The sequence below is a fragment of the Cervus canadensis genome, chromosome 2 (assembly GCF_019320065.1).
Source record: "Cervus canadensis isolate Bull #8, Minnesota chromosome 2, ASM1932006v1, whole genome shotgun sequence".
Lineage (NCBI taxonomy): Eukaryota > Metazoa > Chordata > Mammalia > Artiodactyla > Cervidae > Cervus > Cervus canadensis.
The window spans coordinates 49,585,806-49,869,391 of NC_057387.1; the positions used below are offsets into that span (position 1 = coordinate 49,585,806).

Here is a 283,586-nt window from a genome sequence, read left to right on the forward strand (position 1 = left end):
CCACATCATTCAATCACATCCTCACATGCCTTTGAGGTGTGTCTCTAACAAGGATGCTTATCAGTGACCTTACTGCCCACTTGGATAATCTATGATGTTGTGATTCTTTCTTTAGTTACATCTACAAAGATGCTTTCCCTAAAAAAGGTAATATTCACAGGTTCCAGAGATGTGGAGGTAAACACATCAGGTTCAATCCCTGGATTGGGAAGATCTCCTATAAATGAGAGCTCACTCCAGTATTCTTGCCAGGATAAGCCCATGGGTAGAGGAGCCTGGAGGGGTCACAAAGAGTCAGATATATCCAAAGCAACTGAACATGTTCACATGCACATCTTTTGAAGGGCCATCATTCAACCCACTGCATGGCTACCTGGTCTCTTTTGAAACTGCTCAGTTCTGCAGCTGTGACACCAAAGCAGCCATAAACAATATGTACATAAATGAATGTGGCTGTGTCCTAATAAAATATTATGGACTGTCATTGTTTGGTCCATAAGCCATAGCTTGTTGACCCCTGATGGCAGTGCGAAAGAACTGGAAGGCAACAAACAAAGGCAGTTAATTAACTCAGGAGGGAATTCTAATGGTTGGCATTAAGGATGAGAAAGGTTTAAACAAGATAATGTCAGTAGAGGTTAAGGGGAGAGGAAATTAACTAGTAATTAGAATCAATAGGATTGGGTGATAAGACTACAGGGCAGGGATCATTAGAGTTCATTACAGAAGTGGCAATCATTGTTTCACCTAATAGGTTAATACTTTGGGTTTTTTTTTTTTTTGGCCACTGCCATGAATAACACGGGATCCTTAGTTCCCTGACCAGGGATTGATCCCATGCATTCTGCAGTGGAAGCACAGAGCCTTCACCCCTGGACCACCAGGGAAGTCCCCTCCTGGCTTTTCAAAAGAACAACTTGCGACTTTTCTACTTTTATTACTTGAAAAATATTGCTTTTACCCTAGATTGACTGAATCCAGGCTCCTAAAGGCAATTTTGTGTAACCCATACAGATAAGTAGTGAAAAATAGAAAAGATCAAAAGTATTAACAGATTTTACTCTGTAGCCAGAACCACAGTATATGGGAAGTTTTGAAGTCAGAGAAGACAACAGTTAGCCAGTTGGTTTATTTCTTACGAGGAACAAAGCAATGCTAGGAAGGATATCATTTCCCATTAAACACATAGTGTGTAAACAGTCCGTCTCATCATGCAAAGAGTTGGATGGCTGAGGTTATTAATTATAATTAATATTTATACATCTGTTCATAGTTTACAAAATTCTGACATGATGCATCATATCATTTGATCCTCATATTCCTAAGGTAGGGAAAGCAGGTATTATTATTACACCTGGAGTGAAGAGCAGTTAACTGACATTTTCAAGATCACACAGAGAGCAAATTCTGGTTTCCTGGCTCAAAATTCCCTAACTCTTAGGCAAGTTCCTTTTCAGTGTCTCTGAAGCTGGATCAGAGAGCTGTGACAGTGTGTGACCCCTCTAGCCGGGTGGTCAGCATGACCAGAAGGATAAAGATAAGATTAATGAGGTTCTTAACTAGGCAGTCAGGGTGGTCTTCCAGCTGTCCTTGGAGGGCAGATGGCTGAAGAAAAAATGCAGCCTTGAGAGCAAAAGCAGAAGATGACATGAGCAGGGATGATGAGAGAAACTGGACCCAGAGCTGTGTTACAAAAATTATGGCATGCAAGAGATAAAGCAGCAGTGTCATGAATGTAATCCAAGGAAGTGAGTGCCAAACTCACCACTGCAACAATTACTGCAGAGTTTGTTAGCAACATACCATTCCATGTTCCAGTTCAGGAGTCTCCTGATTCAACCACTCTGCGTAGGGGTCCTGAAGGGTTCCCTTCCCACCCCAGGAAATCTGATAGAGAATGCCCACCAAATAATCTAGGAGATAAAAGCAGCAGAAACATCTAGAGAGATTTGTGATGTTAGGATAGAAAAATGTTGGCAATAACTTCTGTTTTTAAGTAACAGTAGAAGGAGTCTAGGCCTCTTCTAGAGAATAATTTAATAATTTTTTTTTTTTTGATACCTGCCTTGAGCATGGTACCAGGCCAAGTTCCAGGATAGCAGTGAGTAAAAAATTAATACACACTTGGTCCTTATACTTACAGAGCTTACTTTCTGCATGGGAGACTAATGTTGACCATTATAACATAATTGTATGTAGGTAAGTGCTAAAAAAAAAAGTATAGGATGTCATAACAAGTGATAGGTAACAGAGGAGCCTGTCTCACTCTGGAGATCAGGCAAAGTTCCCCTGAAGAACTGGCAGATGATTTCAGATCTGAAGGATGAGGTGGGTTGACCAAGAAAAGGTGGAGAGGAGAATAAAGAAGGTATCTTAGTTAGACTATTAATTAATTATTTCAAAACTATTTATTAAGAACATACAATGTGCCAGGTATTACTCTAGGCTCTGGAAGGGGTAATTAAAAAAAAGAATAAAGTTTCTGCTCTCATGGAACTTATATCCCAATTTGTGAGACAAAGAAAATGAAAAACAAGCAGGAAACCATCTGATAATAATAATAGTGCAAGATTTTCAGTTCTCTTGGATACACCTATTGACAATGCAATGCTAACCAAAATGCCAGCACATTTTTATTTTTTTAGAACTTGACAAACTAATTATAAAATTTATATGGAAACACATATAAAGAGAAAGTTTTAAAATATAAAGTTGTAAAAACTTTTATTACCAAATACCAAGACTTACTCTAAAGCCACAATTAAGACAGTGCGGTGTTGTCACAAGGCTGGACGAACAGACCAATGGAAGAGGATAGAGTTCAGACGTAAATTCACACGTAATATACGTAGCCGAGATGCCACTGCATCTTTGCTGATATTGTGGGGAAAAGGATATTCTTTTCAACATGTAGTGCCAGGTCAATTGAATATCCATGTAGAAAATCAACCATCAAAAATCAGTTCTTGTGTAAAGCAGAAGAATAATACTCCTAGAAGATAATATAGGAGAATATCTTTATGAACTTGGAGTTGTCCAAGGTTTCTTAAACCAGTCATTAACCAAAAAAGGAAATATTGATAAACTGAACATCACTAAAATTAAGAACTTTCGTTATCAAGAGACACTGTTAAGAGGGTGAAAAGACAAGTTATGGAGTGGGAGAAAATATTTGCAAGATAAAAGAGAGAAAAGAAAGATGACCTGAAAGTGAAGTCGCTCAGTCATGTTCGATTCTTTGCGACCCCATGGATACCAGGCTCCTCCGTCCATGGGATTTTCTAGGCAAGAGTACTGGAGTGGGTTGCCATTTCCTTATCCAGGGAATCTTCCTGACCCAGGGATCGAACTCTTATCTCTTATGTCTCTTGTATTGGCAGGCAGATTCTTTACCTCTGAGCCATCAGGAAAGCCCATATTTTGTATAGCTGAGAAGCTATACAAATAGATGAGAAGTGAAGGCAAAGGAGAAAAGGAAAGATATACCCATTTGAATGGAGAGTTCCAAAAAATAGCAAGGAGAGATAAGAAAGTCTTCCTCAGTGATCAATGCAAAGAAATAGAGGAAAACAATAGAATGGGAAAGACTAGAGATCTCTTCAAGAAAATTAGAGATTCCAAGGGAACATTTGGAGAAGGCAATGGCACCCCACTCCAGTACTCTTGCCTGGAAAATCCCATGGACAGAGGAGCCTGGTAGGCTGCAGTTCATGAGGGCCGCTAAGAGTTGGACACGACTGAGCGACTTCACTTTCACTTTTCACTTTCATGCGCTGGAGAAGGAAATGGCAACCCACTCCAGTGTTCTTGCCTGGAGAATCCCAGGGACGGGGGAGCCTGGTGGGCTGCTGTCTATGGGGTCACACAGAGTCGGACACAACTGAAGTGACTTAGCAGCAGTAGCAGCAAGGGAAAATTTCTTGCAAAGATGGGCACAATAAAGGACAGAAATGGTATGGGCCTAACAGAAGCAGAAGATATTAAGAAGAGGTGGCAAGAATACACAGAAGAACTATACAAAAAAGATCTTCATGACCCAGATAATCACAATGGTGTGACCACTCACCTAGAGCCAGACATCCTGGAACGCGAAGTCAAATGGACCTTAAGAAGCATCACTACGAACAGAGCTAGTGGAGGTGATGGAATTCCAGTTCAGCTATTTCAAATCCTAAAAGATGATGCTGTGACAGTGCTGCATTCAATATGTCAGCAAATCTGGAAAACTCAGCAGTGGCCACAGGACTGGAAAAGGTCCGTTTTCATTCCAGTCCCAAAGAAAGGCAATCCCAAAGAATGTTCAAACTACCGCACAATTGCACTCATCTCACACGCTAGTAAAGTAATGCTCAAAATTCTCCAAGCCAGGCTTCAACAGTACCTGAACTGTGGACTTCCAGAATGTTCAAGATGGATTTAGAAAAGGCAGAGGAACCAGAGATCAAATTGCCAACATCTGCTGGATCATCGAAAAAGCAAGAGAGTTCCAGAAAATCATCTGTTTCTGCTTTATTGACTACGCCAAAGCCTTTGACTGTGTGGACCACAACAAACTCTGTAAAATTCTTAAAGAGATGGGAATATCAAACCACCTGACCTCCTGAGAAATCTGTGTGCAAGTCAGGAAGAAATAGTTAGAACTGGACATGGAACAACAGACTGGTTCCAAATCGCGAAAGGTATAGGTCAAGGCTGCATATTGTCATCCTGTTATTTAACTTCTATGCAGAGTACATCATGAGAAATGCTGGGCTGGATGAAGCACAAGCTGGAATCAAGATTGCTGGGAGAAATATCAATAACCTCAGATATGCAGATGATACCACCCTTATGGCAGAAAGCGAAGAGAAACTAAAGAGCCTCTTGATGAAAGTGAAAGAGGAGAGTGAAAAAGCTGGCTTAAAACTCAACATTCAGAAAACTAAGATCATGGCATCTGGTCCCATCACTTCATGGCAAATAGATGGGGAAACAGTGGAAACTGTGACAGACTTTATTTTCTTGGGCTCCAAAATCACCACAGATGGTGACTGCAGCCATGAAATTAAAAATGCTTGCTCCTTGGAAGGAAAGGTATGACCAACCTAGACAGCATATTAAAAAGCAGAGACGTTACTTTGCCAACAAAGGCCCATCTAGTCAAAGCTATGTTTTTTCCAGGGATCCTGACCCAGGGATTGAACCCATGCCTTCTGTGCCTGCTACACTGCAGGCGGATTCTTTACCACTGAGCCACCAGGGAAGTCTGCATGGGGCAGAACAATTGTAGAATCTGCTGCTTACTCTATTCTCCCTACTTGTACCATCACCTTGAAAAACTCGGACCAAAAGCAGGGTGTGTTAATCAGGGTAAGGCTACTCTGCTGAAAGAAACCCAATATTAATTCAGTTTCTTAAAGAAGGTAAAGTTTATTCATCTCTCATGTAAAAGTCTGCTGTGAGTGTTCCAGGTTGGTAGACAGCCTCTCTGGTTCTGATCGTTTAGGAACTCATGTTCCATCTATCATGTTGTGCTGTTTTCTGGGGCACTATTGCCATTTGCATGATCAAAAGCTCATCACTATTGATTCCAGCTGGGTTTCCCAGGTGGTGCTAGCAGTAAAGAACCCACCTGTGAACGCAAGAGACACAGATTCCATCCCTGGGTCAGGAAGATCCCCTGGAGAAGGAAATGGCACCCCACTCCAGTATTTTTGCCTGGAGAATCTCATGGACAGAGGAGCCTGCCAGGCTATAGTCCATGGGGTCGCAAAGAGTCAGAAATGACTGAAGCGACTTACCATCATGCACATGAGTTCTAGCTAGTGGAAAAGAGTGTATCTTATGATCTGTGTCAGAAGTGACACACTTCACTTGCATCACATTTTATTGGCAGAAATAGAGTCATTGGCTACACTTAACTGCAAGTGGGAGTCACAAATCTTGTCTCTTGCTGGATAAGTCCAGATATATTTTCCAGTTGTTTGGAAGATAGAAAAAATGAATTTTGGTAATCATCTAGCAGTATCGATTCAGAAAGAATGAAGAGAGTAAAACAGAACAATCGAAATTCTTTTACATATACTATCAAAACAGCATACAGGTGAACTTTGTTCCTATCAGATTTACATATGTATATCATTTGTCATGAAATTTTATCAAATTCAAAAAATCATAATTTTTTAAACTACCAAATGTGTGCTAAAATTTCAGTGAAGTTTTAGTCCCAATTCTGATTTTTTAAATTACTAAGATTTCGAAATCTATGTCTTTAAGATTTTCTGTTTCCTCTGTTCAAAGTCAAATCACTGAAGATAAAGAAGCAAACACTTTAAAAGTTAGGAGATATCCCTCGGTATCTAGTGCATAGCAAATTCAAGTTTCGCTCTTTTGGAATTTCTGGAATTTAAACAAATATTTTTGATCTACTATTGGTTGAGTTTGTTATATCTGAGGACATTGAGCTATAGATACGGAGGGCCAAATATAGTTACTATTTAAAACATGAAGGTAGAAGTTTCTTTTTAACGTAACTAATGCAGTCATCCTAAAAATTTTACTTTGAAAGTTTATATTATCATATTGAAAGTGTAGGAGTGTTAGTGTAGAATGTGAGACTTTTGTGATTTAGAGTACACAGAGTAATTACTGAAAAATAATCTTGCTTTCTGGTTTGAGGTTGTCACTAACTATATCCTAAGAAAGTTTTATACAAATCTTGGCGTGTGCAAGGAAATCACATATTTCGGCCCAATATTTAGTAATAATGCAAGGTTTAAAATGGTAAGTCTTGTTTTGGGTATGGAGAAGCTGAATATCTTATAAACCAATCCTCCCACAAATAGCAGTGTTATAACTCTGGACAGAATGCAGAAAAACAAAACTACCTGAGGGTTCTGGAGACTGAACAGAGAGAGTTTTTTTAAGACAAATTTTGAAGGCAAAATGTGGACTATGTGGTTAGAAAAAAAACATTTATTCCCAGCTTTAATGAGATATAATTGATATACAGCATTGTATAATTTAAGGTTACAATATGTTGGTTTGATACATTTATATATTGCAAATGTTTACCACCATAGCATTAGCTAACATCTCCATCCTGTCACATAATCGCCTTTCATTTTTTGTGGTGAGGACATTTAAGTTCTATTCTCTTTGCAACAAGTATAAAATACACTATTATTAGCTATAATCACCATGCCATACATTAGATCTCCAGAACTTGTTGATTTTATAACTGGAATAAACATCCCCACTTTTTGAATGTTTTGTTCAGAGGCTCATGTTACAACTCACCTTGTGGTCTCCACCTACAGTGTGAAGGGTACATGGTCTCATTGTTGGGCAGTGGTGAAAGTCCTGATTCTCCATTAAGCATCTTCTGATATCTTTACAGAAGGGAGGAAGGGTCTTGGGGATGCTGGAAATGTTCAATATTTTTTATTAAGATGATGATTTCACAGATGTATAGAACTGTCATAACTCATTCAATTATATGTTTTAAATGGATGCAGTTTTGTACATAAATTATTTATCAATATATTTGATAAGAAAAAAATGAGAAAGCCTTTTTCATATCATTCTCCATAGCTGAAATCTATTTCTCAGTCAGTAACAGCCCTTAACTAATTCTGTCCTGGTTCTGCCCTTTGAAACCATACCTATAAAAGCATGATCAAATTATTTATTCCACTGTAAGAATCTCTCAAATGTTTGAAAAGAGGCACCATACTTCTCTTAGTCTTTTCTTCTCCATATTAGATACCGCCTCTCCCCAATTCCCCACTCTCTGACTCTAAAAAAAATTATTTAATTCCTAAGCTATTTAACCTTCCTGTTTCCCAGCTTTGAATATACTTTAGTTTGTCAACATTACTGATAAAAAGAATCTTCCAAAACTAAATGCAATGTGCTATACATTATTTATTTAGACTTGTTCAAGGGAGATAGCATACTTTTAGAAAGAGCAGGGGACAGGTATAGGGAAATTTGAGTTCTCTGGTTCTGCCAGTGTGTGACTGGCTTTTTGATCTTAAGCAAATCAATCCCTCAGTATAAAAAAGGAGCTGGAATTATTTTTTTGACCCAAGATTTTATTCATTTTTAGCATCTGAAAATGAAAGCACAGGTAAGAAACCTCTGAGAAACTTTCTCAATTAGGAAATATAAATCAAATGATATATTCTGCTTAAAAATGATGGAAGCAAAAAAGAAACACCAACATTTTGTGACTTGAAAATAATTTTTTAGTTTTGTATCAGATATGTGTTTGAAGGGATGTTCATTTTTCCCTTTGTGTAAAGATTAATGATCCCTAACTTTGGTTGTTAGGAGATTTTCCAGTCATGTGGTTTGTGACTTGCTATGTAATCTCTATGGATTGGAAAAATTCAAAACATATGGCAGCTCAGATGTTAAGTTGGGTGAAATTAAAAATTAAAAAATTTCAGAGTTGTTTAGAAGATGCTTTGCTGAATATATTTTTTATGTCATTTGTATATATGAATATGTTGAGAAAATGCCACTTGGGAATGAAGTCTAAGGAAAAATGTATCTTCTTTATACTTTAAGTCCACTCTAGGTAACAGCATATGTTTCAAATGAAATAAGACTTTGTTCAAAGTCAGAGATTTTAACAATAAACTTTTTCTAATTGAATATTTAAACAACAACAACTGCAACCAAATTAGTGACAACTGCTGTTCAAAGGAAACAATATGGTATGTAGAAAAAGCCAGGCATAGAGAAATTCAGCCAAAATTACTATATTAAAAGTAAAATTCTAATTTCTGGAATATTTCTTCATTTGAATACATTTTCAGATAAGTTGTGTGAATGGTACTTTTTTCAATCCAGGAAAAAACATTCTAATTCTCCAGTATTATAGATAATGGCCTACCAAATACTTTATTTCTTTAAAACTTCCCCAAATACCTGAAGAGGGAAATGGCAACCCACTTCAGCATTCTTGCTTGGAGAATTCCATGGGCAGAGGAGCCTGGCAGACTACAGTCCATGGGGTCGCCAAGAATCTGACAGGACTGACACTTTCACATACTTAAATCAGATGCTGGATTCTTTTTCTTTTTTTCTTGAATTAAGGAGATACTTTGTTACAGAAGACAAACACAGGCTCTCAATTTTATCTGAACTTTTAGGTCTAATAATCTTAGTTGCCATGTTTTTTTTTTTTTTTGCTTCTAAATATGATTTAGTATATTGCTTAAGTGACTTTGCAGCAGCAGCAGTAAGCTCTTTATTTATAAGGACAAGTTAAAATCTTAGAGTTTTTTTGTTTGTTTAAAACAGGAATATATTTTCAGCAAAATGAATGACTTCAAAACTCAAATTGTTATATTTCAACATTGTTTAGTAGAACATTTTTGTTATTTTTCAAAGGTAAGTTTTTAAAGGGAAACTTTTGAACAGTTATGCAAATATTCATTCATTATGTGACATCACAAGTCCACTTACTGTTTTAACATAAAATTACAGAAATATAGAATACAATGAAATCATCTAGAAAAAAACAAAACAAAACACAGCTTCCCCGAATGATTTCTGATACAAAACAACCCACAAAGAAGTTTCCGACTGGTTGGTTACTTGCGCATTTCTACAAGTGTTGATGGGATAGAAAGTGTGAACACAGGCTATGGGATTTGGCAGGAGTTCTTTTTTGGAGTTAATGGTGTAATTGTTTTCCTAGGATAGAATTGTTTAAGTCTTCTGTTAATTAAGGGACACATAAAATAGGCAAGTACACTTCCTAATGTTCAATAACACCTGAAAGTTTGACAGCTCTTTTTATTCCACAGTTATCTGAAAAAATTCTAACAATACACATTAACTTGCTTCACTTTCACATTAATCATTGTTTTATCTTGTTGTTTCCTAGGCATATAGGGTTTTTATTTCCCTCCCAATCACCATGTATTTTCTTAAGACAACAGTTTTCACCTTTTGGAATGTGTTCTTGGCCAGAATGGTCTCACCTGGACTTGCTTTAACCCACACCACTCTAGTTTCTAGTGGAAGGACAACATTCCTTTTAAATACATATATTCTCCATCCACACTGGATCCACTCTATCCACACACACAGACAATGCGTCTACTGTCTCAGCCCCTCACTTGCTATTTGTGTGAATTCTTAGACATTTTCCCCATACACTGAATAAACAAATGCTTTAAGCTATAGAGTGCTATATATATTTTGTTGTGACACTGGTGTTTCATAGGTCGCTAATCTGAGTTAGATAAAGCAAGGTAACATTGCAAGTGACTTTTTCCCCACCAAAGACAACAAAGCAAGTTATTACTTTGAAACCATACCTCCTAATTGTCAGAATCCCAGCTCCTCTGACACTCCCCACCCAAATGTCCCTCCTGTTTCCCAGCTGGCAACTGGAGGAAGGGCTTCATAAACTCTCCTGGCTTTAGCAATCAGTCCTATCAACTATCACAAATAGCATACACTTTTCATAAGACAGGCACACTTTCCTGGCTGATGCATACCTCCTCCTTACAGCTGCCATTGCAGCCATGGCCGCTGCTTCATGCTGTTGCCTGTGCTCAGGCTACGCACTGTTCCGAGGCCAGCAGAGCTCTATCAGGGTGGGACCTTCCACTCTGGAAGGCTTAGCAGGGCCAGGCCCTGGGAGTGGTCTGTGAGCATAGCTTAGTAGCCTCTCCTCCACAGCCTGGTCCCTACACCTTCTTTTGCTGCTTCTTCTTGAATCTGCTGCTCCCTGAATGGAAATGTCTTCTCCTGGTGCCTAGTACCGGGGGTAAGGCGGGGCCTTAACCTCAGCATCCGTTGAGCTACTTTTATTCCTTATGCACTTTGTTATACCCACTTTTCCTCCAGAAAGTTATCTCATGTTCCCAGGCCTTAGGGCAGGGCAACAGGGTTGGGGGGGTCAGGGCAGGGGGGACAAACAGCTAGAATTGCAAGAGAACATTTTCAGATTTAGCCCCTTCCCGTCTCTGGTGGTTATTCATAGTGACAACTGTTGTGAGAAACAACAGTGACTCAGATGGTAAAGAATCTACCTACAATGTGGGAGACCCGGGTTCGATCCCTGGGTTGGGAAGAGCCTCTGGAGAAGGAAATGGCAACCCACTCCAGTACTCTGCCTGGAAAATTCCATGGATGGAGGAGCGCGGTAGGCTACAGCCCGTGGGGTCACAAAGAGTTGGACACGACTGAGCAACTTCACTTTCACTTCTCTGGTGATTATTCATAGTGGCAACTGTTGTGAGAAAACTGACGTGTCTATTTTTCTTTGTGGTGGCTTCAGGCTCCGGGCAGACAAGGATATAGCACTCCCAACTTTGTTCCCTGGAACAAAGTGCATGCTATTACATGTACTGGGCTTTCTCAGTGCTTTGACATATTTAAACATGAGATAACCCATGCTTAAATACATCTTAACTCAATATATATCACAAATGAATAATTACCTGCTAGTTTTAGTAGTATCTCTCATCACTCCCTCTTGCTTCCTGGAAAGGATTCTAGGCAGATGCATTATTCTTATTTCTTCATGGTGTTTCTTATTTCTGTTATTCTGTCCGAACTCCAATCTGTCCAGTATCTTAACTGGTTACTTGCATGCATGCTAAGTTGCTTCAGTCACATCCAACTCTGTGTGACTCTAGGGATTGCAGCCTGCCGAGCTCCTCTGTCCATGGAGATACTGGAGTGGTTTGCCATGATCTCCTCCAGGGGATCATCCCCACCCAGGGATCTAATCTGAATCTCTTATATCTCCTGCATTGGCAGGCGGGTTCTTTACCACTACCACCACCTAGGAAGCTCAACAGGTTACTTGTAACATTGCAGATCTGTTTATTTGCAATAATGATATAATGTGCCTGCATGCTTAGTCGTGTCCAACTCTTTTGACTGTAGCCCTCCAGTTTTGTTCATGGGATTTCCTAGGCAAGAATACTGTAGTGGATTGCCATTACCTCCTCCAGGGGATTTTCCAGACCTAGGGATTGAACTGGCCTCTCTTGGATCTCCTGCATTGGCAGGTGGATTCTTTACCACTGCACCACCTGGGAAGCCCAATGACACAATGGTGATACAATCACCTCTAGAAACGATCTTAATTCTAAACAGTATATAAACAATTTAAATTAATCATATTAATTTAACATGTTAACCATAACAATTTGATCATATTACTGCAAGTAATCATATTGATATGCAACTGCATATCAATTACTTTGCTAATTACTGTTATCTTTAGATAAAACAAAGAATGTCTGTTCTTAAAATCTATTTTATACTCTGACCCCCGATATTTAGAAATCTTTTAAAAATGTCTGTCAGTGGCTTTTAAAAGTTCCCTCAAAGAATCTTTGTAGATATATCCCATGTTTTATTAAGACAGTCTTATATAAGATTCTGGATGCCATTCAGGTAAAGCCTACCTCCTTCAGATTCTAATCACCTGAAGAAATTGTCTATTCCTATTTACCCAGGGACTTTACAATAATGGCAGAAGAATTTGCTAAGAATGACTAAACGCAGTATACTCTGTAAGAAGAAGTGTGTACAACTTGTTACACAAATCTAAATACAACTAGCCATAGAGAATGTGCACTAGTTATCCCTCTCCATTTACTCATTCTGAAGAAATGGGTATAAAATTTTAATCAGGAAATAATTCTATTCCAGTGTGGAATACTGTCCCAAAGCCTCTGTTCTGGCATGTTTGCTTCTTACTTCAAGATTTGTGTTACATTTTAGACTCTACTTATGTAATTACAAGAAAGAAAAACAACAGCCATTGAATATTGAGTCTTTATCAACTGATTTCTATGGAAGGCTTATATTCTTTGTATTAATACACTCCGGCTAGCTGTGGCTGGGAGATGCTTTGGCTCCAGGTCTAATTGGAGCACCCTATCCAGCGGTCTCATTAAAATCAACATTCTTGGCTTTGGAGAACAGAAAACCAGAAAACAGACATTTTAAATTCATTTTGGCTGAAGACTCAATTTCTGCCTAAAAACAAGCAAATGGAGCAAATGGATCTCCTAAAATATGGGTACTAGTTTCTTTTGCATCATTAAACATACTCCTTAGAAGCTGGAACTCAAGGAATTACTTCTAATTAACATTTTTCGTTTATTTTCTTGGTTACATAGAGACTTACTAAATCTTTCCCTAAAGAGCAACTAACTTTTGACTATGAATCCTTCATGCTTTTTCTATTTAAGCATCTATTAAATGTATAGATAGCATTGGACTCTTTTACATGATTGTGCATAACCTCTGAATTTTTCTTTCCTCCCATGAATCCCATCATACCGGATTGATTTCTTTCTTTTTCTTTTTATTTCCTCAGATATTAACTGTACACTTTTCAGAGTCTCCCAAATGGGCTTACCTTTTCTTCTCCAAGTCTGACAATAGCACAACATATTTCTGTCTGTCATACAGAGAAAAATAGTCTTGAAGTTACAACATTTCTTGGTGCTTCCTTCTCTACTGCCATTAGCACTAATTTTTCAATTATCAGCTTCTCTTGACCAGAGTTTAAAAAGAATGAAAGCTACAAAGTAGAGAAAATTTTTATTATGTTGACTTTATGAGCCAGAAACTAAAGCATCAATTGTATTAGCAGAAATCTATTTGTTCCTGTGTCATAAACATCTATTTTTTGTTTTTTAAGTTCTTCCAGTCTTTCAAGACACCCCGCCCCCTTTATTTGAAATAAATACAACTTTTTGGTCCACGGTATGCCTCAAATGGATCAAAGACCTAAACTTTACACATTGGAGTAAATCTTCATGATAATGGAATTTGGGAGTGAATTCACAGTTATGACCAAGAGCACAGGTTACAAAAGAAGAAAAAAATAAATTGGACTTCACCCAAATTAAAAATTTTTGTGTATCAAAGGATACTATCATGAAAGCAAAAAGAAAACCTACTGAATAGGAGAAAATATTTACAAATCATGTTAATATCCAAAATATTTTAAAAATATATAATAAAAGATAAAAAAATAAAATAATAGTAAACAAATAGCACAAAAATTAGCAGTGGATATGAATAGACACTTCCCCAAAGAGAATATTAAAATAGCCATAAAGCACATGAAAAGATGCTCAACATCATTAGTCATTCAGTTCATTATAGTTCAGCCGTTCAGTTGTGTCTGACTCTTTGCGACCCCATGAATCGCAGCACATCAGGCCTCCCTGTCCATCACCAACTCCCGGAGTTTACCCAAATTCATGCCCATCGAGTCGGTGATGCCATCCAGCCATCTCATTCTTTGTTGTCCCCTTCTTCTCCTGCCCCCAATCCCTCCCAGCATCAGGGCCTTTTCCAATGAGTCAACTCTTTGCATGAGATGGTCAAAGTATTGGAGTTTCAGCTTCAGCATCAGTCCTTCCAATGAACACCCAGGACTGATCTCCTTTAGGATAGACTGGTTGGATCTCCTTGCAATCCAAGGGACTCTCAAGAGTCGTCTCCAACACCATAGCTCAAAAGCATCAGTTTTTCCGTGCTCAGCTTTCTTTATAGTCCAACTCTCACATCCATACATGACTACTGGAAAAACCATACCCTTGACTAGATGGACCTTTGTTGGCAAAGTAATGTCTCTGCTTTTTACTATGCTATCTAGGTTGGTCATAACTTTCCTTCCAAGAAGCAAGCGTCTTTTAATTTCATGGCTGCAGTCACCATCTGCAGTGATTTTGGAGCCCCCCCAAAATAAAGTCTGCCACTGTTTCCACTGTTTCCCCATCTATTTGCCATGAAGTGATGGGACCAGATGCCATGATATTCGTTTTCTGAATGTTGAGCTTTAAGCCAACTTTTTCACTCTCCTCTTTCACTTTCATCAAGAGGCTTTTTAGTTCCTCTTCACTTTCTGCCATAGGGTGGTGTCATCTGCATATCTGAGGTTATACCTACAAATGGAATTCAGTTTCCTCGACTCAGTCTTGTCTGACTCTTTGCGATCCCATGGACATTGCCTGCAGCACGCCAGGCTTCCCTGTCCATCACCAACTCCCGGAGCTTGCTCAAACTCATATCCATGGAGTAGGTGATGCCATTCAACCATTTTATAATCTGTCCTCCCCTTCTCCTCGTGCCTACAATCTTTCCCAGCATCAGGGTCTTTTCCAATGAGTCAGTTCTTCATATCAGGTGGTCAAAGTATTGGAGCTTCAGCTTCGGCCCTTTCAATTAATATTTATGGCTGATTTTCTTTAGGATTGACTGGTTTGATCTCCTTTCAGTCCAAGGGACTCTCAAGAGTCTTCTCCAAGACCACAAATGGAATGAAAGTGAAAGTCGCTCAGTCGTGTCTGACTCTTTGTGACCCCATGGACTGTACAGTCCTTGGAATTCTCTAGGCCAGCATACTGGAGTGGGTAGCTTTTCCCTTCTCACTGGCATCTTCCCAACCCAGGGATCGAACCCAGATCTCCCACATCACAGGCGGATTTACTAGTTGAGCCACAAGGGAAGTCCAAGAAGGCTGGAGTGGGTAGCCTATCCCTCCTCCAACGGATCTTCCCGATCCAGGAATTGGACCAGCGTCTCCTGCATGCAGGCGGATTCTTTACCAACCAAGCTATCAGAAAAACCCATCTTAAAAGGAATAAAACTCTGATACTTGCTACAACATGGATAAACTCTGAAACAATCATGGTAAATGATATAGGCCAGACATAAGACAAACACTGTCTAAATCCATAAATCCATGTATATGAGGTACCTCAGACCGATTCTTAAGGAGGGAAACTAAAATTACTAACAGCTGAGGGAAGGATTAAGCATTCTATTCAATGAAAATAGGCAACAGTATCCGGAGAGCCATATATTTAAAAGGGATTATAAACTTCTGGAGAAAACAAGGAGAGGCGGGAAGGAAGAGGTTGGGGGCTCCGGCGATCCATTGCTTGGAGCTCGGCTTAGCCAGGCTGGGGGTCCTCTGGGCCGGTGAATAGGCGCTCGGCTCCCAGGGCCGGCGAGGAGGTGAGCTCGGGGGAGCCCGGACGCGCGCTGAGGAAGGTGGGGACTGGGACTCGTGGCTCTCACGGGAAGGAAAAGAGGGGAGAACAGGGACCCAGCGGGGAGGGAGGCCAGGGTGGCTGCCGGGAAGTGGTCGATTTTCCAAGGCGAGTGTCGGGCGGCAGGAGGCGGGCGCGGGGAGGTGTAGTACGTCGGCGGGACCCCGTCCCCGCCCCAGCCCGCGCGGTTCCTCAGCCGCCTTCCAGTCAGAAGGTGCGAGGCGAGGCCTGAGGCGGCTCCGGCTTGTGAGGGACAGGTTGGCAGACCGCCCGCCCACAACGCTAGCGGACTTGTGCGTTGCTTTGACGGTTCCTGGAGTCCCGCGTGTTTATTCCAAAGTGTGTTTCACGTCCGGGGCGGAGCGGGAGGCCTGCGTGCGTGTAGCCGTGAGTCCGCAGCGACGCGACCCTAGATTCCCGAGTCCGGTGGCGGCGCTCGCGCCCGCGCCCGCGTCTTGGTCACTCGCCCAGACGGAAGCCTTCCGCCGCGCGCCCGGGAGTCTGGGGTGGGCTTGCCCGGATTTAGGGTACATCAAGGGGGTGTTTTTGCCTCAGACCTCAGTTCGGTTCCTGCTGTAGCCTTTCGGTCCCCGGCGTCTCACGGGGCAGGTGGTGGAGATCAGGCCTCCTACTGTAAAGACCTCTCTCTGGCTGAGACTCAGGGTGGTAATTTGTTCCCACGTTCATTTTGTAAACTTACTTCCCTGCAGTCATTTGTGACGGTTGGTTTTGCCAGTGAATGTTGGTCTGAGTCTTCACTGACTACCGATTTTTGGCAAATCAGTATTTCATGTCTAGGTTTCTGCACTTTTGAAATGTGTATTTCTGAGAGTAAAAATTTTTAGAGATAACTATCGGATCTGAACATTTTATACAGTAAGGTAAATTGTCACTAAAATAATTAGGTAAGGTGTAGATCTTCTCAACACTCATCAAATTATGTAGTTACAAAAACAGTTTTAAGTGTTTTAAGAGTGGTTAGAGCAAAAGCAAACACTTAAAAAGTAAAATAACAATTTCATACACGCTGAAACTAGAACTTTGTAATAAGTAATCTAACACAGAAGCGTACTCAGAAAATCTAACTCTAAACCTAAAAATCCAAAATCTATCATTTCTTCAATAACAAACTCATATTGAAGTATGGCAAGGTCCCTTGTCAAGCCTATGTTTTTAAAAACATTTATTTACATAATTCAAGTGTCAAATTTATGGTCTTTTAAAACTTTAATGATTTGATTGCATGTATCTTGAACTAGAAAAGAATTACATTTTAAAACTGACCATTAAAGATCTGGGGGGTAAAATTTTAAGACTCAGAATTGATGGAAAATTATTTTTATTTAAAATTATTTTTGTAAACTGAACATTGCTAATGCATTTATTCCACAGAGAATTCTTATGGATCATCTGCTATGAGCTAAAGGAATACATTAGTAAATAAAAAGAACTGACTCTCTCTACAGGGAGAAAGATAAACAACTGAGCAGTTATAAATTAGTGCTGTGAAGAAAAATAATGCACAATTTGGGGATGCAGTACTTTAGATAGAAAGGATGTTTTCTTTCATAGGGCTGCATCAGTATGAAAATATATACACAGTGTTTTTATTATGGACCCAAACAAGTTATATTCTCTTTTATGCCAGAACTAGACATCAAAACAGAAGTTCTCTTGGAAATATTTGCTGTTTATGTAGGAGGTTTTTAGATTAATTTATGAAATATTTTTTCAGAAATATTTTTAATATGCAGTTTTATTGTTTTGCTTGCAGCTTCTTTTAGAATAAAGAGTTCAAACACATGTGTGTTAACCTTAAGAGTTTCTACTTACATTCTGAGGAAGCATAGCCATATAAAAGTGATCTGGTGAGTTTTAATTTCGAAAACTCTTTCTGTTGTTTAAGATTACATAGTTCTCCTAAGACTAGAAAAGGAACATTTTATTGGTTACTTTTAAATGCTCTAGAAACATGACTGGCATTTTTGTTTATACTTTATCAAGTAATTGTTTTCAATTTTTGAAATTCTTTAAAGATGTTAAAGACTCCAGTTAGAATTTCTGAGTAACTCCCTTCTGCCTCTCTGCCCTGTTATCCTATGCTTCTATTTTTCATATAATTAAATTGTTTAAAACATTTATAGAACCATGCTAATTTGTTTGAACTTTGCCTTTTTTTCTTTTTTTGGTGATTAAATGATTAATAAATTGAGAAAAATGAAGAGGGTAACTATGCTAAACAGATGGAAAGGAGAAAAGCCCAATAACTAAACAAACGAAAACCCCTACAATATTCTGATAAAGTAAGAACAGTCCTAATGTAATCAGATTTAGCCCTTTGTTAGTAGCATTTTGTAAGGGAGTACATGTGGAAACATTTCTCTTTTCCCTACATACTTCCTGATGTAATAATATGTCTCTTCATCACATCAGGGATGGCTCAAAATTGAAGGGACTTGCTCTGACTTGGTAATGATTTCCCCACGAGATGGCGCTCATATAGTGTCTTTGATTTTAGTTTCCATCCTAAGGAAAGATTTGCAGTATATTAACTATCACAGAATAAATAGAAATGTGGCTTATATTTTATGATATGTGCATCTGATTTCGTATTTTGTCGTGTAGAATTTTATGTTTCAGAAATCAGAAAAAAAATTGAGATGTAGTGTTGATGGGCAGGGGGTCGGGAAGATCCCCTGGAGAAGGAAATGGCAACCCACTCCAGTACTCTTGCCTGGAAAATCCCATGGACAGAGGAGCCTGGCAGGCTACAGTCCATGGGGTCGCCAAGAGTCGGACACGACTGAGCGACTTTACTTACTTGCTTACTTAGAGACATGGTTCTTTTGTGGGTGTGTGAGAGTGTGTTTAGTCGTGTCTGACTTTTTGCAACTCCATGGACTGTAGCCTGCCAGGCTCCTCTGTCCATGAGATTTTCCAGGCAGCAATACTGGAGTGGGTTGCCATTTCCTCCTCCCGGGGATCTTCTCTACCCTCAGATCGAACCTGAGTCTCTTGTGTCTCCTGGATTCGAAGGCGGATTCTTTTATCATTGCGCCACCTGTGAAGCCCAGATTTTTGTTATTTTTTCGGGTAGCCAATACTGAATGTTTTTATCCTTTACATTTAGATAACACTGCTGAATGTAAACATTATCTTTTTAAGCATATATATGTGTGTGTTATATAATATGAATATAAACATATATATGTTAAACTTGTTAATTTTTTTATTTTGAAAACTTTAGACATATATAAAAATAGACAACATTTTAAGGAACTCCACGTACCTATTACATAGCATTAGCAATTATTAACTCATTGCCAATCTTTTTCATCAGTATTCCTTAATTATTTTCCTATTTATTTTGAAGCAAGCCTACTCTGTCCCTTGATTTTGAAGGAAATCCCTGCATATGTACACAGTATATTTTTAGAAACACACACATTCACAATAAAATGTACTATCCTATACAATATCACAATAAAATGCACTATACCCAAAAATAATGGTATGAACAAAGTATTTTAAGAGCCCAAAAGGAGTCACTAATTCTGTTTTCCATAAGAGGACAAATTCAGAGAAGCCTTTGAAGAAGAAATAACATTGACCTGTACCATGAAGTATGGGTAGGATTATGTCAGGTGGAGAATGGAAGAAAACACATTTTAAGCATTTGTGCAGCATGAAGAGAGGCATACATGTGTGACTATGTGTGAATGAGTGGATAACAGAATCATGTATTTGAATATTTAAGCACTTAGGAGGAAGTTGCAGAAGACATTACTGAAAGACTGTCTGTGGTTATTTTAGGAAATTAATAATTATAGTTTATGGATCTAGACAATTTTTTTCTACATCTTTGTAAATGGGCTATAAGCTGGATTTTGGTATTTTTTGAGATTTATGACAAAGTCCAGCTTTTAACAATATTGGAATCAAATGACTCCATGTTTTCCTTGGATAATTTGTTTTTTGAAAAAACAGATGAAGCTGAAAAGTAAGTCTGCTTTAAAAAATAACAGTCTATTGTTTTAGGTTTTTTATTTTTATGGCATTTTAGTTTTATCTTTGATAAATTTATAAATAAAAAATAAGGGATCAACAGAATGACATTTCAGGTATATACTTGGTAAACTAGGAGTTCAGGTATAAGGGAATAACTGAAGTTTAACATGTTATAATTTTAAAAATAGAATAGATTCTTGCCTATTTGGCTTTCATTTATTTGCATTTCTGGTTTGTTCAAGTTACTTTTGGCTAAAGTAAAGACTGAAAGTAATGGTCAAAGAGTAGCTCAGGACAAGGAGTGATGATGGCAACTTTTGGAAACAAAGGGCAGTGTGCCAAAGCCCAAGTGTGATAGTCAGATTCAATGCAGGTTCAATGCAGGGGTGGAAATAAAAATGTCACACCAAGGGAGATATGAATTGGGGAGTAGGGAGTCTGTTAAATACTGGCTTTTAAGGATTTTCACATGTGAATCATTTTAATTCTAATTTTCTATGTATTCTATTCTTTTTTAGTGAAACAGTGATGTAAATTATTTATTTCTCACTTATTCTTTCATTTATTCAAATATTGACTGAATAAGACGTAAAGACTTTATAAAGACTTTTACTTTAAAAAAACTTATAGTCAGCTTGAGGTTCAACACATATATGGAAGAATCATTCATAAATAATGTGACCATGAAATTCAGACTGGGACACTTTTGAGAGTGAAAGAGTGCATCCAAATGGAATGACAGTTGTTAATCAGGACTGGCATCAGCAAATTTGGAACATATGATTGCTCTTCTAATAATATAAAGTATTGTTATTTCCTTCAGACTTCACCTAACAGTCATGAGTCGGACTAAGCAACTAACACACACACATGAGTCACCCTAGAGAATTATTGACCCTGGTGATGATCTTAGAACTCTGTGACATAGTCCTAAATTTCACTTGTTTTGGTGTATTGTCAGACATTCTGTTCGATATTGTCAGGTAATGTGTTGCAGATTTTTGATTTGGAAAATAGAGCTGTGTAGTTTTGTTTGAGGTGCTATGAGATGTAGAAAAGTGAAAGACTGGGCCTCTTCTGGGAGATAAAACCCTAAACAAAGCAATAAGGAAAAAGATCATCAAATCCTCAGGACTTGGCTTAGACAGTTTATGTGGTGTTCTTCTCAACTTTATTTTCTGTTTCCTAACACTTATCTTTGTTCTAATGAAAGACAAGCCAACTTAGGTTGGAAAGGAAAAATTAAAACATTACATGTTTATAGGATCACAGCTGAACAATAAGGCAATAGGCAGATGCCAATAGGGTGACAAAATCTCATCAGTTACTACAGGTTTTCAAACTAATTGTCAATTTCAACTGGTTTCTTGGCTTTTCTGTTGTCATAGATGGTTTTGGACCAGGAATATTTGGGTTAAGACGTTAATTTGTAGTAATGTTTTGGTGTCATTTACACACTTATGATCCATGATTAGTTGTCCAATGTATCATTAGTAATTTGTTAACTTGTATTGGTTAAGATGCTGAAGTTTTGGAATGATTTATTACTTTCTTTTTTTATATTGGAGCAGATTTAAGATCCCTGTCACAGTATTTGAATTGGAGAAAATAAAATGGAGTTATAGTGATTATTTAGGTAGCATACCTCAGAGCAGTATCTTTAATCCCATGACACACAAGGAAAAAAGATTGAGAACGTATAGGGAAATGCTCTACGTTGCTCTATAAGGATAAAGCAAAGTCATCACAGAAAGGCAGTATATTAAGTTTAAGAGTTTGTAACTGAATGTTGTTCAGTTGCTCAGTCATGTCCAACTCTTTGTGACCCTACTGCTGCACACCAGGCTTTCCTGTCCTGGAGTTTGTTCAAACTCATGTTCATTGAGTCGATGAAGCCATCCAACTGTCTCGTCCTCTGTCATCCCCTTCTCTTCCTGCCTTCAATCTTTCCCAGGATCAGGATCTTTTCCAATGAGTTGGCTCTTCGCACCAGCTGGCCAAAGTATTGAAGCTTAAGCATCTGTTCTTCCAATGAATATTCAGGACTGATTTCCTTTAGGATTGACTGCGTTGATCTCCTTGCTGTCCCAGGGACTCTCAAAGAGTCTTCTCTACCTCCACAATTTGAAAGGATAGATTCTTTGGCGCTCAGCTTTCTTTATGGTCCAACTATCACATCCGTACACAACTACTGCAAAAACCATAGCTTTGATCATATAGACCTTTGTTAGCGAAGTATTGTGTCTGCTTTTTAACATACTTTCTAGGTTTGTCAGAGCTTTTCTTCCAAGGAGCAAGTGTCTTAATTTCATGGCTGCAGTCACTGCAGGAATTTTGGAGCCAAAGAAAGTAAAGTCTGTCACTGTTTCCATTTTTTCTCCGTCTATTTGCCATGAAGTGATGGGACCTGCCTCTTGAGAAATCTGTATGCAGGTCAGGAAGCAACAGTTAAAACTGGACATGGAACAGCAGACTGGTTCCATGTAGGAAAAGGAATACATCAAGGCTGTATATCGGTGGGCTGGATGAAGCACAAGCTGGAATCAAGATTGCCGGGAGAAATATCAATAACCTCAGATATGTAGATAACATCACTTCTATGGCAGAAAGTGAAGAGGAACTAAAGAGCCTCTTGATGAAAGTGAAAGAAGAGAGTGAAAAAGTTGGCTTAAAGCTCAACATTCAGAAAACGAAGATCATGGCATCCAGTCCCATCACTTCATGGCAAATAGATGGGGAAACAGTGGAAACAGTGGCAGACTTTATTTTGGGGGGATCCAAAATCACTGCAGATGGTGACTGCAGCCATGAAATTAAAAGACGCTTGCTTCTTGGAAGGAAAGTTATGACCAACCTAGACAGCATAGTAAAAAGCAGAGACATTACTTTGCCAACAAAGGGCCGTCTAGTCAAGGGTATGGTTTTTCCAGTAGTCATGTATGGATGTGAGAGTTGGACTCTAAAGAAAGCTAAGAGCCGAAGGATTGATGCTTTTAAACTGTGGTGTTGGAGAAGACTCTTGAGAGTCCCTTGGACTGCAAGGAGATCCAACCAGTCCATGCTAAAGGAGATCAGTCCTGAGTGTTCATTGGAAGGACTGATGTTGAAGCTGAAACTCCAATACTTTGGCCACTTGATGTGAAGAGCTGACTCATTTGAAAAGACCCTGATGCTGGGAAAGATTGAGGGCAGGAGGAGAAGGGGACGACAGAGGATGAGATGGTTGGATGGCATCATCGACTTGATGGATGTGAGTTTCAGTAAGCTCTAGGAGTTCGTGATGGACAGGGAGGCCTGGTGTGCTGTGGTCCATGGGGTTGCAAAGAGTCGAACACGACTGAACTGAACTGATGGGACCAGATGCCATGATCTTAGATTTTTTAATGCTGTTTTTTTTTTAATTTACTTATTTTAATTGGAGGCTAATTACTTTACAATATTGTGGTGGTTTTTGCTATACATTGACATGAATCAGCCACAGGTGTACATGTGTCCCCCATCCCAAACTCCCCACCCTCTTTCCTCCCCGTCCCATCCCTCTGGGTTCTCCCAGTGCACCGGCTTTGAGTGCCCTGTTTCATGCATCTAACTTGGACTGGTGATCTATTTCACATATGGTAATATACATGTTTCAGTGCTATTCTCTCAAATCATCCCACCCTCACCTTGTCCCATGGAGTCCAAAAGTCTCTTCTTTATATTTGTGTCTTTTTTGCTGTCTCACATATAGGGTCGTCGTTACCATCTTTCTAAATTCCGTATATATGCTTTAATATACTGTATTGGTGTTTTTCTTTCTGACAACTTCACTCTGTATAATAGGCTCCAGTTTCATCCACCTCATTAGAACTGATTCAAATGTGTTCTTTGTAATAGCTGAGTAATATTCCATTGTGTATATGTACCACAATTTTCTTATCCATTCATCTACCTATGGACATCTAGGTTGCTTCCATGTCCTACCTATTGTAAACAGTGCTGCAATGAACATTGGGGTGCACGTGTCTCTTTCAGATCTGGTTTCCTCAGGGTATATGCCCAGGAGTGGGATTGCTGGGTCATGTGGCAGTTCTATTTCCAGTTTTTAAAGGAATCTCCACACTGTTCTCCATAGCGGCTGTACTAGTTCACATTCCCACCAACAGTATAAGAGGGTTCCCTTTTCTCCACATCCTCTCCAGCATTTATTGTTTGTAGACTTTTTGATAGCAGCCATTCTGATCGACGTGAGATGGTACCTCATTGTGGTTTTAATTTGCATTTCTCTGATAATGAGTGATGTTGAGCATCTTTTCATGTGTTTGTTAGCCACCTGTATGTCTTCTTGGGAGAAATGTCTGTTTAGTTCTTTGGCCCATTTTTTGATTAGGTCGTTTATTTTTCTGGTATTGAGCTGCATGAGCTGTTTGTATATTTTTGAGATTAATTCTTTGTCAGTTGCTTCATTTGCTATTATTTTCTCCCATTCTGAAGGCTGTCTTTTCACCTTGCTTATAGTTTCCTTCATTGTGCAAAAGCTTTTAAGTTTAATTAGGTTCCATTTGTTTATTTTTGCTTTTATTTCCATTACTCTGGGAGGTGGGTCATAGAGGATCTTGCTGTGATTTATGTCAGAGAGTGTTTGGCCTACGTTTCCCTCTAGGAGTTTTATAGTTTCTGGTCTTACATTTAGATCTTTAATCCATTTTGAGTTTATTTTTGTGTATGGTGTTAGAAAGTGTTTTAGTTTCATTCTTTTACAAGTGGTTGACCAGTTTTCCCAGCACCACTTGTTAAAGAGATTGTCTTTTCTGCATTGTATATTCTTGCTTCCTTTGTCAAAGATAAGGTGTCCATAGGTGTGTGGATATATCTCTGGGCTTTCTACTTTGTTCCATTGATCTATATTTCTGTCTTTGTGCCAGTACTATACTGTCTTGGACTGTAGCTTTGTAGCATAGTCTGAAGTCAGGCAGGTTGATTCCTCCAGTTCCATTCTTCTTTCTCAAGATTGTTTTGACTTGAATGTTGAGTTTTAAGCTAGTATTTTCAGTCTCCTCCTTCGCCTTCACCAAGAGGCTCTTTAATTCCTCTTCACTTTCTGCCATAAGAGTGGTGTTATCTGCGTATCTGAGGTTATTGATATTTCTCCTGGCAATCTTGATTCCACCCTGTAATTCATCCAGCCTGGCATTTCTCATGATGTACTCTGTATATAAGGTAAGTAAGCAGAGTGACAGTATATAGCCTTGATGTGCTCCTTTACTGATTTTGAACCAGTCCTTTTTTCCATGTCCATTTCTAATGATTGCTTCTTGACCTACATCCAGGTTTCTCAGGAGGCAGGTAAGCTGGTCTGGTATTCCCATCTTTTTAACAATTTTCCAAAATTTATTGGGATCCACACAGTCAAAGGCTTTGGCATAGTCAATGAAGCAGAAGTCAGTGTTTTTCTAGTATTTCCTTACTTTTTCTATGATCAAACAGATACTGGCAATTTGATCTCTGGTTCCTCTGCCTTTTCTAAATCTAGCTTATACATCTGGAAGTTCTCAGTTCATGTACTGTTGAAGCCTAGCTTGAAGGATTTTAAGTATTACCTTGCTGGCATGTGAAATGACTGCAGTTGTGCAGCAATTTTGGCATTGCCCTTCTTTGGGATTGAAATGAAAACTGACCTTTGCCAGTTTGTAACTGAGTTATGTCTAGTTAATAAATACGGAGTTTCTGATGTTATATCTATGTTAACGTAAATTTATATTTTTGTACTTTATATAGCCACCTAGACAGTGAAAAATCTTTGGATTGGTTTCTTCCACCTGCTCCACTGATTTCAGAAATTCCAGATACTCAGGCATTAGAGGAAGAAATAGAAAGTCATAAACTGTTAGGTAAACTATCACATATAAGTTGTGAAGTCAAACCCATTCATCTCATGTCAGTGTAAAAAATCTAATACTGAAATATTCATTTCTTTTATTTTAATGGAATAAAATGAAAGAGACTTATTCAAAATAGTGCTCACCAAACCTTAAAATCTGAAACATTTTCCTTCTCCATACATACATATACACACATATATATATTTAGCAGGCACAAAATATACTATCACACACACCTGTTATATTGTTCAGTGAATTTGTTTCCTCATCCCATTAAAACTCACTATTTAGTTTTTGTCTTAGACTTTACTAAAGGTAGGATCCTCTGGTTTTGGAAACCAGATTCATGAAATATATCGAGTGAAAAAAACAAGATGCAAAAACTATATAGTGTGTTATCATCTTTACAAAGTTAGAAAACAAACACACTCAAATAGTATATGTGATCTAATGTGATATTGTTGGTAAAACTGATTTTTAAATTAAGTAGTAGGTTCATGCATGTGCATTTTATTATTAAGTCTCAAAATTTTTATATATTTTATACTCTTGTATATAGCAAATTATATGTAGAATGTAGTAATTCTATTGTGTGTTATAATAGAACACACACCCATATATATAATATGTATGTATACTAGTATAGTGTAAATGATAAGGCAAATTTAAGGCCTAAAAAGGCCTCCAAATGCCTTCCAAACTTTCAAAGATGCTTATAAAGTCTCTGTAAAGACACCTTTAAAGTTCTGTCACCTTGATGAAAACATTCTGTTATCTTGATTTTGGGCTTCCCAGTTGGTGCAGTGGTAAAGAATCTGCCTGTTAGTGCAGGAGACACAAGAGACATGGGTTCAATCTCTGGGTCTGGAAGATCCCCTGGAAGAGGAAATGGCAGCCCACCCCAGTATTCTTGCAACCCACTTCCAGTTATGGTTATTTCTGTGGGTCAGAAATTAAACCTATTTTACAGTGTAAACTTAATTTAAATTTCAAACTAAATTTCAATAATTCTTAACTAATTTCGGGTTATCCTTCAGTTATGATGTACCATAAGAATAACAAATATTGTATTTCAAAATCACATATGGTATTACAGATCATTTTGTTGTTTTCATATTCACCTAGTAAGCTCTTTTGAAAAATTTTATTAAATTTTTCTGTCATCATTTTTTAAGTTTGTTTTCAAGGAGAATGTGTAGTAATTAAAGTGTTTCTTTTTTGTAGGTCAGAATAAAAGATCAAAAATGTTACTGTCAAATTTAAAGATAACTAATGAAGACAAAAATTCACAAACTCGAAAATTCCAGTTTGACTTCCCTTCTAATGAATATGAAGAAGATGATCTAAATTTAGGAGGGGCAGGTAACCATGACTTACGTGTTGCTGGCAAGCTGACATATGGTTTTCAGAAATGCAAAAATCACATTGGCACTGAGATAGAACTTGAGAAAAGTGTTCCAGATGATACAAAGTTAGTTAATTCTGTACAAGATACAGGAGTGAGTGCTTCAGCCTTCTGCAAAAGGTAATTAATTAAATGAAATAAATGATATTCAGTGATACAGTTGAATATTTATGTGTATGTCCAGAAGTTTGAAGTATGGTAGAATCTGAATGAGAAAAAAAATCAACAACAAATAGAGGTCTGTTGTGTACTCAACACTCTTAACTGAGTTCTAGCCATAGGTTCTTGCCTTCAGAGAGCTTACAGTTTATTGAGGGAAAGGCAAGTAGTAAATAAAAATAATTAAATACTTTTTGTATGACAATTATTTTGATGAGATATATGGTTAGAGCATAGGTTCTCAAACTTTGTTTTCAGGACCCCTTTCCACTTAAAAATTATTGAGGATTCCCATTGAGCTTTTGCTTTTGGGGGTTATATCTATTGATATTTAACCATATTGTAAATTAAAATGATGGGAAAAAAGTGTTATGGAAAATTGTTTTGATCCTATGAACTCTCTGAATCTTGACCATTGTTTGAGAATGGCTATTAATATGGGATCCTAATCTTTTGCACAATCAGGGAAGATGTCCCTGAAGAAATGGTTTTGTAAATTTAAGGAAGAGTAAAGTCAAACTGAGTGCAAATAAAGGAGAGTGTTCCAGGCAGAAGGAATAGTCTGTGCAAAAGGACTAAAGTAGCTCAGAGCTTGACTTATTCTTAGAAATTTTTCTAGTTTAAAGTAAGAGAGAATGAGAGCATACTAAGAGACAAAGTATGGAGGGGTCAAGTCATTCAGAATCTTATAGGGAGTGAAACAATTTGTACTTTTAAGGTAGTGCTTATTAAATTGTGGCCTGTAAACTCACTGCATCAGAATCACATGGAGTGCTTGTTAAAATTTTGGATTCCTGGCTCCTTAGTTCTGTTGAATCACACTCTGGATCAAGGTAGGGATGGGACCGAGGAATCTTTATTTTTAACACATTTTCTGAATGATTGTTAGGCACACAAAAGTTTGAGAACTGTTGCCCTAAGGTCCTACATTTTAAGCAGAGAAGTAAAATTAGATATTCTTTTTTATTTAAAGTCCATTTTTGCCCCAGTAGGATAAATTAGAAGAGAACTGAAATACATTGTGAAGGGTCATTTAGATTATTTTATTAGTCTAGATGAGAGAAAATGGTAGCCTGACCTACGACCTGATTCCTAGGTGTCTGACTTGGGCCAGATTTATGAAGGATGATAGTGTTCTTTCATGATGTAGAAACTGCAAAGGAAGAATAGGGGAAGGTGATGAGTACAAATTTGTACATGTTGTTTTAAGTACTTACAAATTGTCCAAATAGACAATTGGATATATGGGTTTAGGATTCAGAAGAGATAGTTTTTGTTTTTTCTGTGACATAAGAGATGAAGTCATCTGTGGAGCTTGAGGGGGAAAGAAGGGGTATTGAGCAAGTATGAGAAGAGTGGAAGAAATTACGGAGAATGGGAAAGCAATCTAATTAGAATAATGGTAGAATTGTTGGACACTGTGAAGGTCCCAGTTGAGGTTGATGTCTGTGAATTTTTAAATAAAATTTTTTATGATGTAATTCACATAACATAAAATTCATTATTTTGAAATGTACAATTTATAGGTTTTAGAAAGGTCACAGAGTTGTGCAACCATCACTACTATACAATTTTTGCTGCCCCAGACTAACTCTATTCTCATTAAGTTACTCCCCATTTCTCCATCCGTCACCCAGCCCCTGGCATTTACTAATTGTTTTATGTTTCTGTGGATTTTCCCATTCTAGATGTTTCGTATTATAAATGGAGCCTTTTCTGTCTGGCTTCTTTCTCTTAGCACAACATTTTCAAGGTTCAACCATGTTCTGTCATACATCAGTACTTTATTTTTATGGCCAGTAACATTTCATTGAATGGGTATATCACATTTTGTTTATTGATCTGTCAATTGATGAACTTTTGAGTTGTTTCCACTTTTTTGCTATTATGAATAATGTTGCCATGAAAATTCAGGTGTAAGTTTTTGTGTGAATATATACATCTGACCCTTGAACACACAGGGCTTAATAAAGGTGTTGACCTCCTGGGAAGTCAGAAATTGAAGTACAACTTTATAGTTGGCTTTCCTTATCTGTAGATCTGTATCAGTGGACTCAACCAACTCAGATCATATAGTACTGTAGTATTTATTGAAGAAGAAAAAAATCCGAGTATAAGTAGATTAATGCGGTTTAAACCTATGTTGTTCAAGGGTCAAATATATTTTAATTCTTTTGGATTTATACTTAGAAGTGGAATTGCTGGGTCATATGTTAACTGTGTATTTATCTTTTTTTGAGAAACTGCCAAATTGTTTTACAAAGTAACTATACTGCTGAACAGTTTCGCTAGCAGTATATGAAGTTTCTAAATTCTCCACTTCCTTGCTAGTACTTGTTGTCTGTCTTTTCTATTATAGCCATACAAAATGGGTGTGATGTATGTCTCATTGTGGTTTTGATTTGTGTGTTTCTGCTGACTAAAGGTGTTGGGCAGCTTTTCATGTGATTATAGGCTATTTGCATATCGTATTTGCATATCCTTTATCTGTTTTTTAAATTGTATTGTCTTTTTATTGTTGAGTTGTAAGTGTCCTTTATTTATTCTGGTTGAAAATCCCTTATCAATTATACGAGTAGCAAATATTTTCTCACATTCTGTGTGCTGTGTTTCACTTTTCTGTTCATATCCTTAGCTGCCCGAAAGTTTTTGATTTTGATGAAGTCCAATTTTTCTAATTTTTGATTGGATTTTTGGTGTCCTATCTAAGAAACCATTGCCTAATCCAAGGTTGTAAAGACTTACTCCTCCATTTTCTTCTAAGATTTAACTCTTACATTTGGGTCTATCATCCATTTTGAGTTAATTTTTCAATATAGTACAAGGTAGGAACCCAGCTTCATTCTTTTGCACATAGGTATCCAGTTGTTCCAGCACCATTTGTTAAAAGCAAAACAAAACTGTTCTTTCCCCATTGAATGACATGGCACTTGCACTGATAATCCATTGACCATAAATGGAAAGTCTGGAGTATTTTCTTACCATCCATTTATCTGATTCTTCAACACCAATTGGTGTCCAGCAATACAATTCAGTTTTCTTACTAACTCCTAGAGTTAGCATCAGGCCCCAAGAGTTAAGTAAGGATTCAGTCCCACAAGACTACCCTACTTCAAATGCCAGTCACAAATAGGATGACTGCTACTGCTAAGTCGCTTCAGTCGTGTCCGACTCTGTGCGACCCCACCCCTGGGATTCTCCAGGCTAGAACACTGGAGTGGGTTGCCATTTCCTTATCCAAAATAGGGTGACAGGCTACCCAAATTTCTGCCTTGTGATCTACAAATTTGGGAGTTCCCACTACCGTGCATTCGGTATAATACTTTGCTAGAATTACTCACAGATTTAAGAAAGCATTTTACTTAGGATTACCAATCTGTGAACATGGGATACCTTTCCACTTATTTAGGTTTTCTTTAATTTCTTTCAAAGATATTTTGTAGTTTTCAGTGGACAAGCCTTATACTTATTTTGTTACATTTACTCATAAGTACTTTATTCTTTTTGATGTTATTTTAAATGGAATTTCAGATTGTCCATTGAGGTTGTGTAGAAATACAATTGATTTTTGTATATTGATTTTGTTTCTTCTGTCTTGGCTGATGGTGAATTTGAATTTGAATATTATTCATCTACCTAACAGCTGTGCTTTTTTCAATAGTGTTCTACCACTTGACTGCAATTATGAAAAAATAGTAGATAGATTTACATAGAATTTTAGATTTGCAAGATAAGTATGATAAAAGTATAAAAGGGGAGAGGGGTTTAGAATATTGATAAGAGAGTGATTGAAAAGATATGCCATGGTACTAAATGTATTCAAGGTACCTGAGAAAAGTGAAGGGGAAGATGGTTTGGGAGAAAATAAAGAGGTTAATTATAGTAATTTTGTTTTTTGACCTCATTAGTACCTTGAGCAAACAAGCTAAAAGGATAAGAGGTTGTGGTCAGAAAATGATTTTTTAAAATTGTTGTTTTGAGAAGAGGATAATGATAACATCTAAGGTGGGAGAGTAGGTGACTGAAATCAGATGAGGGAGAAAGCTACTAAAGATAAAAGGCTAAGAAATGTAGAGGGTAGAATTTTGAATGGGTTGTCTATGTAAATGGTGAAGTAACTCAGTTACTCTGGGAGATGGTGAAGGACAGGGAAGCCTGGTGTGCTGCAGTCCGTGGGGTCACAAAGAATCCGACACGACTGAGCAACTGAACAGCAACAACATCCCAGTTTATGGAAGAGCTTGTAATTAAGAGGAAGAGATTCTAAAGTGACCAGAGGTTGATATAGGATATATGCAATAAGGAGGAATACAATGTTGCATAGCTGGATAGCACAGATACTTTTGTGAGAGAATGGAAAAGTAATGGTGTAAATTTAGTGTGGAGAAGAAATGTGAGAGAATTAGCAGTTTTGTCCACTTAAGAGTTTTTTTAAGAGCGAGAGTTTTCCAGGGCAAATAAATATTTTTGTTAAGACCAGGAAGTAAATATAAAATTCAGTAAAGAAGCAAAGGACAAAGGAGAGTGTGGAGTGGAAGAGCCAAAGGACCTAGGAAGAATCTGAGGTTCAGGGAATTTAAGTAGTTGTGTGGATAATATTTTTACAGTTTGAAAAATCTGTTTCAAACTCTTAACTTTAAAGTCATACAGATAGAAAGTGGAGGAGCTTTTGATTTATACCCAGATTTGTCTGATTCCAAAATCTGTGCTTTTAAGTTATATCACAGCATATAGCACTGTTGGCATCAGTGTTTTCCTTGTTTTCAATACCATTTTAAAATGGGATTCTGTTGTATTATGGAAGATTAGCCATCAGTTTTTGAATTTTCTGTCTTCAAAAGCAGAACTGCTACCGTTGGAGGATGCAGCTCTATAGTTTGTTTCAGAATACATGTCTCTAGTTTTTTGAAAGATTCAATTCAGTTCAGTTCAGGTGCTCAGTCGTGTCCGACTCTTTGCGACTCCATGGACTGCAGTACGCCAGGCCTCCCTGTCCATCACCAATTCCCGGAGTTCACCCAAACTCATGTCCATTGAGTCGGTGATGCCATCCAACCATCTCATCCTCTGTCGTCTCCTTCTCCTCCCGCCTTCAATCTTTCCCAGCATCCGGGTCTTTTCAGATGAGTCAATTCTTTGCATCAGGTGGCCAAAGTATTGGAGTTTCAGCTTCAGCATCAGTCCTCCCATTGAGTATCCAATGAACACACAAGACTGATCTCCTTTAGGATGGACTGGTTGGATCTCCTTGCAGTCCAAGGGGCTCTCAAAAGTCTTCTCCAACACCACAGTTCAAAAGCATCAATCCTTTGGTGCTCAGCTTTCTTTATAGTCCAACTCTCACATCCATACATGACTACTGTTCTCATACAAAAAGTTGGGCTTCCCTTGTGGCTCAGATGGTAAAGAATCTGCCTGCAATGCAGGAGACATAGGTTCGATTTCTAGGTCAGGAAAATCCACTGGAGAAGGAAATGGCAACCCACTCCAGTATCCTTGCCTGGGAAATCCTATGAACAGAGGAGCCTTGCAGGCTATAATCCATGCGGTCAAAAAGAGTTGAATGCAACTGAAGTGACTAACACAAAAAAACCTATCATTAAGATTAATAGTGAAAATAACAGAAAATATTTTGTATTCATATCATAATTATTTGGGTGTCATTCCTTACCCAATTCTATAAGACTGATAACCCGCTGTCAGCTCTATTCCTTATTCTATAACGTGCTAGTGTTGTATTATTAGTAATCTTATTGATCACTTCTTCCCTTAGGGCTACCGTGAACAAATTACTTTGATGGATTGTCTTTGAATCAGTCAACTACAGTAAATTACAGTTATAAAGATGGCCTTTCTTTGTTTTACAGAACTTTGCAGAGAGCCATTTCTTACACTCAAATGATTATTGAACAGTGCTTGGGAAGTTGGTGCTGGTTACTGACAAGAACCTGTCCACATGGGCTGCTCTGTAGGGTTGCTTCAGTGTTCTCATGTTATAATGGCTAGGTCCCCTCAGAATGAATGATCTAAGAGACTGTGTGGAAGTGACAGTCTTTTATGACCTAGCCTTAGATGTCACATGCTTGTCCTTCCACAGCACTCTGCTAGTCTCATAGGCAAGTCCTGATTCAAAGAAGGTGACTCCAAAAAAGTGTGAGCACCAGGATACAAGGATCCTCGGAGCTGTCTCAGAGGCTGGCCACCACAGATGGATTTATCTGAGTTTTAAGAAAGTGAAAAGACATAATTTGGTGGTAAATTTAGCAAATCATACTTTAGAAGAATGGTTAGCTTTTGTGTTCTAATAAGCCATAATCGGTAAATTTAACAAATCATACTTTAGGAGAATGATTAGCTTTTGTGTTCTAATAAGCCATGATCTATAGGTATTTTTAAAGTTACCAATTTTATGCTAGTTTTTTACATTCTAAGTAACGATTACATATGCAAATTTTTTTGCAGGTTATTTAAAATATCTGATAATATACATGAGGATGCTTACTCCAATGACCATGCAAGCTCGGACTCTAATATTGGCTCAGTGAAAATTGTCCAAACAGAAATGAACAAAGGGAAATCATGGAATGGTAGCAATAGTAAGTATAAACCTCAATATGCAGACTGTAACATTTTGACAGCCAGTGATACACTTTTTGCTTCTGAAATCAGAGAAGGCATAATCAAAGCACCGTCTTTTCCAGTTGCATCCCAGCCTCATACAGTTCAAGGTAATTTCTTGCTTTTTTCATTTGATTTTATGAGTACAGTCTAGTCTGTATTTCTTAGTATAGATAGGTAAGAATACAAAAATAAATTTGAGTAGGTTGTCACTCTGTGTGCAATTTATTATATTGCATTTTTTTACCTGTGATCTAATATTGTTTTATCTATGCTCTTAGTAAAAAGTTTATACAAATTCTATTAAAGTAGCTTTTATGGAAAAGTTTAAAAATATCCATAAGAATGTAGGATTTTTTTTCCCTAGGGGTAACAGAAAAAGGTTTAGATTCCTTGAAGGCTGTCACAGAAATTCGTATCCTTTAAAGCATTTTACTGGAGAAGGAAATGGCAACCCACTCCAGTGTTCCTGCCTGGAGAATCCCAGGGACGGTGGAGCCTGGTGGGCTGCCGTCTTTGGGGTCGCACAGAGTCGGACACGACGAGTGACTTAGCAGCAGCAGCAGCAAAGTATTTTACTACATCAGCATTATATTTGAAGTCATAATTTTAAAACATTTTATTTCATTGCATTTCTGTTTGTTTTGGCTGACAGAGCAAAAGAGGGAAATGTGTATCTTTTGGGTCATGTAAGAGTCCCAATATGTGTGATAGTGCTACTGAAAGTGTCATCTGCAGACTGGTGCCAGTTGTGAACTGTTGGTTACCAGTCAGTGGCAAGTACAGATATGAGATTTATATTATTGAATGAACTTTTAGTATATTTACTTACAAATTGATACAGATAATTTCTTATGCTTTAGGTATTGGTATAAACATGGGTAGGGGAAATGACTGAGAATGGGACATTCTATGGATTGGGGACATTTTTACAAATTGAGTAATTTTTGAAAGAACCTAATTTGTAGTTTATACTATTTTATATTTCTGGGCATTTCCAACATAAATATTTTGAGTATGTATGTTTTGAGTACGTATCTTAAGATAACATTTTTTCTTTGATAGTTAGTGTGTGTCTGTTACAGTATATTTATTCTATTTTATAATTCATCAGCTGTTTCTGTGACTATTTCCCTTTGACCTATGTACTCCTTGAAGGCAAGGACCAAGTCTTGTATATCTTCTTTATCTTTAAATACGTTGAAAGCCATATAAAGTAGGGAAGTTTTTCTGGCAAAAAAGTAGCCCATGAGGAAGGGGGAGGATAAGAAAGTATGGAATATGTTTGAAAAGAACAAGAATTCCAGCTTGGGTGAAAAAACTTATGATTAAAAGGGTAGTATTAATAGAAAATAATGATGGGTAGATATAGTAGAATTAGATCATTTAATGCCATTTATTAAGCCATGAAGAGAAACCATGAAGTATTTTTGAGCAAGTCAAGTTACATTACCAAAACCATGCTTTAGGATTATGGAATTAGTGACTCAAAGCTGGGGAATGTTTTAGAATCCACAAAAGTAATGATCTAGTTGGCAAAACAGAAACTGAATTTCAGATATTAGGTAGTTGAGCTGGAGAAATCTAGGGATGAGTGATTCTTATCCTGGGTATCCTGAGGACTGAGATAATTCTAAAGTATAGTTAGAAAATGTTTGCTTGGCCACTTGTGAAAAGTTGCCTCCAATGCAGATAAATGAATGGGTGGAATGGGAGGAGCAGATTATAGAAGGGTTATAAACAATGATATAATGTCACACATGGCTAGCCATTAGGGCTCCTGTTCATCATGGCGTCTCAATCTCGCTGCACTTCCTTCTCTCTGGTGACCTAAATAAATTCTGGTGTGGGAATGTAGGAAACAGGTTAGCAGTAAACAGTTAAAGCTAGTTTCATTATCTGTATGATGGGAAATTCTTATCCCATACCTAAACTTGCCATTTTATGACACTTATTTTTGAAGAGTTTTAAAGATTTTCTTGCTATCTTAGCACAGCTGAAGTGGTTTTACTATTTAGGTCTCTTTGTTAGTTAAGACTGCTGCCTACTCTTGTGTCCCTTGTATTCATTTTCTGTCAAACTCACTGAACTTACTATACTTTATTGTTTCCAAGTGTGTATTTAAAGTGGAAGATTGTATCTTACTCATGATAATTTGAGACTCTGGGGATTTCTGGGACTTATTTTCTGATTATTTTATAGAATTTTGCTATATTTGAATCCTGAGGACTATAGAAGTTTGATCACATTGATCTGCCACAGTACTTTGTCATTTTCAGGTCTGTAGACATCCCCTCCCCCCCATACACTATTATAACACGTAATTACTGGGAGACTGCTGAGAATTTGTTGGACAAAAGGAAAAATTCGATATCAAGTGTTGATAGTGATGATAAATGATGTACTTAGTAGCTGAGTTTTCTCATAAGCTAGAAAACTGATTTTACGTCTACTCTGAATCATAGATTCATTTTTGCAAGTGTAAATTGACGTGGAACTACCTAATGAGAGAAAAACCAGCATGATGACCAAATTGTGGGCTTGTTAAAAATAAATATTTTAAAGGCAGAGATATATTTTGAAGGAAAAAATGAGATTCATTCAAAAGCTGATGGATTGATAAACTCAGTGTTACATTTTTGTTTTGGAATGAGTATTCTGACACAGTATACAACTGAAAGTAAACTAAAGATTTGTGAGTTATCTGCTTGATTTAATATATACAAACCTGCATAAATTGAGTTCTTACTATGTGCTAGGTTTGGGATATGCCAGTTAAGAAAACAGACAGTGAATTCTTACCCTTGAGAAGTTAACATTTTTGAGATAGAGGTGGGGAACAATTTTAACAGTATATAAATAAGTCCTATAGTATTTTAGAAGGTGATAAATAATATGAGAAAAGAGAAATATGGGGCAGAGTAAAGGAGATTAAATTGGGAATGCTGGAATAGATGTTTAGGATTAGAATTAAATAGAAGAATTAGGGTAAAGAAAGAAAAGTGAAAGTGAAGTCGTGTCTGACTCTTTGTGAACCAATGGACTATACAGTTCATAGAATTGTCCAGGCCAGAATACTGGAGTGGGTAGCCTTTCCCTTCTCCAGGAGATCTTCCCAACCCAGGTCTCCCGCATTGCAGGCAGATTCTTTACCAGCTGAGCCACAAGGGAAGCCCAAGAATACTGGAATGGGTAGCCTATCCCTTCTCCAGTAGATCTTCCCGACCCAGGGATCGAATCAGGGTCTCCTGCATTGCAGGCAGATTCTTTACCAACTGAGCTATCAGGGAAGCCCAGGAATCAGGGTAGGTCTTTAGAAAAAGAAGCTGGAGGAAATGAATCAGAAGCAAGAGTAGTAGACATGAGGTCAGAAACACAAAGGTGAAGTGGGGAGGCAAGACTATGTAGGGCCTTGTGGCCATATACTTTGAGAGAAATGGGGGAATTTGAGCAGAGCTATAATGTGCTTTGGTTTAACTTTTAACAGCCTCACTTACCACAATCTGTCAAATTTTTTATACCTTTAAAAAAATGTAATTGCTTAAATAACTATATACTTGTGTTCTGAAATGTATTATCTGTTTTATATCTCCTAATAGATTGTAACAGCTTCAGTTTCTGGAACTCACTTTCTTCTTTATTTATAACTTTCTCAGCTTTCTAAATCTAGTAATGTATTCTGCATAGTGTTTACTAAATGTAGTTGACAAATGTGACTAAGACTAATACCATGTAAGTACTAATATCTCCCCAACTGGCAATAGACTCTTAACTGGAAAGGAGACAGTTTATTCTTTATATCTACTAATATTTTTGAGCTTTCTTAGAGGAAGGCTGATTTAAGTTCCTGTTGAGCCAATATGCTGATAATTACAATTAAATCCACCACTTAGCACAACTAAATTACCAAAAACAAAGGAATTAAGGGGTGAAGTGACCAGCAACAATATATATTAGCTAATGAAACATAACAGTTTAAAAAAAATGAAATTTGGGATTTTAAAAAAGAGATAAAAATCAAGTGGCCTAGTCAAGATGAATAAGAAAAAATATCACTCTGGAAAAGATAAACTTCATGCTTAGTTCTGATATATTTTCACATATATATTTGCATCTCTTCTGTCAGATCTTATTGTCAAAGTATAACCCTTGGATAGTCCTGTTTCTCTACAAGGACTTTATAAGTTCTTTTCAGAATATGGAATGTGACTGGGGACTGGAATAATTTGATTCCTCCTCCACCCCAGCTTTATTAAGGTATAATTGACAAATAAAATTATAATATATTTAAAGTGTCAGTATGGTAGTTTGATAAACATATACATTACAAAAGTTTCCCACCATCAAGTTAGTTAACACATCTGTCACTTCACATATTTACCTTTTAAAATTTTTTTTGGGTGAGAACACAAATTCAACTCTCTCAGCAAATAATACAGTTATTTTCAACTCTACTCACTGTTTTATACATTAGGTCCTCATATCTTAATATTTTTATAACTAAAAGTTTGTATTCTTTACCAGCCTCTGTTTCTCCTGTATCCCCAGCCCCTGGCAACTCATTTTTATGAGTTTGACCTTTTTTTTAGGATACCACTTATAAGTGATATCATGCAGGATTTGTCTTTCTCTCTCTTATTTAATTCACTTTGTATGATGTTTCATCCATATTGTCACAAATGGCAGAATTTCCTTCTTTTTAAAAGCTGAATAATAGTCTGTGGTATATATATTTTCTTTATCCATTCATTTCTTAATGGTTTCCATGGTTTGGCTACTGTAAATATTAACTGCAGTGAAATCAGGTGTACAGACATTTCTTTGAGATACTGCTTTTGTTTCCTTTGGATATAACCCAAGTGTTGCTGGATCATAGGTACTTCTGTTTTGAATTTTTTGAGGAAACTCCATACTCTTTTCCATAATGACTGTTTCAATTTATATCCCTACCAGTAGTGTACAAGGGTTCTCTTTCATCCATATCCTTGCCAGCATTTCTCTCTTATCTTTTTGATTTGCAGGTGTTAGGTGCTATCTCATGATTTTGATTGGCATTTCCCTAGTGACTAGGGATGATGAGTGCCTTCTCATGTGCTGTTAGCCATTTGTATGCCTTCTTTGGGAAAATGTCTGTTCAGGTCCTTTGCCTATTTTTAAACTGGATTATTTGTTTTTTGAGTTTTTTAAGTTCCTCGTATATTTTGGATATTAACCTTTGGTGGATGTGTGGTGTGCAAATATTTTCTCCCATTCCATTGGTTGCCTTTTCATTTTGTTGATGGTTTCTTCAATAGTGCAAAAGCTTTTTAGTTTGATATAGTTGCACTTGTTTATTTTTGCATCTGTTGCTTTCACTTTTGGTATCAAATCCAAAAAATCATTGCCAAAACCAGTATTAAGAAGCATTTTCCCTTTGTTTTCATTTAGGAGTTTTATGATTTCAAGTCTTCTGTTAAAGTCTTTAATCCATTTTGAGCTTATATTTGCATATGATGTAAGATAGGGGTCCAGTTTCATTCTTTTGCATGTGGATATCCAATTTTCCCATCACCATTTATTGAAGAGAGTATCTGTTCCTAGTTCATGGTCCTTTGATGAAAGTTAATTGACCATATAGTCATGGGTTTATTTCTGGGCTGGATATTTTGTTCCATTGATCTATATGTTTTTAATGTCAATATCATACTGTTTTGATTACCATAGCTTTGTAGTATAGTTTGAAATCAGGGCATATTATGGAAGCAAAGCTAGAGAGCTTTGTTCTTCTTTCTTAGTATTTATTGCTTTATATGGGTTGTGTTTTTTTTTAGTGGTTTTCTATGATTTTTTTATTTGTTTTTTCTATTTCTATGAAGAATGCAGTTGGAATTTGGATAGAGATTGCATTGAATCTGTAGATCATTTAGAGTAGTGTGGACTTTCAGCAATATTAATTCTTTGAATCCATGAACATGAAATATCTTTCTGTTTATTTTTGTCTTCAATTTCTTTCATCAATGTCTTATAATTTTCAACATACAGATCTTTTACTTAAATTTATTCTCCAGAATAAATTTATTCTTTATTGACCTTCTGTGTTATTTTTCTGGTGTTTCTTTTTATTTATTTCTCCTCTAATCTTTGTTATTTCCTCTTCCTACTACCTGTGGACTTATTTTGTTCCTCATTTTTTAGTTTCTTGAGGTGTGAAGTTAGAATGTTGTTTTTGATTTTTTTTTTTATTTTGGTACTTATCACTATAAACTTCCCTCTTAGAACAGCTTTTATTGGATTCTATAAATTTTGGTATGTTGTGTTTTCATTTCATTTGTTTCAGGTTATGTTCCCTTTTGATTCTTCTTTAACCCTGTTCAGGTTGTTCAGGGGCTTATTGTTTAATCTCCATATATTTGTGAATTTTCCAATTTTCTTCTTTTAGTTGAGTTTTTAGTTTTGTGTTATTGTGATTGGACATGGTGCATGATATGATTTCAGTCTTCTTTTAAAACTTTATTAAGACTCATTTTGTGCCCTAACATGTGATCTATCTTGGAGAATGTTCTGTGGGCACATGAGAAGAATGTATATTCTGTTTCTGCTGGAAGGAATGCTCTGTATATATTTGTTTGAGCCATCTGGTGTAAGGCATAGTTTAAGTCCAGTATTTCCTTACTGATTTTCTTTTTGGATCATCTATCCATTGTTGAAAGTGGCATCTTGAAGGTCCCTACTACTATTGTGTTGCTGTCTATTTCTCTCTTCTAATCTGTTAATATTTGTTTTATATATTTAGGTGTTCCAATGTTTGGTGCATAAGTATTTACAATTGCTTTATCTTCCCGATAAATTAACTGCTTTATCATTGTATAATGACTTCTTTGTTTCTCTTATGACAGTTTTTGTCTTTAAATTTATTTTGCTGATATAAATAGAGCTATCTCTACTATGTGCTGATTTCCATTTGTATTGAATATCTTTTTTCATCCCTCTGCTTTCAATCTATGTGTATCCTTAAAGCTGAAATGAATCTCTTGTAGGCAGCAAATAAGTTAGTCCTGTTTTTTTAAGTCCATTCAGCCACTTTTATGTCTTTTAATTAGAAAATTTATTCCATTTACCTTTAAAGTATTTATTGATAGAGATGGACTTACTATTGCCACTTTAATGTATTTTGACATTTTGTAGTTCTGTTGCTTCTTTCTTCTCTTGTTCTTTTCCTTTGTGATTTGATTATTTTCTATAATGGTATGTTCTTGCTCTTTTCTATTTATCTTTTGTATCAACTGTAGAGTTTTGCTTTGTAGTTACCTTGAGACTTGCATTAAAAAGTCTTACAATTTTAACAGTCTTTTTTAAAGTGATAAAAAATTTGAACACATACAAAAGCTCTACAATTTTATACTCACTTCCTCATATTTTGTTTCTGATGCCACATTTATATCTTTTAATATTGTGTATCCAATAATAAATTATTATAGTACTTTTATCTTCTAAGCATTATACTGGAGTTATAAGTGATTAACTACCTTTACTAATTAGCATCCTTTCATTTCAGCTTGAAGAACTTCCTTTAGCATTTCTTGTAAAACTGGTCTAGTGGTAACCAACACCTTCAGTTTTTTTTTTCTTTTAAACTCTTATTATTTAAATACACCATACTAGAGCAAATGTCTCTGAAAATATCACAAATAAAAGCCTTTTTTCTTCATTCAGCAAATTAGAAGTAGGAGGGAATTTCTACATAGTAGCTGCTATGAGCCTGATTTTTTTTCCAATTTTTTTTGTCTTTGCCATGGGCGTAGCAACAATAGAATAAAAACACTTATATGCATACATACAATGTATTTTACAGAGATACAGTAAAAGTGTTTGTGATAGAATATCACAAAAGCCACATCTTTTTCCTTTATCTCATGTTCAGTTTTGATTGAAACATTTCCTTACAACACTTAAATATACAAAGAGCAAACAGAATGTTGTTAAGGTAAAACACAGGGTACAAACTCTGGCCAGTGCCCTGCTAATTGTTAATGAGGGTAAAAAGCAGATTTGAATGCTTCTTTTAATTAGCTTCATTAGTCATTTCCCTCTTCCCAAGCCCACCTCCCCCCTCCAAAGATGTCCTCCAGTGGATCTTTTTTCATTTTCTCTACAGTCTCGCATTAGCTCAAGTTCACGGAGTCCTTAATGTTCATATTCAGTCATTTTAATACACCAATAAATGCGGGAAGAGCAAACAAGACTAAAGAAGGTGCAATGGCATGGAGCTGGCACTGGTGCTAGCTACAAAGGTGACTTGTCTACTGAAGACACATGGGATCCACCTGTGATGAACAAGATCTGAGATGAAGGCACACATTCTGCATTACTCTGACCTTTTAGCAGACCTTCTGGTCTGGCAGTAGTGGATTGCTCTGAAGTGAATTCAGATGGCCATTGATGAGAGCTGTAGGTCTATCATGTTCACAAAATAAACTGCCATTGATGTAGTGAAACCGATCTCCCGGGACCAGGCGATTCGAGCAGGTAGAGCATGTAAAACACTTAAGATGATACACATTGCCTTGGACCCTCATGACGAGTTTACTCGCAGGGAACAGACAGTCCACAAGCACTGCAAGCACCACTATTCCCAAATAACCTAATGTAGTTATTTCTGCAAAGGATCATGCTGCTCTTGGTGTAACAGGACGTGCCGATGTCACCCAGCTGCACCTGGCAGCCGGAGCACTGGAGGCACCGGCTATGCCAGTAGCTATCCATAGCACAGAGCAGAAGGCGGTCTGCAATCTTGCCCCCACAGCTTGCGTACCGCTTCCAGGAAAGGGAGCCGGTCGTCACCAGGGGCGGCTGGGAGGTGCTGCCCGGATTCACCACGATCTGCTTTTCCCTTATCTTGCAATATTCCAAGAGGCGACGGCGGCGAAATGCGAGCGAAGCCGCTCGGCTTCCAGGGAAGGGATGCCTCGGCTGGCGGAGCTGGAGGGAGCGGGGAATGTTATCGCAGAAGCAGGAAAGGGGAGGAAGGGACTAAGGGCTGCTTTTTTTTTTTTTTTTTTAAACGCGCAGCTCTGAGGCTGGGTTGGGGGGGCCCGCGCTAGGTGGCGGGCGGCGGGGAGCAGAAGTGTCAGCCTCGGTCCTCGCGGTTCTTCTCCGCCTCCGGCTCCGCGCGAGCAGCTGAAGGAGCCCTTGGCCCGTGCAGCATGTCGCAGCGGCAGCAACTGCTGCCACACCTTCAGTTTTTTTCTAGCAAAAACTCTTCAGAATTGAAGGAAAACTTTGCTAAGTAAAACATTCTTACTTGGTTGAATTGGTTGGCAGTTTTTTCCTTTCCATACCCAAAAATTATAATTCCACAATCTGCTGCACCAGGGTTTTGCTGAAATATTCATTCATAGTCTTATGGGAATTCCTTTGTAATGAGTTGATTTTCCCTTGCTGCTTTTAAGGTTCTCTCTTTGTCTTTTGTTCAGCAAGTGAAAGTTGCTCAGTTGTGTCCAACTCTTTGTGAATCCCATGGACTGTATATTCCATGGAATTCTCCAGGCCAGAATACTGGAGTGGGTAGCCTTTCCCTTCTCCAGGGGATCTTAACCAACCCAGTGATCAAACCTAGGTCTCCCGCATTGCAAGTGGATTGTTTACCAGCTGAACCACAAGGGAAGCCCAAGAGTACTGGAGTGGGTAGCCTATCCCGTCTCCAGTGGATCTTCCAACCCAGGAGTTGAACCAGGATCTCCTGCATTGTAGATGGATTCTTTACCAACTGAGCTGCCAGGGCAGCCCTTTGTCTTTAACTTTGGACAATTTAATTACTGTGTGTTTCAATATGGATCTCTTGAGATTCACCTTCTCTGGTAATTTCTGGGATTTTTTGGATCTGGATGTCTGTTTCCCCATGCTAGGATAGTTTTCAGACATTATTTCTTTAAATAAGCTTTCTTCCCCTTTACCTCTTTTTCTTCTGGGACCCTTATAATGTGTATATTGGTCCACCTGATGTTGTTCCATAAGTCTCTTAAGCTAATTTCACTCTTTTTCAGTCTTTTTGGTTTTGCTGCCCTGATTGCATTAATCCCACTGTCCTATCTTTTAAGTTCACTGATCCTTTCTTTTAGTTGAGCCTCTTGTGGTGCCATCTCCATCCTTCCCTCTATAGCTGTCTGTCCCTTTCTTACAATGCCAAAATAGCAAATATTAAAGCCTCAAAATTAAATATTGTCAGTCAATATTGATTTAATTTTTCAGTTGAGTAACCAGTTTTTAAAATTTTGAAATATTTGACTCCTTAATGTTATTCTCAGCTGCTAAATTTAGAAGTATTTTCAAAGAATTCCCATATTTCAATTATATACAGTCCAAAGCCTTTGATGATGTAAGTATTTTGTTTAATTATTTACCTGTCTACCTTTTCTTACTGGATTGTGTGCTCTCTAAGGACAAGGACCAGATCACATTCATTTTTATGTCCTTATTGCTATCAGTGATTGGTACATTATAGGAGCTCAAAAAATGTTTGTTAAATGAACACATGTAATTTTCATAGGTGGGTTGTTTAGACTTTGTCTCTGGAAGCTAAATAAATTATTGACTTCTAGGTCTAGCATATTACTTTGACAAAACTTGATGATAAATTATTAATAGTATTAATTTTTGAGAGTGGTGGATCTAAAGCAAGCTTATTTTAGTAAGTTTAGAAGTTATTTGAACTATTATTCCATAGCCTCTTCCTAAGGCATATTTTCTAACAAATTGAGCATTGAAAAATTCTATCCTATGGTTGATTAAATTTTATTTTTTTAGCTTCTTTATACAGACAGGAATTTCGTGATTTGTGCTCCAACTGGTTCTGGGAAAACTGTAGTGTTTGAACTAGCTATAACAAGACTGTTAATGGAAGTACCATTGCCATGGTCAAACATTAAAATTGTTTACAGTAAGTATCTGTATATTGAAAGAGTTATAATCATAATAATGAAAAACCATTGAGGTAAAAGTAAGAAATAAGTTCAAATTCAATACGTAAGAATTATTATTTAGTTTCTCATACTTTTAAAATAAAGACATATCACATTTGGTCCTGTTAACATTGAATTCAAAACACATTTTCCCAGATTTCAAAACACATTTTCCCAGATTTCCCTCTACTCTCCTTTTTAAGATATATATTAAAATTTTTTTCATCAAAAAATTTATGTGCTTAGTCACTCTGTCATGTCATGATTCTGCAACCCTGTCGATTGTAGTCTACCAGGCTCCTCCGTCCATGGGGATTCTTCAGGCAAGAATACTGGAGTGGGTTGCCATGCCCTCCTCCAAGGGATCTTCCCAACCCAGGATTGAGCCCAGGTCTCCCACACTGCAGGTGGATTCTTTACCATCTGAGCCACACGGGAAGCCCCCCAAATTTATACACATGGTTAAAAAAAGACAGTGATCATAAAGGGTGATAATTTCCTGCCTTACCTTTCTTCACTATTAATTACAATTTCCTGAACAATTTTATCTTGTTAGTTCTGCTCAGTGATTAACTTTATATTTCTGAATATGTTTATGTTATTAACTTTTAATTTATAAATATTAGGTAGCATCTAGATGTGTGCTAACTTTATTAACATTTGTGAAAATAATTTTTAAATTGCACTGACATTCAAAATGGATATCTTATATTGCAGTGGCACCAATAAAAGCCCTGTGTAGTCAGCGTTTTGATGATTGGAAAAAAAAATTTGGACCAATAGGATTGAACTGTAAAGAACTCACTGGAGATACAGTAATGGATGACCTATTTGAGATTCAGCATGCCCATATTATTATGACAACTCCAGTAGGTGTTATTTATATATATTTTTTTGTTTTTTAGAAAATATCTCTTTCTCTTTACCATGAATAAAAACTAAAAGGAAATACAAAGTAGAAGAATGTATTTGCAATGTGAAGCAAACAAACAAAAAGTACTACTGTTCAGGGTATATGAGGAACACTAACAAGTCAATTAGTAAAAGATAAACAACTAAAGGGAGTAAATTGGCAAAAGATATGGATAGGCAGTTTGTTATTGTGGACAACTTATAATCATACTTGTTGCTGTATTCTTTTATCCAAATATTATGTATTATAGAGGGAGGACCTTGGCAGAGCTTAAAAAGGGTAATTAGACTATAATTTTGAATTAAAGTTAAAAATAAATGGGGGTTCAGTTTTTTAAACACAATATTATCAAAATTCCTTAAGTCTCTTTGGATACTTTTAAGACATCAATATTAACTAGAACATTAATAACTAAAATATTGCCCATCATCTGTAATGTCATCTTAAAATTTTATCAATATCTTAATAATACTTATTATAATTCCTTATCATATTAAACCACTTGCATTTTTTTTTTCCAGGAAAAATGGGATAGCATGACTAGAAAATGGAGAGACAACTCTTTGGTCCAGCTGGTTCGATTGTTTCTCATTGATGAGGTAATGAACACATTATTCACTTTCAGATATAAACACAAAGAGATGATTTGAATGGAAAGACTCTATACGTGCTTTATCCCTTCAAGGGGAAAATGCTTATTTTCTTAGGGAAGTGTGTTTAATATTGTTTTACATTTTAGTTGACTAGATAGATTTTTATTTTTAGCTAATGAGTCTTAATTTTTTCCTCAGGTACATGTTGTAAAAGATGAAAATCGTGGACCAACTCTTGAAGTTGTAGTCAGCAGAATGAAAACTATGCAGTTTTTATCTCATGCTGTAGAAAATACCAACAGTATTATTCCAATGAGATTTGTGGCTGTATCTGCAACAATTCCAAATGCTGAGGATGTAAGCTAGAATTTTAATCTATCAGTTTTTTTTTATGGCTTAGTGAAATATTTAATCTTAGAGAAAAGTGAGGAGTTTTTTTCTATAAATCACCTAACCAATTTAATTGGAAGGTATGTTGTGGAAAGTTATGGTTAGATCTCATAGATATGACAGTATTAAGACCATGAAATTTGGTTGAGTGGATTTAATAAAGTATGTTTGGTGCAAGTCCATTGTTTATTAGTATCTAAAAGTCATAATTTCATGGGTTTTAGACACTTCATAAGTTGACTAATATGATTGTTGTAATCAGCTGATTCTAGTTGTCTAGCAAATATGATAGAAAATAGAAATAATTAGTTGAATGATTGCCATCCACCTCCCCCATTTCTGTTTGCCTGGAATTGTCATAGGCACTCATGATAGATGCAAAAGTGAAAACATATAGACCCTGCTCTTCAGGAGAATCTCACACAGTTAACAGGGTACACGAACAGGTAAAGAAATAATTGTGCAATATTATACTTTCTGTAACAAATACATGTGCTACTTTTTTCTTCAGTTTTTTGGCAAGCTTGAAAAATAGGACAGTCTCACTCTGCTTTCTCACTCCTGTTTATTTAACAGCCTACTTGTAAGGTGACTTGTTCCCTTAGCTAATTCTTAGAAATTGTTTTCATAAAAGCTGCTATACAGTATTGTCTAATCTAGTGTAAAATTTTGCCTTTACTTTAACACAGTTAATCATTTTTATTTTTAAAATGACTTGTTTTGCTTATATTCAAGACTAATAGAGAAAATTTTAAAGTATGTATAAACAACAAAAACCCAGCGTTTGTCCTTCTAGATGTTTTGATGAATTTATAATATGAATACTCATTTATGACTTGCATGCTACTTTTTAGTGTTTCCATGTCAATAAATGTTACATTCATTTATATTTCTACCATCAGCTATTTATCTGTAGTCTAATGCTGGATAGTGTAATGAAATTATTGTTATTATTATTTATAAATAGTTCTCATTTGTTATTTAAATGGTACCTTATTTTAAAATTTTGTACTGCTTTGATTACTACTGAAGTAAATATTTTTAATATTTTAGGCAGTCACTTTAAGTTCTTTTTTTTTGCAACTTGCCAGGTCATAGACTTTGTCCTCTTTCACACTGGGATACTAAACTTTTATAATGATTTGTAAGCAGTTACTAAATATCAGTACTCTAATTCTTCAAACTCTCTTCCCCTTTGTGATATCATTACTTCTGTGAACACCGTCTGTCTCTTTCTATAAGGCCTGTTCCTCAGTTTTTGCCTTTATCCTTGGCCTTCTCAAATTGTAAATTCGTGTTCTCATCCCTACCTATGAGAGCCTTGAAGATGTTTTAATAATTCCTTCCTATGCAATTAGAAACTCATTAATCTTCCTGTCAAAGAACAGTTTCAGAGCAGAGCATGAAGCCTAACCAGTCTATGTGAAGTTAAGGATTGCTCTCCACAGTTCCAGAAATTAACTAAGGACTCTAGAGTTGAGTCTGAAATATGCTTTTGGCATTTCCATCTCACAAGTGTTTATTTGTTCTTTGTTTAGAAACGTTGTCAACCTTTGCCAGCCTATACCAATCATTACTTTGCTATATTCAGCTGGTATTCAATATAACACAAAAGAAGTGTCAGCTATATCTGAGCATAGTTCTGAAAAATAGCAAAGAAGTTACAGTGCTACTGAGAAATTAAATTTCTTTGCTGAAATTAATTTTAATTTGGACTCTATAGGAGGAAAATAAAACAAAACAATAATAATTGAAAGTTTATCATGTTAAAAAGTTGGTGTAATCTTGAAACGCTGCTAATTGAAAATATTTACCAATATGTCAATTGAATAGTGTCTTTAAAATATGTAATATTGAAAAAGACTACTTGACTAAATATTTTTATACCTTGACTTTAAGGTGATCTGCAATTGGGCATTTTAGCCACAGAACTTTACTAGAAAAAAATTCATTGTGTGTGTTTCTGTCATTTAAAGATTGCAGAATGGCTTTCAGATGGTGAAAGATCTGCTGTGTGTCTGAAAATGGATGAGAGACATAGACCAGTGAAACTTCGGAAAGTGGTTCTTGGGTTTCCCAGCAGTGATAACCAAACTGAATTCAAGTTTGATTTAACCCTCAACTACAAAATTGCCAGTATTATACAAACATACTCTGATCAGAAACCCACACTTGTGGTATGAATTGTTGGTTGATTATTTTTTAATGTAATGTTTAATTTTTAATATGATTAATATAAAAATTGTTCATTCATTTTTAGTTTTGTGCAACAAGGAAAGGTGTGCAACAGGCTGCTTCTGTTCTTGTGAAAGACGCAAAATTTATTATGACTGTGGAACAGAAACAGAGGTATATTTAAAAATATTTTCTTGTATGTAGAAAGACTTTCAGGGATAACCTAAATGAGCTGAGAAAACTGGGTTGACCTTTTCAAGTACTTGACTTTTCCAAGCCTGCTTCCTCATCTGTAAAATAAGGATAATAGTAATTTGGAGGATTAATAAGACAATGAATCTTAGTACAACTGTGATCCTGTCTTCTTTATTTCAAAGCCATATTTGAAAGATTATTCATATTTCTTCATTTTTTACTCACTTCCAATCCATCTGTTGTAATCTTTTACTAAAGCCAATCTTGTCAAGTCATCTCTCAGGAGCTCTAACACATTTGACCACTCCCACCTTTTTTAAAAACACCAGTCTGTGTGTTGTCATGTTCACTGTCTACCACGTTTCCTCCTGTTTTGCTTTCTACTCAGTCTCAGTCCCTTTTCACTTCTTCTACCTAATTGTTAAATGTTAACATTCTACTGTTTCTTTCTATCCAAGATTCTGTTACTAAGGTTTCTAAACTTGTCTAACATACCCAACATTTTGTTTACTTTGGTCTCCATAGATTTTTTTAAAAATAGTTTTTCTGCATAGCATGCATTTAAATTTAAGAATTTTTTACATTTTGAAAAAATTTAGTTAACTTCAGGGAGTTAATTGGTAGTATTCTCATAGTGAAAGTGTTTCCTGAGCTTTCGGGGGTCTTCCCTCTTTTTTTTGGATGGTTTTATTTTTAATTATTCATTTCCTTATTTTTCCCAGTTTTATTGAGATACAGTTGACATCTAGCACTGTATAGGGTATAAAGAATAATGATTTGACTTACATATAGCATGAAATGGTTACCACATTAAGTTTAGTGAATATTTGTCATCCATACCTATAGATACAAAATTAAAGAAATAGAAATGTTTCATTTGTGATGAGACTCAGGGTTTACTCTCTTAACAACTTTTATATATAACATGCAGCAGTGTTAATTATATTTATCATATTGAACATTACATCCCTAGTAACTATTTATCTTCCCCTTCATAGATCACAGCCTTGTTACAGTGAAGGAGTTTCTGTAACTTAATGAAACTATGAGCCATGTCATGCAGGGCCACCCAAGATGGATGGGTCATAGGGAAGAGTTGTGACAAAACTTGGTCCACTGGGGGAGGAAATGGCAGCCCACTCCAGTATTTTTGCCTGGAGAACCCCATGGACAGTATGAAAAGGCAAAAAGATATGACACAGAAAGATGAGCGCCCCCCACCCCACCCCAGATCATAAAGTAACTAGTATGCTACTGGGGAAGAGAGGAGGGCAATTACTAATAAATAGCTCTAGAAAGAATAAAGCGACTGGCCCAAAGTAGAAACAACACTCAGTTGTGGGTGTGTCTGGTGGTGAAAGTAAAGTCCAATGCTGTAAAGAACAAGGTTGCCTAGGAACCTGGAATAAAGGTCCTTGAATCAAAGTAAATTGGACGTGGTCAAGCAGGAGACTGCAGGATTAAACATCTTAGGAGTAAGTGAACTAAAATGGATGGGAATTAGCAAATTTAATTTGGATGAGCATTATATGTACTACTGTGGGCAAGAATCACTTAGAAGAAATGGACTAGCCCTCAGAGTCAGCAGAAGAGTCCAAAATGCAGTCTTGGGTGCAATCTCAAAACAGACAGAATGATCTCGGTTCATTTCCAAGGCAAGCCATTCAACATCATAGTACTCCAAATCTATGCCCCAACTGCTGATACCGAAGAAGCTGAAGTTTAACAGTTCTATGAAGACCTATATCACCTTCTAGACTAACCCCAAGAAAAGAAGTAGTTTTCATCTTAAAGGATTGGAATTCAAAAGTAGGAAGTCAAGGGATACCCAGAAGAACAGGCAAGCTCGGCCTTAGAGTACAAAATGAAGCAGGACAAAGGCTTACAGAGTTTAGTCAAGAGAACACACTGGCCATAGCAAACACCCTTTCCAAACAACCCAAGAGACAACTCTGTACATGGATATCAGCAAATGGTCAATACCAAAATCAGACTGATTATGTTCTTTGTAGCCAAAGATGGAGAAACTCTATAGAGTCAGTAAAAAACAAGACCTGGAGCTGACTGTGGCTCAGATCATGAGCTCCTTATTGTAAAATTCAGGCTTAAATTGAAGAAAGTAGGGAAAACCACTAGGCCATTCAGGTATGAACTAAATCAAATTCCTTATGATTATACAGTGGAGGTGACAAATAGATTCAAGGGATTAGATCTAGTAGAGTGCCTGAAGAACTATGGATGGAGATTCATAACATTGTACAGGAGACAGTGACCAAAACCATCCCAAAGAAAAAGAAATGCAAGAAGGCAAAATGGTTGTCTGAGGAGGCTTTATGAATAGCTGAGGAAAGAAGAGAAGCAAAAGGCAAGGGAGAAATGAAAAGATATACCTATCTGAATGCCGAGATCCAGATAATACCAAGGAGAGATCAGAAAGCCTTCTTAAATAAACAATGCAAAGAAATAGAGGAAAACAATAGAATGAGAAAGACAGATCTCTTCAAGAAAATTGGAGATATCAAGGGAACATTTCATGTAAGGATTGGCATGATAAAGGACAGAACTGGTAAGGACCTACCAGAAGCAGAAGAGATTAAGAAGAGATATCAACTACCTCACGTATACAGATGATACCACTCTAATGGCAGAAAGTGAAGAGGAACTGAAGAGCCTCTTGATAAGGGTGAAAGAGGAGAGTGAAAAAGCTGGCTTGAAACTCAACATTAAAAAAACTTAAAATTAAGACATCTGGTTCCATCACTTCATGGCAGATAGACAGGAAAAAGTGAAAGCAGTGACAGATTTTATTTTCTTGAGCTCCCAAATCACTGCTGGTGGTGACTGCAGTCTTGAAATTAAAAGATGAATGCTCCTTAGAAGGAAAGCTATGACACACCTAGAAAGCATATTAAAAAGCAGAGACATTATTTTGCTGACGAAGGTCCGTATAGTCAAAGCTATGGTTTTTCCAGTAGTTGTGCATGAAAATGAGAGTTGGTCCACAGAGGAGGCTGAGCAATGAAGAACTGATGCTTTTGAATTGTGGGGCTGGAGAAGATGCTTGAGAGTCCCTTGTACTGTAAGGAGATCAAACCAGTCAGTCCTGAAGGAAATCAGTCCTGAATATTCATTGGAAGGACTGTTACTGAAGCACAGCTCTAGTACTTTGGCTACCAGATTCAAAGAGCCAGCTCGCGGGAAAAGACCCTGATGCTGGGAAAGATTGAAGGCAACAGGAGATGGGGATGGCAGAGGATGAGATGGTTAGATAGTGTCACCAACTCAATGGACATGAATTTGAGCCATCCAGGAGATAGTGAAGGACAGAGGAGCCTGATGTGCTGTAGTCCACAGAGTCTCAAAGAGTTGGGCATGTCTTAGTAACTGAACAACAACCTATTTATCTTATAACTGGAAGTTTGTGCCTTTTGACTACCTTCATCTAGTTCCCCTTCCCCACCATCTTTTTCCATGAAAATTTGTTTATTCCTTTTTGAAGTATAATTGACCTTCAACTCTGTGGGGTCAGTGTTGCTGTTCTACAACAGAGTGATTTGGTGGTTTCTATACATTTCGAGATGATCGTCATAATAAGTCTAGTGACGATTGTCATGATCGTCATGATGATCTGTCACTATATAAGGTAATATTGATACATAGTTATTGACTGTATTCCTGCACTTTACATTTTGTACCCATGACTCATATTTTGTAACTGTATGTTTGTTCTTTTTAATCTCACTTATACATTTGCTCTCCCTTTGCTCCCCCCTCCTCCCTGGCAACCACCTGTTTGTTTTCTGTATCTATTACTCTATTTTTATTCTATGTTTGTTCATTTGTTTTGTTTTTTAGATTCCACATATGAGGAAAATCATATAATTTTTGCTTTTCTCTATCTGACTTATTTCACTTAGCATAATACCCTCTAAGTTTATCCGTGTGGTTACAAATAAATGGCAAGATTTCATTTCTTTTTTACTACTGAGTAATATTCCACGTGTGTGTGTGTGTGTGTGTGTGTGTGTACCACATCTTATATATCCATTCATCTATTGTTGGACACATATTGCCTCCATATCTTGGCTATTGTAAATGCTGCAGTGAACATAGGGATGCATATATCTTTCTGAATTAAGTGTTTTTATTTTTGTTGAATAAATACCTAGGAATGAAATTGCTGGATCATATGGTAGTTCTATTTTAAAACTTGTGTGAAATCTCCATATTGTTTTCCATAGTGGCTGCATTTGTTTATATTCCCACCAGCAGTGCACAAGGATTCCCTTCCCTCCATATCCTCATCAGCAGTTGTTATTTGTTGTCTTTTTGATAATAGCCATTCTGACAGGTGTGAGGTGGTGTCTCATTGTCATTTTGATTTGCACTTCCCTGATGATTAGTGATGTTGAGCACCTTTTCTTGTCCTGTTGTCCATTTGGATGTCATCTTTTTTTTTTTTGAATGTCATCTTTGAAAAAAAAGTCTATTCAGGTCCTCTTCCCTTTTAAAAATTGGATTATATAAGGGTTTTTGTTTTTGTTTTGCCTAGTTGTAAAATTAAGGACTTCTCAGTGTGAAAGTTAGATAGTCTTTACTTATTGAAGATGGTTTTTGAAAAATGATGTTATAAACATATTTTGATATCTGTAGTCTTCAAAATAATTAAGTAATACACTATCCAAGTTTTTGATGCTAATAGGAAAAACTCAATAATTTTGTGTTTTTTAAATAGGTTACAAAAGTGCACATATTCCATAAAAGATTCAAAACTGAGAGGTAGGTTTAGAGATAATTTATAAATCATATTTTCAGCTATAGATAAAAGGAGCCAATTACTAATTAACCTTAAAAGTACATGACAGATGACATTTTTCTTTTGTAGATATCTTAATACATGGTGTTGCTTATCATCATGCTGGTATGGAACTGTCAGATAGAAAAGTAGTTGAAGGAGCTTTTACTATTGGAGATATACCAGTTCTTTGTAAGTAAACCTTTTTCTTGTGGATATTATAAGGTCTTTTGGAAAATATTTTAAGAGAAAAAAAGAAAAAACTCAGGTATTCTTACTTATTTCTGTTTTTCTTCCAAGAATCTAAATTATATAACTACCCGTATAAATACGTGCTACAGTAAACTCTCTTGCAGTTTTAGTTCTTTATTATTTTAGCAAACACTGTGCAGTTTGAAAAATAGGAATTAGTAGTTTTTCAGCTTTAAGATATATTATTTTACATGGTGATGTTCTTTTCTTTCTTTTTATTCTAAATTTCCTATATATAAGTTTTTATTGTTATACATTTATAAAAATATATCTTTTATAAGAAAACTTTTACCTGAAACAATAAAGTTATATGACTTAAAAGTAATATTCTTTAATTTGATAGTTACTACCAGTACCTTAGCCATGGGAGTCAATTTGCCTGCTCACTTAGTGGTTATAAAATCTACAATGCATTATGCTGGAGGAATGTTTGAAGAATACAGTGAAACAGATATTCTACAGATGATTGGTAGAGCCGGTCGACCTCAAGTAAGTGACAGTATTTCACTTTTTGTAATTCATTTTAAAGACAATGTAAAAAGCAAAAAGAAATGTATATTCTTTGTTAAATGAAAGATTAATATTTCACATTTAGAGTAGGTTTAAAAATAAATGTAACTAAGAAAATCTACTACTATCATGGAGGAGTAGACGTAAAACAAGTCTCACCAAAAGTCCCACGTAGCTCCCTTCACAAATCTCAAGTACTCCCTTCACTCCCTCTGAACTCCTTGTTGATGAATGATTGAGTTTGTGAATATGTATGCTGTTACAGGGTTTTTGGGTTGGGTTTGTTTTTTTTTTTTGGCTTTGGGGATTTTTTTGTTTTGTTTTGTTTGCTTTTTATACTGAATGGAAATGCCGTTGGCATTTTGGATGGGACTGTTTTTTGTTGCATAGGACATTGCAGAACATGTAGCATCCCTGGATCCTATCACAAAATGCCAGTAGTGGTCCCCAGATATTGTGACAATTAAAAATCAGCCCATATACATTACAAAACATGGCCTAATCTGACAAATTCTTGAATGAAAAAGTCATTCATATATGTACTAAGGTAAAATTTAGGAGGAATGTCTTTTCAGAGAATAACAAAATATTATGTTATACAAATTTATAATTTTTATAGGATAATTTAGATTATATGTGAATTACACCAAATCTTGCAGCTTTTAACCAGTTACCTAAGTTTGTTTTGGTTTTACTATTGCCAAAATTGTTATATTGAAACCAAAGTGTATTTTTATGTCTATATTATTGGGAGGATTTTAAGGTAAATTTTCAGTTAACATTCAATTCAGAAGCATTTTTAAGGTCTTTTTGACCTGTTATTTAAGACAGGCAATTGTTTAATATAAAATGAAAATCTTGAGTTATTGAAGAAAACTGGTATCAACATGTACTTTTCTTTATTAAATGTCTCCCTCTTTTTTTTCTTCCAGTTTGACACTACAGCTACTGCAGTTATCATGACTCGGTTAAGCACAAAAGAGAAGTATATTCAGATGCTAGCTTGCAGTGACACTGTAGAAAGCAGGTAATATGTAAAATATTCCAAAAAATAATGTTAGTATGTCTTGTATTTTTCCTTTTAATAGATTAGGGATTTTCTAAGGCCATTTTCTTGGAATTTTTCAATAACCTAATTAGAAAGTTTATTCTTTTAAGAAATTAATTGTTAGTAAAAGACAGTGTAATAGTTGTTTAGCATTGTTTATCAGCATGCAGTTGCATGTATTCTTGTTATAAAAGGCCAAATTAGTAATGAGAGGAATATAATTTTCACATCTTTAAAATTTGCATAATAATAGGAGACGGGTAACCTGAGACCTTTTAGTAAAGTCTTTGATTATCATACTCTTGGGGAAAATAGGATGTAATCTATTCCCCACCCTTTTTTTTTTTTTTTTTAATTTTTTTATTAGTTGGAGGCTAATTACTTCACAACATTTCAGTGGGTTTTGTCATACATTGATATGAATCAGCCATAGATTTACACTTATTCCCCATCCCGATCCCCCCTCCCACCTCCCTCTCCACCCGATTCCTCTGGGTCTTCCCAGTGCACCAGGCCCGAGCACTTGTCTCATGCATCCCACCTGGGCTGGTGATCTGTTTCACCATAGATAGTATACATGCTGTTCTTTTGAAACATCCCACCCTCACCTTCTCCCACAGAGTTCAAAAGTCTGTTCTGTACATCTGTGTCTCTTTTTCTGTTTTGCGTATAGGGTTATCATTACCATCTTTCTAAATTCCATATATATGTGTTAGTATGTTGAACCAGTCCCAATGAGATGGATGAAACTGGAGCCCCTTATACAGAGTGAAGTAACCCACCCTTTTTTTAAAGCAATGTTGTCTTCTAGAGTCATGGAGTAGAAAGAAATCTATAACTTTTGAAAAGTAAAACTGACATTAAGGTTTACTCATATTTTTGAAAATTAACTTTTGTGAATTATTAAAGTAGCAATATTATTCAGTTATATTCAACTGTATCATTAAATTATTCAAATATTATTCTACACAATGAGTTTTATGACATTGAAATACATATTACTAATGAAAAAAATTTTTTTTCCCCATTAGTTTGCACAGACATCTTATTGAGCATTTAAATGCAGAGATAGTATTGCATACTATCACAAATGTGAATATTGCTTTGGAATGGATACGATCAACCTTGCTTTATATCAGAGCCTTGAAAAATCCATCTCATTATGGTTTGTTACTTTGATTTTGAAAAGTAGTAATTTTATCAAGCCAATTGGGCCTATTTTTTACTAATAGGTCACAGAATAGATTATAGAAGTTAATAGGTAGCAGAAGTAAAAGTAACAACTATAACAAATACATTTAGAGGCAAGAGTAGACAAACATGAGAAATCTTTATCTGTTTTACTTCTAGTCCTTTAATAAGGCTTGAAATCAACACCATTAAAAATAAACCTTTTAGAAAAAAATTGTGTCCAGTAAAAAGTTTTTAAATGCTTAGAACTATTTAAGAGAAGTTAAAGGGCTTCCCTGATGGCTAAAATCAAAAACAGTTTTTGAATTTTGTCTGAACTGGTGTTCAAACCAAAATAAATGGTAATACTGTTGCTGCTGGAATTTTCATCTTCCTTCTAAAGCTAATAACACCTATGGTTATGTTGCTTCTAGAGGGTTCTTTCATGTGGTAAAGATTATAAAGTAAAAATACTTGGGATTGCAGAATATCAAATTAAAACCTGACTTGCTATAATACCATTCTAATTCCACAGGTTCAAAAGTTTCAGATCTGTAAAAGGAAAAAATACATGTAGTATTCCTATACAATAAAATTAACAAAAGAAAGCCAACTGATATTGAAAGGATTTCACAACAGTGGTTATTTTCTATAGATCTTTAAGCCTTTTTTTAACTTTAAGGTACTTTTTTTTTCTATTTAAGATTTAGTTAGACTACTCTTTTCTAGTTAACTGGGGTATCAAAGTAAGCCTCTAAGGATGAATAAATATCATTCTATTTTTAATAAATTTTCATAACTTATATAGGTTTTGCATCTGGATTGAGCAAAGATGGAATTGAATCAAAATTACAAGGTTAGATGCATTTCCTTCTAAAAAAATTATATTCTGTAAATTTTAATGAAAAGGTCTAGTTATTATGAAAATAGGAATAGTACAGTAAAATATTTCTTTAAATTACTTTATTTGCAGAAAAATATATAGATTTCTTTTTTTCACAGGTAAATAAAGCTTTGCACATACACTTTTTTTTCTGAATTAATCTATTAATTTTATCAGAATATCTTCCTTTGTATGACATGTTAATTTATTTTTAAAAATGATCCTGGTCTTTGGAAATGTTGCCTATAGATATACAATTTTATTATTTATTTTCCTTTTCTAGTTTAATTTTAATTGAAAATATAAGCCTAGCTTGATTATGGGCTTCTTATCCCAGTCTGTTCTAGTGAAGTATTCCTGTCAAACCTCAATTTTAGTTTTCAGTTAATTTCATTATCTCATTTTTGAAATGAGTATTTTCATTCCTTCATTTTTGAACTCAGTATTTCATTACATATCTTTGGAAATATCAGAAGATTGTTGAGCATTTATTAGGAGTAGAAATTGTTGCCTCTACATTGTACTGAGACTGTCTTCCAGTAAAAGAAAAAACTATTAGATCCCTAAAAATATTTAGCCAATTTTAATTTATTCTCTACTTGTATATACACATATGGCAAATAAAAATTCAGAGATAAGGATGAAGTAGTAAAATTATCATTCTTAAAGAATAAATATGTTGTTAAAAAATGCTGATAAGCGATAGCTTACATTAATAATGCTGCTGTTGAGAAACAGATCTGTATTGTATTATGCTTTCTGTGTTGACTAAATTTGAAATGGAGTTTTAAACACGTATTTTTTTTTTTATCAAAATGATCAAATACACATGAAATGAGAAATACTTCATGAAATATTACCAAGAAATATCTTGCTATATTCTGGTAACTGTAATGATTTAACTTTTCTTAACTATTGGTAACAGTTCATATTTGTCTTATTTTCAGTTATCATAGAGTGGCTAATTTTTCTCTATAACGAATAGCTCAATTTATTATGTAACTGGATAGAATGTTCTAGTTTCCTTGGAGGTGTGCCTTAAATTTCTTAGGAAGGATCCTTAGCATGGATTATGCTGTTTCCTAAATTTAGTTATATTTTCTTGCTCTGTATTCTCCAGTAGCTTTACCAATGTGTGTGTTTGCTAAACACTTTAGTCGTGTCCGACTCTTTGTGACCCTATGGACTATAGCCAGCTGGGCTCCTCTGTCCATGGAATTCTCCAGGCAAGAATACTGGAGTGGGTTGCGGGGGCCTCCTCCAGGGGATCTTCCTGACCCAGGATCAAACCCACATCTCTTAGGTCCCCTGCATTGGCAGGAGGGTTCATTACCACTAGCACCACCTGGGAAGCAGCTTTACCATCACACTTAGAGTAAAATGCAAACCTTCACCACAAAGTCCTGTTTGATATCCCCTTGCCTGTTTCTCTGACTTCATCTCTTGTCACTTCCCCCTCCTTTTTTCCACTCTGTCCAAATTGGCTATCTTGTTGTTCCTTACCCACATCAAGCTGTTCCCCTTCAGGTCCTTGCACTCTCTTTATTCTTGGAACACATCTCACATTTTTACATAGCCTAAACCTTCAATTTCATTCAGGTCTTTTTGAGGATTAAATGAGATAATACAAATAAATCATTTTAAGTTGTAAATTTTATCACTTGAGTGTTATTTTTATTATTTTTACTGTTAGAAAAATTTTTCAGTGTATTAGGTGGCTCTTTAGTTTAAATAAGATTTTTTCGTTTGTTTTGTTCTTACCACTTAAGTAGGGACTACAGTTCTTCCCAGAAAAATTACACAGAAACACAACTACAGAATATTTAATAATAAATTCTGTTTTTTGTTGCTTCTTTATTTTACTAAAGTTAAAATGTGTTTTTTACAATTGAACAGAATTGTGTTTGAAGAATCTGAATGATTTGTCATCTCTGGACCTGATAAAAATGGATGAGGATATTAATTTCAAACCAACTGGTAATTTTTTCATTGTTGTTAGTAAATTTAACAATTAAGACTAAATTTAAACATTTGTTCCACTAAAATTTAGATGATGGTAAAATTAAATTGTGGTTTCAGTTCTCAACAGGGTATCATCATTATTAGCATGATAAATTTATATGAGTCCTATTTATAAGATTATAGAGCTGCCTTTTTGACAGGCATGAAATTTGTGTCCACTAACTTTGGTGACTTTTAGCAGAGGATTGAAAGTTCAAATCTTTGGGTTGCTTCAGTCCCATTGTAACTCTTGTAGCTAACCTTTTGCCAATTCTTACTTATTCAAACAAGGCTTATAAAGATGGTTACTTGGGGTGCCTTCTCTTTCTCTCTCTGTCTCTCTCTTTTTGTGTGTGTGTGTAATAAAGTTTTATTAAAGTATAAAGGAGATAGAGAAAGCTTCTAACATAGACATCAGAAGGGGGTAGAAAGAGTTTGATTCTATATAGGGTATAATAGAAGCAATAAAGAATGTTTTGTAGTTTTTAGCACACATGATTAGAAGTTTCTTGGGGAAAAATATTGACTTCATTATAACGAATTAATCTGTTTTAAAACAGAGAGTTTGCCTAATAAAAATTGGGAAGCATAGAAAAGTTTGAAAAAATCAATATATGACTATCTAGCATTTCATGTCTCCTTCTATTTTTAAATGCATTTTTCTGTACTTGCAACCATACCATAGCAATGTATGATTTTGTGTCATGTCTTCATTTGTATAAGGTTTTTAAAAACAATTTACCTCCCTAACTTTCAGCCCTAGATTTATAACATTTTTTTTCTTCTCCCATGGTCCTCATTCTGGTAAATCTAATTTGTTTGTGACAATTACCTTCTTTGTATTCTAGGATGTCTCACTGAGGAGGCATGAGAATCACTAATATAACTTCTTCCTTTTTTATTTTTAACCCTGTCACTTTATTTTTAAAATATTTTTATTGGCGTATAGTTGCTTTACAATGTTGTATTTCAGTTTCTACTGTACAGCAAAGTGAATCAGCTATACATATACATATTAGTATATTCCCTCTTTTTTGGATTTCTTTCCCTTTTAGGTCACCACAGAGTACTGAGTAGAGTACCTCCTGTGCTATACAATAGGAGGGATCACTAATATAACTTCATCATCTATTCTTTATATACTTTAATTCTCAAGAATCTTATTCCCACTGTCATTATTTCCCTGTGGAACTTCTTGAATCCACTGATACCATTTCTTCTGCCTTTAAACATACCTAATAATTGATATACTATTTGCTGTCTTTCTTCATCATCAGTGAATACTACTTGATTAATTTTATTCTTTTTAACTTGCTTTTAATTCTCTTTTTTTGCTTCTTTAATGAATTTCTGTTTGCTGACTTTTTTTGCCTTACAATGGGCTTCTTAAACATGCAGATGTTGGACCTTTATTTTCAGTTTATGATAATTTTTTTGAAAACATAATTTACCTTCACAGCTTAAGCTATAGTCATTATGTAATTGTGGTTTTGATCTTGGTCTTTCACCTTTACTGTAACATTTGACCATTAATTTTCTATTGGAAATCTTTTCTTACATATATGACATGAAATTTGACACTCAGAAGCATATAGCCATTAATTTGACCTGGAATACTGTACAATGATATGAACATAAAATCTTTGTTTCAAATACCTGGATTTCAGTTCTGTTTCTGCTACTATGCTAGCTGGGACCTTAAACTCACTAAGCCTTAGTACTAATATATATCTGCAAAATAAAAATATATATTACAAGGATATATAATATATATATTTACCTTATTAGGTTGTTGTGATGATCAAATAGGGTAGTGAACATTTATAGGAAAAAAAATTCTGAAAACATGAGTTATTGCTCTCTTTTGTCCAAGGTTAGGAAAATATCTCTACTTGCCCCTCCTGCTCAATAGCCTAACCGGTTTGTTAAGCCTAAAATTACAAAATGTTTGATGTCTTTGGTTTCTCTTTCACTCCTCACTCATTGCATGTCTAGGCAGGATGTGTCCAAAAGGACAATCCAGTCTTGGAGCTGAAAATATTCCTTATCACATAGCAGAGTAATGTTTCCTAAATGTGGTTGGGTTAACTACTTACTCTCAAAATCATCTGAGAGTGCTGTTATGTTAAAAATGAAACTAATGAGCCCTACTCCAGACTTAAAATCCTCAACTTCTAGGAGTAAAACCTGGTAATTTAGATTTTAAGCTTGAACCCTGGATGCATTTTTGCACATAAAATTGAGAACTACTGCCCTGGGAGTGATATTTCAATAAATAATATAGTGAAAATCTATTCAGATCTTTGTGTCATACTCACAGTTTATCTCAATGTGTATTCTGAGGGTGTAGGGAAGAGATTCCAAACTGAAATAGAGAATGCAGTTTTACTCTAAATCTTCTTTAGGAGATTCATGGGGTTCAATGGCATATTAAATGTGCTAAGAGGAAAAATAGTTAGCCTAGGATTTTTACATTTTTATTTGCCCAGAGAAATGTTCTAAATGGAATATCCATTAATATTGCAAAGAACACTAATGTTCTATCAGTGTTCAGTGTATCAATTCAATGTTAATGTTATCCAGAAACATCCTTACAAACACACCCAGCATAATATTTGACCAAGTATCTGGGCAGCTTATGGCCCAGTTAAGTTGACACATAAAATTTAGCATCACAGCAGCTTAACATAAAATATACTTTCTAGCTGAATGCAGCTGAATTGTCAGAAGAATTATTGTGCATGATGCCTTTTACCTACTCCTCTGTGCTGAGGTTGGTTATATATTCTGCTTTGAAAACACATATTATTCAATTCGCAATCATTGGATATTTTGTCCTTTGTGTTTATTAACTCAGCATCCTCAACTCTTGTTACACCTTAAACCATTCAGTTACTTTAAACACACACAAAGTGTTATATATACATGAATGTACTTATTTCTTTATGAGGAATTTAACATGTATTTTTAACTGTGCTAGTATTTTTATTAGGATTATTTAGGTTAGTTCTTTTGTTACAATGTTGTATGAATTTGTTGTTTGCCTCAATACTTTTTTCCATAAGCGTTGTTATTTTTAGTATGCAGTTTTATACGAGAATTTATAGGAATGCATATACTATATATTTATAGGAAATAAAGGTTTACATAAAAATATAGGAATACTATGTATTTATTTAAGGATAAGAATTTTTTGGAGAAGGAAATGGCAACCCATGGAGAAGGAAATGGCAACCCACTCCAGTATTCTTGCCTGGAAAAATCCATGGACGGAGGAGTCTGGCGGGCTGAAGTCCATGGGATTACATGACTGAGCACGTGTGCACGAGGGTGGAGGGAGATGGGTTGGTAGCAATAAACTGGTAGAACTAAAAAATAAAAAAAAATAAAAATAAATAAAAAAGAATTTTTATTAACTGATTTGTAATAGTTTCATTATCAATCTGTTGTATTTTCTAATTTCCACTGTTTCTTCTTTGACCTATGGATTATTTGGAAATCTGGTTTGTAACTTCTGTACATCTGATGGTTTTCTAATTATTTTTCTTTTCTAGTTTCATTGTCACTGTTCTTGATATGTGATACAGTTGCTTTGTATCAGATAATGTTCTCTGTATGATTTCAGTCTTTTGAGATTTGTTGAGACTTGTTTTATGGACCCATATGTGGTCAGTTTTTATAAATATTTTGTGTGTGCTTATTCTTTTGGTTTTAAGTGCCCTCCCAGATAAATATCATGTTAGTTCTTTGATGATTAGTAAAAGATATTTCATGTATTTCATTTTTCTGATTTGGTTGCCTTCAGCAGAGGGGTTGGTTCATAATTACTTTGTTGTTGTTGTTCAGTTCCTCAGTCATGTCCGACTCAGTCTTTGTGCCTCCATGGACTGCAGCATGCCAGGCTTCCTGGCACCTACCGAACTGGGGAGTTCATCTTTCAGTGTCATATCTTTTTGCCTTTTCATACTGTCATGGAGTTCTCAAGGCAAGAATGCTGAAGTGATTTTGCCATCATAATTACTAAGCCTACTGTTAATGTGGGTGGATGCTCTTTGCATATTATTTCTAATTAATTCTTTTTTATGACTTCATGATCCTTTGTTTTATTATTATTTTCTTTTATCTCTTTGTGTATTTTGTGTATTAAATTAGTCTGTATGTTCCAGTAATTCTGCTTCTTGCTTTTGCCTTTTTAATTTGTAATCATAATACTCAAGTCTCTAGGTATTTTTATCTATATGCTTGTGTTCTTGTCTGGGTTTTTAGCTCTTCTGCCTGCTAATGTATGTGGAAGGAGGGCTCAAAAGACCATGTCTTATTTTGTGCAAATTTAAGGATTAACAACCTTATGAAAATGGACAGTAACTGCAAGAGGCACAGAAAGTCATTAAACTGGGATGCAAATCTTAACCTCTATGAAGGAGAGAGAAGGAAGGAAGAAGGAAAGGAAGGAAAGATAAAAGGAAGGAGAATTTTGTCCTGCATTGCAGTCCTAAGACCATTTGGCAAAGTTGATGGGGAATCTTTAATTCAAAGTTGCCCATCCGAGGAATCCCATTAAGGTCTACCTTAATATTCCTGCCATGCTCAGTCATTTGTTTGGAGCACCTCATGAAAAGTGTGATCTTGGTGTGTACATATGATAGATTCGCAACATAGCAGCCGGGACCATCCATCAGAGCCCTTCTTGCAGGAGGAGATACGAGAGGTGCATTCTCATCACCTCTAGTTCCCTTCCTCACTCCAACTCTATGACTTCTGCTTTGAAATACCTATGTTTGCTACTATGAAAATACTTATCATTCAAAAGCTATATTGATAGCGAGTTGTCTCTTTATTTTCTCTCTTCACGTGCAAATCTTTTAAAATTCTTTCCATTCTGTCTCCCTTGACTGATTTTCTTCATAGTCATTTCTAGGTTATTTATATACCTTAGCTAGGTAACTTTCATTCTTACTAATCAGCCAGCAAATATAAGCCTTTTCTCAAAAACTTTCATTTTCTCCAGCAGGGAGATACTCTATAGTAATTTATAAACATCTAAGATAAGAAGGGGCTTCCCAGGTGACTAGTGGTGAAGAACCCACCTGCCAATGCAGGAAACATAAGAGACAGGGGTTCGATCCTAGGTCAGGAAGATCCCTTGGAGGAGGGCATGGCAGCCCACTCCAGTACTCTTTGCCTGGAGAATCCCATGGACAGAGGAGCCTGGTGGGTTGCAGTTCGTAGGGTCATGCAGAGTCAGACAACAACTGAAGCAACTTAGCACGACACAGTGCAGGATGAAAGGAGCATGGCTCAGGTGGTAAGCAATCCGCCTGCAATGCAGGAGACCTGGGTTAGATCCCTGGGTTGGGAAGATCCCCTGGTAAGGGAATGGCTACTTACTCCAGTATTCTGGCCTGGAGAATCCCATGGACTGTATAGTCCATGGGGTCACAAAGAGTTGGACAAGACTGAGCAACTTTCACTTTCAAATATAATATATACTAGTTCTCTTGGTAGTCATATTCTCACTGTCTCACACACAGCTCTTAGAATATCACTTTTATGAACCACTGCATTACTCACATTTTGGGTGAACATGTTCACTAGACTCCTAACTGAGAAAGTAGCTACTCCTGAGGTTAAGTTCTGTCCACTGTACCTTGTTCCTGATGACTCTAAGTGATGGAATGTCACATTCTTTATTCTTCAGCAAAACCGGTAGCACATAGGTAAATATTAGACCTTTCCTTGAGAAGCAGTATACCATTTTCCTCTTCTCAGCTGTTTTCTGTGTGTTCACTGAAATTCTTTGTGCTGTTTTTGACAACTTATAATTGAAGCCAGTAACCTTTTAAGTGAATTCCATTTCATCAATTACTTATCCTCACTCTGCCCATCCTCCTACCCTCAGCCAAGCTAATGTTTTATTTCCAAAACAATTTAGTTTCAAATTCCAATTTCATTAAAATAATGCTCAAGAATTTTAAGTGGTCCTCTGTTATTTTACAAATCAGAACCAAAATCTAAGCTCCTTTAATAGCATTTCAGGGATCTTTCAGAGTCTCCATATTCTATCACTCATCATGTTTTGATAATAAAAGTAGGCAACATTTATTTAATGTTAAGCACTGTGTTAAGTACTATGTGTATATTATTGCATTTATTTTTCTTCATGATAAACATATGAGATGCATGCTTCTATCATTCCCCTATTACTTTAAGAAACTAGTAACCTGCACATAATTACCTAATAACTAGTAAGTGGTAGCTCAAGTATTTCAAGCAAGTCAGTTTGACCTGAATTTGTAGTTGTATGTTTATTAAGCTATATTTCTCTTTAGAGTATTCTAAAGATAGTCTTTTTAACTTTACTCTTTTGATAAACAAGTCTTGTTCTTTCCTGAGGTCATAATGGCTATATTTCTTTCTGCTAAGGCCTATAGCTTACTTTAAAATGCTACTCAAAGCCCATTTTCTGTAGAAGGTAGTCCCACACTGACCATTCTCTTAGGCTTAATCTCCTCAGTACATAAGTTGGTATATGTAAACATTATTATTAACTGAATTTTGTCCTCTAGCCTAGCTATTTCACATGTGGCTATCTCCCCAGCTAAACTGTAGCTTCCAGAAACTGTTTTCTAGATTTTTCGGTGTCTTTTCTACCTGATGCTATTAAAGGCACAGTAGAGATGCTAAAGAAATGTGTGTTAAACTGATGAAAATGGAAGTTGTATCAGCTGATTTGGAATGTTTATTTTTCCATCTCTCTCTACAGAGGCAGGAAGATTGATGGCTTGGTATTATATCACATTTGAGACAGTGAAGAAATTTTGTACAATCAGTGGAAAAGAAACTTTGTCAGATCTGGTAAATTAATTTTCACAAGAAAATAAGTATACAATGATATAGTATAAAATAATATTGGGGGAAACGACTGATTTGTAGATCTCCTGCAATTTAAGAATAAATGAGCAGAAAAGAAAGCATTTCTAGTAGTGCTTATATTTTTCCTCCTTATTTGCCTTTAATTATGGAATATTAATTAAATTTAAATGTGGAATATTACTCCCTAGACTATATTTCCATTAGCATCTTTGTATTAGGGCTAAGAAAATTTATATACATACCCGAAGAAAGGATAGCAACTACCTTTCAACTTAGGTGATAATTCTGATTACCTTGGTAGTGGCCACCAGGTATAATATGTTGAGAATGATTCCAAGATGGTGTGGCATGATATATTAGGAAAGTCTGCCATGAATGAAAGACACATGCCTATTACTTGCAACTCTTCCCTAAATCCTTTGCATCAGGATAACAATAACAGTAGAAAGAGAATAGTATTGATGATAGGCCAGAAAAAAGAACTGATTTTGGAGAAAACGGGAAGTAAAAACAAGCTATCCTAAAATATTGCCAGTGGGGTAACTTTGTAGCTACCTTTGTAGCAGTGAATAGAAGCATAGTCATATTTTTGGCACCTGTAACTATATTGCTTCTTCCTTCTTTAACTGGGGATATGAACATGAAACATGACTTTTATATTTAAAAGTCATTTAAATTCTCAAATTTAAACTTTTTATTTAAAATATCTAAGTTGATTATTGCAATAAGATTATTATATTGATACTAAAAATTGTACAAAAATTGATGAGTAGAAGGCTTGTATTTTCATGTGAATACTCTAATTTACTTTTTATTGAAGTATAGTTGATTTACAGTGTTGTGTTGAATGTTATTCTTAACTGAGAAGAAATCGAGTTAACTTTAACCTATCTGATTTTGAGTTCTGTAAGTGTAAAAGAGAATTAGAATTAGAAAAGGTGCTAGTTTCATTTTCAGGTGTGAGAACTCAAAGCAGAGTGCTTTGCTCAAAATTATCTGGGAGAATTAGGTAGGTTCTAGAATACAAATTTCTTTATACCAACAGCATTCTTTTTTATTAAAAACTTATCCTCAGTAAGTATAACAATTTGCAAACTATAGAAACCTGAACAATAATATAATAGTAGTAATAGTGGTAGTAATGAAATCTTCATTTATTGAGTGCTTATCATATGATATATGCTAGGCTGAATATTTTAAATTTCATCTTGTTAATCTTTACAGTCTTAGTGCTATAGTCCCAGTGTGTAGCACAGTCTGGCATATATAACAGGTGTTTGTAAATATTTGTCAGTGAATGAATGAATCCTTAAAGAAGCAAAATGTATAAGGCAAAATGTGCTAAATGTGATGTCCCAAAGCAGCATTAAAAATAAATAAGTACAGAAAAATAAATGAGAGAAAAGAAGTAAAGAATAGACATAACCAAATGAACAAATGCTGAAATTTTATAGGTCACAATGATAGCCAGCTGCAAGGAATTTCTAGATGTACAATTAAGAATAAATGAAAAGAAAACATTGAATACTTTGAACAAAGATCCAAATCGGGTAACTATCAGGTACAGAAATTAAATGTTTAAAATAATTTTTAAAAAGGTTTCATTCAGCTAAAATAAGTAATAATAATAAAAGTTTGCCTTGTTTATTTCCAGATTTCCAATGGAAGGAAGGATTAAAACAAGAGAAATGAAAGTAAATTGGTAAAGAAAATTAATTGTGTTTTTTTTTTCATTTATTTTTATTAGTTGGAGGCTAATTACTTTACAATATTGTAGTGGTTTTTGCCATACACTGACATGAATCAGCCATGGATTTACCTGTGTTCCCCATCCTGATCCCCCCTCCCCCCTCCCTCCCCATCCCATCCCTCTGGGTCTTCCCAGTGCACCAGGCCCGAGCACTTGTCTCATGCATCCAACCTCGGCTGGTGATCTGTTTCACCCTTGGTAGTATACTTGTTACAATGCTATTCTCTCAGAACATCCCACCCTTGCCTTCTCCCACAGAGTCCCAAAGTCTGTTCTGTACATCTGTGTCTCTTTTCCTCTTTTGCATATAGGGTTATCGTTACCATCTTTTTAAATTCCATATATATGCGTTAGTATGCTGTATTGGTCTTTATCTTTCTGGCTTACTTCACTCTGTATAATGGGCTCCAGTTTCATCCATCTCATCAGAACTGATTCAAATGAATTCTTTTTAATGGCTGAGTAATATTCCATGGTGTATATGTACCACAGCTTCCTTATCCATTCATCTGCTGATGGGCATCTAGGTTGCTTCCATGTCCTGGCTATTATAAACAGTGCTGCGATGAACATTGGGGTGCACGTGTCTCTTTCAGATCTGGTTTCCTCAGTGTGTATGCCCAGGAGTGATATTGCTAGGTCATATGGCAGTTCTATTTCCAGTTTTTTAAGGAATCTCCACACTGTTCTCCATAGTGGCTGTACTAGTTTGCTTTCCCACCAACAGTGTAAGAGGGTTCCCTTTTCTCCACACCCTCTCCAGCATTTATTGCTTGTAGACTTTTGGATAGCAGCCATCCTGACTGGCAGGTAATGGTACCTCATTGTGGTTTTGATTTGCATTTCTCTAATAATGAGTGATGTTGAGCATCTTTTCATGTGTTTGTTAGCCATCTGTATGTCTTCTTTGGAGAAATGTCTGTTTAGATCTTTGGCCCATTTTTTGATTGGGTCACTTATTTTTCTGGAATTGAGCTGCAGGATTTGCTTGTATATTTTTGAGATTAATCCTTTGTCTGTTGCTTCATTTGCTATTATTTTCTCCCAATCTGAGGGCTGTCTTTTCACCTTGCTTATAGTTTCCTTTGTTGTGCAAAAGCTTTTAAGTTTAATTAGGTCCCATTTGTTTATTTTTGCTTTTATTTCCAATATTCTGGGAGGTGGGTCATAGAGGATCCTGCTGTGATTTATGTCGGAGAGTGTTTTGCCTATGTTCTCCTCTAGGAATTTTATAGTTTCTGGTTTTACATTTAGATCTTTAATCCATTTTGAGTTTATTTTTGTGTATGATGTTAGAAAGTGTTCTAGTTTCATTCTTTTACAAGTGGTTGACCAGTTTTCCCAGCACCACTTGTTAAAGAGGTTGTCTTTAAGAAAATTAATTGTTAAATGTCTTAAAATACTGATTACTTGTCCATGATTCATATTTATGAAGGTTTTTTATAAATTGAAAACATTTTAAATTTGTTTTCCTTAATACAAAGAAAGAACATTTACATAAGAATGAGGAGTCGGAATGCAGATGTAAAATTAATTTCTCCAAACTCTGTCTTTAATTTAAAAAGATAATTTGTGAATTTTTAAATCAACAAACATTGAGAGTGTGATCTGTTGAGGCATGGTAGACAATAGAAAGAAGATGTGCTTCTTATCCACAAGAACTTTCAAGTTGGCTTGAATGAGAACCATGTGTATAAAAATAATGGGCAGTATGAAAACACATGTAGTAAATATCTATAGAACAACAGTGATGTTCTTGGAAAGATATATTAAAAGAAATAACCTGAGTAAAGGCATGCATATGTGATAATGGGGTGACTGTTCTGCCAGGAATGGGAAGTCTGTATAGAGGAGAGTAATTGGAAGAGTGAACTAAAATGATATTGTAGCTTGTAATAACTTTACTCAGTTTGCAATCACACAGGCAATGATACTTTTTTTGCTATGTCAAGTGCTTGGTTTTCTGAGTAGTTATATCTTAGTGTTAAACAACTTGATTTAGATCATGTGACTTCAAGTAAAAATGGTTTTTTTCATGGGGCTCAATAAAACCAGTTGGCCAAAGAATTTCCTTTTGTCTCCTTAGCTAAAGGAGGTCACTCTTTCTCTAGGATACTTCCTAAAGTCTTATTAAACTTTATCTCCCAAATACCTTGACATCTCAGAAACAAACTTCTCGCTGTTGTATACTACTCATCAGGCAGATCTACAGCTTGGAGGGCAGAAATTAGTGTTCTGTTTCTTAGCCGTATTTCTCTAGAAATTTAAATAGCCCCAGAGATCATACAGAACTTAGAGATCATGTACCCCAATCCTCTCATTTTACAAATGAAGTAAGTGATGCCTAGGTAAGTTGTGACTTGCTTGAGGTTATGGTGCTATACTGAGGGCAGCTGTAGAATTAGAATCTAGGTCTCTTGAGTCTCACAATGGATTTCACAATATACCCTGTTGCATTAACTAATGAGTCAAATTAAATCAAGGTATTTTTACACAAGCATCTTGTTGGGAACACTATATTTGCAATTTTAATGCTTTCACTTACCTTGCCTTAGATTGGATCACGTATTCTTTTGATTAGGACTGTCAGATTCTTAAAATTCATGACTTTATAATTATTTCTATATGTATCTTAGGGCTTCCCAGATGGCGCAAGTGGTAAAGAACCCACCTGCCAATGCAGGAGATGTAAGAGATCGGGTTCGATCCCTGGGGGTCAAGAAGATCCCCTGAAAGAGGGCATGGCAGCCCACTCCAGTATTCTTGGCTGGAGGGTCCCATGGACAAAGGAGCCTGGAGGGCTACAGTCCATAGGGTTGCAAAGAGTCGACACAACTGCACACATATGTATCATAAATTAGCTTGGCACACATGCTTGGCACACATGCACACATATGTATCATAAATTAGCTTCCTTTTGTAATTTTCCACTTTATGTCACTACTTGATATGACTAGGAAGAGTGACTGGCTGGGGGGTATTTTCTTAATCTAAAATGTACAGTCTTTTGGTGGATAATGAAGGCTAATACATACCACTTTCATGTCTCTCATATTCTTATTACTTTGCTGAATTTCAGATTGGTTCTTTTATAGGCAGGTGTTTATCCTCTTAATTTAAAAATTTTATCCTTCAACTTTCTGCCCTTTATTGCTGTTTTTTAATTTTTCATAATTCTGAGATCTATCCTCTTCAGCATTAGCTCGTTTTCTTTAATTGGTATTTTTCAATGAACTTATAGGATATATTTCCAAATCAGTGATTTCTTTTCATATTTGTTTCTTCTTATATAATTCTTATATAAATTACCTATATAATAAGTAATGCATGGATTCATTTTTAAAGATTCAAAATTAAAATTTATAAAGCAAAAAATCAGGTCTCCTTTGACCCCCAGAAGTAACTATTATCAGTAGTTTTCTGTGGGTCATTCCAATTTCCTTTCTATTTATTTAGTACATATATATTTAATATGTGCTAATAGACATGTCTGTATATAAAAAGGTCTTACTGTAATTATTGCTCTTGTGATATGAAGATTCTGTATCAGTACCTCCACATATTAACCTCATTTATTTTAATACCAGTGTGTATTTTAACAGCGATGTATTCTATAGTATGAACATACTGTAATTTTTAACCATTCTTTTATTGATGAAGAGTTAGGTGGCTTATAAATTTTTGTTATTACAAATAAGGCTGAAATGAACTTCCTTGTATTTATGTCATATTTTTCAAGAATTTCCAGGTGAAAGGGTATACATGAGAAGATTTAATATTTAATGCAAATTGCATTCAAAAAGCTTCTCTTATTTACAGTTGCCATCCATATTGTAAAAAGAATGATTTCCATACATCCTCCCAATACTTGTTTTGTATATTTGAAGTTTTGTCAATCTAATGAGTAAAAAATTATATTAAAAAATTTTCAAATCTGTATTCCTGTCTTTTTGCCTTGCTATCCCACAAATGACTTCTATTTCAAGGTCACCTCATTGTCCATAATGACTGCTAGAGCTTCAGCCATTTATTACACTTGAATATCCTTTCTCTTTTCAGTAGGTTTCTTGAAAGTCTCAGATAACACTTTCACACTGAGTACATGGCTACAGCCAAGTGCAAAGGAGACAGAGAAATGTCTTGTTATTAGTGTGCCTTTATTAAAATTAGGATTCTGCTATTAAGATGGAAATAGAGAACGAATGTTATGTATATAAAGTAGTCTGCCACATATCCTAAGATCATAGGACTTTTCCTGTCATCTCTTCTAATACTTTAAAATCATTTGATTTTTATCTGAAGGCTTCTCATAGGTTTGGAGTTAATTTTTATGTATGATATGAATTAAGAATTTAATTATATTTCATCCCTGAAAGACAGTCAGGAGTGTTTAATAAATATGTTGTCTTTCTCTCTCTGCCTGTTGATTTGGAATGCCATCTTCACATAAACTAAATTCCTAAGGGTCTCATTCTGGACACTTACTGTTAGTCTGTTTATTTTGTTGCTGTGACAATACCACATTGCTTTACTTACTACCATTTTATTGCATGTTTTGTTATCTGGTAAGGCAAGTCCCTTCTTACTGTTCTTTAAAAAACATTTTGAATATTCCTGCATTTTTCCTCCCTATGAACTTTAGAATCAGTTTGTCAAGATCTAGGAAAAGGCCTTTTGAAATTGGTTTTATAGATTAATTTGTGGAAGAATTATTCTTTCTCAGTACTGAAATTTAAAAGTATGATATCTCTAGCCATCTACTCAGATCTTTTGTCTTTGTGATATTTTATAACTCATCATTTAGGTTTTATATTTCTTCTTTAATTTTTTTTAATTGGAGGCTCATTACTTTACAATATTGTAGTGATTTTTACCATACATTGACATGAATCAGCCATGGGTGTACATGTGTTCCCCATCCTGAACCTCCCTTCCTCCTCCCTCCCCATCTCATCCCTAAGGGTCATCCCAGTGCACCAGCCCTGAGCACCCTGTCTCATGCATCAAACCTGGACTGGCAATCTCTTTCACATATGATAATATACATGTTTCAGTGTCATTCTCCCAAATCATCCCACCCTCACCTTCTCCCACAGAGTCCAAAAGTCTGTTCCTTACATCTGTGTCTCTTTTGCTGTCTCACATATGGGGTCATCGTTACCATCTTTCTAAATTCCATATATATGCATTAATATATTCTATTGGTGTTTTTCTTTCTGACTTACTTCACTCTGTATAATAGGCTCCAGTTTCATCCACCTCATTAGAACTAGGTTTTATATTTCTTGATAGGTCTATTTCTTGGTATTTTATAGAGTTTGATATTGTGAGTCCTTTACACTCCTTTTTATAGTCAGTCAAAAACAATTTTGATTGTTTTACCTGGTTCTCACTGAACTCCCTTAACAATATGAGTTGTCCTTTAGATGGTTTGCTGGGATTACCTAGAGAGACAGCCATATTTATAAATAGTGATGGTTTTATCTCTTGATTTCTAATAGTTTATAACTCTATTTTTCTTATCTTATAGATAAGAAACTATCTTATGTTATAGATAGAACTTTTATTATATGTTCTCTAGTTTCAGAGAGAGCAAATATCTTTGTCTCGTTACTGTTTTAGTTGTCAAGTTTCTGGTGTTTCACCACCAGAGAATTTCTCACACTTTTTGGATTTGATTCTGGAATCCATCAACCTCTTTCTCACTTATTTGTAAAAATAGTCTTGAGTTCAAAGAGGAGAGCCAGCAACCCATTATGGCTCACCATTGTCACTGAATCTAAAAGTTGGATTTCTCTACAATTTATTTCATATTTTTTGTTCTTTGAAGGTTTCTAGCTTTTTTTTTTAATAAATCATTGTTAATTTATATGTTCCTGAGCTATTCATTTCACCCAGCTTGTCAGTTTTTATGACATGAAGTATTTTGTTCTCTAATAAGGTAAAATTTCCTCTAAATATATGTCTTTTCTAATTTCTAATATTATTTGTATCATCTCCTTTCTCTTAATCAGATTTGCTAGAGATTTCTAAATTTTAATCTCTTCAAGCCATTTATTTTTGACTTATTTGTCATATTTAATATTCTATTAATTTTACATTTTTATCTTTACTATAATTTTCTATTTCATTAATTTCTCATTTTGTCTTTATTTTTTCTCCCATCTACTTCATTTTGTAATCTTTTCAACTGTATTTTTCTCCATTTATTTTGTTTTTTTAAAATTTTCTATAAAATATGTCAGACAAATTTTCCAGTGAGTACCACTTTGAGTGGTAAATCTAATGTTCTATAGGTTTTCTAAGTCTATTGCTGTTCTTTCTAAATAGTTTATAATTTAGTTTTTAGTTTGGTTTCCTCTTTAAGAATTATTTTAAATTGCTTAAAATTTTTAAAGTAGTAATTTTTTAAAATAGTCATTCTTTTGTTGTTAATTTCTAATTTTTGTTGTTCAGTTGCTCAGTCATATCCAACTCTGCAACCCCATGACTGCAGCACACCAGACTTCCCTGTCCTTCACTATCTCCCAGAGTTTGTTTAAATTCATGTCCATTGAGTTGGTGATGCCATCCAACCATCTCATCCTCTGTCACCCCCTTCTCCTACTGCCCTCCATCTTTCCCAGCATCAGAGTCTTTTCAAATGAGTCAGCTCTTCGCATCAGGTGGCCAAAGTATTGGAGCTTCAGCTTCAGCATCAATCCTTCCAGTGAGTATTAAGGGTTGATTTCCTTTAAGATTGACTGGTTTGATCTCCTTGCTGTCCGGGATACTCTCAAGAGTCTTCTGTAGCACCACAGTTCAAAAACATCAATTCTTCGGCATTCTGCCTTCTCTATGGTTCAGCTCTCACAATTGTACCTGACTGCTGGAAAGACCATAGCTTTGACTATATGGATCTTTGTCGGAAAAGTGATATCTTTGCTTTTTAACACACTGTCTAGGTTTGTCATAGCTTTCCTGCCAGTGCTTTACAATTTTCAGAAGTTTCACACACATGATTTCGTATAATTCCATAATCATCCTATATTCCTCCTACCCTTATATTGCCCTGCTCCCATCTCTCTCCCCACTGGTAATCATTAGTTTGTTATCTGGATCTGTTTCTTTTTTTTGCTTTATTCACTAGTTTGTTTTATTTGTTAGATAACACATAACAGTGGTATCATATAGTAATTGTCTTTCTCTGTCTGAATTATTTGACTTAGCATGCTGTGCTGTACTTAGTCGTTCAGTTGTGTCCAACTCTTTGCAACTCCATGGACTGTAGCCTGCCAGGCTCCTCTGTCCATGGGGATTCTTCAGGCAAGAATACTGGAATGGGTTGGCATGCCCTCCTCCAGTCATTTAGCATAATGACTCCAAATCCGTCCATGTTGCTGCAAATTACAAAATTCCATTCTTTTTTTTGTGGCTGAGTACTAGTTCATTGTATATTTATGTACCACAATCTTTATCCATCCGTCTGTTGATGGACACTTAGGTTGCTTCTATTCTTTGGTGATTGTAAATAATGCTGCTGTGAACATTGGGGTGTATAACCATTTCTAAATAGATGTAACAAAATAATTTTCAGAAGCATATATTATAGCCAAAAAAGGTAATTAGTCTGTTGTGTTGTTGTTTAGTCCTGTCCGACTCTTTTGCAACCCCATGGACTATAGCCTGCTAGGCTTCTCAGTCCCCGAGATTTCCCAGGCAGGAATACTGGAGTGGGTTACCATTTCCTTCTCCAGAGGATCTTCCTGACCCAGGGATCAAATCCATGTCTCCTGCATTGGCAGACAAGTTCTTTACCACTGAACCACCAGGGAAGCCCAATTACTCTATAGTTTCAGCTATATACATCCATTCTGAGATGTGAGTTAGTTGCTTCTTCCTATTTTCATATATTGTTTACTAAAAGCAAGCCATGAAATATAATTATTCTACCCTTTCTCTTCGTATACCAGTTTTTGATCTTATAATAGATCTCCCCAGAAAATACGAGTCTAATAATTTTAGTTAGAATCTTAGGGGGATTTACATATCAAGGCCTGGTTAGATAAGTAAACAGATAAAAGAGGTAGCAAAGACCTGAGATACAGTAGGTACAATAGATAGTAACTCCTTTTCTCCCCTCTTGCTAAGTCACTTCAGTCATGTCCGATTCTGTGCGACCCCATAGATGGCAGCCCACCAGGCTCCCCCGTCCGTGGGATTCTTCAGGCAAGAGCACTGGAATGGGTTGCCATTTCCTTCTCCAGTCTTCAGTTCAGTTCAGTCACTCAGTCGTGTCTGACTCTTTGCGACCCCATGAATCACAGCACGCCAGGCCTCCCTGTCCATCACCAACTCCCGGAGTTTACTCAAACTCATTCCCATCGAGTCGGTGATGCCATCCAGCCATCTCATCCTCTGTCGTCCCCTTCTCCTCCTGCCCCCAATCCCTCCGAGCATTAAGGTCTTTTCCAATGAGTCAACTCTTCGCATGAGGTGGCCAAAGTACTGGAGTTTCAGCTTTAGCATCAGTCCTTCCAATGAACACCCAGGACTGATCTCCTTTAGGATGGACTGGTTGGATCTCCTTGCAGTCCAAGGGACTCTCAAGAGTCTTCTCCAACACCACAGTTCAGAAGCATCAGTTCTTCGGTGCTCAGCTTTCTTCACAGTCCAACTCTCACATCCATACATGACTACTGGAAAAACCATAGCCTTGACTAGATGGACCTTTGTTGGCAAAGTAATGTCTCTGCTTTTTAATATGCTATCTAGGTTGGTCCTAACTTTCCTTCCAAGGAGTAAGCATCTTTTAATTTCATGGCTGCAGTCACCATCTGCAGTGATTTTGGAGCCCAGAAAAATAAAGTCTGACACTGTTTCCACTGTCTCCCCATCTATTTCCCATGAGGTGGTGGGACCAGATGCCATGATCTTAGTTTTCTGAATGTTAAGCTTTAAGCCAACTTTTTCACTCTCTTCTTTCACTTTCATCAAGAGGCTTTTTAGTTCCTCTTCACTTGCTGCCATAAGGGTGGTGTCATCTGCATATCTGAGGTTATTGATATTTCTCCCAGCAATCTTGATTCCAGCTTGTGCTTCCTCCAACCCAGTGTTTCTCATGAGGTACTCTGCATATAAGTTAAATAAGCAGGGTGACAATATACAGCCTTGACGTATTCCTTTTCCTATTTGGAACCAGTCTGTTGTTCCATGTCCAGTTCTAACTGTTGCTTCCTGACCTGCATACAGGTTTCTCAAGAGGCAGGTCAGGTGGTCTGGTATTCCCATCTCTTTCAGAATTTTCCACAGTTTATTGTGATCCACACAGTCAAAGGCTTTCACGTAGTCAATAAAGCAGAAATAGATATTTTTCTGGAACTCTCTTGCTTTTTCAATGATCCAGCGGATATTGGCATTTGATCTCTGGATCCTCTGCCTTTTCTAAAACCAGCTTGAACATCTGGAAGTTCACGGTTCACGTATTGCTGAAGCCTGGCTTGGAGAATTTTGAGCATTACTTTACTAGCGTGTGAGATGAGTGCAATTGTGCGGTAGTTTGAACAGTCTTTGGCATTGTCTTTCTTTGAGATTGGAATGAAAACGGACCTTTTCCAGTCCTGTGGCCACTGCTGAGTTTTCCAAATTTGCTGGGATATTGAGTGCAGCACTTTCACAGCATCATCTTTCAGGATTTGAAATAGCTCAACTGGAATTCCACCACATCCACTAGCTTTGTTCATAGTGATGCTTTCTAAGGCCCACTTGACTTCACATTCCAGGATGTCTGGCTCTAGGTTGAGTGATCACACCATCGTGATTATCTGGGTCATGAAGATCTTTTTTGTACAGTTCTTCTGTGTATTCTTGCCACCTCTTCTTAATATCTTCTGCTTCTGTTAGGTCCATCCCATTTCTGTCCTTTATTGAGCCCATTTTTGCATGAAAAGTTCCCTTGGTATCGAATGCAGAGTTCCAAAGAATAGCCAGGAGAGATAAGAAAGCCTTCCTCAGCGATCAATGCAACAGAATGGGGAAGATCAGAGATCTCTTCAAGAAAATTAGAGATACCAAGGGAACTAATAAGCTACCAATCTTCAAATGTTGAACAGAATCTTCAGCACCTAACAGGATGCTTTACCACTCAGAAGGCACTTAGTAAATATTTGTTGATTATATAAATTGTGTTGTTTTCTATAGTACTTATATATAGTAAAGTTCAAAGACAGAGCTTTATTGGAGAAAAATATGGAAACAATTTTAGATGTGTTGAGGTGGAAAGAAAAAACAGTCTAAGTGCAAGTGCCCTGTGATCATTTGAAATTTGTCAGTCTAGAGATTATAATGAAAGTCTTGAGAAGAAATGAGATTTTTTTGAGAGAAAGAGAGGTTGAGTGAATAAAGAAGAGTAGAGAAATAAGAACTGACCTTTCAGAGGTTGGGAAGAGGAAGTCAGCAATGACTTGCAACAATAATGATAAAAGATACAGAGCTGTATAATGTCACAGAAATCAAGGCAGAGAGGAATTTTAAGAAGACGGACTTAAGTCACTATGTCAAATATTGTGAGACAGTAATTTTTAAAAAGAAATAATGAAATTTTTCTTTCCCCAGTCTTATTCAGGCTCAGCTAGGATGCATTCCCGTACAAGACTTTGCTTTGACACAAGATACCTCAAAGATTTTCAGAAATGGCTCACGAATTACAAGATGTATGTTATAGGCTTGTTAGATTTTCAATATTTTCCCAGTAAAATAGTATACTAGATTTAATACTGGAAACTTTTTTTTTTTAGGGTTATCAGATTTTGTGGCTACTCAAGAAAAGTTTGCTGTATTATTGAACAGTTTGATTTTAGCTAAATGTTTTAGGTGTAAACTTTGGGAAAACTCTCCACATGTATCCAAACAGCTGGAAAAAATTGGTAGGTACTGAGTACAGGTAGGCAGTGTATCAATGTCTGCAACTTATTTTTGTATTTCACTGTTAGGAAAATTGTTCTATGATGGTAGACCTTTAAGGAAAAGTGTGCCTATGGGCCTAAGTAAGTTACTGTACTTTCCTTCTCTTGAAAATCTGATTTTCATTTTCTTCTGCTTAAACAGTGCATTTGAAATCAATTTAGAAACCTAATAAAAATGAATACTCTTATTTTAAAATTTGTTCTGAAACCAAACCAAGAATGAAATTTTATTTCACTATTACTATTGAAATAGTAATTAGGTAACTATATTGTGTTCTTTCTTCTACTTTTATGACTATTTGGTTTTGATCTCAATGACAAGGTACAGAGCTAGCAGTCCTGGTCATTCCCAATTCATTACAAAAAATTATGCCACTTATTTATACCTTTTTCAGTAACATTTCAATGTTAGTACTGATTTTCATAGAGATACTATAAAAATCTTTAGACAAATTTATTTCCTGTCTGTTGGGATCTAGCTCAGAACACAAACTCAAAAACTCTAGAGGGTACTATTTACAAAGACTGGGATATGCCTCAAACACTTTGGAATTTTCCAGTTTGGTGTCTTTGACTTTGTGACCCTACTCCCTCTTAGATGGCTAAGGACCCCAAAAAGACAGTTGTTATGTCATGACTGATAGTCTTATTAACTTTATAACTTTATATGCATCTTGAGGACATTAAAACTTTAGGTAATGGTTTGCTAGGGGTTCTCTGATTATTCCTTAGAACAAAGATCTCTAACTATTTTGTGAGGAAGTACTACTTTGTATTTCCCTGAAGTTTGAAATCAGTGAAGAAAATCAGTCAGGAACTGACCAGTCCTGGGAGCTGGGGTGAAGGTGGAGATTGGATCATGAAAGTAAGGTCAAAGTAGAAGAAAGTTTCTTGATTAACGGCTCACCTTCCTGTCAGTATTTAAGTCCTGGCAAACCAAATGCCACACCCACTCCACAAATACAAGATTTCTGAATTAGGGAGGAGGTTACATACAACATTTAGGAAATCACAACTTTCAGAAAAATTTGAACTTAGGTAAAATGGTTATTAATATTATAGCACTAAAACACTTACCTTAGAAAAGTAGAAAGGTCTCAAAACAGTGATTTCAGTTTTCATGTTATGAGAAAAAGAGCAAATTAAACCCAAAGTTGGTAGAAAATAAGAATTTTGAAAGAACATAAATAAATTAAAAACAAAAGTATCAATGAAACAAAAAGATGATTATTTTAAAATCATTAACACTCTAGTCAGACTGATCAAGAAAGAGAAAAGATACAAATTTCCAATAACAAAAATGTGAGATATAACTGTAGATCTTATAGATAACAAAATGATAGAAAGAAAATGTTATAAAACACCTTATGTCATTAAATTCTTCAACTTTGATGAAATGGGAAAATTCCTTGAAAACACAAACTGACAGAGCCCACTCCAGAAACAGCATGAGTAGGATTATATTTATTAAATAAATTTGTAGTTTAAAACTTACAAAGAAAACCCCATGCATAGAAGGCTACACTGGTGAATTCTACTGAACATTTTATAAGAAGCGGTATTAACTCTAAACACTTTTTCAGAAAATTTAAAAGGGGGGTGATAGTTCCCAACTCATTCTATGAGGTCAGCATTGCCTTGTTATCAAAACCTAACAAAGACATTCAAGAAAAGGACAGACCAGTAGCCCTTAGTAATATAAACGCACTAATTCTTTATAAAATTTTAACAAATTGAACCAGTGATAAAAGGGGGAACATATCATGGCCAAATGTGGTTTATTCCAGCAATACAAGATGAGTTGACCACTTGATGTCAATCAGTGTAATTTATCATATTAACAAACTAAAAAAATAGCAGATGGTCATCTCAGTAATGTTAAAAAATTTGACAAGATGCAAAGTCCATTTCTAATAAAACTCTCAACAAATTTAAAAAAGGAGGAAATTTCTCAAACTGATGAAGGACATCTATGAAAAACCTATAGCTAACATTATATTTAATAGTGAAAGGCTGAATGCTTTACCTCTAAGATAGGAGGAATGAAATAAGGATGCCCGCTGTTACTAATTCCAGTAAACATTATACTAGAGGTTCTAACCATACAATCAGCCAAGAAAAAAAAATGAAAAGCATACAGTTTAGAAAAGAAAGAAGTATACATGTTTTTATTAATACATGATCACATGTTCATCTATGTAGAAAACTCCATGGGAGGTAGGAGAGGTTAAGCATGGTTGAAGGATACAAGGTCAATATGTAAAAATTAATTTTATTTCTACATACTAGTAAGAAAAAATCAGAAGCTAAAATTAGAAAAACTATGCTATATTAGTTTTCTATTGCCATCATAACAAATTAGCACAAACTTTGTGACTTAAAGCACCAGAAATGTATTTTCTTTAAAGTTCTGTAGATTTCTGATGTGGGTCTCACTGGGATAAAATCAGGGTTTGGCAAGGCTGTTTTCCTTAGGGGTGAATCCATTTTCCTGCCTTCAGCTTCTAGAGAATACTTGATTTCTTGATCATAGCCCTTTTCCTCTATCTTCAGAGGCAGCAAGTGATCTTAGATTTGGCAGAGATGTCTTAGAATCAGTGCAAAAGCACAAACTATAAAAGAAAAAAAAGTGGATTTAATTAAAGCTTTGCTTTTCATAAAATACTGTTAAAGAAGGAGGAGGAAGAAGATAAAATAAGCCACCAGACTATAAGAAAATATCTGCAGAACATATATCTGATGGAGGACTTATACTTAGAATATATAATAAGACAAACCACTGAATAAAACAGTGGGCAAAAAGATTGAAACAGACACATCATCTAAGAAGATGTGTGTATGGCAAATAAGTGCCTGAGAAGATATTCAACGTCATTAGTCATAAGAGAAATGCAAATTAAAATGACAATGTGATACCAGTACACATCCACACAATTAAAATTAAATGTGTTAATTTAATTATATCTATCACAATTTATTAAATTTGTTAATTTAATTAATTTAATTTAGCACAATTAAAATTATACAGTACACACAGTACACAATTAAAAATTGACAGAGTGCTGGAGAGAATATGGTTCAACTGGAACTCTCACTGTGGAAATGTAAAATGTTAAAACCACTTTGGAAAACCATTTGATTACTTCTTTAAAAGTTCAGCATAAACCTACCATGCCACCTGGTCCTGTCATGGTTAGGTACCCAAGAGAAATAAAAGCATGAAAGCATGTAGACACACAATTCTAGTAACAAAGACATTGGAAAACAGCCTAAATATTTATGAACAGGCAAATGGAAAATAGTGTTATATCCCATGGTATGGATATATATCAGTTCTGTTCAGTCGCTCAGTTGTGTCTGACTCTTTGCGACCCCATGAATCGCAGCATGCCAGGCCTCCCTGTCCATCACCATCTCCTGGAGTTTACTCAAACTCATGTCCACCGAGTTGGTGATGCCATCTAGCTATCTCATCCTCTGTCATCCCCTTCTCCTCCTGCCCCCAATCCCTCCCAGCATCAGGGTCTTTGCCAATGAGTCAACTCTTTGCATGAGGTAGCCAAAGTAATGGAGTTTCAGCTATACTCAGCAATAAAAAGGCATGAAGTGTTGACACAAATACCAACATGGATGAATCTTAGAATAATCATACAGAGTAGAAGAAGCCAGACTAATTACATTTAAATGAAAGACTAGAAAATAGAATAGTAATAGAAAGCAGATCAGTGGTTGCTTAGGGACAGTGTGGGAAGGGCAGGACAAATTACAAAGGGGCACAAGAAAACTTTTAGAAGCAATAGTGTTGTTTATTAGCGTGGTTGTAGTGATAGTTTCTCATACACACATAAACACACAAAATCACATGTCGAGTTTATTGTAAATCACTTATATTCAGTCAATAAAATTGTAAAAATGAAAAAATATTCACTCACCAAATGAGCAAAAACTACAAGTCTTGTAGGAGATAAAATAAGGTTATGAACATGCTCATGCAGTGTTGGTTGGAGCTTGAGTCTAACAATATCAATTAAAATGCACAATCTTTTTAAAACAGCTGTTTCATGAACAGTTAAATTTATAGAAATATTTCCACAAAGGTACAAATATAAATTTGTACAAAGGTACAAATTATTTATAATTGCATAATCTTAAATGCTCACCAGTAGCAAAATCATTAAAGTATTAATTATCCATAAAAATGATTATTAATAAAATTTCACTATATTCGAAGAAGTCAGTCTTTCTGACTTTCTAGAATACTGTCAGTCTGGGCATCAGTTGCGTCTTATCCCTTCCAAATTGTTGAACACAGACATTTTTCATACTTCCTCAGTACAGCTGAACAGAAAGAAACAAATATTGCCCAGCAAAATTCATGTAATAGAAAAGTGAGAGAATCCAAACAAAAAAGTAAATTGAGCATCAGGAGAAAATAATGAATACAAGTAGATTTTCAACAGTGTTTATCAACTAAAAATTAAAACTCAGGAAAGGTTATAAGGGAAAATGGAAATTAAAATTAAGGAATTAAGAATACTAGGAGTTGTGTCTTAAGAATGAGTAAGAGAAATTCTCAAAAATAGTCAGCTTTGAGTAAGGAAAGACGTATCATACCCTCCCCAGTAATATATATTCCTTAAACAAGGTGGTACTACTTTGGAAATTTATACTTCAGACAATATTTTCTATTTGAGGATTTGGCTAAATTCATTCACGTGAGTATAAGAATTAAAAATTACAGTTTCTTAAATGCATAAAGAAACAGAAAAGGTACAAAGGCAGAAGAGCTCTTGATGTATTTAAGGAGCAAAATTAAAGCTGATGTGGCTGCAATATAGTCAGCAAGAGGGGAATGGCAGGAAATTAGATTGGAGAGGTAGGCTGTGGTCAAGTCACGTAGGTAAGAGAGTTTGAAATTGCCACTTTATTCTAAATGCAATGGGAAGACATTGGAAATTTTAGGCAGAAGAGTAAAATTATCTAAATTAGTACAGCAACAGAGAGAGAACTCAATTTCTAAGACAAATGCTCAGAAAGCCATAGCTTCATAAAACACTATTCCATCCCTGAATCATGTTGCCTTTAAAAAAAAAAAACACGAGTATAACCATAGAGGTTTCTTGGTACTTGCTCCGTGGATGACAAGGTAAAACTAAAGGTTGAGACATCACGTGAATCAAAGAATTCCTCTTTATTTTGTAAAGCATATGAATGTTTTATTTAAGTTTGGAAAAATAAATATGAAGAACCAAATAATGTCACAGTCCAATCAAGCCAATTGAGAATATCTTTTTAAAACTTTAAAAATCATTAGTCTGCTCTCAGATTTTCTTTTTTTAGTAATGTAGTTGGTAAATATTTAAGTGTAGATTTAGTTTAAAATGTATTGTTTAAAAACTATGTTTGATTAATTTTCCACAGGTATAACATTATCAAATGCTATGGTAAATGCAGGTTTGACTTCCTTTAAAAAAATAGAAGAAACAGATGCAAGGGAACTTGAGCTGGTATTTCATATTTAATTATTCCTAATGTTACTTGAATTCTGTATATATTCCAAAGCCTGACCTTTATATCTTTATTTCTACTAAAAAAATGATTTTCCCGGTCATAGTCATATGTATTTTTAATTTAAAATTTTGGGCAATAAGGGTATTAAAATTGTTAACTCTAAAAGGTATTTTACTGAAAGAGTTTTTAGTGTTGTAGTAAGAACATAATGATATAAGTATGTTGTTTTAGATTTTAAATAGACATCCCCCTTTTGGAACTCAGATAAAAGAAACAGTGATGTATCTACCAAAATATGAACTTGAAGTGGAACAGGTAAATATTTTCTATTTTTCATATGTTTTGATTTTCAAGAATAAAGCTACCCATAACTGATTTGGAGCTAAGTAGTAAGGTTATTTTTAACACATTTTATGCCTATCCTTTTTTAAAGATTACAAGATATAGTGATACCATGGCAGAAATATTAGTGACTGTTACATTAAGAAACTTTGAACAGCTACAAACTAAAAGAACAGCACCAAATTCTCACTATGTCACCTTGATCATAGGGGATGCAGATAATCAACTGGTTTTTAAGCACAAAATTATGTAAGTATGAAATTTCTATTTATTTTATTTTTAAGCATGTATTATAAAAGAAAAATTCTGCTGAAGAAAAGAATAGTAAAATAATGGTGGGGTCAATTAAATTACATTTTCCTGATTCTATAATGGGATAAAAGAAATTGTCTATTAAAGAAGGTATTAATATTAGATCTGTTTTAGATTATTTAGTACTCAGCTTAACAAAGTATAAAGTCTTTGGTTTGAAACCAGTGATAAATGACCTTTAGGAGTAGCTCTAATTCATTATTGCTGAACTGTCTTATTTTGTTGCTTTTCTCCTATAATTCATGACCTTATTACTCTTTGAGTGCAATCTTCAAAGTATATTTTCTATTTCTGTATTAAAATTTGACTGCTAGAGCCACTGTAGGATCCAGGCAACCAGATAACAATAGATAAAGGAGATACCTTGCCTCATATCTTGTTCTCTAGCATATCATTCTATAATTTTTACTTCAGCCTTTTTTCTGATACTCCTATATATTTTCTCCCAGGGTGTCATAAGCAAATTCTGAGGATAATAGTTGTAGCTGCAGCTAATACTTTTTGAGCACTTAGTAAGTTCCAGGTATTGAACTGTTTAATCGTTATATACGTAGTTTATAGCAAAAACTAGATTCGAAGCTCAGCATTCTGACTGCAGAGGCTATGCTCCTAAGCATATAACATACCTGTAAGTTCAGTATGGTAGTAACTGGAATGGGAATCCCCTGACTGTCGCCAGTGTACTGTAAGATACTTTCCTAAAACCCCCAGGCAAGGATCCTGAAGAGGCTACAGTGACTGATTGAGGATATGCTTTTCACTAATAATTACTCTCCTGCAACTAGCCATAATACACTTACAGAGAATATAAAATTACATAAATCTTTATTCTCTGTGACAAGTAAATCTAATGACTTTGACTACAGGAGGCTAAAATAAGTTCAATCACAGAATTGACTGCTAGTGATATGATGTTATTAGGTACAAACTATTTCATATCATTAAAAAAATACTCAAAGTTCTCACAAATCCATGTAACTTATGTATAGCCACTTAAAAGTGGTAGTGATTTAAGGGCAAGATCATAGGTTGTCAAGAACAACTGTATGTACAGGTGGGCTTGAAGTGATTGTATGCAACTTAGAACCAGCTGTTGGGTGAACATATAGTTAAGTAAATTATGGAAATGGTAGCTCCATTGAAATTCCATTTTCCCTATCCAAAGAACTTCGGGAAAGTAGTTTTCAGAAACTGACTTAAGTTTACTACCAGATGGGACATACCTTAGTATCAATTAGCCCTTGATGATTAGTTTATTATTTCATTTAACATTCAAGATCACAATTTAAGTGACACATTACTTTTTTCAGGGATTCTGTTTTGCTAAAAGCTGGAAATTGGGCTAAAAAGTTTGATGTGAGGAGAGCTCTTCAATCTGAAGATCTTAGCATAAATCTAATTAGTTCAGAATATGGTAAGTCATTGAAATAATGAATACATGAATGTAAAAAATATGATAGTACTTAAAAATTTCCTTTATGTAAACAGAAAAACAACATAAGTGATATTGTGTAAAAATAATTTAAGTAAAATGAATAATTTTAAAGGAAGTTTCATGTATTTGGGTATGTAAAGACAGTGTAAACTAGGATAATAAAATTAAATTTTCATCGGTTCATTTATAGACATTTTATTTTTTTAAAGTAAATTTCAATTATTGTAGGAGCATTGGTTTTTACTTTTATGACAGATGTGTACTTCTTCATTTGTTATACTTTTTTAAAGTTTCTTTAAAACGTTTTTATTTCCTGAACTTGTTAGACCTTTTAGTTCAACAAGGTATAAAATATAAGAGGTATAAAAACAAATAAGTGGTCTCATGCATGAATATATATGACTTAAGCATTTGTATGCTTTTTTTTCTTTTTCCAGTTGGACTTGATATACAGCGGAAATTTACGGTCTTTTACTTAGGACCTAAGAGATTTGGAAATCAAATAATTATACAAAAAAAATCAGAAACAGAGATTTCCCATTCTAAACATTCAGATAGATCTACTGTAGCAGGGCCCAAAAAAGGTAAATAGATGTGTTTATTCCTGTTTTGCATTAAAGCAAATATAAGGCTGGGGATGGTATCATCAGGATAGTATTGCTTCATTTAGATTGTGGATACTCTGGAATTAGATGTTTAGGCTTTCTAATGATTGCATTAATAATACATAGTAGGAATTCTTATAGTTAGTATTTGTCAAATTGTGGTGATTTTTTATTTCTCCATCAATTTTGAATGAGATCCTTGCCGGGTACAGTAATCTTGGTTGTAGGTTTTTCCCTTTCAGTTCTTTAAATATATCCTGCCATTCCCTTCTGGCCTGCAGAGTTTCTGCTAAAAGATCAGCTGTTAAATGTATGGGATTTCCCTTGTATGTTACTTGTTGCTTTTCCCTTGCTGCTTTTAATAGTCTTTCTTTGTGTTTAATGTTTGTTAGTTTGATTATTGTGTCTTGGCATGCTTCTCCTTGGGTTTATCCTATATGGAACTCTTTGCCTCTCTTGGACTTGATTATTTTCTTTTCCATGTTAGGGAAATTTTCAACTATAATCTCTTCAAAAATTTTCTCATAACCTTTCTTTTTCTCTTCTTCTTCTGGGACCTCTATAATTCGAATGTTGGTGCGTTTAATATTGTCCCAGAAGTCTCTGAGACTATCCTCAGTTCTTTTCATTCTTTTTGCTTTATTCTGCTCTTCAGAAGTTATTTCCATCATTTTATCTTCCAGCTCACTGGTTTGTTCTTCTGCTTCAGGTATTCTGCTATTGATTCCTTCTAGAGTATTTAATTTCAGTAATTGTAGTATTTGTCTCTGTATATTTATTCTTTAATTCTTCTAGGTCTTTGTTAATTTATTCTTGCATTTTCTCCATTCTGTTTTTGAGGTTTTTGATCATCTTTACTATCATTATTCTGAATTCTTTTTCAGGTAATTTTCCTGTTTCCTCTTCATTTATTTGGACCTCTGTGTTTCTAGTTTGTTCCTTCATTTGTGTAGTATTTCTCTGCCTTTTCAATATTTGTTTTAAGCTTATTGTGTTTAAGGTCTGCTTTTCCCAGGCCGCAAGGTTGAATTTTTTCTTCCTTTTGGTTTCTGCCCTCCTAAAGTTGATCCAGTGGTTTGTGTAAGCTTTGTATAGGGTGAGATTTGTGCTGTTTTTTGTTGTTGTTTTTCCTCTGATGGGCAAGGCTGAGTAAGGTGGTACTCCTGTCTGCTGATGATTGGGGTTATATTTTTGTTTTGTTTGTTGTTTAGATGAGATGTCCTTCACAGGGTGCTACTGGTGGTTGGGTGATGCAGGGACTTGTATTCAGGTCGTTTCCTTTGTGTGAGTTCTCACTATTTGATACTCTCTAGGGTTAGTTCTCTGGTAGTCTACGGTCTTGGAGTCAGTGCTCCCACTTGAAAGGCTCAGGGCTTGATCTTGAGCTGTAGAGATAGCCTTCACCATTCATGGCCACATAGAAGCTGGCCTTCACCCCTTGGATGGCCACCACATGCAGGCCCACAGGGATTAGATTGAAGAGGGTGTAGTCGCTGTTTTCGTCCTTGGTCCCATTGACGGTACTATCTGGGTGCATCTGCAGGAAATATCCCTGCTGGCTGAATACCGTTATCACAATTCCTTTCAGCTGAGGTTCGCTTAGGCTGCTGCTGAACCTCCGGCTCCTTCCAAAGAGACACTGCAGCATTTGTACTCCTTTCTTCAAAGAAAGCTCAAGAATCTTCTGGGGTGATTTTTGGAGAAAAAAATTGACTAGTTTTTTATATATATTTTCCCTTTTCATACCCACTCCATTCTTATGGCCATGTTAGGGATACAGTAAGTGATGTATAAGAATTAATAGATTTGATAAGACAAAGCAGTGACAATTTTTTTTTATTATGGGACATTTAAATAGAGAAGTAGAAAGAAGTGTATATGTACCCATCACCCACCTTAAACAGTTATCAGCTCAGGGCTAATATAGTTTCATCTGTACTTCTGTTCATATTTCCCCTTATATTTTTATGAAGAAAATCAGACATTATATTATTTCCTCCATAAATGTTTTAGTATATATTTGTAAATGGTAAGGATTTAAGAAAAAATAACTGCATTACATAAAAAACTAATGGTAACTAATTATTATCCAATATTGAGGTAATGTTCAAATTGCTGATTACTCATAAATATAGATGTATCATCTTGATACCATCTAGATATACCAGATTGGCTGCTGAATCCTTTTGCTATGTCCTTAGTAGTTTTGATAGCTTTCATGCTGTATGGGATGATACGGTGTTCTAGGCTTACCTTTTATAATTCCAGCCTCAGATCTGTAATAAGCCTTTTCTCCAAAGATCCCTGGTTTCTTTTCATGATAAATAATTTGTGTGCTTGAGGAGCTCATTGCCATTGAGAGATTATCTCTTACCTTTTTCCATGCACAGAATTATGAAATGTGATTTTTTTGTTTTTATAAAGACAAATGCATAATTGATTTATAGTTAAATGTCCAAATCAAATTCAGAGCTATAGTATTTATTCTTAAAGTCAATGATCTATACTCAACGATCTGTATCTCCTTTCTGCTATGCTGAGAAATTTGATTATCAATGATTTCAAAAATGATAGAATGCCACTAATCTTCTTTATTCTACATTATACACACAACAGTTAGTTGTTATTTTTCAGATTAATAGCACCAAACTGCACTTTTTTTGGTCTGCATCACACAGTTTGTGGGATCAGCCATTCACTATGTTTTCCTGACAAAGAAAAAAACAAATCCTTGCTGGTGAAATATAACATAATCCAGAATCTGCAGATATAATGTCTGCCATACAATAAGAAATTATGAAACCTGCAAAGAGGCAGGACCATATTACTCATAATTAACTATATAAGAAAATGAAACAGCCCTGTAGGTGATTCAAATGGTAGAGTTGGCATTTAAAGATTATAAAATATCTGTGATTAATATTTTCAAGAAAATAGGAGGAGGAAATATATAAAATGAATGAAATGATGGAAATTTTCACCAGAAAATTGGAATCTATAGAGATTTAAATGAACTTTCTAGAACTGAAAAATGTAGTATCTTAAGTGAAGAACTCATTAGTTAGGTATAGTTTGGATATGTTCAAACACAGGATTTATGAACTATTAGACATATCAATAGAAAACATCCAAATGGAAGCCCAGAGATAAGAGAACAGAAAGAACACAAAAGAGTATAATACTCAAAATGCTAACATATGCATAAAGTCTGAGTAGAGAAAGAATGGGACAAATGCAGTATTCAAAGAGATAGGCTGAGAACATTCCAAAACAGTGAAAGACATCAACCCACAGATTCAGAATTTCAGCAAACCCGAGAAGAGATAAATGCACAGAAGACCACAGAAGACTGAAAATGAAGAGATAAAACATGAATTAACAATATCAAGAATGAAAAAGGTGATATCATTACAGATCCTATAGGCGTAAAAAATCTGCCAAGATATTATAAATAACTTTACCAATGAATTTGACATAATTTAAGTAAAAAGGAACAAATACCTTGAGGAGAAATCTTACCAAAACTGACAGAAGATATAGAAAATCTGAGTAGTCTTGGCACTAGTAATAAAATTGAAGAAATTTAAAAAGATCTTTCCACAAAGAAATCCTGAGGTTCAAATGACTTCATTTTCTTATACAGTTAAATATGAGTTATATGGTCCTGCCTCTTTGCAGGTTTCATAAGTTCTTATTGTATGGCAGACATTATATCTGCAGATTCTGGATTATGTTATATTCCACCATACAAGAGATGTGGCTATGCTCCCTGGATCAGGAAGATCCCGTGGAGTAAGAAATGGCAACTCACTCGTATTCTTGCCTGGAAAATTCCATGGACAGAGGAGCCTGGTGGGCTACAGTCCGTGGGGTCACAAAGAGTCAGACATGACTGAGCACACAGAACAGCACAGCAATGTAAAACATACCCAAACTTTCTTAGAAAAAATGAATATTTTATAATGTTTTAATTTTCAAAAGCCAGCATGACTTTGATTTCAAAACTTGGCCAGGACATTAAAAGAAACTATTCAAACTGTTCAAACTATTAGCAAGTGGAATCTAGCTACACATTTAAAAAGCATTATACAGTAAAGTATAGTGTATTCCACCTGTGCAAGAAAGCCTTGGCATTTAAAAATGGATCAATATAATTCTTACATTAACAGGGGGAAAAAACATGTGATCCTTTTTATGTATGTCAAAAAAAGGTTGACAAAAATCCAGTGTTAATTTTTTATTAAAAATATATAGCAAATGTTGTACACAATATTGAAATATTTTTTAAACTTTCCTATTTAAATGGAGAATGATGAAATTGTCTTCTCTATTACTACTTCTTTTTAACATTGTGATAGAAGTCCTAGTCAGTACAACTATTTAGAAAAAGAAATATAAGGGATAAGGATTGGGAAGGAAGAAGTAAACTATCATTAGTTGAAAGCAACATGATTATGTACCTAGAAAATATAAAAGACTCTGTGGACACACTATTAAAATTAATATATAAATTTAGAAACATCACTGGATATAGAGCCAATGTTAAAAATTGCACATCAAAAAAGAATAAAATGCTTAATAAATTTAACAAAACGTTAAATTTTGTTAACATTTTGTTAACAGTGCAAGATGTGAGCCCTGCAAACTATAAAACACCATTGAAAGAAATTAAAGAAGATGTAAATAGGTGGAAAGATACACCATGTTTGTGGATTGGAAGTCTTAATATCACTAAGATGGCAACATTTCCCAAATTATTTCAAAAAATCAATGCAATCCCTATTCAAAATTCCAGCTTCTTTTGACAGAAATTTACAAGTTGATTCTAAAATTCATACAGAAATGTAATAGACCCAAAATAGCCAAATCAGTCTTTAAAAAGAGAACATACATGGAGACTCACAATTCTTGACTTCAAAACTTACTATAAAACTATAATAATCAAGGTAGTGTATTTGTGTTATGTTGTTAGTCACTCAGTTGTGTCTGACTCTTTACGACCCCATGGACTATAGCCCTCTATGCTCCTCTGTTCTTGGGATTCTCTAGGCAGCAATACTGGAGTGGGTTGCCATTTCCTCCTCAAGGGGATCTTCCCAACCCAGGGTTTGAGCCTGGGTCTCCCATAATGCAGTCAGATTCTTTACCATTTGAGCCATCAGTGATTCCCAAGATAGTGTAGTACTGGTATAATAATAGACCAATAGAATATAATTGAAAGTACAGAAATAAATGTATACATCTATGGTTAATTGATTCGGATCAAAGATGCCAAAATAATTCAGTGGGGAGAGAGTAGTGTTTCACCAAAAATGGCTGGGCATCTGATAACCAGTTGCATTAGTTTGAACCTCTACTTCATCCTATACATAAAAATTTACTCTGAATGGATCAGTGACCTAAAGATAAGAGTTAAAACTGTAAAACCCTTAGAACACATGGGTGTATATTTTCATGACCTTGGATTAAGCAGTAGCTTATTAGCTATGACACCCAAAGCTCAGGCAACCAAAGGGGGGTGGGGAACAGATGAATTGGACTTTATCAAGATTGAAAAGTTTTGTGCTTCAAATGAAACTATCAAGAAAATGAAGAAAAAGTATGTGGGGAAAAATCCATAGAATGAGAAAATATTTGCAAATCATATATCTGATAAAAGAGTAGTATCTAGTATATATAAAGAAATCTTACAGCTCAACAAATAAAAAGGCAAACAACCCAATTAAAACTGGTCAAAGAATTTAGGTAGATATTTTTCAAAGAAGAGCTACAACATGAAAAGATGTCCAGGGGGGAGGAGCCAAGATGGCGGAGGAGTAGGACGGGGAGATCACTTTCTCTCCTACAAATTCATCAAAAGAATAACTGAACACAGAGCAAACTTCGTGAAACAACTTCTGATCGCTAGCTGAGGTCATCAGGCGCCCAGAAAAGCAGCCCATTGTCTTCGAAAGGAGGTAGGACAAAATATAAAAGATAAAAAGTGAGACAAAAGAGCTAAGGACGGAGATCCGTCCCGGGAACTCTTAGGCGGCATTGCTTGGGGTAGGGTCCGGGCCTGAGTGCCCTGAGGACAATCGGAGGGAGCTTCTGTGAGTTGCCAACTTGAACTGTGGGAGACCGAAAGAGAGAGAGTAAATTAACCGGCCCGAACACACTGCCGGCCGTTCGCAGAACAAAGAGACCGAGAGGGTCCAGAGAGGAGCTCGCAGGCTGCGGACCGGCCCAGCCCCGCCGGAGGCAGGGGGGAGGGGAAGGTCACGGCGAGACACAGGGCGCAGGCACCCGACCGGCGCGGGCGGGGACTGGGGCTGGGGACGCGGAGGGCAGAAGGCGCAGGCACCCGACTGGCGCCAGCGGAAACTGAGACTGGGTCCGTGGAAGGGAGTGGGCGCGCCACACCTGGGGAGAGTGCGCCCACCAAGCCCCTGGCTGCCTGGACCGCTCTGACGGGGAAGGCACTGAGAGCAGGCGCAGCTTTTCCTTCCGCGCTTTTGTGGAACACCCGAGGGCTGGAATCTCGCGCAGCGCGGGCCGCACTCCATATAGAACAGCCGGGAGCCTGAGCAGCGCAGACGGAGAAAGCAGCGTCAGCCCCTCCGGCAGCGCCAGCCCGACCCCGCGGCACAAGCCCGTCCCCATAGCGCCAGCCACTCCCGCCAGCGCCAGCCCCTCCGGGCAGCGCGACGGAACTAGCTACCTGAGTAAGAGTCCACCTCCGCCCGCCTGTGTCAGGGCGGAAATGAGGCTCTGAAGAGACCGGCAAACAGAAGCCAAATAAACAAAGGGAACCGCTTCAGAAGGGACTGGTGCAACAGATTAAAATCCCTCTAGGAAACATTGACTACACCGGAGGGGCCTGTAGATATCGAGAAGCGTAAGCTGGAACGAGGAGCTATCTGAAACTGAGCCGAACCCACACTGACCGCAACAGCTCCAGAGAAACTCCTAGATATAATTTTACTTTTTTCTCTCTTTTTTTTTTTTTTTAATTTTTTTTCTTTTTTTTCTTTTTTCTTTCTTCTCTTTTATTTTCCTTTAAAATCCCCTATTACTCCCCCATTACTCCTTAACTTTCATTTCCACAGACTTTTACGATTTTTTAATTAGGGGGAAAAAAAAAATTTTTTTCTTTTTTTTTTCTTCTTTTTCTTTTTCTTTCTTTTTTTTCTTTCCTTTTTCTCTTCTATTTTCTATTTTTCTTTTTCTCTTATTTCTTTTAAAGTCCTCTAGTACTCCTCTACTACTCCTTAATTTTCATTTTCAATACACTATAACCTTACAAAAAAAAAAAAAAAGAGAAGCCCTATTTTTAAAACGAAGATTATTCTCTCCCAATCTTGACTCTCTGTTTTCTACCTCAGAACACCTCTATTTCCTCCTTTCCCCTTCTCGTCCCAATCCAATTCTGTGAATCTTTGTAGGTGACTGGGCTACGGAGAACACTCTGGGAACAGACAGCTGCGTAGATCTGTCTCTCTCCTCTTGAGTCCCCCTTTTTCCCCTCCTGCTCATCTCTATCTCCCTCCTCCCTCTCCTCTTCTTCATGTAACTCTGTAAACCTCTCTGGGTGTCCCTAACGGGGGAGAATCTTTTAGCCATTAACCTAGAAGTTTTCTTATCAGGGCTGTATAGTTGGAGAAGTCCTGAGACTACAGGAAGAATAAAACTGAAATCCAGAGGCAGGAGACTTAAGCCCAAAACCTGAGAATACCAGAAAACTCCTGACACATGGAACTTTAAGTAATAAGTGACTGTCCAAAAGCCTTCATACCTACACTGAAACCAACCACCACCCAAGAGCCAATAAGTTTTAGAGCAAGACATACCATGCAAATTCTCCAGCAATGCAGGAACATAGCCCTGAACATCAACATACAGGCTGCCCAAGGTCACACCTAACACATAGACCCATCTCAAAACTCATTACTGGGCACTCCATTGCTCTCCAAAAAGAAGAAATCAAGTTCCATGCACCAGAACACTGACGCACGCTTCCCTAACCAGGAAATCTTGACAAGCCAATCGTCTAACCCCACCCACTGGGTTAATTCTCCACAACAAAAAGGAACCACAGACCTCCAGAATACAGAAAGCCCACTCCAGATACAGCAATCTAAACAAGATGAAAAGGCAAAGAAATACCCAACAGGTAAAGGAACATGAAAAATGCCCACCAAGTCAAACAAAAGAGGAGGAGATAGGGAATCTACCTGAAAAAGAATTTAGAATAATGATAATAAAAATGATCAAAATCTTGAAAACAAAATGGAGTTACAGATAAATAGCCTGGAAACAAAGATTGAAAAGATTCAAGAACTGTTTAATAAAGACCTAGAAGAAATAAAAAAGAGTCAATTAAAAATGAATAATGCAATGAATGAGATCAAAAACACTTTGGAGGGAACCAAGAGTAGAATAACGGAGGCAGAAGATAGGATAAGTGAGGTAGAAGATAAAATGGTGGAAATAAATGAAGCAGAGAGGAAAAAAGAAAAAAGGATCAAAAGAAATGAAGACAACCTCAGGGACCTCTGGGACAATGTGAAACGCCCCAACATTCGAATCATAGGAGTCCCAGAAGAAGAAGACAAAAAGAAAGGCCATGAGAAAATACTCGAGGAGATAATAGCTGAAAACTTCCCTAAAATGGGGAAGGAAATAGCCACCCAAGTCCAAGAAACCCAGAGAGTCCCAAACAGGATAAACCCAAGGCGAAACACCCCAAGACACATATTAATCAAATTAACAAAGATCAAACACAAAGAACAAATATTAAAAGCAGCAAGGGAAAAACAACAAATAACACACAAAGGGATTCCCATAAGGATAACAGCTGATCTATCAATAGAAACCCTCCAGGCCAGAAGGGAATGGCAGGATGTACTGAAAGTAATGAAAGAGAATAACCTACAACCTAGATTACTGTATCCAGCAAGGATCTCATTCGGATATGAAGGAGAATTCAAAAGCTTTACAGATAAGCAAAAGCTGAGAGAATTCAGCACCACCAAACCAGCTCTTCAACAAATGCTAAAGGATCTTCTCTAGACAGGAAATGCAGAAAGGTTGTATAAACGTGAACCCAAAACAACAAAGTAAATGGCAACGGGACCACACCTATCAATAATTACCCTAAATGTAAATGGGTTGAATGCCCCAACCAAAAGACAAAGATTGGCTGAATGGATACAAAAACAAGACCCCTATATATGCTGTCTACAAGAGACCCACCTCAAAACAAGAGACACATACAGACTAAAAGTGAAGGGCTGGAAAAAAATATTTCATGCAAACGGAGACCAAAAGAAAGCAAGAGTCGCAATACTCATATCAGATAAAATAGACTTTCAAATAAAGGATGTGAAAAGAGACAAAGAAGGACACTACATAATGATCAAAGGATCAATCCAAGAAGAAGATATAACAATTATAAATATATATGCACCCAACATAGGAGCACCGCAATATGTACGGCAAACACTAACGAGTATGAAAGAGGAAATTAATAGTAACACAATAATAGTGGGAGACTTTAATACCCCACTCACAACTATGGATAGATCAACTAAACAGAAAATTAACAAGGAAACACAAACCTTAAATGACACAATGGACCAGCTAGACCTAATTGATATCTATAGGACATTTCACCCCAAAACAATCAACTTCACCTTTTTCTCAAGTGCACACGGAACCTTCTCCAGAATAGATCACATCCTGGGCCATAAATCTGGTCTTGGAAAATTCAAAAAAATTGAAATCATTCCAGTCATCTTTTCTGACCACAGTGCAGTAAGATTAGATCTCAATTACAGGAAAAAAATTGTTAAAACTTCAAACATATGGAGGCTAAATAACACGCTTCTGAATAACCAACAAATCATAGAAGAAATCAAAAAAGAAATCAAAATATGTATAGAAATGAATGAAAATGAAAACACAACAACCCAAAACCTATGGGACACTGTAAAAGCAGTGCTAAGGGGAAGGTTCATAGCATTACAGGCTTACATCAAGAAACAAAAAAAAACCAAATAAATAACCTAACTCTACACCTAAAGCAATTAGAGAAGGAAGAAATGAAGAACCCCAGAGTTAGCAGAAGGAAAGAAATCTTAAAAATCAGGGCAGAAATAAATGCAAAAGAAACTAAAGAGACCATAGCAAAAATCAACAAAGCTAAAAGCTGGTTTTTTGAAAAAATAAACAAAATTGACAAACCATTAGCAAGACTCATTAAGAAACAAAGAGAGAAGAACCAAATTAACAAAATTAGAAATGAAAATGGAGAGATCACAACAGACAACACTGAAATACAAAGGATCATAAGAGACTACTACCAGCAGCTCTATGCCAATAAAATGGACAACTTGGATGAAATGGACAAATTCTTAGAAAAGTATAACTTTCCAAAACTGAACCAGGAAGAAATAGAAGATCTTAACAGACCCATCACAAGCAAGGAAATCGAAACTGTAATCAAAAATCTGCCAGCAAACAAAAGCCCAGGACCAGATGGCTTCACAGCTGAATTCTACCAAAAATTTAGAGAAGAGCTAACACCTATCTTACTCAAACTCTTCCAGAAAATTGCAGATGAAGGTAAGCTTCCAAACTCATTCTATGAGGCCACCATCACCCTAATTCCAAAACCAGACAAAGATGCCACAAAAAAAGAAAACTACAGGCCAATATCACTGATGAACATAGATGCAAAAATCCTTAACAAAATTCTAGCAAACAGAATCCAACAACATATTAAAAAAATCATACACCATGACCAAGTGGGCTTTATCCCAGGAATGCAAGGATTCTTTAATATCCGCAAATCAATCAATGTAATACACCACATTAACAAATTGAAAGATAAAAACCATATGATTATCTCAATAGATGCAGAGAAAGCCTTTGACAAAATTCAACACTCATTTATGATTAAAACTCTCCAAAAAGCAGGAATAGAAGGAACATACCTCAACATAATAAAAGCTATATATGACAAACCCACAGCAAGCATCACCCTCAATGGTGAAAAATTGAAAGCATTTCCCCTGAAATCAGGAACAAGACAAGGGTGCCCACTCTCACCACTACTATTCAACATAGTGTTGGAAGTTTTGGCCACAGCAATCAGAGCAGAAAAAGAAGTAAAAGGAATCCAGATAGGAAAAGAAGAAGTGAAACTCTCACTGTTTGCAGATGACATGATCCTCTACATAGAAAACCCTAAAGACTCTACCAGAAAATTACTAGAGCTAATCAACGAATATAGTAAAGTTGCAGGATATAAAATTAACACACAGAAATCCCTTGCATTCCTATACACTAACAATGAGAAAACAGAAAGAGAAATTAAGGAAACAATACCATTCACCATTGCAACAAAAAGAATAAAATACTTAGGAGTATATCTACCTAAAGAAACAAAAGACCTATACATAGAAAACTATAAAACACTGATGAAAGAAATCAAAGAGGACACAAACAGATGGAGAAACATACCGTGTTCATGGATTGGAAGAATCAATATTGTCAAAATGGCTATACTACCCAAAGCAATCTATAGATTCAATGCAATCCCTATCAAGCTACCAACGGTATTTTTCACAGAACTAGACCAAAGAATTTCACAATTTGTATGGAAATACAAAAAACCTCCAATAGCCAAAGTAATCTTGAGAAAGAAGAATGGAACTGGAGGAATCAACCTGCCTGACTTCAGACTCTACTACAAAGCCACAGTCATCAAGACAGTATGGTACTGGCACAAAGACAGAAATATAGATCAATGGAACAGAATAGAAAGCCCAGAGATAAATCCACGAACCTATGGACACCTTATCTTTGACAAAGGAGGCAAGGATATACAATGGAAAAAAGACAACCTCTTTAACAAGTGGTGCTGGGAAAACTGGTCAACCACTTGTAAAAGAATGAAACTAGAACACTTTCTAACACCCTACACAAAAATAAACTCAAAATGGATTAAAGATCTAAATGTAAGACCAGAAACTATAAAACTCCTAGAGGAGAACATAGGCAAAACACTCTCCGACATAAATCACAGCAAGATCCTCTATGACCCACCTCCCAGAATATTGGAAATAAAAGCAAAACTAAACAAATGGGACCTAATGAAACTTAAAAGCTTTTGCACTACAAAGGAAACTATAAGCAAGGTGAAAAGACAGCCCTCAGATTGGGAGAAAATAATAGCAAATGAAGAAACAGACAAAGGATTAATCTCAAAAATATACAAGCAACTCCTGCAGCTCAATTCCAGAAAAATAAATGACCCAATCAAAAAATGGGCCAAAGAACTAAACAGACATTTCTCCAAAGAAGACATACAGATGGCTAACAAACACATGAAAAGATGCTCAACATCACTCATTATCAGAGAAATGCAAATCAAAACCACAATGAGGTACCATTACACGCCAGTCAGGATGGCTGCTATCCAAAAGTCTACAAGCAATAAATGCTGGAGAGGGTGTGGAGAAAAGGGAACCCTCTTACACTGTTGGTGGGAATGCAAACTAGTACAGCCGCTATGGAGAACAGTGTGGAGATTGTCTTAAAAAACTGGAAATAGAACTGCCATATGACCCAGCAATCCCACTTCTGGGCATACACACTGAGGAAACCAGATCTGAAAGAGACACGTGCACCCCAATGTTCATCGCAGCACTGTTTATAATAGCCAGGACATGGAAGCAACCTAGATGCCCATCAGCAGATGAATGGATAAGGAAGCTGTGGTACATATACACCATGGAATATTACTCAGCCATTAAAAAGAATTCATTTGAACCAGTTCTAATGAGATGGATGAAACTGGAGCCCTTATACAGAGTGAAGTAAGCCAGAAAGATAAAGAACATTACAGCATACTAACACATATATATGGAATTTAGAAAGATGGTAACGATAACCCTATATGCAAAACAGAAAAAGAGACACAGAAATACAGAACAGACTTTTGAACTCTGTGGGAGAAGGTGAGGGTGGGATATTTCAAAAGAACAGCATGTATACTATCTATGGTGAAACAGATCACCAGCCCAGGTGGGATGCATGAGACAAGTGCTCCGGCCTGGCGCACTGGGAAGACCCAGAGGAATCGGGTGGAGAGGGAGGTGGGAGGGGGGATCGGGATTGGGAATACATGTAAATCCATGGCTGATTCATATCAATGTATGACAAACCCACTGGAAAAAAAATAATAATAATAATAAAAAAAAAAGAAAAGATGTCCAACATCATTAATCAATACAGAAATTCAAGTCAAAACCAGGGTGTTACCACCCAGTAGGATGGCTTTAATAAAAAAGATGAACAATGACAAATGTTGGCAAAGATGTAGAGAAATTGGAACTCTCACACTTTTGGTAGTGGGGATATGAAATTGTGCAGCTGCTTTGGAAAGCATTTTGTCAGTTGCTCAAAAAGTTAAACATAGAATTACCATGTGACCCAGGAATTCCTCCTTTAGGTGTATGTCCAAATGGATTAAAAAATCCTCATAAAAATGTGTATGTGAATGTTTATAGTAGCATTATTCCTAACAGCCAAAAAACAGAAACAACCCAAATATCTATCAACTAATAGATAAGTAAAATGTGGCATATTCGTTTAGTGGAATGTTACTCAGCCATAAAGAAGAATAAACTACTAATATATGCTACAACATAGATGAACCTTGAAAACATCCTAATTAGAGAAGCCAGTCACAAAAGATCAGATATTGTATGATTCCATTTGTATGAATGTCTATAATAGACATATACATAATGACAGAAAGTAGATTAGTAATTCCAGGAGAAAGGGGCAAGTAGGTTGGTTGTCTTGTTTATACTACATTCTCCTTAGACCTTCGTTCTGGCCGCTGTTTTTCCGACAGCAAAATTATCAGCAGCTAGCGTAACCTTCTTTTATTCAGGCCAAAGTCCAAATTCCTAGAAGGAAAAAGATACTTCCATTTAAGAAAGACAATTAAGAATTAGGATTACACGGAGAGTATATAAAATCAAGGCTATCGGTAGTGATCCTTTCCCATGTACAGAAATGATCAAAGATAGCTGGACCGTGTAAGAGAAGACTAAAGCAAAGGTACAGAGGAAGGGAAGGTGAGAATGCTAGAGCTGAAGTTCTCCTGGCTTTCCATTTCTTGGTTTCAGTCCCTCCTGATCCCTAGCTGCCCCACTGCTTTTGGATTCTGTGAGATAACAACCAAAAAAAAAGCTGTCCTTTTCATTATAGGGGATTGGAAGGCAAAAATAGGAAGTCAAGAGATATCAGGAGTCACAGCAAAGTTTAGCCTTGGAGTATAAAATGAAGCAGGCTAACAGTTTTGCCAAGAGAATGCACTGGTCCTAGCAAACTCCCTCTTCCAGCAACATAAGAGACAACTCTACACATGAACATCAACAAATGGTCGATACTGAAACCAGACTGTATTCTTTGCAGTCAAAGATAGAAAAGCTCTATATAGTCAGCAGAAACAATACTGGGAGCTGACTATAGCTCCGCTTATAAGCTGCTTATTGCAAAATTAAGACTTAAATTCAAGAAAGTAGGGAAAACCTCTAGGCCATTCAGCTATGACCTAAACAAATCCCTTATGATTATACAGTGGAAGTGACAAATAGATTTAAAGGAGTAAATCTGGTAGACAGAGTGCCTGAAGAACCAGATTATGAGCAGAGGTTCATAACATTGTACAGGAAGTGGTGACCAGAACCATCCCCAAGAAAAAGAAATGCAAGAAGGCAAAGTGGTCTGAGGCAAGAAGGCAGGAAGGTCTGAGGAGGCCTTACAAATAGCTGAGAAAAGAGAAGTGAAAGGGAAAGATATATCCTATTGAAGGCAAAGTTCCAGAGAATAGCAAGGAGAGATAAGAAAGCCTTCTTAAGTGAACAATGCAAAGAGATAGAGGAAAGCAATAGAATGGGAAAGACTAGAGATCTCCTCATAAAAATGGAGATACCAAGGGGGAATCTCATGCCAACATGAGCACAATTAAGGACAGACATGGAAAGGACCTAACAAAAGCAGAAGAGATTAAGAATAGGTGGCAAGAATACAGAGAACTATACAAAAAGGGCCTTAATGATCCAGATAACCATGATGGTGTGGCCCCTCACCTAGAGCCAGACATCCTGGAATGTAAAGTCAAGTGGGCCTTAGGAAGCATTATTACAAACAAAGATAGTGGAGATGATGGAAAGCCAGGTGAGCTGTTTCAAATCCTAGAAGATGATGCTGTTAAAGTGCTGCATTCAATATGCCAGCAAATTTAGAAAACTCAATAGTGACACTGAACTGGAAAAGGTCAGTTTTCATTCCAATCCCAAAATTAGGCAATGCTAGAGAATTTTAAGACTACTATACCGTTGTGCTCATTTCACATGCTAGCAAGGTAATGCTCAAAATCCTTGAAGCTAGGCTTCAGCAGTACCTGAACCGAGACCTTCCAGATGTACAAGCTGGATTTAGAAAAGGCAAAGGAACCAGAGATCAAATTGCCAACATCCACTGGATCATAAAAAAAAAAAAATCAAAGGAATTCCAAAAAAGACATCTGCTTCATTGACTACACTAAAGCCTTTGATTGTGTGGATCACAACAAACTGTGGAAAATCCTTAAAGATATGGGAATATCAAACCACCTTACCTATCTCCTGAGAAACCTGTATGCAGGACAAGAAGCAATAGTTAGAACTGGACATGGAAGAATGGATGGTTCCAAGTTGGGAAAGGAGTACATCAAGGCTGTGTATTGTCACCCTGATTATTTAACTTATATGAAGAGTACATCATGCAAAATGCCAGGCTGGAAGACTCAAGCTGGAATCAAAATTGCTGGGAGAAATATTGACAATCTCAGGTATGCAGATGGTACAACTCTAATGGCAGAAAATGAAGATGAACTAAAGAGCCTTTTGATAATGGTGAAAGAGAAGAGTGAAAAAAACTGACTTAAAACTCAGTGTTCAAAAAACGAAGATCATGGCCTCCAGGCTAATCACTTCATGGCAAATAGATGAAAGAAAAGTGGAAACAGTCACATATTTTATTTTCTTGGGCTCCAAAGACACTGCAGATAGTGACTGCAGCCACAAAATTAAAAGAGGATTGCCCCTTGGATGAAAAGCTATGACAAACTTAGACAGCATATTAAAAAGCCAGAGACATCACTTTGCCAGCACAGGTCGGTATAGTCAAAGCTAAGGTTTTTCCAGTAGTCATGTACAGATGTGAGAGTTGGACCATAAGGAATGCTGAGCACTGGAGAAGACTCTTGGGAGTCCCTTGGACAGCACGGAGATCAAACCAGTCAATCCTAAAGGAAATCAACCCTGAATACTCATTGGAGGGACTGATGCTGAAGCTGAAGCTCCAGTACTGCTGGAAAAGACTGTTAGGAAAGATTGAGGGCAGGAGGAGTAGGGTAAGTCAGAGGAGGAGATGATTGGATGGCATCATGGACTCAATGGACATGAGTTTGCACAAATTCCGGGAGATAGTAAAGGACAAGGAAGCCTGGCGTGCTACAGTTCATGGAGTCACAAGGAGTCGGCTGGACTTGTTGACTGATCAACAATGTAATACATTTCCACCACCCCCACACAGGGGTTTTTTGTTGTAACTATTTTTGTTTAAAAATAGCTTGAATTGTTTTTGTTGCCTTGCAACTGTAGTGAAAATTAGGATGTTTACTATACTTAGTATTAGCATGAGACTTTTTAAGAGCAAAAGTCCCCCAGATTTTCAGTATGACCCTGTAGAAAACAGATCAAAGATGCCTCCTATCAGGCAAGTGTTTTATTACACACATAACCCATTCACATGCACATATTATATATACAACCATCCCATTATACATTCTGATTTATACAGTCAGATTGTATTTGAAATATACATTATATCTGAATTATATCTGAGTTATACATCCTGGATATATAATTCAGTTCTTATATACAAATCAAATATCCCCAAATAAAGATGTATAATGATCTCTTCATGTATGACATACATACACTACCTGCATTTTCTTTCTCAGTAAACTTACACAATGATGGAATCATAGATTTGCCCTACTAAGGTTGTGAAAATAGCCTTTCAAAACAATACAAATTTCTGTTTTTCTGACCTCTTGTCTGACCATATTATTAAATGTTAAAATATTTAGCTCAGAAAATCTAGTTGCTTAAATGATTGTTTCCAAATGTGCTTTCAGTTTCAACATTTTATTATTTTATTTTGTCAAATTGTAGAACCATATTTAGACAAAAGTATGCACCTTAGAGTAACATAATAGAATTTAAAATTCTTATTATGCTTCCTATAACACTTTGAAAACATTTTTTAGCTGTAGTTATAGTCCAAGAGATAAAAATTTTTGTAAATTTTAAGGAAAAATATTTTTGCTATTTTTTTAAGATCAGGTAGTGTGAAAATACACATTTTCAGTTGTAAAAATTGTTTTAACTTTTATTCTTAGCATTTAAACTTCTTATCCTTTAAGAAGCACAAGCTGGTTGGATGGCGTTACTGACTTAATGGACATAAGCTTGAGTAATCTCCGGAGTTGGTGATAGACAGGGAGGCCTGGTGTGCTGCAGTCCATGGGATCGCAAAGAGTTGGACACAACTGAGCGACTGAACTGAACTGAACTGATACTTTAAATGCATTCTCAAATAGAAGTATGGACTTTGTTTCATTTGAATAAAATTAATTTGACATTAATAAGTTCATATGCATTGGGTATGCCTTTTGAGTATGAAAATTTAATGTATTTGAAGAATGCAAGGATAATATCAGTGCCCAAGCACTTTGGAAGTGTGTACATTTAAATACTAGTCAAAAGGCAGTCTGCTTTTCTTTATACTTTTCAGTGTATATATTCATTAAATTGCAAATCAAGGACTCCAATTCATCAGTGTTGCCCTTTTTTTGATAAATAACAAAATGATAGTATAATATTTGACAAAAATTAAAAGGAGATTTGTCTTCTCATTTAAAAAGTAAAATTATAAAGTGCATAAATGCGATTAGCATGTATCAGGAACTACAAAATGAAAGTAATGTTCTTTTAAAAATATTAACTCCAGAAGCTTATGAACATCCAAATTATTTGAATTTATAGTTAAGAGGGGGGCTTCTCAGGTGGCAGTAGTGCTAAAGAATCCAACTGCCAATAGAGGAGACAGAAGAGGTGTGGGTTCTGTCCCTGGGTTGGGAAGATCCCCTGGAAGAGGGCCTGGCAGCTCACTCCAGTATTCTTGCCTGGAGAATCCCATGGACAGAAGAGGCTGGAGGGCTATGGTACATGGGGTCACAAAGAGTTCAACATGACTGATGCACACGTGCACGCATAGTTAGGATGTGAACCTAAATATTGCAAGGATGCCTCCTATTTTTAATTTGTTTTTTTCTAGATTTTTAAAAAATCTTACCTGACCTTACCTTATTGGTCATTATTGACCTTGTTAAAGTAATTTTATGTATTCACTTCAAATGCATTTCTATATCACATTAATGATTTCTTTTGCTTTAAATACTTGGAACTGGAGCTTTAAAAACATATAAATTAATATATTATGTGGCAGAACTAAGAAAATGCATACATTTCAGATTTTGATAATGATAGAATATGGGATCTGTTAATTTGATACCTAAATGTACATCTTATGTCAAGTTTCTCTCAGAACCTTATTTTTCCAGTTATAAATCTCTGTAAGCTTGTGTTTGTTAATAAGACAAATTCAGCAGTTCTCAGAACTTAGGGAGTGGAGTGGGGTGGAGGAGCACTTATGTTTTTAAAGTATCATTTCTAACAGAAATATAGAAGTTTCTGTCACTTAGGTAATATCCATAGGTTAGTATTCTATAAACAAACTGGAATAAAGCTCTCATTCCTAGCAAGACTTGTCAACTCTTTCAACTTTGCCTTGAAATTTTGGGGTGTCCCCAGAATCTATATAATTAGACTTGCAGATCCTAGTTATAATTTCCACCACTGATAACAAATGTGTATAGTCATTGTGCACCATCGTGTGGTGATGTTTATAAGTTCATCTATTAGATTTTGTTGGATAAGGGACAAAGTGACTCCTTTTCCCTTACTGCAAAACAACCTGCAAGGCATTGCCTCCTATTCTTCCCACCCTATAAACCATGGATTCCTTCCCTAAGTAAATTCAGTTCTGTTCAGTTGCTCAGTCGTGTCCGTCTCTTTGCGACCCCATGGACTGCAGCAGGCCAGGTTTCCCTGTCATCACCAACTCCCGGAGCTTACTGAAACTCATGTCTGAGTCGGTGATGCCATCCATCTCATCCCCTGTCATCCCCTTCTCCTGCCTTCAATCTTTCCCAGCATCAGGGTCTTTTCCAGTGAGTCAGTTCTTTGCATCAGGTGGCCAAAGTATTGGAGTTTCAGCTTCAGCATCAGTCCTTCCAATGAATATTCAGGACTGATTTCCTTTAGGATGGACTGGTTGGATCTCCTTGCAGTCCAAGGGACTCTCAAGAGTCTTCTCCAACACCACAGTTCAAAAGCATCAATTCTTTGGCCCTCAGCTTTCTTTATGGTCCAGCCCTCACATCCATACATGACTACTGGAAAAACCATAGCCTTGACTAGACAGAATTTTGTTGGCAAAGTAATGTCTCTGCTTTTTAATATGCTGTCTAGGTTGGTCATAGCTTTTCTTCCAAGGAGCAAGTGTCTTTTGATTTCATGGCTGCAGTCACCATCTGCAGTGATTTTGGAGCCCAAGAAAATAATGTCTCTCACTTTTTCCGTTGTTTCCCCATCTATTTGCCATGAAGTTATGGGACCTGATGCCATGATGCCATGATCTTAGTTTTCTGAATGTTGAGTTTTAAGCCAGCTTTTTTGCTTTCCTCTTCCACTTTCATCAAGTAAGTAATTACTTGATAAAATTTCATCACTAAGTAAATTAAATGCATCATATGGGGGAGAAGTAAGGCAACTGCTATAACCAGTAAAGCAGGGTGGTTGAGAGATCAGCCTCTGGAGTTTGATTACCTGAATTGTTCTGAATTTTACCTAATCTGATTACCTGAATTAATCTGAATTTTACCTAATCTGATTACCTAAATTGATCTGAAATTTGCTACTTATTATTGCATAGTCTTGAACATGTTAGTTCACCTCTTTGTGAATTAATTTTCTCATCTGTGAAGATATAATAGGACTGCCGCATAGGCAGACAACCATGGATAAAGAGATATTCAAAGAAAATTTGGAACATGTGAAAGAAAGCCCCAAATAAGTAAACAGAAAGTGGATAAAAGAAAAACAGGATAATTCATAGATGTAATATAAACAGATTAGTAATCTCAGACAAATTGAAGATTAAATTGCAACTATAAAACAATAGGATACCATGAAAAAAAATCAATTAGAGAAGAAGAGTGAGCACAGGGAAGTAAAAACTATGATTCAAAAAAAAAAAACCAACATAGCCTAGCTGGAGGGCCAGAAGATAAAGTCAGTATAATCTGAATGAAAGCAAAACGATAAGAGACAGGGAACATGAGACAGGAGGGCAGTCTGTAGCCTGATACCCAACTAAAAAGAGTTCCAGAAACACAGAAAAAGCAAATCAGAAGAAATAATTTGAGAAGATTTGCTAGACTTAAAGCGAGGCATAAGTCTGCACATCAAAAGGGTTTATTTATGACTTCCTAGATGGCACTACTGGTGAAGAACCCGCCTGTCAATGCAGGAGACATAAGAGACATGCTGGTTCCATCCCCAGATCAGGAAGACCCCCAGGAGGAGGGCATGGCAGCCCACTCCAGTATTCTTGCCTGGAGAATCCCATGGACAGAGGAGCCTGGCAGGCTACAGTCCAGTGTTGCACAGAGTTGGACATGACTAAAGCAACTTAGCACAGTGCTAGTTAGGATGAATGAAAGAAGATCTACAAAGAAGACAACATCTCAGAACATCATGGATAGAGAGAAAATCATAAATGCTTTCAAGGAACAAAAATCGAAATAGTTTAGTGTTTTCATCAGCAATACTGGATGCTAGAAGACAGTGGACTTAAAAGTCCAGGGGGAGAAAATGATTTCCAACCCTGTGTTCTATACCTAGCCAAACTATTAATTAAGTGTGAAAGTAAAGACATCTTAATATATTCAATTATTCAGAAATTTTAACTTTCATACATCCTTTCTCAGGCAGTTGTTCAAGGATAAGCACAATCAAACAAAGCAGTTAAACAATAAAGAAAAAGTCAAAGAATCCAGCAATAGTAGATTCAACCCAGGAGCTTAATGAAAGGAAGTTCCAGGATGACAACTATAGTACAGGCCTAGATTGCATTGGGAGGATGTTGGCGGGCTCTAGAAAAGAGATAACTATTGAGGGGGAGTAAGCGGGCAAGGTGTTTTCATGTAGTTGTCCTTATCTTTGGAATATTGAATGAACTAATAAGGAAACTTAAGATAAACATTGCTAGACTAAAAGGAAGGCAGTAAAGCTTCAGGGAAAATAAAATATTGCTCAAGAAAGAAAACACTAACTTGATTCTGCATGAAAAATACATTTACCTTCTGTATATCTCTTAAATTAGTCCATTCTCTTTGAATCTGCTAATACTACCACTCTGGACTGTTACCATAATTTTCTTTTATCTACTCTGTCTGCTCTCAAATCTGTTCTCTTACAGTAAACTCTTAACTAGTTTTCTTGCATCTATTCTGTCCTCTCTCAAATCCATTCTCCATACTACACTCCATAGATTGCTTTTTCAGAATGCAGATTCAGTTATGTTCCTTCTTTGATTAAAACACTTCAGTGGCTCCCATAGCTCTTGGAATAAAAATACAAATCATTAACATTCTCAACAAGTTTCCATATTATCACATAGACAGTGAGTTCCTAAGTAGCAGTGGGGTGCCAGCTGCTATGTAAGTCTTGCTTCACCTCCAATAGAGTTGACTAGTAAGGACCCAAGAGACCCAAATGTGTTTAGACAGTTTATTACTTACACAGGTGGCAAAACAAGATCAGCATGATATCAGCTGCATGTATCCATCATTTCACAGGATGACACTGAATTGGAGGGGCCAGATAACATGAAAGATAAATTTTTGAGGAGTCAACTCTAGGCTATAGCTAATAGTTTTATAGCCTATAGCTGTGCCTGAAAGAGGCAAAGTGGACAGTCGTATGCCTGACTAGAACCAGGAGACCGATGAGAAACTGTCTCTTGGCAGCCTTATGCAAGATAGGGAGCCTCCTACAAGCCAAGGAGGCAGATGAGAAATGGCCTACAAACAGTTCCTCACAAGACCATGTATCTTGACATGTCCCAGGGAAGATCAGAGGGCATTCTGTAACTAGCAGAGCCTTGCTTAGGAGGTGACATGCAATCACTAGCGTGCCATGGTAGAGCCGTTTCCCTCGGAACATAGACTGATCTTTCTACCAATGTAGTCTTATCTCGTGCACTGTCTCTTATTTACTGAGCATTAGCCACATCGACCTTCTTTTAATTTCTCTGTATGCCTTGCTTTCCCTTGTCTTAGGGCTTTTTCATATGCTATCCCCTCTGCCTGAAACATTCTTTCTCCTACCCCTTGTAAATGCTGCTCTTTTTTCAGTCCTCAGTCCAATTATTACTTCCTTAGAGGAGCTTTCCAAAACATTCCTAACCAGACCATTCCCCTGTTATATTGTGCTATATATAGCATTGTGCTCCTCTCCTTCATAGCAGTCAAAATAATTCTATACTTACTTGTATAACCTTTAGTTAATGTAATAGTAGAGTTAATACATATACTAATATTTTTGTTTATTACTTGATTTTAAAACTCGGTCACATACATAATTTCATTTTATCTTTTTACTTCTGTGAGATAACAAAACAGTATTATTTTTAACCCCTGTTTTCTACAGAGAACAGCCCATTTTAGGACTCACGCTATCTTACTCTAGTTTAGGGTGCCCTATATTTCCTTATTGTATTCATATAAATACATTAAGTATGAGGCAGCATACAGTTAGTGAGAGGGACAAAGAAATGCCATAAGGGCTCAAAGGAGAGAGAAGCCACTTCCAATTTAGGTGATCAGAGTGATTTCCTGATTAGATCTCCATGATAGAGGTGCTATTTGAGTCAGCCTTAAAAGTTGATAGGCTTCTGGTAGACAAAGTCTCTAAGACAAGAGGCAATATTAGAGGTACAATCATAGAAAGGCTTGGGACTGTTTGAATACTAATGGCAAATAGATACATTTTGATGGTAAGGGTTAACGTGGGTTCTAAAAGGGATGATAAGAATTACATCGTGGAGGACCTTAAATATGGAGTTAATTTTGTTGGCAGCAGGAAGTAACTAATGTTTCTAAGTGAGCAGATGGTCTGATCAGAGCTGAATTTTGGGAGGATTAACTAAGCAACAGCATATAAAATAAATTGTAGCATGGTAGGACTGGATTCAGAGAAATCAGAGATCATGAACTGGGACAAAACTTCTCAACCAGTAAGCTGTGGCACACCTTGTAAAATATAATGTTAAAAACTTTCAGACAAGGGCCGCTAGGAGCATACCTGTATTTGAGGTGATGATGATGCCTAGTCGCTCAGATCATATCCCATCTTTTCAACCCCATGAACTGTAGCCCATCAGGCTCCTCTGTCCATCGTATTTTCCAGGCAAGAATGCTGGAGTGGATTGCCATTTCCTACTCCAGGAGATTTTCCTGACCCAAGGATTGAACCTGCATCTCTTGTGTCTCCTGCATTGGCAGGCAGATTCTTTACCCCTGTGCTACCTGGGAAACCCATATTTGAAGAAAGTTTAAATTGCTGCCTCAAAGGAGAGTTTAGCATCTGCAGAACTGGGGGTCATCTCAGGGAATCAGAAGGAGTTCAGCTTGTGCCAGGCAATTCTTAGAAGGACTTAGGGAAAGCAGAGGTCAGTTCTAGATTGGGTGCTGTTGGCAAGTAGGGTATTGGATATTTTGGTATGTCTTGTCTTGGAGATGAATGGATTAAAGAAATAGTAGTCATTTGCGTTAGCCAGAAGAGGGAGATGTTTAGTTATTTTTGTGGTTCTTCAGTGTCCTTGTCTCTACTTTCAGCAATAATTATACAGTAGTCTCGTGTCTGTCTTCCATTATAATCATCGAGTGGCCTTATCTGAGTATTGTTTATATTTTGCCAAAATTGTTTATGTTCAATTGGGAACACTATGGTTTAGCTATCGGCTTCCAGCTGCCAGTAATATTTTATTACTTTTTCAGTACCCAATACATTGATTTCCTCAGTCTCATGGCATCTAACTAGTTCCCTCATATGGTGAGCAGCCTTATTCACTTACCCCAGGGTGCTGTATAGATATTATTTTTGTTTAGATATGCCATGCTTTGAAAAAGGTTGATTGAGTAACACGCTGAAAATGAAGAGTAAAGGTCCCAGGAAGATTACAGAAGTATTCAAAGCTCTTCACTATCTCCAGCACATCTAATTCATTTAAAAATCTGTGCTCCAATGAAAATATACCAATTCTTTTCTCTAGTCTGTGGTTTGCTGCCTTTGGATATTATGCTCTGTACCTGGGACGTCTTCCTGTGGTCCCCTTCTCATGTCCAGACCATGTCTGTCCTTCAAGGATCAGCTCAAATGTCTCTCCCTTCCTACATGTTGTTTGGACAGTTGGAATCAAGAAAAAGCCTACTTAAATATAATAAATGAAAATTAAATTATGTATTTGTGTGTATTAATTCTAACTTACAGGGGTCAAGCTGGAAGCAATCTCTCCTTTCTGTGAATTCATATAGCAAATTATTTATATCCCTAAAGCACTTATTTCTAATATTTATTAAATATGCATGGTGTCCTATTAGCTGCTGTCTCTGGTGCCAATAAAATGCCGTGAGTTTTGCTTCTTTCCAGATTCTTCAGGCTTAAGTATAAAGTAGAAAAAAAGTTTCAAAACTCCACCTCATTCAGCAAGAATTAACTGACATTCTGTGATATTTAATTCTGTTAATATTAGGAAGGTTAAGAGAAGCTTATAGGTGACTCAGTGCTTCTTGTGAAAAGCTGAGATAGAGCTAATGGTGGGCAGGGACTGATTGTTACCAGAATATCTTTTGAAAATACATATTAAATGGGTTAATTTTTGAGGAAGTGTGAAAATCATGATCTTTTTATACCACCAGAAAGGAAAGAGATGGATAAAATTAATTATAATTAACAGTTGTGTTAATAGATACAGTGAAAAAGAGATTTTTTTTCCCCCTTATTATTGATTTAGGAATGACTGCCTGCAAAAAACCTGGGAACCGAGAATGTAATCATCACTGTAAAAATAAACTTACATGTGGACATGACTGCTGTGAGTTCCATAAAACAGTTTATTTCAGATTTTAAAAATTAAAAGGTCTTTGGGGAATAGTAATCATATCCTTATTATCTATGCATGATATTTGTATTATGCAGCTTATAACTCAAATAATTTTTATTCTTTTGTGGACAACATTTTTTAAAAGTAAATATTAGATTAGAAATGTTGCAGAAATTTGGTCTTGTTTGAATGATACCTGAAATTGAACTTAAAGAATCTAGAATTTCCTTTCATAGGTAAAACTGGAGTTGCACAGAAGTCAGAAGTGAAAGAATCAACAATTTCTTCATATTTATCTGATTTAAGAAATAGAAATGCTGTTTCATCTCTTCCTCCAGTTAAACGTCTGAAGGTTAGTTTTAATATTTATCCCTTGTTCTATAGTTAAATGTATATGCGTATCCCATTATTCTGTGTATCAATTAGATAGGTATCCACAGAAGTACTTTAGAGTTACGTAAAGGCTTGACTAGGAATGTGACTTTTTTTCATAATATGGTTTCTATAAGAAAAGTGTGAAGGAAATGTCCGACTCAGTCATGAGTAGCCTATTCCTTCTCCAGCAGATCTTCCCAACCCAGGAAGTGAACCCGGGTCTCCTGCATTGCAGGATAGCTCATTACCAACTGAGCTATCAGGGAAGCCCATAGGGAAAGATACTATAATTTTTAATAATCTATAAATCCATTTTTGGAGCATAGTTATACAAACCTTTCCTTCATTAGCCTTTTTTTCTTTATTTTTTTAAACCAGAGAAGGGGAAATGGAGAGGGGTATGTGGCTTGCTTTGGTTCAGCAATTGAAACTAGATCCTCTTGCCTTTTCGTGGCTCCATCTGTGGTGGACTGGGCTGGAAAGTCTAAAGCTGATTTTAATTGTGACTTATGAGAGTGATTCATCACTCTCCTAGATGAGTACTGAGCAAGAGTCTCCCTTTCAAGTGATGAAGAAATGGGAATTCCTTCTGGTTGATAAGTCACTAGCAGATTAACTCTAAGCCTTGGTCATCATATCCAGGGCAAAATAATTGATCAAGCCACAGAACAGAGCCAAGAAAATGACAGAGCGCCTGTTTCTCTTCTGTTGTTGTTCAGCTCTAAGTCATGTCTTAACTCTTTGAGACCCCATAGACTGCAGCACGCCAGACTTCCCTGTCTTTCACTATCTCCCAGAGTTTGCTGAAACTCTTGTCCATTGAGTCGGTGATGCCACCCCACCATTTCATCCTCTGTCTCTCCCTTCTCCAACTCCCCTCAGTCTTTCCAGCATCAGGGTCTTTTCCAATGAGTCAGCTCTTCATATCAGGTGGCCAAAGTATCGGAGCTTCAGCTTCAGCTTCAGCTTCAGTCTTGCCAATGAATATTGAGGGTTGATGTCCTACGGGATTGACTGGTTTCTTTTCTAGGGTTTTTTTTTTTTAATAAAAAGAAGATTCTGAGTCTTGAAGCTAAAATATGGAGATTATTGGGAAACATGGAGAGGTTTGCAGTTTGAAATGACAACCACCTTTTCTGAGACAATTATTTTTTAGTATCCCAAGTTTTTCCTTCTTTTTTTTCATATTTATTTCACATCATTCCTTCTTTCCTTCCTTTTCACATTCATTGAACACCAAGAATGTGCCAAGCACTATAGTGGATGTGGAAGATACAATGATAAGAGAGTTTTAGTCTCAGTCCTCATAGAACTTAGAGTTGAGTGAAAGCTACAAATAAGTAAGTAGGTTTTTTCTTTTTTTTATTTTTTTTTTCATTTATTTTTATTAGTTGGAGGCTAATTACTTTACAGTACTGTAGTGGCTTTTGTCATACATTGACATGAATCAGCCATGGATTTACATGTATTCCCCATCCCGATGCCCCCTCCCACCTCCCTCTCCACCCAATTCCTCTGGGTCTTCCCAGTGCACCAGGCCTGAGCACTTGTCTCATGCATCCAGCCTGGGTTGGTGATCTGTTTCATCATAGATAATATACATGTTTCAACATAGTGTGATGAGTGATTCTGTGACAGAAGTGTAAGATAACTTGAACTTATATAGAAAGTACACTCACTCCATTTTCAATAGGCCAGGAAAGGTTTCCTGATAAACATGACTAAGACCTGAGGGATATATAGGCATAAGCCAAGGATTGAGAGAGGTGAATACCAGAGTAGTAGTGAAGAGGGTTAGAAAATTATTTCAGATGTAGAGAATATGCAGTGGCCCAGGGCAGAGAAAGAGATATAGATCTTTTTAAAAACTGAAGTAATGCAGTATATCTGGAGTTCATGTATAAGTAGGAGGGTGGAGACACATAAGGGTGAAGAAATAAGTAGGATCTCGATCATGAAAACAATTTTGCTATTTTAAAGATTTGGACTTTATCCTGAAAGGGAAATCACTAAAGGACTTTAATCAGTGGCTGTTTTGTAAAGTTCACTCTGGATGCAATGTAGAGAATGGATTAAAGATAATAGAAAAAGAGCGTAAGGATTCATTTGGGAGGTTTTGCAGTAATCCAGACAAGACAATGGCCTAGTCTCATGTAGTGGCAGTAGCAATGGAGAGAAGTGGCTGGGTTTAAAATATTTTTCAGAGGTAGAATCAGCTACGTTGGTACTTAATTGCTTATGAGAGGTGAAGTAGAAGGAATTGTTAAAGATGATGCCTAGCCTTCTGGGATTCCCTGGTGACTCAGACAGTAAAGAGTCTGCCTGCAATGCGGAAGACCTGAGTTCGATCCCTGGGTCAGGAAGATCCCCTGGAGAAGGAAATGGCAACCCACTCCAGTATTCTTGCCTGGAGAATCCCATAGATGGAGGATCCAGGTGGGCTACAAAGAGTTGGACACGACTGGGTGACTTCACTTTCACTTCCTGGCTTGAGCGATTGGGGGAAAAGTGGGGCCTCACTAGGGTAAAAACTCTAAAGGGAAAGCAAGTTTGGAGGAATAGAGACATGATAAGTTCATTTGAGAAATACTGAATTTAGAGGCCTACAAGATGTCTAGGTAAAGATGTTCTATAAACAGTTGGATATAGCTGTTTGAAAGTCAGGAGAGAGCTGAACTAGAAAATCAGGAAAGAGAACTGAGCTCAAATCTACAGAGGGCTACAGATTTGAGAGTCGTTCATGTGTAGATGGTAACTGAAGCCATGGGAACAAATGAGATCTTTGAGAATGTGTAGAGTAAAAAGAGAAGATGGCCTAGTGAAGAAGAACCATGAAGAATATCAACATTTAAGAAGGGCCTGAGAAGGAGATTTGAATTGAGAATTAGCCTGTGTTTCTTATAATTTGTTGGTTTTGGGACTATATGTGTCAGTAGGAATTTTGCTGTTTGTCTCATTTGTTAAAAGGTATTGATGTGAAATTGATAGTTGAACTTGTTATTTTTCATTAATAGATGCAGATGAATAAATCTCCAAGTGTGGACCTTAAAGACTTTGGTTTTGCTCCAAAACCTTCTCTTCCCAGTATAGCAAGGTACAAATATAATGTTAATATCTGAGGTAAACTATTCATCATAAATTGTTTCTCCAAATAATCATTTACTCAGAGAAAGATTGTTACTGGCTACCTTTAAATCATAGTAATTAGTTAGTTTTATAATGAGGTAATGATACCATAAGAGTTTTATCTTTTGTACCCCCAGGTTTTTTTAGAACTCTGTAGTTATAGTATACTTTTAACATAGATCAAATCATCTCTTTCTTGGAAAAGCTAGTCATCCTATGTGTCATGCCCTCAGGTTCTCTCTACCTTATAAACTTAACAGGTGACAAGAGTATACTTTAAAAAGGGAAATCATGTTAGTGTACAAAGTCCAATCTTTTCTGTTTAGGGCCCACTCTATATTAATAATATCTCAGATTTATAAAATACTTTATAACTTAAAAATTGAGCTTTTGTGCATTATTTCTTTTGACCTTAGCAACAACCTGACTTATAAATCAAGGTATTTTTTATCTCATTATATAGATGAAATAACCAAAACTCATATTCCTAGTAAGCAGAGGGCTCTAGATGAGAACTCAGCATTCTTTTCCTATATTATGATGCCTGAAAGATAACAGTATATGTAATTTCCCTTCCAGATAAGGGCATTCCATATGCTGGGATGGCATTTAATATACTTAACAGTCAGTACAGAACAGCCACTGACCAATCAGAATAGATGCCAACAGTACTTCAAGAGATCCTAGCTTTTGTTATCTAACTGAAAGAAGCATTAGCAATAAGTTTTTAAGGCTACACACAGATATGGGGAATCTATGGGGGCATGTGAAGATGACTATATGACCTAAGTAGTTGTCACTTCCATTAAACAGTGATTTTTTTTTTAAGCCTTTACTACTCAGGCTAGTACAGTTAATCATAGAAGTACTGAGTAGATGAACCAATTTTTTTCTCACTTAAATGAATAAGTAGTTTTCAAAGTCAGATTAATTGTAATATTTTCTTTAACATTTTCATGGTTTTATTTATCTTTATAAAGGTCAGAATATTTAAACACACCTGAATTGCCTGTAATGGAGCAGAGGGATCAGCATGAGATCTATACAAAAGGTCAACAACAACCATCGGCATATCAAGACAAAGGTAAATTACTGTTGATATTTACTTGAGAGAGAATATGATTTATCACTACTTTGGACTGACAAGCAATGTTATTGAAAAACCAACATCTAAAATTATTATCATTACTAACTTGTCAACATTTTTCTCTTCAGTTATTGATCCAGTTTCAAATTCTTGGGTCTGTTATTTCAGATGGTCTTTCTGTGTCTGTCACAGATTTTTAAAATCTTTTCCTACATACCATTGACTATTTGATTCATGTCAGTGTATGGCAAAAACCGTCACAATAGGAGCTCGATTGGGCCTGGAGGCGGCGGTGCCCCTCGTCTGAGGGGCTCCAGCCCCGCGGCGGCGACGCCCGCGGCCCCTGAGCGGATTGAGACCGAGGCCGCGAGGCGACGGCGCGGCGCGGCCCCCTCCAGCGGCCGCGCCCGGAGTAAAACAAAAGAGAATGAAAGAAGCAGATAATCTTGAAAGTATAAAGGAAGAATGGGTTTGTGAAACAGGATCTGACCACCAACCTCTTAGTGATAGTCAACAAACAAATTGTGAATATTTTGTTGACAGCCTTTTTGAGGAAGCTCAGAAGGTTGGTGCCAAATGTTTGTCTCCCACTGAACAAAAGAAACAGGTAGATATAAGTATAAAATTATGGAAAAATGGATTCACTGTCAATGATGACTTCAGAAGTTATTCTGATGGTGCAAGTCAACAGTTTCTGAACTCCATCAAAAAAGGGGAATTACCTTTAGAATTACAGGGAGTTTTTGATAAAGAGGAGGTGGATGTTAAAGTTGAAGATAAGAAAAATGAAGTATGTATGTCAACAAAGCCTGTGTTCCAGCCCTTCTCAGGACAAGGTCACAGACTGGGAAGTGCTACACCAAAAATTGTTTCTAAAGCAAAGAATATTGAAGTTGAGAATAAAAATAAGTTGTCTACTGTCCCACTAAACAATCTGGAACCCATCACTAATATACAGATCTGGTTAGCCAATGGGAAAAGGATTGTCCAGAAATTTAACATTTCTCATAGGATAAGCCACATCAAAGACTTCATCGAAAAATACCAGGGATCTCAGAGGAGTCCTCCCTTTTCCCTGGCAACTGCTCTTCCTTTCCTCAAATTGCTAGATGAAACACTCACACTGGAAGAAGCTGATTTACAGAATGCTGTAATCATTCAGAGACTCAAAAAAACTGCTGAACCTTTTACAGAACTTTCATAGCATTGATTTTTGATACACTAAATGGAAAGTTTCCCCAAAAATGATGGTCATAAGTGGACATGCAAATCAAAACAAGGGAAAGTCAGATTTGCTGGGTTTTTGCACTGTTTAATTCCCTGCTGATGAGATTTTAAAATAAGTACAAGTTAGGAAAGTACACTATTACTGGAAACTATATTCAGTGAACTCTTTCCAGAAGGCTACTCAGAAAGAAAAATATACTTATTTTCAAATACCATTTATTCAACATAAGATATATTCAATAACTATAGCATCTAAAATCTTAATATGGTATAAAGTAGGAAATATGTGCATAGCATCTTTCATTCAAATATCATTCCCAAACAGCAATGATGTGTTTAAATATTAACTGTCTCAGATTTTTTAAATGGCAATACATTAAAAAATTGTACATGGCAGGTTAAAAGCATCAATGTAATTTTCTTATATGTGAGATACAATCATAAGGCTGAAAGGGTCTGCTTTTACCACAGCTTTACGTAAACCTCAGAAGTGTTCCCAATTTGCATACTCCAACAGTCAAATATTAACAATATCTGGGATGTACTTTCATTTAAGAATAAAATTGTGTAGCTTAAAAAAAAAAAACCGTCACAATATTGTAATTAGCCTCCAATTAAAATAAATAAATTAATTTAAAAAGATCATATGAGGAAAAGCTCAGAATATAAGGGTTCTTTGAACATTTAAAGCATTAAAATGCCAAACTATTACTTTTATGTGTCTTTAGAATTATTTGAAATAATTTTTTTGTTTATAAAATTAGTTTCATTTTACAAAATAGCTGTATGACCTTGGTAAAATTATTTAACCTCTTTTGAGCTTAATCTTATCTTTAAAATTAAGGAATAGAAAATTTAGTGACTTTAATATCTCTGTAGATCTTAAAACTATGATTTTTACAGTCTCTATGATAATGTGAGACTATAACCGAGTTTATGGGATATTTGTAACATTTGTAATATAGATTTGCTTTATATCTGTGTCTGTCATTAAATTAATGAAATAACACATATAAATTCTTCAGTGTTGGGCCTGGTTCCTCCTTAGTCCTTACCATGCCATTAATAGTACCGTTTCTTTGGATCATGGTACCAATAGCCAGTCTGTTAAAACATGTAAGAAATAATTCTGGCCATAAAGTTGTTTATTCAAGTACCTATACATAGAAATGGTAAGCTTGGGGTTTTCTGAAAACAATTTCATATGTGTATTGTTTTTTACTTCTATTGCCACCCTTTCTTTCATTCTTTCACTCTATTGCTGTCACTAGCCATAATTTAAGATCTGAAGTAGGCAAGGACTTGAGTACCCACCACCCCTTATGACACTGTGGCACTCATTAGACCCAATATTAAAAAAAAAAAAAAAATCCCCTGACCTCATCTAGAATATCAGAGCATTTATCCAATTTGTTGAAAGCCTGAAAAATGTCATTACAACATGGATAGAAAGTGTAAGATTGTTAGCCCTCTTATCTTTATCTCTCTTCAACCTATAGCCCTCTAACTTACTCCTTGGATAGCTACTCTATCCCCTGCCCTTCTCCAAACCAGAGTTTATCCTTCCCTCTGATTACTTTCATGTTGTCTTTACATAGTTTTTCTACTTTTATTTCTTTCCCACCCGCCATTCCAAATGTGATTTGTATTATGATACAAAAGTCTCATCTAAATACTTTAAACCCAAATAATAACTATACCCATCTTCTACTGAATGCCTCCCCCATTTTTTTAAAGAAGTTGTATAATATAGTAATTAAACTTGCAGGATATAGAAATAATCTGTCTAGATTCAAATCCTATCTCATTTAGTAGTTGAATGACTTTTCAAAACTTACCCAGTTTGTCTCAATTTCATCATCTGGTTATATTTTAGGAATTTTAGGATTAAATGAGATAGTGTGTGTAAAGCTCTTAGTATAGTATCTGGTACTATTATTAATAGTAATTGAGTATATTCATTATACTTTTTACACATTAGTCTTTGGTGGCAAAACATATTTTAAATGTATTCAAATATTGCTCTTAAGACTGTTTTAAGAAAAACATGGCATTTTTTATCATCTGTATTCCATGTTCAAGAAGAGAAAAAGAAAAGATTTTAGAAATTATATGAGAAAGCATGTTGAGTTGTACAATTTAAATTGTAAGGGACCTTTGTGCAACTTCTCATTTTACAGTGAAAAAGCCAAGACTCAAAGAGATTAAATGACTTGTCCAAAATCACATATGTAATTAATGGCAAGGCTAGAAATAGATTCCATATCTCTTGATTCCCAAGCAATACCATTTCTATAAAATGAAATTGACTTTTAGTTATCAGTGGAGAATTGAAAATCAAACCTATAATATATGAACTCTTTCAACTTTCCACCCCACAGCTATATATTTCTCTGTTTCTGTACTCATCCTTAACTGTTTTAAAAAAAAGAATTACCTTTTCTTCTATTTAAATTTTATCCTTTCATCTGTAATCTTAATTTTTCCAGTTCTGCCTCCTCTGGAACTTTTGGAGACCAGCTATGTCTCTTCTCTTGCCCTTATTTTCAATATCTTCTCCTTATGGTCTCTTTCTTTCCAGCATACAAATATGCTCACGTCTCTTCCTTCTTTAGTTGCCAGTCCCCATCAAGCCAGGGCTTCTCAGGTAGTAAAGAATCTGCTTGCCAAGCAGGAAAATTGGGTTCAATCCCTCTGGGTCAGAAAGATCCCCTGGAAAAGGAAATAGCAGGCAACCCACTTCAGTACTCTTGCTTAGGAAATCCCATGGACAAAGGAGCCTGGTGGGTGACAGTCCATGGGGTCGCAAAAGAGTTGGACATGACTTAGCAACTAAACAGCAGCAGCCCATCTAGCCAGATGGTCCTCTTTATATTTCCATTGTACTTTGTACCTGCTTCTCTTTGTAGAACATAGATATGTATGTATTATCAAGGTACAAAAGTAGAATAATGTGAACTGGAGTTGGAGGTAGAGTAAAAGGATAAAGAAAGTTTTAGATAGTGTAGAGGTTATTTAAAGTGAAGAAAAATTTTACTGGAGTGAGCTTATACCGGCTTGTGAGAGTATAAGGGGATTCTTTCAGGCATTATTAAAGTTAAATTATATAAAGTTTCAATTAAATAAATTATATTAAAAACTAAGACTGTAAATATTAAAAACTAACCATTTCCTCATTATTCTACTACATTTTACTATTATCTGTATTCCTGGTGGCTCAGTGAGTAAAGTCTGCCTGCAGTGCAGGAGGACCGTGTTCGATCCCTGGCATGGGAAGATACCCTGGAGAAGGAAATGGCCACCCACTCCAGTATGCTTGCCTGGAGAATTCCATGGACAGGGGAACCTAGTGTGCTGCAGTCCATGGGGTCACAAAGAGTCGGACATGACTGAGTGACTAACACTAACACATGAGATTTACATCTATATTTGTATCTGTACAATGGAAATACTTCATAAAGAGGTGCTATTGTGCATTTCTTCCCAACTTTGCATTCAGTTGTGTCACATTGGTAGCTTGAAATCGGTCATAGTGGGAATCTTTACATCATAGAAATCAGCAGACAATACAAATCATGGCTTGACTTATTGTTTATACTTAAGAAAGTGACAGAGAAAATGTTAAAAGTGCAGATTTGTCAGTGTCATGCCTGTAGCCCTTACATTGTGGATAGCATGGAAAATTGAAAGAATATTCTTCCAGCATTGGAAAATTATTATCTAATTCAGCAAAGAAGTTGCTTAAGTCTTTGGTTGAATGAGTGAAGTTCCAACATGTCTTTTTTGTTTTACTTTTATTAAAGAAAGAAAGTGAAGTCGCTCAGTCATGTCGGACTCTTTGCAACCCCATGGACTGTAGCCTACCAGGCTTCTCCATCCATGGGATTTTCCAGGCAAGAATACTGGAGTGGGTTGCCATTTCCTTCTCTAACTTTTATTAACATCAACAAAAATATCAACCAACATTTGAATTGACAAATGAATGTGAGAACTACATTTATCAATTGCAACCATATGTTGATACAGATAAAAGAGTTTGGCAAAATTCAATGAAAACATTCAGTGATAATCAGTTAGATGTGTGGAATTTACAATTGAGCATGCTATGTATATTATCATGTGTAAATTGTGTGCTACACATCCTTTCAGTTCAGTTCAGTTCAGTTCAGTCGCTCAGTCGTGTCCAACTCTTTGTGACCTCATGAACAACAGTACACCAGGCCTCCCTGTCCATCACCAACTCCCGGAATCCACCCAAACCCATGTCCATTGTGTCGGTGATACCATCCAACCATCTCATCCTCTTTCATCCCCTTCTCCTCCTGCCCTCAGTCTTTCCCAGCATCAGGGTCTTTTCACGTTGTCAGCTCTCCACATCAGGTGGCCAAAGTATTGGAGTTTCAGCTTCAACATCAGTCCCTCCAATGAACACCCAGGACTGATCTCCTTTAGGATGGACTCGTTGGATCTCCTTGCAGTCCAAGGGACTCTCAAGAGTCTTCTCCAACGCCACAGTTCAGAAGCATCAATTCTTTGGTGCTCAGCTTTCTTTATGGTCCAACTCTCACATCCATACATGACTACTGGAAAAACCATAGCCTTGACTAGACGGACCTTTGTTGGCAAAGTAATGTCTCTGCTTTTCAATATGCCGTCTAGGTTGGTCATAACTTTCCTTCTAAAGAGCAAGCGTCTTTTCATTTCATGACTGCAATCACACATCCTTTACATATAATAAATACATATATATGCACAAAATTTTTTGGAGAAGCAAATTCTTGACTATTTATTAACACACTACTATGGAAACTGCACAGGTAAAGACATTTAGTTTCCATAATAATCATACGTGTTACATGCTATTATTATCCCATTTCTACAGAAGAGAAAACTAGGCTCAGAGTTTAAATTACTTGTCTAAAATCATCCCAACAGTAAATCAGAGAGGTGGAATTTTCACCTGGGTAGTCTGACTCTAACCCAGGCTACATACAATGGATACAATGGGTATTCTGGCTCTAAACCCTGGTTATATACAGTGAATAACACTGAGGATATTTTAGCAGGAGAAAAACAAAGATATATTTTCATAGCAATACTCAAAATTAACTACTTGTAAGGAAGAGAGGTGGGAGAGGAAGCCCATTTTAGAAGCTGTTACAATCCAGTCTTAGATTATTCTTATGAAGGAATTAAGAGGGAAAATTAATTTTATCTAGAAAAATACCTTGAAAATTAAATTTAGTGTAGCAATCAATCACTACATGTAATGTAGTAAATAAAATTGGTTGACTACAGTACTCAATAGTGCTTGACCCCAGTGCTTTAGAAAACTACTACTAAAGACCCCTGTTAGTATTAACAGTTGAAAGATGTGTTTCATATGTCAATACATAATGATGCTTATGGTTTTAAAAGTACCTATACTTACTTATATAAACACATGACAGATTTTTCTCGATGGACCTATTCTACAACTTCAAGTGAAAAAGTCCCTCAAACAATTCTGTTTAACAGAAATCTTAATGCATCTGGAAACCAGAATTTGACAGATGTGATTAAAAGTAATTTCTCATTTTCAGAAGTTTTGAAAGTGAACTTTGAACTGGGAAATGAAGTTTGGGATGACTTTGATGATGAAAACTTAATAGAAATTACTAGCTTTTCAGCTGAAACTGAGAAGACAAAACCATCAGGTAAATAGCATGAAATATATTTCATTTGTATGTATTTTTGTATATATGTATTGTATGTATTTTATTTGAAATGTATGTATTTTAGAATGAAATAATTCATAAGAAATTCCTCGAATGTTTTTCAGTCAAGTTTTCGAAACTAATTTTATTTGCCTTTTTGGTGCATGTACTTAATTAGCTTTGATTTATTCAGATTATAATTTTTAGCAAAACTAAAAATGTGGCCCTCTCACAAATAACATTTCCTATCCCTAGGACAGAGGTCAAGGTTATTCCATAATGATGATATAGCAAATGAGCTTTTTCTATTCTGTTGTCCCTTCTCTTGTTAAAGGCTGTATTCAAATTCAGATTTATTAAATTTTCCCTCATAAAAGAGACTATCCTGCTCTCCATTTTAAGATTTCACATGGTCTGGTAATGTTTTTGAAAGACAAAAATGTTCCTTTTTTTTTTGAACTTTTTATTTTGCATTGGGGTATAGCTGATTAACAATGTTGTAATAGTTTCAGGTGAACAGTGAAGGGACTCGGCCATACACATACATGTATCCATTCTCCCCCAAACTCCCGTCCTATGCATGCCACATAACACTGAGCAGAGTTCCATGTGCTATACAGTAGGTCCTTGCTGGTTGCTGGGGTTGGCAGGGGCAGGGAGGAGGATGGGGGAGGCAATAGTTAGGGAGTTTAGGATGGACATGTAAACAATTGCTATATTTTAAAATATTCTATTTTTTAAAATATTTTTATATGCTAGTAAACAACATAAAAATATTATTTCTACCAGAAATAATACCTGAATTGACTTTTCAGGTATAAATAATTAAGAGGAAAAGATTAGTTTCTCCTGTATTAGATATTGTGTTTAAATCATATACAATCCAAAAATAATGGAATTAGGCCTTTGAGATACTGGCAAATTCAGCCTATTTCAGTAAAACAGAGAAGTGAAAACCTTGGTAAGTAGAAGACAAGATAGCGAGTTGGAGAGACTCTGTCCCAGGATGGCTGACAGCAGGAAATCAGCCCCTTGCAGATCACTGAAAATATTGAATAACTTCGACTTGATCATTTACTTGGCTTATGAATGAATAAAAGTGGTTTGGGGGCCTTTTAATATAGTGACTAATAAACTAACCTATGTGTTATGTAGTTTTACTCCATTAGCTTCACTCCTTTGTTTTAAATATGCACAGTAAATTTAATTGTTGAGAATTTTTCATTCATTTTAACCAGATCATATCTGTTTGGAGAGAGTCCTTGTAGAACTTGTGAAAAGCTTTATTCATCTGTTTCCTGGTATTTTATCTCAAAATGTTATCTCTTTACCTAGGATTTGGAAACACTTTGAGTTCAAGTACTGGGGAAAGTAAGCTACCGTTCCAAGAATCAAAAGGCCAATTCCAAAGAGAAACGTCAAAGAGGCAAGTTTTAGAACTTTGGTTTCAAATACTTATGACTTTATATTTTCATGACATGTAAGTAGAGAGGAGGATCATGTCATTAGATGGCAGAGAAGCAGTAGGGTATCAGCCAAGCTAAGCTCTCTTAATCTTAGAGCAGTTTTTCTCAAAGTCCTCTTGTCAGATCATACAAATCAAAACTACCGTGTGTGTGTGTGTGTCTGTGTGTGTCTGTGTGTGTGTGCGCGCACGTGCACACATGCACTTAGTCGCTCAGTTATGTCCAACTCCTAGGGGAACACATTAAAAATGCACATTCCTGGGCCCCCATGCTAGGCTTACTGAATCATGGTCTCGGGGGCTGAGGTGAGGAATCTTCCCTTTTCACAAGATGTGAAAACTGAATAAGAGTTTGACAGGGAGATGAACTTCCCTGGTGGTTCAGTGGTTAAGAATCTGCCTTCCAGTGTAAGGAACACAGGTTCGATCTCTAGTTAGGGAACTAAGATCCAACATGCCGCCGGGCAGCTAAGCTCAACGCACTGCAGCTTCTGAGCCCGCATGCCGTAATGGAAGGATCTTCCCTGCTGCAACGTAGATCCCAAAGATCCTGTGTGTTGCATCTAAGATCAGACACAGCCAAAAATAAATAAACATTACAAAAACAAAACCGAGTTTAACAGGTACAAAAGAGAAGACTAATAGCTGAAAAAAGAAGAGAAGTGAAAGGCAAAGGAGCAAAGGAAAGCTATACCCCTTTGAATGCAGAGTTCCAAAGAATAGCAAGGAGAGATAACAAAGCCTTCCTCAGTGATCAGTGCAGAGAATTAGAGAAAAATAACAAAATGGGAAAGACTAGAGATCTCTTCAAGAAAATTCGAGATACCAAGGGAACAATTCATGCAAAGATGGATACAATAAAGGACAGAAATGGTAGGGACCTAACAGAAGCAGAAGATATTAAGAAGAGACGGCAAGAATACACAGAAGAACTATACAAAAAAGATCTTCATGACCCAGATAACCACAATGGTGTGATCACTCACCTAGAACCAGACATCCTGGAATGCGAAGTCAAGTGGGCCTTAGGAAGCATCACTACGAACAAAGGTAGTGGAGGTGATGGGATTCCAGTTGAGCTATTTCAAATCCTAACACATGATGCTGTGAAAGTGCTGCACTCAATATGCCAGTAAATTTGGAAAACTCAGCAGTGGCCACAGGACTGGAAAATGTCAGTTTTCATTCCAATCCCAAAGAAGGGTAATGCCAAAGAATGTTCAAACTACCACACAATTGCACTCATCTCACACACTTGCAAAGTAATGCTCAAAATTCTCCAAGTGAGGCTTCAATAGTATGTGAACCATGAACTTCCAGAATTTCAAGCTGGATTTAGAAAAGGCAGAGGAACCAGAGATCAAATTGCCAACATCCATTGGATCAACAAGAAAGCAAGAGAGTTCCAGAAAAACATCTACTTCTGCTTTATTGACTATGCCAAAGTCTTTCACTGTTGGGATCACAACAAACTGGAAAATTCTGGGAGAGATGGGAATACCAGACCACCTGGCCTGCCTCCTGAGAAATCTGTATGCAGGTCAAGAACCAACAGTTAGAACTGGACATGGAACAACAGACTGGTTCCAAATCAGGAAAGGCTGAATATTGTCACCCTGCTTATATAACTTATATGCAGAGTACATCATGAGAAACGCTGGGCTGGGTGAAGCACACACTGGAATCAGGATTGCTGGGAGAAATATCAATAACCTCAAATATGCAGATGACACCACCCTTATGGCAAAAAGTGAAGAACTAAAGAGCCTCTTGATGAAAGTGAAAGAGGAGAGTGAAAAAGTTGGCTTAAAGCTCAACATTCAGAAAACTAAGATCATGGCATCTGGTCCCATTACTTCATAGCAAATAGATGGGGAAATGATGGAAACAGTGACAGACTATTTTTTTGGGCTCCAAAATCACTGCAGATGGTGATTGCAGCCATAAAATTAAAAGACGCTTGCTTCTTGGAAGAAAAGCTATGACCAACCTAGACAGCATATTAAAAAGCAGAGATATTACTTTGCCAACAAATGTCTATCTAGTCAAAGCTACGGTTTTTCCAGTAGTCATGTATGGGTGTGATAGTTGGACCATAAAGAAGGCTGAGCGCTGAAGAATTGATGCTTTTGAACTGTGGTGTTGGAGAAGGCTGTTGAGAGTCCCTGGGACTACAAGGAGATCCAACCAGTCCATCCTAAAGGAGGTCAGTCTGAATATTCATTGGAAGGACTGATGCTGAGGCTGAAACTCCAATCCTTTGGCCACCTGATGCAAAGAACTGACTCGTTGGAAAAAACCGTGATGCTGGGAAAAATTGAAGGCTGGAGGAGAAGGGGATGACAGGGGATGAGATTGTTGGATGGCATCACCGACTCAGTGAACATGAGTTTGAGTAAACTCCTGGAGTTGGTGATGGACAGGGAGGCCTGGCATGCTACAGTCCATGGGGTCACAAAGAATCAGTTACAACTGAGCGACTGAACTGTATGCATTCCAGGTAGAAGAGTGTATGTAAAGGGATAAGGTTTGAAAAGGCATCTGGTGCTCAAGGGTCAGTAAAATGGGTCTATGTTGCCACAGAATTAAGGCTGAGATTGCTGAGGTCTGTGAGGGGCCATGAATGCCATATTTAGATACCTGTGCTGTATCCAGTAGGTCAGGGTTCACAAACTCAAACTGCTTCCAGATCTGATGGGCCAAGGTTAACTGCAGAGTGCCCCCTATAAATGGAATAACCACTGCTCAGAGTTAACCAGGTGTTGCAGTGCAAGAACTGTAAGTCTAGTGTTGTCAGATTTTCTGATTTTTCAAAAAAGCTAAGAATCTAAAATTTATGTGACATCTCCTGACATTTAAATTTTGACAACTAATTTTTTTAAGTATCTGCAGCACCCGTTATCTAAAAAATAATAATAATGCTTATAGACCCATTGTAGCCTAGTTGGCTCTGGGTTCTGATCTCCATAGTAGGCAGTGAAGAATCATCCAGGATATTTAAGCTATATAAGGCTATTTAAGCTTATAACTATTACGGTTATATAATTCAATCAGAAAAATACCATTGCAGCAGTGATATGTAGAATGAATTGTAGAGGGTGGGATCACCAGGAGCGTAGTGGCCAGTGAGAAAGGCAGGCCATGATAAGGCCTCAGCTGGGACAGAGGTGATAGAAACTGAGATAGAATTGGATTTTTGAGTCGTTTCATAGATAACAAAGAGTACATTTAGAAATTGATAGACTATTGCAGTAAAGGAACAGGGAAGCATAAATGACAAGTGGTTAGACATAAATATTATTTAAGGATATAGAGCATATGAGACATTTGAAAAAATAATATTAGAAATGTTCAACATAAAGTATCTTTGTAATGTAAAATGCATTTGTATGTTGCACCTGATTAGAACTTAAGGGAGAGAAGTTATAGCCAGAGCCAAAACTTTCCCACAGAGAAGAAATGTTGGTAACTTTTTATTCAGGGTTTAGTTTTCTACTAAAGAGTTATTTCTCCTACTTGAAAATTTTTTTTAAGTTTGTAAGTGTCATATGATATTTTTGCTATTATTTAATCATTTTACTGAACATTAGTATCAACATGACAGAATCATAGATTTCATAGAATTCCAGAGTTGAAGGGAATTAAATGTCATTTAGTCTCCCCTCCACTGGGTCCTTGAATAACCATCCAACATTACTGGCAAGTAATGATGCTGTTTCCACCAAGACAGTTCCGGTGACCAGGAGCTTATTCATTCTACAGTACTCGTTTCATGTTTGGATTTCTCAGGTCATTCACTAGCTTTTAAAATTTGTCTTTTTATCATTTCCATTCATTGGTTCTAACTCTTAAGTCATACAGAGTAAACAGATCAGAAGCATCACAGTGAAACAAAGCCATGGGTGTAAAGAAAGTAGGCAAATCACAGTAGGAAAGTAACAAGGCATATGAACAGTGTTGTGCACCACAACTGTAGAAAAGTACAAGTAATTTTGGAAGAGTTTAAAAGTGACCAACAGAAAATAGGTGGGTTTAAAATGGAGTTCTATCAAGACACCTCTGAGAAACTGGTTCCAGAAGTTGCTGCTGGGAAGGCCTGTGAGAGCTGAGGGTCTGTGATGAAAAGGAGACACATGCTCTTCCTTTCATAATCTTCTTACTGTTTTAATTCCTTGCCATTCCTTGCTATAAGAGGTAAAAAGATTCTGTCCGAGCAATATGTGTGATTCTTCCCTACACCATCTACTATTTATGGCTCCTTGCATGACTGTCACACTTTAGCCTGTGTTAGCTTAAATTGTCACCTCCTCAGAGCGGCACCCATGACCGTCTTTTTTTTAAAGTGGGTTTGTGCTCCACACTGTTATCTACTATATTATTACTCAGTTTGTTTCCTTCATATCACTTCAGGATCTGTAATTATGTTTACTGTTTGTTTGTCTGCACCTTTATAGATGATAACCTCCTAAAGATTTGTTTACTACTTATACTTAGCTCCTAATACAATATCTGGCATATGGTAGTGAATCATAAATGTTTTTTAATGAATGAATTTAATATAAAAGATTAAAGATGAACACTAATATACAGTTACACATGAGAAGATAACTAGAGATGCCTGTCTACAGTGAGACCAGAATAGGGAAAGGATACTAAAAGTTAAGCAAATGGGATTTAGAGAAGATTTATGGACTGCTTGACGACAGATGATTAAGCATAAGATGCAATTCTAATGAAAACTGCTGAATGATTGTTTCTGTAGGCCTTTAAAAGTAGTATTCGTATTTAATTTGGAATATATAAATTGCTTTTTTGTCAAAAAGAAAGGAGATACACCAACTTCACCATGAGTCTAAGAAATAGCATCAATTGTATGGGTGATAAATATGATGAACTCATCATATTTTCCAAAGAATTGCTGTTGATCTAAATTAGAATGGTTTGTTTCTTTTATTTGCCATATTTGATCAAGTAATTCATTTTGATTTTTAGTTTTGTTTCATCACATGAGGAGCCAGATATTTATTTATCAAATTCTGCTATGTCCAAGTTTGGTGCATCCTCCATGACACAATTGCCTCAACAATCTGGAAATGCAAGTATTATAAGAAGAAACACTTCTCTCTTTTTTCTTTTAAATACTGCCTGAATAGTTAAACCTTCAATGGTTGCTGACTTTTTTAACCTCAAAATATAGGTCCATTTCCAAGAAAGAGAACAACAAAGTCTGTCACCAGAGATTGAAAAGCTATGCTTTACTCGCTCTGAAAAAATATCAAACTCTTCAAATTTTAATAAGAAAGTGGATTGCTTTATTAGAAGTGAATGTAAAAAGGAGACTGATTTCAGGTAAGAACTCTTTAAAAATATTTTAAGACTATACAAGTGAAAGCTTTCTACAAAGAATTTCAGCATTCCTTTTCCCTTGGTTCATTTTAAAGATCAGAACCTACATGTTTTATTTACTTAAAAATGTAAGAATTTTAGACCTCTGGTAAGCTAAGCTCCTTAAGATAATTCAAAATGTCAAATATCTCAATTTTTGAGAACCTATGTATTTGATGCTAGTAATTAAAACAGTGTATTACATTAATAAACTTTTTTACTTATTTGAATATAATATGTTGATAATATGAAATATGAGGTCACTTGAGAAATGAGATCAGTTAATTTTTCTAATGTTCTAGTTGTATTTCAGCCACCAAGTTCTGTTATAGTTCTACAGGTTCAAAGAAGAAGTCAGGTTAAATCTAATCAGTGTCCCTACTGCTGATCATTTTTATGGTTACCTTTAGCAGTTTCCCTCTCCCTCTTGAATAGTCAAGGTTTGGAGACCTGTTGACTGTGATTAAATGACACTACTTTCCAAAATGTCTAAAGAAATATCTATCTAATATACTTGTCTCTACCTTTAATAGTTCATGAACTCTAATTTCCCCCAGACTTCCTATAAGATTATGCATATTGAAGTTCATTTGATAAATTACCTCTCAGCAATCTTCAAGTTTATCCATTTAATATTTTAGTATATTATTTATTATAAATTTGTGTTATAAAAATAGTTACTTTTACATTTGCTTTTCCCCCCAGTAGGTATCATCCTGATGATGAAGCTGATGAAATAAAGTCTTTTCTGGGAATATTTGATGGTATTTTCTAAAACAGACAAAAATGCTTTTTATATTAATAAGACAAAGTATAAAGACACCTACTTACAAAGAATGATTTTTATTTTTAAAAAGTAGTTCATGTTTGTTCAGATTTTTTTTCTTGGATTTGACCAACTTTGTTGACTTTTTTTGCAACAAAATATTTGGACTGATTTTTTTCCCCCATAATATTGTAACTTCATGAAAAGCACTTTTACAGTGGCTTTGTTTCATAAGCTGATAATTAAGCTTCATTTAGAAATAATTATTTGGTTATTAATTGGATATAGACCAGAATCAATTTAATATTTTCTAAAGAAGAAATTCTGTGAAGGCAAAATGTTTGTAGATCAGTAAATCTATTTACTGTATCAATGTTTCACCATTAAGTTACTAAAGGATTTTTTTTTTACTAAAGATTTTTAAGAATCCAGTGGCTGTCTGAACCTTTTCTTATATCATTTCAAGCAATAATAAAGGAAATGTCAATCAGTGTAGACTGTCTTCCTTTAACTTGTTTTTCAATGTGGTGAATTCTAAAACTTTGTTATATTGATTTTTAATACAGCAAGTTATTTGATATTATTTTCCAGTGAGTTATCTCTCAGATTTCTTTATTAGTAAGTAGTATCATAGGCACTGTAAGCAGTATTTATTATCTAATTTATTTATAGATACAGTGTGAAGTTGAAGCCACTTCAGAAATTTTAGGAATTTTTCTTCAGATATAAAAACCTTAGAGGAAAGAGAAATAGAGAAGATGATGAGGTTGTTGGCTGTTATTAGTAAACATTTATGAGGCATCATATGTATTAAACTTAGAACAAGTAAAAGAGACTTTGTCTCTGTTGAAAAGTAAGAGCAACCAAGCCCTTATTTTAGTCATCTTTACGATTGGTGTTTCTGCATCTGAATCAATCATGCTACAACATTTAAAGGTTATTAAACACCATTAAAATGAAAAATTGGTTCACTGCAGTCTGCTCATCTAGCATACATAGACTTTGACACTAAAGAAATAGCAGTTTAATTTAAGAAGACTTACTGTGATCTGCTAAGTGAAAAGTACTGTGCCTGGTAGTGCAAAGGATACAAATGATGAAGATACTGTTTTTGCTCTCATGGAGCTTACTTTACATTCTGGCAGAGAAGTTAAGACCTATAATATAGCAATAATAAATATAGACTACATTAGAGAAGTGGGCCTCAAGTTTCAGGATGTGTTGGAATATTCTAGAGAGCTTCTTTGAAAACAGATTGCTGAGCACCATACCCAGTTTCTGACTCAATAGATCTAATATGGGGCCTAGAATTTGCACTTCTAACAAATTCTCAAGTGATGCTAATACTGCTATTCCAGGGACTACACTTTGAGAATCACTGCAATAGAGATTTAAAGAACTATAGGAGTTCTGGAATTCCCTGATGGACCCCGTTGGAAGGGGTCCCCCTGCCAACGCAGAGGACACAGGTTCAATATCTGGTCCAGGAAGATTACACATGCCATGGAGCAGCTAAGCCTGTGCGCCACAACTACTGAGTCTGCACTCTAGAGACAGTTGACCCCAATTGCTGAGCCCACGTGCTGCAACTGAAGGCCGTACACCCAGAGCCTGTGCTCTACACGAGAAGCCACCACAGTGAGATGCCCACACCGCAATGAAGAGTAGCCCCTGCTGCCGCAACTGGAGAAAGCTCGCGTACACAACGAAGACCCAGCTTAACCAAAGTAAATAAAGAATATTTTTTAAAAATAAAGAACTATAGGAGTCTGTAAGAGAGAGAGAGTATTATCCTGACTATGGGGTCAGAGAAGCCTTTATAGGGGTAAACATTTGAACGGAGCTTTGAAAGATGAATAAGATTTTGATGGGCAAATACATAAGAGGAGGACATTGTAGGCAGAGGGGACAGTTTGAGCAAAGCTCTGAGGGAGGAATGATGAATAGATAATTATAAACATAGGTAAATGTTGTAGATGTTTGATCTGTACCTTGAGGTCACTTTGTGGAAGACTTTAGATGTTAAAGTAAGAAGCTTGAACTTTACTCGCAAACTGATGTTTCCCAAACTTTGCTCATCATAAGAAATGTATGGATAATATAGTAAGTACACAGATTTGGCAGACTTCATCTCAGAGCAACTGATTCAGAATCTCCAGAGCACAGAACTAGGAGTTCTATGGTTTTAAGAAGCACTCCAGGTCATTTTCTATCATCAGGCCAATTTTAGAAACACTTGGGTAGATAATTTGCCATTTGAGCAAGTGCTTACCTGGAAAATTATGTGTATGTTAAGTATATGTAATTCAAAACCTTGTTACGTATACTGACCACTTAAAGGAGTACAGTCACTGGGTATTCTTTCCATGAAGTGAATAATAACCCTAAGTTTTCCTATTTACTAGTTATGTTCTAAATACATTGGGTTAACTTATTCCTATAGAATGAACCATACAACAGAGCTTTCACAAAAATCTTTGTTGGGCTAAATTTTCAGAAGTTTTTTTTGATTAAAAATGTCCTTAATTGACTGTTTGGCAGCTACCTCATAGGTATGGAGTGAGAATTTAGTAAGCCACTACATAGAAAGTTCTTAGTTTAAATACTGATACATAGTATGTGTTCAATGAATGGTAACTATTTGTACTGAAAAGAAATTGTCCTTAACAGCACTTCAAATAACCCATTGGGAAGGGGTGAGATAATACAATATTTAGTTGTCATATCTGAGTTGTGTTAAATCACATAGGATTTGAATAATGAACTCTTGATTTCCACAGATTATCATCCATAGAAAAGATTTTAATCTTAGACCTCCCTCCTATATATACTTCTTCATGCTTTCAAATAGGTCCCCTCCACTCCCATTCCCTCCTCGCCAACATTCTTAGTTGGTTTATGGTCAGAGCACACAAATCTATTTTAATATTATGATAAGTAAAATGTAATTATAAATCTTTGGCATATTCTAATACATTCTAAAGCCCAATACAAATGATCACTGGATTACTCACTTTTCTAGATATTATCACAATTTACTCCTTAGTAGATTATGAAATAGTCTCTTTACCAAGACTCCATTTCTAGAAAATAGGAACAACAGGAACTGTAGGGAATATACTGTTCAAGGACCCCTAACTTAGAGGGAGAACATTGGATACCAATGCATCTTAGATAGTAACAGTTATGTATAGAAAAGGTACCAATGAGGAGGAAATCAGGGCAAAGATGAGTAAACTAAGCTAAGCTTAGAATTAAGCTAAGTAAGTAAGCTAAGAATTTAGTGTGAGTTTTGATTAGTTAGTGGAACAAACAAAACAAAAGGGAAAACGCTGGCACTTATTTCTTGGTATTTCAACTCCTGGCTGCCAGTAGTTAAAGACCTTGCTGCCTACAGTCTGTTCTGAAGACCAGTAACATGGGAGATCCCTGGAAGTTGATTAGAAGGTCTTGGGCCTCCCTCCAGACCTTCTGAGTCAGAATCTGCATTTTAACAAGATCCTTGGGTGATTATGTGCACACTAAAGCGTAGGAAGCACTTGTTTTCACTGGAAAGGAAGAGAAGAGGATGATATCAGAATTTTAAGAGGATCCATTCCAGAAGACAATTATAAAAGACTAATGATGATTACTTGGTTTTCTGCACATATATTTCCTATTTTAAATGTAGCACGGTGGTATAGCTCTTCTTTAATTACCTCTCAGTACAGGTTGTTTTCTACACCAACTGTCTAAATTATCTTTATAATTCTCATACATCAACTGGGTATTTTGTTATGTAGCTTTGAGAGGCACTAAGATGCCCTGTAGAGTTTTGTTTTATTAACGTAATGTAAAAGCAATAATTCAGGCTTCCCTGGTGGCTCAGTAAGACAATCCACTTGCCAATGCAGGGGACATGGTTCGACCCCTGATCCGGGAAGATCCCACGTGATACGCAGCAGATGAGCCTGTGACACAACCCTTGACCCTGTGCTCCAGAGCCCGGGAGCCACGACTGCTAAGCCCATGTGCCTCACTACTGAAGCCCGCACACCCTAATTAATCAATTAACTAATTAAAAGTCCCCGACAAGAGAAGCCACAGCAATGACAAGCCCATGCATCACAACTGGAGAATATCCTGTTTACCGCTACTAGAGAAGAGCATGCACGCAGTGAAGACCCAGCACAGCCCTAAATAAATAAATAAATAAAATTTTAAAAATTAGAGCAGATCATTCAAAAGAGCAATCTTTGTCTTATTTTCACATTTCAATTCAGAAACCTTTCCCTAAACTAACACCTGCCTTAAAAATCCCTACATACTTCAGCAAAACAAAATGAACCCAAACAAACCCAAACAAAATAACTCAAACCCCACATAGCATTCTGAAAGATTTAGAAAAGTGTCCATAAACCTAGTCATGAATTTTATGTTGTAGTTATAAAATGTTTTATTAAAAGAGGAATTAAAATTCAGCTGACATTAACATTTTGCCTGAACATTTACCTCCTGTGACAGTAGATGGCTTCAAACCTTTAAAACTATATAAATGACTAAAGTCACCTTTGTTTTTATTATTTCTAAATTGTTAACTTTGGAAACAACTTTTACCAATTAGAATTTTTTTTTAAGCTAAAAGAATTTTGCTACAATTTTTTTCATTTCAAGTGTATTAAAATTTTAGCAAGACAAATTATTCAGGTTACAGATTATCAAAAGATCAACTCAAGTTTAAGTCACATTAAAAAGAAAAAAAAAGCCAAAAACCTAAAAACAATGAAAATACAGAAATAACAAAGGAAATTCACCAACAGGTCTCTAAACTTGAAAATTGAGACAAAATAGAAATTAATTTGCACAACTCTCATCCACTTTTGCCTCTATTTGTCCTAAGGCTTGCTTGATAATGTGATCAAATTTTTATTTTTGTCATGTACATGGTCATTTTCTTGACCATTTGATTTTTGGTTTTCCTTTTCCATTGAGGTTCTGGTCTCATGTTCCTGGTAGGAATCTATTTTCAAGTATAGGAGTATCTCTTCTGAATGGACAATAGACTGGAGTCATGTTCAAGATTTTCAGTCTCATTTCACTAGATGCATTTTTCTTTAATTTTTCCTTTTTTGTGTTTTCAGGAATTTTTTCATATGTTTCTTTTTTCCTTTTAAAAATTTATCTTCAGAAGCACTTTCAGAATCAGAAGACTGAGACTCTCTTGAGCTATCTGAGTCATGAGATGATGGTGAGGATGGTGATGATGACTTATGCCTTTTCTCCTTAGTTTTAGTTTGGGAATTAGCTCTCTGCAACTGAATATCTGCACCTCAGCAAATGGCTCTCTAGCTGCATCTGTTTTCTGATTTTTCTCTCTTATACAACTTCTTGACCATATTTCTACTCACTTATCATTAATAGTGATAGATTTGTGCAAGAGGTCTCATTTCTTAATATTATTAATAACAATATCTTCAGATACAATATGATCTATGGAAACATTGCAATTACACTAATCTCGGTATAAAAATTCAGATCTGAGCCTCAGGTGGATGCTCAAATGTTAAACATACTTTCTTTTTAAAAAAAACTTCCTAAGTAAGGCCTTCTGGCACATAGAACATAGATGGCATATACGTTTAATCTTTATAATAGCCTTATGAGGTAAATTCTCTTATGTATATATTATGTATATGTTATGTATATATTTTATACATGTGTATGTGCGTTCTGAGTCGATTCAGTCATGTCCTACTCTTTGTGACCCCACAGACTGTAGCCTGCCAGGCTCCTCTGTCCATGGGATTTTTCTAGGCAAGAATACTGGAGTGGGTTGTCCCTTTTACTGGTCACCTGTCAACATCAGTAGACATCTCTTCTTCCCATTTGGCACTGAGCCTCAGGTAATTATTTTGTTTTTCAGTTTTCACACTTAAGCTTCTGTTCTTTAACCTGCTTTTTGTCCTGCCTCCAGATCCCTGAAGCCTAGTTGTTTATCTTTCCTAGGTCAATGACTTCATTTTGAAACCCAATATTTTGAAGAGAGAGAGGAGAGCCTGTGTTCAACAAAATCCTTTTTGTAAAGCCAAATTGGTTTTGTCTGCTAGTGCTGTGTCATAAAGCTTTCTGTCTGCTGTACGTGAAAACTACCCTAAAAAAGAAAGAGAAGAAACCCAGTTATTTGTGACATTTTCCAGGATGATAGGACTTAAGCATTATCTGCTTGAAATGTGACTCTCATCTTGCCATTTTCTCACATAATAAATAGTTACATGTGATTTTTTTTTTTCTGCGTCTCTCAATTAGGAATATACTGTTTTGAGAAGTTTGAAAGTTAAACACAAATCTTACTGAGAGTATTTGATATCTATCTTATAAAAATATGATTGTATAAAGTAATTCTTAAAGTTCTATTTTTATCCTTAAATTAAAGTTGAAAGAAAGGAAAGGGATTATCAGTTGTTATTAGATTTTTATGTTGAAAATTATGAACTTTCAGTATATAAATTTCAAGTTTTTCCCCAAAGGCTTTATTACTTCCTCCAGTTGTCTTTTCATTTTCCTGTGCTGTCCATCAACCATTTCCTATCCTTCTGGGATTCTCCTCAATTTCTGTTTGCATTGCAATGTCATATTTCTTTTATTTTAAATGATTTTAATTTCATTTTTAATACATAGTGAGAACACACTTTATTAAGTTCATTTCACTATTTTCCACTATCAAAATAACTTTGTCTTTTGAAATTTTTGCCTCCTAAAATAAATTACTTTAGGGTCTTCATAGAAATATTCTCTTTGCTCTTTGAATTTTCTACACTTATGGAAAAAAGTTACATATTCCAAATACATTTCTAAAGTAGAGGTGTTTAGAAAAATAAAATTCTCAGTGTAATAAATAATTCTCCAGTTGGATATTCCATTTACAAAATCATGTAATTTATGGTTTTATGCTCTTATGTTAGAAGAAATCTTTTCAATAAAAAGAGTTTTGTTGGATTTTTTTCTGATTATGAAAATAACATATGTTTATTTATAGTACTTATACTATGAAAATAATTCAGCAATAGACTAGTACACATAGCAACAGAGGCCTAAAAATGAGTACTAGGTGAAAAATGTTAAGAAATAGAATGTGAAGCTATCTAAGTAAATTTAAAATATATGTACAAAAAAACAAGAAAATATATTTTATAGAAATATAGGCAGACTCAAAGATTTATATCATGCATTAGAATTGTTGTCAGTGGGGGGTGGTTTGAGTGGTCTAAATGGGAAATGTGGATAAAAGAAATTTCAGATAATACAGAAATGTACAAAGAAGTTAAAATCACCCTCCATCCCACCACTGGATGGTAATCACAGTTTGCATATTTTGAAATACAGTCATCCAGATACACACATGCACACTTTAAAGTGAAATTATAGTCTTTTTTATCTTTATTTTCATTTAGCAATATAATATAAATGTTATACATAATCAGTTTTCATGTATCAACAGAATGAACATGGTGTGCAAAACATTTAATGACTACCCTATTCATATATATTTAGATTATTTTCAGTTCTTTAATAACTGGTATTGCAATGAGCATTCTTCTACATTAATCTTTCACTAGAAATGTACCTTTAAATTATTGAAACAAATTATTGTCAAATTGTCCTCCAGAAACTCAATTTTTACATTCCCAATATGAAAATTTCTGATTCTTCTGGGAAGCTAAAACTTTATTTAGGCTTTAGGTTCTAAAACTTAATACACTTGTAGAACAAACTGACAGAAACAAAGTTATCTCTATATTCCAGGTGATTGAAATGTCCAGACCTCAGCAATAGAGTAAATTTGCTCAGAGTCCTTTCTGTTCCGTGGGAAATCAAAGACTACAAAACATGATGATGTCAGTGCACAACTGACAATTTAGCACTGCTTCATGATCCAAACATCAGAAATTGAGTGAACTATGGGCTTCCCTGCTGGCTCAGCTGGTAAAGAATCCGCCTGCAATGTGGGAGACCTGGGTTTGATCCCTGGGTTGGAAAGATCTCCTGGAGAAGGGAATGTCTACCCACTCCAGTATTCTGGCCTGGAGAATTCCATGAACTTTATAGTCCACGGGGTTGCAAAGAGTCAGATACGACTGAGCGACTTTTACTTTCACTTCATAAAAACAGCAGCAAGGATGCACCTAGAACTACACCTCACATCATTTATATGTATTCATTTAGGTAGTACATCAACTTTTTTACACCTGTATGTGTATCAGACTCCTGAAAAAAAAATTAAAACCTTTAATTTACTAGGGGTGAAACTTGTGTTCTAAGTAATTGTGAGTTACCTATTTTTCACCCTGGTTCCTAAAGTGCCTTTAAACTTTCCTCATAGATTTGGAGTTCATTAGCAACCTTATGTCGGAGAAGGCAATGGCACCCCACTCCAGTACTCTTGCCTGGAAAATCCCATGAACTGAGGAGCCTGGTAGGCTGCAGTCCATGGGGTGGCTAAGAGTTGGACGCGACTGAGCAACTTCACTTTCACTTTTCACTTTCATGCATTGGAGAATGAAGTGGCAACCCACTCCAGTGTTCTTGCCTGGAGAATCCCAGGGATGGGGGAGCCTGGTGGGCTGCCGTCTACGGGGTCGCACAGAGTCGGACACGACTGAAGTGACTTAGCAGCAGCAACCTTACGTACCAAACAGTCGGGTGAGTTTTCAAACCCAGATTTGAAAGGAGACAGCAGTTCCAGTACCCCTCTCCCCACTGGAGCAGACTGGCGGGGTGGGAGGAGCCGTGCCGCAGAGCCAGACAGACCCTGGGCTCCCTGTAACCCCCTGGGCTGCCTGCAGCGACCCTTGTCCAGGCCCTGAGCGCCTCACTAAGGTCCTCTGCCTCAGTTTCCTCAACTATCATGTGGAGAAAGGATATCCACTTGACTATCTCCAGTATCTAGAGCAAATATTTCAACAAATCACTGTTAACTCATGGTAACAATTAGAAATAATGAATAACAAATGTGCAATGGGAGACTTCCCTGGTGGCCCAGTGGCTAAGATTCCACGCTCCCCATGCAAGGGGCCTGTGGTATGATTCCTGGTCAGGCAACTAGATCCTACATGCTGCAACTAAATATCCCATGTGTTGCAACTAAGACCCAGGGCAGCCAAATAAATAAATAAGTGAAACATTTTAAAAAGTGAAATGTCTGGAACCTAGCAAATACTCATTAAGTGGCAGCTATTGTCAGTGTTAACATAAATATGAGAATGTTGTTGAAGGAGAGAAGCAGAAAGCAAAAAGTTTCAGATAAATGTGTTGGCTGATGGGAGTCCCATTTTAGGTGCTGGGGCCAGTGACAGTCTAAAAATGTGGGAATTCCTATTGACAGGTTAGAAAAAGAGAGGGAGTTGCTTTGAATTAGGCTCAACATTCAGAGCTATCAACAACTTCTCTGAACAGAAAATACCCATGTGGCTTTTAACAATGGTTGAATGTGAATAAGCAACTCATGAAGGTAAAGTCCTTAAGCTTTTTCTACCCAGTGTCACTGCTACACCCAAACCACATTGCAGAAAGAACTGCTAAATGCATGTTTCCTTAATGCTACTACATGGCAGGAATTTGATAATCTCTTTTCAAAGCACACCTTTATTAAAAAGGAACTATTCAAAGCCATCTGAGTGGTAATTACTACCTAAAGGCTAATTGACCTAATTAATCTAATATGGGTCAATGGCTTTATAATACCCAAAGAAGAGCATTTTCAAGTGAGGAGGAAAAAAAACTCCAAAGAATTTCTTTAAGTGAACATCCTTAAATTTAGTGAGTCTGATTTATTTCTTGCACACAGATGTTATAGTGCAGCATATTATATTGCTGGAGTGGCCGAGCTGGGATAAAAAGAGATAGCCTAATTCTCCAAGGATACTGAGGAATATTCGGTTCATCACTCAGGGGAAGGCACTATATAAATTACATTAAAACAATACTGCCTCTTTCTGATAATGTAGCACTGAAAGAAGAATTCAACATGACAAGAAGTCAAATTTACTGTCATACTGTTTTGATTCTCTTGGTGATGTGAAAGAGTGCATGCTGATATCTGCTTTTTATCTGATTAACTTTGGCTTTTCTGAATACCAGCTTGTCCCATTTGAAGTATTGACAGTAAAATACAGATAATATCTAGGTCCTATGACTGAGGAAAGGATGTGTAATCCATACCTGAGGTAGACAAAATAAGGCCCCCAAAGATGTCCACATTTTAATCCCCAAGTCTGTGAGTATGTCAATAACATACAAAAGGAAATTTGCCAATGTGAAGTTAAGGATCTTGAGATGGGGAGATTATCCTGGATTATCTCGGTGAGCCCAGCCTACTCACGAGGGTCCCTATAAATGACAGAGGGAGGCAGGAGAGTCAGAATCAGACAAGACATGAGGGTGGAAGCAGAGCTCAGGAGAAAAAGAGAATTTGAAGATGCCACGTTGATGGAGAGGAGTAGTAGTGTTAGTCGTTCAGTCGTGTCTGACTCTTGGCGACCCCATGGATTATAGCCTGCCAGGCTCTTTTGTCCATGGAATTTCCCAGGCAAGAATACTGGAGTGGGTAGCCATTCCCTTCCCCAGGAGATCTTCCTGACCCATGGACTGAACCTGGGTCTCCTGCGTGACAGGCAGATTCTTCACCATCTGAGCCACCTGGGAAGTCCATGATGGAGAGAGGGGTCACAAGTCAAGGGATGCAGGCAGCCTCTAGAATTTGGAAAAAGGCAAGGATATGGATTCTCCCCCTAGATCCTCTGGAGGGAATGAAGCCCTGGGTTTTAAAATCAAGTAGCTTTGATTTTATCCCCAGGAGGCCTCTGACCTCCAGAACTGTAAGTGATGAATCTGTGTTGTTTTAAGCCACTAAATACGTGACCATTTGTCACAGCAGAATCCAATGGGCTTATGGCCCAGAACCACACTGATGTCATTTTAATTGAACTGAAATGACTTTCCTGTGCCTGTAAGTCAAGACTTGGAGGTCCTGCAGCAGAGGCTCATTTTGTTCCTGTTCATTTTTAGGCCTTTTGCAAAATGGAATGTTGGTGAAGGTTCCTGAGTATGGGAAGAAATCTGTCCTTTTGTGAGTTAATTTCCCTCTCCCAGGTTTTTAAAACCTAAAAACATTTTCTAAAAAGGTATTTACAACCATGCACAGTGTCTTTTCACCTATTTATCCTCGATTCTGTATGCAAAATTAAGCAAGAGTAAAACACTTGGGACTTGGGGACTCCCCAGGTGGCTCAGTGGTAACCTTCTTTGATGCCTGGGTCCAGAAGATTCCCTTGGAGGAGGAAATGGCAACCCACTCCAATAGTCTTGGAGAACTCCATGGACAGATAAGCTTGACTGGCTCCAGTCCATGGGATCGCAAAGAATCATACACAGCTGAGAGACTGATCCTGCATGCGTATAAATTATAAAACTTCTTAAGTATCACTCTTCATGTATGTATGAATTATATGTATAATTTAGCATATAAATAATTTCCGGGGGGCAAATTTCCATTGAAGCTATATCTGTAATATACCTGTCATATATGTATGTATAACAGGTATTAGAGGAGTTCCTAAATCACTCTGAACTGTAGTTGTAAACATACTTGGCAAATTAGTATCTAATCTGTGGTTAAAAAATATGTCATTCCAACATTTGATAGTAACCTGTAAGGGAAAAGAATCTGAAAAAAAAATAGATAATATGTATGTAATAACTCAGTGACTTCACTGTACACCCAAAACTAACACATTGTAAATCAACTATACTTCAATAAAAATAAAAGAAAATGTCATCCCAAATGTGAAAATTTTCATGATAATATTAGACAATGGTTCTTGTACATCATTGTATTAAAAGTAAGCCAATGTATACCACCTTATACCCATTAGGATGGCCATTATTTAAAAAAAAAAAAAAAACAGAAAATAAGACTTGTTGAGAACATAGAGAAACTGGAACCTTTGTGCACTGCTGGTGGAAATGTAACTGGTGCAGACACTGTAAAAAATGTATGGGAGTTCCTCAAAAATTAACCATAGAATTACCATGGGATCCAGCAATTCCACTTCTAGGTATATACCCAAAAGAATTGAAAACAAGGTCTTAAAGAAATATATTCATACTTAGAATACTCATAAATAGAATATACTTCTACTTCCTTATTCATATAAACCATGACATTATTCACAATAGCCAGAAGGTAGAAGGAACCCAGGTAGTCGTCAACAGATAAATGGATAAGCAAGAACAGCTTATATATATAATGAAATATTATTAAGCTATAAAGGAAGGAAATTCTGACATATGTTGCAACATGAATGAAACTTCAGGACATCATGCAAAGTGTAATAAGCCAGACACAAAAGGATAAATTCTGTATGATTCCATTTATATTCCTAGAGCAGTCAAATTCATAGAGACAGAAGATAGGATGGTGGTTGCCAGGGGCTGGGAGGAGGGGGGAATTGAAGGTTATTGTTTAACAGCCACAAAGTTTCAGTGATGCCAGATGAAAAGAATTCTGGAAATGGATGCTGATAAAGATTGTAGGGGATTTCCCAGGTGCTGCTAGTGATAAAGAACCCTCCTACAAATGCAGATGTAAGAGACACGGGTTTGATTCCTGGGTTAAGAAGATCCCCTGGAAGAGGAAATGGCAACCCACTCCAGTACTCTTGCCTGGAGAACCCCGTGGACAGAGGAGCCTGGTGGGCTACAGTCCATGGTGTCACAAAGAGTCAGACATGACTGAGCATATATACTCATTTTGAATATTTTGTGTTTTTTGTATTTTTTATAACTGCAACCCACTCCAGTATTCTTGCCTGGAGAATACCGTGGACGGAGGAGCCTGGTAGGCTACAGTCCACGGGGTCGCAAAGAGTCGGACACGACTGAGCGACTTCACTTCACTTATGTATTTTTTACAACTTTGATACCAATAATAATATTGTGAAGTGCACAGGACAGATATGATCTCTATTTTTAAAATTAAAGAAACTGAGGCTCAGAGAGATGAGACTAGAGTCCAGGACTCCTGACTAAAGGACCATGTATCACTTCTTGTCAGCTCTTCTCTGGCTACATTTTGCTCCTAGTAGCTGGATTTTTATGTGTGTGTGTGTGTGTGTCTTTTACATTAGTATTGTGCTTGGATGTTTTCACAGTTATAAACATCTCTGATAGGTTGATATGGTAGAGATGTTTGTCTCTTTGCCTAGCTGGTGACAATTTAATGATAGTATTGTCAACCAGTGTATTCAATGATTATACACATTTATCAGACAGTGTAATCATCTCTATCATGCCAGTTGCTCACACACCAGAACTGAAACTCCAGGAACACTCTATTACTCTGACAGGGATAATAGGTCATTATTACCAAATCAGCAGCACGGTGCTTTAAAAATAAATGACCTGCTTCCCATCATTATTTATTTTTCATAAGTGCCTCAGGTTTATCTTAGCATCTAACAGCAGGAGACAATTATCCTATAATATTCTTTTTTTTTTTAAAGCATGTCCTAAGTGGTCTTAAATGGTAAATGGAACATTTCTGTTGACCCCAGTGTAGAAGCCTGGGAGGTTTTATGGGAGTGTTAATAGAAAATGGGTAGAATTCATATTATATGGACACCTAATGCATATAGTCTTTTCCTTTTCCATCCAATTCTGTTGACAAAGAAGACCAGCTAGGAGGATGGGAGTGGGAGGAGAGAAGGAGAATTTCTATGTACTTACCCCATGAGTTCAGCTGAGTTTTTAATGTTCCTTTAACGCTGTTTGATTGAGCCCTCAGAGGGTACAAACAGTCCCCATATGCTGTCCCTTCCCTGTGTGGAGTGTTTTAAAGGGAAACTCATAACTCATAAAAGGAAAAATTCTCCTCCACTTGGGGAGGAATTCTCCTCTTCCTCCTCCTTTCAGACAGAACAGCCTGAGGGGGCCTGAGGGCTCCTGGGGCTGGACACCTGCTCTTCCCACCTGGCTGGAGGTTCCACTCAGAGAGCAGTCCTCCTTGTACGAGAGTCTGGATTAAATCATAACCCAGATGCAGACTGGCGATGGCCATGGGAAGAAGGTACCAAGAAGGACGGAAGTATTTGTTTCCCAAGCAGAAAAGGGGCAAGCTGACTGGGTGAGGAGCCCTGTTCCTTTTGGTAACTGAGAACCATCCTCTTAGAGGTGTCCGCTTGCTTTCAAAACAAAAAGAAGCTTGTAACTGTAAAAGGCTATGATGGGTTTCCTGCTTCCCCACCCTTTTAGAAGCAAAACCTATTTATGAGGCTTTATTAAGTGCAAATAAGTCCCTCGGCTTCAACGGAGAAGCAGCAGCTGCTGAGGATGTGGTCATTTGCATATAAATGACATGATTTCAGCTTAGAGAAGAATATTGAAAAATATACATGTCGACAATGGAATCCTGATAGATTCACACATATTAAGGTCAGATATTGTAATTTTTAAGGCTGCTGCATGCTGATGACTGCATCCTGTCACATATTCCATTCTGTTTGGGTTAGATGAGTTTTATCTTCTATGCGAAGATTTTTATTGTGAATTAATTAGACTACATTTTTTTTTCCTAAACATGAGAACATTTAGGTCAATGAGCTAAATGCTCTACAAATGCATAGGCTCAGTGACAGCCAAAGTTACCAACTGCAAACTTGGTTTTCTGTATAGCTAACGAAGAGGGCTGAATGTCCAGGAACCTCCGGGGAGGAGACAGCAGTGATTTCTCTGCTTTCACTCTGTCCTCTGCAGGGTCAACCTTTTTTGTGAAGAGCCAAAGACTTCCCTGGTGACTCAGATGGTAAAGAATATGCCTGCAATGCGGAAGACTCAAGTTCGATCCCTGAGTCAGGAAGATCTCCTGGGAAAAGGAATGGCAATCCACTCCAGTATTCTGGCCTGGAGAATCCCACGGACAGAGGAGCCTGGTGGGCTACAGTCCATGGGGTCGCAAAGAGTCACACACGACTGAGCAATCAGTCACTCACTCAAGGGAAGCTCCAGTTTCCATATTCTAAAGTTTTTCCAACACCCTGGCTAAAAGATAAGTGGAGAGGGGGACTTCCCTTGTGGCCCGGTGGCTAAAACTCCATGCTCCCAATGCAGGGGGCCCAGGTTCAATCCCTGGTCAAGGAAGAACGGCCTCGCTCTCTGAAACTAGAGAAAGTCTGTGTGCATCAATGAAGATCCAGTGCAGATGAAATAAATAAATCATTCTTTTCCTTGCTAGCTGTTTAATTATTTATTAGTCATCTTTAATTATCTCTTTTGAAAGTGTATATATACCAAGGACTTTCATCATCCAGTAAAATTAACACACAGAAGGTTTAAAAATTGCCTGTGGCTTTTCATAGCTGGTAAGAGACAGACCCTGGAATCATCTGCACTGCTTCCAGGCAAGTGTCCCGCATGCTGGCCAAAGGAATTCCTCTGAAATTTGCCCCCCAATTTTGGCTGTGCATCAGTTCAATGCTTATCAGCTCCTTCCTCACCTGCAAGATAGAACTTATTATCTTGTTGTATATTGTCTGCTGGGAAGGCCAGAGAAATACATACCAACCCCTTCACCTTGCCAGCCAGTCTGCACCCTTCTCAGGGAGAAATTTTTCCTGTAAATTATGATCCCTTAAGTGATAACTTTAGATTTTCTTATAGAAAAATAGTATCTTGTGATCCTTTAAGTAACAGACTTTACTCATATCAATTCAGCATTTGATCACTGCATTATTTATTCATTAAATGAGTCAGGTAACTAATCCTCAACATATTTTTAAACCTTCAGTGTTAACATTTACTGGATGATGAAAGTCCTTGGTATATATAAACTTTTAAAAGAGATAATTAAAGATGATGAATAAATAATTAAACAGCTAGCAAAGAAAACAAACAATTTATTTATTTAGGTTGTATTGAGTCTTCATAGCTGCACACAGGCTTTCTCCAGTTGTGGCGAGCAGGGGCTGCTCTTCATTGCAGGGCACAGGCTTTTCATTGTGGTAGCTTCTCTTGTGGAGCACAGGTTCTAGGCTCTCAGGATTCAGTAATTATGGCTCCCAGGCTCTAGGGTGCAGGCTCAGAAGTTGTGGTGCACGAGCTTAGTTGCTCTGAGGCATGTGAAATCTTCTTGGGCTCCAACTGTATCCCCTGCATTGGCAGGTGGATTCCCATCCACTGCGCTACCAGGGAAGTCTGGAAAAAGAAAAACTGAGAAACTCACCATAAGTAGATGTATTTCACAAAGAACTTTAAAACTTTTACAGAACTCGGTTATGCTAACCTGAAAAAAGTATCTCAATGTTGATTTGCTGATATATTCTATATATTTTCCATAAAGAGGTATTATATAAAGCTCTAGGTTTAATCAAGATTTTAAAACTATAAATTCTATAAAGCTTAGTCTTGGAATTGATTAGATTATACATAGGAGATGATTATATTACCCAAAATTTGGCATCCCATTACTAGAGAAGGGCAATTAACCCATCCAGGGGTAGATCCAGATATTGTGAAGCCTAAAGTTCATTCAATTTGGAAATTTTTGATACAAAATTGAGTACAAAGTGAATATTTACTTAGGTGGAGAGAAAAACAAAACAAATTATAAAAAAGAAGCAACACAGCAAGTTATAGGCCTCACAAAAGCCACAAAACTAACTTACTTTGATTGATTACTTGGATACACCTTTATAACACTTTCTCTACAATTGACTACCTGTTCAGTCTACCCTGTAATGTAGCTGATAAAAATTTGTTTCTTATAATGATAGTTTTTAAAATTTACTTCATCTTTACAATATGTTATATGTAACATCATATAAAGTTTTAGGAGTGTTATCAAATTGGAGAGAGCCTCTAATTCTTTCATACATGAGCTGTGAAATTTCAGGGAATTTCAAATTTTCTTGTGGCATTGTTTTTAATCGCCAAGTCATGTCTGATTCTTTTGTGATCCCATGGGCTGTAGCCCGCCAGGATCCTCTGTCCATGGGACTTCCCAGGCAAGAATCCTGGAGTGGGTTGCCATTTCTTTCTCCAGGGGATTTTCTTGACCTGGGGGTCAAACCCACGTGTCTCCTGCTTGATAGGCAGATTCTTCACCACTGAGCCATGTGACTGATCCTAAATACATCCCCATGTTCCTAGCACCTTGGGCCATAGAACATGTTGGTTTTTACTGCAATGTGCTCCCAAGCCCTGCACTTTCATGTCCCCAGAATTAGTGGTTATAGAAGCTGTCCCCAGATTAGGACAGTTAGCCTTATCTTGACTACATACAGAATTGACTGTAAAACAGATAATTCCATGTATTCCCAACCCAGCTGACATGGCTGAAGGGAAAGAGCCTTATAAGAAGAGCCCCATGGGAAGCTTTCTGGGTCTCTCTGCCTTTGGACAGTCTGGTGGTTCTTATACACCAGAAAATCATGGCTGATTTCCAAGGCACAGTGTCTGGGATGAGAAGAGGGGGAGGGGCCATGAAAGCAGAAGAAGGTGGATAGTTTCCCTGTGGCAGTACAAGTCCCTTAAAGTTAACAAAAATCTATTCCCTAGGCTCACAAAAACAATATTCCACACCCCCCCCCCAACTCCCTCCTATCAGCATTCTCTGTACACCAGTTCAGTTCTGCCAGAGTAGAATTAAAACCAAAAAACGCCACAAGAAATAGAAAGAGAACCAGTGGATTCAGGTCTCTCTGGGGTGTGATTAACTGAACACAACCGATTCTCCAGTGGATCAATGGTCATCGTCTTCTGGAAGAGCTCTGCTAAAAGCAGAGCCTCCCATCTCTGCTGCCAGAGAGGAGATGGACACTCTCATCTGCTCTAGACAGAAGATGAAGTGGGCAGTTTAGACTGCTGAAAAACAGTTGGAGATAAGCTTGTAGTTCCAAAAAAATTAATCCATGCCTCTAGATAGCACGTAAGCCTATTGGAAAGCTTTTCCAATTCAAGCAGTTAATAATATATCAAGTCTTGTAGCATAAGGGATACAATTTTCAAAATTATTGTACTGAGGGAATCATAAATCCCACCAAGAGGAAGGTTGTAGTCCAGATATTTTATTTTAGATTTCCATCCAGGGTGCACTATGACACTCCGCATGAAAGTCAAATCGTCCATGTAAAATGGTTTCCAGGTGATAAGTTTACCCCAAGGGGTCCAGTGAGGTAATACATTCAGAGTTATATCTGACTTTCACAATCTATAAAGACTAGTTATCAATTTTTTGAAAGATTTGATAAGCAGGAACAAAAAAATAGCTTATGGATGCTGACATTTGTCTCATTAATGGGAACAGTGTAAGAAGTACAAGCCCCTCCTGGATTTGGCTGTAAATATACCACTGACATACATTTTGGAAGGTTGCTATTTTGTGCTGGTGGGAATGTATTTGTCTAACCTTACACTGACTCTAATAGACGTAAGGAAGTGGTGGCATTACTGTCAGTCACATTCAGCTTTTTAAAACAGGGGCACCCGCTCTGCCAGTATCTGTCAGGTTCCAGGCCACTGCCTATTAAAAATTATGTTCCATCTACACTAGTCTGGCCTAGTGGAAGTTTTATTAGGAAATAATTCTCCTGTTGTGTTTGGGGAAGGGAAGGAAGAAAAAAATCCCACTTCACCCCATAGGATTCCAGAGAATAATTAATGTTTCTTCCATCCTTGGAATAGGAATGCAGCTGCTTTCTCTAGCATTTCACATGGAAGACACAATCCTGCCTGGCAAGGGCAGAGCTAATCAACATGTTAGAAACAGGCAGGAGGCCCCAGTACTAAATAATCGCCGGTTTGAGTGTTGCCTGTCATTGCATCATTCTTTGTACTGCAAGGCAATATTTTCATACGTTATTCCCTTGTCATCAGAGAAAAAGAATTAGATTTTTTTTTTTAAGGGAAGATTGGTAGGTTTGCTGAAGATGCTTATTAAAACAATAATAGTAATAACCAAGTGCTGACTTTTGCTTGGTTTCAGTTAAACTCTCTAAAGTGCATTTCCAGGTGTATACTGACTGCCCAAACTGCAGAAGCAATTCTTTGAGCATCATTGCTTAAGTTCATGGGGTGAAATACAGGAAATGGATACACTATTCACCCGTCCAGAACTGAAGACTAAACCCATTCTTCAAAAGCTCACCGTGTGCTTAATAGAAGTATACTGCAGGGACACTTTATCTAGCCAACATCATCAGGAAATGGGTTTGTTTTCCCTCAGTCTTCCCTAAATGATATTTAAATTTTAATCCATTCAGTGTAACCATATTGCATTTTAGCATTTCTACAATAATTGCATATTTCCCTTCCTTTTAGATTTGAGTGAAGACACACGAACTTCTTTGTGAAAATAAATTCTTGACACCAGTTACCACTCAGTAGTGGCTGCTGAGGCTCTTGGGCTGTGGTTTTCGGGCCCCACTTTGCCTTGGCTTCCCTGGTGATTCAGACACTAAAGAATCTGCCTGGAAGGTGGGAGCCGCGGGTTCGATCCCTGGGTTGAGGAGATCCCCTGGAGAAGGGAATGGCAACCCACTCCAGTATTCTTTCCTGGAAAATCCCATACACAGAGGAGCCTGGTAGGCTACAGTCCATGGGGTCACAAAGAGTCAGACACGACTGAGCGGCTAACACACACACAGCCTGAGCATTTCCTCCTCCTGCGCCCCGTGTGCTGCCCTGTTAACCCCCCTCACCACTTCTAACCACACAAGGCAGGATTTTGCCTTGAGAGAGAGCAGGCATTTTGCGGTTCAGCATTCTAAGATGAATTCCAGCTCCATCACTTACTTCCTGTGTGAACGTGAAGAATTAATTCCCTGAGATTTCTTGTTTCTAAAACGAAGAAGAAATTCTTGTCTAGGGTTGTGAGATGGAGGGATATTGGTACAGAATTTAGCACAGATTTGCGAGGGCCACGGCTTCTACCAGGTACACCTAAAAGTGAGTTGGTTCTAAGAGAGGACCCTGGGGTATTGTGACAGCTCAGTGGACAGTTCACGGGACTTCTTCATTCATTTGTGCATCCGTTGCTGGTCACTGGAGGACTGACCTTACCAGCACCTGACCTCCAAAGACATGGACACGCAGACCATTGCTGTGCTTAGTAATTTAGATCATCACATCAGCATCCTCTCTGTGCCTTTTTTGTCCATCTCTCTCTAAAAATAAAGTTAGGCTTCTTTTTTCTTGTTTTGTTTTTTTACATGAAAAGGATCGATCAGATTTCACCAGGCTTAGAGGCCTGACTGCACAGAGGCTGCACAGAAGGCCAAGTCGGTGGTCCTCAGACTTGAGGACACAGATTCCTGGGCCCCACTCCCAAGCTTGCTGATTCAGTGGGTCTGGGTGGGATTTGAGAGGTCCGTGTCTACCAGTTCCCAGGTAAAGCTGACGCTGATGTGGCTGGTGTGGAGACCACACTATGAGAACTGCTTCCTTAGGTGAACTGAAGTAGAACGGGTGTTGATCCACAATCACAAGCCACACACACTGCTGATCTTCAGGCTAGAGATCCTCCAGAGGTGGCTGGGGGGCCAGCTTGTCCTCCTTAAGTGAAGCCTGCTCTTAGACGCAAGTGGCTTTTTGCAACTTGATCCCTAAAACATGTATGATTGAGGTGAGGTGCAAGCAGATCTTTGGTAGCTTTAATTCCTTCCCACACCCCATGGCCTAGTGAGTGCAAACAGCTGGGGCATCCCCTCCAATGCCTGACCTTCTCTTTTTTCCTCCCCTTAATCCACAGTGGCTGATAAAGTCAGGGTTTGAATGGGACTTTGTGGTTTGAATTATTGGCTCTTAGGTGAGGTGAGACCCATTTGAATTGTTCTTAATTTTTCCACCACAAGTTTAGGTTGAGAAGGAAGCAATTTTGTAACCATTTCCAGGTTGGAAATAGTGCTCACAAAATAATAAATTGAGATAATCCAAACCATATTTCCAAATTCACACATAGTTAGTTGAAATGGAAACAGCTTTGTAAGACCTGTTCTCGGTGTCCTGACATTGGAGGTGAAGGTGTTTCCGGGAACTCTGCCAGACCCAAAGAAAAGAGCTATACATACAGGCCAGGCTTATCCTGTCTGGGTCTGTGTGTGGCCTGAGGAGAAAAGTAGGGCAGGGAGAAATCTTGGGCTGGGGCCGGTCGGGGGGCAGTGGTGGTCAGTGAGGGAAGACCAGGAACTTTCAGGAACAGGGATAACAAGTTTTCATGTTAAATGTGTCATATATTGTTGTATAGGGGGCTTCCCTGGTGGCTCAGTTGGTAAAGAATCTGCCTGCAATGTCGGAGACCTGGGTTCAATCCTTGGGTCGGGAAGATCCCCTGGAGAAGGAAATGGCAAATCCACTCCAGTATTCTTGGCTGAGAAATCCTGTGGACAGCGGAGTCTGGCGGGCTATAGTCTATGGGGTTACAAAAAGAGTCAGACATGACTTAGTGACTAAACAACAACAAAATTGTTGTATAACCCTAATCTTAGAATGAGCCTGCTGCAGACGCTGTATTACCAGGGCTCACAGGGGTGGTCTCCATGGGATGAGAGAGGGGAGCAGCCCAGGATGATGCTGACACACGTCAGGTGGAGCGTTGGCAGGCCCGAGAGGTTAGAGAGAGGGGTGACGGAGAGAGCAGCGGCCCAAGGGTTTACTAAGATCCTTTGGGGAAGGTGACTGGACTTCCCATAGCTTATGCCCCACAAGACTTGAGGTATTTTTATTTAAATATTGAAGAAAAAGGTGGCCTCACAAGAGGGTACCCAAGTGACAGACTCCTTGTAACCTGAGGATTTATAGGCAGATTCTAAAATCACAACTCTGATTGTATTTGCCCCATTCCTTTCTCAGATTTCTTCAATCTAAAGAAAGTATGCTCACTGGAAGAATATTTCTGAGCCGCTGCTGGGGCCTAGCTGTGTGGCAGATGCTGAGGAAATCATGGGGGCCATGAGGCAGGCCCTCATTTCAAGGAACTTGTCCCCCAGGTTCCCTCCCATGTCTTCTCTTCCTACAAACCACGGTTCCACCACCACTGCAGTGCAATTCCACCTTCCTTCTTTGTGCTCTCTCCAAAGACCCACTCCCAGAGCCTGGGGATTCACCCATTTATTACACAACTGTTTGCCAGGCAGTATCTGGGGCAATGAGGACTCCGTAGTGAAGAAAAGAGACAAAAATCTCTTGCTTGTCTGAAAGAGACAGAAAATAAATAGATAAAATAGAGCAAAGATACAGTATGTAAAAGATAAGTATGTTAGGCAGTGATAAAGAGTAAAAATAAGGCAGGGAGGGGAATAAAAGGAGTCTGGAGTGGGGTTTATTGGACTGGCCAGGGCAAGGCCTCTCCGAGAAGGTTTGAACTTAGGATAGGGAGGAAAGGCAAGTACAGAAGCATGAGGTAGAAGCTCACTCCTGGCACCTGAGGAGGAGTGGGGAGACCTCTGTGGCAGAAGCAGAGGTGGGAGGGAAAAGCAGGAGACGAGGCTGGAATGCGGGCAGGGCTGGGATGAGATCAGCTTTGCCTTGTAGGGCTTGGTAAGGACCTGGCTTTACTCTGCACCATGTGGGAAGTCGTAGGAGGGCTCTGGGCTGAGTGGTGACCCAGTATGTTTTAGTTTTAGCAGGGTCATTCTGGCTGCTGTGTGGGGAATGGGCTGAAGGAGAGCAAGGAAGAATAATCAGGAAGTTCTGGCAGAATCTAGGCAAAAGATGAGGGTGGCCTGGACCCTCATATGATGGTGGTGATGGTGATAAGTGGTCAAACCCAGAGTGTAGTTTTAAGGTAGAGCCAGTAGGGTTTATTGACAGATTATGAGATATGAGAGAAAGAAAGGACTCAGAGAACCTCAACAGACATTTTTCCAGAGAGGATGTACAAATGGCCAACAGGTACATGAAAAGGTTCTCAATATCACTAATCATCAATTCAGTTCATTCAGTCACTCAGTCATGTCCGACTCTTTGCGACCCCATGAACCGCAGCACACCAGGCCTCCCAGTCCATCACCAACTCCTGGAGTTTACTCAAACTCATGCCCATCAAGTCGGTGATGCCATCCAGCCATCTCATCCTCTGTCATCCCCTTCTCCTCCTGCCCCCAATCCCTCCCAGCATCAGGGTCTTTTCCAATGAGTCAACTCTTCAAAGCGGCCAAAGTACTGGAGTTTCAGCTTCAGCATCAGTCCTTCCAATGAATACCCAGGACTGATCTCCTTTAGGATGGACTGGTTGGATTTCCTTGCACTAGTCATCAGGGAAACACAAATCCAAACCACTATGAGTTAACACTTCACACCTGTCAGAATGGCTGTCATTTAAAAGTCAAGAAGTAACAAGTGTTGGCAAGGATGTGAATAAAAGGGAAACTTGTGCACTGTTCGTGGGACTGTAAATTGGTACAGCCACTCTAGAAAATCTTGAATATTCTTCAAGAAAGTAAAAATTGAACTATCATATGATCCAGCAATTCAATATCTAGGTAGATATCTGAGCGAATCACTCAGATATCTAGTAGTAATGAGATCATTATCTGGAAAAGATTATCTGTACCCCTATGTTTATTGCAGCATCATTTACAATCACCAAGACATGGAACAACCTAAACATCTACCCACAGATGAATGGATAAAGAAAATGTGGTGTATTTATATATATAATGGAATATTATCCAGCCAAGAGAAAGAAGGAAATCCTGCCATTTGCAACAACATGGATGGAACTTAAGGGCATTATGTGAAGTGAAACAAGACAAAGACCAATGCCGTATGATCTCACCTACACATGGAATCTGAAAGAAGAAACAAACTCACAGAAACAGAGAGTAGATGGGTGGTTGCCTGGATGGTGGAGGGAGGATGTGGTGAAGGCAGTCAAAAGGTACAAACTTCTAGTTACAAAATGAGTAAGTTTGGGTGTGTTAATATACAGCATGGTGACTATGTTAACAACACTCTATTATATACTTGAAAGTTGCTGAAAGAGTAGAAGCTAAATGTTCTCACCACAAAAGAAGGTAACTAAGCGAGGTGATGGATGAGTACTCATTTCCCAGTGTATACATTTATCAAATCATTATATAGTACACCTTTAACTGTTACATGTAACGCACTGTTACATGTCAATTACATCTCAATAGAGGCACACAGAGAAGGACCTAAAGATGGCAAGAAGTGTCTTGACCTGAGCAGTTAGAAGAAAGGGATGCCATTTACTAAAACAGAGGAGACCGCAGGAAGAGCAGATGGGAGAGTTTGAGCTTGATTCTGGACAAGTTAGAGCTTGGGAAACCTACTAGTGGAGATGTCACATAGGCAAGTGGGTGTCCGACTGTAGCTTAGGCGAGAAGGCCAGGCTTAAATTTGGGAGTGACTATAATGACCCAACATAGACTTAAGCTGGGAAAAGAGGACATGAGGGACTTCAGGGTCAGTGAAAGGGGGAAAGGACCGTTAATCTGAAGCCGGGGAGCCACTACCACATAAAGTCACCAGAGAAGCAATGTCCTCAGAAGAGCAAGTGTCAGCATGAAGTAAGAAAAGCAGAGGATTGAATAGGCATATTGCTGCCAACTGACAGTGAATTCCAGGTAGCACAGCGGAAGAACCTCAGGAGAAAAGAAGAGAGGGGGTCAGAAGATGTGACAGACTGGACTGAATGTGCATAAAGTGTCCAGGGTACGAGGAATGATCACTGAGTTTGGGGCCTCTCTTGAGGAACGTGGTAAACAGGGATAATGATGGTCTCCAGACCCGAGGGTGTGGTGTGGATGTGAGAGCGCATACGCAGGGGGAGGGACGTGGCCGGGATTGTCCTCCTTGATCCTGAGCTCCGCTCACCTTAATTCTCTCCAGCTTTGGCCCAGGGTTGACCAGATTTTCTTCATTCTACCTCAGCATCCAGTTGGGGCTCTTTTCCTACCGAACGGGTTGATTGCAGGCTGCCCTCTGTCTGAGCTGGGTCTCCTCTTTGACCTGCGCTGCTTGGGAAACACCAGCTTTACAAAGATTCCTTCTGGTGCTTCACACAGGCGCTGCGCTCTCGCCTTCTTCTAGATCCTAAAGGTAAAGATGTATTTGGAACTCAAGGGATTGCCTGATGTGTGCCTGAACCCAGCTTCTCTTTTGTAATCCCTCAGATTTCTATATCCTTTCACTCATATCCACCCCCTTCACCAGCCATAAAACAATGCCAGATTTGTTAAGGCAAGTGTTTTGCGTTCCTTATTTTTAATTTTTAAAAAGAGCTAAAGTCAAGTATCTTCATTGTGGGCTTCTTCTTTTTAATTTTTTTATATCTATAAGCTTGGTAACTTCTGTGATTAAAAAAAAAAAAAAGGACTTCCTTGTCCTCTTCTAGCACCTGGAAGCATTTATTTTCTGACAGTGTTTCTCCTATCTGAGGACAGTGGTCCACCCACAGCCTTTCAACAGCCTGGGGTTTCTACCCTCTTGCCCACATTGTTTGAACTCATCTTCCTGACCATGGACTTGGCACTGGCTCTGCAGGACCCCATCATCTTTGAGCTATACCAGAGGCAAAAAGGTCATCCAGCAGGAGAAAGAAATGAGAAGATGGACTCCTGAGTGACTATGCACCCAAGAATGAGGACATACAGAAAAGGCCCACTGCACAGGGCACCGTCAGGTCAGAAATACAAGGGCAATTAGACAGACAGAGCAAGAGACTCCTTTTGTCACCTGGTTATTTTTCCTAGAGATGCAGTCTTTTCTGGTTGTTGTTTGCAGCTCTGCCGACAGTTTTCTTGTCAAATATCATAGGGTGGAATGAAACTAATACACAATTAAATGTTCATTAGCTGCTACCACAGCGTTGGATCAGAGAAAGTGATTGCTGGGTTCTGGTTTTTAATTTTCTTCCCACACAAGAACACAGAATTTGGTCATCCTGACCAGCAGGCTGCTGGGCCCAGTTTAAAGGGAGGGAAGTCGCTCAGTCGTGTCCAACTCGTTGCGACTCCATGGGCTATAGCCTACCAGGCTCCTCCGTCCATGGGATTTTCCCAGCAAGAGTACCGGAGTGGGTTTCCATTTCCTTCTCCAGGGGATCTTCCCAACCCAGGGATCGAACCTCGGTCTCCCGCATTGCAGGCAGACGCTTTACCATCTGAGCCACCAGGAAGCCCTGTTACAGGTTAGGGAGGAATATATCTTCCACTGTGAATTGCACATTAATGATCTCACTTGGGACACGTTCCCTTCTTAGTTATGATGATGATCTGAAGCTTGAGGAACTTTGGAAAGTTACCCATCTGCCTCTGCAGATGTATGTGTGGTCTCTAAGAAAAGAAAAACCATCCTTTGCATTTTAAGTTCTTTTCTTATTACCCTAAGAAAATAACCTGGGCAATAGGTACGAAAGAGGGTTGTGTGTGCCTGCTAAGTCACTACAGTCATGTCTAACTCTTTGTGACCCCATGGACTGTAGCCTGCCATGCTCCTCTGTCCATGGGATTCTCCAGGCAAGAATACTGGAGTGGGTTGCCATGCCCTCCTCCAGGGGATCTTCCTGACCCAGGGATCAAACCCAAGGTTCTTGTGTCTCCTGCATTGGCAGGTGGGTTCTTTACCACTAGCATCACCTGGGAAGCCTGAGAGAGGGTGGTACTTAGGGTTTTTTAATATACAAGATGATATATAGGTATAAAAATAAGTTAATAGAATAAACAAAACCAAAATTTAAATTGCTCTTTTAGTCTACTGGATGTTGTGGGCATTTTATATACAAGAACTTGCTTACGCTATATAATAGCCCTGAGTAGGTAGACGTTATTAACCCCATTATATATATGGCAAAACAAACTTGCTAAAGAGTATGCAGTTAATAAAAGACAAAACAGAGATTTGAACCCAACTCTAACTTATTCTGGCTTCCCAGGTAGCGCTAATGATAAAGAACCCACCTGCCAATGCAGGAGATGTAAGAGATGCAACCCGATCCCTGGGTCAGAAAGATCCTCTGGAGGAGGGCATGGCAACCCACTCCAGTATGCTTGCCTGGAGAATCCCATGGACAGAGGAGAGTCCATGGGCTATAGTCCATAGGGTTGCAAAGAGTCAGATACAACTGAAGATACACATGCACTCTGATTTACTCTGAGATCTCTGTTTATTCCCCTACATTATGATGACTTTGAAAGGGACCCTATCGAGAAGATGAAAATGTCCTTTGCCTTGAAAATAACCAATACAACTTTATTAAGTACTGGTTGGATGGGAACACTTCACACATTCAAGCAAGACAGAAAGTAATTCTCCTGAGTTACAGCTGAGTAATAACCAGGAAAGTGGCAAGTTTCCTATTATGTCAAGCTTGCGTCTCAGGTAGAAAGGGATGAAAGTGCTGACGCTGTTTATCTGAAGGATGCAGGAAAGTAGACATCTTATAAACCAGAAAAAAGCACACTTATGTGTATATTTGCTCTGACATAAACTGTAGTATTACCTGGAACTGTGCCTAGCAAGACTGCCCTAGTTGAACTGTGTTCTGACTGGACCAAACATACACACTCTTTTTCATGCTTCACCTGCTCCACGCTGGTGCCAAAAAGGAATGGTCAGAAAAGTGCTCCATGCGTCTCTGTTCAGTCCAGTGTCTGGGGTTAGTCTCATAAGTTACAGCAGGCTATTACTGTCCTCTTGCTGACAGTTTGAAAGAACTGCCATCACATGTGTGAAAATAGCTTTGCTTTTCTCAGATAAATCTTGCTTAGAATATTTTCCTTTCTTGCAGAGTTCTACTAGATTTAAAATAGCCTCAAAACAAAACTGCATATATATAGATCAATAGATATAGTATGTAGATAATACATATTATAGATTAATATGTTAATACTACATATTATTTGTACTTATTCTTGCTGCTGCTGCTGCTGCTAAGTCGCTTCAGTCGTGTCCGACTCTGTGCGACCCCATAGACGGCAGCCCACCAGGCTCCCCCGTCCCTGGGATTCTCCAGGCAAGAACACTGGAGTGGGTTGCCATTTCCTTCTCCAATTCATGCAAGTGAAAAGTGAAAGTGAAGTCGTCGCTCAGTCTGACTCCTCGAGACCCCATGGACTGCAGCCCACCAGGCTCCTCTGCCCATAGGAGAGGAGTACTCTTCCAGGCAAGAGTACTGGAGTGGGTTGCCATTGCCTTCTCCGTACTTATTCCGAGTAATTTGTAATTGTTAATTATATAATTTATGATTATACAATTTTAATATAATTTAAAAAATATATATCTATATTATAGATATACATAGTATAGATATGTAAACATTATATATACTATATATTTTAGCTATATATATATAGATATAGAACTATATATACATCTATGTACATATAAGTCTCTCTCTCTCTCTCTCTCTCTATATATATATATATATATATATGTATATAAATTCAATGCAGAACTATTTCTGGCTTAGGATACTACATCTATATCACTGTACACTGTATACTATATCTACCTATCTATACCTATATCATATCTATATGTTCCTCTCTTAGAGGCACTAGCCTCCTCTCCTGCTGGCCTTGCTGACAAACACTTGGCCTTCCTATGTTAGGCATGTAAGGGGACCACTAAAACCCTACTGTTCTTGCTGGGCCCAGACAGGACTGGGGGAAGCCCGGCTATCTGGTTGCTCCTGGGATCTTGCCAAGGCCACTGAACTACTTTGAGCAGCAATCCCAAGTCTTATCCTGGTTTAAACAACAAGCCAAAAGCAAAGAGGTGCCTCAGAGGCAGGGAAGACATATGCCAGGATGATGGAATTCATCCTGCTGTTGGCTTTCTTTCCTTGAAAGGGGCCACCAGCAATTAAATAGCAAACAAAAGAGAGAGATCAGGCATACACACACTGCACCCCCATCCCAGGTTCTGGAAAAGAGACCCCAAGGGGAAGATAAAATTTAGGAGGTTTGTTGAACCCACTGTAGAGCTGATCCAGAATTTAAATTGATTCCATAATTTATTGCATTTTAATTAGCAATCACAAGAGACCAAGTATTGTTTACTCTCTTGTTAGGAGCTCTAGATGGAAACAAATACCAGAGAGTCTTAATAAGGATGAGTTATATTTACTGTTTTCCATTTTACAGTCTTGTTATAATCATCACAAGAAGAGATTCATTTAGTGCTCATCTGTTCTTGGTATGACATTTGTTGACCACTAGGGTGACATAAAATCAGAACATACCTCATAAGCCAAGAAAGAGCCTCCCCACCTCCACCCCACCCCTTGTTTACGCCTTCATTGTTTTCAATAATATAATTTAATGTGGAAATACTTCTGGCTCACGTTACATGACTTGAGTTCCCATGTGCCATCGTCACCCAAAATGCATCTAAATGACTGCTGTTGGTTATTTATTTAGGGCAGAATAATGCTGCAGACAGCTGTATTTCTGTGTGTTACTCCAACACGGTAACAGTCACATCAGACAGCCGGGAAGCTGAAGCCGTCAGTCCAAGGCCCCCGCACACACGGCAGCCTATTAGGCTCTCATCTGATGGGTTACCACACTTATTTTCTTTCATTCTATTATTTTGGTTAGCTTCTAGAATATCAGTTATTTTTATGACATTTCCCCAGGGTCAGAGCTTTGGGGTTTTCCAAACAAATCTTGCTGTTGTTACTCAAGCGGGAAGAACCCTGAGTTCCCCCTGAGCCTCTCTACTTGTGGGGGTGGGACCCTGGCACAATGTATTTCTTTGAGAGCACTCTGGGTCCTCACTGGGAACATTATGAAGTACTTTTTAAATACCACTGCCTATTATCACAGTGATTCCCATCAGTCAGGCCAGCTCTGCCTCTCAGATCAGGCTCCCCAGCAGGTAATGGAGCTCATTATCTCCACTCTGAAGGATATTTCATTAAACAAAGTGGGAGGACTTGATTCCAAAGGCCACCTTCAAAGAAGGCATGTTTTGTGTAATCTGAATACACATAACCTTTTGAGGCCTTTTCATTCAAAACGGACCTGTTTCCCCAAAAGTAGGTGAAGTAACTGCCATTATTTACTCTGCTTTTTTTTTAACCCAGTTTTGCCACCCAGGCACAGAGGTACCAGTCCAGTGCTTGGGTTTTAATTAAATCTTGTTCCCTTTAAAAAGCTCCTATTGTTCTTTCATTTAAATAGGATTCTTCTTAGATCTTTAACAAGACCACAGAGGAGTAATAAATCTAAGTAATTGTCCTTATTAAGAGGAGATTATTCTCACAAGACTATAACAGTCACCAAAGTAACTAAAGCCATTTCCAGATAGCACTTAGAGAATCCTCCTCCTACCCAAATACAGAGATGCCTCGTTAGTCACTTGCTTTGCTGCTCAAATTAAATTAGATGGCATTCTGTTTATTTTTCATATCTTCTGTTAACAGAAGGAGATTTTCCCTTTGATGATATTAATCAGGAATCCTCAAGTCCAACTACACAGGAGTTCATGGGATGGAGGTGACCTCTCCCTGTCATAATTGCTTTCTCCCTTCTTTCCTTCCTTCCTTCCACAGCTGATGCCTGAATCCCTGCTATGCCAGGCTCTCTGCTAGGCACTAGAGGTTCAAAAATGAAAGACATAGTCCCCTGGATGGTATATTATCCAGTCATCTAATATTTGCCAACCATCTTCCATCTTTATAGTGTAAGACACTGTATTAGGTGCTGAGTTTTCAGAGGGAAAAAGAGTCGTACACAGTCCCTGCTTTCTTAGAACCTGAAAGAACACAGACATTAATCCAGTACCTCCATAATTGATTAACTGCAACCAAAACAAAAAGTTACAAGAGGACAGGATGCCATGTGATCACATTGCAGGGAGTTAGAAGCACTTCCTTCAGAACTATCCCCTTAGTTTGTTATGTTACATATGACTGGACATCTGCTTTCCTGCCCCACAAAACTGTCTGAGAAACTTTCTCATTTTCTAAGTTCCTATGAAAGTAGCGGCTCCTGATATTTTCAGTTTTTATTTAAAACCTGTGTCCTAAACTGGCCTCCCTTGGTTATAGAAAGCTAACTTAACACGTGTAAATAGAGTTGTCAAAGAAAAAAAAAGACAGACTCAAGAACCCATCAAAGCTTTATTTCAGAATTATACACATGTATGCATGCGTGTGTACATGAGAGCCTGCCAAGAAGCACATGCCCTAAAAATGGGGAGGAGGTTTTACACCAAAAAAGAAAGTATTGGTTGTCAACCTCATCGGCCACAGTCTTTGTCTTTGTATCTGGAGGACATAGCTTACATCACAGCTCAGCTCTTAAACTGAGCTGTAAAAATACTGTGATTTCCTTTTCAGGAATTGCTATTAAGAAAAGATAAGTTTCTTGCCTCCAGAATTGCCAGTAACATAGAAATTTGGGGTATTACGTGCAGAATTCATTCCTGGTACACTAAAAAGAAGCAACCTAGAGCTGTGTAGAGGTGGGGACTGATAGCTTACAAATTGAAACAGAAAATACCTGTCATATAAAAAAGTAGCCCTCCTTCACTCACCCAGTAAGTCAAAAAATTTTCTTGAAGAGCAAGATCAGCTGTCCATATTCAGAGAAGCCTTGACTGTGGCCACCACTGCCTTTATGGGTTATCCATGTGCTAGTCTAGATTCAGCCTTGCACATTGAGAATAATCCACCTAAAGCAGACCTATTTTTTAGATAAAGCCACGTTAGCCAGGTAGTGGGGGCTTCCCAGGTGGCTCAGTGGTAAAGAATCCACCTGCCAATGCAGGAGACACGGGTTCAATCCCTGGGTCGGGAAGATCCCCTGGAATAGGAAATGGCAACCAGCTCCAATACTCTTGCCCGGAAGATTCCATGGACAGAGGAGCCTGATGGGTTACAGTCCACAGGGTTGGCAAAGAGTTGGACATGACCGAGCACACACGCACACACAGAGCCAAGCAATGCGGCTAAAGAATAAAAGCAATGTGCCAGAGTACTAATTGGCAACAAGAATCGACTGTCCTAGGGACCAAAATGCTCAAAAGCCTACATGACCAGTACATTCTTTTCCTGAAGGCAGACACGGCATCATCATCAGAAGGTTGCTTGGGGTTAGAGGAAGGCTTATGGAATCAGAACAAGAAGAGCTAAATGACTTGGATGTTCAGTGAAACCAAACTAATACAAACTGATGCTTCTATGTAAAACTAACCAAGGCTAGTTGAAACCCTGGAAGTTAACTGGACGCAGCCCTTTGTGTTCATCTTCACATTACAGATACCTTGGCCAAGAGTACCCAATGTCCGAGTTTGTTGGGCTGGACCCACTTTAACATGGATGAATCTTCCCCAAGCAGTACTTTGCTATTTACATGAAAGTAACTAAGAGAGCAGCCTCATGAGAGTCTTTCTGAGGTCATAAATATGGGCTACTTTCTCTTTACCAAGGGATAATCCTTTTTTTTTTTTGCCATGCATGCAGCTTATGAGATCTGAGTTCCCTAACCTGGGGTTGAACCAGGGCCATGGCAGTGAAAGCTCAGAATCCTAAACACAGCCAGGGAATTCTCACCAAGGGATAATTTTATAGGAGAAAAGTCCTTACCTTATATTTGAGCACATATGATATACATTTTTATTTATGAATCAAGTGTTTTAGATGGAACCATATATTTTCTTCCAATTAGGAAGAGAATGATGTTTTTAAAACTTAAGATTGGCCTACAATGCAGCATATGCCACATACTCTGGGCTGATTTATGGGTCCCAGGAAAATAGGATGGGTTTGTTTTTTCAATAGTTTCCTTTATAGAATTCTTGCTGCATATATACTTGTATTTTTTGTATTATTTTATCCCTTTCTTGAAAAATAAAAAAGGCTGTCCCATGCGAACCCCCTGTCCTAACACAGAGGTCTTTCCTGAGACTTGGGCCAGGAAGTGGGCTACTCAGAACATTTGTGTCAAAGGGTCTCTGGTTTAATGACTGACTATCGATATAGAAGGAAAAAAGCCTGGTAGATGGAGTATAAAAATTCTAGGAAAAATGAAAATGGCCTTTTAGCTTCAAAATCCTCCCCAGTGGAAGTGGCTCCCTTACTGCATGTAGATGCACAGGTGTAATGCCGTTTGAAGGCCTGGCCCCTAAAATGCCTCGCAGGCTCTTCCACGGTCCCCGGCTTTGCTAATTCTGTGCCTGGAGCAAAGGATTCTGGGAAGTCAGAGCTGCACATGATCTCAGGAGCTGGACCCTCGAGCCTATGACGCAGAGTTGCCCAGGCAGTGAGATTCACATTGGACTTTGTGTGGATGAAGACTAGCTTTCGTTGTGCTAAGCCAGAGCTGCTTGTAGTTGTCTGTAACCCACTCCACCCAGCCCAGCCTGGCTGCAAGAAGCAGGTGAATCCAGGGAGGAAGATGCTGCCAGCACTCGTGGATTTCATTCCCAGGGGCTTCTGTTCTCTTTGTTCTGATAAATGGACACAGGATGGACCTACCACTCAGGACATTTGTAAATGAGTTTTTTTTAAATTTTAAAGTACAAAACAATTTTTTGTTGTAGGTGATATGGTAAAGATGCTGGATAATTTTAACAAGAATGAGAAAGGATATAAAACTATATATTTTGAAAAGTAATTACAATCTGCCATCTTCCTGATCTTATTCCCCTTATCCTCTTAGCTTATTTTAGGTATAGTAAATAATTTTTTAAATCAAATCAATATTCAATATGGAAAAGCACATCAGACCTACTATTGTATGCAAACTCACCTGGGGCCTCTTCAGTGTAGATCCTGAAGACGGGGTCTGAGCCAAGCTTGAACCCAAGTGTAAGCCAGGGTCTGGCACTCACTGGACTCTCCACCACAAACATTGATTGGACATCCGGCTCCTAAGGGACAATCAAGAAATAAAGTCAAGTGTTCGGATCTGGCACAAAATGTAGTGGATCAGCAAGGAGCAGTCTGAGAATACGGGGTGCTGGCAGGGTCAGGGTTGCCAGCATTAGGGGAAAGGCTTTATACTTTGCTGAGTTGCCCAAAGGGTCTTTTTAAGCCCAGTTTTAAGTTCACAGCAAAACTAGGCAGAAAGCATATGCAGTTTCCTTATACCCAGTGTCTCCACACCTGCATAACTTCCCCCGTTATCAACCTCCCCCATCCTAGTGATACATTGTTCTAACTGATGAACCCACATTCCATGTCCTTATCACCCAAAGTCCACGGTTTGTTTACAGTTCACTCTTGGTGTTGTGCATTCTATAGGTTTTGAAAAAAGGAGAGTGGCATGTATTCATCATTATAGTGTCAAAAATAGTATTTCACTGCTCTAAAATTCAGAGGTACATTTTTACAGTGGACACAAATAAACAGCTCCGTCCACAGCTTTCCCTAAGGAGGCATTTTTTTCCCAGCTCACAGCCAAAAGACCGCAAGAATTCTAGTATCCACGTGGGAGAGAAAAGCCCATGTAGGATCCCGGAAGATGTAAATGGAGCTTGTGGGGTCATTCCCAGCATTCCCTGGAGTTTAGCTTGAGAAAATAATAAGAATTCTATAGGATCAGTGATCTCACTCATCTGGACTACGGTAAATCTCTTCTATATTACTGCTCAGCCTCTGAGAATATTGCATTGGGTCTCATTTTATTAAAGAATGCCGTGCATACCCAGAAGTCGCTATTTAATTTTTAGCTGCAAGATACAATTTTGAAAAACCATTATCTTGAAAGTGCAATAGAATCCGCCTGCAAATGCAGGAGACACAGGAGACAAGAGTTCGATTCCTGGGCCAGGAGGATCCCCTGAAGGAGGAAATGACAAACCACTCCAGTATTTTTGCCTGAAAAATTTCATGGACAGAGGAGCCTTGTGGGCAACAGGCCATAGGTCACAAAGACATGACTAAGCACACACACACAGAAAACGCAATAATCAAACAATGTAATTATGAATGTTAAACCTTCTTGGAATGTTATTTTAATTGCTTGCCAGCTGGAAACAAGAGTTGACAAAGAAATGTGTGATTTGGTGGACTTCCCAATTTGTCAAAGCATCTACACTTTCCAACAAGATTTATTTGTTAAAATACGTTGTTTCTCTGCATGATAGTTTTGAAACTATCAATGAGTGCAAAACCCTTAAACAGAACAGACAGATTTGCATTTCCTATTCGTTCCAGCCTAATATTTAGGATTAAATCACTCTAAGAGACACAATTGAATCATTTCTCAAAGGAGTTAGAAGGCCCACATATATCACCAGTTGCCTCCAAACCTTCTGGCTGCTCTGTGAGATCAGAGTCATACATTTCACGACATAACGGAAAATATCAGAAAACCACAGCTTGCATTTTCAGAGGGCCCAGAGAGGGGGTTCATGTTGTCATGAAATATCCCTGGTAATTCTTCCCATCACCTGCCCATGAATCTCTACAGAAAGGGGCACCTGAGTATTTGCCCAGTGGCTGGGAATCTTGGGGGTCATTCAGCTGTTTGGTAGGTATATGCCACCTTCCCCATTCCAGTAAGAATGTCCTCATTTATGGCTCTGAACTTTGGCACCTGGACCTCCCCTGGGTAGCATCCTCCTGTATCAGTGAATTCCCCGTTCTGCTCCCTCACACTTCCTACCTGCCAGCTCCCAGCACTTCTTTCCTTGTGCTGTAACTCACATGTCTGTCTTCACTATCAGGAAGTCAGACATTGAAATTACAGAGTCACTCAGTCGTGTCTGACTCTTTGTGACCACATGGACTGTAGTCCACCCGGCTCCTCTGTCCATGGAATTTTCCAGGCAAGAATACTGAAGTGGGTTGCCATTTTCTCTTCCAGGGGGTCTCCCCTACCCAGGGACGGAACCTGAGTCTCCTGCATTGGCAGGCAGATTCTTTACCACTGAACCACCTGGGAAGGCCAAACTTACAGAGACCAGGGCCTATGCCTTATTTCCTCTGCATGCCCTGAACTTAGCCGATACTCAAAGAAATGAGTAGATAGATATGCCCACCTGCCTGGGGAGCCGGGGGTGGAGCAGGGATTGGTCTTAGCTCCTGGCTACTCTTATTCGAACTAGCTTCATTCCGCAGGCAAGGACTTAACCTTCGTATGCCTCAGTTTCCTTATCTGTAAAATGGGAATGATAATGGTGCCTACTTCATAAGATTGTGACTATCAAGTGATCTATACATATATTAAAATGATATCTTGCTCTAGTGAGAGCTCAGTGAATCTTAACTAACAAAATGAGCTCTCAAAAAAAAAAAAAAATGTGAGTTGTCCATCACAGAATTTTGTGAGTATTCAGTGGCGGGCAGTGGTGTTTCCCAAATTTTAGTTATTAATATTCATACACCATATAAGCAATTTTAAAAAACCTATGGGGTATAGTTGTTTTACAATATCATGTTAGTTTCTACTGTACAACAAAGTGAATTAGCTATATGTATACATATATCCCCTCCTTCTTGGATCTCCCCTCCCCCAGCCCCTCCACCCGTATGAGCAATTTTTAATGTTATACCTGGGTTCCATCTGTATTATTTACTTTCTATGTTATAACAAGCAACTCTCCCCCTCCCATTTTTTAACTTACTGCTTCTTTGGCCTTATTTCAAGCAGTAATTTGCAAAAATTTGATGCACTGGATTTATTTTTCTGTTACATAGTAAAATAAATGTAAAACTTTCTCTTTGACACACACACGCACATGTGAACTGTCCTTATCAGTCATGATGTTGTTCAGGATGGCTCAACACCGTTGACTTGCCTCCAACAGTCCGGGTCTCAGTGCGGGTAAGAGAGGGTGACTGGGTTTACTTACTTAGGAGGAGTGATTTGCTGGGGGTCTCAGGGACTCCAGTAAAAAGAGATGGCCTTTTTTTTTTTTCCTGGAGTGAGCTTTCCTTAATTATTTGAATGACCAAACGGCAGGCCTTAATCAACATCTACTCTGAGAGAGGAAGACTAGAAATATGACCTTCATACTTCTCTCCCCCGAGTGCTGGCTCTAAGGGGATTTTGGATGGACCCTGGAAAAGGTGGCAAAGTGCAGGTCTGACCTTGGCCAGCACTTCAGGCTCTAGTGTCCCTGAAATTCCACAGACCCAAGGACTCTGAAGGGATGTGGGGAATGATGACCCATGAAGTGGGGGAAGGGACACTGGCTACCAGCTGAGATTAGTCAGTGACTCAGAGGCAAACTTCAAACATTTCTAGGCAAAGGGCAAAGGGGATGTTTGGGGGAAAGGGAGTGGGCACAGACCGGGAGTGGGTGCAGCAAAAGGTCACCCTTGACACGGAGGCAGGTATCTCCATCATCAGACCTGCCTGGGCCGCTGGGCAGGGGCTGCGAGGGGAGACGCAGCCTGGCTGGGTGTTGTTTGAGGGCAGCAGGGAATGGAGACTGAGAAGAAGCCATTCCAGGGCCGTTTTCACTGGGTAACCTCCTGAGACTGGGAGGCCCGTGGCCACCCGGGAGGAAACTGAGTTCAGAGACAGGTGCTCCAGGAGCAAGTCCCAGCCCTCTGTCCACTTGTTTGGGGCACTTGAGTGGCCACTTAGCTTTGCGGAGCCTCACACTCTCCTCTTGTAAAACGGAGCTAGTACACCTCCGTCACAGAGCCACTATCAGTCTCTAATGAAATAAAGCTTGTGACGTGTTCTGAAGATTGTCATGTGATTGATCTATAGCAAGCATTTTAATTCTCATAATCAGGATGTAGGGTGTTTTAAAGACAAGTCCCTGGAGAAGGAAATGGCAACCCACTCCACTATTCTTGCCTGAGAAATCCCAAGGACAGAAGAGCCTGGCAGGCTACAGTCTTTCAGGTCACAAAGAATTAGACGCGACAGAGCAACTGAGCACCCATATGCAAAGACTCCTGGGTGGGTCCAGCTGGGCCAGGTCGGGTCATTTGAATCCAGCTGCCTGGGGGGCAGTTCAGGGAAGGTCCCACCAGCTTGGATGCCCCCTCCCTCCTTCATCCTACACAGCCTGGAGAAGACTGGCAGTACAGAATGGTGGTTGGGGTCTGGGGGACCAGAGTGCTTGCATTTGAATCCTGTCTTGGTCCCTGAGTAGCTTCACGGCCTTAGGCGAGCAACATAACCTTGCTGTACTTCAGTTTTCTCATCTGTAAAATGGGAATAATACTGGTGTGACCTCACAGGGTGTTGTAAACATCGAATCACACACGATAATTTATAATGCGTTTGAATATGTAAAATGACAGGTAATAAAGTGAGCTTTCAACAAATGTGAACTTTCCTTAATAGCCAAGGTAATGTCATTCCAAATGGCCCAACTCTATTGACCTCCCTGCCAGTTCATGGAACACTGGGACCTTTCCACCCTAGCACGTCAGCCAGGAAGCTAGGAAGAAAAAAAAAAACAAAACATTAGAAATCTCTGCAAAAATGAAAATGCCTTTTTGGGGGGGAATAAAATGGAGTGATTGCAGACTATGGAAAGCTTGTATGACTTAGATCATAGTACATCCAAAACCTGGGGCTATTTCCAGTGATCCACTCCTGACTTTCTGTAGTAGGAAGCTCAGCTTCTCCACCAACTTGATCAGTGGGACTTTCTGCGGCCCCAGTGCTGTTTCCAGTGATGAATCATATACTTTAAGACTAGAAGGGATCCTAGAAGATCACTCAGGCCAATGGGATGGTGGGATTCTTGGGGGAAAAAAACAGTAGACTGAGGAAGTTCACTTCTTCAGGGGGAAAAAACCACTATCTGCCTCCCAGAGAAGAAAACACCTCAACCCCGTGCTGCAGAGGACAGTTGAAAATGCCTTCCAGCAGTTCCTTAAACAAGTCTTGAGCACCTGCCTCAGCCCTATGTCATCCAGAATTGCACAGTTCAGGAGAGGGAGGCCCATGCCTAGCAGATCTTTGCAACACTACGTAGTTAAAGCCATGTTGCAGATTTTCACCCGGTGTGGTATTCAGGCCAAGGGCAAGGGCAGCATGCACCCTGGGGGCATCAACAGAAGATGCTTTGGAGGAAATGGTGACACATGAGCTAACTTTGGAAGGAGGAAGAGAAGTCAACTCAGGTGAGAAAAATGGAAAGACCTTCCCATCAGAGTGAAGACACAAACAAGCAGATCAGGGTGGCTGGAGGCTAAAGTGAATGCTGGAGATAGTAGAAGCTGATGATGAGGCTGGAGAAATTGAGAATCAGAGGGTGCAGAGCTTCATGTGCCATGCTAAAGACGTGAGCTTGGAGAACAGAAGCCATCAGTAGGGTTTGCAGTTGAGAAATGTTCAGTCAAATGTGCAGCCTGGAGAAGCCCTTCAGGGGCTGGCTGGGTGGAGGGTGGATGGAGTGGGCAGGCCTGGAGGAGGTTGTCTGACTTGATACCTTTCGATTTGGTCCTATGCCTTTCCCAGGTGATCACTAAGACTCCCCAAGACCTAGGGTACCAGAGTCACGCTGATGGTCCACACATGGCCACCAAACATCCACCCATGTTAGCTCTTCTTAGTCACCCAGGTATTTCCCTCACCCCAATATAGTCCATGTACTTCAGGGGAATCTTGGCTGCTTTCGTGGGGCGTGAAACTCAGGCTCCAGTGAATGAACACAACTCCATCCCCCGATCACTGTGTTTGCTTTCAGAAAGGGCAAGTGATTTGACTCAGGCTGCTGAGATCCAAGGCAGCATTTGGAGGGACAGTGCAAAGGCAGGGGGTGAGAGGCATTCTAGAAGGTGAAACGTGCCGGTATGAGGGCTAGATCTGCTGTGACCGTTTTCCAGCAGAAGGAAAGGCAGTCTTAGGACAAAGCTGGCTGTGGAGAGCAGAAAACATCAGGAAAACAGCCCCAAGGCCCTAATGATAGAATGAAGTCAGATCAAGCCAGACCTGAAGCACATAACCCTTTCCTCAGAAAAAAAATCCCTGGACTTTTCAATTACATAAGCCAGTAAGTTTCCTTTGTTTTCTAAATTTTTATTTTCTTGTTCTCAAAATCTCAGTGCTCAGGGGCAATAATCTAGGCCATAGTGGCCAGAACTGACCATTTCTCAACATGTAAAAAAAAAATTACTGGAGGTTTTCCTGACATCGTTTTTTAAAACTTAAATTTAAATCCATTTTACGTAGCTCTCTGCTGGCAGAAACTTGCCTCTCCAATCGACGTCGTGTCTGAGTCCCTTTAATGCAGTGGTGTGCTGCCACCTGCTGGTCACAGCGCAGAAGACCGAACCCCGGAACGTAGGGGATTGTTACCGATGGAAACAGCCTGAAGGAATGGGGAATAAAGGAGAAATTCATTTTCTACTAGTGGATAGTACTGAGATGTTTAAATTTTGACTAGCATGCAATATTTTTGTAATCAGAAAAAAAATAGACATTCACTTTGGGAAATATAATATTTCCTATCTTGTCATGTTTATTGTGTGCTCAGTTGCCTCTGACTCTTTGTGACCCCATGGACTGTAGCCCACTAGGCTCTTCTGTCCATGGAATTTTCCAGGCAAGAATATTGGAGTGGGTAAACATTTCCTCCTCCCAGGGATCTTCCCGACCCAGGGATCGAACTCACATCTCTTGCATCTCCTACATTGGTAGGTGTTTTCTTTACCACTGCACCACCTGTGATGTTTATTATACTTGGCTATTTACATCAATACCTGCTATTTCCTTGAAAAACAACAACCTCGACAACCACCTCACAACAAAAACTCCTCTTTTCCAGAACATCTGGGGGCATGCATACACACACACACACACACTCACCCGCGTGCACACACACCACACACATCACACACATACATCACACACACAGCACACACATCACACACACCACACACGACACACACCACACTCACCACACACACACATCACACACCCGTGTGCACACACACCACACACATATCACACACACACGACACACATACCACACACACCACACACATTACACACAGCATACACACAGCATACACACACACACATCACACACACACATCACACACACACACACACACACTCTTTGCCCCTACTAACTCTGCCTGAAGCAGCAATTGCTTATTTTTACTCTCTTTTCCTAGGCAGACAGCCCATTCAAGTGTGTTGGATCTTGTAGGCAGAAGTCAGATCCTAGTCCAGTGTCTTTCTGTTCAGGAAATGCGATCGCGCTCTCTAAGCACCCTCCTTGGAGTCTCTCTGTAAGCTTGATGCAAGGAATAGCTACAGACTGCCCCGCTCCACCAACCCTGTGAAGGAAGGGACTTGATGACTGCTCACTATAAAAATTCTCTTTGCAAATCCTTTGTCTTTTTCAAGTGATTAAGGAATTTGAGTCATTTTCCCTGTTTCTGATACTACTTTAAAATTTCTGCACAGAAAATTTAGCATCTAATGGATTCATACCTTAAACAAAACTGAAACAGTAAGAATTCGATCACGAAGTCCCTTCTGGCCTCCGCTTCAGGTGGTCCTGACTAGAACCAGGAGACTAGCAGCAGCTGCATCCCACCAGCAGGTGGCGCCCAAACCAGCCTTATTGCCAGTGCTCTGCCTAGGACTGAGCTTGGAGCCCGTGCCCCCACCATCACCTTTCCCCCAAACCCTCCTCCGCTACAACCGCCTTCAGCCCCTCAGCGTTCTCACCTAGCGGTTACCTGGGCTTTGGCTTCTCTTCCCCAGTTAGCCCTGAAATCCACAGAGGCCCTGTCAACCTGCCCGGGATCTTTTCCTGTGTTGCCGCTACCCCCACCCCCTCACCACTGGCCGGGGCTGACTTGGCTGGGCACTTCCTAGATGGGCGTCTACATTCTGCTCTGCAGAGGAGCACCACGTCCTGTTGTACCCAGCTTGGATTGCCCAGGTCCCTTTGGACATTGCAACCTGGACTGTCAACCAGACTCACAGGAGTTCACTCTGTGGCCCAGCTTGTTTTCCCTGGACCCTTCCCAGCTGGTCCAGAAACTTCTTCCTTCCTTGCTTCAGTGCAGAGGCTGCTCCAGTACATGTGCTTTTATGGCCTGGAGCCTGCAAGACCCAGTATGGTCTGGCCCGCTCCCAACCTCATCTCTTCACCTTTCTTTTCCCACCAACCACATTGACCTTCCTCCTTTCCTCAGACATGTTCAAAGCTGCAGGAAAGTGAGCTCATATCTGCCCCAGGGCCTTAGCACCACGTCCCCCTCTGCCTTCTGCGCGCCAACTCATGGCCACGCTTATCTCACCATTCAGGTCTCAGCTCCAAGTCAGCTCCTCAGAGAAGCCTTCCCTAAATGTTCTAGCTAGCCTAGTGACCACCAGCACTTTCGAGCTCCTCCCCTGTCGTCTTTATATGCTTGTCACTATCTGAAAATTTCTTATTACATATACTTTTTTAACTTGTGTATTATCCATACAAATAATAAACTCTACCTGCCCTCAGGGAACTCACCTGCCTTGTTCACTGGTGTGTCCCCAACATTGAAAACAGCATGGCCTGTAAAAATACTGCATCACTATGCTGTACACCTCAAACTAATTTAATATTGTAAATCAACTATACTTCAGTAAAACATCTTGATTTAAATATTTTTTAATAAAAATTTAAAAAATGAAGCAGAGCATGGCACTCATGGAACATACTCAGTATTTATAGAGTGAGTGACATGTGCCTCAGGCCAGCCTGGCTGAGTGTCATATCCCCTGTATCTACAGTTCAGTTCATCTGCCCAAAACAGCGCTGCATCAGCTACACCCAACTGCATTTCTTAGTCTTCACCCCCTGCATATTGGTAGAACCTCCAGGCGCCCTTGGAAGCCAACCATCCCATTATTTGAAGAGTCTTCAACTTGAGCCCACTAAACTGCTAGATGGTACCTGACAACTTCCTCCAGTCCCGTGGTGAGGCGGGGTGTCTGTTGCTAAGGTTGTACCAGCTCCAGGCAGGTACCCGGGCCCTGCCACGGCTGCCATCACCCTCAGATGTCCCCCACGATGTGTGACGTCACCCTTCCCTGTCACAGCTGGGCGTTGAGGGCTCCACGGTATGGGCAGCCCCCGCCCCTGCCCTGTGTTAAACTGCTTCTGGTGACCAGCATGTCCTTCCCCGTTTTCTCCATCTCTCACTCTTTAGAAATTAGCATTCATGGCTGCTATGGACTGAATATTTGTGTCCCCCAAAATGCATATGCTGAAATCTTGATCCTCAAAGATGATGGTGTTGGAAGGTGGGGCCTTTGAGAGGTGATTAGGTTTTGATGGTAGAGCCTCATGAATGGTATTAGTTCTTGCAGGTGGTGCAATGGCCAAGAATCCTCTGGCCAGTGCAGGAGACACAAGAAACACAAGTTCAATCCTTGGGTCAGGAGATCCTCTGGAGGAGGAAATGCAGCCCATTCCAGTATTCTCGCCTGGAGAATGCCATGGACAGAGGAGCCTGGCAGTACAGTCCACGGGGTCACAAAGGGTCAGACACAGCTATGCACGCACACTTTTATACAAGAGACCCCACCAAGCTCCCTCGTCCCTTCTGCCACTTGAGGACACGGGAGAGGTCTGTGACCTGGAAGAGGGCCCCCACCTGACTGTGCGGGCACCCTGATCTCAGACTTCTGGGCTTCAGAACTGTTAGCAGTACATTTCTGCTGCTTGCAAGCCACGCAGACTGAGACATGAGCTCTGTGAAGCTGCGGTGGACTTGGAGCAGGAGGCCAGCAGCACGCTTACCTGCACGGGCTGTGGTACTCACATCTCGGTCCGTCTTGCCCAGCCTCCTCAGCTCTCTGTCTCCTGAGCCCCATGGATCTCTGCTGGCTGGTTACACCAGGCACCTTACCACCCCTCTGCTGTGGGCACTGGAGTCAAGTGTGTGTGGGCTCAAACCCTGGCTTCTCCACTCTCTAGCGCTGTGTGACCTAAGGCAAGATGCTGACCTCTCTGAGCCTCAGTCACCTCTTCTGTAAAATGAGGTTGATAATAGTATCAGGCCCATAGGGTTGCCCGTTTGAGGTTCCTATGAAATAGCCAGTGTACACAAAGCCTTTTCTAAAGGGCCTGGCAAGGAGTTATCATCTATCAACTGCAAAAACCTAGGCTGCTTCCAGCATTACTCTCATCTCTGGGTAGAAGCTACATTTGGAGACAGGAACTAATTTCCTGCAACTTTCTATTCCTAGCACCTAGATTGGTGCTTCATGCACAGTGGCTGCTCAGATATCTGCTGAGGTAAGTATTTGATAGCACTAAATTTTCTCTTCTCATTTAGATTTTATCTTTGCTGAAGATAAAAATCACATTGTTTTATAGCATGACTTTATAGTTGTGAAATATAAATAACATAAAATTCACCATGTTAACGGTTTTTAACTGTAGAGTCAGTGGCATTAAAAACAGTCACCTTGTTGTGCAACTGTGTGGTTTTTTTTCAAACTCTAGCAGCCAGCATGTGACCAGGACTAGAAGCTGAGTCTAAAGTAGATATGGATGTAAAGTAGATACTCAGTGGATATGGATTAAGGAACCTCCACCAGCAAATTGACTCCATTTAAATAGGGACTCTTCCTGTTTGCCAGCACTCAGCAGAGTCCCTGGACATAGTAGGTGCTCAGTTAATGTAAAATGAGCCACCAGCAGACATTGCAAACTGGGAGGCAAACCAGACAGGGCCTTCAGACAGCTACTTAAGACCCAGAAAGTTGTTTTTGTTTTCAGTGTGTGTGTTGTGGGGTTTTTTAATATTTATTTATTTGTCTATGCTGAGTCTTAGTTGCAGCACTTAAGATCTTTAGTTGCGGCATGTGGGATCTAGTTCCCTGAACAAGGATTGAACCCGGGCCTTCTGTATTGGGAGCAGAGAGTCAGACCCAGGACCACCAAGGAAGTCCTGTTCTTTAGTTTTTATCAAACATTTTGAATAAGTTGCCATCACACACACACGCACACACAAATCCGTATTGTGGAATCAAAAACTGGAAGGCTCTGGCAACTTTGGACCTGAGTTCTCAGGTGGCAGCACCTCTCTTGCTGAGGGATGCTGCCCTGAGGATGGGCCGCGTGCTCTCCAGGCCACTGTTCTCCCATGATCACTCCCCTGCTCCTTCAGGTATCTGAGTTTGAGATCGGGCATCAGAGTCAGGGGAAAGGGGATTGAGGCGCACTTCAACTTAACAGTAAGTCAGGCAGCCCTTTGCACCATGTCCTCATCTGTAAGATGAGGAAGACGGCAGCGTCTTCACCAGGATTTTCTGAAGGGTATTACAGGGTAACGCACAGGAAGTAAGAAAATCTGAAAGCTGCTATATAAACAACGGTCCTGTTACAGGTCTACTGTGCCCCAGTCTTATGTTCTCACACTGAGGATGTATGGATTTGCCTGCCATTTGGCTCTGCTGGGTTCTTGCACATCAAATACTCACTGGGGAAGACACAAGCCTCTGGAAAAGCTGGGGCACTCTCTGCTCAGCATACAGCAGCCGACAGCTGCCCCCATCACCTGAAAGTCATCTCAAGGCATTCGCCAATGCCCGGACAGGGGAGGGAGGGAGGCACTTGAGAGCAGGTCATGCAAGCACAGGACTGCTCTCCAGCATCTTCCATCCGAGACCCTTCAACACACCAGGCAGTGGCCAGACCGGCACCTGACCCCACATTACCCGTCTGTGCAGGGATGTACTGCTCATTTACTACGTTTTCAAACCAGCTCCTACGATGGAATTTTGGGCATCAGAGCACCACCAGTTTCCCTCCCTTCCTTTAGAACTGCAGCTTGGTTTCTGGGGTGACTTTGCAGCCACAAAAGCTAGAGGAAATAAGAGCACTTTCCCTTTAAGTCCTTTTGACAAACTCCTTTCTCACCATTCACCTCAAAACTCAGGTCAACTGTGTTTCATTAAGAGCATCTTGATACTGAAACAGAATTCAAGACAGGCAATAAATAGAAAGGTAAGTCAGGTGATATACAGTTTTGAAATAAAACAAGTTTGCATAGTAACTGGTTCCAGATTGCCTTACAGTCTTGCTTGGCAGGTAGAGATTTATTCCTGATAGCAAACCAGATGTCACACTTGCTTTTCTAAGACATTTGCTTTTATCTCCAGCAGTTCCTGATGGAATAGATACAAAGGAAAAACTAGAGCCTTGTTTAAGCATCCTGACACCGGAGAGGATCAGATCATCTAAGAGTTTCCAATCTAGGTCTTAACAGCTTTCAAAAATCAAACATGTTAAAACAAAACAAAAGCACTGAGAGGCAGTTGAGTATTTCGCCAGCCTTTGTGTAAGGAGAGATAAGGGCAAGAACCACCTACAGTAAGAGATGTGTGGTTTAGCTCTTCTAGAAGAAAATGAGGCCTCCAGAAATTGGTTACTGGATTTGGAGAGAAAAGGCGGAGTCCTTTGACAACACTTCATTGTTAACAGTGAACCCAGAAACTCTTCTGAGACCTCTTTCGGCCGGGAGTGGCAGCCTCCTCCTGCCACCCCGGATGGATGGCAACATCCTGCCCTGGCCTTTTCTGCCGCTCCCTTTCATTCTCTCCCCTTGATGGCTCAGACAGTAGAGACTCCACCTGCAATGCAGGAGACCTGCGTTCAATCCCTGGGTCGGGAAGATCCCCGAGAGAAGGGAATGGCTACTCACTCCAGGATTCTCGCCTGAAGAATTCCACGGACAGAGAAGCCTCGTGGGTTACAGTCCATGGGACTGGACATGACTGAGCAACTACACTGTCACTTTTTTCACTTCTTCTCTCCAGTGCAGCCTTGGTTGGACTTTCTGGATTAGCAAATGCCAAGTGCTCAGGCTCCTGGCCAGTCATGCAACCTCTTTGCAGACTGATGCAGGCAGGACAGCACGGCGCCCAGACCCTCAGCAGTGCTAACACACGGACCTTCCCTGCATACCTCTGTCATTAACAGAAACCAGCTCCCGACTCCTGGTCCCAGAGCCTCTTAGCTCAAGATCTCCAGAGAGACTGTCCATCCTGCTCTGTCAGCTCCGGGCGGACAGGAGCATCTCCTCTGACCATGCTGTCTGGTCTTACTCTGAAGTCAGGGGGTGCACAGTGGAGGGGCCGTGGGCTGGCCAGACCCTCTGCCAGGAAGCTGACACCAAACCTGACTTTTTTTTTTTTTTGGTATTTATTTATTTTTAATTGATGATTGTTTTACAGTATTGCTTTTATTTCTGTCATACATCAGCATGAATTAGCCATAGATGTACATATGTCCCGGAGAAGGCAATAGCACCCCACTCCAGTACTTTTGCCTGGAAAATCCCATGGATGGAGGAGCCTGGTAGGCTGCAGTCCATGGGGTCGCGAAGAGTCAGACATGACTGAGCGACTTCACTTTCACTTTTCACTTTTATGCATTGGAGAAGGAAATGGCAACCCACTCCAGTGTTCTTGCCTGGAGAATCCCAGGGATGGGGTCGCACAGAGTCGGACATGACTGAAGTGACTTAGCAGCAGTACATAAGTCCACTCCCGCTTGAAACTCGCTCCCGCTTCCCACCTTGCCCCACCCCTCTAGGTTGTTACAGATCCGCGGTGTGTGTTCCCTGCCTGCCTGACTCAGCTCTGATCTGTTCCGAGGGGGAAGTTCCGTGGAGAGTGACTCCCAGAAGAGAGGCAGTACTTATGGGGGATGGGAGCCTGAGTGGTGAATTTAGGGGCTGTGGTTGGGATGGGGTTGTATTCGTTTTTGATTGCTGTGTAACGAATTACCACAAACCGAGTGGCTGAAAACAGTACAAATGTGTGATCTGTGGGTAGGAAGTCTGACAACAGGTCTCACTGGGCTAAGTCAAGGTGTCAGCAGGGCTGAGGTCTTTCTGCGGGAGAATCTGTTTCCTTGCCTTTTCCAGCCTCTGAGGCCACTGCCATTTCCTGCCTTGTGGCCCCTCCTCCACCTTCAAAGCCAGCTGTGTTGCTTGCTCTTAGCACCCTTCTGTCATCACAGCTTTCTTTCTTGACCACAGAAGGAAAGATTCTCCACTTCTAAGGACTCACTGGGCTTGTCTGGATCATTTGGGGTCATCTCTCCATCTCATCGTCCTTAACTTGAGTCCTATCTGCAAAGTACCTTATTGTGGGTTGAATTGTGTCTCCCAGATTCAAAGACGGAAGTCTTCAACCCCAGAATGTGAACTTATTTGAAAATTGAGTCATAATGTAATCAGTGAAGATTTTGTCCTGAAGGGCAGGTCTTAATCAAATAAGATTGATTTCTTTGTTGAAAGGGGAAATTTGGGACCCAGACATGGACACACGTAAAGGGAAGATGATGTGAAGAAACACAAGGAGAAGGTACAAGTCCAGGAGAGAGGCCTGGAATAGACAGTCCAGGAGAAAGGCCTGGAACAGACAGAGGCTTTCCTCACAGCCCTCAGAAGGACCCATCTTGATTTTGAACCTGTAGCCTCCAGAGCTGTGAGAAACTAAGTTTCTGTGGTTTAAGCCACCCAGTTTGTGGTACTTTGTTAGAGAAGCCCCAGCAAGCCAATAGACCCCTTCTGCCATGTAAGATAACATATTCCCTGGTCCTAGGGATTAGGACTTGGACATTTCTGGGAGGTCATCATCCTGCTGACCAGGGGTTTCATCAGTGGATCCCAGTCAGTGTTATTTATTTGACTTTGTCTTAGGACTGTGCTCAGTGGCTCCTCCACCATAAATTAAATAACAGACTGGATCACAGGCTTGTTGCTCAGAAACACCCCTGTAAGCGTGAGAGGAGACTCAAACAACTGGGCCTTGCATGGGAAGCCCGTCCAGCTTCAGACACTGGACTTTTTGTGAGCTACATGCAAAGGTGCTGGTATTTACTGCCATTTTTGAGAGGGAGACATTGTGTTTGCAGAATTCAGTGAATTGGACATTATTGGCTATTCTCTCAGAACAAATAAAAATAAATAGCAGCAGTGTCAGCAAAATGGTGAGATAGGAGTTTTCTCTTGTATTTCCACCAAAGGGCAGCAATTATGACAATCATCCACAGAGGAGAGTGCCTTTGTTGCCATTCAGGAGTCCAGTGAAGAAGTTACACACACACACACACAAAAAGAAGTTCCAGACCGCACTGGAGGAAAAGCAAATCCAACACCAGACACATTGAAGAGGGTAAGAGGAAGAGTTTGGCTGTATGGATTCATTCATATGTGGAATCTAAAAAAAAAAAAAAAAAGAAAGAAAAACTGGAATTTTAGAAGCAGAGAGTAGAATGGTGATCACTGGGGGCCACTGGGGTGGGGAAGATGGGGAGCTGATGGTAATAGGGTACAAGTCTTCAGTGATGGGATGAATAAGCTCTGGGGAGCTAACATACAGCATGGTGACTGTAGTTCAAAACTCTGTGTTTGTACTTGGCAGTTGCTGAGAGAGTAAACCTGAAGTGTCACCGCACAAGAAAGGTAACCACGTGTGAGGGATGGGTGTGTTAATGAACCTAATTGTGGCAATCACTTCACAGATATGTCAAATCATCGTGATGTAGCTTTAAATATATACAATTTTGTCAATTACACTCCAATATAGCTGAACAAAGGTTATAAAAATCTTGAAATTGTAGAATCCAAATAATTATGAAGATTCACTACTCCCTTCTATATTTTATCTGTTTATGAAAAATATAGTTTTAAAAATGTGTGAGCAAGGACTTCTCTGGCTGTCCAATGGTTAAGACCCTGTGCTTCCAATACAGGGGATGCAGCTTCGATCCCCAGTTGGAGAAGTAAGACCCTACAGGCTGCCACAGTGTAGCCAGAAAACAAATGTGTAAACATAAAAAAAGAAACCAAAAAACTGCTATCCACTGTGTTACCCTCACTGCATGAGAGAGGTTGCCTCCCCCAGACAACAGTGAGTAAGCGTCTCTCTCGGCTCTTCAGAGCCATCCCACCACCCACACATGGACCATGAAGAGGTCAGCAAGGACCCTTTGTCCTGCAGGTCCTTGGAGCTGCTTGTGGGTTTAGTTAGGCCAGATGCCAGAGGGCAGAAACTGACATAAAATAATAGTATGTGAGATATGAAAGCAGCAGATTAACCAGAAAAGTAAATCTGTGACTGATAATACAACAATGGGCTCATGCTCACTGCAAAAAGTGTTCACCTTCTCCATTTCCCCTGCCATTACCTTCAGCACATCCTTCTGCTCTTTGATTTGGACCTGAAATATTCCTAGGGCTTCTCAGGTGGCTCAGTGGTAAAGAATCCACCTGCCAATGCAGGAAACAGGAGACATGAGTTCCATCCCTGGGTCAGGAAGATCCCCTGAAGAAGGAAATGGCAACCCACTCCAGTATTCCTGCCTGGGAAATCTCATGGACAGAGGAGTGTGACAGGCTACAGTCCATGGGGTCGCAAGCAGTTGGACACAATTTAGCACCCAACAATATTCCTACTTGGTTCCCTGTTTTGGTCCCTTGCTGCTTTTCGTCCTCTAGCTGCTGCATTTAAAATCTGGAAAAAGAAAAACAAAACACAGGCATACACACAGACACACACACATCTGACAGTGTCATTCGCCTGCTTAGGCTTTTAAACGGCCGGAGTCCCCCATCACCCAGAAAGCCCAAGTTTCTGACTGCAGCGTACGAGGCCCACTCCAAGTGGATTGAGCCTGCTTTTCCAGCCTCATCTTTCACTGTGCAACAGGGGGAGAGCCTATTTCAGAGTTTCTAAAAGTCTGGTCACTCAGCACTAGAACTAGCATTGTGGAGTCCTTGTGGGAAGCCCCAGTCCTCAGGACTCAGAGTCTGAACAAGCCCTTGAAGCAGTGCTTACGTGCCCAAAGCCGGGCTCCGCTGTAATCGAGGGTCACGCTTCCGCTTCCCTCGGTCTCAAACACCACTCTCCTCTGTGTCCGCTTCCTCTTCTGAGGTAATGTTCGTGGGGCATCTTCTCCTTCTCAAGTGAAATACATTTCCCCCTCTCTCTATCCTCCTAGCACTTTATACAGACCATCATGACACAGCTTTGTTCTACAGATGTTTGCTGCAGATCTGTCTCTCCTGCTGAATGAAGAATTCCTTGTCGTTAGGAACCATATCTTTTTTATCGTTTCCCCCCTGAGTAACTACAGTTTCTCTGTGTAGGTGACCATTTTCCCCTTTCGCCTTGGCCACTTAATGCCCTTAGAGTAAAATTCACAGCTCAGGTATCACAATTACGAAGGCTGTCATTGGCCGTGTATCCATGTCTTCTTTTCCCCCTAGACGTGACCTATTTTAATTTATATTTGCCTTGCCCAAAGTTTTCAAAACCTGTATTTGGCCATTTAATTTTATATGTTTCTGCTACGAGCTGCCTCAGATCCTTTCTGGAAGAAGGTGAGAGGGACATAAATTATTCATCTCAGTATTCCTACCACCCAGGACAACATCTGGCAGATAGAAAATACTCAATAACGTTTTGTTAAATTTAATCAAAGGAATAAAGTTATGTGGATTCTGTGACAGCTATTGCACTTAGAAGACTTTCTTCTTGCTTATTTCTGATTTTTACTGCAGTTCTCAAGAGCTAACACTGCTAGGAGAGCGTCTGATGGACCAGGATCTGTTACAACACAAAATTCATTTGATTTCAGCAACCTAATTAGCTCAGTTTTCCACCTTGGTCTTTGTGCAACCTATTTTAGGAACTCAAGCTACTCAGAAACACTGTAATCTAGAATTAATCTTACAAGATGGCAAACAGGTAGAAATCTGCCAGGAATTTGGCAACGGAAGCAAGGATGACATGTCTCACTCAACAGGGAGAGAGGCGTGCAGATGAGGTTGTGCAGGGTGGGTCAGGGGCCGGCACACAGGGCCCTGAGGAAGGATCTCGGAGATGGAGAGGTGCCTCGGGAGACGGTGGTCCAGCAAGTGTGAGGAGCCGTGGGCAGGAGCAAGGCTCCTGTTTCCTGAGGACACAGCCCTGTCCCCAGGAGCTGCTGGAAAGGTGAGTCTGTCAAAGACATCAACGTCAAATGATAAAACTACGAAGAGATAAGCGAAACATCTTGAAAAAGGAAAAAAGTCACTTTTTAAAAAGTTGACGTCTAATGTTTTCTTAAGAAAAGCTATCTTCTCCATCCTTACGCATTATAGCTGAAGAAATAACAGCAGCACCCAAGTCTCTTTAAATTGGAGAATTTTTCCCCCAGGAAACACACGAACATGTATGGTCTTGTCACCTCAACTCTCTCAACAAGTCCCTCACGCTTCCAGTTAACTATTTTCAAAGCATCATTCAATTGGAATTTTTTTCCTTTGAAGAAAAATAAAGGGAAGCTAATCTATCCATTGTTACGCAGCCAACGATGTATAAAACCGTGTCTTATTTAAATTTGCTTCCAACGTCTTTGTTTCAATCAAAAACATTGATTTAGTGTGTTTTCTCTGTGAAAACCTGGAGAATCTGAGATCATTCTTTGAACAACATAAAAGAAAGGTACTGATATTAAACAATGAAAATGGGAAGTTTGTCAAAATGAATTTCTTACATTATTACCATACTATCCGGCCCATTATAATAAAACATGGCTCTTTTCCCCCAAATGAAATTAACAGAGGAACCATGAGTTACAGTTTGGGATACCTGTGTTGTCCTAGGTCAGTGAGCTATTAGTCCTGGCTGAGGGTTTGGTCTCAGCCTCAAAGGATTAGATGTTAAGGGTAGGACAGTCACCCAGTCAGCTGAGGCAAGGGGGCCTGGTTACCTGGGGTTTGAGGGTCAACTGGCAGCTTATCCCCGGTGGCTCAGACAGAAAGACTCCACCTGCAATGTGGGAGACCTGGGTTCAATCCCTGGGCTGGGAAGATCTCCTGGGGAAGGGACTGGCTACCCACTCCAGTATTCTTGCCTGGAGAATTCCATGGACAGAGGAACCTGGCGGGCTGCAGTCCATGAGGTGTCAAAGAGTTGGACAAACACTTTGGTTGCAAAGACTGAATGACTAACACTTCCACACTTTCATACTGGTGGGTTATGTCAGAGTAGGATCAGGGTCAGGGGTTATGTGTCAGCCCCTCTAAGGCAGAGGCCTCCTGCTCAGCTGCAGCAGTCCTAGTTTGTCAGCCCCAGACCCAGCCAGCGGCACCAATCCCCTCATTCTGAATCCATGAATCACACCACGTGTTCAGGCGAACAGCCAATTCAGAGGAACCTAGTACCTGGCGTGAGATAAGCCTGGCTTCTGTAAGCCTGGGGATGGGGGTGGGGCAACTTGGAAACCTCTCTGTGCCCTCGAGGCTACTTCTTCTGCAATCCTCTAATTTCTGAAATCTTGTAACTGCTTTTAAACACGTCCTCTGCAATGCTCTTGTTTCCCATCTGCAAACTCAACTCCTCCAATTCCCATCTGCAACCTCAGCTCCTCCAAGGTGTAAGTCCTGACACCTTGTCAAACTTGGGCCAGCCCCAAGTGTGCATGCATGCTACTCAGTCCTTCAGTTGTGCCCAACTCTTCATGACCTCATGGGCTGTGGCCCACCAGGCTCCTCTGTCCTTGGCATTTCCCAGGCAAGAATACTGACCTGGGTTGCCACTTCCTTCTCCAGGGGATCTTCCCGACCCAGGGAACGAAACTTTGTCTCTTAAACCTTCTGCGTTGGCAATGGAGTTCTTTACCACTGTGCCACCTGGGAAGCCCCAGGCCAGCCCCATCCCAGGGCCCATATCTGACTTGTTGAAAAACAGATGCACCATTTCCCATCTCACATTCCAAACCAGGGACCTGTCTGGTTCATCCTTGCTTCAGTCCAAGTCCCTAATCATTCCCTTCCATGCTGTCTTATGTCTCTCACAACTGTTCCTGTTACCAGGTCAGATCATAACATGGGAATGGCACCACCTTCCTATGTGGACAGCTCAAAATGCAGGAGTACTGACATTCCAGGGCCCCTTGTGATGAGGGGCAGATGAGAGCTGATAGGTACATATTTCCTTCTTTCATCCCCCGTGGACGTTCTAGAACACTCTTCATATGGATCCTCAGAAAACTCCACAGGGTCAAGACCTATTGTCCATGCCGTGGTCAACTTAGTCACAGATCCTTTTCTTGGCTTCCCTTCCTTCTCCGTGTCTTTTCTCTCACTCCCGCCCCCTGCAGCCACATTCTCAAGTAAACTACCTGTAGGTAAGCCTTTGTCTCAGGCTCTGATTTTAAGGGGACTTGGCAGGTGGGTCGGAGGAGGCAATGGCAACCCACTCCAGTACTCTTGCCTGGATAATCCTGTGGACGGAGGAGCCTGGTAAGCTGCAGTCCATGGGTTTGCGAACAGTCAGACTCGACTCAGCGACTTCACTTTCACGCATTGCAGAAGGAAATGGCAACCCACTCCAGTGTTCTTGCCTGGAGAATCCCAGGGAAGGAGGAGCCTGGTGGGCACCCGTCTACGGGGTCGCACAGAGTTGTACACGACTGAAGCGACTTAGCAGCAGCAGCAGAAGCAGGCAGGTGGGCAGAAAATAAGTGGCCATTTTTTTAAAAACACCGCTCCATTCAGTCACATACTGCTCCCTGCTAGGGACTACAGTGATTCTTTTTGTCTCTATTCAGTTTTTTTCATCCTGAAGACATGATGGGGTCCTAAACCTCCTTCTCCTTTCAAAGTCACTACAGATTTAAGTGTCATGAAAAGATTAGGAGGAAGATCTGATCTTGGCAGAACATAGCCAGCATCTCAGCCAAAGCCTTGGTAAGGGTGGGGCTTCCATAAGGCAGATGAAGATGTGGATTTGGACAGAAAATAAGAGCTACTCTTGCCACAAAGATAAAATAATTATTTTGGGAAGAAGGCTCTCTCAGGACTGACATAACATGCAGAGATCACATGCTCATCACATAAATGCAGGCATCTGGGCTGAGGATGCTAGTCTATCTCCAACGAGCTCCCCCCGGGCTTCTCCACATCTCTCTCCTGGTAGCAGTCAAGGTTCCAGACCCCTTGTTCCCTTAAACGATTGTTACTTGTAATCAACATCCTCGCCTCTTCTCCCCACATGCACTCTCAATGACTGGGAGGTCAGTGTCATCACTGTCAGTCTGAAGATGTGCCAAGGGAAATCAGCAAGATGAAACAAATCAAGAGAATCCCCACCGCTGCCCCATTTGCATCTTATCTCAGCAGCAGAGGTGTACAGTGAACATCCCCTAGTGCCTTCCTTGATTTCCCTCCAACTTCTTGAGCACGGGCAGAACAGGAGTGTGACCGCCTCTTACCAAGCTCTGAAATAACATTTATTCATTTTTCCAGATGGAGAAGGAAATGGCAACCCCCTCCAGTATTCTTGCCTGGAGAATCCCAGGGACAGAGGAGCTTGGTGGGCTGCCATCTATGGGGTCGCACAGAGTCGGACACGTCTGAAGTGACTTAGCAGCAGCAGCAGCAGCATTTTTCCAGGTGCTTATTTAGAGGTGGTTTTATATGGAGACCTTCTGCTAAAATGGGCGTTATCTTTCCAATTATTTTCATTCCATTGATCCATATTTGCCTTTGGATGAAATAGTTTATTCTTTAAGAATCCCAGACTTTGAATAAAATCGTGGTACCTATAATAAACTATGCAAAAGACACTTTCTTTTTTTCCTCTAAATCTAATGGTAATCTAATGATCACTCATGAGTACCCCAAATCACTGCAGCCACAATCATCTCAGTGGTCATTAACCTGTCAAAACCAGACAAAGCCATTATAAGAGAAGAAAATTACAGACCTATATACCTCCTTCAAGAATGTCGTGCAAAACTCCTTAACAAAATTGACATGTCATAACTAAGTGGGGTTTATCCCAGACATGTGCGATTAATTTCACATGAAAGAAATCAATTAGTATAATTCACCACAACAAAAACTAAAAAAACAAAAACAAAAACCAACACAAATGCTCATCACAACAAATATTTAAAAGGCATTTGAGAAAATTCAACATCCATTTACTATTTTAAAAATATATATTCTAGCAAAAAGGGAATGGAAGAGGATGCTTTCAACCTGATAATGAGGATATTGTCTCAAAAAAATTAATGTTAATTTACCAGGCTTAATGGTAAGAGATTGTACGTTTTACCTTTAAGATCAGAAATATTACCTTTAATGGTAAAATCAGAAATTTTACCTTTAAAATCAGAAGAAAGGTTGTCAGCTCTCACCACTTCTGTTCAGCATTGTTTTGGAGATCTTAGAGTAATGAAGTAAGAAAAAGAAACAAAAGGTATGTAGATTGTAAAAGAATAACTAAAGCTGTCTTTGTTTGCAAAACTGTCCCTAATCATTCATGATAAACAAACATTAGATATCTGCAAACTAGAGAAATAGTTCTTGCAAACCTACAAAATAGATTTTGTGACATAGACTTTTCGTGACACTATGGATTGTAGAACGTCAAGCTCCTCTGTCCATGGGATTTTCTAGGCAACAATACTAGAGTAGGCTGTCATTTCCAACTCCAGGGGAATCTTCCTGACTCAGGTATTGAATCCACGTCTCTTGTGTCTCCTGCATTGGCAGATGGATTCTTTACCAACTGCGCCACCTGGGAAGCCCCACAAAGTATATTACCGGAGCTAATTAATAAGACAGTTTAGTGAGGCTGCAGGATATAAAGTCAATATACAAAAATCAGTTGTTTTCCTCTATACTATCAATAAACAATCAAAAATCAAAATTATATCATTTAGAATCCTGTCAAAAATATGAAATACTTGGAGATAACAAGCTACATATAAGACCAGGTCAATAAAAACCATATACCATTATTGAGGGAGTTAAAGAACACCTAAAAAGTGGAGAGATGTACCATGTCAATGGATTAAAAGATTTAATATTGTACAGTCTTCCCAGATTAATCAATAGATTCAATGTAATCTGATCAAAAATACCATTGGCCTTTTTTGTAGAAAGTGACAAGCTGATTCTTAAGTTTACATGAAAGTACAAAGGGCCTAGAAAGAGCAAAAACGATTTTGGAAAAGAACAAAGTTGCAAAACTCATTCTACCTGATTTTAAGATGTACTATGAAACTACAATTACCAAGAGACTATGGTATTGGCGTAGACATGCAGATCAACGTAATAGAACAGAGAGTCTAGAAATAGACCCATAAATATAGAGTCAGTTAATTTTTGATGGGGATACCAACGCAATTCAATAGGGAAAGGATAATCTTTTCAATAAGTGATGCTTGGGAAAAAAAGAAAAGAAAAAGAGAAAGGAAGAAGAGAAAAGGGGAAAAAAAGGAAGAAAGAAAAAGATTTTGACCAGTATACCATACCATATATATAAAAAAACTTGAAATGGATAATAGACCTAAATGTAAGAAATAACACTGTAAAAATTCTGGAAAAAAAGCACAGGATGAAACCTGAATGACCTAGGATTTGGAAAAAAAAAATACATATATATATATATAAGAAGCTATTCTTTTTTCTTAATTTATTTGTTTTGAAAGACAATTGCTTTATAGAATTTTGCTGTTTTCTGTCAAGCCTCAACATGAATCAGCCACAGGTTTACATATATACCTTTTGAAACTCCCTCCCATCTCCCTCCCATACCACCCCTCTAGGTTGATACAGAGCCCCTGTTTGAGTTTCCTGAGCCATACAGCAAATTCCTGTTGGCTATCTATTTTACATATGGTAAAGTAAGTTTCCATGTTATTCTTTCCATACATCTTACCCTCTCCTCCCCTCTCCCCATGTCCATAAGTCTGTTCTCTATGTCTGTTTCTCTGTTACCCTGTAAATAAATTCTTCAGTGCCATTTTTCTAGATTCCATATATATGTGTTAGAACACGGCATTTATTTTTCTCTTTCTGACTCACTTCACTCTGTATAATAGGTTCTAGGTTCATCCACCTCATTAGAACTGACTCAAATGTGTTCCTTTTCATGGCTGAGTAATATTCCGTTGTATATATACACCACAACTTCTTTATCCATTCATCTGTCGATAGCCATCTAGGTTGCTTCCATGTTCTAGCTATTGTAAATAGTGCTGCAATGAACAGTGGGATACATGTGTCTCTTTCAATTTTGGTTTCCTCAGGATATATGCCTAGGAGTAGGATTGCTGGGTCATCTGGTGGCTTTATTCCTAGTTTTTTAAGGAATCTCCATACTGTCTTCCATAGTGGCTGTATTGATTTACATTCCCACCAACAGTGCAAGAGTGTTCCCTTTACTCCACACCCTTTCCAGCATTTATTGTTTGTAGACTTTTTGACGAGGTCAGTCTAACCAGTCTAACCGGTTTTAGGTGATATCTCATTGTAGTTTTGATTTGCATTTCTCTAATAATGAGCGATGTTGAGTATCTTTTCCTGTGTTTGTTAGCCTTCTGGAGGTCTTCTTTGGAGAAATATCTGTTTAGGTCTTTTTCCCACTTTTTGATTGGGTTGTTTGTTTTTCTGGTATTGAGTTGTATGAGCTGCTTGTATATTTTGGAAATGAATCCTCTGCCAGTTGTTTCATTTGCTATTATTTTCTGCTATTCTGAGGGTTTTCTTTTCACCTTGCTTATAGTTCCCTTTGCTGTGCAAAAGCTTTTAAGTTTAATCAGATCCCACTTGTTTACTTTTGTTTTTATTTCCATTACTCTAGGAGGTGAGTCATAGAGGATCTTTGATTTATTTCATTGAGTGGTCTGTCTATGTTTTCCTCTAAGAGTTTTATAGTTTCTGGTCTTACATTTAGGTCTTTAGTCCATTTTGAGTTTATCTTTGTGTATGCTGTTAGGAAGTGTTCTAATTTCCTTCTTTTACATGTAGCTGTCCAGTTTTCCCAGCACCATTTACTGAAGAGGCTGTCTTTACCCCATTGTATATTCTTGACTCCTTTGTCAAAAATAAAGTACTCATAGGTGCATGGGTTTATTTCTGGGCTTTCTATCTTGTTCAATTGGTCTATATTTCTGTTTTTGTGCCAGTACCATTCTGTCTTGATGACTGTAGCTTTGTAGTATAACCTGAAGTCAGGAAGCTTGATTCCTCCAGTTCCATTCTTCTTTCTCAAGACTGCTTTGGCTGTTCTAGATCTTTTGTGTTTCCATATGTACTGTGAAATTTTTTGTTCTTGTTCTGTGAAAAATGCCATTGGTAATTTAATAGGGATTTCATTGAATCTGTAGATTGCATTTGGTAGTATAGTCATTTTCACAATTTTGATTCTTCCTGCCCAGGAACATGGAATATCTCTCCATCTGTTTATGTCATCTTTGATTTCTTTCATTACTGTCTTATAATTTTCTATGTATAGTTCTTTTGTCTCCTTAGATAAGTTTATTCCTAGATATTTAATTCTTTTTGTTGCAATAGTGAATGGGATTGATTCCTTAATTGCTCTTTCTGATTTTTCATTGTTAGTATATAGAAATACAAGTGATTTATGTGTATTGATTTTTTATCCTGCAACTTTGCTAAATTCACTGATTAGCTCTAGTAATTTTCTGGTACTATCTTTATGGGGTTTTTTTTTTTTCCTTTATGGTTTTCTAGTACAGTATCATGTCATCTGCAAACAGTGAGAGCTTAACTTCTTTTCTGATCTGGATTCCTTTTATTTCTGTTTCTTCTCTGATTGCAGGAGCTAGAAGTTCCAGAACTATGTTGAGTAATAGTGGTGAAAGTGGACACCCTTGTTTTGTTCCTGATTTTAGGGGGAATGCTTTCAGTTTTTCACCATTGAAAATAATGTTTGCTATAGGCTTACCATATATGGCCTTTACTATGTTGAGGTAGGTTCCTTCTATGCTCATTTTTTGAAGAGTTTTAATCATAAATAGGTGCTGAATTTTGTCAAAGGCTTTTTCTGCATCTATTGAGATGATCATATGGTTTTTATCTTTCAGTTTGCTAATATGGTGTATCACATTGATTGATTTGCGCATACTGAAGAATCCTTGCACCCCTGGAATAAACCCAACTTGATCATGGTGTATGAGCTTTTTGATGTGTTGCTGAATTCTATTTGCTTAAATTTTGTTGAGGATTTTTGCATCTATGTTCATCAGTGATATTGGCCTGTAGTTTTCTTTTTGTGTGTTGTCTTTGTCTGATTTTGGTATCAGGGTGATGGTGGCCTTGTAGAATGAGTTTGGAAGTGTTCCTTCCTCTGCAATTTTTTGAAAGAGTTTTAGAAGGGTATGCATTAGCTCTTCTCTAAATGTTTGATAGAATTCTCCTGTGAAGCCATCTGGTCCTGGGCTTTTGTTTTTTGGGAGATTTTTTTTTATCACAGCTTCAACTTCAGTGCTTGTAATTGGATTGTTCATAATTTCTATTTCTTCCTGGTTCAGTCTTGGAAGATTGAACTTTTCTAAGAATCTGTCCATTTCTTCCAGGTTATCTATTTTATTGCCATATAGTTGTTCATAATAGTCTCTTATAATCCTTTGTATTTCTGCATTGTCTATTGTAACCCTCCTTTTTCATTTCTAATTTTGTTGATTTGATTCTCTCTCTTTTTTTCTAGATGAATCTGGCTAAGGGTTTGTCAATTTTGTTTATCTTCTCAAAGAACCAGCTTTTAGTTTTGTTAATCTTTACTATTGTTTCTTTCATTTCCTTTTCATATGTTTTTGCTTTGATTTTTATGATTTCTTTCCGTTTACTAATTTTGGGGTTTTTTTTTTCCTTCTTTTTCCAGTTGCTTTAGGTGTAAAGTCAGATTGTCTATTCAATGTTTTTCTTGTTTCTTGAGGTAGGATTATATTGCTGTAAACTTCCCTTTTAGAACTGCTTTTGCTGCATCCCATAGGTTTTGAGTTGTTGTGTTCTCACTGTCATTTGTTTCTAGAAATTTTTTTTATTTCTCTTTTGATTTCTTCAGTAACCTATTGGTTATTTAGAAATGTGTTGTTTAATCTCCATGTGTTTGTGTTTCTTACAGTTTTTTTCTTGTAACTGATACCTAGTCTCATAGTGTTGTGGTCAGAGAAGATGCTTGATACAATTTCAATTTTCTTAAATTTACTGAGGTTTGATTTGTGACCCAAGATGTGGTCTATCCTGGACAATGTTCCATGTGCACTTGAAAAGAAGGTGTATTCTTCTGCATTTGGATGGAATGTCCTGAAGATACCAATGAGATACATCTCATCTAATGTATCTTTTAATACTTGTATTTCCTTATTACTTTTCTGTTTTGATGATCTGTCCATTGGTGTGAGTGGGATGTTAAAATCCCCTACTATTATTGTGTTACTGTCAATTTCTCCTTTTATGTCTGTTAATGTTTGTCTTATGTACTGAGGTGCTCTTATGTTGGGTGCATAGATATTTACAATTGTTATGTCTTCCTCTTGGATTGATCCCTTGATCATTTTGTAGTGTCCTTCCTTATCTCTTGTAATCTTCTTTATTTTAAGGTCTATTTTGTCTGATGTGAGGATTGCTACTCCAGCTTTCTTCTGCTTCTCATTTGCATGGAATATATTTTTCCATCCTCTCACTTTCAGTCTATATGTGTCTTGAGGTATGAAGTGGGTTTCTGGTAGACAGCATATCTATGGGTCTTGTTTTTGTATCCATTCAGTCAGTCTATGTCTTTTGGTTGGAGCATTTAATCCATTTACATTTAAAGTAATTATTGATATATATGTTCCTATTGCCATTTCCTAATTGTTTGGAGTTGATTTTGTAGATCTGTTTGCTTCTGTTGTATTTCTTGACTATATAAGTCTGTTTAACATTTGTTGTAAAGCTGGTTTTGTGGTACTGAATTCTCTTAACTTTTGCTTGTCTGAAAAGTTTTTAATTTCTCCATCAGTTTTGAATGAGATCCTTGCTGGGTACAGTAATCTTGGTTGTAGATTTTTCCCTTTCAGTACTTTAAATATATCCTGCATTCCCTTCTGGCCTGCAGAGTTTCTGTTGAAAGATCAGCTGTTAAGTGTATGGGGTTTCCCTTGTATGTTACTTGTTGCTTCTCCCTTGCTGCTTTTATTATTCTTTCTTTGTGTTTAGTCTTTATTAGTTTGATTAGTATGTGTCTTGGCATGTTTCTCCTTGGGTTTATCCTATATGGGATTCTTTGTGCCTCTTGGACTTGATTGACTATTTCCTTTTCCATGTTGGGGAAATTTTCAACTATAATCTCTTCAAAAATTTTCTCAAACCCCTTCTTTTTCTCTTCTTCTTCTGGGACCTCTATAATTTGAATGTTGGTGCATTTGATATGGTCCCAGAGGTCTCTGAGACCGTCCTCGGCTCTTTTCATTCTTTTTACTTTATTCTGCTCTTCAGAAGTTATTTCCACCATTTTACCTTCCAGCTCACTGATTTGTTCTTCTGCTTCAGGTATTCTGCTATTGGTTCCTTCTAGAGTATTTTTAATTTCAGTAATTGTGTTGTTTGTCTCTGTATGCTTATTCTTTAATTCTTCCAGGTCTTTGTTAATTGATTCTTGCATTTTCTCCATTCTGTTTTTGAGGTTTTTGATCATCTTTACTGTTTTTATTCTGAATCTTTTTCAGGTAATTTTCCTGTTTCCTCTTCATTTACTTGGACTTCTGTGTTTCTAGTTTGTTCCTTCATTTGTGCAGTATTTCTCTGCCTTTTCTTTTTCTTTTTTTTTTAAGTTATTTCTTTCCTTGAAGAAGGTTGAATTCTTTCTTCCTTTTGGTTTCTGCTGTCCTAAGTTTGGTCCAGTGGTTTGTGTGAGCTTCGTACAGGGTGAGATTTGTGCTGAGTTTTTGTTTGTTTGTTTTTCCTCTGATGGGCAAGCTGAGTGAGGTCGTACTCCTGTCTGCTGATGACTGGGTTTGTATATTTGTTTTTCTTGTTGTTTGGATGAAACATCCTACACGGGGTGCTACTGATGGTTGGGTGATGCCAGGTCTTGCATTCAAGTGGTGTCCTTTGTGTGAGTTCTCATTATTTGATACTCCCTAAGGTTAGTTCTCTCCTATTCTAGTGTCTTGGAGTCAGTGCTCCCACTCCAAAGGTTCAGGGTTTGATCTTTCCCTAGGATGCCCTCCAACACGGTGCTGATCTCTGAACCGGCTGTGGGGGCCGCTCAGACTCTAACCTGGTCCTGCTCCTGTGTGTTCTTGTCTCCAGCGTCCACAACTATCAGAGCTAGTGTGTTTTCTTTTGTGGGCGCTCTCAGTGACCTTTTATATATTCAATAAACACAGAATCTGCCTAGTTGATTGTGTGGATTTAATCTGCAGCTTGTACAGCTGGTGGGAAGGTTTTGGGTCTTCTTCCTTAGCCACACTGCCCCTGGGTTTCAACTGTGGTTTTATTTCCACCTCTGCATGTGGGTTTTCCACTGGGGTTTAGCTCCTGAGGCTGCCCTGAAGGGCTTGGGTTTGCCCCTGTGAGGGCCAGGTGTGGAGGTGGTGCAGCTGCTTGGGTCGCAGGGGTTCTGGCAGCACCAGGTACTCAGGGGGGTTGGTGGCTAGGGTAGTAGGAAATATAGTGCCCTAGAAGGGTAGGGCAACCAGTATTGGCCAATACGCTCCAGTCTTCTTGCCTGGAGAACCCCCCTTTCTGACAGAGAAGCCTGGCAGGCCACAGTCTACAGGGTCACAAAGAGTCAGACAGGACTGAAGTGACCCTGCAGGCATAAACACAAGACTTTTTTTTTGGCCTGTGGCAGCTCTACCCCAGTGAGAGTTGAGCGTGAAGGTGGTGCAGTTGTGTGGCTTGCAGGGACACAAACTGCCTCCGCGGCAGGAGTTACGGCCCTACAGAGTCTTCTTCTGAGCCTCTTGTAGCTGGCGATCAGAAGGCCTCTTTGGCCAGTGTTTCTCTGTAGCTCCGCCAGCTGAGGCACTTAGAGGGATCCCTTTCCTGGGGTCCTTCTCTGTTGTTTTATGCATCAGGCACATAGAGGGGCCCCCCTGACTGGGGTCCTACTCTGTAGATTGGCACATCAGGCACTTAGAGGGGCCCCCTGGGTGTGGTCCTACGCTGTAGTTCAGTGCATCAGGCGTTTAATGGGCCAGCCGCACTATTGTTCAGCTGCTGATGCTGGCCTGTGGAGAGAGAGAGGCTATGGTGATAACTCCACCCCCTACACATGACTCAGCAGTATTGCCTTGATTCCATGGCTGCCTGGCTTTCCTCCACAGGCATTTCCCACAACGATCTCCTCCCTCACATCCCCTCAATCTGTCTCTCCACAGTCAACAGCAGCCCTCGCACTGGGATTGCTCCACAATTGCTAAACTCCAGCTCCCAGCCGCTGCCCCTTCCAGGAGACCCACATTCCTGCCAGGCATATGTATGGCTGTGGCAAAGACTGTCTGATTTTCATTCCAATTAGGCTGCCACAGATCAGCTGTTTCACTCTCAGCCTTAAATGTTTTTTCTCTGACTCAGACAATCGCCCTGCTCTGGGGATCGGATGCTTGCTTCAGTTCCCCCACCTGCCAAGGGCCGGTCCAGTCCTACTAACACTCCTGTTTTTCCCCCAGTTCCTTTGTCCTACCGAGTTTTCCATAGTTCTATATATTCTTTTCCACTGGTCAAGTACTCTTGTCCGCTCTCAGCTGGTGTTCTGCATGCACTTTTGTGTCTGAAGGTGTATATTCCTGATGTATTTGTGGAGAAAGATGTACTCCACGTTCACCTACTCCTCCGCCGTCTTGTTCTCCCCTGGAAGATATTTTTAAAATGTTACTCAAAAAACACAAAATAGGAGAAACAGATGGGGGACAAATATCAATATTGGACTTCACCCAAATTTAAAGTGCTTTCTCTTCAAAAAGCATTGTTAAGAAAATAAAAAGGCAAGTCATAGAGAGAGAAGTATTTATAAATCATGTTATACATAAAGAACTTCTAAAGTGGTGTCTTAGTCTACTTGATTACCATAACAAAATTTCACAGACTGGGTGGCTTAAACGCAAAACTATTTTCTGACTACACTAGATGCTAGAAGCCTAAGATTAAGATGCCAGCATATTGAGTTTTGGTGAGAAATCTCTTCCTGGCTTGCAGAGGGCTCCCTTCTCACCATGTCCTCACATGGCAGATAAAAAGAGACCCAACTCTCTGGTGTATTTTTATAAGGGGACTAATCCCATCACAAGGGCCCCATCTTCATGGCTTCATCTAAACCTAACGATCTCCCAAAGGCCCCACATCCAAGTACCATCACACTGGGGGTTTGGTTTTCAATATATGAACTGGTGTGGAGTGGGATATAGTCAATCCACATCAAGTAGGAAAACAAACAATCCAATTAAAAATGGGGAGGCATGCTGTCTCACTGTGGTTTCAATTTGCAAGCAGAACTACCAATGATTTTGAGAACATATTCTAGAGTTTACTCACTGTTCCTATTTTCTTTTCTAATGCTTTTAATGGAATATGTTGCTTTTCTTTTTGTTATTGATTTGTAGATGCTCTTTATGTTTTTGGATGTTAATTCTTGTTATTTATACACCTTGAAAATATCTTCTCCAATTATACAGTTTGTCTTTTCAGCTGTATAATGCTTTTGGTGAAACATAGTCCTTAATATAATCCAACATATTAATTTTTTTCTTTATGATTTCCCATTTTTATGTTTATAATTTTAAATTCTCTATTCCAATGATATAAGATATTAATCTAAGACTTCTTTTAAGAATTAAAATATTATATTTCATATTTAAACCATAAAAAATGGGGAGAAAGATTTGAACAGTCTCCCCACCAAGAAGATAATACAGATGGCAAATGAGTGTGTGAAAATATGTTCTACATCATTAGATACAGGAAATACACACTAAAACCAAGATAAAATACACTACACACTCACTAGAATGGCTGTAATAAAGAAGATAGATAATATCAAGTTTGGGAAGGATGTTGAAAGACTGGAACCCTCATACATTCCTTGTGGGAATGTAAAATGACAATTTGGAAAATGATTTGGCACTTGTTTTAAAAATTAAGCAACAATTTACCATATGGACCAGCAATTGCAATTCTAGATATTTACAAAGAGAAATGAAAGAATATGCCCATCCAAAGACTGGCACATGAGTTGTCATGGTAGCATTATTCACAATGGCCAAAAAAGTAGAAACAATTAAATGTTCATGAACTTGTGACTGGATAAACAAATTGTAGTAAATTCCTATATTGGAGTACTATTTAGCAATAAGGAATAAGTTACTCATAAATGCAAAAACGGGACCAAACATCAAAGGCATTATGTATGTAAAAGAAATCAAACACAATTGACGGCCTACGTATAATTCCAATTATATAAAATTGTGGAAAGGGAAACCTGATTGAAAGCTGTTGGCAGGAACTAGATAGTGGGAACCAAGTATTAACTGCAACGGGGCACAAAAAAACTTTGGGTAGTGATGAAACTCTTCTTTACCATGACTGTGGCAATTACATGACTGTGTGTGTGTTAGTAGCTCAGTCATGTCCAACTCTTGGTGACCCTATGGACTGTAGCCCGCCAGGCTCCTCTTTTCATGGGATCCTCCAAGAAAGAACACTGGAGTGGATTGCCATTCCCTCCTCTAGGGGATCTTCCCAACCCAGGAATCGAACTCATCTCTCTAGCGTTACAGATGCATTCTTTACCATCTGAGCCACCAGGGAACCCACCAGGGAAGTGCCTATATTCACATATACTGTGAGAAGTTATCAAATCATACAGTTAAAATTGGTCAGTTTTATTATATTTAAATTATACATCAATAAATCTGACAGAAGAAGAAGGTGAGGTGGGTGCGGAGGAAGTAAATGATGAGGAGGATGGCAATAATACCACTGCCCACTGTTACCACCATCACCAAATAGGAATGATACTATACATGAGTTCAAGACTTTCTATAGTGCTAGAGTAATCAAGATGGTGTGGTACTGGTGAACAGATCAACCTAGAGATCAATGAACCAGAGTGTCTGGCTACCAGGAGCTCATTACCACCACACCTACGGGGGCTGGGGTTACATGCTAAAGACCACTGAGCACTCTGTTCATTTATTTTCTCTCTTTTAAGTGGGAAATGAGGAACCTAATCCTTATACAACTAACAGAATAAAGATCAACAAATTGGAGAAGGACATGGCAACCCGCTCCAGTATTCCTGCCTGGAGAATTCCATGGACAGAGGAGCCTGGTGTGCTACTGTCCATGGGGTTCCAATGAGTCAGACACGACTAAGCTACTAACACACACACGCATACATAATCTTAACTGGAAGATGATAGTGACTATCCAGTTTACCATACAGGAATCCTGCCCATTTTAGAGCTGTTAGGGTATAAGTGTGCAATGTGGAGAGCCTTCCTGAGAATGGAAAGTTAATTCACAGGAGGTAGAGCTAAGATTAAAGAGAGGGACAGAACCTCCTGTGTGATATTGGGGTCCTGGATCTAGCTATACCTAAAGCCAACATCTCCTTGGACTGCCTAATTATTTGAACTAATATATTCCCTCTTGCGTATAAGCAAGTTTGAGTTGGGTTTCTCTTCCTTGTAAAGAAAGAGTCCTGAGTGAGACACATGTGTACTCTGGAGCGACACTAGGGAAGCACTGACTTATGCACATACTAACTGGGAGCCCTAGGGCAGAGCTTTTAAAAGCTCTGGGTCCAGGATTCTGACCTCTAAGTAGAAGTTGGAATGGGACAGGAGTTTCTCAGAAGACTTGCACAAAGCAAAGGCACTACAGTGACCTCAATGGGAATGAGGAAAAGGACCCCAGCTTCTGCCTCAATTCAACTAAATTTCTTTTCAATATTGAAATCACATACAGTGTTTGATTTGAAAAAACTTCCTTTGTTTTAAAAAAATGCAAAACTAAAAAAAAATAAAAAACGCAAAACTTTGTGATCTCCTCCAGTTCCAAAAATTCCAACACTGTCTGTTGATTTCTGACAGGCAGTGAAGCACAGGGCCTTGCATTACAGTTTTTCAGACTCCTGGAGTCTGAATCCAGTTTTATCCCTTACTAATTGTGTGACCTTAAACAAGCTTCTCTGTGGCTTTGTTTCTTCATCAGTAAAGCACAAGCAATAATAGTACCTATTCCAAAGTATTGTTGTAAGGGTTAATTGACAATATATGAAAAACCCTTCCAACTATGTCTGGCACCTGGCGCATGCCCAATAATTGCCAATAACTGTTAGCAACAATGATGACAATGATGATGATGACAGGCCTGGGAGATCACAGTGAATCTGATTTGGCTTCATCAGCTCACGAAGAAGTAAGCTGGAAAAAAGAGACATAAATCAGGCCACCAGTTTATTCCCTGTAATTGTGTCAATAGGTTGGGGGTAGTGAAAGATTTGGTCTCTGTTCTGTTTTTCTTAACGTAATCATCTTTTCAACTAATGACTTGTCAAATGATAACTGTGTGTGTGGTTTAAACAAAATTTTTCCATACTATATTAATAGCATATATACATTTAAAAATTAAGAAAATTAATAAAAAACAGAAATATTAACTCATTGGTAAACCTAACTACCAAAGACAAATGCTATTAACATTTGATTATTGCATATTTGATTTGAATATTTTCTTCTAGGTTTTCTTTTGTCATTTAAAAAGGTATATAAATACATACGGAAAACTTTATATATATATTGTGCATGTGTGTGTCCTTTTCTCAAATAAGATTATATTATGAGTAATTTTTCATGAATTAAATATCTTCTGAAAAATTTTTTTCTGACTTTTAATAATTCATCATTTGGCTCTACCATAATTTATTTGCTAAGTTTCCTATAATTGAATATTTCAGAAGTTTTACTTTGAATCTAATATAAATAATGCTGTGATAAGCATACCTGACTGGGATACTATTCCCAGAGGTGGAATTTCTGAGTCAAAGCCTATGATCACGTATAAGGCTTCTGATACATATCATCAAATAGTTTTCCAGAAAGTTTACATGCAGCACTGAACATCTGTAAACAGCAATTGTTAGAAATTGTAACTACTGATTTTCATTATAGGGACAACAGTCAGGGAATCAAGCTGTTGAGTATATTACCTTTGTTTGAGAGAGTAAATTTAAAATTTATGAAACTAAGATTTTTAGGGCCAAACCCCTTAAAATTTATAAGCTTTGTTTTTAAAATCATTCTCATCGTACCATAAGATGAGAACTTTATCATATTACACAAGGACTCAGTTTACTAACTACAAAATAAAGAAAAACTATTATTATTATTTTAACTGCAACTTCTTAGGCAAGCCTTTCATGCCATGCTTCATAAAGGACCAACATCCTATCACTTCAATAGAGTGGCCAAAGAGATTCCATGGGTATCACATGATGTTGACTTCACTCTGGTTCTTGAACAGTAAATGCTTTCTGGCTTAGAGCAGCAGCCTCTGGTTCATTAGACATGAACATTTGAATTTAAGTGTGGAAGACAATATGAAAATATTCCTTACACGTCTTTCCTTCAAGCCCTGGGAACCTTAAGTAGGATACTCCAAGGTGCAATTGGAATACTGATTCCAATTGGAATACTGAAAGTTGAAAAGCAAAATGGCATCATCTAGAATTTAAAATAACATTTTAAGGCTCAATTTCAGTTGCCTAGGGCAATGGTTGTGTGCTGATTGACTCTCCGCTTCCCTATGAAATCTGAATATGGAGCTGATGTGATCATTTCTTAGCCTCCTTCTCCTCAGCATGTCTTTGCTGGTATTAACATATAATTATTTGTCCCTCTCTTACTCTGCAAGGTTTCCAATTTCCCTCACCCCTCACACTTAGGAAACAGAGTAATGGTTCTGAATTCTGACCTCTCTTCTCTCCCCAGTTTCCTTTAGATCAGAGGAGTCAGGCTTAAACTGTAACTGAAGACTTAGTTTTTCTACTAACTGAAAGCTCTCTGGAGTTTGACTCTCTCTGCTGAGGGTCTAACCAAGGAATTCTGCCAACCTTTGGACTAGGGAGAAATTCCTTAAGGAAGGAATACCTGACTCCACATAACAACCCGGGGAAAGAGCAGACGTATAGCCCCAAATATGCTTTGAATTTGTCCCTTTGAAAATTCATTTCTTTGTTTTCTGGTTTTTTTTTTTTTTGCAGTAAGTAAAACATATTTTTTCCTTTTAATTATAAAGGTAAAACAACTGTATCATAACAAAACAAAATCAAATACCATAGAACTATAAAAAGTAAAATTCTGCACTCACCCAATTTATATATATATAAAAGAATTTATATATATATAAAACAATTTTTATACACACACACACACACAATTTGCACTTTACCCACGGTGTATAATTTTTTTCATTTCCTTGTTTTCCACTTCGTATTGCCAAGTCATGCCCGTGTGTATGCTTGAGCATGCGGGAGGGGTGGGGAGAAGTCAGGGGGTGTCAGGATTGGAGCATAAGTGCATTGAGGGGAGAGCTCTGTCTACCCACAAGCCTCTGCGTCCCACATGGAGAGTTCAACAAATATTCGTGGACTGTTCCAAGTTTCCAGCACACACCTTTAAAAGCAACAACCTGTTGTTGTGTGATGACCAGTTCCAGGCACTGTGATTATTTCTAATTATTACAAGAACTCTCTTTGGTAGGTGAATCATTCTTCCCACTGTACAGACAAGGAAACTGAGGCCTGAAGTAGTCAAGGGACTTGGTCAAAGTCACTGAACTAGTTTAAGGGACTGAATCAAATAGTTTTTGCAGAGTGCTGAGCTGCAGGGCGGAGCATAAGTCAAACTCCAGGAAAAGAAGGCAAAGGGCAGCGGGCATCTGTCTTTAGGGCTTAGCAAAGCGCCTTTCCCAGCCAAGTCTCTACTCAGGCACAGAGGCAATTGTGTCATTGTCAGAGAGGAAGGAATCATTGACCTCCTTTTCAGATTCTCAGCTCTCTGAGGCCATTTAGATCCACTAGGAAGTGGGTGGGAAGGGCCAAGACCCAGAACAGGCTCTCTTCACAGCTTATCTGGGGCTTTACCCACCCTGAAGTGATCAGCTAAAGCTTAGAAAATCTCATTGTACCCATCAGGAAAGACAAGCTCTTATGACCACACCACAAGTATCAGTTGCTTGATGCAGTAAGAAGTTTTCTCATTTATGTCACAATGCAATGTAGGCAGGAGGTGGGCCTTCCCTCTGAGCTGGCCCTCTTTTGTGGCTCTTGTCATCCTTGGTGTTCTCTCCATTCAGCCAACAAATGAAAAGAGAGCAAATCTTGCACCTGGGAGGGTTTAGCAGGCCAGGCCTGGAAGGGGCCCACCTTGCTTTCATTGTCCAGAATCCAATCAGGTGGCCACAGCTAACTGCATGGGAGGCTGGGAAATGTAGTCTGGTTGTGTGCTCAGAAAGCAGAGCACTCAGGAGCTCACCTGGCGGTCCAGTGATTAAGACTCTGCGCTCCAGTGCAAAGGGTGTGGGTTTGATCCCTGGTTGGGGAACTAGGTTCCTATATGTTGTGTGGCACTGGCCAAGAAAATTAAAAACACAGGGCACTTATTGACACTCGTGGGTTGTAGAAGTCTCCTCTAAGAGCAGCAGCTATCCAGGGGCCAGTTCTCATTTTGCAGTTTTGCCCTGAATTTACCACAGGCACTAGAATTTTAGGTCCCTATAACATATAATATACTCTAACATACAAAGTATACTTTTCTTTGAGATCACTGCAATTAGCATGCTCATAGACAGGGGTGGGGTAGAAGGGGTTAGTGGCAGTTTCAAGTAGCTGAAAACATTTCTGTGGCTCTTCAGGGCTTCTTGTCATATTTTGGTTGTTGATTGACTGGGTTTCGATTTGTTTTGCTTTGTTTTTTGTTTGTTTGTTTTGCTGACATTTATTGTAAATTTACTGCATGCCAAATGCTGTACATGTGTTATCTTTGTTAATCCTCATCACATCCCTGGGAGGTGAGTACCAGTATCCTGCCCATTTTACATATGACCATGGAAGCTTAACCAGGTTATGAGACTGACCAGGGTCACAAAACTGTAGGTGTGAGAGTTGAGATTTTAGTCTAGGTCTCCAGGTGGTGTAGTGGTAAAGAATCGTCTGCCAATACAGGAGATGCAAGAGACTCAGTTTCCATCCCTGGGTCAGGAAGATCCACTGGAGTAGGAAATGGCAAACCACTCCAGTATTCTTGCCTGAAAAATTCCATGGACAGAGGAACCTGGCAGGCTATGGTCCAGGGGGTCACAAAGAGTGGGACACAACGGAGCACACAAACACACACACACAAACACACACTGCCACTCCAGACCCTATGCCATGAACTCCATTCAGCTCTGGCTGGCAAACTGGCCAAAGCTGGAGCCCAGTCCAAGCCTGGGATGGTTCTCTGACGTCTATGCACCTCTGCTGCACGAGGTGACAGCTGTTGACACACTGAGGTCACCGTGTGTCCCTCTATCATTAAAAACTGTGGAGGCATACAGGCTTCTACTAACGTACTGACCAGGGAAGGGCTTGTCAGCGTTGCAGCAAGTCTTCCTTGAGTACCAAACACCTGCTTTCATGTTCATACATTTTGGTCCACAAAATTTTTAAGATTAATCTCTCCCCAAATTAATTCATTTTTGTTCACTCCCCCCACCCCAAATCTCCTAAATAATTTTTAATTCAGTGGGATATTTCAAAAGGAATACTGTAGCAGCTCTCTTAAACCACCATGGTTACAGGCTAGTCAGATCTTTCATTACATGCTTTTAAATACTTAGAATGCCCTGGGAATGAAGCACTGGGTCAATTAGGGCAAACCGACTCAAGGTTAATTTAACAGAGCCATGAGCAGATGCTCTGCTGGTCCTTGAGGCTTGATGGTCTAACAAGCTGAGCTACTCTGTGTAAACACCATTAAAACTATAACTGGACCTGGGTGGTGGACTTGCCTCACCTTTAGAGAATCACTTAAAGAACCCTATTAGAGGAAATCATTGAGAGGGAGAGTGGGGAGCAGAAGTGAGAGAAGGGGGTTGTTGAGCTATTGAACTCTAATTGAACTATAAACAAGAGCTTATTATAAGTCCTGCTCCCAGTCCTGGCAGCACGTGACTTCCCCTGGGAATTTCTCTATAAGCGGAACTTAATCACACACCTGTCTTTCTAGGGCATCTTGCCACTCCACTTGCCTCTGGCTCAAGTAACTGGAAGGTGGGAAAAACAGATTTTGAGACCACAGTGCTTTAAAAGCGGATTTGATTACACAAGGGGGGCTTAAGCAGCATGAGCCTGAGACCACTCAGAGGTGGTCCCATGGCTCGGGAGTCAGGCGTGGAGCTGCTTCCAATCCCATGCACTCTTCTCCAGCGGTGACAGCCATCATGGCGACCCACAGCCATATGTTAATTTCTCAGGGACTCATTACCTGGTTTTCAAGTTATTCCCATGAAAGTAGGGGGAGCCCCATGAGCACTTGAGTGTCCTTCTTGTCTGGCTCTATGGGTCTGTATCCTGGCTGCGTATCAGAATCACAAGGGAAGTTACTCAGAATACTGATACCTGGGGCCCTCCCTAGAGAGATGGTATTTTTCCACAAGCTTGCTGGGAGGACCTAATGTACAGCACAGGCTGAGAACCATGGGAGTGGCCCCTACCCTTCTCCAGCAGGGTGGAACAGTTTGGCCCTGGACATCTTGGATACAGAATAGAAAGGAGATGGGTCTAAGAGCTGCTAACTGTGGCCAACAGCAGCCACAATAGCAGACGTTTAGGCTGTACCTAAACATCCTCCTGGACAGGGAAGATGCTCGGGCAGCTCCCAACCCAAGTCCTTTGCCTTTGCTTCTTTCTGCCACATTGCTTTACTTCTCGCCATGTGACAATTTAATGAACATTTACTGAATGTTTTCTGTATGCCAGGTGCTGGGCTGGACACTGTAGAGAGAAAGGAGGAGAAAGAAACGATCATTATCCTCGCAGAATTTACCAATCTTCACTAGGGAAGCAAATGCATTAGTACTGAAATCAGCTTCCTAATTATTAGCAACTCTTATTAAAGCTTCCATGGGATGAGATAAAAACATAGAACTACATAATATTGTCAAATACTATTAGTGTCTTTACACGTGTACACACACACACACACATGACTTTTTCAGAAACAGGAAACAGCTGATCATAGATATTTTAGGTACCAGTCACAGGCCTGCTATCTTTTTAAATATGAAACCTGTTTGTGGGAAAACCTGGGTGAGTGAAAGTTTAGCCAAGGTCCCAGAGTCATTCAAATTAGTCCCAAATGAACAGGAGCCTCCACTAGGCCTTTTCACATGATTTTTTTTAGAAGATTTATTCAAAAAAAAAAAAAAAATAGAACATTTATTCAGTCAACTAAGATTGGAGTCCTAGTATGCACCAGACACCACGTCAGACACTGAAAATATAATAGTGAGCCCCTAAAGCCCATCCCGACTCTATCAGTGCTTAAAATCTAGCAAGGAAGACAGATGTCAATGTAAAATGACTATTGCAGTAAGTGAAGGTGTATGGGTTTCCCTGGTGGCTCAGTCGGTAAAGAATCTGCCTGCAGAGTGGGAAACCTGGGTTCGATCTCTGAGTTGGGAAGATCCCTTGGAGGAGGGCATGGCAACCCACTCCAGTATTCTTGCCTGGAGAATCCCCATGGACAGAGGAACCTGGCGGGCTGCAGTCCGTGAGGTCGCAAAAGAGTTGGACACGACTGAGTGACACAGCACAGCACAAGTGGAGATGTATCTGAGGTACGTGAGAATGTTAAAAGGGAAACAGACCCAGGAAGTCAAAGAAGGATCCCTGAGAGTTTGCTCATGAACCTGGGCATCATATCTACAATGCGATGGCCGGGTAATGAGGTGGGGGAGGGGTATATTCTAGCCAGAAGGAAAAGTGGGAGTGAATTACTGAGGATGGGCTGGATTGCTGATTCTCAAAGTGCAGTCTTCATTCTACTGTGGATACCAGAGATCCTTCCAGAGGTTCCTCAAGGCCAACATTATAATTTATAAATACATGAAGATGTTACTGCCCCTTTGCAGCTGGATTGACACTTGCACGATGATATAAAAGCACTGGAGGGTAGCACTGCTGAGCCCTTAGCACAAACTGAGGCAGCGGCATCAGACTGTACTCACAGCCACTGCATTCTTTTTCCATGCACTTGTGGGGACGGGGGGAGTCAGCTTTATTTAGAAATGCCTTTAATTAAGCAGTAAAAGTGTTTTCTTGTATTAAATCACTATCCTTGAGTACACATCTTTTCAATAGTCACTGTGACAAATGGGGGGTATGCACAAAGCATTCCTAACTGCACACAGAAATCCCATGGCTGTTCGGAGGAAAAGCACTTGTTTGATTTTTTGAGTTGTAAATGGAACTGGCTGCTTTTATCATGGAACACAGTTTTTACTTGAAAAAGAACTACTGACAAACTATGGTTATTCCATCTTGGGTTCTTGGCAGGTTGTTTTTTTTTTTTTTTTTTTTTTTTGAGACTGAATAAAGTGAATCTGTCACTTCAAGGAAAACAACTGACAGTGTTTGTTGCCAAAGATAAAATTCAAGCTTTCAAACAAAAATTAGAATTTTAGAAAACTTGCAGCCACTGTTACGAGCTTGACAGTTTCCTAATACTTAAAGACTCTGGTGTGATGAATAATGATACTAATTAACGTGATTTTAAAATGTATTATATAATGAAGTATGTCAACATTTGGAATATCTATATAAGTCAATGAACCAATTTTTCCCAAGTAACTAGTGCATAAGGTCACCAAATCATGCATGGCTGAATGATCCATTCAAAGTGCAAGATACTCTAATAGATTTTAAATGCTAACAGAGTATGAAAAGTTCATTGATATTGTTGCAGAGTCCATGTTAGGACTAGCTTTTTAAAACTACCACTTGTCAAATTTTGATGTAGTATCCAAAAAGAATATTCACAATCATCAGGAAAGGCTGCTAAAATACACCCGTTTGAAACTACATTATCTGTGTGCAGCCAGGTTTTCTTCTTGTACCTCAACACAACAGAATGGATTGCAACTGATTGAATGCGGGAGTGATATGAGAATCCAGTCTTCTTCAATTAATTCAGAGATTTGCAGAAAAGTAAAATAGGATCATTCTTCCTAGTTTCCTTTGAAAGCTAGCTGTTTCTCATAAAACTTGTTATTTATGTTAAATAATGGTTTTATTATTGTTATTTTAAAAGGAATTAATGTGTACATATTAAAATTTTTTTCAAAGTCTCAGTTTTAATAGCTGATATGGAAATATTACAGGATGTTATGCACAGAAGTAAAAGCTCTTTAGGATTATCAGTAATTTTTAAGACATTAAAGAAGTCCTGAGACTCAAATGTTTGAGAACTGCTGGACTAAATTATCTTGTGGTAATGAAATTGTCTTGAATCTCAGTGGCTAAACAGAAAAAATGTTTATTTCCCTGACATGCACAGACAACCAGGCAGCTCTCTAAAGACAGCTGTTCTCCATGTGCTGACTCAGCAACCAGGTTCCTCCAGCCTGTGGTTCTGCTGTCTCAACATATGGCCTCCATAACTGCAGCTGTAGAAGAGAAAGTTGGATGATGGCACATCAGCTCCTAACTCTTCTGCTACGTGTCACTTCAACTCACAGCTAACTCAGCAGAACTGGTCACATGGCCCCACCCAACTGCAAGTGGGCTGGGAAACGTCAGGAAGTTTGTGAATATCTGGTGAGCAGCAAATAGCTCTTAACATGGCAATAAAAGGAGCTTGTGCTTAGAACTTATAATGAGAAGCTCTGTTGGAAGAACTGATGGAGCACATAAAGTAAGGTGAAGCCTAGTACAAGAAAAGGCAAGAGACACCTGTAGGGGCCAGACTGGCCTCATAAGCTAAGATAAAGATTGTGGGCCTTTTCAGAGCAACCAGAAGACCCTGGATGTTTTATTTCAGTTATTTATTAATTTTTTTGGCCATGCCACATAGCTTGCAGAAGTTCCCCAACCAGGTACTGAAGCTATACTCTCGCTAGTGAAGTGTGGAGTCCTAACCACTGGACTTCCAGGGAATTTCCTAAAGTGGATATTTTAAACTACAGGTGACAACAATCAGCTCTATCTGTTGATGAAACACTATAGTTATGGAAGGAAACGAATATAGGGGGACAGGATGCTGATGAATCGGATCTTTGGGGAAAAACAAAAGCCTTGATTTCTGGTACTTGACAATTTCTGTAGAGTAAATTCCCCCAGCAAGGCCAGTTTCAAGCTTATCAATTTGATGTGCCAAACACAGAGTTAGGATGAGACACACACAGTCAACTTTGTGAGCCAGCAGAGTGGGTTTGTTGCCACCAAGGCAAGAAAGCTAGTTAGGAGGCTGGTGCAGATGAAAGATGATGGTACTCTAAACTTTCCTTTCCTCTGAGCACACAGCTGGAACTAACCCTCACCTCCTATGCACATCATTGACTGAAACCTGCCTTCACCACCACCTCCACCACAAAATATCACCAAGACTTCCCAGCTATCACTACGACAGACCTATATCCTTTATGAATCTTTCCAAACCATGCTTGTAAACACCCTCAGATTTCTGGCATAGCCTTCCTTCGCAGCTGTTGCAAGGACAGGACAGCCCAGAAAGCTGCCAGAAGGGCCCTGCTTGTGTTTTCAGCCTCCCTTGATTTACACGAAATGATTCACAAGAATCAAAACAGTTATAGTCTATAACTATAGGTTACAAAAAAGCTTTTGTAAGCTTGTGAACAGGGTGAAAACTTCATTTTACTGGCTCAGCAGGAAAAAATCTGCCTGCAATGCAAGAGACTTGGGTTCAATCCCTGGGTCAGGAAGATCCCCTGGAGAAGGAAATGGCAACCCACTCCGGTATTCCTGCCTGGGAAATTTCATGGACAGAGGAGCCTGGCAGACTACAGTCCATGGGATTGCAGAAGAATTGGACATGACTTAGGGACTAAACAATAATAATGACAACAAACAACACTGAAGGGCACCAACCAGACGCCTGTCTTACAAGGATGAAGAATGGAATGAGGGTCCCAACCCAGGGCGATCTCATGGAAGTTACCAGTTACCTGAGGCTTGCAGCAGCAGCCAGACATGCCCCCTCCTCTATCCAAGCTTGGGTTTTGTTAGCTCATCCAGACTGTTTTTTCCTCCTCCCTTCCTCTCTGCTCAAGTTTCCAGAGCAGAATAACAGCTTGTGTGCACCGGAAATGGAGTCCAGGGTGCTGCTATTTAAATAACTCTGCCTCTAAACACAACAGGTGTCGCTCACAATCTAGCTCTCAAATTTTTTTTTTTCTCTAGAGGGCCATATGGATTTTTTATTTCAAGAGCCTGCCTCACTCAAATAATTATCCCCTCTGCCTTCCCTTCTTTCCTCTCACTGTCTTTTTTCTCTTCACATAAAGCCACAGGTTGAAGCCTTCCTCAGCAGCTTCACCCCACCCCCCACCCCAACCCACCCCTGATGGTTCTGGGAGTTACTGACCCATGAGCAGGCTGAAACGTTGCTGTGCTGTCTCCAGAGTTCTTTTCTCTTGGACAAACCTGTAGGACAAAACTCCCAAGAGAAATGAGGGACTCCAACCAAGTTCAGTCATAATATCGGCATCTCCATTAATAAATAAGTGGTAAGTGTTAGTTGCTTAGTTATGTCTGACTCTTTGCGACCCCCATGGACTGTAGCTTCTGTCCATGGAGCTCTCCAGCAAGAATACTGGAGTGGGTTGCCATTCCCTTCTCCAGGGGATCTTCCCAACCCAGGGATTGAGCCCAGGTCGCCTGCATTGCAGGTAGATTCTTTACTGTCTGAACCACCAGGGATGGATCAGACAGCAAAAGAATCTCCATTAATGGTCTCACATAATACCCAGGTCACAAGACACTGGAGTATTCATATAAAGGCAAACAAAGGTAGATGTGGTAGTCACATAATGAAGAAAATGTCACAGAAACCTGGGTACCACCAAATGCAAACATTCTCTCTTGAGACAAATTAGAAGTTTGAGACAGAATAGCAGGAATTTAAAATTTTCTGTTTTAGGAATTTCAGTTTTTATCCCTATATTCACTGAAATCACTAACCAAGCCGAAGACCTGAAAGCAAAATAGGGTATATACCACTTTATTTTTCTGCAGTCGCTTAATCCAATAGCCCTAAAAATGCAGGTACAAATCACGTGTGACTAGACTGAGAGCCCAGCTTCTTCTACAGCTAAGTAAGAACATCTTTAAAAAGATGGTCTCTTATCACCACCGATTGGTGAAATAAAGGACATTTTAACATCACATGTTTCAATGAATTTGGCATGATGAAAACTCACTGCATTATATGTCTTTATGACCAACCTAGACAGCATTTTAAAAAGCAGAGACATTACTTTGTCCACAAAGATCCATCTAGTGAAGGCTCTGGTTTTTCCAGTGGTCATGTATGGATGTGAGAGTTGGACTATGAAGAAAGCTGAGCACCGAAGAATGATGCTTTTGAACTGTGGTGTTGGAGAAGACTCTTGAGAGTCCCTTAGACTGCAAGGAGACCCAACCAGTTCATCCTAAAGGAGATCAGTCCTGTGTGTTCATTGGAGGGACTGATGTTGAAGCTGAAACTCCAATAATTTAGTCACCTGATGCGAAGAGCTGACTCATTTGAAAAGACCCTGATGCTGGGAGAGACTGAAGGCAGGAAGAGAAGGGGACGACAGAGGATGAGATGGTTGGATGGCATCACCGACTCAGTGGACATGGATCTGGGTGGACTCCAGGAGTTGGTGATGGTCAGGGAGGCCTGGCGTTGCAAAGAGTCTGACACGATTGAGCAACTGAACTGAATTGAACTGAGACAAGGAAAGGTGAAAATTGTCATCCACCTAAGAGTATTTGAGAACCCAAATCTCAGAGCATCCAACACCATCCAAGAGAAGTAGATGGTATATTTAGTAGGTGACCCCTTTGGACCTGTGGAGAGATGAAGTCTCAGAAGGGTCAAACAGCTAGCCGAAGTCACACAACTAGTAATGTCAGAGCTAAAATTCAAACCCAAGATGCAACTCTTTCCGTGAAAAGAAGGCCAGAAGGATAATAGTAGATTTTCCAAGGCCCAATATTGAATAAATTTTAGTAGGCCTGTTCTTCCTGCTGTATCAGGCAATTTTCCTATTATGTTTTTTTTTTTATTTCACAATGAGGCCTACTACCAGGTAAAAAGATTCTGGAGTAGACTGCATCCCCCTTGTAAATTATTAGCTTCCTTGATTACAAATCAACCTCATAGAGTTTGGCTATCATAGATCGATTTCCTGAGGCCTCTGAGGCACTGCTGGTGAAGTGAAGAATGGGTTGTAGTGTTTTTAGACCTGAAAAACCTGATTTTCCAGCCATAGACCTCAGAGACAATGAACATGCTGGCAAGCACTAACAGGGTTGTGGGGAACACTCTGGTGAGCCTGTGACCAAGTATGGGTGCACACCGTCCACTGGCCAGCTGGATGGGTCTCCAGCAGGTCTCTTCGGCTGGGTGATGCTGGTACTGACTGTGACCTCGGGCATGTCACTACACCCTCAGTCTACCTACAGTTTCTTCATCTATGAATGCCAAGGATTTGGATAAAATTGTTTTGAGGGCTCCTTCAAGGTTGGCAAACAAAAACAACAGCAGCAACCAGTGACATTGACAGGATATTTTCTACTGCAACTATAGGGATCAAGCATTCCTGCTCTCAGGATACACACAATCTGGAAATGAGGCAAGACCTCTTTCCTTTATTTTTTTCCCCACTTATTTTTGTCCTCCACTTTCACCAGTCCTCAGCAAGACAATAACTGGGCCAGCCAAAGTGATCTTGCTTTGAGGAGTTCCCATCCTTGATTGTATGCGTGTAGATGGCTCAATGGTAAAGAATCCACCTGCTAATGCAGAAGACATGGGTTTGATCCCTGGATTGGGAAGATCCCCAGGAGAAGGAAATGGTAACCCACTCCAGTATTCTTGCCCGGGAAATCCCATGGACAAAGGAGCCTGGTGGGCTATAGACCATGGGGTTGCAAAGAGTCAGACATGACTTATCAACTGAACAATAACAACATGCTTGGCCGAAATGAGGAAATGGCGAGGCTTCACACATTCAGCAGTGCATAGCATCCTACAACAAGCACTCACTGAGTGGTAATGTTTACTGCTTGATCACCTCCACTCATTTAAAAGTGTGACCTAAGCTCACAGCCTAAAATGTCCCCAGAAGGGACTTGTTTCCCACCCAATTGGTCAGCTACTGTTATCACACAGCCTCAGTCTTCTTATTTCTCTGTGTCCCTCGTGCTTGGGCCTCTAGGTGACTCAGAGCCGATCAGGAGCATGCCAACGTTCCCAGTTCCCAGGGGCATGGCCTCTGGATGCTCCTAAGTTCAGCACTGGAACAAACCTAGATGGACTCTATTGCCGCAGTTGGGGAAGCAGAGGAGAGAGAGGGGCAGGGAGAAGGGCCCAGTATCCTTCCAATAGTTACATTGGCCTCTAACATCCTGTCTCCTGTGGCGCCAGTAGGGGCAAATGCCATTCATTCCATCACCTTCATCCACTCCTCTCTCTCCCTCCCTCCTGCTCTTAGGCAGTGTGTGTGGATTGGGGGTGGAGAGAAGTCAGGTTTGTACCCCACACATATACAACCAGTGTTGGGGTTCTGAGTAGTTCCATGGGAGGGCAACTGGGTAACGGAGGGAGAGAAGAACTATTTTTCACTATACATCCTTTCATATAGTTTTATACCAAAAGCATGAAATGATTGTTCAATAAAATAAGTTTTTTTAAAAAAATTAAAATAACGTTTAATTAAAATCACCTGACAGGGGTCTGATTCTATTTTCTTTTAGGGAAATCTTGGTGTTTCTTTGGTTTGGGGTTTTTATTCTTTTAATGTGTATCAGACACCATCTCCAAGTTTCAGGTCAAAAATATTCTTTCTGTATTCATCTAAAATCACTTTTGGTGGTCTGCCTTGAAGCCACTGAGCATATCAAAGAAGAGAGTTTGGAGAGTTAAAAAGAGGACAGGATTTAAAGTAAAGCCAACTTAAGTTTGAGTCCTGGTTCTACTATTTACTGGCTTGAGTAAAATTCTCAAGTTCATAAGGCTCAGTTTCTTCATCTCTCTAAAAGAAAATCAAATTAACCTCCTTATGTAAATCATAGAGTGCACAACATATTCTTTGGAATTAGGTTCGATTCCTGCAACTGTCACATCTTGTTTCATCTCTTGCAGTTTCAGTTTCTTCATCTGTAAAATGGAGATACTAATAGTGTTGGCCTGAATTTTAAATGAGATGATGCATGGAACATCTTCAGTAAAATAAACTATGCAGGGAAATAGCCACTTAATTTTTGCTCTTTCTATCAGGATGTTTTTGTGAGAATAAAGTAAGATGAAGTACTTGGTCCTGAAAAAAAATGCATGTGTATTTTCAAAATTTATTTCTCCCTAGATTCTTTGTTGTGTGTGTGTGTGTGTGGAAATTCCCTGCTATCTGGCCGTTTAAACTGCTCTCTGTATCCATGAATTCAGCCTTTTTTTGCCTGCTCATTATAATGCTCTTCTATGAAGAAATCAGACTTACTGGGTTGCTCAGTGGTAAATAATCCACCTGCCAATGCAGGAGACCCAAGAGATGTGGGTTCAATCCCTGGGTTGGGAAGATGCCCTGGAGTAGGTAATGTCAACCCACTACAGTATTCTTGCTGGAAACTTCCATGGACAGAGGAACTTGGTGGGCTACAGTCCATGGGGTCACAAAGAGTTGGACACAACTGAGCATGCACACACACATGAAGTAATCAACTGGAATGACAAAGAAGGAGAACTCAAAACTTCTCTACTGTGGGCAGATTCTTTGAAGTTTCATCAGTCCATGCATCCATCCATTCATCTGTTCATCCACTGAAAATGCTTGAAGACTCTTGAGAGTCCCTTGGACAGCAAAGAGATCCAACCAGTCCATCCTAAAGGAGATCAGTCCTGGGTGTTCATTGGAAAGACTGATGCGGAAGCTGAAACTCCAATACTTTGGCCACCTCATGCAAAGAGTTGACTCACTGGAAAAGACCCTGATGCTGGGAGGGATTGGGGGCAGGAGGAGAAGGGGACGACAGAGGATGAGATGGTTGGATGGCATCACCAACTCGATGGACATGAGTTTGGATAAACTCCAAGAGTTGGTGATGAACAGGGAGGCCTGGCATGCTGCGATTCATGGGGTCACCAAGAGTCAGACATGACTGAGCGACTGAACTGGGATTACAGAATTGATTAGCACAGATGTGGTCCTTCCCCTCAGCTGTGAGGAAGTAGACTCTCTGAGGAAGTCAGATGTAAGGAGGACATAAACCCCACCTTCTGTTGCATTCTCAGACTAAGAGGCTTGTAAGAAAGTTGCATTTACTCACCAGATACCCCCTAAGTTTTGGGCTGAGTATCCAGGAATAACTCCAGTTAGATAAATTACCGTTCCACAGACAAAAGTGGGAAAGACAGCCCCTTTAATGTTATGTATTTAAGAATCACTCTTACTCTGAGGTTAATGATGCCATTCCCTCAGAGTTTGTATAACATACAGCGACTTACTGGTATTTCAGGCATTGTGGGCCTGAATGAAAGTGCCAGAGAAAAGTCCAGAATTTTTTAAGTTTCCTTAACTCTCAGGCTAATGTTCATCCTGTAGGGGTACCTGAGATTGAATGTGGCCAAGCAAGCTAATGGATTTGGAAATAGCAAAGAGCCATCCGAATACAAGGCATTACTGCCACTATTGCAGCTGCCAAGAGCTTCTGGGGACCTCAGTCTGGGTTTGTATGGCCAGAGTTGGATGGAGTTACATCTCAGCCAGTCAGTCAGTCAACAGGAACAGAGCGTCCCCTGACTGCCAGTGCTGGGGTACTGCCCTGATGAAGATGACTGAGGAGACTCTCTAGACAAGAGGAGGTGGGGCCATAAGCGAAGATGCAGGGCATTCCAACAAAGCAGAGGGCTTTGGCCTGTGATGCTGAACTTGCTCAAAGTGAACTCTGATAAGGTCTTCCTGTGTCTAGAGCCATGCTGCCTGCTTGTTCACATCGCTGGTCAGAAGGCAGCATGATGGAAAGAAGGACACAGGGAGCCAGGGTAACACGGGATAAACTCACAGCACTCAGTGACACATCAATATATGTGTCTAGAGCTCAGACTTTTTAGTCATTGAGGGAGGAATTTTGTAAAAAAGATAAAAGGATGTCTAAGGACAGTCCAGTTCCAAAAGAAGGTCTGATTTGGGATCAGAGAATAGGCTCTCCCATATGGACCCTTCCATCACCCTGACGTGTACTTGTCTGGCTCTAGCTCTCTCTCTCTTTCATACACCCACGCCCACACACACACACACACACACACACACACACACACACAAACACATACATCATTGCTGCAGAGTAAGAACACAGGTCATTGGCTTCCAGTCATGCATTTCATCCCAGTGTTACTGAATGACAGTGGAGGGGGGTCTTCTTGGCCCTCAAAATCCAAGCAAAATTGTAATAGTGTCTGCCATATATGTCATGCCCTAATTCCCAGGAGCTGTGGAAGTTGAAGTGTTAGTCACTCAGTCATGTCCAACTCTTTGCAAGACCATGTATTTAGCCTACTTAGCCAGCCAGGCTCCTTTGTCCATGGGATTCTCTAGCCCAGAATACTGGAGTGGGTTGCCATTCCTTTCTCCAGGTAATCTTCCTGACCCAGGGATCAAACTCAGATCTCCCAAAATGCGGGTGAATTCTTTACCGACTGAGCCACCGGGGAAGCCCAAGAATACTGGAGTGGGTAGCCTATCCCTTCTCCAGGGGAACTTCCCGACCCAGGAATCAAACTGGGGTCTCCTGCATTGCAGGTGGATTATTTACCATCTGAACCACCATGGAAGCCCCTCCTGAATATATCTGATACCATATTCTAATATGTGTGCCTACAAGTGATCCCCCCCCCCCACCCCCTAGCTCCAGGGCAAAGGATTATGTCATATTTTCCTATGTCTGGTCCCAGTCTGGGCTTCCCTGGTGGCTCATTGGTTAAGAATCTACCTGCAGAGCAGAAGACATGGGTTTGATCCCTGAGTTGGGAAGATCCCCTGGAGGAGGAAATGGCAACCCACTCCGGTATTTTTGCTAGGAAAATCCCATGAACAGAGGAGCCTGGAGGACTATGGTCCATGGGGTCGCAAAGAGTCAGACAGGAATGAGTGACGAAGCAGTGGCAGCAGCAGTCCCAGTCTACACCTGGTATCTAGTAAAAGTTCAAAATTATAGGATGAATAATTTCTTCCTAAATAAAAGGAAGTGAGGAATGGTGCCAAAGTTTCACTGAGATTACTTTGAATGACAGGTCAAGGCCAACTGAGGAGAAAAACGTGTCGAAGTCAATAAGAGTTGTTTCTCATCCAGGATCATCCCTGCCCTGTTTGCTTCTGGTACCTTTGAGAGTCCCAGTCCAACCACAGGCTGCTGAGACATTGACTGGCAACAACATTGTTGATTGGTAGAACTTCAGCACATTTGTTCCCCTGGCTCAGGCTATTTGCTTTAAGAGGCTTATTCTACTTCCTCCCCACCCTTCCAAGGAGATCAAGTAATACTGCTCCACACAGCCCTCCCCGCCCAGGCTAATCCTTTACCCAACCAGATCCAGAACTGACCTCATAGCTCTCTAGCTGGGTTCACTTAACGCTTTGTGAGAACTTGCTTCCACAAACAAACACTCTGCAACTCTTTGCTTCTTGATCTCACCCCACTAGATGCTGCACATTTTTGTAATTCCTCCCTGAACCCCAGTGCCTAGCTCAATGCTGGAAACATAGGAAGCCTCAGTAAATGTTTGCAAAATGAATGGATAATGAAAAAATGGAGTGTGAGTGCAGTCATTTTGAGGTTCAATGAGCAAAAGTAGCAGAAATGCTTATGGCCAACAAGGAGTGTCAAAAAATGTTTTAATGGAAGGAAAAGTGGAGTGTTCACTTGGCATTGAGTAGATACGTCATTTGACAAAGCATGCAGAGAGAGGACTGAGTTCTCTAAACACCAACTCAATGTTTTCTTATAGTGTTTTTATCAACTCTGTCACATTGTTTTTGTTTGTGTTTTGCAGCCTTTGGGGAATTACAACATTGGTTCATTGTGTGCTGGGTTTCACAATTCTACCCCCTTCCCATCAAGAGTGTACCATGAGGCACGTACAATAACTGCTTTTTATAAATCCAAGAATGTAAATTATATTAGTTTTGCAAACTTCATGATACCCCTTGGACTTTGAACATAACTGGAAACACCTGGGGCTGTTTCAAAATCAGACCCAAGAATGGTGTCTTCGCAATGTGTTCAGCAGGGCTCCCTCAGTTAAGAAAGAATACGCAGTTCCCTGCTTACAGGTCTTCTTTAGATGTGCTTCTACTTCTGTGCTTAGAATTTGTGTTGAATTCAGTAGGAACCTAGGGACCAGTGCCAGGACGGTCCATATTATTGAGGAGTCCAAAATCTAGGCAGAAGTAAGCACTTTCCTTCAAAATAGTCCATTAATTTAGGCAAAGAGTTTCGACTTTAATTATCAAACTAATTGTATTCTATACATGACTTTGTATAGACCTGTGGCATCCAAAACTAACTACTAGTCACTTAGGACTACTGAGCACTTCAAATGTGGCCAGACTGAATTTTGAAAGCTTAGTACCAAAAAAAAAATCTCAATTTTAACATTGATCACATATTAAAATAATATTCAGTGTATTAATTAAGTATATTAAATATATTATTAAAATTAATTATACCTATTCCTTTTTCCTTTTTTTAAATGTGGCTACTAGAAAACTTTATATTACACACATGGTTTGTGTTATATTCCCACAACAGTGTAGCCAATGCCTGTACATACTCAGCAGACTAGTGAAGCAAAAAATCATAAAGATTGGATCACTAACAGAATGAAAAAATTTATTCCAGGGGGAAAAAAGATAGTGTACTTTAGATAAAAACAAAAGTTTGCTTAAATATAAATTCTGCCATGATTTCCATTTCACAGTGCAATCCACCAAATGAGCTAATGCTCAGAGTTTATAACGAATGAAAATCACTGACTATTATAGCATTAGTGGGCATAGAAAAGACGTCAAACTGCCATTTCCTCTTGAATGAAACACTGTACTGAAACCTTTGGACTGTCATGATTGTTTTATGTATTTTCTTCCAGCATCTCAGAACTGTGAGCTCCTTAAGAACAGAGACTTCGTGTTAGCCGTCTGTTGGAGTGGCCAATCAACCTGGTATGCCCAGGAGTGAGGGGTTTCTGGGCCATGGGACTTCCAGAGCTAAAATTAGGACAATTAGGATCTGGTTGGTCACCTTAGGGGGGGAAATATCCCCCAAATTCTTCAGTATTCCCTCTGTTTGATATGTGATAAGTGCTCAATAAATGTTAAAAACTTATCCTGAAAACTGTGGACTTGCATTGAATACTTTTCCCATTTGTGTATAGGTCGTCCTGATAGAACCGAAGTCCCTTCGAAATTAAGGAAGGATTAGTATGATGTGTTTTCAAAAACATAACGATTGGCTACTGCATTTGAGACTCCCTTCCCAGTATCAGCACTCCAAGAACTATCTTTGGTTCCTGTCAATGAAAGTTTCATCTTCCTCTCCTTGGCTCCATCCCCACCAACTTCACCATAGCCCTAATCTGCCCCTGCTGACTTAGGGGACCTTCTCCATTGCCGGGATCCTACTCAGGTCTCCTTCACTACTCCTGGCCAGGGAACACAGCTAGTTGTTTGAGCTAAGAGAGTTCCGGTATATATTGTCTATCAAGCAAATGCACTACAGTTGTATGTTTGGGGCGGGGGAGAAATGAGGGAAATATGTGACAGATAAAAGAGCTAAGAAACAAAGAATTCTTTGATCTGCTACTGACTTCATTCAGGAAAAAATATTACTGTATGTGGTACCTGGACTGTGTGACCCTAGCTCAAGGCCATGGCGTGGTTAAGAGCCTGGGCTCCAGAATCACAGTCCTAGGTTTAAATCTAGCTCTGTAAACTGATGAACTTCTCTAGGCTGAGTTTCTTATCTCTACATGGTTCAAGTGTACCCACCTCACTGGCTTATTCTAAAGAGTAAATGGATGGATGTAAGGTGCTAGGAAGTACCGCATGTAAGCGCCAACCATAATATCCTGTCATTCAAAGCCAAGAGAAAAAGTTGGTACAAGGAAAGATTAAGGACTTTGGATGAAGATCTAGAAATATTTTTCAGGCCCATGCAATTGTAATGCTAGACAAGTAATTTAATCTCTCTGTGCTTCAGTTTACCTTTTTGTCAGGTAGAACTCCATATTGTAGGATTGCTGTGAAAATTAAATGGGACATAATTGAGTTTGGTATCCCAGCACAGACTGATCAATAAATATAATTGGTAAGATCTTTTTTGTATTCAACTTCTCTCTTTCTCCAGTCTAAGTCTGAGAAGCCCACCAGCTTTCCTGTCTTCCAGCACACTTTGCATTCCCAACTCCCATGCATACAGTCCCACTATCTCATCTCTGGAAAATCTCTTCCTAGCACTCAGTAACAGCTTGAACACACCTCCTCAAATGTTCTTCCCTCTTCCAAGCAAAGAAAGCAATTCTCTTCTTAGTTAATTGTCCCCTCATTTTATCCACTGTGATGAGTCAAGTGCATTGCTCTTGGATAAAGCAGTTAAAAGATAACAGTAATTCCTAGAAAATGGAAACATAGAGAAAAGTAATGATAACACAGTGAATTTCATCAACTAATTTACATATCCTTTCTCCTTTTTGAAATTAGTGCTAATTTTTAAAAAATTTTCTGTAAGCATGGTAAAGATTTTTGATAGCTGCTATTTTTCAATGTCTTTCCTTGGCAAAATTAAAAGTAGGCAGCCCTGTGTTGATCACCAAAATGTTTTTGGTTTTGTCTATTTGTTTTCCTATTTTAGTTAGTTAGTTCCTATTTTACTGGTTGGTAAAAAACAAAAAAATCTAGGAACTACTTTACAGTATACAATAGAAAGAAAAGAGATAAAGGAGATGGAGATGGAGAGATGTAAGAAGGGCTGGTCAGAATTTGGATTCTCCATGTGGCCACCATCTGTTGATTAGATGGGGGCCCCAGTAACTCTGTCTAGGTTGCTAACTAGGCACCCACATAAGATCATCTATAGTTAAGAGTACATCTGGCCTTCTGTATCTGTGGGTTCTGCATCACGGATTCAATCAACCACAGATTCAAAATATTTGAAAAAAATTCAGAAAGTTCTAAAAAACAAAACTTGGATTTGCCAGCATGCACAACTATTTACATACCATTTACACTATATCAGGTGTTTATAAGTAATCTAGAGATGATTTGAAGTATACCAGAGGATGTGAATAGATTATATGCAAATACTATGTCATATTGTATAAGGAGCACAAACAGATTTGGTGTCTGTGGAGAAGTCCTGGAACCAACCTTCTACAGACGTTGAAGGACAACTGTAAACTCTCTTGCTAGAACCAATGAATGATCATCTCTTTCTAATTTGTAACACGTAAGGCTGGCTCCACCAGCTCTAAAGGAATGATTTTCAAACTTCAAGGTGCATCACAAATGCCTGAAAAGATAAACTCTGGAATCTAGGGCCCACCCACAGAGACTCAGAGTCAGTCCTTTTGGGGCATCTACATTTTAAACAAGCCTCCTGGAAATTGCTGATGCAGGCAGTCCTCAGGCCAGCCAGACCTAGCAAACACAAATACTGCTCGTTTTGCTCGCTCCTGTATGTCCATAGGCTGCCCTGCCCCCAGCCTTCGTCGTCTCCAGTGTCTGTCCTGACACTACACTTGTTTTCACATTTGTGCTCGTCTCAGGTTTTCCTTGCAACCTTAGTAATGAAAAGGCTCTGATGGTTCTAGATGGTAAGTTCTTCTGAACCAAAGTGAGGTCTTATTCCAGGTCTTGGCCATACAAGTATTTTGAATGTCTCAAGGTCCTGAGACAGAGTAGTACACCTTCTATCTTCTCTGTCGCTATTTCCAACACATATCTAGTGAAAGGTAAATGCTTCTCTGTGCCACTGATGCTGTGTGAGAAACAAGGGAGTTATTTCTTACAATAGGTGTTTCTCACCAGCTCACTCACAATCAGAACTCTGAATCCAGTACCCCAGGTATCCAGAAGCCACAGAAAAGAAAATGTGGCTTAGAGAAGCTTCTACTCTGGTCAGTTTAGAAAAAGCAGAGAAACCAATGTGGAAACTTGCTCTTTTATTTTATCAAAAATCACTTATTCCATGAACTTCACCTTTAGCCTTTGTTAATCCATTTTCTGGTTTTAATCACCACTTAGTATGGCTGTTACTTTAATTTGCAAAACTCTTGACCAATATTCATGCAAATAGACCCCCCAAAAGGAAAAAAACCTTTCCTGGGGACCCCCTCTGGCAGACAGCATTCTGGTGTTGATCCAGAGTCATAAAGACTTTTGAAAACAGTTCACACATTGGAAAAAGCTCTCAAAGAGATTGATTTTAAAAATGCCAGCTAGGAAGCAACCTCGCTCCTCAAAGACTTGAGTTTCTGGAAAAGTGAATTTTAGGGGCCTAGAAACCCTAGAAATAAAATCTAGATTTGATGAGCTTAGGAAGGATAGGTGAAGGAAAGGATGTCTTTGCTTCACACACAGAAATAATTGAAAAAGGAGGCTGTGAGTGAAGAGTGTGGGGGAAGGGTGTTCATTCCTGTGTTGAAAGAACAGAAAGGGAGCATATTTTGCTTTTTAAAATTTTTTCTTGGTACCAGGCAGATGGGCTGTTGATTGACACTAAATAAATCCTTGAATAAATGAATATCTCTAGCCCTGGGGAGGGGGTGGTGATGGAGGGGGTGGGGGATGGTGGGAAGTGGCTTGTGCATATGGAACAGATAACTTTTTAAGGAAAGGGGAATTAAAAGCAAGACCCTCAGGGCATTTAATAACTGTGGCATCTTATTCTTGCTTTATGTGATTACTGGGAATTATCTGCTAGAAGCAAGAGCCCAATCTAGTATTACTGTTTGACTTGCCCTTTCTTTTCTTTCTTTTAAAATCTTGAGCCTCTTCCGTGATTTTCATTTGGTTAATGATGGACAGATCTGGAGTGTGAAAAAGTTTTCTGATCTATGGACGGTCTGACACAACCAACCTTTTCTAAAGAACAGGAACTTCCAGATTCAGCATTCATAAAATCCCAAATCCCAATCAGAAGCATTTAAAAGCAGATCCACAACAGACTCTGCAGCCAACTGCAGTGGCCTAAAGCATCGAGCCGTGGAGGTTCTGCCGGTGGCAGAACATGGGCTCCAATCCAGCCTCAGCAGTAAACGCCAAGCTACTCCATCCCAGGTGATCTCTGCAGAACTCACTGACTCCTGCTTGCAAACCAGGCAAATGCTATGCTTTGTCTCAAACATCACAAATCACCTGAGGGAGAAGCTATATTTCAAAAAAGAAAGATCTCTTTTGGGGGTTTCTGGAGCCAGAAGGAAAGGGAATTTTAAACCGAAGCCCAGCATAGGGAAAGTTTAAACTCCTAAAACTTCATCTTGGGGATTCCAGACATGTGGGATAACCTGAGAAGGCTGAAAAGATCATATGTAGTATTCTCAGGAATATTGTGATCCCATGGAAAGAGTGAGGACTCTGGAGCCAGTTCCAAAGTGTGCATTTTAGTTCTGGTTCAGTTAACTCATGTATAGTTTGACCTGGGACAAAGTATTCAAGTTCTTTAAATCTCAGGACTTTTACATAACACGAATACCATGCCTCTTGCAAGGTTATGGTACTTTTAATACACTGAAATCCCTTCTTTGCTTATATAACAGCTCAGTAAATATTATTTTTCTTTCCCTGCTCCCTCTGCCTTCCTCCCACCTACCCAACAAATACTTAGCTGAACCAAAACATATCACTGCTGCTGTGCCTACATGTCTCAGGTATTTATTTCAGAATGTCATAGGGGGATAGTCTGAAGAAACCTGCTAACATCAAGGAATTTCCTTACCAAATAATTTGACAAAACTTGTAAGCTCTGAGGGCAGCTGTTCCAGGTGGGGGCCATAATTTGCACCTGATCTAAAGTATTTCACCATCAGAGAACCTGCCTCACCATCCTGGAAACAAGAGAAGGTGGGTGCCCACCAAGTCTGTAGTCAGAGGCTGGAAAGCCAGACAAGAGAGAGAAGTTAGACAAAAACCCAAGACACGGGGTGAGCCCACAGGAAGGACATGTGGATTTTAGAGGCAGAGTAAAGTCAAGGGAGGAGTGACTCTAAAGATATCCCCAGGAATTCTGTTGCAGGGACTTGAGAGCAGCAACGTTGTCAGAAGGATGGTTTGAGGCTATGCTTACATAGCAGCATGTATCAATAAAGTTAACCCACACTTGAGACTCACCAAATGGAGGCTGCCCCAGTGGCCAGCTCAAGCCACAGATCTAAACCTAAGTCACCCTGCATTTACAGGAAACACCAATCACAGTTCTCCAGCTCCACTTTAGCCAGCTTGTTGTTATTGTTGCTGTTTAGTTGCTAAGTCGTGTGGGACTCTTGCGACACCATGGACTGCAGCCCCCCAGGCTCCTCTATCCATGGGATTTCCCAAGCAAGAATACTGGAGTGGGTTGCCATTTCTTCCTCCAGGGGATCATACTGACCCAGGGATTGAACCCACATCTCCTGCACTACAAGCAGATTCTTTACTGCCTAGCACCAGGGCTTTCCTTAGCTGGCTTACCTTTCCCTAGAAAATAGACTTGCTAGCCTTGTAAGGAAATTCCTGACCTCCTCGTCAATCATGCCCTGTTTCCTAGTTGCTGCTTCTACCTGTTCTTGCCCAAAATCCCTCGGGAAGATTGTTCCACTGCTTATAAGGCAGTGTACTCCTGCAGTTCGTGGACTATTTTCCCTTGAATGAAGGGCATCGCATTTGTAACCAAGTTGTTTTTGTTTTGTCATTTGGCAGTATAAAAATGGGGCAATAACGTCAATGAGACCCAATAAAAATAATGAAAGAAGGAATGATGGAGTTTAAGGGAAGAGAGTGGCTGAAGCTTCTGCTCCTGAGCCTTCCCTGAAAAGAGGGGTAAAGCACAGTGATTGCTAAGACAGAGACTTGGGAAAATGAGCCAGTCCAGTAGAAAAGAGGTGGGGTAAGGGATGGAATGTGCAACACGGGGAGAATTTCAGCCTAAGAATCTGTATTTTTTAAAGCTTCCCCAAGGATTCAGTTTGGGAGCTTCTCCATCAATGGCATCCTGTTTTGCATGAGAGTGAGCCAGCGTGCCATCTGCCCGGTCTCCAGGCCTTCTCTCATTGTCATGTAAAGCCCATGTCCATGCTCACAGGGTTTTCTTATGCAAAGACATTAACAAGACATTATAGGCACAATTCCTAAGGACCTAGAAAAATATTTCAGCTCTGAAAAAAAACCAACTGTAAAATTGGAAAAGAAAATTGGCAAAATTCAAACGAATAAATGGTTGAAAAGAAAATGAAAGTGTTAGTCGCTCAGTCGTGTCCAACTCTTTGCGACCCTCCCCCCCCCAACCGCCCCCAAGGACTGTAGCTCGCCAGGCTCCTCTGTCCGTGGAATTCTCCAGGCAAGAATACTGGAGTGGGTTGCCTTCCCTTCTCCAGGGATCTTCCCCCCCCCCCACCACTCCCCCCCACCCCCACCCCACCCCCGGCCCCGGGAACCAGGGATTGAACCCAGGTCTCCTGCATTGCAGGCAGATTCTTTACTGTCTTTAAATGGCTGCAAAATTTAACTTTCTGTCAACTACTCAAATATATCTCAGCTAATATATTACACATAAACCATTGCCAAACATTTAAACTCTGTTCCCCAGCTGCTTCTTCTATACAATGAGTATGTAATAATGGTACTTTTCTCATAGATATTTTTTAATGCTCACTTGACATTGGTGGAAATAAACATGATGTTCCATGTAAAGCACGATAGAAAAGGCCCCAGCACACTGTATGCCAGTGTAATGTTATAAATGATATTGTTAGTAATAAGGAAGATGACTATGATAAGAAAAGCATACATTTGCCATGTAAAACTTGGCAGAGAATTCTGAAGAATTCTCAATATACTAAGAACTTATCATATTGATATTACTTTCTCTAAAATACATTGGCCTGTCAGTCCAAAGCTCTCTATGAATAGACTCCAGCTGATGAGGTCCTTGTCACAGCGCTTTCAGATCACAAAGTGGGCCAAGAACGTTCACATCCATAAGCTTCTTTATTCCTTATTGCTGCCCCTGAAGGTAGGCAGCAAGGGCAGAGTAATGTAATGGGGAGGACTAGGAGAATCAGGCTGACTCGAGGGCTCGCCCTGTGATTTCTAACAAGTCCTTTCACCTTTGTGGGCTGTCTGCTCACAGGTGAATCAGGAGAGAATCCCTGCTTTGTGGAATCCACAGCCCTGTGGAAATCAAAAGGGAGGCTGTGTGTCAGAGTGCTAAACCACAGCGGCCACATACAAGTATCTGCCCCGCCCTTATTTTAGGAGATAGGGAAACGAACATTGACAGAAATGACCTGACGTGTGCACAGTCTTTCAAGTGAGAGAGGCAGGACAGGAAACTGGGTCAGTGTGCCTTCCTTCCCACAGCACAGCTTCCTGAACCGCTAACATTCCCCGCAGGCTCTTCACCACAGAGGCAGAGAAAGGAGACTAGGGTCACACAGACCCCCGTGGTCAGGGTTTTGTAAAGCCGGCTTAGCCAATAGATCACTGCATCCTGGCCCCACAGGTCAGGCCACTACCTCTCTGTGGGAAGTATGGCTTCCTGTATCAGCCACTGAGCCAAGCCAGAGACCTTTGGGGATATTTAACTCTTTGCTACATCTCAATTTATCTCGGGGTTGTGAGGTGCAGTGGAGCCTAACATTCCTGCTGATGCACTTACAGTCTTTATGAATTGGAGAATTCATTTCTGCTTGAATTCAAGATGACAACAGCTACCATTTGCTGAGTGTTTCATATCGGTGCTTTACCCACATTATCTCATTTTGTTCTTACCACGGCCCTTTGAGGATGGAGGTGTTATTATTATCCTCATCCTTCAGGTTTGAGAAAATTTGAGTCCTTACAAGTTAGGTAATGCTTCCAAGGTCGTGCAACCACGTCGGCTGTCTGAGAAGCCAGCACCCTTTACCACCCCAGTGTTTCACAAGAAATGGTCTGCAGACCACATACATCAAAATATGTCCACTACCTCCTTCGTGTCCCCTGAACCCCTGCCCCACAGTAACTTATTGAATCAGATGGTGGTGGGTGGGAACAGTGGGAGCCCAGGAGTTTGCATTTCAATTAGGTCCACAGTTGATTCCCACGATGTCAACATTTGAGAACCAGCCAACCATACCCCATAACCTTCCAGACACATTTTTGTCAGAGGACAGGCAGGGAAAGGAGCAGTTCAATTTTCAATTCCAAGTGCATTTTTGGCATCATCATGGACAAAAAAAGCCAAGTCTCTTTCCCCTTAAAATTTGCTGAATAACCTATACAACTCTCTTTAGTAAGTCTGAAAGGGACAAGGTTGTTCCTGTTGACTGACAGGGATTTTAGCATGAATATTTAATGGGCAGGGCAGCTGGTATACTTGGCTAATGTAATATTTCAAGCTGTACTTTCATACTGAAGGGATTTGCTCTCCCTTAATGCATGTCTACATCCTGTCCGAGTCCTTCCAACAGCATTTTCCACACAGATAATGCCAGTTCAGGGAGCCTCTTTTTCCCAGCTCTCAATTTAAGATAGCACTTATTCTTATCTTGAGATAAAGTTTTTTTTGGTATGCTGATGGAATGCCACTGGGCATTGTCTTGGATTTTATCATTTCCTGTCCAAACCCGCCATGCCCTCTTGGTTACAGTCCATTGACAGAATCAGCTTTGCTGATGTCATTCAGAAGAATCATTCATGCCTTTCCTTCTACCTGTATCTTCCTCCGTCTTTCTCTCTTTTTCTCCCTCTCCTTTCTTTCTACCTCTGCCTTTCTATCTCTCCTTCCAGCCTCTGATGTTTCCCAACTTACAAAATATTTGGGTCCAATATTACACTTGGGGTTTGTTTAAGCCAATTAGAGGGACAATTACAATGGTGAAAGAGGAAATTCATTCCCCCTTAGATCAGGAAGAAGGCGAGTTCTTCTTTTACCACTTAAATAAATAAATAAATGCATTCACGTTAGAGAGGTAAAACTGTCTTCATTCACAATATGGTATATAGAAAATCTCAAAGAATCTACAACAAATCATCAGAACTAATAAACAATTTTTTTAGGGGAAGCACACTGATTGAAACCGCCCACCCTGGCCAGGCACCATAGTAACCATTTACATGAGTTGTTTTATGACAGGAGATCCTGATAAGGAATACGGAACTATAAGCCACCACCAACCAGAAGAGTTCGGGAAAGGTCGAAAGGAGACACCGAGTGTCCGTCCACTTCCCAGAATCCCTCTTGCTAGCATCCATCTTGGCTGAGCAATGGGTGCGCCACCAGGAAAGACTCTGAATTAGAATGATTGGCCAAAGACCACCCGGAAACTAATCCCTTCACCATAAAACCCAAGACTGTGAGCCATGCGGCAGAGCAGTTCTCCCGGGTTCCCTTACCTTCCTGCTCTCCACCCGGGTGCCCTTTCCCAATAAAATCTCTTGCTTTGTCAGCACATGTGTCTCCTCGGACAATTCATTTCCGAGTGTTAGACAAGAGCCCAGTTTCGGGCCCTGGAAGGGGTCCCCCTTCTTGCAACAGTTTGAGTTAGGCCACAAAATACAAGAACCATGCACCAAAACCAATTATATTTTTATGCATTAACATCAAACAATCCAAAAATAAAATTAAGTAAAAAATTCCATTCACAAATGGAATTCATAGTACCAAAAATATATGTAGGAAAATAAATTTGATAAGAGAAGTAAAAGACAACACTAAAAACAACTAAACATAGACAAAACACATTAAAAAAGATCTAAATAAATGGAAAGCCATTCCAAGTCCATGAATAGGAAGACTCAGCTTTGTTCAGTTCAGTTCAGTCACTCAGTTGTGTCTGACTCTGCAACCTCATGGACTGAAGCATGCCAGGCTTTTAAAGGAAAACGCAAATTGAAACCACAATAAGATACCAAATTTACATCTGCTGGAATGACTAAAATAAAAAAGATAATAGCAAATAAATCACAAATTGATTTATAAATTCAACACTTCTATCAAAGTTCCAGCAACCTTTTTGATATATCGACAAATTGATCTCAAAGTTTATATGGAAATGCAAAGGAACTAGAATAGCCAAAACACATTTTTTAAAAAGCATAAAGGTGGGGGACTTATACCACTCAATATCAAACTGTACTATAAAGTCACAGTAGTTAAGACAGTGTAGTACTGGTGCAAGAATTTCCATGCAGATCAATAGAACCGGATCAAGAGTCCAGAACTAAACCTCACATTTAAAGTGATCCGTTTTTTAACAAAGGTGCAAACACAATTCAATACGCAAATTGTAACCTTTCCAACAAATAAGCACTGGAATTGGATATCTACATACAGGAAAGTGAACTTACTTCACAAAATACAAAAAAGAAAATTACCTGGAAGACCTCAATATAGGATCACAGACCATATAACAGCTAAAATTATAAAAGTTTCAGAAGAAAATATAAGATAAAATCTTTGTGACTTTGAATGAGGCAGATTTCTTAGATACAACGTCAAAAGCAAACTCATTTTTAAAAATACCAATACATTGCACTTCACACAAATGAAAAACTTTGCAATGTCAAAAAATTTAAAAGTGCTGTTGATCTGCTAAGGTACTCATATCTAGAATATAAAACAACTCTTGTAACTCAACAATAAAAACAAATAATGAGAGACTTCCCTGGTGGACCAGTGGTTGGGACTGCACGCTTCCCACACCGGGGGCTCGGGTTCCATCCTTGATTGGGGAACTAAGATCTCACAAGAAAAACCAAGAAAATGTGTGGTAAAGCCAAGAAAATGATAACAAAATAAATTAAAAATTAAAAACAAATAATGAAATTAGAAAATGGGCAGGGAATTTTAATGGATAGTTTCCCAAAGATATACAAATGGTGAATATACACATAAAGAGCTACTCAGCATCATTGGGTGTGTGCATGCTAAGTCGTTTCAGCAGTGTCTGACTCTTAGTGACCCTATGGACTGTAGCCCACCAGGCTCCTCTGTCCATGGAGTGAGCTGCCATTTCTTTCTCCAGGGGATTTTTCTGACCCAGTGATTGAACCTGTGTCTCCTGTGCCTCCTGCATTGAAAGGAGAATTCTTTATCACTGAAGCCACCTGGGAAGCCCCACTCAACATCACTAGTCATTAGGAAAATGCAAATTGAAACCACAATGAGATACCAAATTTACATCTGCTAGAATGACTAAAATAAAAAAGATAATAGCAAATGTTGGTGAGAAAACAAAACAATTGGAAGCCACTTATACACTTATAGAGTACTTATACCTTATACAATGGGGATGTAAAATGGTGTCATCACTTTGGTAAACTATTCGGCAGTTCTTCAAAATGTCAAATATAGTTACCATATTGACCTAGCAATTCCACTCTTAGATATCTACCCAGGATAAATGAAAACATATGTCCACACAAAAACTTGTATATAAATGTTTGTAGCAGTATTATTCAAAATAGCCAAAAAAGTAGAAACAACCCAAATCATCAACTGATGAATGGATAAGCAAAATGTGACACAGCTATATAACAGAATATTATCATCAGTAAGAAAAGAATGAAGCACTGATATATGTTGCAACATGGATGAGCATCTAAAACATTATACTAGGTGAAATAAGTCAGTCACAAAAGACCACATAGTGTATGACCCATTTATATGAAATGTCAAGATTAGGTAATTCTCTAGAGACAGAAAGTAGATTCCTAATTGCCAGGTAGTAGGCTGAGGGCAAAATGAAGAATGACCACTAATGGGTATAATTTTTTTTCCTAACCTATGTCCCCTGAAGTGGAATCGTGGAGTCTTAACCACTGGACAACCAGGGAAGCCCTAATGATGTTTCTTTTGAGGATGATGAAAATGTTTTAAAATAAGAGTATGGTGATATTGCACAAATATGTAAGCATACTAAAAGCTATTGAAGTATACACTTTAGACAGGTGAACTTTATGGTATGTAAATTATGTCTCAATAACATTTTTTAAAAAACTAATAATAGCAACAATAGCAGACACTGTTAAAAAAATGAAAAGATGAGACAAGTTGGGAGAAAATATTTGCAAATCACATATATGGTAAAGAACTTCTATCCAGAATAAAGAACATTTATAACTCAATAATGAAAAGATGAATGACCCAATTATAAAACAGGGAAAAGATTTAAGTAGACATTTCATGAAGGAAAACAGACAAATTGCTAAAGCATGTGAAAAGATGCTCAACAGCATTAGTCATTAGGGAAATGCAAATTAAAAGTACAATGAGATACTTAATCTCATTAAGTATTAGGCCATCTATTAGGATGGCTAGTATCAAAACGATTATACTCAATGTTGGGAAAGATACACAGAAATCAGAACACTCAGACTTTGCTGATGAGAATGTAAAATGATACAGCCAATTTGGAAACAGTTTGGCAGTTTCTTTAAAAGTTTAACATAAAGTTATCCTAGAGTCCAGTAATTTGCTCCTAAGAATATAAAGAAATGATCACATACATTTACACAAAAGCATCTCTGTGAATCTTAGTAGCTTTATCATAGTACCAAACTGGAAATGATCCAAATATCAGCTGATGAAGGATAAACAAATGTGATAAAATACAAAATATTTTTTCTTTCTTAATATAAGAAATATTTATATGCAATGTTATTTAGGAAAGGTAGAAAAGAAGAAAGAAAAATAAATGAAGGTGGGGGGGATGGAAAGATGGAAGGCAAAGGAAAGAAGAAGAAACTACTAAGAAAAAACTACTCATATATTGTTTGGAGACAATTTTTCATGAGCTGAGGCTGGTTGCCTTTGTTCCAGATCATCTCTTCAAGGATGATCGTTTAACAAACAACTGAAAGATTGAGATAGTGCCTTACCTTGGAGCAGAAGAATTATTTGCTTGACGTCCAGTTTAAGAAAGACAATGTCTCAAATAATGCCATTTGCAACGACATGGATGGACCTAGAGACTCATACAGAGTGAAGTAAGTCAGGAAGAAAAAGACAAATATCATATATCACTTACATATGGAATCTAGAAAAATGGTACAGATGAACTTATTTGAAAAACAGAAATAGAGTCACAGACGTAGAGAACAAACATGTATATCAAGGAGTGAAGAGGGGGTGGGATGAATTGTGAGACTGGGACTAACATATACACACTCTTATACATAAAATAGACAGTTAATGAGAACCTGTTTTATTGCACAGAGAACTCTACTCAATGCTCTGTGGTGACCTAAATGGGGAGAAAATCTAGAAAAGAGTGGATATATGTATAACTGATTCACTTTCTTGTACAGCAGAACCCAACAGAACATTGTAAAGCAACTGTACTCCAATAAAAGTTTAAAAAAAAAAATCTCTCCAGGACAAAAGTTGAGTAGGTTCGCTTACAGCTCATTACAAAAAAACTAGGGTTTCCTAAGCTCAGGATTCCTCAATCTTAACATAAACCCTCTGCCTGTGCAGCACACACTTAGGCCCGCTTGCATCACCCCTGGGGGACTGGAGAGCACAGGGCATTGGCACAGACCTGAAGCTCCTGCTGCCTTCATTCCATGAGTAATTAGTAGTTTCTTCCTCCCTGACCCAGGAGACACACGTCTTCAGTTAGTAGCCATGAAACTGTGGCACATTAACTTGTTAGCTCGCAATCAGGGGAAATTATCAGATTTTCCATAGCTATTGACATACAAACTACAACATGGATGAACTTCAAAAATATTGTGATAAGCAAAAAAAAAAAAGTGAAAGTGTTAATCACTCGGCCATGTCTGACTCTTTGTGATTCCATGGACTGTAGCCCCCCAGGTTCCTCTGTCCATGGAATTCTCCAGGCAAGAATACTGGAGTGGGTAGCCATTCCCTTCTCTGGGGGATTTTACCCACTCAGGGATCAAACACAGGTCTCCTGCATTGCAGGCAGATTCTTTATTGTCTTAGCCATCAGGGAAGCCCAAGAAGCCAGATGCAAAAGACTACCATTTGATTCCATTACATGAAATAGCCAGAGAAGCTAAATTCATAGAGAAAGAAAGCAAATCAGTGGTTCCCTTGGGCTGAGAGTGAGAGAAAAGACTGATCACAATGAACATGAAGAAACTTTGGAGAAATGATAGAAATATTCTAAAACTGGTTTTTAGTAATAGCTGTGAAGTGTTAGTTGCTCAGTCGTGTCCAACTCTGTGACCCCATGGACTGTTAGCGCTCCAGGCTCCTCTGTCCAAGGAATTCTTCAGGCAAGAACACTGGAGTGAGTGGCCATACCCCTCTCCAGGGGATCTTCCCAACTCAGGGATCAAACCTGGATCTTTTGCATTGCAGGCAGATTCTTTACCATCTGAGCCACCAGGGAAGACCCCAGGAATAGCTATACAAGACTACTAAAAATCATTAAACTGTACACTTACAGTGGTTGAATATTTTTGGTAGGCAAATTATACCTCAATCAAGCTGTTTAAAAATTACAAGAAGATACTATTTTACCCTCAACTAGAATGGCTAAAATTTAAAAAACTGGAAGGACCACCCTGGTGGTCCAGTGGTTAAAACCCAGCACTTCCAGGGCAGGGGACACAGGTTCGATCCCTCTATGAACTAAGATCCTACATATTGAGTGGCCAAGAAAAAAAAAGCTTAATAATAAAACTGTTAAAAAACTAAAAAGTAAATTTAAAAGATAAAGACTGGCAACAGCATGTGTCTGCAAGAATGTAAAGCAATGGGAATACATACGCATTACTGGCAGGAGTATAAAATGGTACAAACATTTTGAAAAACCATTCACCAGTTTCTTGAAAAGTTAACATACAACAACCCTATAAGCCAGTAATTCTGCTTCCTGGATATCTACCCATGAGAAATTAAAATATTATCCAGCGTGCTCAGTCATGTCTGACTCTTTGTGACCCCCATGAACTGTAGCGTACCTGACTCCTCTGTCCATGGGATTTTTCCATGCAGGAATACTGGAGTGGGTTGCCATTTCCTCCTCCAGGGGATCTTCCCGACCTAGTGATTGAACTCGAGTCTCCTGCATCTTCTGCATTGGGAGGCAGGTTCTTCACCACTGAGCCACCTGGGAAGCTCTGATCATCAAAGATATGCACTTGAATGTTTATGGCAACTTCATTCATAATTAGTCTAAATTGGAAACCTACTCAAATATTCACCAACAGGTAAAGGGATGAGGGGCATCCCTCATAGCTAGTCGGTAAAGAATCTGCCTGCAGTGCAGGAGACCCAGGTTCGATTCCTGGGTCGGGAAGATCCTCTGGAGAAGGAAATGGCGATCCACTCCAGTATTCTTGCCTGGAGAATCCTATAGACAGGGGAGCCTGGCGGGCTACAGTTCATGGGATCTCAAGAGTCAGACATGACTTAGTGACTAAACCACCACCTAAGGGATGACCAAATAGTGGTACATTCATACAATGAAATATTATATGTCCACCTCTCCCACCAAAATACTGATATATGGAGCAACATAGATGAATCTCACAGCCACTGTATCGAGTAAAAGAAACCAGATACAAAGAACATACAAGAAAGTACAATTCTGTTTATATGATGTTTTAAAGCAGGTAAAATCAATCTAGAGTAATAGGAATCAGATTTATGGTTGTGGGGCACAATGAGAGAAGGAAATGGGAATTTTCTGGGGACCTTCAAATGTTTTGAATCTCGTTTAGGGAGGTGGTGCACTGTACATCCATTTGTCAAAAATCATCAACCTGTGTGCTTAACGTGTATAAATTTTATTGAATATAAATTATACATTAATAAAGTAGAGCTTTTAAAAAGTGAACTTACTACCTTCCCTCCAGATTACCTCTTTACGTCATGGAAAATAACATCCTCCATATCAAGGTCAAAAACCTCAAAGGTTTTATTAATTTTCCCTTCTTATTTTTCTTCCAGATCCAGTTGGCCACAGGTCCAGAGGGTTTTCCCTTGGAAATCGCTCCATTTATCATTACCTTCTCCCCTGTACTGTACATCTATTATTTTCATCTGTCTTGCACAGACAAAAGCCAAGGCAAAGTGACAAGGAGAGAGAAGGAAGAGGAGTGGGAGGAGGAGAACTTAAAACAATGAAATCCTTCTTTGTTATGGTTTTGTGTGGGGAGTAGAATTTAAACTTAAGTTTTGTGTTGTGTTTCTGATACTCGTAACAAAAGCAGAGGCAAAATAATGTGGTGGTTAGTAACTTGGACCCTGGAACCAGAATGACCAGGCTCCAGTGAATCCTGACTCTATACTTATTAACAATGTGACTTTGGGCAAGTTTCTTAATCTCTCTGAACTTCAGTTTTCCCATTATTACTATACTACTAATGCTAACTAGTAGTATAGTATAGTAATATACTGTATACCACGGCTTCTCTGGTAACTCAGCTGGTAAAGAATCCACCTGCAATTCAGGAGACCCTGGTTCAATTCCTGGGTTGGGAAGATCCCCTGGAGGAGGGCATGGCAACCCACTCCAGTAGTCTTGCCTGGAGAATTACATGGACAGAGGAGCCTGGCGGGCTACAGTTCCTGGGGTTGCAAGAGTCGGACATGACTGAGCGACTAACACTAAACTAGACTGCTGCTGCTGCTAAGTCATTTCAGTCGTGTCCAACTCTGTGCGACCCCATAGACGGCAGCCCACCAGGCTCCCCCGTCCCTGGGATTCTCCAGGCAAGACCACTGGAGTGGGTTGCCATTTCCTTCTCCAATGCATGAAAGTGAAAAATGAAAGTGAAGTTGCTCAGTCGTGTCCGACTCTTAGCGACCCCACGGACTACAGCCTAACAGGCTCCTCCATCCATGGGATTTTCCAGGCAAGAGTACTGGAGTGGGGTGTCATTGCCTTCTCCGAGACTAGACTAGACCAATGCTAATAAAACCACCACACACTACAAAGCCTTTTCTATTCTCCAAGCCTTTTATTGCCATTACATAATTAAATACTAGAAAACAAACAATGTATTAGGTGCTATAACAGAGGCAGTTACAGAGTGGGAGAATTGGTGAGGAGCACCGTGAGAGTCTGTTGAACTTCAAGGAGATCAAACGAATCAATCCTGAAGGAAATCAGTCCTGAATATTCATTGACAAGACTGATGCTGAAACTGAAACTACAATATTTTGGCCACCTTATGCGAAGAATTGACTTATTGGAAAAGACCCCGATGCTGGGAAAAACTGAAGGCAGGAGGAGAAGAGAATGACAGAGGATGAGGTGGTTGGATGGCATCACCGACTTGATGCATATGTGTTTGAGCAAGCTCCAGGAGTTGGTGATGGACAGGGAACCCTGGCATGCTGCAGTCCATGAGGTCGCAAAGAGTTGGACATGACTGAGTGACTGAACTGAACCACCCAGATAGACAAACTTCAAAGTTTGAGGGTACAGTCCCCAAGACTGGCCTCAAAGCTTCAAGTTTCCTAAATCACCGTCAAGTTCTAGAATTCATTAGAATGACTTAGAACTCACAGAAAGCAATTACTCTCATGGTTAGAGTTTAATTACAGGGAAAAAATATAGATAAAATCAACCAAAAGAAGAGACACATAGGTCTGAGTCTGACAGGATTTCAAATGTAAAGTTTTCACTGCCCACTCTCCATGTTGCCAAGATGCATTAATGTACAGTGCATGTGGAGTACTGCCAACCAGAGAAGCTCATCTGAGTTTCAGTGTCCAAAGTTTTCAGTGGAGTTTCATTACATAGGCATGCTTGACTGACTGATGGATCACCATGTGGGTGAACTCAGTCTCAACAATTCTGTATGATCTCACCCTGTGTACATGGTTGTGACTCCTAAGTCACATGCTTTTCCTGTGACCAGACCTTACCCTAAGGTTGTTAGATATGGCCAACATTACCCTAAAGTGTGGCCGGCTCCTGCCCTACACAAACACACCCCTATGACAGATTGTCCCCCAGAAGCTGAGGGCAAAGGCTAGACTTTCTCTTTGCATAAAACCAAATTCTTAGTACACAGGACCTAACCCAGATTTAGAAGTCAGCTAGGATTTATGGTTAGGACCGAGATAAGTTGAAGTCTTATTGAAGTCTATGGAAAAATCCGGCAAAATCCATACTGGATTATATGTGTATATATATATACATGTACACACACACATATATACATATATATAAGTCATATTGTTACATATTTAAATATTAATGGCAATCATTTTTGCTCCTAGACTTTTGTGTTATCCTGGCTACCTCTTTCTTCTTTCTCCTGTTACCTCCTTATGAATATTTCATGTTCTCCTAAAATTAGAAGGTTTTTAAGGGTTGAAAGAAAAACTTGAACTGAAGTTTAAACACATACACTTCACTTTGAAGAAAGTAAAAGAATGGCCAAAATCAGGTTCAGAAGTGCCTCTTTTTTTAGTAACCTATGCTTTAGTCTATATTGCTGTAGATAATTGAGAATTGTCCAAGATGGGTTTTTGGCAATGTTTAATTTTACCTGATTTTTATAAGATGGTCATTTAGCAAAAGGAGTTTTCAAATAATTTCTCATTTCAGCAGTAATAGGTGAGAAAAGAAGATCAAATCCTTGAACTATTTACTTAGATGAACAGAAATACCCTTTTTTGAGATAATGGATATGCAAGATTTAGCCATTAAAGGGTTAGGGTAAAGTGAAAATCCTCTCAGTAATAGTCGAAATATGAGAAAATCTTTCAAGGAAATTAAACACTTGATCAAAAAGAGGAAAGGGTTATTGGTGAGAGCTGAGATTAAACATCAGAGTTTCCTGAGAAGAGACCTCAATTATAAGAAGCAGACAGTTAATAATATCCTCTCAGGATCTGCTTTTCCTTAAGACATATCTTTGGGGAAATGCAATAGTTTCCTTTTCTTTTTGTTAAAATAGGAAAAATGGCTCACCTTTGAAAACTGTGAAGAAAACTTTAAAATTTTGAAAAAAATCAGAACCAAGAAGGAAAGAATTTAGAAGTATGCTTCCAGTGTAATCGAAGAGAAAGCACCACTCCAAATTAGGGTCTGTGCATGCATGCATGCTCAGTCGTGTCCAACTCTTTGCAACCCCATGGACTGTAGCTCACCAGACTCCTCTGTCTATGGAATTTTCTGGGCAAGAACACTGAAGTGGGTTGCTATGTCCTCCTCCAGGGGATCTTCCCAACCCAGGAATCAAACCCATGTCTACTGCATTGACAGGTTGATTCTTTACCACTGCACTACCTGGGAAGCCCAAATTAGGGTCTGAGATGTTTTAAAGTATACTTCCATTAAATATTGTTTTGTAAACTGAAATATAGAAACAAGAAGCAAGAAAATAGAGATTCATACTTTTTGCATGAAACTAGCTAAGCACTTTTATCATTTGAGCACTCTGGCTCACAAGAAGACATGAATTCCTAAAATGAGTCAGTTATTTGAAACCTATGTTTGTTAGTAACTCATCACATGGCTCTAAAGAAAAAGAACCACTTTCTCACATTGCATTTCTCTGTTGGAAAGAATGAGAATACTTCACAGTCAAAATGTTACCATCATTATCTTCACCCACCATCATCATCAACACAACTACCACACACTAAGTACCAATGATGTGCAGGTGGTATCCCATATGCTTTTCCATAGTTACTTAATTTAATTCTCACAAAGGCACTATTATGCCCACTTTTGAGAAAAATCAGGCACTCAGAGAATTCACAGAGTCAGTAAGCAGCAGAGTTAAATTAAAACCTAGTTCTGTGGGCCCCTACATGTCCCCACTCTTCATCCCTGCTACTGGCGCTCAATGATTTAGTGGTTCCTGGGAGCAATGGTATCTGTACTGCAACCAGTGTTTAGGACTTACACGTACCACACTTGTGTTCAGGATTAATTCAGTGCCAGGAAGGGATAAGCCATGTCTGTGGGCCTAAGGTTGACAGAAGATGAGCCCCACAACTCACTGGGGAATGTGTGAAGCAGATCATCTTAATGTGGTTATGAAAATAATTCTGCTCCATTTTGGGTCCCAGAAGCAGGCTGACCAATCCCTGAACTGGGCTGAATGACCATTAGGTCCTGAGCCAAATCTCTCTCCCACTCTACCCCAACAGCACAGGTCAAAAAGAGCTACTCGATACCTCATAAAATTCAAAGTTCTTTCTATTATTATAAGTCCAGCATGCCTTCTCTTCTAGTATACTCTCAGCTAAGTACACAAAATATTTCATTGATGTATTTAGTCAGAAGGCTTTGGTGGCATGAGGCAAAAATCTCGATTTTCACCTAAGAAAACAGATAATCTATTGACTCACATGGCTAAATCGTAAGAAGCACAAGGGCAGGATAGAGCCGGCCTGAGGAAAGACTGGATCCAAAGGCTCCAGCACCATCAGAGTTGTCTCCCTGTCTCTTCACCATCAGAGTCCTGTCTTTGTTTCTTCAAGGGAGGCACTGGTGGCTGCAGGCTGCAGTCTCAGAGGGCCGCAGGCAAAACCAAGGAAGTGTGTGAATCGCTATAGCTTCACTTTGAAAAATCCTAAGAAAGAGTTGTGATGTTTCAACTTGGATCATGTGCCAACCTCATGAGCCAATCTGTGGGGCCAGGGATGAAATCACATAAAAAATAAGGTCATTCGGCCCAGGGGTTAGAGAGCAGGAAAGAGGGGGAGGCTGCCCCAGAGAAGGGGAGGACACCCATGTGGGCATCAGAATTACCAGCAAAGTCTCTAGTTCTGGAGAAGGTCATGGAAACCCACTCCAGTATTCTTGCCGGCAAAGTCCCATGGACCGAGGAGCCTGATGGGCTACAGTACAAGGGGTCGCAAAGAGTGGGACACCGCTGAGCGACTAACACTTTTCCTTTCTCTAGTCCTAGTCTATCCAAGGATCATATTTGAAGCAGGGGTAGGCACTGAAGTTGGCCTGAAGGTGAAACATTACATGACTCAAAGTCATCCTTGAAAAATTTCTAAAATGGGTACATCGGGGAAAAGGAAGAGGACCAACTAATGAGGCGGGGATCAAAAGAATGAGTGGCAGCCGGGAGCCCGAGAACAGAGCGAGTGTAGGAAAGCGGCGAATTGGAGGGAGCAGCAGAGACTGATCGGTAGCCAGGCTGATAGATTGACAGATGGACGGACCCCAGGATAGACAACCTGAGCAGGCGCAGGAGGATGTTGCGCTAGTTCCTTCCGCCTTTCCCTTTCGAAGCCAGGATTTTGTCTTTTCAGTGGAGCCCAAGAGAGAATGCTGGCACTTCAGCATAAGCTAAGATTTCCCACTAGGGAAGGAAGATCAACTCAGTCCTGAGAAGGGAAGAAGCAAGCACCCCATCACCATGACGCACACTCTCTCCCATACCAATCTTGGGCGCCAAACCCAGCCCCGCCTAACCACCTCTTCCCCTTTCTAGCATGGTGGCTATATCGACTGTCTGACAGAACAGAGACTGGCATCTCCCAAACTGCCAGCCCCCGATCTGGAACACTGCCATCCATGTTCTGCGTTGCACCATGATCCTGGATGTGCAAACGGCAGTCGTTTTTGCAGTGATTGTAGTCCTCCCTGCTTGTCAATGTCATACTCGCGTTTTTTCCTGGGAAAACACCGGAAGGAGACCAGCCACCGGAGCTGGTATGATATCTTGCTTTGATTTCATCTGGAGAATCTCCAGAAGGAAAAAAAAAAAAAATCTAGAGAGACATACAGTCAGAGACAGGGAAAGAGAGAGAAAAAGTAAATATTCTTAAGGGGGCAGGGGCATGGGGGCATGGAAGAGACACATTTAATGAGTTTCAACATGGCCTCGCTGTGATATGTATGACATCACTATATTATCTTTCTGAAAATCTTTTGTTACCTCTTGTCTTTTAAGTATGTCTATGAATGTAGTTGCTTATTGCTTGAATAAAACTGTTGATAAAGGAAAAAAGCAATCAATCAAATGGGTATATAGTCATAGTTCTTAATCACAATAAGTATTGGAAAACACTGAGCTTGATTAAAGAGCAAACTGTGTACAACTGATGTCTGGGCATTCAAAGGAGCTTGCTTATAGACAGTCATCACATCCCTTCCCAAGAATGGGAGATGCAGAGAAAATTCTAAATGTGTCCTTCTTAACCACAAGGTACACTCTATTTTTTTTTTAAATAGGAATCTTCTTTCACTGTCATGCATATCAATAAAATCATTTGTTGTGACGAAAGAGATGCTGATCATAGAATGTACTCAATAAATGTTTGCTGGATTGAAATCCAAATCTTCCTTGAAAGTAGAGAACTTTTTTTGTTTGGAGTGGCATTTCATGTTGAGGCCCCTCTAGACAGCAATCGTTTCCTGTTGACTTGGGTTTGGTCACCTGAAGGTCAGGGGAATCACATGTGACAGAAGTTTCTCACAGCATGAGTTTTGTGACAGGAGTGGCAGTGTGAGGGGTATGAAATGACCTAGGATGTCTTGAGAAGCCTGAGTTTCTGCCAAAATTAGCCACGAAGCTCTAGGCCTCAGTTTCCTCACTGGCAAAATCGGGATGCTAATATGTCCCCACCCATAGGGCTGTTGGAGGGGAATTACATTAGAGAGCATATAGCTAACAAGCTAGCGTGTATTAAGCTCTAAAATTATGGGATTTCTTTCCTTTCTGGAAAGGGGTTACATTGTGCCAAACCTCAGAACACCAATACTCAGAGAGTCTGGAATGCCCACTGACACATCTGGCATGAAATGATTAAAGCAGCAACTTTTGACTCAAAAGCAGAAAGATGGCATGCAGTTTTTCATTGCCCTTTCCTTAGGCAGGCAGAGCTGTCCTCTCAGTTTCTAACAAGTTGCCAAATTATAAATATATTAAGTTGTGCCTAGTGAGAGAAAAATCTTTTTTTTTACTTGGATTTATGTGCGTGCATGTGATGCAATGTTGGTGGAGACAGCTATTGAGTTAGAGAAACATGTGTTTATTTTGTTTTAAATTACTTATTTTAGTCTGTGCTGGGTCTTCATAGCTCCAGGCAGGCTTTCTCTAGTTGTGGGGAGTGGGGGCTACTCTTTGTTGTGGTGCACGGGCTTCTGATCACAGTGCCTTTTCTTGTTTTGGAGCATGGGCTCTAGGGTGCAGGCTTCAGAAGTTGCAGCACGTAGGCTCTATAGGCTGGATTTAGTAGTTGTGGCACATGCGCTTAGCTGCTCCGTGGCATGTGGAATCTTTCCGGACCAGAGATCGAAGCCATGTCCCCTGAATTAGCAGGTGGATTATTACCCACTGTATCACCTGGGAAGTCCCAGCATGTGCTTTTAAAAAGCATCCTGGACACAATGCTGACTGCTACATATATTCATTTTTTCATTCATTTACACTTTATAACTTGTCCTACAAATAATTTTTTTTAATGTTTTACAGCTAAGAGTTGAATTTCTTCCTTTTCCAACACTGGTATTAACCTCTTTAACCTTTCCTAATTGATTGCTCCAAATTAGTAAACTTTTCATTATAGAGTAGCTTGTGTATATATGTGTAATACATATTGTGATTATACCATTTGATACCATTAATTCCCTTCTGGCCCACAGAAACCCAGATGTGGCACAAATTTTCATAACACATGGCTCCCAGAAAATACCTGGCCTGGAGATGTAAGCCAACATGGGATTAATTTGAGGTAATTCAATCTCTTGGAAACATTGTCTTATATAATTGCCTTAACATTATAGTACTGATTGGTTAATTTGGATAGAAATGATTTTTTTTTTGATAAGTGTTAATTAGAATCCTGTGCTGATTTTGCAAAAGAGATTAGGTTATTCTTTTCATTTTAATGACCTTTCAGGACTCCAGTTCAATTGTCAGTGAAATACAGGACTGCCCAGTAAATTGACACCCAAGTTTAATGAGTTTCTTTGGGGGAAATTATTAGTAGATGGCTAAGCCTAAGCAACAACCTTCATTTTAAAAAACATATATCATGTGATATTTATTTCCTTGGGCCATGCATTTCATATCATTGTACAACTCTGGGGTGCACATTCTCTAGAACAAATGGAACACTCTTGATTGTTAAATACATTAAAACACCTGCACACAGCGAGATCCAGCATGAATCTCCAAACTCTACCTAGAAGATGGCTTAGCACATACCCAGTGAAACCAGTTATCCCACTTGAACGTAGACACTGTGAATCTAATACATCCACCAGAATACAGGACAAGCACATGAAGATATATTAAAAAGGTCAGTAAATAAGAGACAAGAAATTTGACAAGCCTACAACCTAGCCACTCAGTATACTAGATCCTGCCACCTCTTGCCTTGTTCACATTTCTAATCAGAGCAGCAGCAAGTGAATTGTGATTTGTTTGCCAGAGTGAAAGAGTGGCGTATTCAAGGAAGAGAGACCAATATATATATGTGTGTGAGTGTTTCTAAAGAGGATGAAGTTACCAAACATAAAGTCAAGTTCAGGAAGTTAAAAAGAAATTACTACCTTCTTCAGTCTTAATCATTTTAAAAAGAAAGCTATGGGGACAAGAGACGATGAGAGCACACAATTATTGAATACTAGGCACTCCTCTGAGTCCTATTGTATATTTATATTTTATCTCATTAAATCGTTATGACTACCTGAGAAGTACCTATCATTATCCTACTTTTGAAGGAGAAAAAAAACCCTGAAGTTCAGACAGGTTCAATGACTTGCCCGAAGTCCCCCAATTTGTAAGTGGCAGGGCTAGGATTTGAACCTAGGCCTGGTCCAGTTCTTTTCTTTTTTTTAAATTGAGATGTAATTGAGATATAACTGCACAACTTTAAGGTGTATGACATTTGATTTGATATGTTTGTAATACTGCAATGTGATTACCACAGTAGTGTAGTTAGCTAACAATTCTATTATGTCACATGATTATCATTTCCTTTTTTTAATAAGAAAAATTAATATTAGTCTCTTAGCAATTTTGAAGTTTATAGTACAGTATTGTTGACTATAGCTACATTGGGCTTCCCTGGTGGTTGGTGGTAAAGAATCCACCTGCAATGCAGGGGGGGCATTGCAGCTTCCCGACGTGGGTTCAGTCCCTGGGTCGGGAAGTTCCCCTGAAGGAGGGAATGGCAATCCACTCCAGTATTCTTGCCTGGAGAATCCCATGGACAAAGGAGTCTGGCGGGCTATAGTTCATAGGGTCGCAAAGAACTGGACATGACTGAAGCAACTTAGCACGTGTGCATAGTTACATTGGATCTCTAGACTTATTTATCTACTGATTGCAAGTTCATAACCTTAAACAACATCTCTTCAATTCTCCAATCCCCCAGCCCCAAGTAACCACCATTCTATGCTCTGATTCTGTGAGTTTGGCTGTTTAGGATTCCACCCATAAGTGAGATCATATAGAATTTGTTTTTCTCATTCTGGCTTATCTCACTTAGTATAATGCTGTCAAGGTCCATCCAGGTTGTTGTAAGTGTCAGGATTTTCTTCTTTCTTGTGGCCAAATAATATTCCATTGTATATATATTTACACACCACATCTTCTTTATCTATTCATCCACTGACAGACACTTAAGTTGTTTCCATATCTTGGCAATTGTATTGCAGTGATGAACAAGAGAATGCAGCTATCTTTTCAATAACTCATTTTCATTTCTTTTGAAATTTCTTTCTTTTTTTTTTTCATTTTTTTCTTTTGGATATATTTCCCAATGTAGGATTGCTAGATTGTATGGTAAGCAGGATATTTGCAAACAGGGAGATGTTGATAGTATAGCTATTCTCTGAAATATTTTCTCTGAAAAGAGTGAAAACGCTGCCTACTGAGGTATCTCACACCAGACATGATTCCGAGTTACACCCAGTCATGGTTATAAAAGGCAAGCTGAAGCCATTAACGTGTTAGCTCTTTTGTGGAGAGTGACTTTCCAATACCAGAAAAGTGTACTGAACAGAACTGAGGTGAAATTGTTCTTGTACTCTATTCAGAGAAGGATTTTGGTTTAAGTTTCTTTGGTAAACTATTTGATAGAAGAAACTGAGGGACAGCATTTGTTCGTATAGTACAGTTTTAGAATTGAAAAACAGTTTCCATCACCCAAGTGTTTCCCTGCCAATATAAAACACAGCGCAAGGAAACTGTGAACAGCAAGATTCCCAGGGGGGATTTGCCTCTGTAGAGGTGGCTTTATTCTGATATAGTCCAGAGGGCCCAGGTTTCCTGCCCCTGGGTCCACAGTTTCTTTCGTTGCCCTTCTCTTGCAGCATCCTTCCCCCACTCTGTGACAACCGATTCCATCAGACATTTATAAGCTATTTATAGTGCAATGAGAGAACACACAGGGTCACAAAATAGATACAAATTTGGTAACTATTTTAATATTGAATCTTTTGACCCCTCCTTCATGTCACATCTAACATCCCCTCTCCCTTCCCCAGAGTCAAGGTTTTCTCAATCATTTCTAGCCTCCTTTTCTAGTGAACTCAGGTTTCCTCTCTCAGGCCCAGAGTCCCTGGCCTCCGGGAAAGCAATCTTGTCATTTAAATCTCAGATCTCTCCCTGCCCCTAGTCCCACCCAATCTATTAATGTAGCCATTTCAACCTGGTTTTCCACAGCCAGTGGCATGCTAGAGCCAGCTCATACTGTCTTGAGAGAGATGATTGTAAAATTTTCAGGAAATTTGCAAGCAAAATTATTATTAAAAATTATATACATTTACAATTAAGAAAATTATATAAAAGCAAAGATAATAAATAACAAAACATCACTTCTTAATTTATTTTTACTACATTTTAATATTTTTTATGTAATTAAGGTTATTTACAGCTATTATCTACAGTCCATGGGGTCGCAAAGAGTCGGACATGACTGAGTGACTTCACTTTCACAGCTATTATATCTGTATGGTGGAAATACTACATAACAGTGTGCCTCTGGGCATCTCTTCCCAAGTCTGAGATCAATGACATCACATTGGTAGCTTGAAGTTTGACACGGTGGAAGTATTTACACCATTGCTACAAATCAGGGTTCCTCCTACCATACCCTCTGAAAGCAGCTGTGATGTATTTACCAGCATTACATTATGCAGGTCAATAGGAAAACCCACCTATTCTCTCTACAATGTCTGAAGAAAACCACAGAGCCCTACATTTTGTAATGAGTTTAAATTCACAGTGGTCCATTTTGGTGGCAGCCTCAATGCTGTTCTACAATCTTATGATTTTCTGATCAGTTTTCTGTGCTATGCCCCATACTTTTTTTTTTACTTTCTCTGCTTCCCTCCAACATCTAACCCTCCCGCTCCTTCCTCCTTCCTCTCAAAATGAGTGAAAGTCACTCAGTCGTGTCCGACTCTTTGCGACCCCAGGGACTATACAGTCCATGGAATTCTCCAGGCCAGAATACTGGAGTGGGTAGCCTTTCCCTTCCTCTCAAAAGACTACTTAAATTCCTACTTCACAGAGAAAACTGAAGCCATCCAAGAAGTGCTAGTTTAACTTCCTGGCTCCAAATCTTGAAGTTAACTGTGTGTGCACTTTGCCTTTTCCTCTTAAAATAAGATAGGTGTCCCTCCCTCTAAGGCTTACTTTCCCATCTTCGTCCTGGCCCCAGGTGCTTCTGCCTCTTCAGGAACTTCCTTTTCCTCTTTATTCCGACATCTGTGCCTTGTACTTCCCTTTCTCTGTTGCTCATCTCTTCCAGTATTTTAACTCCTAAAGCTCTGTCCCATCTAAGCAAGCAAACGTTCTCAGTCTCACGTCCTTCTATACCTACTGCCTTACTTCTTCCTTTCACTTCACAGCCAGGCTTGAGAACATTCATGCAAACTCTTCTGGTCTACTTCCTTTTCTCTTCTCTCCTCAACCTGTTGCAAACTGGTTTTCCTTTGAAGTTCCACTGAAATGTGTTAATGCCACCAGTGGACTGCAAGTTACTAAGTCAAATAGCAAATTCTCAGTCTTTATTTTACTTGTTTCTCTGTAACATTTGAACAGGTTTGACTCTCTACATTTTAATCACTCCCTCTTTGAAATTCCTTTTTCGGTTGGTCTTTAGGACATCACCCTCTGCTACTTCCCTTTATGCTTCTACAGCCACTACTTAATCTTCTTTGAACTTTCCTTTCCTCTTTCTTTGGGAGTAAGGGAAGTATCTAGAAAAACAAATTTTCTTGATAAAAGCTGGCAGTGATTCTTCTGTGTTACTCTTCTTCTTACTATCATTATCATCAGCAGCAAAACAACCATCAGTCCTTCCAGACACAACTGGATGAGAGGAGGAGAAAAAAAATTCTAAAGTGTGTCTATATTACCAGAAAGTAGTAGAACCAAGGATAGAAACCAACACTTATTGATATTTATTGTTAAATGTCAGCATTATGTTAGACATAGGTCTTCTCTTGTGGCTCAGCTGGTAAAGAATCCACCTGCAACGCAGGAGACCTGGGTTCAATCCCTGGGTTGGGAAGATCACCTGGAGAAGAGAACGGCTACCCACTCCAGTATTCTGGCCTGGAGAATTTCATGGACTGTATAGTCCATGGGGTTGCAAAGAGTCGGACACGATTGAGCGACCTTCACTTTATGTTAAACGTTTGTACATATATTATCCTTCTTAATATTTACAGTTACACTATAAGGTAAATATTATCAATACCATTTTACAAGTGATAGAATTGTTTATGTTATTTTTTTAAATCAGTACCATCTTTTTGTTGTTATTGGCTGTGCTGCGTGGCTTGTGGGAACTTAATTCCCTACTTAGGAATACTATCTTTTTGTTGTTATTGGCCATGCTGCATGGCTGTGGGAACTTAGTTCCCCAACCAGGACTGAACCCAGGCCCTTGGCAGTGAAAGAGCCGAGTCCTAACCACCGGGCCGTCAGGGAATTCCCTCTACATTTTTTTTCTTTTAAAATAAATTTGTTTAAACAGCCCACAACCCCTGGGCTAGTAAGTAGCAGAGACAGAATTTAAACCTGCTTCTTCTGACTCCCAGGACAGTGCTCTTTCCAGAGATAGCCTACCTTATCTCATCTGCACTTAGTTTATAGGGATTCTGTGGAAAACAACTAAATGCTTCTTTTGAGTGTGTTAATTTTGGGGAGAAATGTCTTATCATCATTCAGGAGCAATGGGTTGGTAGTCAGACTTGATGGCCTCCAGGGAAGACTTCCCAGCATGTCAATACCTCACCAAACACTTCACAAGCAGGTTCTTTTCAGCCCTGCTGTCTGAGAAACTGTATTCTTGCCAGTGCATCCAGCAACAAACAATTCTAGGGGACAAACTCGTAACAGTGAACTCAAAAGACTGGTATATAAAACAGACTGCAAATTTATATAAATATAAAAATTCTGATATTCATACACTATGAAATATGAAATATCTCTATGAAAATATTAAAATATCTCTAGGAAAAATTTTGAAATTTTTGTAAAGTGAGGTTTTTAAAATTTATTTTTAATTGGAGGATAATTGCTCATAGTATTGTGTTGGCTTCTGCCATAAAACAATGTGAATCAACCATGAGCATAGGTAAGTCTACTCGCTCTTGAACCTCTCCCCCAACTCCCCATCCCATTCCACCCCTCTAGGAATCAGTGCATATATACGGGATCTATAAAAACAGTATTGATAAGCCAATCTGCAGGGCGGGAATAGAGATGCGGACATAAAGAACAGACTTTGGACACAGTTGGGGAATTAGAGGGTGTGATAGATTGGGAGAGTAGCATTGAAATAGATATATTACCATATGTAAAATAGGTAGCTAATGGGAAGTTGCTGTGTAACACAGGTAGCTCAACCTGGTGCTCTATGTAAAGTAAGTTTTTAATCCTCAAGTTATTAAGTAAGAAACTGAGCAAGGAAGCAGAGCCACATGAGCTATATTGATTTCTTTCCTGCGGGAGCAACTGAAATACCATCTTGCTAACAGAAGGGAGGATGGAGAACAAATGTCAGGTACCCTTCACCCTTTAGTTCAGGCTAGAGATCTCAAGGCAAGTTCACAGTCTGTGAGCCTCCAGGTTGACCATTCATCCCCTTTCTGCTTGCATAGTATGCTTTGTATTACTCAGGTGATATAAATTTGGGCTGAAAAATAGCACAAATGCCAGCTTGTGACTGCAAGTTTCATAGAAATGTTCTCTTCTCCTGCCTAGACCCTCAGAACTGGGGCAACTCTCCTTATCTTCCCTAGTGATGAGTGTTAGGGGAGTTACTTCCGGGTCATCCTACCCTGGGGTCTAGCCCTTTGAGTTCCAGCTTTACTAGAAAAGGGTTTACATTTAGAGTAGCTTGGGTGTCTTATAAGCTGAAACTATGAAAAGTGCCTCTTAATTTCCCCCTTAGAGCAAATACCCTCAGAGCAAAAGTAACTTTGGTTTTCAGCTACACACAAGATTCCTACCATCACTTGGATTTTGGCCTGCTAATTTCTTACCTAACGGTAGGATGATTTCAAGAAGATACTTAAAAACATATTTTATCCAGCATTTTCAGTGGTTTTTAGCAGGAAGAATAGTTCAAATAACCCATCCTCATGGTTCTAATATTGACATGTTAGTACTCAATGAAAGGTCACTGATGTCTTGTCTAAATGGACTGAGGTGATCTACAAACATGCTCAATCAAACCTGAGCGCCACAGAATTGGAGCTTGCTTAACATTGTCTCTGGAAGTGTGCTCTGTCTGTATCCTTTGCCAGAAATGCAGATTCTGGACCCCATTCTAGGCCTACTGATTAGAATCTGGGAGATCAAATCATCTCTGCATTTTATAAGCTCTGCAGGTAATTCTTATGAGCGCTGAAGTTTAGAACTATTGAACTAAGGCATGGTTCTAAATTAGATCTCATATATTCTCAGAAACCCCTCTTTTTCTAAAACCTTCTCACCTGGAATATGCATTAGCAAAGCATTCATTTATAAGAGAGAGATTATTTCTCAGCACATCTTATCATTTTCTTTATGTTTTTAATACATATTCATAACAGATTCTTCGTAGCATACTTAAATTACCATAAGGAGTGTATAAAACATTAAAAATCCTAAGAAGGCATGACAGCATAGCCTTCATAAAAATCTAGAAACTGGAAATCCAATTATCAATTGGATGGGAGAATTTAGACCACCAACTATCATTTAAATCACAAACCTAGTCTTCCTAATCAGCATAAAGCCTTTTACAGCTGCAACAAAAATAAAACAGAAATAACACAAAAGGGAATTTCTTGATACATGAAAGAATTATATAGGATATAGATTATATTTTTCTGTAATAGTGTTTTTCTTTGTTTACTTAATGCCATAAATATAACCTTAATTTCTTTATTTGAAGTCTTATCCAAGAATTTATATTCATATAACCTCTGATTCCCGTGGAAGTCAGACTTTGGAAAGAACTACAAAAAATGGTAATTTATTATAAAAGTATCCTTATTTGAGGATTTCTGCAATGCAGGAGATCCAAGTTTGATTCCTGGGTTGGGAAGTTCTCCTGGAGAAGAGATAGGCTACCCACTCTGATATTCTTGGGCTTCCCTGGTGGCTCAGATGGTAAAGAATCTGACTGCAATGTGGGAGACCTGAATTTGATCCCTGGGTTAGGAAGATCCCCTGGAGGAGGGCATGGCAACCCACTCCAGTATTCTTCCCTGAAGAATCCCCATGACAAAGGAGCCTGGTGGGCTACAGTCCATGGGGTCACAAAGAGTCGGACACGACTGAGCGACTAAGCACAGCACAGCATCCTCATTTGCACATGTTTTTTCTCCTCTTAGTATCTGGAAATTCATGTGGATAGATATGTGACAACATAGCATAGAAATATTAGTGGGAGGATTTGAGAAGTGTATATATGGGTATTCACTGTAATATTCTTTCAACTTTGCTTTATGTTTGAAAATTTTCATGACCAAATATTTCTGATAAAAAGCTCACAGCCACATACAGCTAGTCCCTGCACATTGGTCAGTGGTGAGTTTATCACAGCCCTGCAGTGCCACTCTTCTCCCTCTCCTGAGAGCATCCTTCCCCTCCCTTGTTTGCCTGACCAAAGTCTACACTTTAAGACTCAGTTCAAGGATCAGGACTTGGGACTTCCCTGATGGTCCAGTGCTTAAGAACTCGCCTTCCAGTGCATGGAGCAAGGGTTCGATCCCTGGACAGGGAACTAAGATCCCACAAGCCATGGGGCAGCTAACCCCATACTCTGCAACTACTAATCCCCCACACACTGGAGCCCCTGCTGCTCTTGAGTGCTGTAACTCCTGAGCCTACATCCTGCAATGAAAGATCCCACATGCTACAACTAAGATCTGATGCAGCCAAATGAATAAATATTTTTAAAAGAGCAACAAGAAATGCTACCTTCAAGAATTAAAAAAAAGAGAGAGATCTGGATTTTTTAGTACCCCCGACTCAACACAGATCTGGTCATCACTTCATTCTTCTATACCATACCTTACACACCCCATGTACTTGGCCTAAATCAACACACATAGTTCTCTCACAGTTTTAGAGGTCAGAAGTCCAAAATCAGTTTCAGTGAGTCAAAATCAAGGTATTGGCAGAGCTAACTCCTTCTGGAGGCTCTAGCAGAGGATCCCTTCAGTTCAGTTCAGTTACTCAGTCGTGTCCGATTCTTTGTGACCCCAGGGACTGTAGCACACCAGGCCTCCCTGTCCATCACCAACTTCTGGAGGCTACCCAAACTCAAGTCCATTGAGTCGGTGATGCCATTCATCCATCTCATCCTCTGTCGTCCCCTTCTCCTCCTGCCTTCAATCTTTCCCAGGATCAGGGTTTTTTCAAATGAGTCAGTTCTTTGCATCAGGTGGCAAAAGTATTGGGGTTGCTTTACCTTTTTCGGCTTCTAAGTGAAGTGAAGTCACTCAGTCGTGTCCAACTCTTTGTGACCCCATGGACTGTAGCCTACCAGGCTCCTCTGTCCATGGAATTTTCCAGGCAAGAGTACTGGAGTGGGTTGCCATTCCCTTCTTCAGGGGATCTTTCTGATCTTTTCGGCTTCTTGTGGCCCCCTATATTCCTTGGCTTGTGGCCTCTTTCTCCATCTTCCAAGGGCATCTCCATTCTCTGCTTTTAGAATCACATTGCCGTCTCTGTGTAGTAAAATATCCCTCTTCCCTCCTCTTATAATTATTATGACACTTATGATTATTATATTTAAGGTCTACAGGGATAATCTAGGTTAATGTCCCCATCTCAAAGTCATTAACTTAATCATATCTGCAAATCCTACATAATATTCACAGGTTGGGGGGATTAGAAATTTGATGTCTTTGTTCAGCCTGCTAGATTGATTTTTTGGTGTAAAAATTTAACTTACAGGCATGGTTAATTTATTCTGAAAGTCTACAATGTTCTTACTTTTAATATTCTTTATTTAACTTTTTTTTCTTGGTACATGTGTTTAGGGTATGAACAAATAATAATATAAACATCACAAACAATAAAAGTACAAGACTGAATCAAATGGACATTTCAGAATATTTTGAAAATTATGAGCCTGAAAATACAGACAGAATTTTAGAATCAGGATTTATATTAGACTATGTCCCCTCCCATTCTTTGCCAAACATAGGCAAATATCCCTTTACAGGTGCAAACTCTAGAGCCATATTTAGTCTAGGGGATTTCATCCACAGAGGATTGGATGAGGAATGGACTCATCAGCCTGGGCCAATCAGATTCTTTCTTTCATGAAATTCAGAATTTTGTATTTAGAGATGATTAATAATCAATCTTGGCTAGCACCTAATTCAGGCAGCAGTCCCTTGACACACACATGAGAAAGCAGAGAAAGAGGTCTACAGAATACAGAGAAAGAAATGAGAGATCATGTGGTACACAGAGAAAGGGTACGTGGTTCCAGGCTGTTTCCAGGTGCTAGTTCTTCATGAAGTGCAATGGTATATTGTATCCCTCTGTTTCTTGAAATAGTCCTATAGTCTACAACTCTCTCCATGTTCTTCTCTCTCTCTTATATTTTTCCTTCCTTTTCTTTTTTTCTTGCTTCAGCTAAGAATATTCTTTATTATGACAGAGTAGAATCTTTACTGGTGCACCCTATTCTGGTATTAGAACAGGGACAGTGGTTGTGGATTTATGCTTCAAAACAGAAATTTCTTGTATCTTACATTTAATGAAAAATTAATCCATATTGGAAGGGTAAAACTATTTTACAATTATTTCTAAGTAAAATTGCACATTTGAGGGATAAAGTAAGGATACCCATTTATAGGGAAATTCTTTTTGCTACTTTTATTTTTTATCTTCTGATAACATACTCTGAACTCATTATCTACAGGTTATGCTGTTTAAAAAAAAACCCTTTCTCTATAGTTAAGTGGATTTTTGTTTTCCTTTGCTCTTAAAAAATGAATTTAGCTTTGAAAAATCTGAATTTTGATGCTTTTTTTATATCTGGAGATTATTTCAAAGTTTAGCTGTCAGAGGAAAAGCTTTCTCTAATTTTTGTCTCTTCATTTTGATTTTCATAAAAGGTAATTTTTTGAAACTGTTTTCTTCTTTTCTGCTTTGAACTCTAATTAGGCACAAAAGACAACTGAATTATTGCCTCACATATTAACCTTTATACTTGTAATCTATTTTGAATAAATGAGTATCTCTGCCTGGAAACCAAAGTGGGATCTCAGGTTTATCCCATGAAGCTTTGTGGGATATTAAAAAAAAAAGGAATGGCAAACAAAACTTGAAATTTTAAAATCTCTTTACTTTTGTTATTGTCTCAAAGGCTTGTATAATGTAGAAACTTTTCTGCATATTTGATAGAATATAAAATGCCTGCTTATTTATTATTTTTGACATAACCATGGCAACTGCATATTGTTCAACCTAAAAGTTTCCTCGTTTAATCATATATAATTTTCATCTGTTTGAGAAATTCTTCCCATTGTTTTGTTTGTATTATCTATCTGTTCTTGGACATTTTCTATTTGGTGAAATGTTCATGGCTATCAAATGTAGTTTTTGTTCTTAGCAGTGAAATGAACAAGTTTTTTTCTGTTTCTCTTTTACATTATAAAATAATTTTTTTAATATAAGCCATATGTGTTTGTGTAGATTAAATTCTAAGAGATTACTTTTGTTTTAAAACCTTTCTTAAACAGTTCTCCAGTTTTTGCTTCCTTCTCTGTGCTTGAATGAGGGACATCTGTTTCTGCTTTCAGTGTTCTTTTGTTACAAGATGAACTAGTATATCAAAGTTCTCCTCCTTCAGCAAGGAAAGAATGCTTTAGTTTTACTTTTTATTTCCTTTTATTTATTTTCATTGGTTTAAGAATGACAAATATTGTACAAAAATGATGATCTGTTCCCTGAAAAAATTTTAACAATAGGAAGCACAAAGTGAAAGCCGCCCTTTCATCTGCTTTATTTCTACTCCCTAGTTGGTGTGAATGTTAATCCTTTCAGACTTTCCGATACATACACATATGTGCGCATATGAAGGTATATATGTGTATGTCTGTATTATCAGAAATGAGGTCATACTAAAAAGATCAGTATAAACCTGAATTTAACCCATTAATAAATAGTGAAAACATTTGCAGGTTGGTATATACAAATCTCCCTTTATTGACTACAATTGAATGAATGTGTCATAATTTATCTTGCCACTCCCTACCGAAGGAGATTTAGATAATTTCCAATACTTTGCTGCAACAGCAAACACTGCAATGAACATTGAGATGCCTCTTTATTCTTTCTGTATTTCCCTATTCTTTCTATTTCAGAGGTGGATTTAATGGAGTCAACAGTCTATGTTGCTTAAACTTTTCAAAGGTGCTACCAAAATTGCTCTCCAAGGAGGAAACTGTACCAGTTTAACCTTCTCTCAATGTCGTATGAAAGTACTCTTTTTTCCCTCAACTGTTGCTTTTATTAGAAACTATCCATCTTTAGCATATTTCCTAGCCTGACAGGTACAAATTGATATCTCACTGTAATTTTTCTGTATTGTTTTCCTAACCACTAGTGAGATTAAGCATGTTTAAAATTTTTATTTACTTTTGGCTGTGCTGGGTCTTGGTTGCTGCAGATGGGCTTTCCCTAGTTGCGGTGAGCAGGGGCTACTCTCCAGCTGTGGTGCGCGGGTTTTGCACTGAGGTGGCTTCTCTGTTGTGGAGCCTGGGCTCTGGGGCAACGGGCTTTAGTAGTTGCAGCATATAGACTATGTAGTTGTGGCTTCTGGGCTCTAGGGCACAGGCTCAACAGTTGTGGCACAGAGGCTTAGGTGCTCCATGCATGTGGGATCTTCCCGGACCAGAGGTTGAGCACTTCTTCACCATTGAGCCACCAGGGACACCCAAGATTAAGCATTCTTAAAGTATATCTGTTGATCATTTGTAATTTTTTTTTTTTTGCTATAAATTGCCTATTCACAACCTTTGCTATTTTATCTATTGCTATTTTATCTATTTGCTATTTTATCTATTGCTGCATAACATTACCACAAATTTAATGGTTTGAACAACACACATTTATCATCTCATAGTTCTGCGGGTCAGGGTCTGGCACAGCTTAACTGAGTCCTCTGCTTTAAGTCTCTTCACAAGACTATGGTTTCATCTGAAAGTTTAACAAAGGAAGGATCCACTTCCAAGCTCCTGTGGTTGTTGGCCAAATTCAGCTCCTCAGTTCAGTTCAGTTCAGTTGCTCAGTCGTGTCCGACTCTTTGCAACCCCATGAATCGCAGCACACCAGGCCTCCCTGTCCATCACAAACTCCCGGAGTTTACTCAAACTCATGCCCATCGAGTCGGTGATGCCATCCAGCCATCTCATCCTCTGTCGTCCCCTTCTCCTCCTGCCCCCAATCCCTCCCAGCATCAGGGTCTTTTCCAATGAGTCAACTCTTTGCATGAGGTGGCCAAAGTATTGGAGTTTCAGCTTCAGCATCAGTCCTTCCAATGAACACCCAGGACTGATCTCCTTTAGGATGGACTGGTTGGATCTCCTTGCAGTCCAAGGGACTCTCAAGAGTCTTCTCCAACACCACAGTTCAAAAGCTTCAATTTTTCGGCATTCAGCTTTCTTCACAGTCCAACTCTCACATCCATACATGACCACTGGAAAAACCATAGCCTTGATCAGACAGACCTTTGTTGGCAAAGTAATGTCTCTGCTTTTTAATATGCTATCTAGGTTGGTCATAACTTTCCTTCCAAGGAGTAAGCGTCTTTTAATTTCATGGCTGCAATCACCATCTGCAGTGATTTTGGAGCCCAGAAAAATAAAGTCAGCCACTGTTTCCACTGTTTCCCCATCTATTTCCCATGAAATGATGGGACCAGATGCCATGATCTTAGTTTTCTGAATGTTAAGCTTTAAGCCAACTTTTTCACTCTCCTCTTTCACTTTCATCAAGAGGCTTTTTAGTTCCTCTTCACTCTTTGCCATAAGGATGGTGTCATCCGCATATCTGAGATTATTGATATTTCTCCCGGCGATCTTGATTCCAGCTTGTGCTTCTTCCAGTCCAGCGTTTCTCATGATGTACTCTGCATGTAAGTTAAATAAGCAGGGTGACAACATACAGCATTGATGTACTCCTTTTCCTATTTGGAACCAGTCTGTTGTTCCATGTCCAGTTATAACTGTTGCTTCCTGACCTGCATACAAGTTTCTCAAGAGGCAGGTTAGGTGGTCTGGTATTCCCATTTCTTTCAGAATTTTCCAGTTTATTGTGATCCACACAGTCGAAGGCTTTGGTGTAGTCAATAAAGCAGAAATAGATGTTTTTCTGGAACTCAGCTCCTCAGGAACTGTTCAAATGAGGGTCTCAGTTCCTTGACGTCTGTTGGCCATAAACCACTGTCATTTCCTTACTATGTGGGCCTTTCTAACATGACAACTCAATTAATCAGAGTGTGTGAGCTGAGAGGCAAATAGACTGCTAGCAAGACAGAGGTCACAGTCTTATGTAACCTAATCACAGAAATGATCTCCCATCATCATTGCTGTATTTTATTGGATCCTGGCACGTGTAAGAGATTACACAAGGGGTCTGAGTATCCAGAGATAGAGATTATTGTTGACCATTTTAGAGGAGGAAGTGGCAATCCTCTTTGGTATTCTTGCCTGGCAAATTCCATGGACAGTGGAGCCTATAGGGCTATATATAGTCCATGAGGTTGCAAAGAGTTGGACAACTGAGCGTGCATGCACCACATATTTTTTGCCCATTTTTCAGTAGGGCTATGTGTCTTTTATTTATTGATTGACTAGAGATTTTCATAGTCTACAGATATAATTGCATGGTGGTGGTAGTGATAGTGGTGTGTGTGTGTATGTGTGTGTAGACAGAATGATTTCTTCTATGACTAGTTTCTATGACTAAATTTTATTCAGTTACTCTTGTCAATCTTTTCCTTTATAGCTTCTGAATTTTGTTTCTTCTTTAAGAAGTTCATTCTGTCCTCATACTTTTTAGATTTTATATTTTCTTATAATATTTTTTAGTTTTGCTAAAATATATTTAGATATTTAAGTCAAATGGAATTGATTTTTCTATGATATGTAAGTGAAAAATCTACTTTGCCAAAACAACAGTCAGTTTACCTAGCACCATTTACCAAATAGTTTATTTGATTTTTAAGAATTAAGTTATTTTTAAAGGCATAAAATAAGTTATGCCTAATTTATTCATACAATGGGATGATATACTAACAGTTTCTGATTATGTTTTAATTTTTTTGTGAGATGTCCTCTAATGTTAGTACTAAGTGCTTGCAACCATTTAAATGTATTTTAGAAAGATAATGGCTCTGAGTTATTCTGTCTCTGATAGTTACATCTGTGTCCCTGGGATTAGTTGCTTCCCCTTTTCTTCTACCTCTGATTAGCTCCAAATATACCTCTTTTGGGCTCTTATACCCAGTTGTTAGTTATTGTGTAATTAACCTGTCTCCTCCCACTAAACCGTAAGTTCCATAGACCAGGTACTTCTTTGATTTTGGTTTATTCTTGAATTTCCAGTTCTTAGCTGAGGGCTCAAAACATAGTAGATGCTCAAAAATGATTTTTTTTGGTAAATTATATATGCATACATTAGTGAATAACTGAATGTCATTAAACTTCTTAGGACCACTAATCTGTCCATCTATAAAATGAAGAAATCAGGGCAGATGAACTCATTCATCCCTTCAAAAACTTTTTATGTGCCTACTGAAAGAGCTGTAGTTCCCTTCAGAGAGGCAAAATACGATGGAAAAATATACCTAGAACATGTATTATATTTGTTCATATCTATCCATTTATCTCTCTCCTTTCTATATATAAAATTTCTTTTTACTATAAATGTTAGTTACCATTGGGCTATTATTAAATTCCCTTTAATGTTGAATAAATTATTAAACATGAAAAAGTACTTTAATCCTAATAAATTCTACTGTGAGTAGCATTATCATAGATGATTTTTTCGAAATGTATCCATTTATATCTTAAGAAGTGTTATCGATTTATGAATGTAGTTGGGTTAGCTTTATATCTTTTTCTTTTTATTTATAGTAAACTCTTCATGTTTTCTTTGTAAATGAAGCCGATAACATGAATCTAACAGATACAAAGTGTTTATATTTGTTGTGTCTCATTTATTTCTCTCTCATTCTGCAGTTCTGTAATTGGAGCTGCAGAGTGTTACATTTTATTTTCTGCAGGCTACTGCTTGCTGTTTTTCTTTAGTTTAGTGTACCTTAGTGAAAATGTGTTTTGCATCCTCAAATAGAAAAATTTTAAAGAAAAACTGTTTTTCACTCTTCATAAAGAAGGTTCACTGTTGTTGCTGTTTCGTTTATTAAAGCTACCTTTTTCATCCAGTATTTTTCAATATATTAACAGACAACAGTATTTCTTAAAATCTTCCAGTATTTACTGGAATTGATATTTGAGTGACATTCATTAATTTATGTAAACTATCTGGTTTGGATAATTACATTCATTTCATGATAATTTACTTTATCAATAAAATTCAGCAAGAAAAGGCTTAAACAATTATCTATAAAAACAGCAATATGTTCACCTGTTATTCTTCATGTATTGAAAATGCTATCATAAATAATTTTTCCAGAATTTTCTAATGATCTTTCAATAACTAAAAACTATTCAGTACTTGAGCACTTATTTTCTATAAGATTATATATTTAGTACTGATGATGATGGACAAATTAATGACCCTTTCTTTTTTTTTTAATTTACATTTTTTTTTCATTTATTTTTATTAGTTGGAGGCTAATTACTTTACAATATTGTAGTGGTTTTTGTCATACAATGACATGAATCAGCCATAGATTTACACGTATTCCCCATCCCAATCCACCCTCCCACCTCCCTCTCCACCCGATCCCTCTGGGTCTTCCCAGTGCACCAGGCCCGATCACTTGTCTCATGCATCCAACCTGGACTGGTGATCTGTTTCACCCTAGATAATATACATGTTTCAATGATGTTCTCTCAAAACATCCCACCCTCACCTTCTCCCACAGAGTTCAAAAGTCTGTTCTGTACATCTGTGTCTCTTTTTCTCTTTTGCATATAGGGTTATCGTTACCATCTTTCTAAATTCCATATATATGCGTTAGTATACTGTATTGGTCTTTATCTTTCTGGCTTACTTCACTCTGTATAATGGGCTCCAGTTTCATCCATCTCATTAGAACTGATTCAAATGAATTCTTTTTAATGGCTGAGTAATATTCCATGGTGTATATGTACCACAGCTTCCTTATCCATTCATCTGCTGATGGGCATCTAGGTTGCTTCCATGTCCTGGCTGTTATAAACAGTGCTGCGAAGAACATTGGGGTGCACATGTCTCTTTCAGATCTGGTTTCCTCAGTGTATATGTCCAGGAGTGGGATTGCTGGGTCATATGGCAGTTCTATTTCCAGTTTTTTAAGGAATCTCCACACTGTTCTCCATAGTGGCTGTACTAGTTTGCATTCCCACCAACAGTGTAAGAGGGTTCCCTTTTCTCCACACCCTCTCCAGCGTTTATTGCTTGTAGACTTTTGGATAGCAGCCATCCTGATTGGCGAGTAATGGTACCTCATTGTGGTTTTGATTTGCATTTCTCTGATAATAATGAGTGATGTTGAGCATCTTTTCATGTGTTTGTTAGCCATCTGTATGTCTTCTTTGGAGAAATGTCTGTTTAGTTCTTTGGCCCATTTATTTGATTGGGTCATTTATTTTTCTGGAATTGAGCTGCAGGAGTTGTTTGTATATTTTTGAGATTAATCCTTTGTCTGTTGCTTCATTTGCTATTATTTGCTCCCAATCTGAGGGCTGTCTTTTCATCTTGCTTATAGTTTCCTTTGTTGTGCAAAAGCTTTTAAATTTAATTAGGTCCCATTTGTTTATTTGTGCTTTTATTTCCAATATTCTGGGAGGTGGGTAAATGACCCTTTCTTAAAAGTATCCTAAACAAGTAGAAAAGAAGCACAGCTGAGAATGATTTTGACCCACTGACCTCTGCAATCTACCCATAGCACTCTCACTGCATCTCTTTCTCCCATAGCAAACTACCAGTGTCAGTATATTCTGAATAGCTCAGAGCACTTCCTTGAGAGCAGCTCCTCCCCTGCCTATGACACCTTTATTCACCTGTAACTAGTAGCTATAGGAGAAATACATTTTCCTTTAAGATTATAGTACTAATAAATAATAAACTATTTGAGAAAAAGGGGGAAAGTGTTGTTGATTGTTTTTTGATAATAAAAATGATGTTCATAGATATCTAAATACTATGTTCAAGAATTGGAAGACTAAATATTGTTGAGATGGCAATTCTCTCCAAATTGATCTATAGATTCAATGCAAAGCAATCCCTAACAAAATCTCAGGAGGCATTTTTTTTTTTTAGTAGAAATTGAAGCGGACCCTAAATTTATGTGAAAATGCAAAGAAACTAGAATAGCTAAAACAGTTTTGAAAAGTAAAAAACACTTTGGAAGACTTTCACACCTTATTTCAGGATGATACTATGGAGCTATAGTAATCATAACAATATGGTTTCAGCATAAGGATAGATATACAGATCAATGCAACAAAATAGAAAGTCACAATTAGACATAGGTTAACTGATTTTTTTTTACAAAGGTGCTGAACTAAATCAATAGAAAAGAAAAACTTTTTTTTCAAATAATGGTACTAGTATAATTGGACATCTTTATGCAAACAAAACAAAAATTTGATTCTTACTTCACTCATACACAAAACTTAACTTAAAATATATCAGTCTATAATATATAATAGACCTAAATATAAGAGCTAAAACTCTGGAACTTTTAGGAGAAAACATGGGAAAAAAATTTGTAACAGGGTAAGCAATAATTTCTTAGATATGACACAAAAAGCACTAATAATAAAATTTAAAAATGGATAAATTTCAAGTTATCCAAATTAAAAGGCTTTGCTTTTCTCAAGGCACCATTAAAAATTAAAAAGACAAGCCATAGATTGAGAGAAATTATTTGTAAGACATATGTTTCATAAAGGAGTGTATCCAAAATACATAAAGAACTCTTACAACTCAACAACAAAGACAATTCAACACAAAACATGGGCAAAAGATTTGAATAATCACTTCACTCAAGAAGATGTACAGACTGAATAAAGATATGAAAAGATGCCCAGAACCATTTGTCATATTAGATAAGTGCAAATTAATATCACAATGATATACTGCCACACATTCACTAGAATGGCTAAAGTAGAAAACTGACAATACCACGTGCTGAAAAGGATTTGAAAAAACTGGAGCCACCACACACTACTTTGGGACAATTTCGCAGTTTCTTTAAAGTTACCATATAGTCGGTCTCTAGGCTATGAGTGCAGAGGAAGCACTTGAGAAGGAGCAGCCAAGGATGTTGTCTGTGTGGGTCACTGCAGCAGTGGGCCTTGCCCTCCCTTGGCAGAGCGAGCTGGTCTCCAAAATGCTCTGGGATGATCCTTCATTGCTGCAAGGAGCCTTCATGCCTCTCATTCTCATCTTCAGACGACTGGCACTGCTGAGGTGTCCTCTCTTCTTGAAGAGCATATTCTTGCAGCTGATGCCTCTCTTGATCTTGAAGAGACTGGGCATGTTTTACATATTGGTGACAATACTGCCCATGTACATAGACTAAGAAATGTTCAAGCAAAAGAAATGGTAGGGTTTTATTCAGGTTAAAGGGTATGTCTATGAACTTGGAAGCTGATAATATTGGTGTTGTTGTGTTTGGAAATGATAAACTAATTAAGGAAGGAGATACTGTGATGAGAACTGGAGCTATTGTAGATGTTCCAGTTGGCGAGGAGCTACTGGATCCTGTAGTAGATGCCCTTGGTATTGCCATTGATGGAAAGGGTCCAGTTGGTTCCAAGGTCCAAAGGCAAATTGGTCTGAAAGCCCCTAGGATCATTCCTCAAATCTCTGTGTGGGAACCAATGCAAACTGGCATTGAGGCTGTGGACAGCTTGGTGCTGACTGGTTGCGGTCAGCATGAGCTGGTTATTGGTGACCGACAGACTGGCAAAACATCATTGCTATCGACACAATCATTAACTGGAAACGATTCAACAATGGAAATAATGAAAAGAAGAAGCTATACTGCATCTACGTTGCCACTGGTCAAAAGAGATCCACTGTTGCCCAATTAATAAAGATACTTACAGATGCATATATCATGAACTACACCATTGTGGTGTCAGCTACTGCTTCAGATGCTGCCCCACTTCAGTACCTGGTTTCTTGTTTTGGATGTCCCATGGGAGAATATTTTAGGGATAATGGCAAACATGCTTTGATCACTTATGACAACTTATCCAAACAGGCTGTTGCTTAGCGATGTCTCTGCTGTTCTGCCGACCCACTGGTCATGAGGCCTATCCTGGTGATGTCTTCTACCTATACTCCAGTCTGCTAGAGAGCAGCTGAAATGAATGATGCTTTTGGTGGCTGCTCCTTGACCACTTTACCAGTCACAGAAACACAAACTGGTGATGTATCTGTTTACATTCCAAGGATTACAATTTTCCTCACTGATGGACAGATCTTCTTGGAAACAAAATTATTCTAGAAATGTATCCATCCTGCCATTAATGCTGGTTTGTCTATATCCTGCATCAGATCTGCTGCCCAAATCAGGGCAGGTGGCGAAACTGGATTCATCCTCCTCCAACTCACTATAATAGTGATCTACTTGCTGATAGCACTGAAATGTCTATCTCCAGCCCAGACTGCATCCTTGAGCCCCAGATCTGTATGTACAACTGTCAACTTGACATTTCCATATCACTTCTTCAAGTTATCTCAAACTTTGCTTGCTCCAGATTCTGAATGTGTGAGTTCTTACTGCCCCATCTCAAAAAGGAGAAAAACAGAAGGAAGGAAAGAATAACACTGTAATCCATGCAGTTGTATAAACTTGAAATCTAAGTCATCATTGTTCATTGTCTCCTCTCACCTCCAACCCCCATCTGAGCTCTGAATAAATTAAGAAATAAGGGTGAGGAAAATAGAAATCAATGTGTCAGCTTTCCTACTGATGAAGGCCAGACTGAAGAATGTGATGTAAGTGTGTGGCAAAAATGAGTTTCCAAACCCCAGCTTTAGGAAGATTTAGCTACCCTGTCCCTGATAGCCCTGTCCCTGATGGTAGCAGACCCCTGGAGCCCTCTCCTCACAAGGACAGGCTCTCTATAAAAAAAAACTTGGCCCTCTGCAGACCAAGAGCCCAGGCTCCCTGTAGGCAGTCCAGGCTCAAAGAGAAGAGAGGAAAGGCTGAAACTCGCAAGCCCAGTTACTCACCTAAACTCATCAATCACATGAAAGGAGTATGAGATGAGGCAAGAAGCCAGGAAATTTTAAGGAAAATACCTCCTCATGGAAACCAGAGGAGTAGGGAGGCGTCACTCTCCTCATACATTGCAGTATCAAAGCCTATTGATTTCATGTCCAAAATATCTCTGACAGCATTACCTTCTCTCCATTTCTATTACCACCTCCCTGATCCAAGCTAATATCTCTCAGCTAGATCTCTGCAATAGTCTTCTTACCATTTTAACCACTGGAAACAACTGTTCTCACCTCTTTCCTATCTGTTCTCCACACATCACCAAAGTGATTTTCACAAGGCAAATCTGATCATATTTTTTTCTTCCCATCCTTTCTCCTTTCCCCCTTATCCATGGTTCTTGGACCTAGAGTAGGGGGTTGAGAAGGTTTCAATGAGGATGTGACTTCTAAGTGAGACCATAAGAATGACTGAGTACAGTTAGGTGAAAAAACGGGGAGCAAAGCATTGCAGGCCCAGGGAACAACACGTAGGAAAATTTAAAAGGTAAGCAACAGCCTGTATAGAGTGTCCTGGCAAAAGAAAGTTTCAGAATGACTGGAAATAGGAGAGTGGGAAGCAGACAGCTTGGTAAAGAGTTTGGAATTTTTCCCAAGGGCAGTGAGAAGGCTTTGAAGGGCTTTAAATAAGGTAATGACATAGATGGATTTGCATTTTCTGGCTGCTCTGTGGAGACTGGATTAGGTGAGAAAGCAGTAGACGAAATGTGGGGAGACAATATGAAAGTCATGGTTTATGGTGGTGTCAATGAGGATAGTGAAACAGACAGCCATCTATAGCTAAGAGGTAGAGAGAATAGACTTGGTGATATGATGATTGAGGGAGAGGGTAGAGTCAGGAATGACTGCCAGGCTTTTCACTTGTAGGGCACTTGAGAGGATGAGAGTACATTTACTGGGAACGGGAGCACTGGAAGGGCCTTTGGAAAGGAGACAAGCTGGTTTTGGACATTCTAATTTTGAGGTGTTCTTAAGACAACCAAGTGAAGATATTCACTAAATAACTGCAAATATGAGTCAGTTGGAAATAAGAGGAGTTTGTAAGAGAGAGCTGACATGGATATAAAAATTGAGGAGTTATAATTTAGATAGCAATTTAAACCCCAATAAAATTATTGATGATGAATGAGATGCTTAAGGAGAGCAGATGAACTGAGAAAAGCATCTTAGGCAATCCTGAGGAACTCCAGCAAATAGTGGTAAAGGAGAAAGACCCCACAGAGGAGACTGAGATGGACCTACCAGAGACACTGCAGAAAAACCAGGAGTGTGCAGCGCCACGGAAGTCAAGGGAACTCTGCTTTTAAGATGAAGTACCCTCTTATATTAATGGTTCGATTTCTACCATCTACATCTCAGTTTCTAGAAAGAAACAGATCTAAAATATTTTCATACACTGAGGTTTTTTTGTTCTATCTTCCTGGAATGTTCTTTTTCTGCTTTTGGAAAAAGAAAAAAAATAACTTGTTTTTTTATTATTATTTCTTAGGGCACCTTTCACAATTTACTAGTCAATTGCTTCTTTGTTTCATCATGACCAGCACAATACCTGGCACACAGTGGGAGTTCAATGAATGTTAGTTGAATGAATGAATGACTGAATCAATCATATAAATAATATTAAGGATTTCTTTCACTTATTGAATATTTATTATTTCTAGACACTTTGTGCTAGTGCTTGATTTATAATAACTCTTTTAAGCCTTATAAAAACCCTATGAATGTGCATGATTATCCCCATTTCGTAGATGACAAAACTGAGGGGAAGAGAGAGAAGTAACGTCTTCAAAGTCACATAGTTCTTAAGTTGCCGAGCTGAAATTCACAAACAAGCCTGCCTGATTCCAAAGTCCATTCTTTTAACTGCCATCTCTCCCAAGAGAAGTAAACATTCACATTTTACAGACATCTGTGGAGGAGACATTTTTCAACTGGCAGCTTTCCCAGTTCATCTCAAATCATAGCACATAATCAACAGCCTGCTCTTGTTCCAAGAATGCTTTATTTTGAGCCCCTACTGAGTCGCCCTCCCTACCTGAAAAACAGTAAGATTTTCTTTCATTCCCTCACCTAAGGCTGTCTGCTTGATTAAACACTGGCTTCCTAAGCAGGAGGTCTCTCTTGGGATCAATACCCTGCTTCTATTTTCCCCTTCCTTACAGTTCTTATCCTACTTGATTCATAGGAATATCTAAAAATCCTTAGCTTGAAGTGCCCAGAGTGGTTTCCTACATAGCAATTCCTAGTTTTGGACTGTAGTCAACATACTGGAATGTGAGCTTTATGAGGGCAGGGACCTTGTCAATCTTCTTCATAGAATTGCCCAGTGTTATGAACAAGTGTGATTTCCAGTATCCAGTGGGAACATGATAGATAAAAGTTGACTGAATCAATCTGATGGTGGTGTGGTCCCAAACTTGGCTTTCACAGCAAGACAGACATGCTGTGCGCTGGCGCTTTACAGAGGGTAAAATCACAAACTCATGGATGCCAAGTACCGATCAAAAGCTCAGCTGAGAAAAACCGTTTTCATGAAGGTTTGCCTGAAGGCTCTGCTGGTCAATGCTTCTAGATGCAAAAGGAATCAGTGAGGGGAGACAGAGTGAGTCGGCTTTGGGAGGAGGGGAAATTCTTCACAAGTTACCGTAGAAAATTCACAAAGTAATCTGTTTAAGAATTAAAGTTATTTATATAAGTATTCTCTGATTATTTATCTAAATAATAATGAGGGAGAGCACACATAGTAAGTAATAATCTCTAAGAATTTCCTGTCTTAACAGTTAGGGCTCCAAAACGCTGGGGGAATTTATGAATTCCAAAACAAATCTTCTTCATTGCAGGGAAGGGGCTTGATCAAATTACAATAAATTCATGGATCTTCTCTTATTTTCGGTGCACATTTCAGCAGTTTCTTCTGGCAAGATGCTTGCAGGCAAAATATTAATAGTTAGCTAGATGTAACCTTTACCCTTCATTATGAAGACTGACCATTCTGGAATCACCAGTCAGATTCTTTATCACAGATGACTATGTGGAGAATAAAATGCACTGACCTGTGATTTGTGGAAATATCTTGCACGTGATTAGTTTTCCTATTAAAAAATCCATTATTTCCCGTGGGATAGAGAGATTAATAGTTTATCTCTTAATGGATCTTGCAGGCAGAGTCCCCTTTTTCCATTTTGTTACTTACGAAAATTTCATTGTCACAAGAAATCGTCCCTCAGGGGCTATTACAAGACCATTTTGTTTTTCTGCACAATTCAAAATTTGTTGCTTTTTTGGTACTAGTGCTTATTTGCAACATTTTTTTCTTATTAGTCAGGTTGGCTATCACTGCTCTTTTCCAAAGTCTACTGCCAAGCTCATCAATTTCTATTCCCAACCCTTAGGGATATGTTTTTCCCCTTTTCACTAAAAGAAACACCCATTATGCATTTGTGCATATTTTTTATTTTAAATTTTTGGATCACAACAACAGTAGAGGAAAGAACACACATCCCCCCCCCCCCCAACACCTTATTATTACTGTTTAGCTGTCTCTTCTGGTGGTGTCCTCACTGACTGAATATTGACAATCATCTTTTGACATTGTATACTGGCTTCTGGCCCCAAATTGTAATCTCATATGGAATTTCTTATTATTCAAAACAGACTTACAAAAGTAGGAAAAAAACCTCTTACTTTTCTGTCTCCCCTTAAAGAATACATAATGTGATTTCTAACTCAATATTCCTAATATATAAATACACATATGTGTATTTAACTGTTTTGCATCTGGTAGCTCTCTTTTAAGAGGTTAAAGAAATAAATGTTACTTCCACTTGATTTAGTAGTGCTACATTATTTAATATGTAAAGATTTCCTGTGTGTGTTAGTCACTCAGTCAGGTCTGACTCTTTGTAACTCCATGGACTGGAGCCCACCAGGCTCTTCTGTCCATGGAATTCTCCAGGCAAGAATACTGGAGTGGGTTGCCATTCCCTTCTCCAGAGGATCTTCCCAACCCAGGGATCGAACCTGGGTCTCCCACAGTGCAGGCAGATTTTTCTTTACCAACTGAGCCACCAGGGAGAAGAATAATAGGTATGAACATAAATATCTCATGCTGCTGCTGGTAAATTGCTTCAGTCGTGTCTGACTCTTTGCGAGTCTATGAACTGTAGCCCACCGGCCTCTGCTGTCCATGGGAGTCTCCAGGCAAGAACGTTAGAGTAGATTGCCATGCCCGCCTTCTGGGGATCTTTCCAACCCAGGGATTGAATCTGCACCTCTTATATCTCCTATATTGGCAGGCAGTTTCTTTACCACGAGTGCTACCTGGGAAGCCAAGTGCTAGGTGCTGTGTGCATTTCCTTGGGTCTGACCCTTGGGTCTCTAGTTACAGATCCTAGAAATTCAGTGTTGGCTTTAACAGCCCACAATACATTCTGAAAAGGAGGAACATAACATGGTTCCTGTAGATCCTAGTTATAAATCCTAGGAATTCAGTGAGCTTTCTCAGCTCACAATACATTCTCAAAAGGAGGAACATAGCTTGGGTCCAGTATGAAAATGGAACGTTCAATGGAGCCATCTTGATGATAGGTGGCCAAATGATCTGTGTGAGTCCAGGAGAGACCTATAATTGGGAAGTGTCTGCTGCCCTGATGTCTGCAGGGTGGAGTTTGGAAGAACAAGTTGCTTATTTCGGCATGGAAGCCTGAAAGCAGGGACCATATACATTTAGACTACTGTGTATTCAGTGTCTTAGCACCTCACACCTGAGGTGTGTGCTAAGACACCTGAGTCAAAGGAGCTCAAGAGATATTTATTGGATGAGTGAACGAATAAATGGAAAAAAGTCTTGGCATGTATGGCAAAATGGTGAAGTAGATGCTCTAGAAATCTGAGTGCTCAAAAGATTAAAGAAGCTTCTGGGACATAAGATGTGTTCAAAGGAGGGAGAGGACTGACTCTTCCTTCATTTGTACTGCTGACATGTGCTGGAGAAAATTACGTAATGATACAGAAGTGGTGTCACTACAGATTCTTGGTTTCCAACATCAAGAAAAAAACCCCAATACTGCCCAAAGGCAAAGGGTCTGGATGATCCACTTTCCACAGCAGCTGCTTCAAAATTGCTCCACTATCCTCAAGCCTCCTGTTTACCTCCTTCAGATCAATTTTACAGAAAGAATGCTGCCAATTTTTTGGAGAAAATGGATAGCACCTAAGCAAAGGAAAGAATTTCATCTGCCTGACCTCACAAGTAGAAACGTGTCAAATAGAAGTGTTATTTTTCCCTGTCCAAGTCTAATTCTAGTACCCTCTATTCTACCCCTTCAAGGGGCTCACTATTTCTGCTATTGTTCCCTTTTAAACATTTTTAAATGAGTCTTATTGAAACCCTTTTTGTGAAACAATAAACTGTATGTATTGGGTTGGCCAAAAAGTTTCTTTGGAAGACTTCCCTGATGGTCCAGTGGTTGGGAGTCTGCCTCTCAATGCAGGGGACGTACGTTCGATCCTTAGTCAGCGAACTAAGATCCTGCAGGCAGCTGGGCCCGTGCACCGCAACTAGAAAGTCTGCATACCACAATTAAGTCCTGATGCAGCCAAATAATTAATTAATTAAAAACAAGCCAAAAAAAAATCCTTCCATTTTTAAAGTAAAAATAAAAGACACGTTTTTCATTTTCAGAAAGAATGTTATTGAACAATGTTATTTGTTCAACGTTATTGAACAAAAAAATTCACTGTTTTATTCCACTACTTTCTGCCATTTTTCAGTCAACTTCATAATTTCATCTTCCCAAAACTTTTTATCATTTTGAGCAAAGAATAGTTCCCAAGTACCATTTACAGTCTTCCAGGGAATTGAAATTTTCTCTGTTAAGAGAATTTTATAAAGACTAAAATAAATGGACATTTGAAGATACAATGTCTGGTGAATAGCGGGTCAATCAAAACTTCCCAGCCAAGCTTTTTTTGCCTGGTCATCAGAGAACCATGCAGTCTTACATTCTACTGATGGAAGATAAAGCACTTTCTGTTGACTAATTCCAGATGCTTTTTATCTGGTGCTGCCTTTAGCTGATCTAACTGGGAGCAGTACTTGTTGGAGTTAATCATTCGATTTTCCAGAAGGAACTCATAATAGAAGACTCCCTTCCAATCCCACCACGTATCCTTCTTTGGATGAAGACTGGCCTTTGGTGCAATTGCTGGTGGTTCATTTAGCTTGCCCCAAGATCTCTTCTATTCCACATTATTACACAGTATCCACTTTTCATAACCTGGCATGATTTGCTTTAAACACAGCACATTTTCTTTACATTTAAGTAAAGAATCGCATGAGGAAATATGGCCAAAAAGGTTTTTCTGCTTAATTTACATGGAATGAAAACATCAAAATGATTAACATAACCAAGCTAGTGCAAATACAATGCTGGATTTAGATATTTTGAGCATGTTGGCTATCTCCGGCATGGTATAACATTTTTTCAGTTAATATCTCGATTTGATGACTATCAACCTCAGCTTGTCTACCCGACTGTGGAGCATCATCCAGCAAGAAGTCTCCAGCATGAAACTTCACAAACTACTTTTGACACATTCAGTCAGTCACAGCACCTTCTCAATATACTGCATAAATCCTTTTTTTTTTTTGCATTTCAGTTTCACTTTTATCTTTCTTGAAATAATAAAGAATAATATGCTAAAATGTTACTTTATTCTTCCATCTTCAATGTTAAAATGGCTACACAAAAATTCACCAGTTTTGATAAGTACTTTTCAAATGCACGCTGATATGACAGCTGTCACAACACAATCTAACAAAATTGTTTCAAATGAAGCCATCTTACGGATCCATCTTATGGAAAAACTGAATGAACATTTTGGACAACTCAATATTTAAAGTGTACAGTTTGATGAATTTTTACATATACTTATACCTTTGAAGACATCATTAAAATCAAGATAATGAATATATCCATCACCCCAAACATATCCGTGTGACCCTCTCTAATCCCCACCCCCACTACTGTTTTCTTTTTCCTCCACAATAGGCAACCACTAATCTGTTTGGTTTTTTCACTGTAGATTAATTTGTATTTTCTAGAGTTTCATATAAAGAGAATCATACAGTAAATATTCCTCCTGGGGCTGGCCTTATGTATTCACTTACTGATGGATGGTTTTTCCAGTAGTCATGTATGGATGTGAGAGTTAGACTATAAAGAAAGCTGAGCCCCGAAAAATTGATGCTTTTGAGCTGTGGTGTTGGAGAAGACCCTTGAGAGTCCCTTGGACTGCAAGGAGATCCAACCAGTCCATCCTAAAGGAAATCAGTCCTGAATATTCATTGAAAGGATTAATGCTGAAGCTGAAACTCCAATATTTTGGCCATCTAATGTGAAGAACTGACTCATTGGAAAAGACCCTGATGCTGAGAAAGATTGAAGGTGGAAGGAGAAGGGGACAACAGAGGATGAGATGGTTGGATGGCATCACCGACTCAATAGACATGAGTTTGAGTAAACTCCAGGAGTTGGTGATGGACAGGGAGGCCTGACGTGCTGCAGTTCATGTGGTGACAAAGAGTTGGACGTGACTGAGTGACTGAACTGAACTGAACTGATGGATATTTGGATTGTTTCCAGTTTTAGGCTTTTATAAATAAAGCTACTATAAACGTTTTTGTACAAATCTTTGTGTGAGTGTATATTTTTTTTATCTTGGGTAAATACCCAGAAGTGAAAGGAATAAATCATATTCTTTAGCATTTTAAAGAAATAGCCAAGATTTTTTCAAGGTTGTTGTACCATTTTATACTTCCATAAGCAGTGTAGTAGAGTTTCAATTTCTTTTTTTTTTTTTTTTAGAGTTTCAATTTCTATACAACCTGGCCAATACTTGGCATGGTCAGTCTTGTTAATTTTAGCCATTCTCACAGGTGTGTATTGATAGCTCACTGTGGTTTTAATTTGCATTTCCCTGGTAGCTAAAGATATTTTCTGGTGCTTATTTGACATTGGTGTATCTTCTTTAGACCTCCCTGGTGGCTCAGATGGTAAAGAATCTGCTTGCAACGCATGAGATCTGGGTTTGATCCAGGGGTCAGGAAGATCCCCTGGAGAAGGGAATGGCAACTCACTCCAGTATTCTTGTCTGGAGAATCCCTATGGACAGAGCAGCCTGATAGGCTAGAGACCATGGAATTGCAAAGAGTTGAACATGACTGAGCAACTAATACTTTTGCTTTATCTTTGGTGAATTACCTGTTAATTATTTTGCCCAATTTTCACTAGGTCATTTGTTTAATGATTGAGTTTTGATCATTCTTTATATATTACAGATATAAGTTCTTTATCAATTAAATTATTTTCAAGTAATTTCTCCCAGTTTGTGGATTGTCTTTTCATTCTCTTAACAGTCTTTTGAAGAATGAAAAATAATTCTAATTTTGATAAAGTCTATTTTAACAGATATTTTTCCTTTATGAATCATGCTTTTGGTGTCATATTCCAGAAAACTTTGCCTAACTCTAGCTCAAATGTTTTTCTCCTAGAAGTTTTTCAGTTTATAGCTTATAATATTTTTGTGATTCATTTTGAGTTAATTTTTATATACTGATCAAAGTTTGATTTTTTGCTTATGGAATCAATTCTTCAGTATCAATTGTTGAAAATAATACTCTTTCTCCACTGAACTGTCTTTCACTTTTGCCAAAATTCAATTGACCATGCATTCATGGGTGTATATCTTGGGTCCTCTATTCTTTTCCATTAATCTATTTGCCTATCATAATGCCAAATTTTCTTGAGTATTATTTTCCATGACAGTTATGTCATAGACTACTTGCCAGCTTACAAATTTGTTTTCTTTGTATCAGGTTCCTATCCATGATCCAATCAGCTACAGTTGAATGTTAGAGGGAGTTGGCTTGCAAAGTACAAAGCAGGGCTGCTGAGGACCACCTCTCCACATGGGCTGAGAGCAGCAAAGTTTTCTTTAACATATGTCATGCTTATACAGGCACCAGAGTCTATCCTGCAAACATTCCATTCTCTCTCTGCATCCAGTTTCACTCCTTTTAATAAATTTCTAATACTGTAGATCTTTCTAAAACATAAATCTGATCATACAATTTCCTTTGAAAAATCCATCAATGATTTCCCATTGTCTTTAGGATAAAGTTCAAGTGCTTGCCCTTTGCAATCCAACTCTGCTTCCCTTTCCAGTTTCAGTACTTACTACTTTCCACTTTCCACTTGTGTGCTATATGCTTGCCATGTGAATTACTTACAGTTCTTCAAATATGCCACACTCTTTCACTCTTAGACTTTTTTCATGTTGCTTCCTCTGCATAGGATACTTTCTCTCAACTCTTTCTCCCCAGCTAGCTTTTATAAGTCTTTTAGATCTCAGTTTAGATATAACATCAATTTAGTTCAATAAATATTTATTAAGTAACTAATATGAGTTAAGAACTCTGTTATGAGTAAGGAACATAATATGAACATCTAATACACCCTCATATTGTATATAGTCTAAAGAAGGAGATGACATTAAGCAATAATTATAGTTACATCTAAATATACAATGATGAAGAAAATAGCATGTAGTAAAATCATATTCCTGATAACGCAGTTTTGGTTGGTTTTAGTTGGTTTTAACTATCATAATTGTGGCCATTCATCCTGTCCTCTGCCCTGTTCCCATTTTCCAATGTGGTGGGTTAAAGTTCTTGCCTTGGAATGGAAAGAGGCAAGGTAAAAGGGAAGAAGTGGAATTCTGCATTCCCAGAATAATTCTTCATTATTCTCCCAACTCAATCTTCCTGGATTAGTCAGCTCAAGTGGCTGCCAAGTAACTGGAATCAGTGGTGTGATCCTGGAATTCCCAACTTGTCACTGAACCTAGAATCATTCCCAGTATATTTAAACTGGAACAGTCAAGCATCAGTAGTTTGCTCCAAACTGTGAGACCAGGATAGATATTGACCACACAGCCAGAACTGGAATTCTAGCCAGCAACTGGGTAGGCTTACTTCGTCATCTCATTAACATCATAATAATATGACCTTGTAATTTACGAAATTGAATTTTGGGGTCCTATTTGTTCGGTTTTAGTGGGTTTTACTATACACATAAGACTAGTATAACAAAAGGAGAGCATGTGTGTTAGATGTGGGGTGAAGTAAAGGAGCAAGGGAAAGCCTCTCAGAGGGATATTTAACTGAAACTTGAAGAATGATAGGAGTTAACCCAGGTGGAGTAGGACGATCGATGGCCCTCACCAGAGAAAGACTACTCCAGGAAGCCTTCTTTTGTCCTCTACACTAACTTAGATGTTCCTTCTCCATGTTTCTAAATCCGCCTGGTGTTTCTACTACCTAACACTTATCACACATTTAACAATGTCCTTTTCTTTCAGTTCAGTTCAGTCGCTCAGTCATGTCTGATTCTTTGCAACCCCAAGAACTGCAGCACCCAGGCTTCCCTGTCCATTACCAACTCCTGGAGCTTATTCAAAAACTCATATCTATCAAGTCGGTGATGCCATCCAACCATCTCATCCTCTGTTGGCCCCTTTTCCTCCTGCCTTCAATCTTTCCCGGCACCAAGGTCTTTTCCAATGAGTCCGTTCTTCGCATCAGGTGGCCAAAGGATTGGAGTTTCAGCCTCAGCATCAGTCCTTCCACTGAATATGCAGGACTGATTTCCTTTAGGATGGACAGGTTGGATCTCCTTGCAGTCCAAGGGACTCTCAAGAGTCTTCTCCAACACCACCGTTTAAAAGCATCAGTTCTTTGGCGCTCAGCTTTCATTATGGTCCAACTCTCACATCTATACATGACTACTAGAAAAACCATAGTTTTGACTAGATGGACTTTTGTTGGCAAAATAATGTCTCTTCTTTTTAATATGCTGTCTAGGTTAGTCATAGCTTTTCTTCCAAGGAGCAAGCATCTTTTAATTTCATGGCTGCAGCCACTATCTGCAGTGATTTGGAGCCCCCCAAAATAAAGTCTCTCACTGTTTCCATTATTTCCCCATCTATTTGCCATGAAGTGATGGGACCGGATGCCATGATCTTAGTTTTCTGAATGTTGAGCTTTAAGTCAACTTGTTCACTCTCCTCTTCCGCTTTCATCAAGAGGCTCTTTAGTTCTTCTTCACTTTCTTCCATAAGGGTTGTGTCATCTGCATATCTGGGGTTATTGATATTTCTCCCGGCAATCTTAATTCCAGCTTGTGCTTCATTCAGCCTGGCATTTTGCATGATGTACTCTGCATAGCAGTTAAATAAGCAGGGTGACAATATACAGCCTTGAACTCCTTTTCAATTTGAAGCCAGTCTGTTGTTCCATCTCCCACCATCAGACTGTAAGCTCCCTGAGGGCAGGGACTGAATATTTAGGACTTCAGTTCAGTTCAGTTCAGTTCAGTTCAGTCGCTGAGTCATGTCCGACTCTTTGTGACCCCGTGAATTGCAGCACTCTAGGCCTCCCTGTTTATCACCAACTCCCAGAGTTTACTCAAACTCATGTCCACTGAGTCGGTGATGCTATCCAACCATCTCATCCTCTGTCGTTCCCCTCTCCTCCTGCCCTCAATCTTTCCCAGCATCAGGGTCTTTTCAAATGAGTCAGCTCTTCTCATCAGGTGGCCAAAGTATTGGAGTTTCATCTTCAACATCGGTCCCTCCAATGAACACCCAGGACTGATCTCCTTTAGGATGGACTGGTTGGATCTCCTTGCAGTCCAAGGGACTCTCAAGAGTCTTCTCCAACACCACAGTTCAAAAGCATCAGTTCTGGGCGTTCAGCTTTCTTTATAGTCCAACTCTCATATCCATACAAGACTACTGGAAAAGTCATAGTTTTGATTAGACAGACCTTTGTTGGCAAAGTAATGTCTCTGCTTTTTAATATGCTGTCTAGGTTGGTCATAACTTTCTTTCCAAAGAGTAAGCGTCTTTTAATTTCATGACTGGAATCACCATCTGCAATGATTTTGGAGCCCAGAAAAATAAAGTCAGCCACTGTTTCCACTGTTTCCCCATCTATTTGCCATGAAGTGATGGGACCAGATGCCATGATCTTAGTTTTCTGAATGTTGAGCTTTAAGCCAACTTTTTCACTCTCTTCTTTCACTTTCATCAAGAGCCTCTTTAGTTCTTCTTCACTTTCTGCCATAAGGGTGGTGTCATCTGCACATCTGAGGTTATTGATATTTCTCCCGATAATCTTGATTCCAGCTTATGCTTCATCCAGCACAGCATTTTGCATGATGTACTCTGCATAGATGTTAAATAAGCAGGGTGACAATATACAGCATTGATGTACTCCTTTTCCTATTTGGAACCAGTCTGTTTGTTGTTCCATGTCCAGTTATAACTGTTGCTGACCTACATACAGGTTTCTCAAGAGGCAGGTCAAGTGGTCTGGTATTCCCATCTCTTTCAGAATTTTCCACAGTTTATTGTGATCCATACAGTCAAAGGCTTTGGCATAGTCAATAAAGCAAAAATAGATGTTTTTCTGGAACTCTCTTGCTTTTTTGATGATCCAGCGGATGTTGGCAATTTGATCTCTGGTTCCTCTGCCTTCTCTAAAACCAGCTGAACATCTGGAAGTTCGCGGTTCACGTATTGCTGAAGGCTGACTCAGAGAATTTTTAGCATTACTTTACTAGCGTGTGCGATGCGTGCAATTGTGCAGTAGTTTGAGCATTCTTTGGCATTGCCTCTCTTTGGGATTGAAATGAAGACTGACCTTTTCCAGTCCTGTGACCACTGCTGAGTTTTACAAATTTGCTGACATATTGAGTGTCAGCACTTTCACAGTATCATCTTTTAGGATTTGAAATAGCTCAACTGGAAATCCATCACCTCCACTAGCTTTGTTCATAGTGATTCTTCCTAAGGCCCACTTGACTTCACATTCCAGGATGTCTGGCTCTAGGTGAGTGATCACATCATCATGATTATCTGGGTTGTGATGATCTTTTTTGTACAGTTCTTCTGTATATTCTTGCCACCTCTTTTTAATATCTTCTACTTCTGTTAGGTCCACACCATTTCTGTCCTATATTGAGCCCATCTTTGCATGAAATGTTCCCTTGGTATCTCTAATTTTCTTGAAGAGATCTTTAGTCTTTCCCATTGTGTTGTTTTCCTCTATTTCTTTGCACTGATCACTGAGCAAGGCTTTCTTATCTCTCCTTGCTATTCTTTGGAACTCTGCATTCAAATGGGTATATCTTTCCTTTTCTCCTTTGTTTCGCTTCTCTTCTTTTCACAGCTATTTGTAAGGCCTCCTCAGAGAGCCACTTTGCTGTTTTGCATTTCTTTTTCTTGGGGATGGTCTTGATCCCTGTCTCCTGTACAATGTCACGAACCTCCATCCATGGTTCATCAGGCATTCTATCAGATCTAGTCCCTTAAATCTATTTCTCACTTCCACTGTATAATCATAAGCAATTTGACTTAGGCCATACCTGAATGGTCTAGTGTTTTTCCCCACTTTCTTCAACTTAAGTCTGAATTTGGCAATAAGGAGTTCATGATCTGAGCCACAGTCCCCTCCAGGTCTTGTTTTTGCTGACTGTATAGAGCCTCTCCATGTTTGGCTGCAAAGATTATAATCAATCTGATTTCAGTGTTGACCATCTGGTGATGCCCATGTGTAGAGTCTTCTCTTGTGTTGTTGGAAGAGGGTGTTTGCTATGACCAGTGCGTTCTCTTGGCAAAACTCTATTAGCCTTTGCCCTACTTCATTCTGTATTTCAAAGCCAAATTTGCCTGTTACTCCAGGTATTTCTTGAGTTCCTACTTTTGCATTCCAGTCCCTTATGATGAAAAGGACATTTTTTTAGGGTGTTAGTTCTAAAAGGTCTTCTAGGTCTTCATAGAACCTTTCAACTTCAGCTTCTTCAGCGTTACTGGTCCGGGCATACACTTGGATTTTTGCGATATTGAATGGTTTGCCTTGGAAACGAACAGAGATCATTCTGTCATTTTTGAGATTGCATCCAAGTACTGCATTTCAGACTCTTTTGTTGACTATGATGGCTACTCCCTTTCTTCTAAGGGATTCTTGCCCACAGTAGTAGATATAATGGTCATCTGAGTTAAATTCATCCTTTCCAGTCCGTCTTAGTTCGCTGATTCCTAGAATGTCGATGTTCACTTTTGCCATCTCCTGTTTGACCACTTCCAATTTGCCTTGATTCATGGACCTAACATTCCAGGTTCCTATGCAATATTGCTCTTTACAGTATCGGACCTTGCTTCTATCACCAGTCACATCCACAACTGGGCGTTGTTTTTGCTTTGGCTCCATCCATTCATTCTTTCTGGAGTTATTTCTCCAGTGATCTCCAGTAGCATATTGGGCACCTACCGACTTGGGGAGTTCCTTTCAGTGTCCTACCTTTTTCCCTTTTCATACTGTTCATGGGGTTCTTAAAGCACTAGGACCTAGTCACCTATAAATTCCCTTTGTGTGGAATAGGAAAGAGCAGTTCAACAAAGATCCTGTCTGAGCAAAGAGATTGAAAAAGTTAATACTCTGTGCAGAAGAATTAGGCATAGGCTGATGCAGGCCCACCTGTGCAAGAATTGCTTCACAAGAAAAGGCACTTTGTGGGAAGAAAATGGCATCCTTTCCTGAAGAGCAATTTAGCCCTGTTCTAAGGGACAAGAAGTGGTGAGTGGAGAACAGGCTGGAGTTTAGCCTCTATGCACCTTGGCTAAGAATTTTTGTGCAGGGCAGAAACTCGACAACTGCACACAGTGACCATGTATTTTTCACTACATTCTCAGCAATGACTAGTAAAGAGCGTGGCACACAACAGGTAAATATTAAAAAGCAGCCCATAAAAATAAACACTTAGATTAGGGCCCCTAGTACGGCCTTAGTACCAGTGTACATTCCAGATGTGTATTATCAGCTAATAACTATGGAGGTGCCTGGCAAAAAATGGTTGTGTCACATGGGAGGCAGTCATGTCCAGCAAAAGGCTCACCAGTAGCCACTGAAGATGGTTTGTTATATCAAGGAGTAATGAAGTAGCTGGTAGGACCTGTTCCTAGTTTACATGAGAAATTTTCAAGGAAATTTGCAGGGGTTTTAGGGTCCTGCAGTAAAAAGTGTGAAAAGGCCAGTGAAGGTTTTTTCTAGGTTACTTTAGAAGGAAAGAATGCAGTTGTGTATAAATTATCCTCCAATGTTCTATACCTCTTGGGAACTTAGCTCAATTAAAACAGCCTGTTCAGAGTATGAATTGAGGAGACTAAACTTTGACATAGATTTGAACTTAGACAGTAAGCTAGAATATACTGCAACAACAACTAAATCTGTGAAAGTTGATTTACCAAAACAGACAGGGGAATCTCTAAAAAAAAGGTCCGGTAATTATTCTAAGATATCACTCACTGAAAAGCATGCCATTATTTTATGTACCCCTAAGCAAGGAAAAAAATGCCAATACAAACTATGATTTTTAAAACGTATCTTTTTTTTTAAACATATCTTGATTTCAGAAATGTTACAGTAATTTTTTAAAAAATATTACAGAATTGGTGAAATATAGATTATAAAATCACATTTTTGTGCTTCTAATACACTGCTATATATCTTTAAGGAAAACATAAATTATTTCCTTGTGAGAGCAAAGTAACGGTTCAAGTTCCCTTGACAGGTACATCTTCATGGCAGAGTACAGTTTGCTATCAAAGTTTCATAACACCATCTGTTAAGATCATTTTCATATAATTCCATGCTCATTGAACAAGTAATTTGGTGTTCCTGGAACCCTTCTCTACAAGGGAAAGACTATGTTTACCAATCTGCCAGAGTATTCCATTACACTTGGCAGTCACAACTTTTACTGTAAATTAATATATCACCATGTGATTTATACATTAGTTTTCATAAGTTTCATGCATCTGAGCTCAGTCGATTCTATTCTAGCTGATTCTCAACCTGCAAAGCTAAGAGCTAAACTCTAGAGGAAATGACTCCACAGCATTATCACCATGTGAGGCACATGTTGAAGCTCTTTCTTGGTCAACTTTAAAACACAAATAGCACTTGGAGCATGTGACTTTTGATCTATTTGACCAGAAGATATTTGAGAGCTGAATGTGTTCTGTTTACCTTAACATCTCCCACAGGGCCCAGTAGAATGCTCAGAAACTGAAGGTACCACATGAATGTTAGAAGAGAGATGGCTCTACATTTCAGTGCATCTCTTAGCTATGGCTGGAGGCCGGCCACAGTCATTCTACATTGATGGTGATATATGGCACTCAGAAACGAACCTGAATATGAACTTGCAAGAGAGTTTTTAATGTCTTGGAATAAAAAAGTGAAGAAAAAAATGAAGATGACATTATCATGTTTCGGGGACTTTGCAGGAGGCTCAGTGATAAAGAATCCACTTGCAGTGCAGGAGATACAAGTTTGATCTCCGGGTCGGGAAGATCCCGTGGAGAAGGAAATGGCAACCCACTCCAGCATTCTTGCCTGGGAAATCCCATGGACAGAGGAGCCTGGCAGGCTCCAGCTCATGGGGTCACAAAAAGTCGGACACGACTGAGCGACTGAGCATAGCACTATCATGTTCTATTTTCAGACCTGCATTTCTAATTTGAACTTAGTGTTTCGTAAATCTATTTTTTAAAGGACCATTCTTTTCCTTCTTACATGTTTAGAAAATTTAAGTAAATGATACATGATAGATATGATAATGTTCATTTTGAAGATATTTAATTTCATTTACAGTTGATTAGAAATATCAAAGCCCAATTTCTATTCACTACTGTGTAGCTAAAGAAATACATTTGTATAATTACATCTCCCAGTTATTGATTACAAAAGAAATCAATACATATAACACAATACTTTGGCTTACTATTTTTTTGTTCATTTTCTTTAGTAAGACATACGAGATGCCTGAAATTATGGATGCCCTTTTTGCTTGGATGGATCTCAACCAAATATTCTGAAACATCTGGAATCTCTCACTCTAGAAAAAATAAACAATAAAAGCATTTCTCAAGTTTAATGTGTGTGAAAGTTCGATGCAGAGAGAGCCTTCTTAACCAGGAGAACTCTGACAAGTTAGTTGTCAAGAATCCTTAAGCGGTAGTATCTATAGCTTGAGATTAGTCTGATCACTTTATCTTGTCAGGTTTCCAGAGTTGATCAGACCATTGCTATTTCCCCCTTTTCATTTGTTCCTGAACACACTGCCGTGGACTGAGCCACTCCACTGACTTTGCTTTTACCAAGGTCACCAATGATCTTGGATACCCAATAAATTCCGCTTACTCATGTAACCTCTCTGCTGCATTTACTCAGGACGTGCAGACCCTGCTTTGTGCTCACCAGTCACATTTCCTTTTCCTCCAGGGCATACAGCTCAACTACACTTCTCAGCTGCTGCCTGCAGTTAAGTGGGGCCACGTGACTAGATGCTGACTAGTGGAAAGTGAGAAGTGATGTGTGCCACTTCTGGGCTTGGCCCTTCATCTTTCTACACTCATGATTCTCCATGTGTGTTCTCTCTCTTTCCAGGGGATCTGGTAGAAGATGCTAAGACCTTAGGGGAGGGCAAAGCAAGATGACAGAAAGAACCTAGGTGTTTAAATAGCTGGTTTGAGGCTTGCCCTCCTCTTCCTAATAACTTCAGTGGAGCGTGATGAGAATAAGAAATGAAACTTTACTGTGTTAAGCCATTGAGATTTGAGATTATCATAGTAGTAAGCTGTTACCAACACTTCTTGGCTTCTGCAATGCTACACTCTTGCCTGAATCTCATATCCCTTTATCCCTTCATTTCTTATTTTCTTGGACTGCTCTACTCATTCCTTAAATAATTTTTTAAATCTGCATTTCCCTAGCCCACTGTTTTCTTCCTCTACATATGTTCTGCGAACAAGTCCACATACTCTCCTGGTTTACTTCTGATATGCTAGTGAGTTAGAGTAGTAAACGTGTTCCCAGATATTAGGTATAATTTTTACTAAATATGTGTATACTAAATCTATTTTGTATCATTTTATGAAGTTTTGTTTTAGCGATTTTGAAATCTTTATTATTTATTTCCTCATCTCCCCCATTACCTGATAAATTGAGAGTTTATCATATCTTTTTGCTAGTTCTTTTATTGGACTATAAAAGTTCTTCATCTACTCAACTATTATTTATTGAATATGTGCAAGGAACTGTCTTATTTCTTTCTTTGCTGACAGCACCTAGTACAGTGCCTTGCATGGTGCAGGCAATTGGTGAATGTTGATTGAACTGAATAAAATTATTTATTGCATGGGCTTCCCTGGTGGCTCAGACAATGAAGAATCCTCCAGGAATGCAGAAGACCTGGGTTCGATCCCTGGGTTGCGAAGATACCCTGGAGAAGGACATGGTAACCCACTCCAGTATTCTTGCCTGGAGAATCCACATTGATTATTGGCGAGCTACAGTTCATGGGGGTCACAGAGTCAGACACGACTGAGCAGCTAAGCATGCACATACATTTATTGCATACTTGCTATGTAAAATCTCTTTGCTGGGGCTAGTGTGAGACAAAAATAAATATATGGCTTGATCTGTTTACTCTCTTCATCTCTCTCTATGTCAAACATCCTCCTACTTCCACCCCAATTAGCAAATGTTTCCTAACATTTGCAGTTCCAGAAATGAGACTGCCTTACAATTTTGGTACTAAGAGGTAGGTTCTCTTAGAGTGAGGCCCTAAGATAAATCCAAACTTTGACTTGATTTTATTACTAGGATAGTTTTTTTTAATATTAAAGTACAGTTGGTTTACAATGTTGTGTTGATTTCTGCTGTAAATAGTAGATTAATTGATGTTTCATTCTTTTTTCTTTCTGCCTACATTTCAGAAGTATTGGGACGTGGAGAATTAACTGTTTTTATCTACCATGAAAGTGCATTTTCTTTTTGCTTAGGTCATTTGAGACCATTTATATCTTTACTTTGTATCTTTTATTGGGTAATCCCATTCACTGGAATAACTAATACATTCATATATTGTGCTGATACTGTCAGGTTTTAACACTAATTATCAATAGCCAGTTTTGCTTTTCCTTTCTTCCTTGTTTTCAAGGATTCTTCACCAGGTGTATTCATCTGTGCTTTGTGAATTTTCTCCCGAGATGTTTTCCACATCTTGATTTTCATTCTCAACTGCAATTTTTTTTTTAAATGTCTTTAAATATTTTGGCTTAGAGCTGCATAACTGATCCTTGGATTTTTCGACTTGCAATTTTCTTTTCTTTTTTGCAATACCTT

General features: G+C 38.7%; 2 protein-coding genes and 2 pseudogenes across 2 annotated transcripts; 3 read left to right on the forward strand and 1 right to left on the reverse strand.

Annotated features, from left to right (window-relative positions):
• Nucleotides 1-10,526: 10,526 nt before the first annotated feature.
• HFM1 (helicase for meiosis 1) lies at nt 10,527-132,305 on the forward strand. Its single transcript, XM_043448911.1, has 41 exons — nt 10,527-10,647; nt 13,673-13,737; nt 15,975-16,564; nt 19,918-20,037; nt 25,803-25,915; nt 27,131-27,431; nt 33,933-34,198; nt 34,456-34,503; nt 44,372-44,442; nt 44,871-45,003; nt 45,743-45,894; nt 46,460-46,537; nt 46,730-46,888; nt 48,898-49,098; nt 49,182-49,270; nt 54,027-54,070; nt 54,177-54,278; nt 54,682-54,827; nt 55,781-55,875; nt 56,928-57,061; nt 57,875-57,922; nt 59,846-59,926; nt 66,714-66,805; nt 68,278-68,384; nt 68,478-68,525; nt 79,167-79,264; nt 79,349-79,477; nt 84,938-85,023; nt 85,259-85,342; nt 85,461-85,618; nt 86,992-87,095; nt 87,554-87,700; nt 113,033-113,113; nt 113,359-113,474; nt 116,512-116,591; nt 117,604-117,707; nt 124,520-124,633; nt 125,969-126,059; nt 131,091-131,202; nt 131,296-131,447; nt 132,189-132,305. The coding sequence occupies exons 1-41, from the start codon at nt 10,527-10,529 to the stop codon at nt 132,256-132,258; spliced, it is 5,130 nt and encodes a 1,709-aa protein (XP_043304846.1). The 3' UTR covers nt 132,259-132,305.
• LOC122437359 lies at nt 42,239-43,967 on the reverse strand (annotated as a pseudogene).
• On the forward strand, nt 118,122-118,929 carry LOC122436703 (UBX domain-containing protein 2A-like). The gene has a single exon (XM_043460679.1). The coding sequence runs from the start codon at nt 118,138-118,140 to the stop codon at nt 118,912-118,914; it is 777 nt and encodes a 258-aa protein (XP_043316614.1). The 5' UTR covers nt 118,122-118,137; the 3' UTR covers nt 118,915-118,929.
• A 129,996-nt stretch (nt 132,306-262,301) lies between the features above and the next one.
• Nucleotides 262,302-263,816, forward strand: LOC122428809 (annotated as a pseudogene).
• Nucleotides 263,817-283,586: the final 19,770 nt, after the last annotated feature.

Excerpts from the sequence above, each read along its gene's own strand:
- HFM1 (XM_043448911.1), top strand. The coding sequence starts at position 10,527 with ATGGCCGCTGCTTCATGCTGTTGCCTGTGCTCAGGCTACGCACTGTTC. Across the intron at positions 34,199-34,455 it reads CCAGCCTCATACAGTTCAAG|GGGTAACAGAAAAAGGTTTA; the intron begins GTAATTTCTTGC and ends TTTTTTCCCTAG. Across the intron at positions 85,343-85,460 it reads ATGAACTTGAAGTGGAACAG|ATTACAAGATATAGTGATAC; the intron begins GTAAATATTTTC and ends CCTTTTTTAAAG.
- LOC122436703 (XM_043460679.1), top strand. The coding sequence starts at position 118,138 with ATGAAAGAAGCAGATAATCTTGAAAGTATAAAGGAAGAATGGGTTTGT.